This window comes from Odontesthes bonariensis, chromosome 23 (assembly GCF_027942865.1).
Source record: "Odontesthes bonariensis isolate fOdoBon6 chromosome 23, fOdoBon6.hap1, whole genome shotgun sequence".
In the NCBI taxonomy this organism is placed as follows: Eukaryota; Metazoa; Chordata; class Actinopteri; order Atheriniformes; family Atherinopsidae; genus Odontesthes; species Odontesthes bonariensis.
Window position 1 is genome coordinate 7,862,948 of NC_134528.1, and position 223,707 is coordinate 8,086,654.

At 40.6% G+C, this 223,707-nt stretch overlaps 6 protein-coding genes across 14 annotated transcripts; 2 read left to right on the forward strand and 4 right to left on the reverse strand.

Moving 5' to 3' along the window:
- Positions 1-34,658: 34,658 nt before the first annotated feature.
- LOC142374213 (inactive all-trans-retinol 13,14-reductase) lies at positions 34,659-39,747 on the reverse strand. Its single transcript, XM_075457770.1, has 11 exons — positions 39,591-39,747; positions 38,143-38,325; positions 37,186-37,427; positions 36,883-37,078; positions 36,524-36,721; positions 36,316-36,435; positions 36,105-36,243; positions 35,796-35,905; positions 35,435-35,601; positions 35,072-35,231; positions 34,659-34,825 (listed from the first exon to the last, which is right to left on the reverse strand). Exons 1-11 carry the CDS (start codon positions 39,745-39,747, stop codon positions 34,659-34,661), a joined length of 1,839 nt encoding a protein of 612 aa, XP_075313885.1.
- Positions 39,748-42,715: 2,968 nt separating this feature from the next.
- Positions 42,716-43,091, reverse strand: gngt2b (guanine nucleotide binding protein (G protein), gamma transducing activity polypeptide 2b). The gene is made up of 2 exons (XM_075458016.1): positions 43,008-43,091; positions 42,716-42,844 (listed from the first exon to the last, which is right to left on the reverse strand). Exons 1-2 carry the CDS (start codon positions 43,089-43,091, stop codon positions 42,716-42,718), a joined length of 213 nt encoding a protein of 70 aa, XP_075314131.1.
- Positions 43,092-44,928: 1,837 nt separating this feature from the next.
- Positions 44,929-48,480, forward strand: tmem101 (transmembrane protein 101). The gene is made up of 4 exons (XM_075457006.1): positions 44,929-45,093; positions 46,145-46,325; positions 46,904-47,050; positions 47,245-48,480. The coding sequence occupies exons 1-4, from the start codon at positions 44,963-44,965 to the stop codon at positions 47,551-47,553; spliced, it is 768 nt and encodes a 255-aa protein (XP_075313121.1). The 5' UTR covers positions 44,929-44,962; the 3' UTR covers positions 47,554-48,480.
- Positions 48,481-52,248: 3,768 nt separating this feature from the next.
- Positions 52,249-59,056, reverse strand: lsm12b (LSM12 homolog b). The gene is made up of 5 exons (XM_075457007.1): positions 58,890-59,056; positions 56,524-56,657; positions 55,293-55,402; positions 54,328-54,454; positions 52,249-52,853 (listed from the first exon to the last, which is right to left on the reverse strand). Exons 1-5 carry the CDS (start codon positions 59,014-59,016, stop codon positions 52,761-52,763), a joined length of 591 nt encoding a protein of 196 aa, XP_075313122.1. The 5' UTR covers positions 59,017-59,056; the 3' UTR covers positions 52,249-52,760.
- Positions 59,057-59,299: 243 nt separating this feature from the next.
- On the forward strand, positions 59,300-62,355 carry g6pc3 (glucose-6-phosphatase catalytic subunit 3). Its single transcript, XM_075457343.1, has 6 exons — positions 59,300-59,609; positions 60,429-60,535; positions 60,636-60,726; positions 60,828-60,946; positions 61,157-61,298; positions 61,400-62,355. The coding sequence occupies exons 1-6, from the start codon at positions 59,347-59,349 to the stop codon at positions 61,740-61,742; spliced, it is 1,065 nt and encodes a 354-aa protein (XP_075313458.1). The 5' UTR covers positions 59,300-59,346; the 3' UTR covers positions 61,743-62,355.
- Positions 62,356-62,458: 103 nt separating this feature from the next.
- Positions 62,459-218,206, reverse strand: tanc2b (tetratricopeptide repeat, ankyrin repeat and coiled-coil containing 2b). Of its 9 annotated transcripts, XM_075457334.1 has the most exons (31): positions 217,791-218,206; positions 198,039-198,142; positions 172,297-172,394; positions 136,317-136,388; positions 133,938-134,117; positions 110,829-110,945; positions 105,342-105,490; positions 97,599-97,782; positions 96,056-96,304; positions 89,671-89,802; positions 84,093-84,131; positions 82,801-83,082; positions 82,433-82,557; positions 80,306-80,537; positions 79,431-79,600; positions 78,933-79,211; positions 77,956-78,123; positions 77,254-77,414; positions 76,743-76,851; positions 76,524-76,646; positions 76,161-76,397; positions 75,838-76,050; positions 75,453-75,546; positions 73,812-73,945; positions 73,297-73,420; positions 72,474-72,649; positions 71,494-71,626; positions 69,299-69,390; positions 67,641-67,787; positions 67,356-67,456; positions 62,459-67,180 (listed from the first exon to the last, which is right to left on the reverse strand). In XM_075457334.1, exons 3-31 carry the CDS (start codon positions 172,361-172,363, stop codon positions 65,101-65,103), a joined length of 6,369 nt encoding a protein of 2,122 aa, XP_075313449.1. In that variant the 5' UTR covers positions 172,364-172,394; positions 198,039-198,142; positions 217,791-218,206; the 3' UTR covers positions 62,459-65,100. The 9 variants fall into 9 exon arrangements, with proteins under 9 accessions (XP_075313449.1, XP_075313450.1, XP_075313452.1 ...); XM_075457335.1 differs by lacking the exon at positions 198,039-198,142; XM_075457337.1 differs by lacking the exon at positions 110,829-110,945.
- Between the last annotated feature and the right edge of the window lie 5,501 nt (positions 218,207-223,707).

Here is a 223,707-nt window from a genome sequence, read left to right on the forward strand (position 1 = left end):
TGTCTCTATCAACAAAGACAAACAATATGGATAATACAATGAGAAAAAAACATCCATGAAGGATTATACTATCGGAAACTACCCACTGACTATACAAACTAAAAAATGTGGGGGAAAAAATCCTTAGTCATCATAGAAAACTCCAAAACATCTTCAGAAACCTTGTTTGGAAATTGTTTGCTGAGCATGAAGTAATAATTATATGTATTGTTGTCCGCACCTCCTCATAAAGACAGTTATTGGACACAGCTAAAACTCCAGGTTTCAGAGACCTTTATCATTTTTATGATATGGCTTCAGTTGTGGAAGAAAATGAATAGTTTCCGGGGAAGCTTGTGTGGTAAGTGATTATGTTTGAACTAAGCAGGTATTTTCTAGCATCTGTTCCTCGTCTAATGAAAGTAGTGTATGTGCCTAAACACATGCCGAGCATATTAGACAGCTGTTAGTCTCCCTTTCCCCATCTACTTTCATATTTTTCAAGTCTCACTAACAGTAAAATTGTACAATGGTCTAAGCCTTGTTTCATGTATTTGAGGAGCATCCATTGCTTTCGAAAGGAGGCTAAGGTCACTTTTCTTAGGAGGAAGATAAAGCAAAGTTATCTTAGGACAATGTGCATCTTTACTTACATTCTCAATTGAAAAAAAAACATCCTTTATGTTTGAATGAACTGTCACTTTTGCAATAAGCAACCCAAAAGAACAGATGCATCTGTTCATGTTGTATCTTTCGTATACAAAGAATGGGAATTGTTAAAGTACATCACAAGTTTCAGGCTGTTGAGAATAGAATAAAACAAGAGAAGTTCTGCTTCACAAAGTCCTGTTTTTTTGAGAGGAAACCCTTTTAATAAGACTCGTGCCTGTGTACTGTCTGTGTTAGTTTAACTTGCACAAAAAACAATATATATATATATATAACAATATATGGTTTAGCTTTCTTTTCATTTTCTTTATTTTATGAAAAGCTGTTCTTCAGCTAACATGATTAGAAATCAGAGTTATAAGCAGTGTTTTCTGAGCAGCTTTCTGTGAAACAAAGCTGAAGCTCACAGGACAGTATTTAAATAGAACTGGTAATTTTCTGGTGTTTGCCTTGGACTCAAGTTGCTGCAATCTATAATATATAGAGTTCAGACTGGTGGTTTGGGTGGAAGCACTCAGAATGATTTTATGGTATTTTAGCTGCCTTCAAGCACTCCACCATTGTAGCTTGAAGCTACGCATTTTCTCACTTGTGGATAAGATATCTGACATATTCTAGCAAAGAAACTTAAGTTCTCTGTCCAAGGGAATGTGAAATAACTCAAGCTCTCATTATTGCCAAGGTAGATGATTACTGAAAATCCACCTGTGTAAGACAGTCTTTCTATCATAGCAGAAGGAGCACAAAAAATAATTCAATCAGAGCCACCACACTTTGCCTGACTTAAGGGAGGAAATTCCATGTTTGTCACAGTTTGTGGGAGTACACGAGCCCAAGATAAAAACAGGTTATAGGATAAGGTGTCTTCGTAGCCACGGCTTCAGCTTTTTCATTGACCTTCTCCGTGTTAATGAGAAAAGTGCTACTGTTTTCCACAATGAAAAACAACAGGTCTCCCCCTGGACAAGCATTTATGAATGGAAACTGTAGCTGTTTGATGGCAGAGGGGCTCGTGTGTTTGTTAAAAGCAGTGCAGACCCTCATGAGGGGTTTAATTCTAAACATGTCCCACTCATTCTAATGGGGCTATGGAAACTCTAACTAAACTCTTGCTTGAGGAAATCTGCAAAAACTCTCATATTGTGTAGGATATCTTTACCTTTATATATTACTACCAGGCAGAGCTTACAAAGTATCTAAATAGGCCTAAACTACACATTCCCCAGCAAGCCTCTGAGCTATAGCCAGCAACACGTAGCATCTGCCTGCCTTGTCCACGTGTTTCTACTTGTATGTCTCAGAATCTGTCTGCCTTAAACATCACATAGCAAAACCCTCTCTCACTCATGTGCTTGGAGGCCTTTCTTCCCTCTTATTTAAGATGCTGTGGGATGTTTATTTTATTTCCTTTTTTTTTCCCCTGTAACTTTAATATTTCTCTTGACTTGCTATTTATCTCACATATTGCAAAACTGGCATTTAGCAATAAGGCCACTATTACCTCTTGTTCCAGGGCAATATGACGTTTGTTAATTATTTTGAATTATGGTGTTTTGCACAGACTTTTCATGCATTGTTTAGGTGCGAGCCCATTGTAGGCCCACCGGCCTCAGACAAATTATAGGGTTCAATATGGAAAATTGCATAGTATCACAATAAAATCAGTCACTGAACGGTATATCTTCAAACTATAAATGGTTGTTATCAAACTGTAACAATGTTTATCTTTCATTATTTAAAAAGCAATACATGTTTATTAACTAAAAAAGTTTGAAAAATGTTGTTTTGGAAGCTCATTCAATTTAAAGGTTCAGTTTTTTTTAAGAAAAATCAGGGCCAGCCTAAAGCCCTCTTGATAGTTTATGTTTAAATATTTGAATAAGATATGGATTGCACTATATGTTACCTAAATGTCAATATCTGACCCTACAATAACAAAAAAAGTAGTCTTGTAGATCTTCTTAGTGGTATTTCAGAGTTTCTCATTTCCTGGAAAAAGATTTAAAAATTTTGATGACTCATCTTGCACTCAGGGGTCTATAGTAATTTTGCATCTGATGAAATGCTTTTTTTGCAGTTTAAATATCAGGTAAGCTGTTGCAGAATGTTGGGAGGGGCTTGTTCAGGCCACTGGAGCTGACCAATAAGAAAACAGACTGTGGAGGACGTCGGCTTCTTTAGCTTCTGTTGATGCAAGAAACATTTATATAAGTAGAAGCCATTAGCACTCTGCAAGCTTTTTAAGGGAGCTTTAAGCTTTGGTAACAAACTTCAACTATGTGTGTGCAGATTTTTTAATAAACTGCTGTTTTTGGTGACTGTGTGGTCACCTAAGTAGTTCAAACAATATGAAAACAATTGGTTTTCAGTATAAAAAGGTAAGCATTTGTCTACGAAATTAAAGAGCATCTGTTATGTTCATTTAAAGGGTCATTGTCTAGGTTTGGCTGTCTAGTTGAATAGATTTGCATGCTTAATACAGAAAAGACACTCAGTTTCTCACACTGTACTCATGTAGCACCTCTTGTAATCTCTTGTCTGAAACCCCTGCTTTTTTAAATCCTACAAGGCTCCTTTCCAATATGCCCAGTCTGCCCTGATTGGTCAGTTAGCTTCATAAAAGCAAGCACTTTTCACTGGTAGGCAGATTGAATCCTATCCGTCCTTGTTCTTTTCTTCTAGGATGAAACGGTCAAGTCAGTGCAGCGGAAGTGTTGTGGATGAATGAAAGTGTGGACGAATGAAAGGAGATTGGGATGGGTTGTATCATCTCATTGGTAGAGGTTAGCATGGTAATGCGTTTATCTTAAAAGTTATGTATCTAGGTTCTATCTGCATCATATATTTTCTATTTTCATTTGCTAAGACATCTGTGCTGCCAGATGTTACTAAGATGGGATGCTGAAAATCAGACAGGTCTCAAACAAAGTGCATTCATTTAGGCTTGTCAAAAAAAATGCCAGTTTAGTGTTAGAATGGTCAGAAGTTATGTGTCTTGTGTTAAATTTGTTCAGTGTTACCTTTGGAGACTATACGGTGAGAGAATGAGTCAGAATCTTCTATCATCTTATAAAGGGGCGGGTCAGTAGCAAAACCCATGCGACACAGGTACAGGAAATTACTGTAAGTGTGCCGTCTCTCCTCTAAACAGTTTCAGGTAATGTTACGGAAGCCACCTGTGAAGCTCCTTTGTAAACTTCAGTTGTCAGAAATTTATTCTCAAAGCAGGTCTTCAGTTGTATGTGTACGTACAGTTGGTCAAATAATTTCTGCCACTGCAGCTGCTGCCTCAATAAAAATAAACCTTCCAGCTCTGGCCAAGACTCCACATGTTTATTCAAAGTGGGAGGATCAATTAGGGAAAAAAGTGGGCCTTCCGCATTGCATCATGGGTAACTGCGGAATTACAGGGTGAATGCCTGAGCCCACTTCTGACTGTAAAATCCAGCAGAGCTCTATGTGACCTGCAATCTTCTCATAAAAGCAGATTTTTTGCTTTTTCAGCCTCCAGACTGGTTAGTACTTGCTGGCTGAACATCAGTCTCTCCTCTACTACAATAATTAGTCCCTTTGTGTCCATGGAAACAGTTGGTTCATTACCTTAATCTGGTTTAATCTATCTTTTTTTAATCTTTAGAATTAAAAGAAAAAGCTTCCATCAATTTAAAACAATAGTTGGAAATTAGGAGGTAATGGGGCTCTGTCTGACTGGGACTGTTGCAGTAACCACAAATTTTTAACACTGAAGTCTTAATAGGCCAACCTCAGAGGATGCCATGTAACCACCACAACTGCAATGGTAACTTTTTTCTTTTTTAATGATTCAGTGTGCATTGGCTGAATGTTAAACTTTGACACCGGAGATTGAGCAGCAAAGCATGATTGCTGAAGCCCAGATATATGATGCAGAGGATCTCTGTGGACCCAGTCCATCGCTTGTGGTGCACAGTGAATGTGATTTGTTGTTGGACTCCTGGCTCTGGCTGCTGTCCATCACAACAGGATTTTGGCTGCCAGTTGGTGAAGTGTGCCTGTTGTTGCTTCAAAATGGACTCCTCAGGGTCATAACACCCCACCAAGCTTCATTGTCCACTTGAAGACAGCATTCCCTACTTTAAGGGCTAAACAGACTTACAGTATGTCGGGATGTGCATGGACGCTGGTTGTGGGGATCCTGTCCCATGACTCCTTGTCCCAGCCAGCCCCTCAGAACTTAACCAATAATTACTGGTTTTACCCTGGCTGTTCATCACGTGTCTCTGGGTACCTGACTCCCCTCCCTTGCGTATTGCACTGTTGTGTCTCCAATCTAACTTCTTGAAATGACAACAGGAGGTTCTGAGGTTAAGCTCTTACATTTCCGTAGTGAGTGAAAAACGTCCATATTCATAACTCATTGTTGAGTTGGCAGCAACAGGAAAGCTGAAATGTAAACACTGAATCTTTTTCAGATCCAGCAGGAATGAATGACCACCAAATCATTCATGTATTTGTGACTTGAGAATCAAACATTTAAATGGAATGCATATTCGTATCTAAACTCAATAAATGGTAAATTGGCTGCACTTAAATAGTTTTCTGGTCTTGTTGATCACTGAAAGCTCTTTATGGCACATGCCACGTTCACCTATTTGCAAAAGCATTCATATAACTTTTTCTTTTTCAAATTCTGGTAATGGAACTGTTACCACTACTACACCATATTTGATCAATGTGTTTGACCCAGCTTGTGAAAACACAAGCTGGGTCAAACACAGCACAAGGTTTTATTTTACTTATGATTAACAGATAACCAAGTTTAGTCATCTGCAAATCATATGAACATTGTTACAAAAAATAGTGTTTTGGTGTCAAAGAAAAAAAACAAAAAAAACACAAGTGAATACCTCACATTTTGTTCCCCCGCTGAGCTCAGCTGTACAACAAATCCAGCCCCTGAGAAGGGCCACCCATTATGACGTATCACTTCCTCTTTGTGGGTGTAAGATAAAAACCAAATCCTTCATAAGCGTATCCAATTAATGTTAAATGTCCAGCTATTTATTCAAAGGTAAGATTACTGATTGCCTCTTTACACCAACAATACTATTTTTCACAGGATTTAGAGTAAGATGTGCAGCACATTTATCTACTGGCTGTGTTTCTGTTGGAGAACACGCATTTCACTATGGGCCTTTTCGCAGTCTGCTTTTCCTCTTGTCTGCATCTGGCTTTCTCCAGTGTCCCAGCCCCCATCCAAACTCCAGCTCTCCATCCCTCCCTCTTTTTTTACTCTGCTTTCCTTCTCTACTCCCATCCTTCCACTCCCCCACCAGTGCAGACATCCAGTCAGACAGAGAGTAGATGGAAAATATGACTGGATCCTTCCCTGACTTCAGATAATGTGCAAGCCTGCTGGCGAGTGTGGCACCGCTAAAAACAGGGAAAGGCACACAGAAAAAGAGAACCCGAGAAAGTGAAAAGTTTATCTGAATGGAGGCTCTTAGCATTTCATTGAATTAGTCTTTTGGAAAATTGTTCATTTTAGCTTTTTTGTGTAGTTTACAAGTTAAAGGAGTTTTTAAAAAGAACATACAACAAATTACACATAGTTAGATATTACACTGGCATTTATATCAAAGAGTGTCACACTGTTCCTTCATCGGATGATGTTTATGTTTCTTATCTACACGTCAAAGTAACATCAGAGGCCAAAAGACAAAAGCCAAAGAGCCCTACTGTGCACCAAGGTGTCATATTTCCCTGCCACAAAAGCTCAAACCGAAGCAGAGCCTGTTGCAGGATACTCAGGATGAGAGACACATTTTAGCTTTAGCGTTTTCACCTGTGAGTGTGCTTCTGGATTCATGTCAGAAACTATTTTGAATCATTAACTGCTTTCTAGATATCTTAAATTTCTGGAGTTGTAGGTTTTACTTAAAGTTTCTCCTCATTCCTCTCTGAATGGGGTTTCCACTTGACCTGCAGTATTTTCAGGGTGGTTTGACATTGGTCTCTCCCAACATCTGGCAAAGTTAGTGCTTTTGTGACACTGTGCACTCCTTTTTCTCCCTGTTTTTTCTCCCTTTTCTTTCATTTGTATGCCACAATGTAACAAATGCTACACTAGTTTTTAAATGTGCTGCTTTCTACTTTTTCTGGACTTTTTTTGCTCTCTTCTTTATAATTCTAACAACATTTTGTACGTCTTTTTATCATTCTGAGCATTCTGATTTCTCCTTTTTACCACCAGTTGTAAGCATCAAGCTAAGAGTGACTAAGAGCCATGATCTTCGGTTAAATTAAAATCAGCCTCTGTCATAAAGCAGAGTTTGCGGCAATCAGGGGGCAGTGGGGAAAAATGAGCTCAGAGATCCCGTCTGGAATTGTCGTTACTCCAAGCGCCTTCCACCCCTCTGCAAGCACTCATAAATACTGCAGCCTACAGAGATGTTCACATGTGAGAAAAATGAGGGGAGAGCAGGCAGTACAGCTGAGTATTGGAGAGGGAAAAGGGAAAGACTAGGTAAGAAAGAAAAACACAGAGAAGCAAGTAGGGAAAGAATTAAGCAGGACGAGACATAAGGGTTGCATTACATTGAAACTTCAGTATCTCCAGAGTACCAGCAGACACATGAATATAGAGTAGAATTGATACACAGCAGGTAACCTCAAACTAAAAGGCACTGCAAATGGAAATAGGGAAGGCTGTAACTATGTGAGGAAAAAAATTCCCATCTGTCGGGTGACTCATACTCTCCCCTCACCGACAGAAACAAAATTGCAGTTCCCACTCAAATTTTGACTCTGCAAAGACAATGATATTCCTAAAATATTTTCTAACAAATCAGATCGTTCTTTTAACCCAAACATGTTAAAATGTTTTCTTAATGGTATTTCTATACCCTAAAGGCTATAAGCTGGTATAAGGAGCAGGCTTTCCTATCTGTTTTTTTGTCCCAAAGAAGGATAGGACTTGTAGGATACCAGTAGCCTTAATAGGATGGACTGGTTAGGTTTAGATAATTACTTCTTTTCTGATGCTAACTCCCTGATGACAAGTAGCAAAAGTTTTAGTCAAGTACTGGCCCATTTTAGGATCAACTGAATATGGTTTGTGACTCACACAAAGCATTAACCATTTGCTGGCAAGAGTCATTAGATAAAAACTAATAAATAAATCAAGGTTGAACTTAATAGTATACCAACTTCTCCAGACCAGACACCACTGCTGCTACTTGTTTAGTTTGTCACGTTTCGTCTTCCTTTTTCCTCCAGTGAGGCAGTGAAATACAAGGTATTGTGTTATCACAGCTTTGGAATTCTTGTAGAATTTTCCAAGATACAGATGAGCAGAAGGCATCAGAGTTTTCTGGATATTTATTCTACTACTTTATGTTAATGCAGAAACTGAAAAAGAACACCACCATTTACCAGTTTAGCTTTGTTACGGGTGGGACTCATCTCCTGAATATAAATCAAGCATCACAACACGCTCTAATCAGACATATGATCATTTCTAATATTTGTATTATCTACAATGCCCAAGGTTTCAACACAAACTGAAAAGTATGATGCTGAATTTCATAATGTCTTTTGTCAGAGGTAATTAATGACTGAATATAACCATTTAAGCTCTTTTCTTTTTTTTACACACTACTTTCCATTGTGATTTTATGTGGCCATCAATAAACATGTGGTGACTAAGCCAGCAATATGACCCGTGTAGCCAATAATAATTTGATTCTTACCAGGAGTGTGTTGAGAAATATGATGTAAAGTAAAGCCGTTTCGACTTTGCACCTCAAAGCTTTTTGCGTTATGTAGAAATGCTAAAAAGAATAATTTTGAAACCATGACGAGGGGATTTCAAAAGAGGCAACTTGCAAACTTTATCATCCTGATTTACGGTTTACTTACAGAGTCACCCTTTTATTGTTCGACAGATTCTTCGCTATTAGATGACAAGATAGCCGGCCTAACTGCAAATGCACATACTTGGTCTTATGGCTTTCTAACTATCTAGCTAGAAAACATAGCAGCAATACTGTGTGTAATCGCTCAATATGTATTTTCCTTTATTCTATGCCACTGTCTCCAGTCTACATGCTAACTAGGCTAAACAAAACACATCTGGCTTTAAGTTTACTATTTAGGCCAAATGATATAGTATGGAGTGTGAGTGTGTGTGGCTGTTTGTCTCTGTGTTGCTCCGTGATGGACTGGCGACGCATCCAGTGTACCCCATTTCTTGCCCAATGGCAGCAGGGATAGGTGAGCATGGTGCTCATCCTCTTACAACCTGTGAGTCCAAAGACAACACGATCCAGTTTCCTCTCAAATCCCCAGTGCTTGACATGACACCAATACATGCAGCCAAGGATGAAAAGGTGCCTCCTGGTTTTGAGCTGGTGGGACTCCCTCCAGGACTGAACAGGAAACCACAGGAATGGTGTGATGATGTAAGTGACACTCTTTACAGTTAAAAAAGATATTTGTTATTTTCCGACTTTAATCTCAAACTTGTATGTAAATTATATCATTTTTCCTTGCCTCAGAGGACATGAAATCTCAAAAGAAAAACTATTGTGTCTGTATACAGCAGCTTGAGACTTTGGGTTTAATTTCCTCTTTATTTAGTTTAGGTTAGGCAGTCATGGGCTTTTAAGTGTGTTTTATTACTTTTCAGAGGTGATTTTTATAGAAAATGTAGCATCTTTTTCATACTTTGCCATCTTAGATGATGTTGGATATGGTCTGAAGCTAGATGTCCCAAGGACAGCCAGCAATAGATAGTTTAGGTCCCTTTCTTTTTTTTTAATTGTTCCCCTGTTGTACAATTGGAAAATTCTGTTTTTGAAAGAGGAAGCACCAATACAAAGAGCTGCTTCTGAGCAAGCGCAGTCGATCCCTCATTTCTCTTAGCTCCAGCCTGCAGTCCAGCCCAAAGTTTGCTGAGTACCTCAGAGTGGTGGAGAAGAAGAAAGTGACCTCAATACAAAAGAATGCAGTGTGGTCTCTCGTCTGTTCTCCCTCCCCTAACATCCAGCAAGGGTAAAAATTACTTCACTTAACCCACTGTTTAGCAGAGGCAGTGTGTACGACGTGAGCCACTTAAATGGCCACAGCCGCCTTCCTCTCCCACCTTACTTTTTTTCCTCCCTTATTTTCACCTCCTCTTTTCATGGAGAGGTTGTGTGTTAAGTTGCCACGTTAAATGCTTTCTCTCTTTCCCTTTAGGTCTGCTCTCACTATGCAAGGAGATCTTGAAGGCAGCTAATCTGTTGCAGGCAGATGTGCACCCAAAGAAAAAAAAAGAAAAACAGCAGTGTGTCAAAAGCTGTGGCCACGGGGCTTTACAGTTCAGGTGTGGTGAGACTTTGTTGATATTTTCAAGCTTCATTTAGAAGAGTTGTCTCTATTAGCCAACTAATCATGTCCTGATTGATCACTCACACTGATATCAGTTTTTGCCTCTTCTTTTACCCTTCCTTCTAAAACAAGAGTTTTTGTTTTTGCTTATCCAGCTAATTCCTCTTTGTTTTACAAAAGTCAAAATGCTTTCCCCGATCCAGTAAAATACAAACTTAAAACAGTATGTCTCAACTGTGTTTGTTTGCAATCTAAAGTCCCAGATTTTTGAGAAATTGAACCTCATCCTTACTGCTATTGTGGTATTAAAGACTTGTTTTTACATCTTCATAACTGCCATTTTGAGATTCTACCATGGAGGCCTCAGCAGAAGAGGATTCATGTCTGATGAGGTATATTTGTGTCAGCCACATGTTCAGAAACCACTGCCTCTGCTGCTGCTGGAGGAGGAGAAGTTAGGATTTATGCTTGCCTCCTCTGTCACCCTGAAAGTGTGCGACTAACAGTTTTCATGTGTTGGCTGGGAGGGAAGTGAGGAGAATTGTGATGTAGGATAGGAAGGTGTGTGTTTGTTGCCAGTCGTTTGTGCTAATGTAGACATTTACAGTTTAAGGGCTGCTGGTCGCAGGAGCAAGGCGACGGAGTGTATATTCCACGTATTGCATCCATACAGCGTATTCAACATAAAGTTAACTGTGTTATCTTTCAATTAGATACATTCCAATGCTTCATATATCCTATGCTTGTTTAAACTGAAACACGGGTATTTGAGTTGTCTTAACACTTTAAAACATGCATGACTAAGCCAGAATTGCTCAAGATACTACAAACTGGCTACTGAGAGCTGGCTCAGTGGTGGGCACAGAGCTGGACTCTCTGGTGACAGTGGCAGAAAGAAGTACCCTGGACAAACTGTTGTCCATACTGGACAACGCCCACCCCCCTCTGCACAACACCTTCATCAGGCAGAGGAGTGTGTTCAGTGGCAGACTGCTGTCTCAATCCTGCTCCACCAACAGACTCAAAAACTCTTTTGTTCCTCTGGCCATCAGGCTGTACAACAGCCTTCTGAATTTCGCTGATCACTTTATATTTCACTTTCATGTCACTTCACTGGTCACTTTATATTTTTATATTTTATATTCTTAAATAGTTTTTTTAAATTCTTAGATTGTTTTTAAAGTGTTTATTATTGTATAAACATTTTTACTGTGTTATTATGTCTGCTACTGGATGCTTGAATTTCCTTCGGGATCAATAAAGTATCTATCTATCTATCTATCTATCTATCTATCTATCTATCTATCTATCTATCTATCTATCTATCTAAACTGAACAAATGTTTAACTGATTTTGAAAAATCTGCTTTGTTTTAATTTCCTTCTGTGATAAACAGTTATGTCCTCTTGCACTGGCATTGCTTGCACAACTTAGTTTGCATTGTTGTGGTGTGTTTGTCCCGTAAGACTCAGCACACCTAACAGTGGGCCTTTTGTTAGTTCTTAACCCTCTCAAGTCAAGGGTATAATTGGCCACTTTGGGCTTCCTTTGATTTTACCTTCATATTTCACCTTAAAAACTGTTTACCTTGCGTTATTTGGTGTCATTTGTTTCAGTACAACCTTACATATGTGACTTTGCAGTTGTTGTTTTTTTCATTTGAACATACTATATTACAGTTTTTCTCTATTGGTTTGGCTCATTTCTTGAAACAGAAATTACATTATCAAAATAACATGGACAAATCTCCAAACCACCTCGCAATTGATCACAACAGAATGGCATTTCTCATTGCTTTCATCAAATTGTAATTGTCTTAATACATGTGTCAATTGTTTCAGTGCATCTCTGCAAAAGATTATGTACAAGTAGCCTACAGTTTGCACAGTTTGCCTACATTTAGCACATTTTCCAAGTGAATAGATTTTGGTGATATGAACTGATTAGTTGATTCTTGGTCTAATGGTTCTTCTATCCAAAATATGTCAGCATGATTTCATTGTATAAGTCATCACATGCACAATAATCTGTTCAATTGTCAAAATGGGCCAAGAACATGATACCATCAATATAGAATCTCATGTAACATTTGATAAATTCATGACAGTAATTGAGTAATTGATTTCATGCTTAGAAGCAGTTCAGTGTGCTTTACAGAGTAAAAGAAGTAAATAAAAACAGTGTGTGAAAACAGCTAAAAAGCACATGATGGGTACATGTAATTTTTTTACTCTAACTTTTGCAGAGAATAATGGGATTGGAAGCAAATGAGACCTCTCACATCCTCGTGTTTGTAGATGAAGCCGGCTTCAACCTGGCCAAGGGGCGAAGACGTGGCCGCAACATTATTGGCCACTGGGCCACGGTGGATGTTCCAGGCCAGCGAGGGGGCAATATAACTATGTGTGCTGCCATTTCTGAGAATGGTGTGGCCACTCACATCCCCACTCTTGGCCCATACAACACACAGAAGCTCCTCTTTTTCTTGGACCACCTTTATACTAATTTGGTCCCTGAATTATGAGCGAGGTCTTCTTGAGTCTCACCTACCACGCTACGTGATTGTGTGGGACAATGTCAACTTCCATCGTGGTCCACTTATCAGGGCTTGGTTCACTATGCATCCAAGAATGATGATGGAGTTGCTCCCACCTTATTCCCCTTTCCTTAATCCTATTGAGGAGTTTTTCTCTGCTTGGAGGTGGAGAGTGTATGAGCATCATGCTCAAGACCAAAGATCCCTGCTCCATGCAATGGACGCTGCATGTTTAGACATTACAGGAGATCAGTGTTGGGGATGGTTGCGGCATGCACGGCGTTTCTTCCTGCGTTGCATTGCAAGGGAAAATATACGTTGCGATGTTGATGAGAATCTGTGGCCAGACAGACAGCAACGTCTGGACGGCCAGGAGGGTGAGGACAGTGGTCATGAGGGAGGGGCGGGGGAGGGTGAGGGTGAGCAGGAGGGTGAGCGGGAGGGGGACGACAGCGACCAGTAAAGTGTTGCTATAGTGTTTTCTGTAAGCTGCAGATTTATTTACAGTACTGTAGGCCACATCATTTTGCTTGTTTTTTGTTTGTGTTTATATTACAGTATACGTGTGCTATGTATATATTTTTCTTTTCCTTCTACAATACTATACTGTATGGAAGTTACGTACTTCACAGTATTTGTGTGAATAAAACTGGTTGGTATGAGTGTATTGTGTGTGCTTTGAGGCTACTCTTACTGTGAAACTTTTTTCCTTCAGTTTTATACACTATTGTATTCTGTTAGGTAGTCCTATGCCATAGTGACAAAACATCTAAACATTTTGACTTGTAGTGCTCACACAATGCCAAAATGACAATGCATTTTGGGGGCACTGACTATTTGAATGAGAAAGAAACTTCATTTTGACACATGGCTGAACTGTTTAGGGGGAGATATGAGCTTTTGCTGGTGAACCATGGTGTTTTGCTGAACCATTCAGTTTAGTTTTGCAAAAAGTACTAAAGAGTGTTGAAAACGTCCGGTCTGTTTCAAGAAATGAGCCTAGGCAACTGAGAAAGATCTTTGCAATTTGGGTGGCACTGACTCTTTACATGGGAAAGAAATCAGGTCTGAAGCATGGGTGAACAGTTTTGGGAGAGATATGTGCTTTTGCAGGTTAGCTATGGTGTTGTGCTGAACTATAAGAGTGTTGTGCCAAATGATCTTAGAGTTTTGAGATTGTAATTTCTGTTTCAAGAAATGAGCCAAACCAATAGAGAAAAACTGTAACACATTTGACCTAAAATCACCCAAAAAAACATCAAATTTGAGTAGGAAAAAGTTGGATTCTTTATTGTTAAAACCACAGCAGCGCATTTTCCTTAGACTAGTCCATTTTTACCATTTCTTCCTGCACCAAACGGGATGACAATATTCAGAAAAAAGGATTGTGTAAATTATTTAACATCAGTCTGATTTTACTTGGCCTATCAACACAATTTAAAAACTGGTATACAGGCTGTGTCTTGTTGCTACCTCATCTTCTGTCATGTGTCAACTCCAGAGGGTTTTATGGTTAGTTTTTCAAATTTGTCCAACCTTTGAGAACTGTAACTACTAAGTATGTTGGTAGGCTTTGAAAGAAGTGAAACCTTCAGTTCCAGACATGAACTGCCAACCACTGGGAAGTTATGAACACTGGCTAACAGCTTCCTCCCATTTTTCCCCTTCGGTGACAGAAAGGACCCTCCAAACCCACATGCTGTCATTAAAACACAAAACTATCATTTTTGTATGCGTTCTGTGCATCTGCATGTGCAGTTATGTCACATGAACACCTGGATAGTTTTGAAACCAGGTGAGTTTTTTAACCATGCTGTAACTGGAATTTTGACAACCCCCCCCCCCCCCCCCCCCCCCAACAAGTATGTGTAAATAATATACGTTCAAATGTCAACAAGATTAATTTTCAACAGTACATTCATTAAAAAAAGAAAAAGAAGAAGTAAACCATTAACTTCTGATGTGTAAGTCATAAATGAGTAGCAAGGGCAGTGAGTCTCAGGCTTTTGGGTTTGCAATGAGACTTGCGCTCAATAAACTTTCATCCTAAAATAAATTCCAAATTAGAGGGTTACAGAATGGAGAAAAAAATGGTCACTGGGCTTGGTTCTTGGCCCCATGCACTCAGCTGCTGTGGACTTTTCTTTCCTGTCTCCTATTATTCTTGGTGTTTTGCCTGAAGGAGTCGAGAGACAGAGCGAAAGAGGAAAGGAAGACAAAAGGAGATCGAGGCAGACACAGACGAGGACAAAAGACATTTGAGTGAATGGTAAAGATTTACCATTCTGCGTCCTCCCAATAAGAAAGTGGTGTTTAGCAAAGTCTCATAAACCAATTTTTTTTTATTTACAATAGACTTTACATCAAATGTTGAAAGTGAGACATTTCACTATCTCATGTAAAATCTTGGTTCGTCTTGGATTTGATGCATAAATAGTCTTTTAGAGGTTAATATCAGCAGAGGTTTAGCAATCTCTAAAATAAACAGTTTTTACAAAGCAATTCAGGGATAATAACACTAATATGTAATTACATACACGTAATTTACACTTTGAATATTTCATCATCTATAACACATAATATCATCAAAACATTTGGAATCTGGAGACTCCTCTGTTAGGATACAGATAAAAATCTGATCTTTGGGCTGTCAAGCAGCACTGCATTAAAAACAGACATGATTCTGTCATGGAAATCCCTGCATGGACTAAGGAACACTTTCAGAAATCACTGTCTTTGAATGCAACTCAGCATATCACCCACAAACAGTATAAGCTATATCATAACAAGAAGAAACTGTGTTTGAATATGATCTACAAAGCTGCTGTCTTTGCTGGGCTGAAGCTAATTCAAAATACTATGGTCAGACCATTAGAAATTTAAAATTCTAAATGGAAATCATGGATGCCACATCCTGCGGGCTAAAGAGGAGAGGGACCATCCGGCTTGTAATCAGCGCTCAGTCAAAAAAGATCAGATTTATTGTCATGCATACACACGAAATTTGTCCTCCGCTTTTAACCCATCCAGGTTAACACACACGCACTTGCACGGGGTCACACACTCAGAGACAGATACCAACCTGGAGTGGTGGGCAGCCGGGAAGCATGGGGGTACGGTGCCTTGCTCAAGGGGACCTCGGCCGTGACAAGGAGGTGGACTGACACCCCTCCAGCTATCAGTTCCACCAATCTTCTTCTTTTTTTTTTAAAAGCCTGCATCTCTGACGGTGTGGTCATGCATTAGTGCCTATGGAATGGACAACTTGCACACCTGAAAAGGCACTATCAATGCTGAGTGATATATACAGTTTTTAAACCAACATATGCTCTAAATCCAGACATTGTCTTTTTGAGGGAAGGCCTGGCATGCTTAGCAAGACGATGCTAAACTTCATACTGCAACCATCAACCAGTTCTTGGAAGGATCTAAAGTTGAACCAGCTCTGAACCAGCCAGGCACCAGCACCTGGTCAAAAAGGGATTAAAGAGTTGTACAAAAGAAAGGCTGAGAATACGGTTTAAGTTTTTCTAGGTCCTCTCATGAACATGAATTTCTTTCTGTCTCAAACTTGATATGTTTGAACACAGATACAGAAATTCTCCATCATCCTTTCCAAACGCTGTGTTCTTTTGCTCTTCAACAATTCCCTCTGACTAATTTCTTTCCCAGTCACATCCTAGTAAGATGAGTTTAATACCTGAGCCACGGCTCTGTCCAAGAGTGACAAAACCAGATGTTTTTGGATGCCATTGCTGCAACCTGAGTGAACATTGTCATTGCAGCAGCCAGTTGTGAGATCGATATTCAGGCTAGAACAGGGGTCATCCTGGAAATCTTCCTTAGTGATCACTAAGGACTTATTACTTACTGACGTGAAATATTCAGTTTGCACTGAAAACAATTTCACAATATAATCTTTTTATTTAGATTTTCTGTCACATCTGTTATCCTTTAACACAAAAAAATGTATTTGGGAACCTCTACCATCATAACGGTACATCAAAGACGACCTTCTGCTTGTTTGAAGGAAAAGAGCTGTTTTTACAGAAGTGTTTATTAGAGTAAGTTGAGATTCATATGCAAGGGCCCTAAAAGTAGCAACAAGGACATGTTTAAGAGAGGCTGTTTTGCCGCCCTCATTATTTACTAACTAAGAAGATCAAGAGCTTTTTATTCAGGGTGTTTCAGAACCCCTGGGTCTTTTACAGTGGCTTTAGGTGCTTCTGTTGTTTAATGTGAAGCCAGAAACCAGTGTGAGACCCCTGCCAAATGTACAGTAGGGGGTTTGGGGTCTCAAAGGCCCCTATTGAGTATGGCTATATTGTGATGTTAATATGGAAAAGTGTGATAGTTTTATTTACCCAGTTGCAGAGGAATTCTCAAACGCTGAATGATGCTTGGGGAAAAATGAAAACTTGTTTGTTCATTCAAGCAGAGATTGGCAGAAATATGGAATATTCAGTGCTGACATTTGGTTTTCGATCGCTAAGCAAAAGTATCTCAAGACTATGTTGTTCCTCTAAAATCAAAGCAATTTGGTGAAGATTTATCCAGGTTATGCATGCATCAATCCCAATATAAAAACACCTGCCTGATATAACATGCTGCCAAAAGAGCTTTGACCTACCAGAGCATGGGAAGGGAACCTCTGTGTCCCACTTGGGAAGGTTGCGTCTGTCAGTGAGTCATTTTTGGAGGTGGAGTTGTTGGGGTCTGTGTTGAGGTAAATAGTTTGAGTAAAAGTAGTATCCACATAAATGCGCAGACAGAGAATTTTCCAGCAAAACAATGCATTTTAACAAAATGATAAATGTCATCCACATCTCAGTCACTGCTTTCGTTGTTGTCATAGTATACACAATCCACGTGTTTTAAGTCCAGTTTTTAACTCTCTTTTTAGCTCTATTTTTGGTCTTAACAAACTCCAGAAGAAGGTATCTATCTGATTAGTTGTGTAACGCTCCACTACATTTACCAGATAGTTTTTCAGACGTGCACTCCATTCCATTGATCTTAAGCAGCTGAGCATGTTGGTGTCATGTCTGAGCCTCCCACTGTTTTTCCAATAGTCGTCTTACTAGGTCAGAATTTGTCAAATCTACGTTTCCCTTAAAGGGACACATCATATTAACAGATAGGCATGCACAGTAGAACTGGGTTTTGCATATTATCACATAGAATTAGCATTGTCTTAGCTTGCAGAACCAAATCCTTGTTTTCTTTTGGTTGTTTATTTGCTCCATTATTATTTAAAAGAACTATGAACAAGAAAAACACACAATGCTGAATATTAGCCACAGACAGCATTTGTGTCATGCTTCCTGCTTCTCATTTTTTGAAAGTAATTCAAAATACCTAACCTGCTGATCAACTGAGTCTACTAGAAGTTGGGATGAGACCGGCAGTCAAAGCTGATCAGTAGCAGGATAAGTTAAAGGTGGGGTCAGAGATCTTGGAAAAACGGTTCCTGCAAGCTATATTTTTGAAAATACACAACCTTGCCTCTCCCTTCAGCCCACCCCTCGAAACCACGCCTTCAAAACACATGAACGAGTCACGAGTCTATGAACGCGCAGGGGGGAGGGGGGCTGAGGGTTGATTGGCGTGTCAGAATCCAATAGAAGTAACTCTCATCATTACTTGTATTGGTCAGACATTTCCTCTTGCTACACCCTCTACAATGGACTAAAAGATTTTGTTTTTTTTCCAAACATTCTATTTTAGTGGGTGCAATGGGGTCGTGAGGAGGTTTTCAGACAATATGATAAAAAAATGCTCCAGAAAACATCACAGACCCCACCTTTAAGCAGCAGCACAACGCAGATTATGTTCAATTGAGATGATAGTGACAAACTAAATCTACAATTTGAACCACTTTGAAACTTTTGAGGTGTGAGTTGTTTTATTTTGGTGAAAAATCTCTCCTGTTTTGCCACTGCTATCAGGAGCTGTTAGCTTGTCTTCCCCATGAGCATTTGTCGGTGCTTTGTTCGGTGCTCTGACCTCTGCCTACTGCAGGTACGGTACTAACTACTATTGAGCTTGTCACACAACCCTACTTCAAAAAACCCAATCTATCCCTTTAAGCGCAGCACGTTTAACCATTGGCCTCTGTGTGACGTGAGAGCTGGACCAACCTGCGTTCTGTCTCCGTCAATAACAGGGCATCACTTGATTTGAAAGGGCTGAAAGACGCAACGGAACAGAAGGTTGAATATTCCTTTTTTATTAATCACTTAATCCAATTCAGGGTTGCAGGGTGGGAGCCTATCCCAGCTGCCATTGGGCGAGAGAAGAGGTACACCGTGGATGGGTCGCCAGTCCATCACAAGGTCACACAAATAACCTTGCACACTCACAGAATCACCAGTCAACCTAACCTGCATGTTTTTGGTCAGTGGGAGGAAGGAGTACCCAGAGAGAACCCATGCATGTGCGGGGAGAACATGCAAACTTGCGGGGATTTGAACCAGGCACCCTTTTGCTCTCTGCAACAGTGCTAACCACCATACCACCAAGCAGCCTTCGCATTTTCTAAGAGTGTATATAGGTCATATCTACCTTCATGAACAAAAGTCACATGAGCACATTTTGGAGATGATAAGTCTCCGAAAATGTAAAAAATATTTGAGAGATGTTTGCTTAAAACACTCAGCTGTTTCTGCTGCAAATGACAGTATGAGTGAGAGAAACAAAACAAAGAGAACTGATTTACCAAACTGCTCCGTAAAGTTGAGGTTACGCATATTACATGGTCATTAAAGAATATTTTGATATGAGATATTGATTTTAGCAGCATTATTCGAAGCAGACAAAATAAGCAGGACCATTGTCTTTGTCTAAAAGAGATGTCTGCTCTCAGTGAATGTAATATGACTGGCATTTAATCTAGAATAATATTTCAGGCTCTTTACCATCTTAACCAAAGTGCTGATTGTTGCTACTGGGCTTTTGCTGGTTATTCTGCAGATTAAACTAAGTCAGGGTCATGCTCCCCAGTGACAGAGCTCCATAAAGCTGCTTGTTTCCTCTCAGCTAATGGGTAGCATAAGGCAGGTGAGTGCTAAGGGTAGCGAAGATGAGGCGGCAGGTTTTATACAGCCTCACACAGGAGACGTCGTGTTCTCAGTCCAGTCACTGATGTGTAAACCCTGACTCCCTGCCTGCATGAAACCCTTTTAGGGCAGGCGCTCAGCTCCATATGTTGAGAGGAGGCAATTAGCCTTTATTAGATGCTGACACAACTGCATCCTTACAACCAAGTATATTGTGTGTTTACTTGCTCTTAAGCCAGTTTCAGACTGTTGGAAGTGAAAAGCAGCTCTTCGGTTCATAATCTTCATTATGACTGCATTAAAAAACGGATTAAAAACTCCTGACATTTAGACAAATTTTGTCTGATATCAAAAGAAATGTGGCATAATGGGACACTAGTAGAAATTCATTCGAGGGAGGTATTCCACAGATGAAAAATCTAAATTTAATTGTCCACGTCACAGCTCAAAAGACGCACCCTGGTATCAAAGTTTTTCATTGTGATGATAAATTGGGAGGTGGAGGTTTTGTGCTGACTTTGGTTATGTTCTGTAGACTTTTGAGAAAGGAAAATCAATTAAAAGATGCCAGACATAGACATGGGTTGGGAATCATTTTGTTACATCCCCTAGCATATTCAGAGATGGTAGAGGTGTCAGTAAGTATACGGATTATCCCTCTACAAAGGAAATAGAGGAGCTAGAAAAAGAGAGCAGGCAGGCACTCTGAGCCAAAGGTTAGGGATGGTAAGAAAAAGTAAGAAAAAACAGCAGCTTTTGAGGTCTCCACGTCTCATGTTTGACTACAATAGGCACTGGTAGGTTTAGGGTGAGTTGGAAGTGGGTGGGGGTAACAGATACACATGCACTGATTGGCTACGACCGTTTGCCCATATTTAGATTAGTTTCATGTCCCTCCCAGGTTTGTGTTCAGCTGTTCAGCTTTGGAATGAAAGTCAAGATGTCTCCCTTGTGCTCCACATCACATAATGGAAACTCACTGAGGGGTAGCTCAGTGGCTCGGAAAAGTAGCATTTATTATGTCTCTATCCACTGGAGAGATTTACATGTTAGATGTTTGAAAAAAAATGAAGGCAGTGAAAGTTACCTTTCTCTAAACTAGCTCTGCATTGTTTTTTTGTAGCCACATAAAGACAAATGTGAGGAGAAAGTTGTCCCAGCTTCAGATTACAACAAAGATCAATCAATCAATCAATCAATCAATCAATCAATCAATCAATCTTTATTTATATAGGGCATTTCATACCACAGGCAACTCAATGTGCTTTACATAAAGATGTACACTACACTCAAAGATGTGAGTATCCAGCTCAAAGCATTTTTAAGTATGGTCAAATTAACTAAAATAATCATAACGAGAGGAGCATGGCTCATTTTGACTCGCCACCACGAACCATTTCTGAAATCTGACAGTCTGTATAATTGTGTTATCCTCCCAAATGATCTTTTTTTCATTTCTGTCCACGTTTGCAAGCAAATGAGCATAGAGGGGGGAACCAGGAGGAGGTGCTTGTCTTTGCTTAACATGAAGTATCAACTCTTCATTTCCCAGGCCTGCCACATCAACAAAGGGAGTTTACTTGGCTGAGGTGCAAAGAGGAGGATCAAAAACAGTGTTGAGACAGAAAATACAGAGATCAACTGGAGAGAGAGGAGGACGGAGGAGCAGTTTGTGTTTGGAGATGGTGGATGAATATGCCCTTAATTTACCCTTTGACACTAATAACACATGCTTAGTTTGCATTAATGTTAGTGCTGCTTCTATTTTTGTGTCTTTATGAATTAAAAGCTACAATATTTATTAGATTGGAGCTTATAGGAAAGGTACATCGAAAAGGCAGGAAAAAAAGAGCACATTTATTATCAGACATGTATGTCAGTGCACAACAGTGATATCGGTAGGGATTTTTCACAGATTAAATGTATAGGTTTTTGAGGTAAAGTCTAAATTATCTTTGCTATGCACCAAATATCTGACTTCATTTAAAACAGATGGACTTTAAAGAAAATTTTTAATCCAGGAAAGAATTTGAAGGTCTGTAGATGACAAAAACTCTGGAAAAACTAATGCCACTTTCGGTGATACTGCAAATGTAAGATATATAAGCACTACATACACTTCAGTGTTTAGTAAGAGATGCACAAGTTATCCTTCTGTTATCAAGTTGGCACCTCCCAGTGGCAGAATGGCTTCAAGAGTGCAATCAGACGACACACTTTCATTAAGTTTAATGGTTGTGCTTTAAGTCATAATGACGGTGGCCACCCACATTTAGAATTTGACCCGCTTCTCTCTTTGTCTTTAGTCTTTTCAGACTCTACTGCACTGAAGCTGTAAGAGCCACCCGGCCTATTGTTAAGAGAAGCAACATGTTTTTATTTGAGAACCGTCTCTATTGATTAGACTATCTTAAATTCCCTTTGTATAACACTAACACATCCAGATCACTACAGGAAAATTCGTTGCTTCTATGAATATAATGAAGGTTCATTTTCAAGTAGAAGCCTGTTAAAGCCATTTTGTTAAAGAGGACATAGATATCATAGAAGATGCACACTTTCAGAGTTGGACACCCCTCACTTCACTACTTCTCCCTCAACATGCCAAAGCACTCCAGAGTCTGCATTCCTCCATTGCACAGTTTTCCTGGAGCTCAGCTGCTTTACAGGACACCATTACCAAATCTACTCTTCCTTCTCTATTGTCTGCTTTCTCTAATCTCCTGCTCTATGTGTAAGGAATTGTGCTTCTTAGTACACCTTGCAGCAGCAAAAACATAAAAACCTACTTGCCTAAAAACAGGTATTTAGTAGATTGATATCTTATTCTTTATGTTTTATCAGTTGTCTTTGTCTGCCATATCGTCACTCTCCACCTTGGGAAACTAATTTTGATGTCTCTCCCTCTCTCTGTCTCCTTTAATTTTTGTCTTGTCTCTACCTGTCTTGTGCATTGCTGAAGTTCTTGATAACTCTTCAAACCCTCTCCTGCTTCCCATTTAACATCCCTCAGTGGTGGGAGGAAGAGAGGCACAGTCAAAAAGAGTAGCCACCGTGGGGGATCATGAGAGTTCACAGGGTGGGTGTGCCGACCGAGCGTCAGACTCCTCCTTCTCCTGCTCACAGAACCCGCCCCAGTTCCACACAGCCTCCATGCCTGCCATGTCTATGAGACTGGGTTTTTTTCAGAGGGAAAAAATACCACGCAGTCAAATCATATAGTTTGTCTGCACTGTGAAAAAGGATTGTTCTTCCTTGTTTTGTTGTCACGTGCAGAGGGTTTTACTGTGGCGTTCACAGCAGTTAAGTCTGAGAAAAGATTATAGCCCTGAGATGCCCCTCCCACTTCTTACCAGCCTTTTTTTTTTTTGTAAATGCTTTTGTTGCATATTCATGAAATCTGATAGTGCAGCTTTCGGGAAGGCTTTTTCTTGTCCAAATGTTACACAAAACACAGGTAACATTCTCTAAGTGCTTCTCCTTTCTGAGTGAAAGCAGATAAGACGAAGAATAACAACAGAAACAGAGAATTGCTGGGATAAAAAAGGTAAAGGGGGACATCTTTTTGTTCTGTCTCAGCACTTGAGTTCAATTCTTAAAGCATCTGGAATCACTTAGAGCTGCAGCTCTGGCTGCATTATGTTCCGCTCTGCAGTGTGACTTCAGCTTTGGAAACAAAGCCTGAAGGAGGAAAACTGAAAACAGGCGTAAGATTTTTTTTCTGTGGGTCAAAAGAAGAAGTCTGTATATGCCACCATAAAAGCACTGTTATTCTTTCACACTGAGGATCTCTCATGGCTGTTATCTACCATGATAAATAAACATTTGCTCTGACTGATAAGAGTCTAAAATGACATACAAATTACTGATATAACCTCTATACAATTAGAGTTTACTGTGACAAATCCAAGGTAAAGGCACTTTCACTGAATGAGTAATTCTCTGTTTATGTATAAGTTTATGTGTCGTAGAAAAACACATGACATTTTGGGATTTCCTGTGTGAGCATATCCTGCATCCTGACACAGTTTCAGAGCAAGTTTAAGACTATGAGTATACAGATAATATGTATGCAACACTTAAAGGCATGGTTGGTAATCCTGTTCAGAAACACATTTTGTAATACTGGGTGAAATGGTCCGTCTGTCCTGAGAGAAATCTATACAAGATGTATTTAGAAAAAGGGACGAAAATAATCAGACCTCTGTGGCAGCTGCAGGACTGAGAAAAAGCTGACCAATCCGAGATCAGCGTCCCGCTGATCTCGGATTGGAGCGCCTACAAAAACCAATCAGATGCCTCTGCTTTCTGCCTACGCCCCCCTCTGTCGGCTCCCTGCTCCGTGTGCGCATGCGGTTCTACCGGCTTTGGATGAAGCACTGACGGAATGGGGAGGGGGGGGTGGAGCTTAGAGGAGGGGACACTTTCGAATCTTGCTAGCTCTCTTGCTAGCTCTCTAGGATTACCTACCATAGCTTTAATAGGCAAAAGAGTCCACATGTGGAGGTTGGAGGAGCTGCATGGTGGCAATACACACCTGAGTGCCAAAGGGAGAGTTAAGATCAGGTCCTGTCTAAACCATAAGCCCCTTCAAGGTGACTTCAATTTGAAATGTAATTTTTGTGTTTTCATTCACATTACTAACTGTTGGACCAAAACCAGGCTTTTAAAATGAATGTAAATATTGTTTGTCTGACTGAAATCTTATGAAATCAAGCATCTCAAAACAAACACCCAGATAACGCACTTGAGGTTCTAATCTTTCCTGCATGTATACGCTCAACTAGAGTCAACGAGGTAGGCCAAGCAATCCACAAATGCTCTGAAGTTCCATCTTTTTGTAAAAACAATAACGCATAAATGTATATTCATACAGCTGAATCCCCAATAAAGCTGCTATCATTCTATATATTTTTCTTTTATCGGGCCGCTACATGTGTCATAAATTGTGACTGAAAATCAGCCCATCACGACTATATGTATACTTGCAGTCTCTTAAAGTGTTTCTCGATAGTCATCTGACAAAATCACATTTCAAGTAACTTAAAGATAGCATCTTTGCTGTGTATTCAGCTCTTGTTATCTCCTTCAGAGAAAGTTAGAGGTGAATGTTTTTTCATACAGTCTGGCATTGAAAGTACTTTAGTCAATGACTCAATTCCACTCCTCTGCATGTATTATGGGGCTAGAACCATAGCCCAATTCAATGACCAAGTCAAGCTGTAACAGTAGCTCGACTCAGCTGTGCATCTAGCTATACTGAGAGACTGAAAGTTGAAAGAAACAAAAGTGTAGAAAATACTAAAAATCATCCCTATTATTACAGTTTTACCAAATGCCACAAGACTCAATGCAGCTATTTTCTTGAAAATAAGAAGTTGTGACCAAGGACATGATTCAAAACATTATATTTTCTGACTGTTGCACAAACTTATGTGAGACTATGTTGAATATGTTTGTTATCCAGCAGTATAAGTAAATTATAGTAAAGCTTTCTTTGTAAATTCTCAGTAATCAGTTCAGGTTGTTGAATTAACCAAATGGACCAAAGCATTCAGTCTGGAGCACATTGTACCAAATATAGCTTGCAGATAAATGCTTTTGCATGTAACATTGCAAACATCTCTAAAAGAGTTAGAAATTGCTCCACCTTGACAGGCTCTAAGCACTTCTACTGTGTGGTTTTCCGGGTTTGATTTAGTCACCCTTTTATTTCCAAGTTAATGAATTAACTTTCTTTATGATCTTGATGCTTCTCCCATCAATAACTCCTTCTATCATTTATAAACTCCTATTGCACTTATTGTAGTTAGTATTTCCGAGATAACTCTTATGAGACTAGGCAAAAATCTCAGGAAACCCTTCAGAAAAAGGGTCTAGCGGCAAATTTGAGGAAAAGTCGGTAAACATGCTATTTCCCATAATTTGAGGGTGCTGATTCCAAATATTTTGTTTACCAAGCTCAATTTTGAGTTTTAAGCCTGCTTATTAGCACTATAGCATAGCAGTCATACTAGCCGAATGGGGATTCTTTGTTTCTGTGATACCTTTTGAAAGGGTTGATAAATTGTCACCAAATCTTGTATGATGATGCTCTAGCATGTGTACATGTATTGTCTATATTTTAGAAGCCAATGGTTTCAAGATGGCTGACTTTCAAGATGGCCGACTCATAAAATATTGACAAAAAAGTCCCATACTAATACGCAAATTACAAGGCTTAGCACTAAGAATCCAGCTTGGTAAGCACAATATTCCAAATCAGCACCTCCAAAATATGTAAAAACAGGTGATTTACCAACTTTTCTTCAAATGTGCCACTAGAAGTCCTCTTATATTCATTGTTTCCTGTGTTTGTGTGTGTGTGTGTTAGCACACTCTGCTTGTCTCCAGTACCTTTAGGGCAGTACAAGACAGAACAAGTCAGCTGCCTCTTTAAAACACCTGTAGCTACATTTATTCCACCCACAGCTCAGATAATTACTCTGTCTCGATAACAACAGCCCTTCTCAGGATATATTTGCTAATCTCTATTTCATATATTACTTCAGTTTATTTAGTTGAGGAGTCTTTTGTATAAGTGAGTGGCCACTTAAGCTCTCCTACAGAAATAAATCTTTTTGAGTTATTGTAAAATAAATTCTGAGTTTATCTGATTTCAGCTTTTGTTTTGATTTTTCTGATTTTTCCGAGTTTTCTCTGTGTATGACAGTTACAGTTACAGCTACAAAAATAATATTTGTGATGCTCAGTCTGAAAATCATCTTTTCCTATTTTGGGGAAGATATTGAAGGGGTTGAAAGGGGTTTGTGAGAAATGTGATTGCATGAATTAAGTGGACATTTATGAAATGACAAATCCCCACCTTGGCACATCTCAGTATAACCAGACATGATAAATATTTGTATAAAGCAAATACACTGCATATCAACGACAGTTGCAGCACCAACATCTGGTTAAATGCTGCAAAACTGTGCAAACTTCGCCACTGATTTGTTAGATTGATGAAAACTTTTAAAGAGTTAAATCAGTGCCTTTAGTTTGTTTTTCTCTTTTTTACAATCTGGCAGAACTTGAAGTCATTGCGTTCTTTGAACTTGGGCTGATCCAAGAAATAAGGGATATGTTAGGGATGTCCCAATCAAGATTTTGGATTCAAGTCCAAGCAATTTAAGATGGAGTCTCAGTCATGGGGAATCTGAAATGAAAAAATCTAGAATAATGCTTTGAAATAAGAATATAATACCACCAGGTAGTTGTTCTGTTCTTCTGTTCTTCTCCAGAAAATGGATGAATGGATAGATGGATTTTGTGTTGGATTACACTGAAAAGCAGCATGTTTGGGCCCACTGGGGCATGCTACTGTGTTGTCTGCTGCACATGGGGCCACCTTCCACTGATTCAGTGATATTGGTGAGTTAAAACTCTTCATTCATGCTATGAAAATATGTGCTGTGTGTATATTATCAATGGCACATAGATACATCTACAATGGTTGAGAAACACATTCAGTAAAGCAAATTTGTATCTGTATGGTTATTAGTCATTTGCTTCTTACATTAAAAGCCAATGGCAGCAGCTGACATGTAGCAAAATAAATCAGAACTGAGGTGTGGTGAACCCGATACTGATAAATCCAAAATGACTCGGTCCCGATTCAATCACTGGATCGGGACATATGCAATACAAGTTACACCTCTTTTTGACCAATTGGTGGAGCAACAATGCTCAAGGTTTACTGGGTTCATTTTTTTTTGGCTCCATTCCCATTTTCCACCAAGATTCGTGAAAATCTTTGCATAAACCTGCAAAACAGACAGACAAATGAAAGGTAGAACTTCAAAAATCATAATCCTATTACCTAAGCCCAACCACAGAAGAAGAAAGTAGTATATTTTACATGCTAAATGTGTTCACAGTACCTTCACTAAGTAGAGGTTTGGAGTGGCAGCTTTCTTTGCAGGAAAAACTACAAACCAGAAGGCAAAAAGGTGGAGTCCCTCCTTGTGGTCCCTGTGATGTCTTTGTCTGTGGTGCAGTGTTTTCTCCGGGGAAGTTTAATCACACAGCCTGCTGGAAGACCAAACATATCACGGCGGGTGAATCATGAGCCAGAGCCAGTTGGAATAATCTCCAGTTTTTCCTCATTCTTTATCTCACACTGCGTTTGAAATTGTAGACAGGACTGAAAATGACTCAACAGTTTATAATGTTTACTAAAGTAATCTACCCAACATTGCTTCAGTAATAAAGTAAAAAAGTTTAACCCTCTGGGTTCATGATGCTGTGCGGCCTTTACTTGTGGAGGACCAAAAACGTAAACTTGACAGGAGCTGAGGATTGACAGTTTCAGTCAGCTGGAAACTGAAACACCACGATTGATATCTGATACACAGAGGAAACAACACTGCCAAACTGAGTTGTGTTGCTTTAGCTCGTCATTATAGCACCAAACCATTGTTAGCACTTTGCTTAAACATAGTAGCCCTGAAGTAACGTTTGAAATAGCAACAACAAAAGGACAGCATCAGAAAGAAAGAAAATGTTTTTATAAAAAAACAGCTTACAAAGAGCAGTACAACATTTCACAAATACAACTACTAAACAAACCACAGCAACAAATTCAATAAAACACTATATATATTGTGTTCTGTCCAATCACATGCAAGAATTCTGTGCCCTAACTTTTCCATAAAGTGATCGATTGTGGTCTTTCCTGTAAGGTTGTATATTCTGGTTTGTTGTTGTTTGTTTTTTTTCTTTTGGTTGATTGAAAAGTGTTTTTATGGAGCTCTCACCTGCTGATCTTTCAAACTGAATTAAAAGCCATTTTACCATCACTGAGGGAATTTATGAGTGTGCCACCTTCTGGCCAGATGTTACTCACATCTGTGTTAAGTGGAAAAGCAAACATTTGGTGTGTGTGAAGATCAAGACCTGAGCGTCTCTCAGCAAACTGTGTAACACTAAGCAAAATGTAGGAAAAGTGTGGAGAAAAGTCGACTCCAGAGCTAAAAATGTGTTGAGGATTTGCAATTTTGGCTCCTTTGCTTATGAATATGATGAGTTTTTAAAGTTTTAAACTCATTCTAAAATGTGTCGTTGGCTACATATGGTAGGTTACTTCCTTGCTTACTTCTGTCTTCATTTTGTTTCATTCGAGACAACACATGTCATCAGGTTGTGTGAAGTTTAATTGCATATCCCAACGGGTTTTTCACAGAGTTAGACGGTTAACACAGCATTTACACTGTCTATACTTAGAGACTGAAATCAGGAAAGGAAAAAAATATGCCACCAAAAAAAAAACTACTGAGTTTATCTTAGCCATATGTTGAAGAGTCATCTCTGTATGAGGGCTGTCTGGTAACACACCCACACAAGAGCCCCCTCTAGTGCATGCTGTCTCAAGCATTTAGGCTCCCCCCAACTTCACAAACTGCCTCATCATGACACACAAAGCAGAGAAGGCTGCGATGACGAACACGGATGCATCACTGTGATGAAGATTAAGAGAGGGTGGTCTTTTTTTTCAAAAGGAAGATGGAGGGAGGGTGCTTGCACATGAAATATGAGACTGGATCATTTCTGACACATCTGCTGGAGGAAGAGCTGCACTCAAAAATGGGGATGAGAGTCCAAGACGATCAATTATTTCTTTCGGTCAGAATAAAAACTGTTGAACGTCAACATGATCAAGATCTTGTCCTTATACTCACAACCATCTCACATTGTTAGTGTTGGATGGATTAAAGCCAGAGATTCCTATCCTTATCCTTACTCCACGGTGTAAACTGTCATCACCAAAGAGAGAGTAGCTTTGTAGCTTTGTGGTTTACCAGGTGGGGATTACTTTTGTTTTCTATAAAACAATGTGAGTCAAACCCTCTTTTCCCTCTGTTGCTCTGATTCGAATAAATGGATATCAGGATTTCTGTAGACACGTTGCTTTCTGTAGACATGTTCTTACTTTCTCACTCCTCAAAAGGCATAACTACTGAAGCAGATCTGGTGTATACTTATCATGAACCATTTAAGAAAATAAAAGGCAATGCTTTATATAAAGTTTTCCATTCCCTGGTCCCCCTGTTCCCGTCTCCTTTCTCTCTTCCTCTATCTCTGTCCTGCAAACTCCAACAGTCAACATAATTTACAATTGTATGTGCAGATCAGCCTTAGAGGAAATATTACAAACAGCTGAGAAATATTAAATTGTGCATAGGGACAATAGGGAAAAGTGCTTCTTCATTTTGCTGCCTGACTATTTATTTTGTATTTTGCTGATTTCATGTCCCAAAATTTTGCAACAACATTTTCTTATCTTAAAGCTATGACTGTAATTGACTGTGCTTAACTCAAGGGCTGCGTCACAGCTGAATATTTATTTCAACTGCCTGCTAAGTTGTTTTTAAACACAGAAATGCCTCTTGTAAGGCCATACAGTTTATGCCATGTATACGCAGAGTTTTGTGTAATCCATTGTTGATATGACTTGAAAAGTGAAGACATGATAGTTGCCCAGCTGTAACTTAAGAAAAGTCACATTCAGTTGCCAGAATTAACTGAAGATTATTGATGATCATCATCACAACTGGAAAGTTGTATTTTAAACATCTATGAAATACTTCTTACACTCTGAAAAGTGTGAAAAGTATATTGTTGCTAATATGAAGTCAATAAGATGGCCAACAACATTTTTGATTGTATTTTATTGAAAATCGTTTCCAGAATACTTAGCTCCTCATGTGTGAAAAATAGGCACCACATCCAAACTTGGCACCTCTTCGCGCTGCACAGCCTGTTAACCTGAGTGCTGAAATAAAGGTCTTCACGTTGCGCCCATGTCACGTGCACGCCATTCTCCCGGTATGGAGCCAGCATTTGGTCAGGAACTCTTCTTGATCTGATAGAAGGATGCTGTGAATAATGAACAATTTCTGCTTCCAATTACAGAAAAACACACCTCACAACATCTCATTAAAGAGTAAAGGTTGGACATCCCTCATCTACTGTCCTGAGTTAAAATATGTTTGATTTGTTGAATTATTAAGGAAAAAAATCATTAACATGGGGTATTCTCTCAAAGCCTACAGGAAATTCTCACCATTGAGAAAAAGGTTATGGTTTTCCCTTACAACTCTCAATGTATTCCTGGGCTGCAGGATGCAGCTTTAGTCTGTGAAAGATAGTTCTGCCACTAGTATAGGGATAAAACAGAGCAAAAAGAGATTAAGTTGTGTAATTCTTCTAGTGTCCAGAAAGACCTCCAAATTAATATTTATTTTTGTTTGTCCACTGTTGGATGTGTAAGTAAACAACTGCTGAGGTAAAAGTTTTACATATCAACTTGTGAAAAATGGTGAAATGTTAAGATCTTATGTTCAGAGGTCGTTTCCAATTTCATACTTTGTCTTAGCCTGTAAATGTTTAAAATATCAGTACATAGTGGGATAAAATGCACATCAAAACAATATGCGGATCAAGATTTTGCCACAAACATTAGAAAAAAAATCATGAAAATATTAATAGGGAAAGTTTTCCTAGTAACATTCCTTGTGAATTTCCAAATATGTGGACTCCTGAATCCTGAATCAGACTAGAGAGAGTTAAAAGCAGGGGAATGAGAGGTGGGGGAAGCTGCCATTTGTCTTGAATTTTCCATTTTGCTAACCAGAAAACAGGCCTCAGCCTTTTCAACCACATTGAACAGGAGGTCTGGGATTTGTGCAGAGCAGGAAAGCTATAATATTAAATCAAAAGAAACATACAGATATCTGTTTGTTCTCTTCATAATGTAAACCTGTAATCGTGCATTTGCCTTAAAAAAAAAACACCTGTAGCAAAAGTTTACATTTCATCATCCAAAATGGGCATCAAACAACATTAAAAGATGGTGGTTACATACAAGCGACCTTTAAATTGGCTGGTGTTGTATTCTATCACCTGTACATGCCTTTAAGCCCCGTCTGATCCTAAGTGATATCTTCAGATTGGGTCTTCTTCTCATCCTGGCCTGCTGAAAGTTTCCTATAAGAGTTCTCAGATTGGAAGCAGCTGTGGCTGTTGGCTGGGCTCAAGCTGTGGGAGGCAGCAGCAGGCCAGGAGGGAGGAGCTACAACATCTGGAAAAGAAGGAAATCTGGCTGAAGTACAGAGACAAGAGCCCAGCAACATGAATACTCTCTGAGCCAATCCTGCAGCTACAGTGTTTGCAAGTTTACTTCATGTAAAAGAAAAAAAGAATCTGTTAGATGCTTTCATTGTTAGCATTGATTTTGAGTTACTGCAGTATTGGTTTCATTTAGTAATGTGCAAATGCAGGGTAGAGAAGGTATGGCAAAGCGGTGGAGACAGTCAATAGAGTGGACTGCTTTTGTTAAGTTTGAACCCTCTGGGCCTCTCCTGATGTGAGAGCGTGTCTACACATGTGGGAGCCGCCTGCAAGAGGAAAAGAGAAGAAGGAGGCTTGAGGCAGTGCTGCTGGTCAAGAATAATGTAAATTCCTCTTCAGATCTGCTCATTTTGGCACACATGGATTGGTTTTCTAGCAAATTTGTGAATGTCTTTTTTTGTTAAATGTTTCTGTTCTCTGTATCTACTCTCTGCAGTTACACAGGAACAACAAAAGCTTTTTGTCTCTGCAAAATGAAACTGTTTTCAAAAGGGTCTGCAAATGTTGAACTTTCATAATCTGCCATCATTTTGACGTTTTTATGCAAACTTTCTCCGATTTCTGTCACAGCAGAAACTAAATTCCTTATTGGTTGTCAACTCACCCAAAAACAAGTGTAATGGTAGTCTCAGACTTAAACCCCAGAACAGTAAACAAGATGATCACCTGTAAGCTCTTCAAAAGCTTTATGTTTTGTACCATAGTCCTTAAGTTTGACCACTTAGCTTCTCGAAAAGCAGTATATGGAATCCAGGTATAGTGCTTACCATCATCTGAGTTTAGTGTGATAATCTATTAGACATTTGACTGTTAGAAAATAAATGCATGCAGCAGATATTTATGGAAATGTCATTTGTTTTGCTTGTACAAACTGAACCATAAGATGAAACAATTCTCTGATGTGATCATTAACAAAAGTCATTAGAAATCCTCACGGGGGAGTCCAATCTGTGTGCCAAATTTTAATACAGACTATTGAATAATTGCTGTTATTACAAACAAAAGTGTACACTAAATGAAAAGTCCTGGAAACACTACAGTCTGTAGAGCAAGATCTCGCTAAAGGTTCCAGCCTGGACTAAATTAGTGAGCAGAATGAGCAATGAGGGACTGACTCCCAGAGCCACGTCACTCGGAAAAAAAGGACAAGTCTAACCATTTCTGAACTTTGAAGGTGGATAAACCGAGTTTAGGTTATAGGTTCTGAGTCAGTCAGAGTAAAGCATAGGAATGTAAAAGCTACTGTCATGTTTATTTCTGGTGAAGAAATGGCCTTATAATACCATGGTAATTATATGTTTTGGTCTGCTGAACTACCAGCCATGCAAAGTCAGTATAATTAACTCCTCCCTCCCATTTGGATTTTTATTCCTTGGGCTTTTTTGGCTTTGACATTTTTATTCTTAAAAGATTTAAAGAAAAATTCTTAACACAAGCAGCACATGCGTTCTCAGGCGCAGTAAGAGCTTCCCCTGGCCTGGGTTTGTACAGCAGAGGGATGGAGGTTAACAGAGCAAGAGTGGCTCTGGCATCCCAGCGTCTGCCTGGACAGAGGGTTCATTCTTTTCCTCCAATCCCCCCTGTCGTCCCCTACAGACCACAATTTGTCAGCCAATCTGCGCACTGTTTACTGAGGAAATGTTCACTTAGTGCAGGAAGTCTGAGGTGAAACCTCAGACGTTTGATTTCAGCAGTTAGCCAAATAACACCAGAGTTATAAGTCAGGTCAGATCAACATAGGTGGGAACTAAACCCAGGGCAGCCTTTCAACCTCAGCTCACCTGGAAGAGATGTTGTGTTATTTTAAAACTTCTGTAATCTTTATACATTTATGATTTATCATAGATAATATTTGATAAGAGCACTTCCATGGAGTCAGGGTTCTACATGCTTTTGAACTAGAATTTTATTCCGTTGCTAGAATAACTTTAGAAATTTCTTTGACAGTTTTAAACCTCCAGAGTGACTCCAGATTACATCATTTTTCTTACTTTAAGCTAAAGTCGTTGTGCTTTATTGAAATAATACTGCAAATATTATCATGTAATCTTTATTTGTTCAATCAAGTTTATTGAGAATGTACAGCCAAACATAGGATAGCTGTTCCTCACAGCCCACTATCCAAATGTTCTTAATTTTCAATGAAGATGTGGTTGCCTCTTGCATGACAGGTGAAACAAACACAATGCACTAAACGTATTTGTGCAATACTGTTGGAAGTCTAAGATCATTACATACCACGGTACACAATCTGAGCAATCACTTTTAACAACGTAAAAACACAGAAGAAAATAAAGATCAAATATGTGAAATGACTGAGTAACTCTGGGTACTAGGAGTTATTGAAGTAAAACTTTATAAATACTGAAATGAATCAGTGACCAGCACAAGCATCTTTTCTGAAACCAACAACACTGGAAAGTTGTACCAGTCTACAGTGGTGATACTGCAACATCAGTCTCATTTAAAGTCAATAACACACCAAACCAGGTATTTCATGCTCATTTTCAGCATTTTTTCATGGTATCATAATCCACAGCTCACAAAGTCAATCATCTCACGGTCAAACTAAGTAATAAGTTGTCCATTTGCACAGGGTAGTTGATGTGTAGTTGTGACAAAATATGATGAAGAAACACCGACCTTTTTTTTGAGTGAACCAGTAGTCTCAGTACTTGACTACTAGATGAGCCATCAAACTAATGGTGTGATAGCTTCACTTCATGAAATGCATAAAGTACAAACAAGACATCACATCTATCCCTTGTAAGCATCAGAGTGGAGATTTGATCAAATCAGTGTATTCCTTAAAGCTTCACATTGTAGACGAAGATCCTTCTGCACCGTGTTTGTGCAGTTCCATTGTTGCCCTGCAGGGGAAGTGGAGAGTGCTCTCACTGCAGCTTCTTAGCCAGCTGGGCCAGCTCTCTGGCTTTCCCCTTCTTCAGCTTCTTCTTGAGGAGGAGCAAGTCAATGTAGACAATGTGATCTAACACTGTAGAGGCGCAGAGGAGTCCGCCATGTAGAGCGCCTGCTATCCCACAGCTGAACACATCTTGGCCTGAAACAGGCAATTCCACAAGATAAGAAACTTATTCTGCTTTGTCACTTTCTTACAGTGGAACACAAACAAAAGGGTGAACCAGAAACTGACTATTTTGGTGCAGAATTGTTACAGGGCAAGTGAGTATCATCAACCTTCCCCCCACAGTGTAAATGGATCTGTGGGTGTGTTAAGACATTTCTGCCTCTTTCTGCCTCGCTGGCAGCAAGGTTGCTCTGTTCAGAAAGCACAACTTTTTCATACCTGAGATGTAGAGGTTTTTGACAGGGGTGTTGCATCTGTTCCTGGCTACGGTCTCGGCATGAAAACGTTCCAGGTTGTGCTCAGCAGAGTACATGGCACCACGCTGAGCACCAAGGTAGTGCATATTGGTCAGTGGGGTCGCCACATCCTGGAAAACCAGCTGACAAACGAATAATAAAGAAAATGTCATACAGTTAGCATACATGAAACAAGAGCTTTAAGAACCTCTATTGTTGCTGTCAAACGTTTTGTTGATTTTCTCAAACATTTTCGAAGACATTTAAGATTTATTGGTTGCAATGAAACAACAGAATTATGGTTAAATGTGCGTGTGAATGTCTGTGAATGCCTGACAGATCCTACCTTGTGTCTGATTTTAGGGAATAAAGTACAGGCCCAGTCAAAGAGGTTCTTAGCAAATCTCATTTTGTAGTTGTTGTATTCATCCCCCCTTTTGCGCACAGTAGTGTCCTTCCACTCTTCAAACCATTCGTAGTTGACCATTGTCAGTATTGTCATGCAAGATTTTCCTAAGAACACGAATAGAACAGCGAACTAAACATGTGTAACCTATGTGGACACCCAGACATGACAGTTTTTATTATTTTTATGTCAAATTTACAAACACAAAGAAATGGTACTTGTAGTACAACATCAAATCTTTTTAAAAAATTTCTTTTGAAATTCTTGTTGCTACTTTTGATATAGAAATGTGATTGCATACCAGGATGTCGTGTTTTAGCTTCGGGATCTTTGGCAGAAGGCATTGTGATGAACATCATGGGGATGTTATCAGGTGCTTCCTCTTTGCTCATAGCAAAGAACTCCTCCATCCTAAAAAAAGAAAGAAAAAACAGCAAAGTAAATTATTACTAAACAAGAGAAATACGTATCATTATGTACAGTTTATAAGCCTTTATGGTCCAAAGTTTTACTTGAGAGTGCTCTGGTTTTACTTCCTATACAATAGCGCCCCCTTGTGCTCATATGTGATCTTCCACCACTCAACAAAATCTTTACTCTGGAAACTCACGACTTGTCCATGTCATTGTTCTTAAACAGCCAGAAGTTAGTGGACGTGAGGCCCAATTCTTCCTCAGTTCCATCAAAACCAGAGAAGACCAAGAACGATCCTCGGCCGTGTTTCATCATGTTCAGCCTTTCCTGAATATCTACAATAGAGTGAAGTTTATTAACACTGAAATTTCTTCACTGGTCTGATTTATAGCAGGCAGGCTGCTCACCGTGTTTAACTTGAATCTCAGGTGGGAGGAGTTTCTGGAAGGTGGTGAAGATACCACAGTTTGAAACAACCACAGGTGCATGGACTTCCACTTCCTCTTGGCCTTTCCTCACCTTCACGCCTGCCACATACCACAAACAGAAAGTCTTGGCCTGACAACATCTCGGCCTTAAAAAGTAAAAAAAAAAATAGCCAGATTCAGTTCTTACCATAAGCTGCTCCCTTCTCGTTAACCAGGATCTGGGAGACGGGGGCTCTGACCAAGCAGTTCCCTCCATATTTCTGAATGGTACGGATGATGTGGAAAGCAATCTCGCTGGCGCCACCTTTAGGGTAGTAGGCTCCTCGTTTGTAGTGATGAATCAGGAGGGCATTGATCAGAATGCTGGAGTTCTTTGGAGGCACACCTACATGTGTTCAGAATAGTACTTTAGTTTTACTAAGAGAGAGATTTGAGGGTGTTAGTATTCAGTGTTTAGACTGCCATTCTTTCACTTCAAATCTAATATGGTTAAGTGTGCTTTGGGTAAAGAAAGCTTGCCGGTTAGTAATCTTATTACGGACACACCATAGAACAAGTAAGAGAAAATGACTTGGAGATCCTTGTTTTTGGTCAGCGTGTTAACGAAATCAGTTGCACAGGTTCCAGAGAGGCGGAAGACTGAAGAGGCAATGTCTGCAATGCCGGACTTCAGCAGGAGTAAAGAAACCCACTGAGGGATCAGCTTCAGAGTTGCCAGATAGTGGGTCTTCTTAGCTGAGATCTGAAGAAGGTGGACATTCAGACGGACATTTACATCATTTGCATTTACATTTAGTGAGCATTTAGGACGCATAAAACGTATAACATGTGTCCATTAGCAGTCATTACCTTCATAATTTTGAAGAATTCCTCAATGGCCTCTGTGTCGTCAGGGAATTGCTTCATCAGATGAGCTTTCATCTCAGTTTTACCAGAGAAGATGGTGTACTCTCGTTTCTCATCATCCAGTCCGATCTGGATGGTGTCAAAATGCTGATTTAGCTCCTGAAACTCCAGCTGGCCTTCAGTGATCTGGTCAAAGGCAATTCGTAGCAGACTGTTCTCATGGACCTGACCGATGTAGTGAAGACCTGGAGAAACAGTTGTTATTTCAAGTAAACGATCAATTTAAGTACAAGTGGGTAGCACAGCTAAAGAGGACCATGATCTGTGCTTTCTATGATTTTTAACGTATTTTTTAAGTTGCTGCCCAAATTTCCTGTCCTGAAGAATGCTTCTCATTACCATAATGATGGTAAACACAATATTTTTGGACATTATGTGCTGTTATGATGTAACCTTGGTTGTGGGAAATGTTACATGAGAGTCACAGATACTTCATCAAATATTTTTGCTCATAAAACATTGGAAGAACTTGTAAAATATTATGTTTTAGTATAGTTCAGTTTACCAAAAATTTTATTCAAGTACAGTTTATTGTTGATTTATTGGTTTTGTCAGCAGACAGAAATTTAAAAGCTTTTTTTCAGTCACTAAGAGCACCGGCAACAGCATTTTTCAATATTTTCTGAATTAATACAAGCAAAGCTAAATTGACTGTGTGCGTTCATCCATCATGACAACAATGATTATTTTCTATTGGATATAAAATAGTTCAACTGACTATTTCAACTTTAACAGTGTGAAATTAGTACTGAAAAAAATGCTGTGGCATTTCCTCCAGTTTCCGAACAATTTATGCTTTGTATACGTACTAAACATTAGCTGAAAAAAATAACCCTGCAGTTATAAAAAAAAAAAAACAATACTTGAATGTGTCGGTCATAAAGACAGAAGGCTTCTCACCAACATCAAACTCAAAGCCTTTCTCTATGTAAGTGTGGCAGCATCCTCCAGCCTGGTCGTGCTGTTCCAGGACCAGCACTTTCTTTCCCGCTTTGGCCAACGTGGCTCCGGCTGTCAGCCCCCCAATACCACTACCGATGACAATGACATCCAGGTTTTCCGGCACTTTGTCAACACTGAAACCTGGAAAGAAACATACAGCACTGGTAATGAAATAAAAAACTTTATTGTTCTGGTTCACTAAACTCCCTATATTGTTCTAGGTCATGAAAAAATGTTATCAAATGCTGAACCTGAGACTTTAAAATATGTTACACAATGAGTTTTACAATGCAGTCTGAAGGTCGTACTGCACACCTTTCCTGTCGTAAATACTGAATTGAGGCCTGTGACTGTGTGCAATAAACAGAAGATTAGACAGATATCATAACCTCCTAATCACAATCTAATTTAGATAAAACACAAACATGAAAAACAGTTCCTGTACTTCCAATTTAGATCTGATCTCTAGTCTCATTTATGGCACCATAAACAGAACATTTAGATAGATGCATCTGCACAATTCAGCAGAAATGTTTTCCAGAGCGAAATAGTTGTAAGCCAGTAATAAAAGATCATTTAGAACCTTCATTCACATGTTTCGAAATGCTCATTTGGTTGTCGTAGATATTAGCAACCAGCCAAAACCTCACTGGTTTAATCTTATGGTACCATAAAAAAGTGTAATTTTAAGATTTTTTAAATATGGGAATAATCTGAAACACCTTGGTATAATTTGGAATAGTCAATCTCTGAGAAAAAAAAAACAGGTATAAACATATTTACAACTAAAACTAAGAGAAAAAAAATTAAAACACTCAATATTTCATTTGTTTAAGTTGTACAAAAAGCAACTGAGGCACCAAACTCATGTAGGATGTAAGATTTTTCCAGTCATGTAAACAAAATAAAATCTAATACAAATATATACGCTGACCAAGGTGAGCATGTTTGTTTCCAATTAGCTTTTTGCATCAAGATGAAAAGAGCATGTGCAACTACAGGTTTAGGAACCTGACATTCAGGATGTTTACTTGCTGGGACATAAGAATTGAATGGCTATTGTTAGAAGAGATCCCTACACAACACTATCATCTTGATAAATAAAAAACGGTGGCATTGAAAAATGTCAATATTCAGATTGCATTTATTCATTGTGAAAACAAAGATTGTTCCTGCACTTTTTGGAGCGTGAAGAATGCAACAGCACTATAACATTTTTCAGAATACAGGTTGGTAATATTTGTTTTAAAAGTATGAAATTAATAGAGTTACAGATTTTACTGGTCTGAACTTTCTACCAGTGAGGACTGTTTTAAGTCATGCCTGAACACTCCAATGAAGACTCTAGTCAGCTGATTTTTTATTTTAATGCATCACATTGACTATTCAATCTGCTTTAGTTTTACCTTGTTTGATTACTTTGTCCCGCTTCTTCTGATCAAACTCACGAGGTCCAGGGGGTGCCACTGACTCCAGAGAGAAAGGGCTCGGTTTCCCAAACAAGTACCAGTACGTGCCACCAGCCCATATAACCAGCCAGACTAAGAAAATCAAGAGCCACATCTTTGAAACAATGAGAACACAGTTTCTGTATCAGTGTTCACAGCTGCTGTGGCAGGTGTATTCTGGACAACTGGCCCCTTTATGAGGCTCCTTTTATTCTGCTCTTGAATGAGTGCTAAAGGTCTGGAGAAGGTAGGGGGATGATATGTAACTCTCACTGTGTCATGACAAGCAATAAAGATTAAGTGGTGAAATACTGCCTTTTCTTGCAATGATGGTGCACAAACAGACTGAGGATAACTGCTGAAAAAAAACATCAAAAACTAACCTAAACATTTTTTCTTAATAATTCCTTCACAAATTTTGTCACAAGTTGCTTGACTTTTGAAGGAAATTCTTCTTAACACTAAAGGATAAAACTTCACAATCAAAGTTACATTAAAGTAAGTTGAGTTATAAAGGAAATAATAGTTAGTTAGTACATTCAGTGGATCCAAAGTGCTCAAAATAAACCTAGATAGATATGTTCACAATTGCACTTGCCTGATAAGGCAATTTAGATAAAATCCTATTGACAACTTACAGCAGACTTTTACAACAGTGAAGCTGAGTGAGATTACAGAGTTTCAGAATTTCAGGTCAGATAAGAATAGAGTCGGTGGTCTTGGGAAACCAAGAAATAGTGACTTTTTCTCTTAAAACTCAATCTAATAAGAGAACAAGAACACTCACTTGTGTAAGTGGCTCTGCAATATTAACTATTCTCGATCCATCCAGTTATCTTACATCCACTTATCATCTCCTGAAAGTAGGTGATAAACTTAAATCTTATGTTGTATGATCTATGTGATGACACATTTTCTTTGACTATGTGCATGGACTTTACACTGAAGTTATATAATTTCCAGTCCTCAGTTGACTTTGAGCTAATGAATCTGTATGAACAGATAACAAGAAACACCCCCGAACACAAGCTATTTTGTTAGCCTCCTTGAATTTGACTTTCAGACAGCTAATAATGTAAACATAATGCAAACTGACCTTACGTTTGATATTTTGATGTCTCATCCTCAACATAGTTGTATAGTGATAATCACATTAAGATCATTCAGTTCAATGTCAGTTTTCTGGTGTGCTTGAATGGCTATTAGTGAAGTAATAGCTATACATTTGCTCTTTTACAGCTCAGAATGGTCACATTCTAACAGATTCAGTCTGTGGTTCAGTATTGTGTTGCTGAAATGTGCAATACCTGCTGTTGAGAAAAGAGTAGTTGGACTCACCTTTGCAGCCTCTTATGGGGAATTTATTAACAAGACCAGCATAGAAACAGGTACATGGCAGCATACATGGAAATTCCCAATAACCTTAGTTTGTGAGATCCTTTTATACTCCCTAATATCATTCTGTGAATATGTGGCCTGGACCCAATCTCTGTCGGGCGCCACTGTGTCTGAGATTGCTGCTACATCTTCATCATCGCCTTGACAGAGACATTCCGACCCTGAACAATATGTGGTTTGAGCAGTATCAAGGTTCTGTTCTAACCACAAACCTTGCCTAAGAAAGAGAACCTGCAAATACCTCTCAGGCTTTCCAAATGAACAAGTTACTCCATATGTTCATAAGTTATAATGAACCCCCATACCAAGGCAGATGATCTCTCTCCTGTTTAGTCCAGAAGATGCAGCAAAATTTGCATTTGTCAGACATAGAATACTTTTACACTTTGCCTCAGTTCATTTTTAGATCAGCACTTCTGGATCATGTATACATATGGCCTCTTCTTTGCATGACAGACCTTGAACCTGCATTTGTGGATGGCACGGTGAATTATGGAGGTCTTCCTGAGCCCATGCGGCCATGCAATGATTTCCATGGCTGAATTATGCCTGTGGTAAATGAAGGCCTGAAAATCACAGGTCATATATAGCTGTGCAAGCAAACAGAAATGTCTTCAAATTCTCTGAATCTTTTGCTGATTTTATGTAGATGATGGAATATTCAAGGTCTTCACAATTATTTATTGAGGAATATTATTCTGAAATTTGCTCCACGTTTTATATATCTGGTTCTTTTTTTTTTTAGATGTGTTGCTGCGACCAAATGATGAGTTTATAACAGTAAAATGTTTGTCTTTCATCATTTAATGTTGCTAACTTGATGACTTAAGTCTTGTTTTTAAGTCAGTATAGTAAAAATATTTTAGGTAACATCAGTTAGCTTTCTTCATATCTGTAGTTTTTAATTTAAGTTGTTTAGATTTATATATATATATGTGTATATATATATATATATATATATATATATATATATATATATATATATATATATATATATATATATATATATACATATATACATACATATATATATATTGACTCATGAACTTTAGAAATTAAACCTGCACTTATGAAGATTCATTCATTCCAATGGTTGCGTTGCCAAAGCTGAAGAAATTATATTTATTGGATTCAGAATGACACTAATTGGATGGAGAGCTCAAAATGGAAGCCAAGATGAAGAATGGAATGAGCTTAAAGACTTTGACACAGGAACTAGCTCTGTGTCAACAGGCCAGAGTGACCAACTGTGCTACAGCAAATCCTATTACAAACTGGACTAAGCAGGAGGTGCACAGCTCCTGTGACTTTCCCCTGCTCTGCACACGAAAACAAATGAGTGATGTGTCGACTTGATAAAATTAGGTGACATCCTAATACTAATTACCCCAGTAATAAGAAATGACTGACATGCACTTATGTATATAGAAAATAATCAGAGCATCCAGGTCAGATTGAAGATTTGTACAGCTATTTGCATTTAATTACAAATTGACACGTTTTCATATCAACAGGTACATACAGTAATCCCATGATGGGAAGGGTCCCTCTTCTGGTAGCAACTCTATTACACAACTTTTTTTTTCCTACTGTACATTTTTTGCACAAGCATTCTACAGGAATATCACAGCAACGTAACCATCTCTGATAAAAAACAGTGTGACCTTTCCTTGAATGCCCATGTGCTATGTTACTATGCAGCCTCCTTTGTCTCCCTTGTAGGGGTTCTTGTCATCTGGAACACCTTTAATCAGTGGATCATTTGGCATCAGTCCTTCAACGAATGCAATTGTGTCTGCACAGTTTGCACTCACCTGTTTAGAGGAAAGATTAAACCAAATATGTAAAGACAGCCACAAAATCTGCAGTGCAAAAAACATCTGTCTGCTCTTATTTGTTCCATTGTGATTAAATGCAAAAGGCTTTGGAAGATAAATGGAAAGCCAGTTCTGTTGAAAGAGAAGAGATTATACTCACTGCTGTCCTCGGTGTACTAACTTCCTTCTTCAACTGGTCAAGCTCCATTTTCAAGATGTCCTTATCTGACATATCCCGAGCCATCCTGGCTGCAAGAAGAGATCAAGATTGTTGTTTCAAAAAGTGTTAAATATCATAACAAATGCCTGAAAAACCTGTCATTTTCTAGTCAAAGGGAGATAATGCGTTGTTTTTTTTTGACTCATTGCAATATTCACAGTTCTCTTCAAATCCTCAGCTTTAAGGCAAAGAATAACTAAATAAATCCAGCAAAGAAACATGTCTCAAGTCATCAGTTTTTACCTGTTGAATGGCGGGATCCCCAACAATCAGAGAAATGTTTCGGCTCCTAAGAGCTCATCAACTGTATGCCTTCCTCTGGTCCGGTTGCTTCTCCACACTGACTGAAATTGTACTGTCCCACTGCTCCTCATCCCAGCTCATCCCTACAGCTAGCTTTTGGGCGAGGTCGCCACAGGATTGGACCTGATGTCACCAATCCCTCTTGATGAGATTAAACAATCAGGGGCCTTAACAGCTGAACAGGAAGGACGGAGATTCATACAATCTACACACAGAACGTCAGACAAATAAATCAGAAATGATGGATTTGTGAGCATCATGTAATCTGTCATCGACAGCTGCTGAACTCGCAAACATGCAGGATTGTGGGATCAGTTTTATGTGTGCATTGCCTAACTGGTTGCAGCAGTAGATTGTTGAAACATTTAAGGTGGCAATATTATTTCTACATGAAAAAGATGTAAAGATGTGCATGCTGTTCATAGTGAGAGTTGGTTTTATGGTGTGCTCAAACGTGGTCAGTACAAGCCAGCAAGAAAGCAATGTCACTGTTTATTTCTATTCTACTGTTTATCTAATCAGGCCTCCCAATGTCGGTGAACAGCTTGTAGTACAAAATGTGAAACAGACATTAATAGTCAGGCCTTGCATTAAGACTTTTTCAAGGATAAATTGATTAGATTTAGGTTTGGTTTGGTTGCATTTTGAAGAAATGATTATATCCTTTTTATAACCATGATTTAGCTAAAAAATCTTAACTGCATCGTTTTGTTTTATTTATTTATGTCCTTTAAGCACTTCAACCATGATGCTATTTTTTTTTGTACAATTTACATAAAAACAAAAAGTAAAAAAAGTTAGTTTAATATCAACTGAAATGCCATAATTTCTTTAAAAGATTATAATGTTGTAGTTTGGGTCTTTTAAACAGAAGCACATCTTCATCTAAAATATTGTTCTAGCAACGTGCTTGCAATACTTCTCCCCTTCACCTCCACCTGACATTTGATTTGAGACATGGCAAGATACTGATCCTTAACTCAACCTTCAGCAGGACTCACACTAAGCCATTTTCAGGATCTAGGTTAGTACTCAAGATTAACCTCAGACACGTCACTGTGGATTAACAGCTGAACGGAAATGCTCATCATTATGAAGGCCTTGAGTGTTACTCAGCCCACTTTTCACTTTCATTTTGAAACTAGCATAGTTTAGGACTAGTTGATAGATAGATAGATAGATAGATAGATAGATAGATAGATAGATAGATAGATAGATAGATAGATAGATAGATAGATAGATAGATAGATTGATTGAATCAATCAATCTGTCTGCTACCAGCCACATGTACATTTTCTTCTGACCAATTAATACCAACTCCTGTCGTTATCTTTTTTTTGTTCTCTAGATGGCGCAGTTGGGCCTTTTTCAGCCTATTCAGACCGTTGTCCATCTAAACCAATAAGAAGCCGTCTCTACCTTAGGACGGAATATTTCCTTCAAAATAAGAGCTTCATTCTAACAGTTTGAATTAAGTATCCGTTCTCCACAGCACATGGAAACACATACGCTTTTACTTCGACGAGTGACGGAATTTTTTTTACCGGAAGTCAGAACGTCCAGACTCGTTGGCGGATAGATGAGTAGCAACTATGGCAGGTCCCAGTAGGAAGCAGATGCTGAGGTTTCTGTCCCAGTTAGGGGCGTTTATTCTGACCCGGTTTGGATTTTGGAACTGCTTCAGTATGCTAATGCTGTTTGCTGAAAGAGCCGACATAAAAAGGTAAAAAGGGTGAGCAGCGCAACAAGCAACTCGCTAACGTTAGCTTCCAAGCTAACAGCACTTTCAGTTAACTTGCGGTCAGGTGTATAGAAATATCAATTTTCATATTGTATATATTTGGCTTAAAGTCAACATGTAGACGACTGTAATCAAGGCTTTCCCGTTGAATGTGAAAACCAGCTGTTAGCAAAGTGGGATGTATTTCAGTACTGCAAGATTAGATCTGAGTCAGCGTGTCTCTTTCCATTTTGAGTTGTTTAATTTAATATGGTAAGCTGTATTTTGCCTTGTATGTAATGTTGAATCTGACAGAACTAAGGCTGTTATTTGTTTGTTTGTTTGTTTGTTAGTATTTTTAACAAAATTGATTCTTTTTATCACTCTACTGTGCACTGGGTGTGTGTTTACTCAGTCTGCGGTGGGCTGGTCCAACTTAAACGTCCACACCCATCAGACTTGTCCTGTAATTATAGCAGCTCCATGGAAAATGTGCAGATAGATACCTGGTGGTTCGTCATCCTTGGCTTATTTCGGCCTGAGAAACAAGAGTATTAATTTTGGTTCTGTGCTGAATTTACAATAAGCTTATTTGATGTAGTTTTAGTGAATGATTCTTGATTAAAGTAACTGTTTTTTTTTGTTGAGTGTTTATAAATTGTTTATGAAATGCAGACTTTTCTGATCAGGACTAACAGTTTTTTGTTCTCATAAAAAAGTATTTTTATATTTAAATGTATGATAATAATTTAGGATACTGTACGCAGTATCACATATTTGTGTCGAGCTATTTTATTGTGAATGCATTTGTAAGCGTAATTGACGGCCAATAGATAAATTGGTGTGAAAAACTGACACAAGGCAGAGATTTTGGGTTCAACTTGTATTCTGCCAACCATCTATGCACAATTACACTTAATCACATAGACTGAAAGTCTGGGACGAGCAATATATAACAAGCATGGGAAAAATAACAGCTTGAATTAAATTATTGATAACTAAATCACTCTGGAATGTCTGATTCTACTGTCTTTTGATCCATTGTTGTCTCCAGAAAGCCAGATATCCACATACCGTACCTGTATGTGGACATGGGAGTGGCCGTCCTCTGTGCTAGCTTCATGTCATTCGGGGTGAAGAGAAGGTGGTTTGCAATGGGTGCCGCCATACAGCTGGCCATCAGCACCTATGCATCCTATGTTGGAGAACAGGTGTATTATGGGGACTGGCTTAAAGTGAGTGACACTCACTTTTAAAGATTTATTTATTTTTATTATTATTATCAGTATAAACACAGCTGGTATGTTTTAAACATGCACCCTGATACTTTATACGATTATTCCTTTCTAAAACATGACTAAACAAAAGACAAAGATGTAACTGTTTATGTTTTCACTCTCTTCATAATAATTTGTACAAATGTATCTGCTGCGTCTTTGGGAATTGACCTTTTCCGTGTTTTATATATGATCCCCTTTTTCATTTGTGCGATCTTTATAGTGTTAAATGGACATGTGATCCAGCTGCCTCTGTTGGAGCTTAACCTTATATTTTAATGTAATTTGCATTGCTTCACATGACATGACCTTCTCTTTCTTGGTTCAGAAAGAGGTTAAACTGTTACAAAATCAGAAACGGATATAAAAATGGCCTTGATCTGTGTTGAAATAGTAATCAAAAGCAGATCTGTGTCATGCATGAAGGTGAAAATTGGATCTGGGTCACCACTGACAGTATTTCTTTTATTAAATGTGAGCCACTGTGATAGGAACTTGCCCCAGATTGTCACAGCTTGAACCTTGTTGCCCTGCAGGTACGGATGTACTCCAGGGCGCTGGCCATCATTGGAGGCTTTCTGGTTCTAGCCAGCGGGGCAGGGGAGATATACAGGCAGAAAGCACGCAGCAGATCCATGCAGTCTACTGGACAGGTTTTTCTTGGAGTCTATCTCATCTGCGTGGTAAGACTTGTGACAGTTTGATAACCTTTATCCGACTCATATGGAACGTATCATAAAGACTGTGAAAAGAAATCATCAGAGACTTCACTTTTTCATGATATATTAACACTTTTGGTTAGATACTGCTGACTGAGTTTGACAAGCCTGCTTTTGGTGTTGTTTTAAACACTGCACTACCACACTCTGTCCACCAGGTATACTCCCTGCAGCACAGCAAAGAGGACAGGCAGGCCTATCTGAACCACATTGTTGGGGGGGAGATCACAGTGATGCTGCTGGAGGTGCTCTTTGGTGTTCTGGCTCTGGCGTTCCTCTCCGGCTGCTACATCCGCCTGGCAGCTCAGATCCTTGCTACGGTCCTTCCTTTGGTGATCTTGTTCATCGACGGCAACGTCGGCTATTGGCATCACACTCGCAAGGTGGAGTTCTGGAACCAGATGAAGATGATAGGCCACAATGTTGGCATCTTTGGCGCTGTGTTAATCCTGGCTACTGACGGTTGAACCGTCCGGTTCTCACGGATGACAGAGAGCGAAGTGTCTGTATAGGATGAGATTGTTGTGGCCTTTTTTTTTTTTTTTTTGGTCACAACCTGAACTTGTGCTCAAAGCTGCTGTCGCTCAGCGACTTCTCAGGATCCAAACACTCCGGGCTAAAACGGTTGGAGATGAGCTACATCGGTTGTCTTTGCCGGTGATGTCGCTTTCGCAAGAAAAAGAAAAACACAATCTTTGCCATTTTTGTTATTTATTTGGATTCAAGTTTACATTTCTTATGCTCAGAAACAATACATTGCAAATTGGTACTGTAATGATATGAGGAACTTTTATCCCAGAAAAAGTCTTAAAGAGTTTTTCTCACTTTATACAGTACGTTTAAAATTTTCTACAAATAAAGGGACATTTCTGCTGTATTGCTTATAACATGGGAGAGCTGTGCTTATGGCCATTTGATAGTAAACGGTTTTGATAAGTTGCTTTTAACCTGTGCATACTGTTGGTTTGACTGTAGGTTTTCAGCTTTTGTATCGTCTGTATAAACAATTCTCTCGTTTTATAAAATAATGTTGAGTTGCTTCTATTTGCTGAATGACCCCATAAATCATATCTGCATTAAGTGAACGGAGCTGAATACGATGGAACACCGAGTTAACAAGCTGATGCCTCGTGTCTGTGACCGCTGTGTGTTTAGTAAGTAAAATGCCGGAATGATATTCATGAAGCCTTTCCAGGATTTTCAGAATTACTGTGAATGTCTGAGACTCATCTGTCCAGTTCGTGATCAAAGTCACGGCGGGTTGTTCGCTAACCAGTAAAGCTTTGGGCAGGATACTGGACTCCCACAATTGCCCCTTTTCTATCACTAATATGTAAATGTATGAGGAGAAAAAAAAGTATACTGTGTATAGAATAAAAAGTGCTGAACAAACACACTCTGATTGCTTAATAAGACTATAAAATGCAGTATAAATACTGTCCTAAGTACATTTAACCCTTGTTTCCCTAATAAGGCTAAATGCTATAGAGATTCTGTGGTAAATAGGCTTTTTTTACAGGGTCTGTGCATAAATGTTAACATGCTGAAATGAGCATAGCAACTGTGTTTTTACACTACAGGAAGTGTAGGCTTAAACACACCAGAATGATGACTGTATGCACAAATATGTATCTGAGCAAAACCTTCCAAAATTCCATCACAAAATACTCGGATGAACTTTCTAATCTTGGCTCATTACATCAAGATTAAAATATACTACCTCACTCTCCAGAATCTAAAAGGTTTGGGCTGGTGCTACATGCAAGGAAATAATATTCAATTCATGTTGAAATAACCACTGTCCTAATGTTTTAGTGTTGTTACTGTTGTAAAGAAACAACTTATTCAAGTAGAAATGGTTGTATTACTCTAAAAACGTTTCCTTTAGTGACTGTCTTTATGAATTCTAGCTATTTTCTTTTAAATCCTTCCCCAAAGCCAAAGGACAGAGCTGAAGGAGGCAGACATGTTGATGTCTACAGCAATACCGGAAGAGACTTTTACAGGTCTGCCAGCTTGAGAATTTGAAAAACATGTCAGAGGTATGGTGATGGGTTTATGCCACATTCTTAGAAATCAGTGTCTTATATTTTTAAGATATCATAGTAAAAAGAAGTCAGAGTCATTCATGCTTAGGTGTAGTTGAAGCCTTTCTACAGAGGATAATGAATCGGTATGAATATTGGTATATTCTAACTAAAAATTGGATTATTTTTACAAACTTTGATGATACATTTCTCCTGTTTTGTTTTTTTCAGTTCTGCACTTACTTTTCTTTGCCATCTGTTTGCTGCACTGCTGTAAAGCTTCATTTGACACCTAAATGTCGATGAGAGAGCACGATGTTCTTTATTAAGACTGTTAGGCAACAGCCCAACACCAGACCGCAAATCATTTTTCTTCTGACTTTGCATCGCTCGCAGCTTGTTTGCTCTTCCGGTTGCGCTCCGCTTTGACCAGGGCTCCCATCACGGCCAGCATCACAGTGATGGTGATGACGAGCACCGAGGCCGTCTCAGCCACGCACAGCCGGCTGTCCATCGAGGCCAGAGACGCTCCGGTTTGCTGAGGCGGCGCGTGGCAGATGATGTCCTTGTAGTCCTCCACGTGCAGATATCGGACGTACTGGATTTTGCTAAAGACGCGCTGCAGCTCGCAATCGCAGGTCCAAGGGTTGAGTGACATTTGAAGGTGGGTGCTGGTGGTCCGGAGTTTCAGGAAGGTCTTGAACTTGACGCGCACCAGCTGGTTCCCTTTTAGATCCAGCAGCGTTAAACCGCGCAGGGGAGCCAGCGCGTCGGCCTCGATCACCGAGATGTTGTTGTTGCTGAGCAGCAGCACCTCCAGGCCCTGCTGTCTGCTCAGCAGGCCGTCCCGGAGCGCATTCAGCCTGTTTCCCCGCAGGCTGAGGTGGCGCAGTCCAGACAGGCCGAGGAAAGCTCTGGCGTCCATCGTTTGGATGCGGTTGTAGCTGAGATCCAGTTTCCTCAGATTATCAGCGTCTGCCAGTGAGGCAGAGTCCAGGTGCTGGAGCAAGTTGTGATCCAGCCGGAGCTCCAGGAGGGAGGAGAGGCTCTGAGTGAAGTCATGAGGGAGCCAGCGCAGCCGGTTGAAACTCAGCTCCAGCCTCTCCAAAAACTGCAGGGACGACAGAGACTGAAATGCGCATACAGATTAAAGATTAACCGCCACTCCGAGCAGGTGATTTGATTAAAACATTTCCCTGATAATTATGTTTTAGAGTCCTTTGGGGACACTAGATTCCACAGGGATAGTGTAGTTTTTACTTGATCTGATTTATAGCACAACAGAGATTAAACAATAAACTCATTTGCCAACTGAAACGGAGAATGAAACAATAAAAGTCTTTTTTTTTTTTGGTCGGGAAAAATGCCAGTTGCTCTTGAAATGCTCATTCTAACATTTCAGTGTCTGCTCATTTAAGTATTTTCACCACCTAGTAGCTCAAAATGTTCAATAGTGAGTGGTTTTGGTATGTTGAAAGAGCAAAACGTTCATCTCAACAGAGAACAGGGATTTCTGACTCCCAAATAGACTTTATCTTTGCGCTTATAACATTCATTTCACAGTACTTCTTATTCTAAACTATTTCCCTTTGGTATTATACTACCTATAAAGTACCTGGATACTTTTTCTTCCTACCAGAAGTCTAGAACAAAGTCTCAAATGTAGAATTAAGACCATAAACACCTGTTTTTTTTTTCCATACCTGTGGATGCAGAGCATGAATGCTGTTGTTTGACATTAAGAGGATCTTGAGTGACCACAGTCCCATGAATGATTTGCTGCGCAGCTCCTTCACCTTGTTCCCACTCAGGTCCAGCAGCCAGGTGCCACGGGGGACACCAAGAGGGACCTGACCCAGCCCACGAGACCTGCAGTCCACCAACTCGGAGGATTCGTAGCAGAGACAGGGGTCGGGGCAGAGCATGAAGCCCGACTCGGTGTTCAGCATCAGCAGCAGCAGGAGCATCAAACGGAGCATCATGCGGATCCTGGCAGACATGTTTCTCGGGTCAGAGCGCGCTCGCTCCTGCTGAGAGGCATGGTTAACCCTGCCGAGCTTCCTCACAGCATAATATGAAAGCAGCTGCATGAAAACTCTCTGCAAGTACACACCGAATATTCCCGATTAAAGAGGGATTATGGGTTTAAACTGATGATTGCATAAGCATATCTGGGGAACAAACCTGGTCCGTTTTGGACTCTTTCCTAAAATAAGAATTCACACGTGGTTCAGTATATCAACACACTGAACAGGTTTTCATGATGGCAGTCACCTTATCCTGTTGTTTCTGCATCCCATGATACTGTATAGATTTTTGCCATACATCCATTTTAGCTGATGGAATTTAAATCTGCATATATTTTGCCAATTCTGCACAAACTTAAATACACTGGCTCCTTTCAGAGTAAAAGTAATTACTATTTTGATGTAATCCTAATTACCAAAGGCTTAAGTCAACTTGACCCTTAATAGGATTGAATTGAGATTATCTGATCAAGAACCTGTAGCGTAAACAAGTTTACTGCAAACCAAGATTCCAGACCATCTAGTTATGGTTTCCCCCAAAAGAATAATAAAAAAAAATGTAACCACCGCTCTTCTCTTTTCTTCAGCTGTATTAGCTCTCAGCAAAGCATTCATTTTAAAGATCAAACAGTTGATTTACTGTTGAGTCCTCTTTGTTTACCAGAGGACCTGAACACATGTAATTAAGCAGCACTGAAGAAACCAGAAAATTTAAATTTAAACAAAATGTAGCTCATTTTCAAGGGTCATGGCAGCATTTCTCTGAAATTATACATATTACAAGGTGGTCAAACAGCACAAAAAAAAAAAAAAAAAAAACCCTGAGCACTGACCAAAAGCCTGGTCTGATGAAAACGTGGATAAAAGTCTTATCTGCCTGTGTGAGGGCAGGATGTACAGCAGTGGTCACGCTTAATTACAAGCAAACAAACCAGACGTTTGCCTCCAGCCCAAACCCAGTATTTCACCCTCGGTATGTGGACAAATACATTATTTTAAGCGATTTGACGTGAACACAGGCTCAAAACAAGATAGTGACAGCACAGTCCATTAGATCCATGTTTACGAACTTATCAAAAAGTTGTTGAAAATTACAGTATTACAGTCAGAATTTTTGTTACTTTTATTTTAGAAAATGTCCTTTAAAGTGTGGCGTTTCAAGTCACATTTTGTTTAAAATACAGAAAACAGACAGTAGAACATGGATACAGCAAAAAAGGAAACAATGACAGAAAATAAAGCTAACAAGCCTTTCTGACTGCTCTAGTTTTCTCTTTTTGAAATGGAACTGAAGGCAAAGGAAGGAGGGCGGAAAAAGAAAAGGCTTCAGGGACAGGAGGGGAGGAGTGAGGGGGGGGCAGAATGAGACAAGTTAGTTAAGGAAACTATGGTTGCTTTATGGTTCATGTTTAAATTATTCTTTATAAAGTCTAATTTAAGATTTAATCTTTCCTCTTTCTTTTTTGTCTTTTTCATTTAATGGTATTTTGATCTTCAGGATCCAGGGCCCTCAGCGCTCCTCCTTGTGGTCTCAGACCGAAGACAAGGAATGCCGACTTTGTCTGGCAGTGGGAACAAAACCACCTGCGTCGCCTTCCCTGGCTGACCCACACTGCCAACTCAAGAAGATAAAGTGGAGTCCTTCTGTGTTTGCTGTGCTTGTGAACGTTGCATGGACTTCTGACTTTCCACGTCTCTAAAATGTTTCTCAACCTGCAGGAGGAAAGAGAGTAGAGCATTTATGGACCATGAGGACAAATGTTGACATCAGCCACATGGTTCCAAACACTTTAGATGGTTTACAATTATAACTACATCTATAATAAATAATCTAAATAATGCTCCTCTTAAAAATATTTGGACAGGCTCTGTTTCCAACTTTATTTCCTTTCCAATTCATATTTCAACGATGCTTCATGCCTCTGGGTTCTTTCTACTTGGGAAGATTATTTCTGCCACTAAAAAACAAAATGGCTCCACGGAGGGGTCCAATTCTGTTCTGTTCCGAGTTGTTTTCCCTTACCGTTGCTGATTAGACCTCACAGCTCAGGTTGGCCTTACTGGGAATAACATAACGCCAGAGTCTCTGTAGTAATTTAGCCACAATGACTAGGACAAGGAAATCTGGTGAAATGAAGTGCAGATTGGATATAGCCAGCTAATAACCAAACGGCCGCAGCAGATGCTGAGATTAACTTTAATCTTTTCATTGCACATGTGGTGGGTTTTTTTTTTTCTACCCTCTTTACTGCACAAACTCACAAGCCAGAATTAGAGTCATGGCAGTCACAAACGTATAAAAATGAGATCCAGAAGATTCCCGGCACACAATACTGAAAATCCGCGTTAATCGGTGGAAATCTGAGTTACGCCATCGCAGAGGTTTGAAACCGAAAAGATGAAAGGTGTCAAACAAAACATGATTCTAGCTTCTCAAATGGGAAATTCTGATAATCAGCCCCCATCAAAGAGATGATGCGATTGGTAGAATTAGTCTGTTTGCCTACAGGAATGTGCAAAAACCACCAAGCACAAGCAAATTCTAGCTTTTGCTCCACAGAATTACATGCATTCCTCGGTTAAAAATACTCCAGCCATCACACAGGAGCACGATCTGATTCCTGCAGATCTTATGAGCTTAAAATTAGGTTGAATTTCGAATTCTGGTTTAGTTTGTTTAGCGGGAAGCATCTGCTGCCTTATGGTGACACCCAGTGGTTTTCTAAGGTTGCACAATGCAATAGTGCTCATTCTTTACCTTTGAGGCAGGTGGATTCATGGGAAAATCCATTTGACCAGGCTTCAAGCTTGCCATGCTTCATATATTGGCTGTTACAGGAGGATTTCAGGTGTGAGGACAGTCAACAACAACCGTTTGTTTGGTTTATTGGAGGCTACTAATCTGCATTTTGAATACTAGGGCTTTCCTCAGGGACTAGGCAGTTTTGGAGGGATCTACTCCTTGCCTACTTGCATTTCCACCATAAGAGCCAGGGATATAAAACACTAGTGGGGAGATACTCGACTCCCCAAATGGCTCTGTGACTGCATACTATGTGAGGATGTCACTTCAGGCTCTTTAGGTGACATTTCAGAGACTAAACATCAGGGGATGCAAAGAAAAAGAAAATCAAACATTGAAATGTGCTTGTTTTCAACACATTGTGTAGATATGAAAGATACTTACTATTTTGCGTACATGACTTAAAGCGCTTCCCTCTTTGCCTTTGCAATTCTCAACCTGGTAAGGCGGTGAGATTACGACATCGTCCATCACAATAATGTTCTTCTCCTGCCATTTACAGTCTTTGATGCTGCAAAGAGAGGCAAACGTTACTTTACATGCACACAAACAGGAGTCCATTTATTACATTTAACATTCCCAATGAACAAATATACTTCAATTCAGATTAAATGGAAGCAGCGTCTTTTTTTCATGTGTTTTAGAGGCAATTTTGATAACCAAAAAAACATAGTCTAATAAAAACAAAGAGAGCAGTAAGAGTACTCCTCATCACACGTGCCATTCATTTCTTTTCCAGTAATTAAATGACAGTCATGAATATTATGTGGTTTCAACGTATCTCATGCGTTTCTTGCCTTTAAATCTTGGTTTACTTTCTTCTGGAATCAGCTCTATACATTCAAAAATGGACTGGATTATTAAGATATAAAAAAAGGGTTCATCACATTTAACTTTCTAGCTGTGTGGATGTGTTCTTATTCTCTGCTGGTGGAGGATACCAGAGGAGTAAAAATTTAGTTTTTAACAGAACTGTGAAACAGGATGCTGGCACCATTTCTAATCATTGTGTGTTTAATGACACGACCAGGGTCTGGATTAACCCCATTTTGGATCAGGCCACAGCATTAAGAAGCCATTTCTGACTGATTGTAGTCATACTCGGGCCCATTTCAGATCAGTTTTCGTTCTGAAATTTTTGTTGGAATCAAACGTAAAAACAGGTCGTTTTGTGATTGTGACCTTTAAACTTTCCACGTGACGTAAAGCCATTATAGATAACATTAAATACTTTAAAATCAGAACTGACTTCTGACACAAACAGTATTTGCCAATGTTTTTCATCTGATCAGGTCAACATTGACCCTGTTGACCTGATCATCAACTGTTTGACAGTGCGAAGTTCTTACGTTTTGTGAATAGTCTGGAATAGCTGTTGGCCCTCCACAGAAACCCCAGCACTGATTGCATAGGCTTGGGACAGCTTGTCCTCCTTTTCTGTCCGTGCTCGATTGGCAAGCTGGAAGAACACGAGCAAAAGAAAACTCATCAAATATGTTCTTTGACAGTTTTATACAAGGAACTGAATTCATTTTTTTTTTTTAATAGATTTCAAATCAACCTTTTTTTGGTCAAACATCCATTGCTTAATTTTGGCTTCATAAAAATGACTTTAGAAAAGATCCAGTTGGAACACAGAACTCAGTTTACACCTGCATTTTCTAAAGTTAAATTTCCCATCTTTAATTCATGTGCTGGACCCTCAGTATGTAATCACCAGCTGACTAGGCCAACCACATACCTTCTTCAATATACAGCTTAACTGCGTATGAGACATTTACTGCGGCACTCGACACTCAAAAATGATGATGTATAAGAGATCTCAGGCAATTCTTGCCCATTTGCGAAGTCAGGAAATATCAAATGGCAAAAATGCCTTCCAGGTATCTGAGTCCTCACCATCAGTCACTCAGTCGCACAGATATGGTGCATATAAGCAAGCCATGGTTACAACTCGACAAGGCTATTTTATTTTAATAATGACCACTGTCCATGTCCCAGTATACATGGATGCGAGGGGAATCAAGTTTTGATAGAAGTATACGTCGAGCTTTCTACGTGGGAGATCACCGTACATGCAGGCATAGCTCAGTTCACTGTACAGATGTCGTCTTTAAGTTACTTGAATGGCGATTTTGCCGGATGATGCTGCATTTATAAAGAGCTTTTCTAGTTATTTGAGTACAAACTGAGATGCTCTTTTAATGCTTACAAGAAACCCCCGAATGTGCCGTTACTTTTATCCTTTGAGGCATGCTAGATCAAGAAGAGATGCTCTGTTGACTTTACTGAATGAAAAGAATGTTTAAAAGTTTTCTGAGGGGACAAGTTCATGCTGGATGTTCCTTTTGGCATAAAGAAACCTATTCCCCATCATCATTAAAATAACCAAACCTCCTAAAATGCACCATAACTGTACCAGAATGCATTGCAGGGGTTTTCACCTTCACCAATGCAGAAAGGAGGAAAGGGATACACCGTAACTTAAACGCTTTCAGTTTATACGACAGTGAAACGAATCGCTGTCACACTTGGTGTACAAACAAACATAATAAAACTAATAATAAATGAATAACTTACCTTGCTAACATTCAGTGATGCTAGTGGAGGTGGAGTCTCAGTGCGGTCATTTATTATTTCCACATCAGAAACATAGGCTAAGTTGATCAGGATGACGTCGTTGAGGTTTGGCTTACCACTGGAGGAAGCACGTTCTTTGATGGCACGCAAGTTAAGGCAGACAACTGGATGACAATGCCTCAAAGAACAAAATTACCATTGTTAGCAGGCTCCTGAAGAACTCAGACCACCATCCACACAGAGAAACTTATGAAACAGAGAGCTGTGGCAGCCTAACAATGACAGTGAAAGGTAGTGCCAGTTACAGCATCAATACCAAGGGCAGTGCTGCCACCTATAGTAACAATTCATGAATGAATGGAATCTAAAATGTCCTGTGCGGCCACAAGGAAACTGTTGCTTTCTGATTGTGAATGACTTCCTCAATGACAAAAAAAAAACAATCACTGATTTGCATCCATCTCAATAAATTCTTACCCAAAAATGATAAAAAACCCATTTATTATAGTTTTTACATTGAATATTTTTTATTTTAGAATCAAACGTGAACATGTGGGAAATACTGAGACGGAGAGGTTTTCTCAAACACAAACAGAATTTGCCTCAACGTGGGATTTCATTTCCACTTTCAGTTAAGACAGGAATAGCCTGTTAGGTTGTCGGTAAGATCTGATGCACAATGGCCTTTTCACATCAATGGCATCTGCTCTGTGCATACATTTTCTTTTTGCCACAGTGACCCGCTGAATATAAAAAGACAAGTCGGCTGCGATAACAATAACGGGTCATGTAAACAGGACACCTAAATGATAAAAATAACACGTTAACTTTCAGCTTCAGGTTTCAGTTTCCCATTGAGTATAGCTCATAAGAGAGCTGACTTACCAAAATCCAACTTGTGTCCATATAAAAACACAAGATTAGATTAACTCGACTGTTTTAATGAGCAATCCAGCTAAGAAGCTGGTCTAACAGCAAATCCTGTGAATATGTGAGGAATTTAAATTGCACTGCCTTAGCACATATAGTAAGAATAGTATGATGGAAAGTACAAGAAAATATTCATGCTACCAAAAATGCTACTCAATAGTATTCAGGTGTAGTCACAAGATTGGACATCTCTTTCTAAAATAGTGTGACCTTGTAACCTTTGGATGTCAGAAAGGCTAACAAATGTTGATAGCTGCTATAGCAGAAACAGTAGTCTCATGCTATTGTCTGTAAAGCACGAATAGCTACACAGTTTTTAAATATATTTGAAGTATTACAGAATGTTAAATCCCACAAAATTATTAAATCACGTATGTAAATTTGCGAACCTTTGTAACCATTATTAAAAATTACCCACAAAGCCCGGAAACGACCACAGGATTAAATCAAGACACATTAACATTCGGGGTTGCTGAAAACCATTATCAAATTTAGTGTTACATCTCCCATGGAAAATGTCAATCATCCTCACAACGCTAATTTAATTAATTTGACCTCTCGCGTCTCAGTTTGGTCACATAGTCAGCCAGTGGTACTTTCGACAACCGTGAGGTTTCGGTTTGTTGAAGTTACGAGATGATCATATGAATGAAGCTCGCCACACACGGAGGCAAACGCTCCCATGAATGGGTGTAGGCATTTTCACCGGGAAGCCAATGGTAATTGTAATAAACTCACGATGATGTCCCAAATTAATCGTGATTAAACTGAACGCATTTCTGGCATAATCCACCAGATTAAGACAAACCCCAAATGATAAACTCGAGAATGCTACAACCGTTAATTGAAATACCAAGCAGCGGCGGCAGTGTGGGTTTGACCGAAACTTAGCATGTTAGCCGAGCTAACAGCAATTTGGCTGTAGCGTGGAAGAGTACTCGCTACAAAGACGGAACTAACTTTTAGAAATAACCGTCAGCACCTACTGATAACAGCGTCACAAACTATGCGAGATATATTGGTGGACACACGACAGATTGAAGTGTGCCAAGTGTAAGTTAGCCAGCTAACTAGCAACGGTCTGTGCCTGTTGAGAGCACACAGCCATGATGCCTTACGAGGATTCGTTGCCAGATAGTGATCCATGTTGAGGGCTGGCAATACAATGAGTGGATTCCAAACACATGCACATCCTAGCAGATAACTTGAAGCCTATACATACTCACGTAACACCGACAAAGCTTTCAAAAAATAAGAAATGGATGGACAGCGATCTCGCAACGTAAAATAATTTAAAACGGACAAAGATGTGTAACTCAGCTACCACCAATTACGCCTGCGCGGATCACTATTTGACATATTTTCGGTTACCCTACAGGCCCTTGCAGCCAGAGAGGCCAGCAAGCCGTCCGCTGCGCGAAACAAACAAAGGATACTCAAAGTTAACATCTTGGACTGGTAATCGAAGGCGACCACTTCTCCTTGCAGATGCTGGCCCAAACAGGTGAGGCAAGAGACATGGCTCCCGACGCTGAAATACTCCCCCGGTCCAGGAGCCGCCATCTTCTCCGCCAGGAAACCGGAGCGCCTGCTTTACGTAAAGCTACGTGATGTCGTACGAAGACGAAATCTGGGCGTGTCGTTTTACGTCGTGTAATTGTAATTTATTCCAGCGATGAATTTGAACAATTTCACACACTTAACCTTAAAACTCATCACCGTATTATGCACATTGTGTTTTCATTACAGATTAATCGTAGACATATATTTTTTCATCGTGGTAGAAATATTTGGCTTTGTCCCTCGTTTAATCATTCTAAACCGAACGGCTCCACCTGCTGGGGATATGACACCATTGCAGGCTTATCTGCATCACATCCTGGTAGACATCGCATGAATATTGTGTTTAAATTTATATACCCAGGAGACAGCGTAGAAATGGAGGCAGTACACACACAAGGCATTTGGGTGGCTGAACTTCTCCAGCAGCAGACGAATTATCTGGAAAAATATTGGCTTGTCATTACTCATCTGGGAGATCCTAAAGCAGCCTTTCTGCTCGTCTTTCCTTTCACGTATTTCGTGAGCAAACGTGCTGGAGTAGTGGTGCTTTGGGTCGCAGCTATATCGGAGTGGTTGAACCTGGTGTTTAAATGGTAAGGCTCAAAGAGTTATGTAAGAGTTTTTGATGGTAACTTTTTACACCACAACCGTTTCGGTTGAACGTAACATGTCAACAAGTTACAAATGCCAACAATAAAATACACTGTTGCTTATAGTTATATTTCTTATGTTTTTCTTTAGTCCGTTATTATGCACAACGATTCAATGGTAAATTATTTCATATTTTATTCTGTAGACGTTGTAGCATCCGGGACAGCAATGCAGTCCAACCTTCTGTACTGTCCGTGTTGAAACAAACGTAAGCGGAACAGTTTAGAGCAACTCTAGAGTAAAGTGTAAATCTTTAACAGGAAAGGTATTTATGTAAACAAACTAATGATCTTGAGAAGCATTTGTAAAATAGTATTGGCACACAACTACATTGCGACGGCGGATACTATTGGTTTATGGTGGATATAATAGGAATAAAACTAGAATATAATTTTTTAATTTTGCTAAAATCTTTTTTTGTTTTTTTTTATTCTTTTTTAAACATCTTCCTACTTAACTCTAGAAATCACAAGACAGAATGTTCATAAGTTGGTAACACAAGAATATGGATATGAGGCAGCTTGTCCGTTGCTGATGGATATAGAATATAAAAAGATATTTAAGGACAGTGTAGTTGAAACTGTAGTTTAAAAATCCTACAGTGTTACTGTTGGACAAACAAATGTCCAGACAAGCAGTACATTAAACAATAATGTTGCACACTTAACGTGGTGACAGGTACATCTATGATCACCAGCAGTTTATCGATCTAACTTGATGTGCATGATTATTATTATTATTATTTTTTATTATTTTCTCAGGATGCTGTTTGGTGAAAGGCCATTCTGGTGGATAGGTGAATCTGGTCTGTTTGTCAACACACAACCCAAAGTTCACCAGTTTCCATCCACCTGTGAAACGGGCCCAGGTGAGAAGTCCTTAGAGAAAGCTAAAACAAGTATGAGTTGTAGACAGTACTCTTTATTGATCATACAGTCAGAGCTCCAAAGTTAGCATCTGTCTCTCAGGCAGTCCGTCGGGACATGCGATGGTGACAGCAGCAGTGTGGTGGGTCGTAGTGTCTTCACTGGGGACATCTCTGTATGCCCGTACCCACAGGTACGCCCCTTTGTAAAATATCAAAGTATGTTGTAATAATGCATAGAAAATGCTGGGTCTCAAACCCTTTTATTGATGAGTCTGTTGCTTTTTTCTTTCAGCGTGATGATATCAGCTACTCCATACCTGCTTTATGTGGGGATGCTGGTTGCAGTTGGACTCTCCAGGATCTTCATCCTTGCTCATTTTCCTCACCAGGTCATTGCTGGCAGCATCACAGGTAAGAATACACCATCATTGGATCAGTCAGTCCACAAATAAGCCTTCACAAAAGCACTTGTTAAAACTGATACAAAAATCATACTATCCAAAGTAACCCAAAGACGTCGGGCTGATTGATTTGCCACATTTTCTGATGTGTCATTTCTTTGCATTTCGCTTCCAAGTAGCCAGACTTTCTTGTTATATTTAAAATGACATGTCTTATTAGGGTTCATTCTGGGGATTGTTCTGAGCAGTAGAGTGCCAGAAGGTCGCCCCCTACTGTTCTTCTTCAGCATCAGCATCGGCCTGCTTCTCAGTCCTCTGATGCTCTATGCTGGATTGCAGCAGCTTGGAATTGACCTCTCCTGGTGAGCGTCTTTGCATTAATCTATAACAGTATGGCTTTTCACACTAACTTCTGTGACGTGATAAAAGCTACCTGGCCTAGACAAGCTTTTTTTTTCTACAGGTCCGTTGCTTTGGCAAAGAAATGGTGCAGCCATGCAGAGTGGATCCGTTTGGATACAGTCCCATTCTCCTCTCTGACTCGAGACTGCGGGGCCCTGTTTGGTTTGGGGCTCGCCCAGTATTGGAAACCTAATGGATGGCCCCTGCCTTGGGCTCAAAGAGCCTTGTCTCTAGCCATATCATCCATGGGACTTTATCACGTGAATCGCCTGCCACTCCCAGTCCGACCACAAGTCCTCTTTTACGGTTTGTTCTTTGTCAAATTTGTCCTTGTGCCCCAGATCGTCATGGTGCTTGTGCCTGGGTTGGTGCACCTCTTCACACACAAAAAGAAGAAAGACTAGAGGGGCACTCCTCCACGTTGCAGGTGTCTTTTACACCTCCAAGAACGATGGCTTTTTCCTTTCCTTTAACACTTTAAATGCCTGATTAATGTCAAAGTGTCATCCAGTTGGTTTTTCATGAATTAAGTCACCTGAACAGGACATTTTGCTAAGCCTGGTGACGTTTTTTTTCTTATGATTGTAATCAGGTGTTGAGCATAAAGTGTTGTGAAAAGAATTGAAACCTTTTGCACATTCGCAGTAAATGTACCATTACGGTTATAGTGTTATAAATGCTACATTTGTTTCTCCAAATAGCTCTTAACTAAAGATTGTCTAAGAGAAAAGTGCACCTTTGATGTTTTGTGCATCACAAAAAAACATTTGAAATGATAAACGTTTAGGGTTTATCGTGAGAAAATCACTTTTCATCACAATATTGTGGACGAAAAAAAAAAGTTGTTGGATATTGTTGATAAAGTATGAATGATCGACATTGTGCTCAAGTTTGCCATCGTGGTGTACAGAGGGTTGACTTTGACAACACACTGTTGTGCCGTGTTGCGGAAAAATAAAAGAAATAAAAATAAAAAATCGTAATACTGAAACCTGTAAAATAAATGAGTGACATGCAGGGCGTATTTCAGTTGATAACCATTTATAAATATTTTCTTTTTTTCCCAATACATAGGTGTGACTGTACAGATTACAATCAGTTATCATGAGATAAAAACACATTCTTTTTTATTGTTTTTAATGAAACTTTTTATCACAGCGATCTGAAAGCTCACATTTACAGACAAGAGAACTCTGCTCAGCAAGCAAATACATTAAAATAAAATAAAATAACCTTTTGTCTGGTGAGGTTGAAGGAAAATGATAAGGATAGTTCGGGGACAGCAGTAGTCTCCTTATCTTAATCCCAATATTGTATCACACACCAGTGACATGGCTATACATGTGTCTGCTTGAGCTCATGGAAAGAGTAGAACATGCATCAGACTATTTACAACAAATTAATATACACAGACAGCTCCAAACCATACACCCTCAGATATCCTCAACTGAAAAGGTCTTTTTTAAATTAAGTATGATACAGTTTATACCTTCATCTCTGTAAAGATAAGTAGGGCATCTCTCTGGTAGCGGGTAAAACTGAGGATGAGTAGAAGGCAGTCAGGAGGAACTGTCTCTTTGTAGATATTCTTCTTCAGACATCCAAAATAATATGTTACAGACAAATGGTCTATAACCTTTCCCACATATACAAATAACTTTAATATTCTCATTATCCCACATTTCTATGACACAAACTCCAAATATGGAGTTTCTGGATACTAAAATTTCAGTCTTTTTTTTTTTTTTGCAGTAGATTCGACTTCCTTTAAAGATTTGCGCAAGACCAGTGTATTGGACTGGCTGATTTAGAGTTGGTGGATATTTTCTGTGACGTGGAATATGACTGGCTTCTCTTAACCCGAGCTGGGTGGAGTAGAATAGAATGGAATATCTGAGCCGGTATATACAACTTGTGCTAGAAAGTCTGTACATCTTTGCCTGTTTAAAACGTTTTTTTTTTTTTCTCTTCATACTGTCATTCGTCAATGCGTTGCAAATCATACAATAAAGGTGACTATGATAGTCTGCTGTCACTGATCAGAGATCTGACCCCTCACACATCCACTTTCTGCAAATTCAACAATCAGAACAACCAAGTCAGTAACATACATAAAGTGCACCCTTAGTTATGAACGTTACAGGCATTCTTAGTGCCAAAGTGGCTGGATAAAATGAAAATGCATTGTGGGTAGGAACAAAAAGTAATGCAGAAGAAAGGGAAACATCTAACGGGGGGGGGGGGTATGCATTTGCTTGCTTGCACCTGCTGAGCGTTTACCTGTCACTGGTGCAAAGGAGGAACAGAGGCAAACTTTGACACTTATGAACCATATGGCAAAATCTCGTGCTACAGAATGTTTTTTTTTTTTATTATCTATAACTCAGTATCACTCAGTTAAAGAAGATTTAGAAATCCTATAAATTCCAACTTGAAGCTAAATTATTGTTCTCAAGGCTTATGTGCAAGACAGGAGGCTGTAAGGCCCTGTTGGTTAATCTGATGTTTAGCAGGTAGCAGGTTTACAGTCGGAGAGCTAAGAGACTAAGTTTTCAGAAAGGGATAATGCTTTGAAAGTTTAACATTCAACATAATACAAGATAGAAGGCAACCCCTTTCTATTTCTGAAACTGCTTGCTGCTTGATATTTGGGAAAGTGACTGGTTTGCAGGAGCATTAAAACCCCACAGATGATGCGGACACTGCATTTTAAAAGGTGCACATGGACTTTTCGATTTTCTGAGTAGGATTTAAATCTATAAACGTGTGTGTTCTTTGTGAACTAAACAGACATCTGTTGTACCAGACTGAAATCCCAGACATAATCTGTTCTAGCCTCTCCTGTGTTATATTTTGCCGTTTTAGATTTAATGTCACTGTAGACTGAAGATCTTTGACTTCTGGAAACCGAAGAAGTGGAAATGATCCTGTTTTTAAATTATTATCAGACTTTTTCTGGAGAAGAAAACTATTCTTTCAAAAAATAACCATCAGACAAATGCAATCTCTTGCATTACACAACACCAAATCTTTTTTTCTTCTACACTTGAGGTAATTATGTCAAAGTTTGTCTGTGTCCCTCATTCCTTACTCTGACCAGTTTTCCACACCCACATGTCTAGCAGTGTGACACAGAGGCAGGGTTAATGGAATGAAATTCAAAATGCAAACAATGCTTTGATTTATTTCTATGTACAATATATAACTTAATTATAAATATTGTCATTTTTCTCTAAGTACTGAGTTGTTGAGCCATTTCTATTTTCTGAGCAATGTACAGTATTGAACAGATAATATTGTATTACATAGAATAGAGCCTACTAGCAACCTTGGTTAAGAGCACACTTTGAAAGAAGAGAAGATGGATACAGAGTCCACAAGTAGAGTCTGATGAGATGCAACTGTCACCCTTACAGTCCCATCTGTTGCGGTCACTTGTGGGAACTTTGTGCCACTCAACATTTTGGAAGTGCACTGGTCTTTGATTAAGAAAGAGATCAGAATCCTCCCGTTATTCAACCTGTGTGCAGAATATGATAATGAAATAATCACCTCAATGATAATTATGTTTGTCATATAAGATCATGTCTAATAACGCTAGAGCCGGCTGTGTGTTTTCTCTCTGACTGGGTTCGTCTCTTGTTAGTTCTTTAGGGGGACTTTGTTCATGACACATACATAGATCACATGTCACATCTGCTGTTGAGATAAATATTTTTGCACACTGCTCTTCCACTTAACAAGCCCAGTCTGTCCATCCAATCACACATTCGACTCCACAAATGGTCTCTTTGGTTTGATGGGGGATGTGGGGCCTTGGGTTCGGGAGTCACGTGACAGCTGGCGGTACATGTTGTCCTGGTAGGCTTGTGCCACGGGCAGAGTTCGCGCCACCTTCACATCAGGATAGGTGGGCACCTGGCTGACCCGCTCCAGGATATCGCCACTGCCACGGGAGCCATTGGCCAGCTTCCCCAGTGAGGGGGGCTGGGTCTGGGAGTAGTAGTCCTCCTCCAACAGGTGTCCATTTTGGGCGTTGTTGGTCTTGTTATAGTAAGCGATATTGCCCAGTGAGGCCGGGGGACTGTAGGTGGAGCCTTGCTGGACCAGCTGGCCAGGCGAGGTTGGGCTAATAGCGGAATCCATGGATGTCATGGCCCTGGAACGTGATGGCTGATGCAGGTACTGCTGAGTCCGTGCCGTCTTGTCTATGATGCCCATGAAGGGCGTGTTCCTAGAGCGGGTGGTCTCGCCCTGATACAACCCCCCGCCACCCTGTGAGGGAGAGATGGGGGAGATATCATCACAGGTGCGCTCATATGTGGCTTGCAGGGGGATCTCCATCTGCTGAATGGAAGAAGAAGGTCTGAAGTTTGGTGCTAAATTCGAAGTGGATCCAGCTGAGATATTGTTGCTAGACGGGGAGAATCGCAGGCCGACACTCTGAGAATGGATGAGAGGCCTCGGGGTGGGCACATGCTGCTTCATCTCAGTAGTATTGGCACTCACGGGGCGTCTCACCATATGTGGGATCTCAGGAGAGCCAAGCTGACAGGGAGGCATGGCATTGGCACGCTCCAGTACGTGTTCAGAAACTGGGTAGTAGGCGGCTGACTGGCTGCGGCTTATCTGAGGTGTCTGGCTGTAACGTACGCCCCCCGGGCCCCCGCTGCTGGCGCGGTAGGCAGAGGAGGGGCGCTGGGGTAGCTCATCCTTCAACAGGTTGGACTCCATAACCCCTCCTCGGCCACCGTGCTGACAGAGGGCCCCAGAGCTGAGGCTGGCCTGAACTTGGGACATGGACCGTCCATCCAAGGAGGGCTGGTATACCAGGCGGCTCTCCACGTCCACTGAACCCCCTTGGTAACGACTGCCCATAGAATGCCCCATCTGGCCTATCTGGCCTCCAAAGCTGCTGTTGCCCATCATATTGCTGGGCTGGTTTGTGCGGACTATTTGGGCTATAGAAGGCTGGAGGCGAAGGCCTTGGGCTTGGTGGTGCTGCGAAGATAAAGAAGGCTGTGAGCTCAGCTGGAATGAGCGCTGGCTGCTCATCTTAGAGAGGGGAGATTTGGGTCGGCCAGGGTGCTGCTCTGTCTGGTAGCGCACAGGTGACCCAGATTGGGATCTGTACAGACAAACACCCTCTATCGGTGGGCTGGCTCTATATTGAGCAGCCCGACGTAAAGGGGAAGGCGGCGGGCTCTGGTGGTCCATCCCCTGACCCCCGGTGCCCATAGGAGGTGGGCTGAAACGGTAGGATGGCTGGTGCACTGGGGAGGTGTGAGGTGGACTGTGTCGGTAGTGGGAGTTATGGTGTGTCGGGGAGAGAGAGGGAGATGTGGGCTGGTACGACCCTCGAGTTGGGGATGACATGGAGGAGGAGGTGGGGTGGTATTCATAGGGCTGGCCCATGGGCGAACCCCCAGCTAAGTAAATCTGATCTGGATGTGTGGGGGACAATGGTGGGCTCTGAATGATGGGAAGACTGGAAGGATTGCTGAGAGAGTCAGGTGGGGGAAGACCCATTGACATGGCCTCCAACTCCTGCTCCAGGTAGTCCTCGTCCTCAAACAGGTCCTGGACAGGCTCCATGTCCTCCAGGCGGGGCTCTGGGGGAGGGGGAAGAGGCATGGACAAGGATAGGGATTCCTCCTCTTCTGGGGGAGGCGTAGGTGGAGGGGATGGGGGAGGCTCCAGCTCCAGCTCCTGCTGCTGTTGCTCCTCCTGATCGAGCTGATGACATTCCTCCTCCACCCTCTGAAGCAGCCGCTGAATTTCTCTGTTATTGGGGCACTGCTTTATGGCTTCATTCAGGTCCTCTAAGGCTTCAGGATATTGTCTGAAAAAAGGAGAACAATATTTTCAGGGAAGAAGTTGACATTAACTTCGAGACACATAATGAGTCACAGAGTGCATCCACGAATGTGGGTGGATGACGGACAATTTCAAATGTATACATGAGTGGAGGATTAAAATAGCTAGTCCTAATCTTTAGAGGTATTACAGAAGCGTACCTGCTGCTACGTTTAGCGCGCGCCCTGGCATAATACGCCTCATACGAATTTGGTTTCAGCTCGAGTGCCTTAGTAGCAAATTCCTCAGCCATCCCAAAGTCCTGCAGAGATTGAGTAAAACAAAACTAAATGTGGTCAACAGCATCTGCATTATATCTTTAGATGACATCGACAGCATTCATTTGTGATAATTTCCTAAATGGATAAAATACGATAATTTAGATTAAATCTGTGGCATTTTGGTATGTTTCACTGCACATTTTTGCTGATCCCATGCTGACTTACGTTCATTTTCCTCCGACATCGGGACAGGTTGAGGAACAGTGATACTTTGAGTTCCCTGAATGTCTTGAGGTCCTCGCTGAAGCCTTCGCGTGGAAATTTTTTGAGAGCATACTGGTAACGCTGGGCAGCCTCTTTCACCTTCCCCTTCTGTTAGAGAAACACATCAAATGTTTGTTTTTTTCTTATTCTTCATGGAATAACAACATAAGCTCATCTGAACTATTCATACAATACGTCAAAGGTAAACCGTGTACATAATTAACAGGCAAATTAATATTCTGTCATGGCCTTAACTTCTTTTGACATGTTCTACCTCCAAACCAAATAAACTTAAAAAAAAGCTCATTAGATTTTCCAATTTTCAGGTAATATATTTATGTATAATCTGTGATTGTGTAGCCTGTGGTGATAGGGACGTAAGAACTGAGGTGTGCACTATAATTAGGCAACTTTTTTCCGCCACAGGTAAAATGAGCAAAAACACAAATGAATAATTAACTGCACCTAAAAAGTTTCAAATTGCAAAATACTTCAAAGACAGATGAAACATTATCCTAATATGTACAGAAGTATCAAACAATGCAACAAATGAAAGTTTTCTTGTGAACAGGGACCTGATATACAACTACAGAGCAGTGCAGAGTACAGTGTCAAATGCTCTCCGGTTAGAAGTAACACGACTAAGTTTAATAGACTAGTTAAATGAGAGTCACTCTTAACAGAGCTGTACTGGGTCATGTATCAACACAGCGCAGCACTTCACGTCAGGTGACAATAGGGTGTTGGAGATGTACAGGTACGGTCTTGCAATATTAAGAATGAATAAATTGATCCGTTTTGGGTTGAAAATGGACTGAAAATCAACACCCAAATCTGCTGTCAGTTTCTGGAAGATACTTTGCTTGTAATAGTTATACAGAAAGAAGTCTGCAGAACACACGGCAGCCACAATCCGAGGGTCATGATTTAAGACCTGCCCCCCCTCCTTGCAGACTCTGCACAAATGTGAGATTATCTGTGAGCAAGGACAACGCACCTCTTTGAACAGCATTTTGGAGGCTGGGGTTGCTGCTCCAGCAAAAAACAGCTCATGGACAGATCAGCGTGAACGCAACGCTGATGACAATTATTGAAAAGTTCAGGCTCAATTTGTCACGGAAGAATTAAAATAAATAGATAAATAATTTGTTTTCCATACTCATTTGTTTACTTACGTCTATTATCAAGTTGGCCAGTAATTCTGCATATTTATACAATCCACAGAGAAAAACTCTCTTTTCCTTTGATTACGTTTCAAGTTTTAGGTTAAAAAATCAAATGAATCATTAAGGATACAATTTTCCAAAAAAAAACCTGTGCACTTAAAATGAGCTCATTTTTAGAGATACTGATTTACATCGCAGGGCCTAAATCTATTTGTAAAAAGGCAGCTGAGCTGTTTTATGAGGAATGTACCATGTATTTCTTGGGCATTCTAATAGAGCCAACAAGCAAAATTGCAATTAAAATTTGGAAAAACTTTAAATGTTAGTACTTTACTAAAAGAGAGTTAAGCCCTCTGGGGAAAAAAATGTATTTTTAAGACTCATATTTAAACTATATCTATAAATCTATAAATGTAGATATGATTCAGAGTGAAATCCGAGCTACTCTCTTACCTTGTAAAAGCTGTCCCCCTCCTCGATGAGCTTACTGAGCAAGATGATCATGATGTCGGGTTTGGAGGTGGCCATGGCCCACGTGGCTGGACCTGCGTAACAAGGAGGAAGCAGATGAAAGCAGATACAGTGAGAAAGGGATGCAGCAATAAGCAGAGGGCATTAGGAGGAAGGAAGGAGCGACTGGAAGACACACTACACACAACAGTAATAACAAGAATGAGGACAACAGCCAAAATGGTGAATGAAAGAGAGAAGGCAGGCAATCCACTGTGGAGAAAAGATTACACAAATCTGCTCTGACACTTCATCGTGACCTTGCTTTGGGACATCAGGTCTGGGTCAAATACTGTTTGCAAGTATTCTTTTAACCCTACAAAAAATCTAGATTATGAAGAGGTTATATAATTGTGGCAAAAAAATCAGACCACCTGAATTGTTCCAAAATGGCTTATTACAATAAAATGCAATAAGTATCTGCAAATAGGATTTGGCCCAGACAAATCTTGCATAATGTACAGAACAGAAAAATTGAAGAAAATAGCCCTCATGTTTTCCTGTGGAGACACGTTTTCTGTCTTGTCAAGAAGTGCAGATGTACAGTCATTATTTGTATTAGAAACTAACTCAAGGAAAAGCAGGAAGATGTGATCTACTTATAAAAACAAATCACCCCTGCAACGCAATCCCTTGACAGTAACTGATGGGCCTTTGTTTTATCTGCGCAACAGCAATCCTTGACACAGGTACACACACCACGGAGATGAGAAGGAGGGGATCTTGCACAAATGGCAGGTACAATGAACAAAAAAGGCAAGCAGGAGGGATATAAGAGGGATCTGCAGGCGTTAGCTGTCCTCTGAGCTGCTGGTGAGGGGAGGAATGCTGCTGACTGGCCTAGCTGACACTGAGGAAACGTCTGGAGGATGAGCGATGCAGAGCGCAGTGGTTTATCACTGCAGTCTGTGGTGGTGGGAGTACAGAGAGAGGAATTACAAATACATGCACTTTGGCTAAATCACTATCACGCAAGTGTTGCTGAGAGTTTTTGTCATGCATCTGTGGGATGGAAGGTCAACATCTCAATACGACGTCACAGGCTGGAGGCTGGGCATGCTGTCAATAACCACTTGGATGTTAGCATCTACCTCTAGGCAGTCCCGACTGCATCACTGTCAGTGCTAATACCTTTTGCGTGTTATTATTTGTCAGTTTGAGAAGGTTTTGGTAGCTAAGCTCGCCTGCCGACACTTAGGATGACACAGACAACACAGAGAGAGGAGATAGAGCTGTCAAAATGCCTGGTAGGGTGAGAGGTCGACAGCCTTGGCTTTACCTCGGGGGCGACTGGGCAGCGTCTGACATCCTGGTGCCGAAGACAGAGGTGGAGGATTGGGGCAACAGCGGGGTAAAGGGTGAGGTGGGGGACAGGAGACGGAAGGAGAGTAAGTGGAAGGGCAGAGTGGGTGAGGGAGAATTGCCAGAGAAAACAGAGGTGTGGGAGTTCGAAAGAATGAGAGGAAAGAGAGATATAAAGACAGCAGGAGGGTGAAAGAAAAAGAGAGGTGGTGGTGGAGGAGGAGAAGTGAGAAAAGGAACACAAGCAGCAGTGAGAAGCGAAGGAGATAAGTGCCTTAGCAAAAAAAAAAGATACAGAGAGAAACAACGCAGGCGCTAATAACAACCTGTCTCTGAGCAACCGCAGAGGAACAGAGAAAGAGGATGTGATTGAGAGAGAAACGAGCGACAAACAGAGGCGCTGAGAAAACATGACAGAAAGAGAAAAACTAAACAACACAGTTGTACAATCAAAAGAAACCAAAATCAGTGCCATAAATAACTGAAGAGAGGCAGCACAGTGCAGCATCAAGAGGGTGGATGACATACGGTAGCAGGGAGAGGTTTTTGCTACGTGGAGACACAAACGTGAATCCATGGCTTATTGCAATAGAATGCTACAGTGCTCTATAACAACCAGCAGGAAGTGTGTGCTTTAAAAGCAGTGCGCACACAGCTTTGGATTCACTCTTCATATGCTTACATGCAGCCCATTGTTTAACTGGAATGCATGACCTCTTTGATCAAGATCGTATTTCTCAGCAAGTTAATCACCTTTAATCATGGTAGTACATGACAGATGCTGAATTCAATGTGTGCTTAATGTTTGTCTCTTTGGTCCGTCAACCTGCTCTTACCTATCTTGGCTCCTTTCTTGAGCAGGGCGACCACCACTGATGTGTTTCTGCAGCCCACTGCCCTGTCGAGAGGACGCATCCCGCTGTAGTCAACGTGCTCTATCATGGCCCCGTGGTCAACTAAAAACTGGACCTGAAAAAACAGAGAAACAATAGAAAAAAATTATTATTTTGCATACTTGGCATTAACAAGCGCCAGCTCTGCGTACAGTGCGAATGCACCTTGGATGAACTGTGAACTGATCACTCAGACCACAATCTGAGGTAGTCTGTTGCTAATAAATGCAAATGTGTCCTGAGCCACATTGAAGGAGCCCATATGCAATCGACTTGCCTCATGGCTGCAAAAAACAACTACTTAATCCTTCTTTTGCATTCTGCTGCATAATTGTGAAAGCAAATATAAACCCCTTTAAAGTAAGTGACTGTGACTGTGTGACAGTATTTTGTCACAGGTCAAGACAGAAAACTCTTATCATTTGGTTGAAGTAGGTCCAGATGATAACTGTGTTAAGGCAAATGCAGCTTTGCTCAACTGGATCTGATATTAGTAGGACTCTAATATTTTTTGTTGATGCAAAAAGTAGAATCAATAAAAAAAATAAGCCATGTTGTACCTATAAATGTAATGACCACTGGTTGGATAACTGCACATATCCAAAAAATGCTGGTTTTGTAATATTAAGTTTCTGTCAAAGTGCTAAAAAGAGTTTTAAAGGGATGCAATCAGTGCAGAGTAATTTAGAATAAGCCTATGATTTGAAGCAGCTGACTGGGGTGTCTTATTTTGTCCAATCAGCAGTGAAAAAATGTTCTATGCAAAATGTTCTGAGATTATTTGTCATTTTAATGTCATTTTAATAAATAGGCCTTAAATGTTAAAAACATCATTAAAGAAAAAACTGACTTCATGAAGACTAAATCCGCTCAGTAACTCATGCCAGCTTGACTGTTTGAAAAGTGCGGAGACCTTAACTTACCACTTCAGAGTCCCCGTAGAAAGCTGCCAGGTCGAGCGGCGTGCGTCCGTTCTTGTCCGCGTGGTCAGTGGCAGCTCCGCTCTCCACCAGGCATCGGACGACGGGTAAATGTCCTTTCAGACAGGCCCAGCTCAGAGCAGTCAGACCCTCTTTATCCATCAGAGACAGAGAGGCTCCTGAGGAAAGGAACGATAGCTGTGAGACTTAGCCAGGAGTCTTTGTTTCTGCAAACTTTCTCATAACACTGAGAAGGCAGAGTCTGAGAAAACACCCTGGTACACAAAGTATTGTTATAGTCTTGGCTGAGGACAAATATGAGATAAAAGTTCTCATTTTGAATTTTCAGTACATCAGTTTCCACAAGTGGACTTTACCTAAATGGTTGTGCAACCTTTATCCCACTCAATATCTATTAAATCTGACTGGCATTACAAACATACACTAAACATAAATATCAAGCAACTGAATGCACATTTCTATCATTCACATTAGATCTTTATTTGTTTCTCTTTATATTCTTTTATGTATGTTTAATGCTTCTTACACTCCCTGCTGCAATGCTTTTATTTCATGTGAAGCACTTTGAATTGTGTTGTACATGAAATTTGCTATACAAATAAATTTGATTTGATGATTTGATATCCATAGCTATTGATATTCAGAAGGGATATCTGCAGAGATATTACAGTTAAGACACTTTCTATATACATAATTATGTTTTTAAGGTTGAATTTGTAGTTGGATTTTAGTTGTGTCAAACATATTCTTCAGGTAAATGCAAACATCCCTGACTTGTCTTACAGGTTTCATTTAGACAGCTTACCTTGCGCTAGTAAAAACTCAACCGTTCCCAAGTGTCCCTCTGAGGCAGCCATCATCAGAGGCGTTCGGCCCTGTTTATCAGCCAGGTTGACATCTGCTCCATGTGTTAGCAGGAGGTCTACAATCTGCACAACCCAAATGAATTATTTGTTAACTGTAAAACTCCAGCTCACAGTTGTTTCCATCATCTATTAATCCAAGCCAGACTGTCAAAAGAATATCCGAAAAAAAAATCTAATTTCAATCACAGCAGTTTAAAACTCAAGGAGATGTATTGAAATGCTTTTTCTTTTTGTGCAAATATTGATCCAAAACCCAAAGATTCTTTCTTTTAGAATACTAAAATAACTATATATTCGCTTGTGAGAGACCAGAACAATAAAATCTCAAAGTTTTTGCTTTAAAAAGAAAAAGTTAGGAAAAAACACAAGTTGAACTTGCATTAACTAGTAATGTATGTAAAATGTTCAAAAGAGGATGTTGTGTTTGTACCAGCGAGACTGGGTGCTCACTGACCTGCCAGTGTCCCTGTCTGACGGCGCTGAAAAGCGGGACAATGCCTCGTCTGTTGGGCTGAGCCACGGCCGCACCCTGCTCCAGCAACAGGCGACAAACTTCCAGCTTCCCCCGACCGGAGGCTGCAGTCAGAGCTGAAAGCACAAATATTCAGTCAGGGAAGGGAGGAGAGGAAAGAAGGTAGAATGAAAAAGTTCTATCGTACCTATCATAAGTGATTTTGTGTACAAAATCAGCCATCATCACTGTTTAAGGTCATTTGACTGACTTGTTACACTGTTTCAGTGTTCACCAAATGTTCCCTGAGTATTCTTAGAATCTCTGGATCTTTTCACGATATCATGTACGGTCTATCGTTAAGAAAAAAACCCATTAACTTCAAAGAAATTTTGCCAAAACTTGCAGCACTCTAGAAGGAAAAACCATACAAAGTTGAAAAATGTAGAAAGTTGAAACAGCTGGTAATGGACAGACGATGGTTACAGCTGCATCCAATTCAGGGAAGATACAGCTGGCCAGAGTCATACGGCCTTGCCATCACCAGTTATATTGACATTTTTATTTGTTATGTGATGTGGACGACAGCTTATGCTTCCACCACTTCTTCTTCTACCAACTTCCACATCATGTGGATGTACACATGTTGGAAGGTGACATTTTGATTTGACAGAGCAGAAGAATTTATTGTCAGTATTTCTAACTTCTATTTTTGACATTTACGACTTTCTTACGACATTCTTAAAAGTAATTCTCAGTGACCCCAATATGCCCCTAATAAAAACATTGCACGTGGGGTTTGTATTTCAGTTTTGCTCAGAGAAGAGAAAAAAAAAAAAAAGATGAAGGGATGGAGCACATGAGACTTTTTAGGAGTAAAGGTCTTTGAAAAGAAATTTCTTCAAACGTAAAAATTATAATTGGAATGATTCGAGCAGTGTGAATATATTTCTTTTAATCGGAGTCGGAGCAGGCCTGCAGGGGTAACCCCAGCTCCAGCTATTTATTCTTTGCTGGAGGAACACTTTGGTATAAGGTACACAGCTCAGTACGTCTGTAATTCCTATATACACCCCCCCACTCCTCTCCCTCCTTAAAAATCACCTTGCAGAACAGCTGTTACCCTTCTGATCCCTTGTGAACAGTGAAAGTATGGCTGAGTGAGTGCGTGCCCCCCCTCTCAGCTGGCAGTGAGGAGGAGCTGTTAGAACACTGCAGCTGGGGAATAAAGATTGTAAATGAGGTTTTATAGCTTTAGGTTACAATGATACATTACGTTTCTCAACAACCTGCCACAGTGCAATCAGACTAGTCATTCTAAGCCCCCTGCAGCACTCTCTCCCACCCTCTTCTGTTTGAGCCCAGCCCTAAATGTGCTCCGTGACACCACTGCACTGTCATCTGCAACTGACGCAGCAGCAAGCAGCCGACACACAAGAACAGTCGCTCACATCCGCACTGCAGCGCTCTGCCTCGCAGTGCCACACATGGTCCCCACTGTTTGTCTCAGGATAAGCGCTAGTATATTTTTGCAACTGTCTGAGGATATTATATGAGGACTTTAAACATTCACAGGCATCTCTCAGTAATGATTTTTTTTGCAATTTTACACAAGCAAAGACTGGCTAATGTAAGCATTCCCACCTGTCTCTCCCCAGAGGGTGTCAAAGTTATTGATCTGAGCCCGTTCCACCTCCTCTTCATCTTTCTCTGGCAGATCCAGCAGGTAAGATACAATCTGATGAGAAATAAGATTCATGATGACACAGATTAATAACCAAGTTTGCAAATGCTTAAATCTAGATGGTTTCTCTCCGCTTACATTAGCGTTTTCATATCTCTCCCTCTTATGTTCTAAACTCTTAAATTCAACAATATACTGGCTGACATAAAGACGTCCTTAACATGTGGAAAGTGCTCTCTCAATACATTTTGCTGGATTATGGTGTAGATAATATAGTTATGGGGGTTTGATTTAAGGGCCTTTTTTGGAATAAAAGAATCAATAATATGATTGCATCTGCTGTACCTCCGTGTATCCCATACTGGCGGCAGCAATGAGAGCCTGCTGGACTGCATGGCTCTTGGTGAAGGCTGCCTGTTGTTGGCTCTGTGGGGATTGTTGTTGCTGTTGTGACCCCATGCTCCAGTCAGACTGAATGAGGAACTTCACCACTTCCATGTGGCCCCTCAGGGCCGCATGAACCAGGGCACACTGGCCATTCTTATCCAGGTGGTCCACCTTTAATCAGGAGCACAAAAAAAGGACAAAGATCACAAAAAACTGCCTATTAGTGGGACTTGGAAATCGTTAACACCGTTTTTTAATTCTTGTAATTTCCCCTCACGAACCTTTGCCCTCCTGCGACAAAGTGCAGTCACGATGCCCATGTGTCCCCCGGCTGCGGCGTAGCCCAGCGGCGTGAGGCCACTTTCAGACTGGGCATCCACAGAGGCACCAAACTCCAGCAGCAGTGCCACCATGTCCATGTAGCCCAAGTGGGAGTGGACACACAGGACAGGGGCGTTGTTTAGCACCTCTGTACGGTAGTTCACATTGGCACCGCCCAGCATCAGCAACCGGCTCACCTGAACACGCAAATACAAAAGAATTGTAGGTAGAAAATCATTTTTGTGAAGCATACTCTGAGAAGTACTACTGACGTGCTACTCTTATGAGAAGTAGATGTTAAAACATCCTTTATAGGTCTGTACCTTGATGTTGGGAGTGTAGAGATTTCGTAGTGAGGAAAGTGCAGCTGAAAGACCTTCTGTGCTGTATGAAACCCACAGGCCTTGCAAGATAGATGAGGAAACTCCAACTTTCTTGCTGAGACCCTTGAAGACAGCGTGTAAATATTCATTACTGTGAAGCTCGACCACAGCTGCGTGGGGGCGTGTGTATAGACGAGTGGGGGACGTATAATGTTATACCTTGAAGATATGTGCTTTGAGGATGTGATGGCCCAGCTCAATAGTCTGCTGCCTGTTCAGCTTGTTCTCCAGCCGAGAGAACCAGAAGGCCAGTAGGGTGTGCCCGCTCCTGCAGAGACGATAAACACTTTAGAGTCATGAGGTCATTGCATTATGCCGTTTGCACAAACACACTGATTACATGACTTTAAAATCAAGGATGCAGCCTGCAGTACATTCCAGCATGTTATACAACATTATAATACTTGTACAATGCTTTAAACAAGGTTGTCTTATTACGAAACATGCAGTTCTCAAAATAACTTATGTGGCATCTTGGCCATCACTCCAGAGAATTCAATGTCTTTTTATATGGCTAGATGCCAAAATACTCCTTCCAGATGGGAAATCAAGTCAAACATTAATTAAATGTTGTGTAACAATTTTAATTTAGTCAACGAAGATCTTTTTTCCCCAAACATATGATCCTCTGCCGCCCTTCAACTGATCCAGTAATCATGCCCGTCCTCACCTCGGATCGCAGAGGAACTTTGTCTTTTCTCCCTCTTCTCTCCAGATCAGCCACTCTCTAAAGGAGGGGTGAACAAACATCCTGGTGCCATCTCTCCTCTTCACAAGGAAGACTGACAGGTTGTCTACACGTTGCTGGAAGTCCTCCCAGTCCAGTGTGCCCTGCCACCACAGACATCACAGATGTTAGAGTGTACGTGAATATAGTTTACTAAAGCCACATCGTGTTTATATCAACAGTTAAGAGACAATATGATCCTGAGCCAAAACTCTTAGCAGGGAAACTATGAGAATCTAAAATACAAACCTATTACACAGCACTGTATTTTGCACTGTCCACCAGTAAAAGTTAAGCAGCACATTCATTTTTGTTATCACCAAGAATCTGAAATCTTGCCATGTCTGTTTCTCTGACAATAGAGATTTGCTACAAATATGCTTGAAGGGAACTTTAAAGATCAACAAAGAGCACTCACTCCAAACCAGTGAAACTATTAAATACCGAAAATATTCAATCAAATTACTACAAGAATATATCACTAATAGTTAGAAGTTGATTTAAAAAATGAATCATCTTTAAAAAGGTTTTTAATGCTAGTATGTAAAAAAAAAAAAAAAAGCATGTAAAACTCACAGATGAGCACAAACTATTAGAAGGTCTCAAGGTTTGTGGTTGAGTTATTGCATATTTCAGGGGAGCTACCTGCAGTGAACCCGCGTTGATGGCCTGAAATATCTGCTCATCGTTCAGCGGATGGAGCGACGCCACGGCCACATTGAGCAGGGGCAGCGCCCGCTCAAACGATGACTGCGTGGGGAAACGCATGTTGCACTGCAGCAGGTACACCTCAGCCAGGTTTACTGGAACAACCTGAGAAAGGAGTAAGACAATCTGGCTTATAATGCTGATTTCCTTTGGATCACTTCTACACGGTATGAATAATGCATCTTGTTTGCACAGCCCCTCTTTGACTACTCCACGTGGTCTTCCTAAGAGGGGATGTGAATTTATCAGCTGTCATTTTTTTCCACGGAGTCTGGAAGCAGGTCTGAATACATGAAATTAAATGAGTCTGGGGAGTGAGATCAAATTTTTCATGACTAAATGCGCACTAAAACATTTTGAGTGCATTATGTCTCAAAAAGGTGTTGGGTTCTGCTTTTACGGAAAGAAAACCAGAGTGCCAGTGAATAGTAAAACATTTACCAGCATTGTCTTTGCAAATTATGAGTAAATTATTTATTTCGTATCATAAAGTCTGAACGCATTATGTTGCAGTCCGAATAAATTTGTGTTTATCCGATGTTATGATGCAAAGAATTTATTTCTTGGACACTTAAGAAAGCTTGAAAACCTAACATCTATGAAGCAAGTTATCTAAAAATAATTCTACAAAGAGGAGGATGATTTGTGACGCAAACTGCTGTATACAGGTGCATGAGCTGCAACTCACAGCCATTGCTGCTAAACCAGCTGGACGTGTTCTGATGAGTGGGATGAATCAGTGGTATTCTAGCACACCTTCACACTTGTCTGTACATTTCATTTTCTTCTGGATCTTTTTCTCACATCATTCTTTTCACACCCCCATTCAACAAAGTGTCAAATCCTCTGGTTGAGAAACATCAACCTTAATTAAACCTGCAAAGACCACCATAAACAAGAAAATAACACAATACCTTGTAGCTTGAGCTTTTGAGCACAAGGTAGCCCTTCTCGATGAGGTCAAAGGTGAGTTTGAGGTACAGATAGGATCCCTGACTCAGGGCCTTAAGGTGGGTGCTGAGCTTCCCGAAGGTGGTGTTGTCCATCTTGCCATTGAGCGAGATGTTGTTCTGGATCTCCGGGCTGCTGTGGATGCGGTGCAGGATGTAGCCCTGCAGGTCCTGGTCTATGGCGTCGTTCTCCTCCAGGCTGTCCAGAGAGATTCGGTGAAACGGCAGCGGGTTCGTGATCTCCTGCAGAGTCAGAATTATTTCAGTCAACGGTAGAGTTGTGTTTATTACTAAGTGAATATTTTAGCCAGTAGGTTGCATTCGATGCAAAAATAACCATCAGAAAACAATCTAGGGCACTGGCTAACACGACGATGAATGAATGAATAGGTTCAAATCCAAATGCCGTCACTCTGATCATGAAATATCAGAGTGTGAAATTACTGGCCTCCGGTTCTCTACCTGTAATGTGGTTCTGACTGTGACCACCAGCTTGAGCCAGGGAGGGAACTTGTTGATGGTTTTGGTGAGGAAGGACACAATGGTGTCTCCGTAGTCCGGCTTGTGGAACTCTGCCTCATTGAGGCCGTCGATGAGGATGATGAGATCTTCTTCAGAGTTGATCCTTCTCTCTGAACAGTTAGCATGTAAACAGCAGCAGTTTAGCACATGTACATACTGTACACATGTATTAAAAAAAACACAATTTAATTCTGCATAATGTTTGATAGAAAACATTAATCATCAGGCTGAGCCACAGATTCCACAATGTATTTAAATTATTAATCATCACATAATTTGCTTTTGATCTCTGTTTAAATGGAAAATTTGGAATTAAAAAAAAGATATGAGTTAACAAGGTAAAGAGAAGGAACTTTGTTGAGCTATTAAAGTGCTCTGTGACAATAAGCAGCTAATCTTAACCATAATCTCAAGTCAAATACATTTGATGTCTGAGACAGCGATGTCCCAGGAGGCCTTTATTACAACGCTGTGTTTGAACTGTGAGCCAAAGACTTTGGAGTTAACTGGAAAATCCAGTTGACAAAGAACAATGTGAGGACATTCAGACCAACAGAGCAAAGAGAAAATCCAAGTTAACCAATAGGATTAAATGGCAAGATAACCTTGAGATGATTTATGTGGCTAAAACTACCCTATTTAGAGAGAAAGATACAGATTTCCTAACTTTTCCAAAACTGACAAGTGACAAGTTGCTGCAACTTGGCACTTGAAAGAAGACTTGTATTTGTAAGTACACTGCATGAGAACCTAGTCACATTCCACCACTGTCCATCACCCTTGGAGTTAACAGTTTTAAACTATACGTGTACCACCTTTGTAAAGTGCATCCAGGGGCTCTAGGACCCCCCTCCTGAAAGACGCCAGGGGGTCCTGGACGCAGGAGCGCAGACTTAGGATGCTCTGCAGGTGTGGCTCCCTCAGCAGCTGCTCCCTGTAGGCGACGAGATGCGGCGAGCGGCACAACAGGGCCGCAATGTTGTGCACAAACTCCGGCACCAAGCAGGTGTAGGCGTTATCTGCCTGGCAGTAGTGATACGCCACCACCTAGGGGCAACAGAGAGGTGTGAGACGAATGCAGCCAAGTCACTCATGGAGATATGCAATGGTGAACACTTCCATCCCCTTTAGTCACTCCTCCTAACCTTGATCAACCTTTTGGTTATTGCAAAACTGATTGAAGAAGTGTTGGGGAGCACTGGGGGTTGGATGACACACTTCTAGAACAGAATTTTCTTTCCAGGGTTCTGCTAGTGCAAAGTCAGTTTTTCCAGTGTCTACTACAGCTACAACTCATTTGGGATTGAGTCAACTTCACGGTGGATGATTGCAGTATAATGAAACATAATACTTCTCGTTTCGCTGTATGGCTTTAGCTATTAATAATTCATTGCTTCCGGTTGCCAGGAGAGACTGATTCGTAGTTAGCTCATGCATGTGTGAGATGGCCGTGGCATGAAGGAGTCAAGTGTTAAGCTGTTACATTTCGCAGCTACGTGCTTGAAATATGATCGGATGAGTGATTAAACAGATGAATGGGTGAGTGAGCGTAAAGACATCTCTCTATAGATATGAAAAGACATGGAAAATAGTAAAAGTGAAGGTGAGTTTTCTGAGAGGTTAGCTAACTGAACGGCAGCAGCAGCAGGTGTGACCAAGCGCTCGGGGGGATTAAGAGATCACAAAGAGTTTGAATTTTCAGAGGTAGGTGGTGGGAGTGATCAGAGGGCAGTGAGAAAAAAAAAGAAAGAAGAGGATATTAAAAAAGGACTAATGAAAATGAAATGATCATTTTTGGGCACAATGGAATCAAGGACTTTAAAACAAAAGGGGCGAAAAAGGGAGTGAGCTCAATTATTAATGCACAGAGTTAACAAGATCTAATAGCTTGGCTGGGAAATGGCTTTCTGCAGGCTTAAATATTTCATAAGGCTCCCTGGCAAAGTTGTTTTTTCTTTTTTAAACACATCTGCATAATGCATCAGGCTGGGACCGGGGATGCAGATGGCTAAGCAGCAGGGAAGGGGGATCGAGGTGCAACAGCAGACAGGAAGAATAACACAGAAAGTGCGCTGGTTTCACACCTCATACAGGTTGATATTATAGAGAGAGCAGAAGTTCAACACTCCCCATTTAAAAGCATTTAACACAACAAACAGCAGCATGCACTTTTGAATGTCTTTAAAAAAAGGTTAAAGCTGGGTCTAAACTTATCTCCAACTGTTTTGTATTTTACCACCTCAGGACAAAGAGCTCTGTGGGTGCCTGCGGGTGGTGTTGACTTTTTTTTTCCAACGGCCTTTAAATGTATAATTTCTGACAGATCCAGAGCCCTGTGTGCTTGGATTTTGTAAAGGCTCTTTTTTCAAAAGAGCGTGTCAGGAGGTATCTTACCACCTGCTGCATCACTAAGTGAAAAGTTACAACATCAATCTAAGGAGACATTTAAACTGATTGTGCATTTTTTTCAATTATATGTGGACAGAGGATTGGAAATTTCAAGGCTCCAAAGAATAATAGTCAGGTATGTATTGTTAATATTTTATGAAGGGGAAAAAAAAAAAAAAAAATCAACCGCAAAGAATGATGAATCTGATCTTGACACCATACTTGGCAAGTGAATATATTAATTATAGATTTTATTTTGTTCAGATGTGAAGCGGTTTGGGTGTGAGCGCTTATCTTAACGAAATATGCAGCAATCAAATGAAAGCTGACATTTCTCATCATTATCACTACAATCACAGTTATTTCTGAAGTAAATGACTAAATAAGAGATAATTTGCAGAGGAGAAGAAGCAAAAAACACACCAATAAGCCACAAACAGAGGCTTATCAATTATTTCTTAAGTTTTAAGCGTGAATTGTCTGTAAATCAGAGGATTAAAAGCAAATAAGAGTGTGATAACAAGTGCGCACATGGTCACGCCTGTGTTTTGTACCTGAGACGCCAGCCTCCTCATGGCTTCTTCCTGTCGTCGTCTCATTTCAGGGGTTCCTGGACAGCTGCCTCCTCCGAGTGTGCCGTGCGTAGGCTGGGGCTGGGTGAGAGGAAGCCCCTCTCCGTCTGAGAGAGAGATGGCAGAAACTCATTCAGGGAAAGCTCGAGCACGTGACACATTCATAAAATGTTTTCAAACACTTATTCTCAAAACAAAAGCTGAAGTGAGGCTGTCAAGCTGTTCTGAAACACTGTAATTTGCAGCTGGAAATGAAGGAAAAATACCCTCATTTTGCAAAAAATAATGAATAAAAAAAAAAAAAGGAACATTTTAAAAGAATCATGATTCCACAGTGAATGGAAGCATACGTTTGGGTGAAGCTTGAGGGCTGTCAGAAGCAATCTGCCTCATACGGGTGCCGTGGCAGCTGAGTGCCACCAGGCGAGAGATGATCGCTGTCTTGCCGAAGCCGATGTTGCCTACAATCACAACGCCGCGGTTGGTGCTTGAATTGGGGCTGTTGAGGTGGGCATCGATCTCTTGGAAGAGCCATTCGCGTCCCGTGAAGACGGAGTCCATGGTGATGCTGGGCACCTCGAACAGCAGAGGTTTGAGAGCGATATCTTGAGGCCGATAGGGCGCGAAACGCACTGCCAAGTCAGAAAATGGAGACTGGTTTAGTGATATTACAGTTGCAACCCACAGTTTTCTGCAAGTATGTGTTATTTGCATTAACAGTTTCACCTCTTTCTAGCATTAACACATCTGAAAGAATGTGTTGCTTTTTGTAGCGAGCATCCATACTAACATGTCATGACCCAGTATTCAGTGTGCTTGCAATCAGATAAGAATGCCTGTACACTATACAATAAATCTTGTGCTTTGTAATGAAGTAAATTTAACTGACTGCCTTTTTAATATTGCTAGACAACATATCAACTAGCTTGACCTGTCATGATCTTTTAAAGTTCTTTATCGTACCTTAAACTGTTCATTTACAACACAAATAAAGGTAATAGCCTGCCAGACAGTGCAGTCTCTGAAACTGACTACGTACAGAGCATTCATGTGTAAGAAAAGCACATTTTTGTACAGATATTCTATTTTATTATTTGACAAACAGCACCATCTCTATAATATAATTACATAATCACAAGAGCAACAAAATGTAATGTTTCCCGAGTTAAAGGGAGTGACTGCTTTTATCAGCCACTGTTTCTTTCTCTCACTAGGGGGAGTCATTCAGCCAAAGTCCTCCAGAGGTTGGGTCTCTTCTCAGCCAAACATATGGCCCATTAAAGACTAATGAGGGTAAAATGAATCTGGTATGAACTTCTAAAGCTGTGTGATAAAATAAGTGTAAAATTTAGTCCGCTGCTTCTGGGTGTCATCTCGTGGGCCTCCTCTTTTAAACTGATTTTGGCTTCGAGAGTAACAACATGCTCTCTTTTATTGGGGTGCCTTTGCTCTAAATGCCATATCAGCATTTGAAAACTCCAAGTGTGATGAGACTTGTATGTGAATAATCCAAATGCTTTGCAGACGAGAGTGCTTGCCACTTGACTACAGCAATAGGACTTGTAAAGTACGCGTTAGTAAGCGGCCCATTGTGTGTGGAACATGCTGCCTGATGCTACAAACGAAAATTAAAGTAACTTACGTGACTGGGATTGCCAGGCATGGGTGTTATTTGCGTAAGCTGAGTCGAAAAGCAAGCATAAGACAGAAAGAGGGAGAAAGGGAGTGATGAGAGAAAGAGGAGAAAGAAAAGCAAGTAAGGACAAGAATGGAAACTGGAAGCATTGTGCAGTGTGTCAGAGGGCAGGGCAAGGTGCAGCTGAGTGTGGAAAAAAAGAAGCAACAGCAATAGCATCAGCACATAATGATGTCAGAAATATGGGGAACCACCAGACCAGGATCGATTACTAATTGAAATCCTTTGAATCACCTTAAGGGCATTTCTCAGCATGTTTGGAGGGGAGATTGGGGATGGTTTGCACTTTAGGGAGAATCTAATTGGTTCCATTGCGCTGGACAAGATCAATCAATCCCCATAAAAGTAATTGAATCCAGTTCTGGTAATAATTCGATCCCGGGATGGGAGACCTCAACTCCACAGCCTATTGTGTATAAATTGCAAGTGGTTTAAAGTTGACAATATTCTAATTTAAAGCAATCAATACAAGTGCAAGCCAAATCCAAAAATAAGGAGCTCTCGTGAAAAAGCCTCAAATAATCTGTCAAATCATACTTTCTTTTGGTTCATTCACTAAGTCAACATGTGATCAGAACCTTGCAGTGAAAAAAAAGGGATGCTGCTCAGATGATAGCCTGTATGGTAGTACATTTCACACTGCAGCCTATTAGTAATAGGCATACTGAGAGTCAGGGATACAGAAAAAAATGTTTTATGCAATACAGTGGTAGGATTAAATGTTTCTATACTGTGTGCAGGTAAGGAGCAAAATATACCAGTGTGCAAAAGGGAATGTTGCATTCGAGATGTATGTCTTTTGCAAATGACTCCAGTGTGCTTATTAAGAGCATGGCTACATAATATAATGAGCTGATATTGCTCCTAATGTAGTCTGGTAGTGCGCAGCACTTCAAAGTGCTGTTGCAAGCATGACTCCTTTTCCAGGAATGCTAATTATAATTGCAGTGAAAGGAAATATGTTGATCTTGCTGAGAATATTCCAACTTATACAATCTGCAAAATAGTAACAGATATATCTGGAAGTGGGTGAAAAGCTGTTTATACAGAGTGCATGGCCAGCACTGCATTTTGTGGCACTAAGCTGCGTGCAAGCTGCAGCCCAGTGTAATAAAAGACATTTCATCCATATTCCCAGGTCAGATTATTTTAGTGCAAACTCAACAAACACACAAAAACACATTCAGTCAGACCGAGCGAGAAGCAGAAATACGACCCTACACTGATGCAATATTCTTCCACAAAGATGTTCCACTGTGAAAGAATTGACCTGATCCAACACTGGGGATAGGAAATTCAAAAACTGCTGAATGCTTCCTTTACCATCAGCCACAGAAATAAGAAGCTAAATACCCGGAGATACTCTGTTTTAAGTAGTGCTAATCCAATTATCTTGGGGGTGACTGAATGCCAAACTTGGCTGTAAAGCTCCGTCCGTCCTTGTGGAATTAGTAAACCCAACCTTGAGCTATCAGTCACTATCCTCCAAAACGATTAAGCTGCTTCACGCGCTTTGAGTCGCGCAGCCACCGCTGCTCCACTGTGTCAAGTATTCCAGGAAAACATAGCAGCCATGTTGTGAATGAGGGCTGAGGGAGTTCTTTCACAAATGGTGAAGGAAAATGTGTGTGAGGGATGGATGGATGGATGGCAGTCGCTCCTAATCCTGGCCATAACACTCCCCCTCAGGCGACGCTGAGCAAGGTATCACTCCACCTCCACCTCCTCCTCCTCCTCCACCACCAACCCTCCATGGCCAGACGGAGTGAGAGTCTCAGACTGTTTAATTATTCACCAGGTGAGGATGACTCAGGGTGGCTGAACAGCCTTGAGAAGGAGGAAGACAAGAAGCAGAGGAGGAAAGGAAGTGGTAGGGAAGGAGAAGAAATGAAGGCAGGAAGAAAAGAAAAGGAAGTTCAGACAATCAGTCCTGATTGTTGTGAAGGCTTTGGGGAACGCGGTGGTTGGTCATCAGATCAATGGAAAACTTCTCGTATTGCTGATGTTGGACGGTTTATTTGCTGTATGATGTTCCAGACCTACACTTAGGAGTCCAGTCGGCTCACAGTAGATGCGGAGATGCAGCTTGGAAGTGAACAATGAGAACAACAGGATCTTATATAATTGCTAAAAAAAAAAAACTCAAATCTTATGTAATTCGCAGAATAGGCCAAGAGCAACATAAATAAACTTAGATGTACCTGTGCCTAATAGATGGTTTCAGAAAAGTACTTTAACACGCAGCTTCACATTTAACAGTTTTAGATATCCTACGGTTCACTAATTTATGTCAACTTGTCAAGCCACAAGAAAAATGTTGTCATTATATCACATAAAATGCACTTGAAGAAAGGTATTTGCTGTGTCTGAGTGCTCGACCTTAATTAGGCAAACAATTCTGTGAGAATCAGAAACCATTTCAACTGGGACGTAGCTATGAGTCAACATCCAATCGCATTCTCCAGATGCCACAGGACAAGATAATGTCATGTATTTGATCCTTTTCCTGTGCAACTGCTTCAAGAAAGAGAAGTGCAAAGTGTCGCCTTCATTGTGCAAATATCCATGAAATTCCTTAAAAACATTATTTTTGTGGCTGCTTATTAAAGGCTGATTTCCACTTACGCGCTAAAGTCCCCTTTTAAAATGCAAAAAAGAAAAAAAAATGAAAGAAAATGATCTAATTAGAGGTTAACAAGACAAGTCAGTATTATGAATTGAACAACATATCCAGTTGTTGATCACTGAAATTAAAATGACAGGTTCTGAAGTTGTACATTATGTAAATATACAACTTGTTTTGAAAGCAACATTTTAACCATTAGTTTTTAAATAAAAAAGTTTTTCCTTCTATTATCTTATCAGTTATAAAACCTTGCAAAGCGTTGACATTATATTTTTATATAATGGTCTAAAATTAAGCATTACATATCCAAGAAAACCCTGGTTTATGTCAGAGATAAGGTGTGCATGTGATGCTGAAATGACATTTCTTTTCTGAGTTACTGTATCCAGGTAAGTCAACAACAATAAAGCACTACAGCACATATGAATGAACTGTATCAAACTGTGCATACACAAGTGATATTTCTTTGTTGGATCAATTTATCGTTTGTTTTGGCTTTCTTATTAGATCAGTTCATAGTGAGAAATACCCGTCATTTCATGAGCCTGATCACTTACAATGCACTCAGCTGCCTTTCTAAAAGTGATCTACTTTCAGCTCTGTCAGAGATGTAATAAAATCATCTGAAAGTGAAAATATTTTCATCACTTCAAAATTCATTTTAGATTTTTTATTTTTTTTTGCAAAAGCTGCAACAATCAGCTCCAATGCAACGTCTGTTTTCTGTCTATGAGCAGAGGCAGAGAGGCAGTGAAGGGGAGAGGGAGGACGGAGAAGGACAAAAACAAAGAGGGGAAGTAAAGATAAATGAGGGAGAATATGTGTGTGCAGAGCACAGTTATGTGAGAGAGTTAGGGTGAATAGATAAGGTGGGTGATAAATCTTAGAGGTAGGCAGGCAGGAGCACAAGAAGGTCCATTAGAGTCTGACTCACACTCCTCGAAACAGCAGCACAGCTCGGGCCCCCGATGGCAGGCATCAAAAGAGGCCTCGATAAAAATCAACCACAAAGAGAGCTGCGTCTGTCAGCTGGTTACCACCTGACCGATGCACAGCCTACACTTGTCAAACCCATCTGTAAGTCTGCATCCAGCTCATGCAAACCTATTTGCCCATGTGATTCTTTCTGGGATGCACCGTGCAACTCTGCCATTAGATCTTGAAGTGAAAATTTTGATTTGGAGTTTTCAGAAGACAAAAGGACACCGGAGGTGAAAGTATGATTCATCTTTTGGTAACTGGACGGATCGTGTCTAATCAGAAATCTGGACACTAGTTATCTTTCGCTGGACTGCGAGTGTTGGAAAACATGAGCAAAGACATTGCGACCCTCTAGGGCCAGAAAAACACAATCAAATGTTTATGAGTTCAATCTCAAAACAGTAAGTGTAAAACTTTAAATTTCAAGTGTAACCTGATTTACCAGATTTGTCCTCATCTTCTCTTAAAACGAAAACACTGTTTTTCAGTTTGCCTGCCTCTCTGTCCTGTCTTGCTCTGTCTCCTTCTCTGTCTCTCCTGCTGAAACCACAGCAGCAGCGCTCTCAGGGAGGCCCTGACGCTGACACGAGGAGGCAGAAAGCATGCTAGGACGCAGTCGCTTGCCTTGTAAACACATTTGGCCGCCCTTAGAGGAGGAAGGTTGAAACGAGTGGCTTTGGCAGTACCAGTGAATCCTTGAGAGGGACTACGTCTTTCCTTCCATCTTCTGTCTTTTTTCTCAGCCGCCGGGTCCATCTCCATCTCTCGCCCCACCTTTCCGTTTCCTTCGAACACTCCTTCGCTCTGGATTAGCCTGCAGCCAGCTGCCCCCGAGCGGGAGAATCACATCACAGCTCAGCTGAGCGCTCCCTCGGCTACGGGGATCTTAACAGGTGTTTAAAATACGCAGGGATGCATATTTGTGCTCACTCGAATGGCAGAGAGCTGCCATTACAGTGCTCATTACTGACTAAGTGATGAAGAAGGAAAGAGATGGGACAAATAATGTTGTGACATGAGGCCATTTGGTAAGCAGGCTGAGGAGGTGCTAGCTGTGTGTTAGAATTGAACAGTGTGCAGTGAAGCGCACACTCACTGTGGCTGTTAGGAATGGAGACACATTTTAGCTTTGTAGTGACACAGTTTGACAAAAGGCTCTTTGTATACTCCCTCAGTGTCTCCAACTCCTCTGCTTCGCACAGACGAACACAACAGTTGACAACATCCAGTGTCCACCTACAACTGCCCAGCCACATCACTGGTCTGGTATAGAAGCTCAGTGATACGTGCAGGAAATCTGGAAATGAAAGATGCTGCAAACTGCAAATTAATATTGATATTCTCCTGCAGTATGACTTGCTCATCATGGAGCTTTGCCTTGCGATTCTCAGCTGCTTTGAGCTGTGTTGTTTGTGGATGAGAGCCAGAAGAGAACAGTGTCTTCTGCCCTGATGCGAACCGACTGGTCTGGCTAAGCCAAACCAGAGCCAAAACAAGCCCGGATTTAAGTGAAAATGAGTGACAGCTGAACGCTCTGAATGTTGGTGTCTGTCTTGTAACAAAAGCTTTTTAAAAACTGAGTACCTAATTCATTATTCTGGATTTGAGACTTAAAACACTGACCATACCAACTGCTTTGTTCCCAGACTGAATCCGACAGGGCACCGTTTTTTCATGCACACTTTAAAGCTCTCTTTGTATTTTTGCCAAAATGAGTCTTAGGACCAGGACAATTTCTCCTGAGTCCTGATTTCTCTAGCGGACAGACATTTTGGATTAAAATTACGCCAGTGATACAAAAACATTTCTGGCACACATGTCGCTCAAACAGGCATGAAATTGCACAGACTGAACAGCTGTCTGCAGAGGGTAAAAGGGTGGCTGTGTTTGTTTACGAGTGCAAGCGTTTCTGCTCACCTCTCAGGTCCTGCCCAGAGCGACCCGGCCCGCAGGTGGTGCTCTGCCTCGGCATGCGCAGCGAGGTGCGTAATGGAGTGTGCCTCTGCTCATCCAGGTATGCCAGGTCCTCCAGGTGGGCCGAACTCGTAGCTGTTCGATTGGATGTGTGGAACAGAAAGAGGGGAGGAGCAGGATATTTCAGAGGGAGAAGAAGGACAAAGATTCTATTGTCAGTACGTATGCAGACCAGCTGTAAACAAACTTCACACAAAAGAAAATGGGAAAAGTTCATGCAGGTGTCCCAGGGCAGTTGTCAGGCTCCCACTCTCACATTTGTGAACTCCTTCAGGAAAGCGGGAGCCAGCATGGTTCTGTCCTCAAATTCCCTCCTCTCTGTGTCTGTCACGCGGCACGGAGGCAGATGCCATCCGGCCCCTCTCAGGATTAATTAGCTCAGCAGACAAATGTCTTATTCATAGAGACAGCGCCGTCTGACGCTGGCTGTTGATTGTTCACACCACACTGTGTGTTCGGGGCCAACACTCGGAACCACTGAATGTTAAATGAGATTAGACGCCACCAGTGTGTGCAAGCAACAGACTTGATTCTGTGTCACACCTGAACCCCACGGTTCAGACAGAGGTGAGAAAAGTCCAAGACAAGACACTTCGTCTTACAGCAAAATCCTGTGAGGATTAAAGGGACTGAACTATCCAGAGTTTAGTGGTTCCTTGACAGGAGAGAGTCAAGTTTCTTTCAGAGGGGAAGAAAAGCAAACCAATAGATAGGAAGGAAAAGAACAGTCTTGGTGAAGATCAGCTATTTGAAATGAGCACCTTTCTTTAGTTTATTGAAAAGATAATACAGCTTTATTCAATCTTGGGTCTTTTGTGATTTTCATAGCTGAGGTCAATATTTCTGTCAGTTCTAAAAACACTTCACTCCGCGGTAAATCCTGCAATCTTAGAAAAATGGAAATATCAGATGAGGCAAAAAACACCAGGGGTCAGGTCCTTTATATGGAGATAAAAACACAAATGCAACTGAAGTCAGACAATGAACTCAGTCTATAAATTCTGATAGATGTACAATTTGGCTGATAATTTTACTATTTGCCATCATTTTCTCTTCCAAACAGATAAGGTTTGCCCAGGTCCTAACCTGTCTGTATTTCTTTGCCAAATTGTGTTCCCACAAAGATTGGTTACCTTGGTGATTGAAATTATGGTTAGTATTGTTGACAGAATGGATGGACACGCTGCAGAAATTAAATTGAAGTTTTAATAAGCCAAGTTCATCCTTTGAAATCAATAACAACACATTCCAAACGAATGTTTTTGCAATGAGCAAAGTCAAAGTGGGGAGTTATTTTTCTTTTACACAATACCTGATACAGTTTGAGGGTCTAAGATCCAGTCAATTTCAAGAAGCTGGAGAGAAGTATAATGGGAAATCCATGCTTCTTCTCAATTATATCCTCTGTTTCTCTCTGCGGTCACAAATTAAAGCAGAGTAATCCTCCAGAAAGCAGGCCTGTGAGCCATCCTCCTTTCACCAGCACCTCAACACTGATCCTTGGTCGATCCTACATTCAAAGAGTGGCTTCCGTACCCCTCCAGTTAAGTTTAGCTAAGTACTGAGAATGTATATGGCCGTGTATGTATGTGTTTCTGGGTGCCTGAGTCACTCCAGCCATGGACTAAAAACATTAGCCAAGTGAGTTACCCAAAATGGAGGGAAAATGGCAGCTGAGAATGTTGGAGGCTTGGCCCTGATGGGAATAAGGGGGGTGTGCTGGTCATCCAACTGGGCTGCAAGCAGAGACAGTGGAGGTATTTATCTGCTGCTAAACTAAAGAAGAATGACTCAGGACTTCAGGGATGGAAAGTCTTTTTTTTCCCCTCTCTTTCAACTGTGTTTGAATGTGAGAACTCAAATCTGTGTGCTCATCACCCCTATCTGCAATGCAGCAGGCTGCTGGGGATCACATTCACAGCTGCTGTGCCAATGCGCTAAGACTACATGCAGAGTGAGAAGAAATAAGTAGGAAAGCCTGGGACAGGGAGAGAAATGGAAGCTTTGGGCAAAAACAGCCACACATCAGACACTTCCTGTTTCCAAGAGTGACAGATAGCATGAACGCATGCGTCCGCACACACGCAAACAACAGCTGGACTGCTGGCCAGCGCGGGGCACAGTGAGGTGACAAGTCATCTGAGATATAAGGCAGCTACTGGTGCTTTTATACCACCCAATTCCCCTCTCATCTCACTAAGAGTGGCATTTAGTTGTATTCCAACAATATCCATCGAACGCCTCATATTTAAGCACAGCTGGGACAATGAATCAAGGGATCAAATAGAGGAAAACCAAGCCAGTGACACGTTTTTTTCCGCCTTAAATGGAAAAATGTCATTATAATTGAGCTGCTACCTTAACTTTATAAGCTTAAAAGGACTAAATAATGACTTCACTGAATCTCTGAGTGCCTTTACTCTGTATATAAGTTGGGATTTTCCAATACCCGAGCAGTGATGTAAGGTGGTTGATTTAGAATCAAACATCTCGATGTCTGTAAGGGTCACCGTATCTTTGAAAGTCATGCCTGTAATGCGATCCAAGCAGACCCATGAGACAACTTATGACTTTGTAAAATATTAATAATAACATTAGCTACAAGGTTTTCAAGCACGGTCCTAAACATTTAAACAGTTTCATAAAGTCTTACAAAGCTATCTTAATCTCTTAGGAATGTACAAAACATTACAAACATGATGTGTTACCGAAAAACATCTTCTTACATTCCTTTTGTGGTAATTAGACCAGAGTCAGAGACTCAGTAAAGTTTTCTAAGAATCATCTATTTCACCTTTCAGTCAGGTGAAATGAAAAACAACGCTTTAAAAAAAGCTGAGAATTTCACCACTATACTCAAGCAGCTAAAGAATATATGTTGTAATGTCCTCCCATTTGAGCTATAGCTGATATAAAGCACTTTTTTTTTCTCATTAGGTTTTCTGGTTTGGTGATGGCAGTGTGCTTTTCGTTGATTCAATTAACTTGAAAAGTACACTTTGTGCTTTTGGACAACCCAATTAATTTGTTTGCTACCCAACTGAGCAATTCATTCGGAATGATTCCTTTTTCAGCACCGTAGTTATTAGTTTTATGAAGTCTAAAAAGTTTTTGTTAGGGCACTTGTCCTCTTCCAAGTTCAGTGACTCAGCAATTTCAAAGAAAATGTTCCACATCTGCACCAAAATGTATTGAGTTCTTCTTTCGCCTGTGTTCCACCTCACAATTCGTTTCATAAGCTTCGGCTCAATTGTTTTTTTTGTGTATTACTGCAACACACAAACAAATGAATCCCTCAGATTATTCCTTCACAAGAGCGCATTCTAAACAAAGTATGTGTTAAACAGGCATTAATCTAGGTTCATCTCATCTTAATGCAACCCACAAATACCTGTGAAAGCTCTGGTAGATCAAACTTGATGTGTCAGACAAAGTCTTTTTTTTGCAGGAAATGTGTGTTCTGTTCATTCAGATCATACTTTGAGGGTGTATTGGTGGGAGTCAGAGGAAATAAAGTGCTGTGCTTAAAGGTGTATTTAAGAGTGCGCCACATATCTAAGCCAAAAGTTGCTTCCTGTTTCAACTACCACTTTCCTGGATGTGAGGTATTTAGGTGATATTGGGAAATTGTAGCTGTTCCACCCACCATCAAAAGTAAGTTCTAAAACTTTGGATCTTTGGACAAAAGTAAAGTACAAGTTTCCAATCATCGACTGCCTTGGTCAGCATTAGCTCTGCTACTCTGGCTGAAAGTGAGCCTATTCTTACAGATTTCCTCCATTATAAACAGTGAAATCACAAAGGTTTCTGTTAAGCCTTCTGTGATAATTGAAAGAATTTTTAAACAAAGATACTTTGTCTTATCATAGATGATAAAATTCAAACGTCCCAGTAAGCCATGGCAATAAGTGCACATAGCAAAGCTCCTTATCAAATTACATCTGGGATTTTTCTGCAAAAGCAAACCAAAGCACCTTCTGTGAGGAAGATCTACAACTTGCATGGGAGGCAATCAGGGAGAGTTGGTCAATTTTGGCTTCTACTGATAGTAATGCAATTATCAAATCTGTCAATTTGAGCAACAGAAAATAACAATAACTGAGTCTGGTTTACATAAAATTGCAATATATTGTCAGTGCATTATACTGGGTCGATTAGCCTACTTCAAATCAGCCGCTCGACAGAGAGGGCTTTAATAAAAGGCTCCACCCAGTTGCATGATGATTCATGTAAGAACAAGCCTTTTAGGAGTTTGAATCACACTAGCTTACTTAACCTCCGCAGCCTGAACATGGACAATTTCCCATTTAAAATCTGTACCCCTCTCATTTTAGAATTCTAGTCAGCGCTGCTCTCAGGTGTACACTGGCGTAACCACGGAGTAATAATTAGAAAAAGAATCCTTGGTCCTAGTTTCTCCTTACTCTATATCCATCTTCAGCTCTACCAACGCACTGCCTTCATTAGGTAACAGAGGAGCCTCCTCACTCCTTGTTTTCCTCCCCGGTCGCCTTCTGCTCTCACTCAGTTTCTATCTCCCTTCCTCTCCACACATCAAAGCGAGTCTCTCTGTCACTCTGGGGGATAGAAACGGTTAATGCCTGGGGCTTTGATGTTCCACTGCCGTGTGAGCCCAGCCAATCCTCAGCCTGTGCTCGCCTCCCATCCCTACATCATCTAATAATTCTTTGTGGAGGAGAGGCAGAGTGAGAAAGAGAGATTATGAAACTCTTTTTCACTCTTCTTCCTCACGCATCCTCCCTCTCTCTCTCTCTCCCTCTCCTAAATATGGAGTTCCTGTCCCTGAGAAAACCAAATGCCTTCCCTTAAAAATCCTCAATCGCCTCGCTACCGCTTTTCAATTTAAATTCTCTTTATTTTATTTGCATCGTCTCTAGCTTACAGCATGTATTTTAAGCTGTCTCCAGCTCACTCAGCCCCCTTTGAAGATCCGTGTATTGAAGGGCGGAGATGAGATCGAGTATGAATCTCTAAACCCGACGGAGGCTGCGCTGCCAGACAGCAGTGTCAAACAGCAGAACATGACCAGCATAAAGAGAGGGTCACAGCTGCACTGACAGGTCTTGTCAGGCATATTACTGTGTTTAGTGAAATATATGAGTGTCAACGTGCACAAACGCACACTTTTTTTCCCCAGTAGGAGTGGGAGAAGTGCATAATAGAGCTCATAGTCTGTAACAGCCTCTCTGGTGATGAGAACAATAATACAATCAGGCCCATCAGGACTGCCTCTGTGTTATGAAACTAACATCTTTCCTGATATTGTACTGTTACTTTTAGGAGCCTTTTGTGGACAACAATAAGAAACGCACATCAATTAGCAATATAAATACCGGCTTTTCCTATGTGATGTTCTTCCAGCCGCAGTGTGTTTTTCTGCAGAAGCTGTTTCCCAGACAGTCTTATTCCACTCTGCGGTTTCATTCTACACCAAGGCAAGGCGAGTTTATTTGTAGAGTACAATTCGTACACAAGGCAATTCAAAGTGGCTGGAAGAGCTTAACAAAATGCCACTGTGGATTTGCAGCTTCCTTAACTTTTGGCATAACCCTGTGAACCTGAAAAGTTGTTTTTCCTCCCTAAACTATTTTTAAACAACGTTGCAAAAGAAATACGACAAATTTAATCGAAACAAACCACAGAAAAGCTAAGATTTTAGGGCATTTAGCTCAACTCTTATCAGACTGTAGAATCAGAAGGTTTGCTCACAGAATATGCAGTGATATGAGCGGTTAACAAATAAAAACACGGAAAACTAAACTGTGCATCCAAAAAAATGAAAAAGATTACGTGATATTTGTAGGTAACAATCCTCGTGGTTACGGTGGTATTACGGACATTTAAAGACAAAAAAAAAAAAAAAGGGAAAAGTTTGAACAACTCTAAAGAAAATATTGTGAAAGCTGAAAATGAGAGAACTCTAAAAACAGTCACTTCACAAAAACACTAAAATATTCATCTATAAGAATGAAAAATTTTGGAGTTTCATTATATATTTGTGATCAAACGAGTCACACCAACGGACATCAAAGAAACCCAAGCAGGGAATAATGGTTCATCTCACAATAAAACAAGCAAGATAATAAGGGTTGAAAGAACAGAAGAAGGAGCACGTAAGGAGTCAGAAATAAGGCCTAATGTGACTCAACACCAGCAGGTCAATCCTGTGTTGCTGGGAAAAGAACTTGGCAAAATGTGTGCACCGCATGGCCATTCCACTGTAAATAACCTTGTTTTTGGCTCCTCAGTCAAACTTTGCCTCCTTTCTTCTTTCACAGGAAAAGGAAGGGAAGAGGAAGGGACTCACCAGCCACAGAGTTAGGGCGGGGCATGAGGTACAAAGGGATGGAGTGGGCAGAATGGGAGGACATGCTCTCCAGGTTTCGCTCAGGGATTTTGTTGAGGCTGTAGGTGGAGGCAGTCATGTTTTCATCCACCCTGTACAGGAACGAGTCCATGCCTGATTTCTGAGACTGCCACAGTTTGAGGTTTCCCCGCGAACCCTCGCCGTATTTGCCACCTCGCTCCATGTTCTCCGAATAGCTGGTCAGAGTGGCTGCAAAAAGAAACAATGACACCGGTTTTCAGGGCATTTGTCACACTGGGATTGTTTGAGTTTCCATTTCCCTCCCTCCACCCAGCCAGCCCATCTACTTTCACGTCTATTTACTGTTACTCTGAATCAATTGCATGTTGATGTTATGCTGCTCCTCTCAAACTGCAGGTGTTCACAGTTGTTGCCAGGAAACAATGATGGCACCTGTTTTGACATCTGAAAAGTGCTTCACATCCGTGAGCATTTTACCTCTGCTGTTGTCTTTCAAATGATGCAAAAACACTACAGTTGATGTCAACATAATCAAGTATCTAAATTCTCTTCAACTGGGAGAACAGACAAGGAATATGTACGATGGAGCAGGTTCAACATACTCATAATTATATAGCTTAACTAACCCTAGCAGAGATCAAGCTAAGGTGTCACAGCTGCAAGTTTTCCAACTGGATGTGTGTAGTTCATGTAAAAGAGGTGATAAAGGCAGCAGATGATCAGTCATGAACATTAATCCAGCACTGCATGTTACTTTACAGGAAGACTATGTTGCAGGTGTATTCTTGTGGCATTTAAAACTGGTTTAGCTTTATTCTTTTAGATGCACCTCTCACACTTTAAATGCTTTTATTGTGAAATTAGGAAACATAAAAGCAATTCAAGCCACCACGAAGGCTTATTGCAAACGTCTAAATCCTTTTTCTAGGTCTCCAAGACAATATAATGTTGAATGAAAAGTTTTTTAGTTATCCTGTGATCTTTAAAAAAAAATGAACAAGCTTAAGATGAATCTGTGTTGTGATCTATAGCAGGTGCGTGTTTCCAGAGCAACCCAGAGTTGAACCTGATGCTTGATCGCTAAGCCATTATTTCCTGCTCCACCAGTACAGAACACAGATGAGTTTTTGCAGGCCTTTCTCAAACCTGAGCAGGTTACCAACCTTTTACATAAGTCAGACCCTTCTTTGGACCAAACTACAACTTAAACCTGCTGTTGCTACTTTTGCCAAATCAGTTTTGAATGATTACGATTATTAGCTCCGACATCACACCCGCATTGTCAATAATCCTGAGAGTGTCTGCTACAGACAAGCACTTTGTTTTGTATGAGATTTTTTAACAAAACCAAATCAGAAAAAGATGGGATAATATGGAAAATGATTTTTTTTGTGTGTTGCCAAGTTTTTTTTTTAATTTTCTTCATCAACTTTAAACATTTAGCTTTTTCTTAGATAATTCTTTTTGAAAAACATGCATGTTTCTTAGAAATGTGCTTTGTAGATACACATAGAGATTTCACCAATAATCCCGCTGTCTCTGCTCTCCAGTGTTGAGGTGGGACTGGTGACAGAACCGTAGGCGCAGTCCTTGTTGCCAGCCTGGCCGGGCATGGGAGTGGGAAGGGTGGAGCAGGGGCTGCCTGCAGGCGGGGAGGCAGTGCTGCTGGTCAGGGTGGAGCAGGGGCTGATCCTCTGGTTCTGGCCCTGGGAGAGAACCACATGCATTGGTACAAGAGGGGATAAATTGAAAAAATGCAGCGCTTTGAACTTTTGAAATCTGAATCATACGGACAAAAATGTAATTTCAGTCTTGTAGCTTTTAAAAGCTCAGCCCCCCTGCAGCTTCACAGCAGGAAGTCAATCATTCCTGGATTGCTTCTCCCACACATGTATAAACACACATCATAACACCAAATAATTTCTGACATTTTTCTGAAATATGAACTGGAAGCATCTCACCTTTAAACTGAACAGCTTAATAAAAGATAAACATGTGAAGTACATTCTCTTATTTTGCAATACGTTTACAATGTTCCGTACTCTCAGATTTACCGTTGACGGAATACTGCAAAAATAAATCCCACACAATATGAACTGTGTACATGTCAGAGATGTGGCATTACTAAATAGAGATTCTGTGCAGCCATTTCGCACATCTATGATTTTTGAATCCTAATAAAATGAAAAATGAAAGGGGTACCATGGAAACGTTTGGGCATCAAATGAAATCTAAGCTCTTGAATGACTTCCAAGAATCTCAGATGTTAATTACTTGTTTGTGCTATGGCTTGTTCAGAATCATCAGGTAAGGCAAATTGTTGCAAATGTCAAAGCTACATAAATATTCCAACTCCTCAAACTTCTACGAGCTGCCTCGCATTAGCACTCAGACAATTAAAATAATTGATGCCAGCAAAGTGGCAGAGATTTCAAAGGCGATGTCAAAGTTTTTTAGTTTTTTAACCGGAACAAAATCTGAGACTTTAAAAATTGTGATTTCTCTCTTTTTTTGGCATGTGTCAGCAACACTGTGAGATGCTGCTGCTGTCCTGAGTTCAAACTGTAGTCGTCATTAAATCTAATGGATAGGAGGCAAACAGAGGCTACAATGTAAAATACGATAGCTTCAACTGCAACTGTTACACCCCATCCCCGTCCAAATATTTCTTATCAACCTTAAAACTATTTCAAGGAAGCTGCCTTTTTGGTGCATAGCAGAATTAAGAAATTATAATCATAAAGACATGTTGAAGGTCAAGCTGTGCCCTCGAAAAGTAGAAAAACTACAATAGTATTGATTAAAAAAAAGACACTAAACCCAAGGATAGCCAAATATCTTCTGGAAAATGTAGCAGGCTGGAGTTGTGGAGCACCTTTCTACTGTGCAGTGAACGATTCCTTCAGAATTTCACTGCAACTTTAGAGTCAAACCCTAAGCAACCCCAATCCAATATGGAAAAAAGTCTTCTTTAATGAATAGTAAAGTTCAAGTGAATGGCTGCTATTTTAAAGGTATATTTAGAGAAAAATGGCGCACAATGTCAAGTAAACCTATCCAGCTCTTCAGTTTAAAGGTGAAGCAAACATGGATAAGTTTGTGTTACAGCGATTGAAACAGGGAACATTTCACCGGTCGAGGGAAGAATGCCTAGAATTGAAAAAAAAAAGAAAAAAGAGGATTAAAAAAAGGATGGTTTCTACAACAAGGTATTGATCATGTGCACACCTCTAATCTCATACCCGACTCCTTTAAGAGATATAAATTTAAACATCCTGGACAACGGTCTAAATATCCCTGTAAATCTTTGAATTGATCACAAAAGAGCAGGTAAAAGAATTGGCATAACCAGAGGTTGTTTCCACAAAGAATGAGCCTAAAAAAAAAGAGAAATAAAAGTAAAGGAACAAGCTGTAATGCTCGTCAAAACAGGGTATACAGAAGTTGATCAATTGCTTTTCTGGCTTTTTTTGTTACTTTGAGACTGTAAAAGAGGAAAAAAACATTTATTTTATTAAAAGTTTAAATTTGAAACTTTATGTCTTTTGGACTTCAGGTCAAGTTTTACTGACTTAAAAACAATTCACAGTTTCTGCAATCCCTGTGCGATGTCAATTTCATCCTCTTCTCAAGTCCTCAAGGACCCACCAGGTTCCTCAGTGGCAGATCCAGCCCAAATATTTGAAACCAGCGCAAATATATCTCCTTTGCATGCGACTGTATCTTCCCCAGCGATTCATTTATCATTCATGTATTTTTCTTCAACGCCATTCCTGGAAATTTCTTTTAAAATAAAGATGAGTCTGAAACCTCTCACATACACAGTGACTTTCTGTTATTTTCAGTTCTGGCATTCTTTTGGCGCCCTGCGGGGACCCTATTCTACGTCAGCATTGGTTAGGAGAAGGGCAACCACAGGGGACAAAATAAAAACACATCCAATCTGCTGCTGCAAACACCCACGGATCCACTCTTACGCAAAACACACTGGTCCACATGCCTAAAAGACACATGCATGCAGCATCCATAAATATGTGAGGACACGGGGACTGGTAAGTGTTTGCATCAGACACTGACACACACTCTCTCTAACTGCGCTGTTGATGCGTTTAGGTCGACAGCCAGGTGAACAGAGAAAGAACAGGTAAAGTCAAGTGGTGCTTAGGGCAACATTTAGTCTATAGTAGAACAGTTCATGTGTCTTGTATTAATCAAGAGTCACTCTGGATTATTTTTGTGGCCTGTTCAGCTAAGCGACTCAATTTCCCAGAATTTAGAGGTCATCGAAGTTATTGTTTTATCAAACAACTCAAAACCCAAACACCTTTAATCCACAACTGAAGTTAAAATATAATTTTTTTATAACAAATGATCTGTTATCTTATTTGAAAGCCTGTTTAAAACATTAGAAAAACTGTAAAAACACGAGCGTTACAACTTCCGACAGCAGAAAAAGTCACAAAATCTTCCTTTTTAAGAGGCTGGAGCCATCAAATGTTGGCAATTTGGCTTAAAAAGAACAAATGAATGTCAAAATATTCACCGACTGACAATTTACAGTCCAGTACATTAAGAAAAGAAACTGGGCGCTGTATAGCTCAGCTGGTTCAGCAGGCGCCCCGTGCACAGAGTTCCTCGACCAAACCGGCCTGGGTTCGAGTCCTGGCCTGATGCCCTTTACTGCATGTCTTCCTCCACTCTCTCCACCCCCTTTCCTGTTCATCCACTGTCAAATAAAGGGCCACAAGCGCCCAAAAACCTTTTCTCACTCAATACGGATTGACAGTTTTGATAACATAATGAAGAACTACTGAAAAGATACATCAGGTAGGGCATATTGCACGGTAGAACTGGCCTAATGGGACGACCGGGACATCTTTATTCCAGTCAACACACACTGTCGATTGCAGTAGAAGGCCACCACGTTGGGTTTCCGTGTGTGCGCGACTGATCAAGTGAAAGAAGGAATAACTATTTGTCAAAGACCATTTCCGTCAACGCAGCACTCTGCTGTCCTCACAGATGGAATCGCTGAAGCGTAGCTCAAAGAAAACTGCAACCAAACCACACGTGGAACGGCCGGATCTTAAAACGTGCAGCAATACAGCAGCTTTATCCGCCGAGCTAATGAACCTCGCCTTGTGAGGGTCTGACCTTAAACGTCGCATGATGATTGGACTGAACTTGTAACTGCATCTATTCGGGGAGGCAGAGCAGGAGAGTATGAAAGGCAATTAACTGCTCTCTCTGCAAGTTAAGGTCACCTTCTGGCAGCTGGTGAGGTCACTGTAGGAATTTAACGACGTCAGATGGAGGATAGTATAGATGTTTTATACAAATAGAAAAAGCATTACAACTTAGACCTCTGCACCATGATCATGACTTCCCTTTTAAGCAGATTGATATCTGCACGGCTTTCATCTACAGTGTATCAAAAGGCGAGTGAATATATTACTCTCAAGAGTTTGAAAGTGTGAGCTGTATCTTATAACCTGAGCACAGAAGATGAAACAAAGGCTCACTTTTTTTCTCCGTCTAAAAAATTAACATCGTCTTTTTTTTATCATCACTATCCAAACAATCCTTATCCATGCCAGTAGTTTCCAACTAATGGCTACCTTGAGCTTGTATACTCTGTCCAGGGTGGAGATGCCTGGTGTGTTGTTTCTGACAGCCTGTTAGAGCTTTACCTTTATTATTCTTTATAGTTTAGTTGTTACAAGGGTTCTACAGACTCCAACAGGTACGTAGTGCTTGAGTGGCAGGATAACCTCCAAGTGAATGTTGGCCAATCTGGGTGCAACAGCTTGTAGTTTTTACAGTCCAACACCTTTTGTTTGAGTTCTCCTGGACTGACTTTGACACGGAATCAGTCTAAAGGAAGGAGCGCAACCTCACAGCAACAGCAAGATTTCAAGTCCTCGAGACTGGAATTTTGAAAGTCCAACTCCACAAAATGAGACTTTCTTATGAGACACGTTCAAATGAAAAAACTGGAGGAGACGTGTGCCGAGTAGTGAAGGTTCCAGACTGTTTCATATGCAGAGGAAATTACTGTGGCTCATTGTTTTCTTTTCTTTCCAACTCTTTGCACACAAAGAGCGTCTTTGCACAGCAGGATGTTTCATTTCCAGGTAACTCTCAAAGTAGTGACTGAATGTGTCGGCGAGGTGTGCTGTTTTACTGTAAATGACATCAGTCAGTGTTTTCCTTGTTTGCTTTTCATGCAACTTCATAAAAGGTGCAACCACTTCTCCTCGTAACATATCAGTGTGTAACAACAGTATTCGATCCACTTCATCCTGACACAAACTTGTGATTATCCAATGTGATTTTTCAAAAATCTAACAGTGACAACCTTTCTACAGTGAAAACCCCTTCAGAACTTCAGTACCTCTTTGGGAGGTCAGAGACCGCAGGTGGAGAACAACAGATCTTCACCATCAAATTAAACAAATGAACAAAACCAGAAATCTGCTTAGAGGTTATAAATAACATATAACTTCGGAACTTTTACTTTCACAGCACTACAGCTCTGCAAAGGTTATCCTCTTTATGTTCGACACCACAGCTGGTAACTGCTAATTCAGCACATTGTATTCTGTATTTCTGTGTCTACTGGAGTACATTCACAGACAAGAAATCTCAAACAAATTACAACAAAAGCTCACTCCCTTATGAATGCTGTCAATCTGTATACGTTTTGGTGGTTAATGAATCGGGCATAATTGCAATACGGACGACAGTATTTGGGGCAGATATGTAAAATAACAATGTGTACTGTGTGCATGATGCAGCGCGGTGCTACTATGAGTCACGTCTCTAAAAAGATCCGCTTGAATAAACCTCTCTCAATTTCTACACCCCCACTGCTCCAACAGTGCTCACATCAAGAGCAGGCAGTCCATCAGTCTAATCGCTTATCCACACTGCTTTAAAGCAAACCCATACCTCTGCCTGCACTGCATGCTTCAGCAACAGGTTAGCCCCTTTCCCCACCTTCCCCTTTTCAGTTTCTCTCAGCTGTTACTGTTTTTCCTCCCACGGTTTGAAAAATTCATTCCTGTCAAATCAGGTTTAGGTAGAGAAACCAGGGCATCTGCAGGAGGCCCGCTGTGCCAGGAGCTGTTTGTTGCACAACTGTCAAAAACATAAATAGAAAGGTTACGGTGCAAAAGAGTAACCCGGAGTGGTCTAAGATGCTGCACGTCAACCCAAGTCACATAGGGAAGTTTAAAGCACCGGGAGAAAACAAACAAAAAAGTATTTGTTATATAAAGAAATCTAATTAGATGTGCAGATATCTGATACTTTATGGATAGGCACTGATGAATGCCTAATCCTAAACACTGCGGTGCCAAAGGGGCAAATAACTGACAAGTCTTTGGATCTGGCGTACCTGACACCCAAAGATCTGCCAATACTGTATGTGCAGTAAATGATGATATCAAAAGTCAAATAAGGTCAATCAGAGGGCTCCATGTTTGATCAAGTGCCAAAGCACAATCTCTCATAATAAGAATGCGTCAAAATAACATGTATAACAAGGCAGTTGCATTGAGTATGTAATTTATCTAAACCAAGTTTGGGGCATATTACATAATTGCAGACGATACCTCTCATCAAAATGACTGTAGGCGTGTAGTGACATCATGAAATCTGAATCGAATATTAAAACTGGAAACTCTTTTTGTGTTCAAATGAAAAATAAAAGGGACTTTTCACATGGGAAGCAACACCGGCTACAACGCAGTCATGAATGGAGAACATTTCCGCCTGCCTCCAAGATAAATCTCACTCAACTATTGTTATGATACACGGTTTAAATAACTGACAGCTATTTGTCCAATTATAAAAGGACTAAAAAAATTTTTTTTTGTTATTGCCATGTCCCATGTCACATTGCCAATGTTACAAAGACATAAATCAGAAGTTGAGTGGTTGGGAGGAAACAGAGGGCTTCAAAAAGCAAACAAAAAGGCTAGCTTGTAGCTTGTTTTGCTCAGAGCAAAAAGTTTTAGTTAATACCAGTTGGCTTTGTGTGTTTGGATCCCCATTTTGAGACAGCTCTTTGAAACTGCGGTCAAATAAGGTGAAAATACTTTGCCATCAACTGAAGCATGCCGTCATATTATCCAGGCAAGGTTTGATTACTGCTTTAGGAGTTACATCACCACGCAACATATCTGCAAAGTCTTTTTTTCTCTCTTAAATGAGAGGTGGTGCCGAAGGGTGCAGGATGCAGAGCGCGGATCTCATCCCATCTGAAAGTGCTTTATAAGCAGCAGCGCTTAAATATAAATGCTAATAATGGTCTAATCGGACCTCTTCCAGGCAAACTAGAGATGTATATATATGTATATGTGCATTTATCAGATTCACAGGTCTCATTTTCCAGAACGCGTATTGGTAGACATGCCGACTACATGTGCACAGATAAGTATGTGTCTGATAGCAGCTGGGAGCAGCGATTCTTATTGTTATTTACTTTGCAAACATATAGACAAAGAAATAGACACAGTGCAAAACGCAAATCACAGAGGAGCATGCAAGAAGGTGGTCAAAAGTGAACAACAGGTGCCAATTTAACACTGGCTCCAGTACTTAGCTAGCTGTAACCACCAGTGATGGATTCAACAAATGAAGTTGAGAAGAAGATTAAAGCAGGACTTTACAAACATGAAGCACGGAAAATCTCACAGCTGGACAATTTTCCCTGTTAAACCTGTTTAAAAACCACATGGAAGATGGGAGAAGGCTCTAAATCAATGGAAGTATTTCTAGAACAGTCAGCATGTGCAGGAGCGGGTCAGAATGGTCAGAAAAATAAAGGGAGCAGGGTTAAGAGAACAGTCATGTGCAGAGCTCTGGTATGATGTGTAAGCTGTAGGGACTTCTATAAACCAGAACCAACAGACTATCCCAAAATATGTTGGCCCAGAAAGGCATGAAAAGTGCAAAAGGCCTGTTTAAAAGCCAGTGTTTGGTTTCTTAATATTGGACTATTGTAGCATGGCAATGATGCAAAATGGGGTGGGAAGGGCAACTGCATCTTTGGATATAAACTGATCATTCTTAGTTAATAGAAAAAAAAACAAAATATAAAACATTGAGTTTCTGTCAGAGGATGACTCTGAGCTGAGCTGCACTGTGGGTTTATGTCTTAAAAAAGTGCAGATCCACAACTTTAAAAGTAAAAATGAGTCATACAGTTTTTTTTATCTTTAATGCAGAGCTGGATGTGGTAAATGTGTGAGATCATTACCTGTCTCGCCTCGGGCTCCTCCATGCTGTACTGGGTACCGGCTGGCCCCTCACTCACTTTGTCTCCCAGAAGGAAACCCAGCCGCGTCATCAATGTGTTGGCTGCCTCATCCACCGACGGAGGGGGGCCCAGCTCCTGGCTTGACTCCCCTGCAGAGGCAGATAGATGGGAGGAGGAGGAGAAAGGGGGAGTAGGCACAGAAAAGAGAGGAGGGAAAGAATGTGCATCAGAGGTGGGCAGACACAGAGCAACAGCTTCATTTGCCACAAAAAGAGACTTTCAGTGTCATGTCTACATATCCAATAATACCAATTAACTAGTACCTATCAGCTACACTTGCTTCCCATAAAACACAGCGGAGACAACAGACCTGGACACATGATATGAATCACCAGTGCTCAGGAAAACAAACAAAACACCCTTCCGTACCTGAATCTTCACGTAGCTTAGAGCTGTTCATTACAAACACATTGCTCAACAGCTGGATGTTTCCTAAGAGGTGTCCTCTTACATAAACTCCAAAATCCCTTCAGCCTCTGGAAGAATAGTTTCCAACTGTTTACAAAAACCTCTTTTCACGTGAAAAGCATTCAAACTGACGACAGGTCCTTCCGCACCACTCATCACCACCTCAGCGTTAGTGACGTAATGAGAAACGCCCTTCACCTGTGTGCGCGTGTGTGTGTGTGAGAGAGAAGTGTGTGACTTTCGAAGACAAAGCGGGTGTGTTCCCACATCTCTATTCTACTTACAGAGACTGCCAGCACTACAGAAAGCAAAAGAAAACAGCAGGGTGAGCCCGCATGGTGATCAAAACCAACACACATACACTCACACACACCCAAACAGAGCTGAGGGAGTTGAGCTACCAACGTTGAAACAAGACCCAAAAAAACCTTAATAACCTCATCTTGTCACCTGGTTGCCTGGTTACTCTCCACCCATGACAAACTCTCACTGGTGGTTTCATGTTTTTCAATAACACCTGGCTATCATGCCCTGGAGGCGTCTGCTCGATCAACTTCAATTCAATTTGACATTATCCACCAGAGTGCCACTCTCAGAGCAGAATGTTTTTTTAATTACTCACCCTGCTGGTTTGCAAAAACAGTAACTGGTGGTCAGCTGTAATTGGATGTGCAAAACTCGGAATTGGTCCAGACATTAATAACACTGAAGCCAACAGTTCGAGATGGCTCGTGTTTAAATAAGCAGCCGTTAGACTGAGACAGCTAGTGGTGGGACCAGTTTTCTCACACTTTTCCCACGAGGCAGGTTAAACCAGACAGGCAGGTAGCCACATTCAGCCCTAATTGACAACCGTTAGACAGCCCCAGCCACCACACCACCTCTGAAGACAGGCAGAAGCCTGTGGTCTCTCACTCGTCAGCCCAAAGACGCACAGACAGACAGGCAATCGAAAGCCTGGGCTCCCTTTTCCATTCACTCAGGGACAGAGGCAGAGCAGGATCCTCACTAGATTGAATCCAAGTCCCTCTGAGTGAGTAACTAAGACAGGCACTTGCGAAGGGAAATGGGAAAATACTTTCAAATGGGAATGACATGCTGCAGCGTTTCAATAAAAACACACACAGCAGCAACCAATAATGAGGTAATCACAGCACACATTAGGTTCAGAACAAGCAACTGAGCCTTGATGAGATGGCTATGGTGGTTACTCTTTTAGCGGAATACATTGATGAGGGCTCTCAAAGTCAATAACGCAACAGTTTTCCTTAGAGGAAGAGTGCAGCAAAGGAGAAAATGTAGGTCGGGAGATGAGACCTGCTTATATAACAAGACCGTGACAGACAGCCATCAATAGAAAAGAACTGCAGGCAAAAAGGCAAATCCCCATCCACTGGTCATTCTGAATTAAAAGTGTGTGTTAGCTGCCGTCGCTCTATGTCTGTGCATCTGGAGGCAGTGAAGGCCCTGTTTGTCTTTTTCTGCCTCTGTACAAGACTAATTTCATCTCCGTGTATTTGTCGCTGACTTACTACCTGGCAATTCAACTCCTGTTTCTCACAGTTCCTCCTTTTAACTCCTCGGTCGCAGCTTTTTTGGTCAGCCCTCTGCAGCGAGCAGTTTGTTCATGTTCCATTTGATGTGGGAGCAAAATGTCTAATCTGGATGCCGGAATCACAGAGACTCCCTCAAGCTAAATGTAGGCAATTCTTTTGTACATCCTTCATCTCTCATACTCCAAAAATACCAGCAACAAACATATGTCAAGGCACAGCTTTTTGGGGGAGACCACAACGAGGGAGCTGTCATTTAAAATCAAAATCTACATGTTATTTTGCTCAAAAGATAAGCAGCAGTCACTGCAGTCACTGAGTAAGTCTCACTCCTTGCAACTGATACAAATGAACTACTATCAAAAGGGATTCATTACTAATAATGCATGTTGATTTCTTTTCATTTTAAGCACCACTTTTTGTTCTTTAAATACATTTTATGACAACCATAGCGACTGCTTCTTACTGAAGCCACTGACAACAAACATCTACATCACTTCAAAGACAGTTGACAGCACTTGGAACGTAACAGATGCCTTAAGGAACGTCTCATCACAGTAACACTATGACATCCTTACTTCCTTTGTGATGAAATATACACACATACACACATATGTATATATACACACACATATATATATATATATCTATATATATAGATATATATATATATCTATATATATCATGTCTTTCTGCCATACATATATATATATAAATATCAGGCATTAAGAAATCTTATTTTCCTAAACCAGCATATGCACACACACTCTACACCATTGGATTCTTGAGCTGCAAAGGAGACAGATGGTTTCCATAGCAACTATCTTTGCACACAGCTAGGAATGTGTTTCTGTGCAGGCGCATCTGTTTCTGCCTGGCTTTCCACAGATCTGCCCTCTCGCGCCGAGAGAAGCCAGAGGGAGGCATGTGTGCCGCAAGCAGGGGACTGGACCGGACCGGAGATGGTATTAATAGTTCCGGATAGCAGGTGAGACAACACACAACATTTGGTGGCTCTTATTTCACCCTCATCTGAGCACTTCCCCATTCACTTCAAGCAAACACGTGCATATTTAGACAGAAATGACCAAGCTCTCTCACTTGTAACTACCAAATGAATACCTCGGGAAGAGATGAAGGTGACCAAAAGCTCGCACGCATTTTAGAACTTTGGCTTAAAAAAATAGCATGAAATCTATTGCAAGCGCAGATATTTCAAAACTGGGGAATGCAAGACTGATCGAGAGATCAGATGAGAGAATTTTACATTCCTGATGTGCACATCAGTGATCCTATCTGTGCAACAACACCTGCAGATAAAAGCATGCAAGATATTTGGTCTCAAGAGTGGCTGATAAGAAGATATACAGAACGTGCGTGGAGACCAGCAGATGTGCAAATCAATGAGCAGAACTGCTTTATGGTCACACTGGACGACTATTTTACTTTTGCATAAATGTTGAGTTCTGTGTTGGGTAAATAACTGGTCAGAATAAGCAAAAACACAGTCTTATCTTGTCATTGGATCCAATACTGAACTGTAATCTCTTATCTTTTTAAGGCGCATTTAGCTTATGAGTTTAATTAGACTATATATGGTCTATTTAGTTTTTTGCCTATTTGGACTTATAGGTAAGCTAGGCTAAGCTAATGTGTGTTTTGGCTGTTACCAAACACATATCTGCTTACTTGAGCAATTTGAGCTAATTGAATGGCTTGTCAAAATTATTGTTGTTGATGTTAATTTTTCTATGAACATCATTATTGATGTAACGAATATACTTTGTTGCTATCATCGTTTTTACTCATCCACCAGTGCTAGTGTGGTTCTTACTGGTATCACTATTCAATGTTGCCAGTACTGATACTATTAGTAAGGCTATTTTGATTACTATCATACCCGGTTGAGTTGCGCACACCCACACAGCGCACCCTCTTTGTCAATGAGGACTAATTCACGATATCAATGGCTTTGTGTACATTAACAGCAATTCTGACTATTGACCTTATTCTGATAAAGAGAATATTCTGCCTCAGATCGGATTCATTCATAGTCCCGCTTACAATTTTTACCGCAGACTTCTGCACTGAACTAGACTGGAGTCATTGGTAGCATCATTAGGAACGCTTTCAGTCCATTATGTGTGGAGGGTAGCCGGTAGTTGGATTTTACAAGCTATCACACAAAATATTCACAAACACTGTTTACGAGACTACAAATTTCTTTGTTGGCCATAAAAATCAGCTGATACCTGCACTCCTCCAGGCGACAGTCTGCGGCAGCTGTTGACTGGCACGTTATCAGACGTTTAAGTCACTGCCCCTGCCATTGCATATGCTAGGGAGGCCTTGTTAAGAGCTCAAATGTCCATCTGTCCACCTGGGAGGTGAGAGTACTCACCCTTGAAAACTCAACCCAGCCCTTGTGGCTGCTTCCCAGCTTAAGATATTATTGTACTGACAAAAAAATTCCTGCATGTAATCAACTGTTTTCCTGCATCAATGGCACCACAGATTACTACTTCATCCCTAAAATGTCAAATCTACAGGAGCTTATAGGAGCTTATGACTGATATACCACAGTCCATTTCACAAGACTGATGCAAAATAAAACCAGGGTCAACACTCCAGGAGTCCAATCATGCAGTCCAATCATCCAGGAAATTCAACAGCAAGCCACTTGCCTAAACTAAAGGGTCTATCCTGCAGAACTGCACACTATTCAGACATAAAGAATTAGATGAAAACATATTTTACTATAAATCACCTACTTAGAATTCCCATAGGGCAGAAATTCAGCAGAAGAGGCTGACACATGGAGAAAGCTGATGAGGCTCTTTCAACCATTTTCCTAAATTACACAAGTTAAGCCTTGAGACCCCCCCTATGCCTACTTCTCTCAAGTCTTCATCCAGCCCTGGGGTGCTGGAGCATTGTCCTGCCCAGTTGAGAGGTCCACATACCCACCAGAGGTTGAGCCAACAAGACCAGGCAGTAAGCTAATGCTCCGAGATAAGGAAGCAGATATACCACAACCGCAGAGCGCTACCCTCGAGTCAACCGCTTCCTCCGAGTGAGGAAGGGAAAAGATAGCAGGAGTTTGACAGGGTTGGGAGGGGGGGGGATCTGGACTGTCCGCAGGATTACTGAGCAAAAGCCGGCAGTGAAGTTAACAGAAAACAGCAGCGGCACCAAAACAAGCTCCGAGAAAGCAGCGAGGGGGGATTAAAGAGACAGAGAGGGAGGAGGCGATGATGGTGGACACTGTGGGCACGAGCAAAGCCATTTGATTAACGACCTTCGCAATGTTTTCATCTTAGCAGCTGGCAAAATAACTGTCAAACCAATGAGTTCACCCGATCTCTCTCTGTGCCTCTGTACTTCATTTACACTCAGGAACCAACATGCAAAAAAAAAAAAAAAAAGTAACAACACCAAATGAGGGATGAGCTGGCCAAAAACTTACCAGGGCAGTATGTGTCCAGGTCTGGATTCTTGGCAGTGGTGGAGGTGTGTGTAGGGGAGCCAAGCTCTGATTGTGGAATGCGAGGGCTCTCCACAAACTTTGCTTTCCGCAGAGGGGCTGGGAGCAGAAAGCACACACACACACATATAGAGAAGGAGACAACACGTGCACCCACAGAAACACACACACACACACACAAACACGCAGATCAGGGAGATGGAGGAAGACAAGAAAGAGAGGAGTGACAGGGACAGGACAGAAGGGGAGGAAGACAGAGAGCTTATGAACTTGGAGCAGCACACCGATAAAATGAAAACATCCTAATAGCTTAGTTTGGCATCTTCTTTTTGCCTTGAGCAAGATTAAACTAAAGCATGGGTAAACAAGCAGCATGGGTAACCAGGTACTGGGTGAGGGCAAACCAGAACCACAGATGAAATGTGGAAATACCACCAGTCTTCCTGTGCATGGGTCTACATTTAACTAACACTCACAAAGAAGCACCTGTTAACTGAAGAGGAGTGCAAAAGCTACATCTGTTGTGTCTGTCTGTCCAGTGTCACAATCACAGCAAGAATGCAAATGAGATCCATTTTGGGCATGTCCTCACGCCTGACTCCAGCACCACGTCTGAGACATCAGATGAGTTCATTCGGAGTGAAATTCACAGAAAGGAAAGCCGTGGGTGGTGGTTGCGACATGATCTTTTCTGAGTTCTTGATTACAGCAAAGTGACAATAAACAGCCCAACAGAATCATACACTCTGGTATCAAGAGAAAGTGGGGCACAAAGAGCTACTCCATTTACAAAAAGAAAAAAGTAAATCAGAAAGAAATAAGCTCTGACGTACAGCCAGCGTACATCATTCTTTAATCAGTGCAGCAACTTTTCTGGGATGTGCTAGCACTCTGTTAGCTTCTTAATGCTTTTCTCAATGCAATGAACACAAAAGTGGCAAGCCTGATTCTGCTGAATGTCTGGCAAACATATTAAGACCAAAAAAAACAAAAAAACATCCTTCATTCCTTAAGAGTGGTGCCGTCAGTCACACTCAAATGCAGAAGGAGCCCATTTCTAAGATTTTTCTTCCGACTCAAAATAGAAAAGAAAAATCTCTCACCATGGAAATGGCTACTCTGATAGAGTTGGACACAGGCCCAGCTGCACAAGAATTCAGCTCACATCAACTAAACTGTGTGTGAGGCTCACTACCTAATCTATTCTTCTCACTCTTTGTACTTGTGGGGGTATGGGATGGGCAGGAGCTAAGCATAATTTACTCCTAATTGACTAATCTGGTTAAATAAGGGTTTAAAATAGATTATGTACTGTATGCTGCAACCGTTAACCGTTATGGGTGAGTGCACATGTCCAAAGCAATCCGGCGGACCAACACGTCGCTGAACCAGAGTGCAGTGAGCAGGAAGTCATGATCAGCAGTTGAAACATATGTTCTAGCAACGGCTACACAACAATAGGCTTCTTACAACTCCTGTTTGAGGTTCATGTTACATCTAACGTCAGTATAATGTGGGACTGTAATGGGTGGAGACAGCAGAGCTTTCTCTGTCTATACACTGTGTGTGTACTGCATGCAGCTCAGGGTTTTGGTCAATGCAAAAAACAAATATTACATCTACTCCAGTGTCATAAAAAAACTAAAATCTAGCCTCCATCTCAGCTGCATAGTTTTTCAAACTTGCCTTTTTTTATGACTGGCTGCAAAATATTTAGCCTTTTCAGATATTCTTTATTCTTTAAAGTCAGTGTAAAAGCACAGTCTTCAGAGGGTCTTTCCACTTTGTAACAATATTAAACAGATAAGATATTATTCAACACTTCATTACAGCTGAACAAGACTCTGCATTAGCATTTGAAAGCACAGCCTTACTTTGAGCTAACTGGCAACTTCACGATGATGACAAGCTCACAGTCCCAATGCTAACATGGCTATGTTTACCAGTAATGTAAATTTAGCTTTTGGGCTGTCATCTTAACTGTCATACAAATAACCGTGATCAACACTTTCATTCAGATTTCCTTTTGTGTTTGAGTTATGCAACTGTTACTACATAAGCCTAATAATTATTATAACAGCGACGGAGGGCACCAGAAGGAAGAGTTACACAAGAGGATAAAATGAAAATTATGCCAGTTTAGCCCAAATGGTGGAAAACCGAGTGGAAATACTGATATTGAAATATGACACATCTGTTAGAGGTGACTGGAAGAGGGTCACACATAATAACAGTTATTTCAAATAATTACATTCAAGCGATTATGCCATAACTGCAACATGCCTACTTAGAATAGCAATTATTACTAATATTAAGAAAATCGAAAGGAATGCTATTAGTTCAGCCTACTGTTGGTTTAACCCTAATAAACAGAACCAAAAAGAAATATCTCCATTATAAAATTTTACTGAGTAATTCAAATGGAATATTGCTAAATACTATAGAATAAAGCTGCTAAATATTGCATTTGCATCATGTTTTGTGCCTTCTGTTTGTTTGCCTCTGTCCTGCTCTGTGTGAACACTTAAAATGTATATCAATACACCCAAAAGCCCAAAAAAGGTGGCAGAACAAATCTGAAAAGCATCCGATTAAGACTGTGTTAAGCTGTGGCGGCCATGGTGAGAGTAATCGACACTGCTGCCTTGCTCAAATAAAAATCTTTCAAAACTTCCGTCCACAGAAGTTAAACACAAAGTCTGTGCTGTGATTCCAGCTGCATCTACTTGTTCAATGAACACTTAGAAGCAACAGATGGTTTCAAACATTTTCTCACACAATCCACAGACTGCTGACAGACCAACACCACGCATGTGCAAGCAGCTCACAAACGCCAGCAGTGCTGCTTCTTTGACTACTGAATGAGTTTTCCTGTAGCGGGAGAAAAACCTCCACCTGCAGGGATATTGGTAATAGGTGTCCTAAAAGTTGCCTAATGTGTTGCTACCATTATGTAAAGTAGCTAAATCTTGAGACAAAATTGCCAAGTTGGAAACAATGTCAAGATATTAATCTTTTGATGTCTTTCAGAAACAAAGTGACGGCGCAATCAAATCACATTTCCATTCATAAAGCCACGCTGCCATAACAAGATTGCTCTGAACAAACAAGACACAGTTGTAAATATAAACTAAATAATGCAACAATTCTTGTGAAAAAGGAAAAAAAAAAAAAAGGAAAAATATCCTACGTCACAAGTATGAAAAAATATCAGAAATTGCAAACATGCCCCAGCTGATTGCTCATTCCTCGTCTCATGGCTGCAATCTTCCGTCAATAAATAACCATTAAACACAAAGTCCTACAAACAAAACAAGTTCTTCCTTGTAAAGTTAAATCAGTAGTTCTTGAGCTCTATGCATTTCTGTTTACTGAGTTGGTATGGACTGGAGAGGACTCTGCTAATTGACTACATCTAGGAAGGGAGCCAGCACAGATGCCTCAGAGAGAAACTTTAGCCGTCAGCCAGAATAAGAAGGGACTCGAGTTATCCACAGCTGGATCGACTGCCATGACAGCGACTCTCACTGAGAAATACTTGATTTATTCTGTCTGACCAGCTTCACAGGGTGATCACTTATACGTATTTGTCCAGTGTTTTACGATGTAAAACAGAGTTAAGCATATGTGTAAATGTCAGTTTTAACATTTAAATGTTTGCTCTCACGTTCGGATTACATAAGATTAAACGAGCAAGAGAAACCGCGTGTAACAGTTAATGGATGGAAATCGTAATTACCTAACCCGTGTTGAAAAAAAGTAAATGAAAAATGAATAAATAAATCAAGCAGAAGCATCGGGGAAGTTTTGCGTTCCAATTCATAACTCTATCTTATTTGAAATGGCAGGACGGCCTTTCAAGTTTGATTTTTCAATTTCACTTCCAGCCCACAGCTCTGACTTTCTTTTGAGAAGCTGCTCTTAAACCTGCACTCGCAAGCTTGCGACAACCTGTGGCAACTTCTAAGAAGTTCAAAGTAGAGTGAGACTTGTACTTTTGCAGAGACAGTGATGCATAAAAAGCTCATGTAGTTTTTGAGATTTATCAAGCAATTTTGCCATTTTCAAACCACACCCATGCGGTTGCCAAGGTGTCCTATTAAGCTGTGGCAAAGAATGTCTTGAAACACCAAAGGCATTCCCTCTGAAAATGGTGAGTAGGAGATTACCGTGTCTTTTGTTCGCGGTGTCTCTGATCTCACCTCTACAAAATGGCGAAGGGAAACTCTGTCTATTGGAGTAAATCCCTCTGTATCACCGGTTCCAGGAGGCTAAATCCCATGGACTCTTCTCCTGCAGTTCTGTTGTCAGCGTGTGCCAGGCTGAGGACAGGTGACAGCGAGTGATGGATGGCAGCGGGCAAATCCACTCCTCTAATGAGCTTATAAATAAATGTATCTTGTCTGCATATGCAGATGCACGTGGCCGTGAAATAGATATTTGCTACAAGCACTGCATGCGAGGGAGTGTATATGAATATATGAATATGCATGTGACATGTATGCAAGTGTACATATGAGATTAGGGGAGGAAAAGAGAGGGATGCAGGAAAAAAATGGTAACAGTGGAAAAATAAAAGGCTGATATCTATCCCTGTGTTTGTCAGGAGACACACAGCCTTTGGTGAAGTCATCAACAGATATGAAAGCGTGTCAATATTGTGATTCAAATTTGCTCTGTGTTGTGCATATGAAAGAGGAAAGCTTCTTTCAACCATGGCACTCCCCTCAGACACAACCTGGGCTTTCAGCAAATAAATGACAATATCTGAATATGAATTGGAAGCTTCAATATGCAATGCACATTTTCTCATTTCTGCAGATAAGTGACTGATAAGCAAGTGAAAGGAGACATTTTTTTACAGCAATGAACCATTGTTTCTGCTCTGTCTCGATTACATACGACCTCGGGCACCCACTCAGACAAAGTGGCGGCGCCCACACATGCATGCATTATTATACACATTCACAGCAGTAATGTGGGTGAGGACATACATTGCCTAGCTGTCTGCAACCTAAGCAGAGCTTTGCTGAAAACTGAACACGCGGTTCTAGTCACTATGGCAACAGCAGAGCGCAAGAAAACAGGGGAAGAGTTGTCCACCTCTCTAAGGTGGTGGCAACGCGGGGAGAGGCTGACTTCACCAACACTGTAATCAAAGAGCTTCTTTGTACTGACAAATCTCAGCCGCTTTACAGGAGCAACTCATCCTGTTTTCATCTCAATTTAGGGAAATCAGCATCAAAAGACGCAAGCAGCTCTGACCCATGACAAAGACATTAGGGGACTTTGGTGAAGTTTCTTTACTAATTGGAGACCATTAAAGGAGCTTTTACATATAGTTGAGCTCTTACAGCATATTGTCAAGGAGAATGAGACAAAATGACAAATGTATGCTGAGAAAGTCAAAGTGATGTTCAAACCAAGTGACAAATGACATTGATAAAATTGCCCAGCCATATTTTCTACTTTTAAGTCGAATCCTAACACATTTCCTATATTACTCTAATTGTATATGCTCCCTTTTCATATATCATTGACTTCTATGTAGGGCTGGATTGTCAAAAAAAACAAATAGACTTTCATTTAAAACATCGACTCATAAAATCCTTTCATCAATTTTTAATTTTTGGCATCTACTGCGCTAAATATTTGTTGCGTTCATTCATTCATTCCGCTTAAAGTATTGGTGAAATAAAGACAGATAATGCTTTATTTAGAGGCTGTATTGTCAATGCCCTATTCTCTCCCGTTACATGGATATACGCGGATCTCTAGTGATCTAAATATCATCCGAGGGACGCCCGCTTTCACCAAACTGTTATCGTGAGTAGATGAACGTATTTTATGCCAGAAATAAGGTCCAGGTTTAAAAAAATGCACTTTCCCTTTAAGTGCAAAAAAACAGCACAGATAATATAGAAAAATTTTAAAAATCTCAAAGTACTTCCTGCCGTGAAATACAAAGGTAATAGCTCATAATGAACATGAACCATCAGTTTTTCAGAGCTATTATTTATCTATCCAGCCTTTATCAAACCCGGAAGCTTGATCCCAGGGTGCACATAATAATCTGGCTCAGAGGCCACGTATGATTTTGCGAGCTCCTCTTGTTGACGTGTCAAACAAAACAATGCAGAGGCAGCAGACAGTCAGCAGCAAGCACAAATCCATTAGGTAGGTTGCCTCTCCTGCTTTTATTTATGTGTCTGCACACACGCACATGTGTATCTATCATTACAGCCTTGGGAGGATTAGCAGTGCAAGGTGAGGCACTAGCAGAATTTTAAGAAGGCCCAGGGAGGGGCAGACGAGCTAAAAACGCTCATTAACCAAACTCTCCCTCACCTAAAAACCTGTTAATTTTACGTATACTTATTGGGCTTGGATTAGACCAACAGCGCAAAAGCAAGTGATGTGGAGGGTATTTTGAGCATTTTATCCATTGAGCTGTTTAAAATCATCATGACTTTTCATGAAGCATAATTGTTTTTGCAGCACTCCATCTTCGGAATAAAAATAAAGGTCAGATATCTCACTGGTATTTCTAACATAAGAGCACATAAGTGGCCATTGCTGAACGAATGATATTCCCAAGGCCGAGCTTGAAATAGCCAAACAGTCTTTTTCCTGTCGACAGTGCTGTGAAACACTTTTTCAAACCATCTTAATCCAATTGCAGTTGTCAAAGCATTTAATCGTTCAGAAGTCACTTTAATTGCTGTATCTATGAAACTGCTGATGAGGTGTTCTCTTTATGATAAGGGCTGTCTCTGAAATCACACGCTCAATAATTCCTACGGATAACTTAGGCAGTTGTATGCAACAAGTTCTCCAACTGAAACCGACGAATAAATCGTTTGTTCATATGCTTCAATGAGAGTCATAATGGTGTCCCGTAAAGTTTCACCCCTACAGGCTGCAGGGGAAATAAGACTCATGAGAGTATCTCCATATAAGAATAGACGGAAAACTCCTTCGTCACTTCCTGGTTGGGTTTAGGCAATTACTTTGTTAGGGTTAGGAAATCATCATGGTTAGGGCTAAAATGTATTATTTCTATGATCCAACAGTCATCTTCATGAATGCTATTTTGCTAGTTACCTTGGTAAATGCAACAAATTACCATGAACAATTATCACTTTCAGCTTGGCTTTAGGCCGTAATAATACTTGGTTAGGGTTAGAAAACTATTAGGATAGAGTTAGAATACAAATATGGTTAGGGCTTCTGTAACATGACATGCTGTAACGACCTCTGACTGCTAGATACATATTCTCTGAATGTAATAGAATCCATATTTGCCTGCATGAACTAACGCCACATGGAAACATTTTGGGGAAAAAGACACAGAAATATATAGTGGACTCATAGATGGACTAGTGACCATAAATCTGACGCTACTTTTCACAGTACATTGTGGAATATTTTCAATACATTATATAGGGTATATAAAATCCCATGATACATTCAAATAATACTACAATCTATTTAGTCCACTATAATGAGGAGTGAGGGATGTGCATTAATTAATATTAATCCTTCAGATTGAGGTTATTAATGAAGGATATCAGTCAGGTTTTGTTTTCGTGATTTTCACCATTGTTCTACTCTGTTTCTGTACTAAATTCAAGTTGTTGACATCCTGCTAATGTCCATACTGCGGGCTTTCGAGGCAGCTGTCTTCTCCTGTACACAAACCCTTCATTCCTGATGGAGCCTGGCCTTCTGACTCAGCTGTAAAAGCACAGCAACTAATATTAAAACTGAGCGGTTCTGACATTCATAACCTTCTTTTCTTATGGTTTCCCTACTTCAGTGCTGGGGTGACACACAGGGGCGACCATGAACTTTTAACATGCCCTTCCTCAGCAGGACACAAGGAGGGCCAGCACTCCCGAGGATAACAGCAGGCTGGAAATTTAAATATGAAGCCGCTTTGGGAAAGTGAGAGTATTATAATTGTCAAGGACACCACTTGATATGGTGGTCTAATAATAGCCACACTGTCTTGACCTTTGTACCAACTGGAGTTCCGCCCCTGCAGGGAATCTGAAGTTATTTCTGCTTTTATTTATCAAGACACACTGAAAACGGGACAAAGGATAAAGAAAGGTATTACATTACTAATTCTGGCTTCCGATTGAGATGTTTCTGATAATCTGCCACCAATTATAGCGCAGCATATAATAAACATCAAAGCCCCCAAAATTCTCCATTTCTGATAAAAAGCCGTTATTAATCGTCGCTCTTATGTAATCTCATAGACATAGCGAGCACACTCACTGTGGCAGAGCCGGTATCCCTCAAATGTCTCACAGCGGATCAGCATCCTGAAATGACTTGGCAAATGAGCTAACAACAGACAGACAAGTGGAGAATGTTGATGGTGAGGCTGTTGTCATTGCACAGTCCTGTGCAATAGTCCGTGATGGTTTGGATACGCATGAAAACGCATACATACGAAACAACACACGTCTTTAGACCCGTGTGAGTATCTCACAAGGAACTGTTTGCTCAGCTCTCCTCCAGCAGCATTTACAGAAAGCAATGAGGTGGTATATGTAACCCACTGCTCTGTTTTGTAAGCAAATCATTATCATTGCTATTAATAGCACACTGCGGGTTTCTCTTTTCCACTTTACAGCTTTTTTTTTTTTCCCCCAGAAGGTACAAGCTAAATATCCAGATGAAACTAAGTGTAGGCAACAATACAAAGGGCTCCTAAATTAGGAGCAGTAACTTAAAAGATCCAGCTGCTTGCTGTGCTTCCCAATTGGATGATTCAAATGAAAGTTTAATAATTGGAGCCAATAACAGTCAAATATGTTTATAGACATTAATGAAACATTAGGGGATTAAACAGCAAAACTGAGCAAAACCCCAAGGTCTAAGCATTTGTTAAAATAAAGAGTTTGCTATTCTTGGATCAAGCAGCTGTAGTATTGAGTGAAAAATCTTCTTTTTTTTTTTTTTTTTTTTTTTTTTTTTAAATGTGAAAGACTCTAGTAGTCAACGGATAAAAGGAGTATGATCATTTTCAAAATGTACAACACCAAGTGTTTTTTGTAATCTTTATCGTCATACTTTTTAGGATCTGTCCAACCTACAGACTGTGTAAGAACACGACCCGCTGGTTTGTGAACAGCCATTTTGAAGACTCAGGTTTGGTTTTTCAAGTAGAGGTGACTATTTTGGAGTGGAGCCCTAGAGTGATTCTTCAAACCAGATCGGATCTTATATTTATTCAATTCTGAAATTATTTGTCCACTGAAAAGAAAATAATTTAGCTTATGACACAGTCATGGCTTTTGTTGCAGTCTGAGATGTTTTGGAACCAATGCATCATGGGTATTTGCGCTTTAGGGCTCTTCTGCAATGACTCCCCTTCTAACACTGGATGACTACATCCATCTTTTATACTGTGTCTATGGGTCTATGAAAAATATCTATTGTGCCTTATAGGCGAAAAAAGATGTCCACATCAACCCCTCGCTGATTCTCCTCATAATTCACACAAGCCAAACAGAGGGCGGCTCAGCATTGCATCGCTGTGTCCTAACATGCATTAAGCCAGTGTCACGGAATAAGCTGAGTGACGACAGCAGCGATGGTTAGAGAGGCAAATTCCGCAATACTGGCCTAATGTGTGTAACAGAAGTTTATCAGCGGTGGATCAACTTCAACCCCCCGTTCCGCCTCTTTACTTTCACACACGACACGATGCTCAACGCATCGGTCCCAGCTTGAAAAGACATATGTAAAAGAGGCTTTAGCAACTACCCCTAAAATTTGGAGTGTGCCCAAACCCACATGGTAAATACTATGACCATTTTAATCTGTTCATAAGGGAGGCTCGTAATAGGTTTTATACTTTTTCTATCTAATGTATTTGTCCGTGTTCTTTTTGTGTGTGTGCACACACACAATAAAGAAACCTAGACACAGTTTAATCATAGCCTACTTTCAGGTGAGATCCGTTTTTTTGTATTCATGCTGTAACAACTGTCCGTGTGAAGTTGAACAAATGACTAAATGCCATCCCATCAGATACTTCCAAGCGGTTTCAGTGCATTTAGCTTTAGCGTAGGAATACGTGCACAAACCAAATTTAGGGACAGCTGGTTTGACCACAGAATGGTGGCTGTCTTTTGAGCCCCATCCAGTGTGTTACCAAGCTTCCTGTGGGAATGACCAACCAAGACCGGCTGACGCAGACGGCTTCAGGGTTACACATGTGTTGCAACTCAAGTCAAATTAACGGTTGCGTTTTCATTTCTCACCACTGGCCCATCACTTACCAAAACTGGCTTATCGTCAGCAAGATCAGAGGCTGGCTTCTCAGTAGTTCTGTCCTTTTAACTGTGCCTCAGACTTCATTGCTATTTTTGACACAAACAACATTTCTAATCATAAAAGAAAAGTAAATCTGATTCAAGATGCAAGTTAGATAGCAGTTAAAAGCAACAATTCATTTCTTGAAGACCAGATGTGCAGCTTGTCTGCAAAATGACTCGTTTTCTGAGGGTGGAAAGACAGTAGAGGACAAGAACAACACATAAGTCAACTCAATTAAATTCCTCTTCTAAACTTTCAGAATGAGAAACAAAGCGAGGGACTTGAAGATCAGTGTTGCCGTCAGTGCTTGATTTATGACTGGAGTGTCATGCGAAACACTTAGCGTGCCCAACTGCCAATAGAGTCACTCTGTTAAAATAGGCCTATTGCTGCATGGGGAAAATCCAAACAGAATCTAAAATCTAAAAACAAAACAGAACTGGAAATCGAACAACACAATTACCCTCAGAGGAACTGAATAGCATTCCAGCCAGGGTAAATTTAATGTGTAAGGTTAAAGGGACACTATGTAATTTCTTCCCCCATCTAGTGGTGCAATTTTATTTTGCAAAGTTGAATGAATTTGCTCTCTAGCGCCTCACGTTTTCAAATGTGCGCTGCAACTTCTTGAACTACGGCAAGCGGAATGTGTCAAGATTCAAGAAGCTATAGCTTCAGACTCAAGGTCCATACAAACAAAAAGAAATCAAGACACACAGTACAAAGGATTATATAACACACATACAACAACACTATGAATACAGATGACAGATAACATGTCAGATAACATAACATCTCCTTTGGTGTGCAAGCAATGCAATTAGTCATATTCCGGGAGTTACCGGAAGTGACGTTGACGCAGCGTTAGCATTAGCCTGTGTTAGCAATAGGAGCATTAGCAGCGGTAAATAAACTCCCGGTAAACTTACAAACTTTCTAATGCCTCGTTTTGTGAGCTAAGAGCCTATGTGTACTACGGCAGAAGTTTGGTAACAATCAATGCATTATTAGTGGGATCATTTACGAGATAAAATCTATTTAGCATTTTTTTTTTTTTTTTAAACTTTATTAGTAAATCAACAAAATAACAGTTTACAAATGTGAGCATAACGCCAAAAAGAAGATATCCAGGGGGAGCATAGGAATAATAATAAAAAGAAGAAGAAGATGATGCACTTACAAAAAGAAAGCTAATGAACACAAAGACATATGTGCCAAGGAATAAAATCTATTTAGCATTAGCGGCTGTAATAAGCCATTTGGCGGAAATGACGTCACAATGACGTCATTTCTGCTTGTAGGCCTGGTGGGGAAATCGCGATTCGAAGTGCTTTATGTCCCTCTCGGCACTTCGTCATTTTTCATAGAGCGGAAGGACATGGCAGCCTCCATAGAGCTTACCTGCTCTATGTAGATACAGACAAGTTATTCTTCACTCAGGAGGATAAGTGAGATTTTTGACAGAGATCATTTTACACCAATGAGGACTAACTTATGAATGAATATGTTGATTTGAGCTAATAAATGACTTAATTTATTACATAGTGTCCCTTTAAAGTATGATCCAAGGAGGCTGACTTCTAGACAGTCTGTCAGTGCTCTTTCATAAATTATTTTAGGCTTACAAGGCATTTGCTTGACACACCTTCAAAGGATGGCACAGGAGGGAAATTGAGCAATTATATAAATCAATACCACTCTGATGCACTGGAGAAGATGCATGGCTTTTAATACCGAAATAAAAGGGCCAAACAAATTGAGAGAGCCACAATTCAAAGTCAGAACTGACTGAATTGTCTTGTGAATAAATATTGGACATATATTACAAAAAAATGTAATGATGGCAAAAGCCTTGGAAAACAAACTGTATCACATCACAAGCTATAATGTAATACACGTTTTCTCTGGGTACTTTCAATTAGTGTGGGCCACAACTTCAATTACAAGCCTCAAAGTAGCATCTGTGTCTGTCTTCAGATTTTCTAAGCGAATTAAACTTCTTGTCAGACAATCATCAATAAGTCACTGTGTCATGTCCAGTGGAGGGATGTGCTCCGTCCAAATAGCATCAAGAGGAGTCCTAAGGCCACGAACATTTTCCCACAATAGAGACAAACAAGGGTATTCAGAAACCCTGAAATTGAGATTACCAGTGTCATTGCCTCATGGCATATGAATGACAGCTGACAAAGTACGTAAATCAAAGTACTCTCCAGGTGGTGATACTAATTGGTGTGAAAACCGGCTGTAGGCGCCTCATCAAAAAGCACTCACCTGAGACCAGCAATAGCAGCTGCTGATAGGGTGCTTGTGTTTTTTTTTCTGGCAGACAAGTGTTATTGAGACATTTTGTTTTGTTCACACACCAGCTAACAATCCCTTGGGATAAGCCCGAGAGGCAGGAGGCCTGCAGCACTGGAACTAAAAGGAGGAACCATGTCCCAGCATACGACAGGGTGATTCTGGTACATGACAACAAGCTGCCGCTCACTGCACGGTGAGAGGAAAAAAACTATTCCAATCCCCACCAACTTCTAGATATTTATGCAATCATAGGCTACGTACGATGCTGTGCTCTGGAAGGAACAGTGAGACACACATCAGATAGAGCAAGCACCATTAACCGCCCACAGCTTGTGCTTAGACACACACACACACACACACACACACACACTCCAAAAGACATATACATACACACACACACACACACTCCAAAAGACATATACATACACACACACACTCAAAGACAATTGAATGCTCACCCACGCTGGCGCATGAAACAGACCAGCTCGCCACGAAAAAACACTTACATGATCACACTCTGGTTGATTCACAGGCCCTCAAGCCCACACTGTGATTAGAGTTCAGCCTTCTGACAAATGCAGCACTTCATAGAAAGAAACTACTTTTTCTTGCTCTCCTCCCCTTAGCTTAATGCCTTTACAAACATCAGTCAAGCCAGTGGTCAGGTGCTCCAGTTGGGAGATAAGAAAGCAGACAGACTCTGGCAGAGCAAAGGTGGAGCAGCAGGTGAGAGAAGGGGGCAGTTTGCAGGCACAGATGGAGGAATGGAACAAGCAGAGGAGGGTGTGGCTGAGCTCACCATTCTCAAACCAGATCTCGCATTCCTGAAGGCTGGAGTACGGAACCAGCTCCCTTCCTTCCCCTTCCAGCGACACAAGCAGTCCTTCCTCCCTGAACGATGACCAGTTCATCAAAAATAAGGAGGGACAGAAGAAGAAAGAAAACGGGAAAAGCAAAACACCTGCAGCGAGGCAGGGGAGGAAAAGTGCAGAGGTACAGAAGCTCTCAGTCTCTCTTCACTCGCTTGCTCTCTGAAGAAATCTCCACAGGTTTCAGTGACGATGCGGCTCGCTCGGTTAAGGCGCAGCAAATGATACAGAGCCAGGCAGATATGGCAGTGACGGGAAGAGCGAGAGGAGGAGGAGGGGGCGGAAAGAGAGGGATAAGGAGAAAGAAAGAACGCAGTAGTCACTGTGTCACTGGGGAACGAGGGAGACACAGAGGTGACAACTCTGTGATGGCAGCACGTACCAAGAGCTGACAGGTGACCGAAACCTTCAGCTCTAAGAAAAAAAAAAAAAAAGAATTAAGCAAAACAAAAGGAGTTCACAGTCCAGGGAGCTTTTCCTTTGTGTGTGGAGATAGGTGAGCTCCTCATTCCCCTCCGTGACTGCATTAGCGCTTAGTGTGTTATGTATAGATGTGAGAGGCGCGCTCTCTCTACAGGAACAGGAGCTCAGGTCTCCAGCAGATGAATGGTGCAGTGCTGCTGTTGTCATAGCAACCGCAGAGCAAAAGGAGGGGGAGGAGAAGGGTGGGTATTGAGGCAGGGAAGAAAATGGCATAAAAAAAAAAAAGGGAGGGCGTTATTAAAGGGATACAGTTTTGCTGTTCGTGGACAAAGCTTTGGGCACACATCAGATTACAAGCAGCGAAAAACAAGAGCAGTAGTTATTATTTAATAGAAACAAGGGTTTCTAGAAAGCCGACTCAATTCACCTCTTGGGTAAAGGCATCCCTGTCTGTCCTTGTTTTACCCTTGAAACTCTATTTGTACAGCTGCAGCCATGTTTTATGGCTATTTAGAGGTTCAAACCTACTGGGGTGCCACTTTATTGAGCACCGCCTTTACTTTTGTTTGGGGGTCGGCATCCGTTAGGTTGAAAGCCTGCACTCCTGTATCTTATTAATCTCCTTCAGTCACACTTATTTCCCCAGAGTGACACCTCCAACCCTCTGAAAATGTTACCGACAAGCCTTAAAGATGTGCTACAGTTACAGGTCAAACTTTGAGAATGCCATACTTTGTGCATCATCTGAAAGATCTGTGGCATGAGTGTACCGTAGGCAATTTGCTACGGTAGAGACAAGTAAAATAATGAAGCGAGTTCCATACATCTCTAATTGTATCATTAAAAAAAAGGCAGCTACATTAGCTAAAGAAGTGGACACATCAAGAAACACCAAAAGTGTTGACTTTATTGAAAAGTATTTTTCTTACGATCTGTAGTCACCATGAGATCATCTTTGGTTTGATTTTTGGTTTACATATGCTTTTAAAACAATGTGAATCTTGTGAATATACTTTAACGTCATATTTTTTTCATTTTTGTTATTGTTTTTTTTCTCTCTGTCTTTTTTCTGTATTTATATAAAAGATAAAGATGAGTGGTGAGGGAGAAGAGAGATCCATCCAGTTTCCTTCTGCTTACTTATTTTAATGAGGAACTAACACCCGTAGTCAACGATGTAAGTTCATGTCATGGTATTTTCATAAGGGAAAAAAAACACATATCTTCAACTCTGACTGTCTCCCATCTACAATGCAACATTTAAAGGTCAAATATACAGCGTTGGAACACCAGTAAGTGTCATTGCAACAAAGACAGAGCCAACACCGAAAGAGAAACACAGCTTGGAGCCCGTCATGCAGCTTCGAGATCTCTAGAAAAATCCGGAAGTTCGCCCACTCCAGTCTGCACTGCACACACTCACATGCACTGACCTGCATGTTCAGCCAGACCGAATGCCACAACACAAAACACTTAAGCGCTTAAATGAACCCATTAAGAGCTAAGACTTTGTTCAATGCTGCATTCTAAAACCTGTGCAGTCCAAAACTGTCCACACAAAGAATTCCCAGTCTATAAACGAACTATAAACATTAGAAATAAGAAAACAATCTTTTGAGAAGTTAAACCCTACACTTTTATTGTAAATGGTCATCAGTATCCTATAGTTTGTCAATATAAGAAAAATCGTTTGTGTGACAGTCTTGAATCTGATCTGAATGGGTTGAGACATACGCCGTCTGTAAGTGTTCTGACGAACACAGGTAGGAACATTGTTAGGCTACATTGATACATCTTTAAATTGCTAATAGTTGTCTGCTATTAGCTGCTGTATAAATGTTCAAAATATTGCAATATTAAAGCTTAAGGTTGCAGTGGGAAACATAATGAATAAAACTGCTTATATGCCTTTTGATTAAAAAAAAAAGAAAAAAGAAAGAAATCAATAGGAAGATCTTAAAGTATCTGTCAAATACGAGGCCGTAGCCAGCTGTCACCTATCTTAGTTAAAGGGTAAAACAGCAAGTCAGGTTGAATCCACTGCCAACAAAATCTATCTTACAGCATCTCTAAAGCTCAAAGATTAACACGATCCATCCATCAGTCAATCTTTCCATGAATCAATCCATCCATCCATCAAGCCAGTCATCCATGCATCCTCAGGAGGCCCCGTTTATATTGAGGAAGAAGTGAGGGACATATTCAAACTATAAAAACAACAGCTCCTAAAGCTTTTGTGCCAGAGGCAGGATAACACGTTCCCTGAGTTCTAGTTTCCATAATAAGACCTTCACTTTATTTTCTGTAATTTCCCAAATCACCCCCAAAAATCCTTAAGATCTGCTGTCTTATGGTGGAATTTCAAATTGTATCAGATATGCCAAAGAATCCACATATAAACAAGAAGAAAGAAGAAGACATATTTTCTTTTTTTCTGCTGCGATCAGTCTGTTCTTTTTACTCTATGACAGTGTGAAAAAACTGATGTTTGTATTTGACATTATATAAATCCCTCATACAGTCAGACTGTCTGTCTTGTGTCTGACATTAGAAGTATTTCTGTCGCAGCTTCTAATCCTGGCTGGTTCTGTAATGCCCCTCCGGAGGGCATCATACTTACATTTCAATTACCCATCTCTACTCTTAACCTTCACTCTTTATTTGTCACCTGTGACAGTGGAGCTGAAAATGTCACATTTCCTTTCAGCCGAACAAATTATTTGCTGGGTCTGCAGCGGCGGGGATGGTCTGAGGGAAGAAATAATGACAATAATTGAAGAACAATTTACACAAGGTGCAATGTTGGCTCAGGAAGTGTGGAGATTGTGATGCCCTAAAATGCACAGAGGATAGAAGTTGTATCATAAAATAACAATCCTTGGCCAAACTCATATGAGGTTGGCTGAGGATGCATTTGGAGACTGAGGGATTGCGATGTCCCAGACGTTAGGCTCTGTTTCTAAAAACAAGTTGAAATGTATAAACTATCACAAAATGCCTCGAGGCATGGTGCATTGCAGGTTTGACTCATGACTTAATGGAGAAGCTTGCTCATGATATTGTTCAGAAAACAGGGGATCCAGGGGACATTAAGTAATTAAGACAGTTACATGCATTGTTGTTTTTTCCAAAAGTTCATTAATGAAACGGTTTAAATGAACTTTTTGATTGCACTAAATGTATTCCACAGCTTTACAGCTTGAGTTTTGCACATAAAAAGATGGATTTTAAATCGAAAACCTGAATCATTGAGCCTTATAAAGAGAAGATCCAGTGGCTCTGTTATGCATTTGGTTTGGCTCCAAGGATCCCCTAAAAAGAAACGACTGATACGCGGTTATTCGAAAGCCAGATTTACACTACAAGAATTTAACTGCGTCAATGCTTCATCATTTGTGAGGCTCCTTGACATGTCGCAGACTGAATATCTAGCATGCAAGTATTTGAAGGAATCTATGTAGGAGGAGCCATTACATTGAGGTGTTAGCGAGGAAATGGGGAAAGTGTGCAAGTGACAGGGTGAGGGGACACAAGAGGGAGAAAGTCAGAGGAAAAATACAACAAACAAATATGCAACATGCGTGAAAGGGAAGATAGAGACGAGGGTAGAGTCTGCTTGGGCTCAGGAAACTGAGCAGAATTTGGTTGCATGGTGCCAGGAACACTGATGCCTCTTTTATATTTCCCAACATGCAATATCGTATGAGCCACAAGAGAAAAGGAGGCGTGAAGAGAGGCAGCCAGTTCTTTTCAACAACCAGGTGACCAAAACAGACTGAATCACTAGCAGTTACTTGCATAATAATGGGACATTAACGGTTGTAACTGCTTGATAAAGATCATTTTTATGCATCAGGAATGATTCTGATGAAAAATCGTGTAGTGTGTGACCTCCTGCCACCGATCAGTCATTTAGTGTGAACCCACCAGCACTCAGAAACTCCAAAATACTCCAAATCTTTGTTGCATATGAAAATGATGTCAATCATACGCTACCTTCTGCAGAGCCACAAGGTCTCAAACCAACCGAACACCTATTAGAGAATTCTAGGTGTTAGATGGCTCTCGGCCAACACCATCGAAACACAGAAGAAGGAAATATCTTCCTGGAGGATTGTGTTGCATTCCTGCAGCAGAATTCCACAGACATGTAGAATCAATCTCTTTGAAGGGCTGACTCTCCATAATCTTACCCTGATACTTTAATTATATTTTGCCAGCAATACTTTCTTTTCTTTTCTTTTTTTTTTAACCCTTTTAATTATCATGACTCCTGCAATACTTCTACCAAAGCTGCATTATGAACCCCCCAGCTTTCATGTTGAAATGGACAAAAAGTTTAGACTAAAATCTACAAATCAATGACAACCGCAGAAACTCTGGTGGTGACATATTCTGCTTTACGATGATAAAACACAAAGAAAAGCAACGAATTCTTGAGTGTTTGATTTGGGAAAGCAAACACTAAAAATCCAGTGGAAAAGATGGTGCACTGCACCCAGCAAATACACCATAGTGGTGGACCGTGGCACAGGGGTGGAGCAGACGTATAGCTGTAGGCTATTTAGTTGATGTTTTTTCAGTAATTTTTATTTCCATTTGTAGACATGAATGCCATCTAGCAATACAACTCGTTTTACGTACATCTTCATGAATCAGAAACAGTTTCTAAAGATAAACTTTCTAAATTACTGATATAATTCATGTGAATTTTACATCTAAACAGATATACACTGGTGTGCTCATATGAAGTGAATGTAAGGCCACTCTAGGCATGGCAGACAGCAAGGAGGAGGGCCTATGAGCTATGTAGAAGTAAACAACCCTTTTTAAGCTAACAAAAACACACCAAATGTTGTTTCTGTGATTCTGCATTCAGAAAAACACAAGACCATTGCACCTTCAACAACATCTCCCTACAAATGATCCTGTCATCTCTTTTTGGAAAGTCCAAAATAGCACCCAACAAATAAACAGACCCGGGGGGGGGGGGGGGGGGGGACGCAGCATTCATCAGAAGTAGCTAATTCAACAGAGCTCAACTGTTTTAATGTGGATCCCTCAGGACCACCCACACGGTGAGCTATAAAACTTGAGTATGCCGTTCTGCACGCTGTGCTCTGTAAGTCCTGACACTACTGTTGTGTATCTGTTTGTCTACATCAATGACCATTTAGTATTTAACCTAGCTTAGTACAGTATATCTACATATATTTACATAATATTTTAATACTGAAAGCACCAGAGAAGCAACAGATTTTAGATTCACTCATATTACTGTCCCAGCTGCAGCTAGAGTGGGATAAAAATTAGGTGATATAATTGAATTAAAGCTTTTCTCTAGTTTTAATGCCAAATGCAATTTTCTACATTTACATGGAAATCCATGGGGAGGCAGCAATTGTATTGATTGCAGCCATTAATTGGTGGAAAGCAGTGTAATCGGCAGATAGATGTTGAAATAATTACGTTAAAATGACTCTGAGAGGAGAGGAGCCAATCAATCAGCTGGGGCGACATCTTTGGTGGGCCCGACACTTGACTGAGAACAAATAAGTAAATCAGTGATTACAGCTCATAACAATGAGCCACCGAGGTATCATTATGAGATAATATTCTAAGACAATTGTGGACTAAAAATAAAAAACAAACACTGAGAAATCAGTTAAATGTGCATCAAGACAAAGGAATGTACAAAAATCTGGTCGCGATCAAAGGGTTAGCAACTGAGTGCATTAACTTGAAATAAATACGAGGTACTTGTACCTCATGAGTATTTCACTCCATATGTCAGACCTAAACATAACACTTATTGGGGGATGGAGGGGGGTTGTATGTGTTCAGTGTGGTTGTCAATGTGATGTTGTGTGTGAGTTTAAGCATGAATTGATTTGATTATTGATTTTGTTATGTAAAGCACTTTGTGCTGCTTTTTAGAATGAAAACTGCTATATAAATAAAGTTTGATTTGATTTGATTTGTAGGATGATACAATCTTTTTTTTTGACAGCTGCAACTACTATATCATTTTATTATAATAAAGTATAATGCATTGTTATAAACAGAACCTACAGACCTATTTTTCCAGTATCTCCAGTTTGTTTTGGACACAGCGTATCGTTATGCCTGTTTTCATCATGATGCCCCACTCAATTTCAATTTGCCAGATTTATTTTCATGTTTGCCGATATTCGATGTGATGATATTTCAGTTGAAACTATCTATGTGCTGTTACAATACTATCATGCATTAGTACAAAGTTTGTTTTCATTGCACCATTGGAAGTAAAGAGCTATTCAAGTAAACATCATATAAAAATGCTGTTTTACTTACTTGCATGTGCATACAATACTATGATATTAACACTAATTAATTTATGCCAGACTTTTATTTCTTATCAGATCTATTATCAGACAATATCCGATGTTCTCTTCCAAATATCTCTCTTTTTTTTTGCCAAATGCGGATTATTTTAATATCCACAAAAAAAAAGCAGCAATGTCTGCTGGCTAAATAAATCTGTGGAATGAGTAAACCCTGAGTGAATATTATGTCTCATTCCTTACAAATCTGTTTCATAAATTGACCCTGAGAGCATCCAAAGGCCCCCTTGAGAGTCTTCAAGCAAGCAGAAGGGGATTAAATCAGAAATTCGATGATTCTTTAAAAAGGTCAGTGCTTTCAATGCCTTTTCTCTCAATCAGAACCTTGAGATTGAATAACTCAAATCCTAACCAACATCCCCCTTTTCCCTTCCCAAGGCCAATCAGGGAGTACGTGGGAGGGCGGAGAGTGGCCGTAGTTGACGGAGGCCACCAAGAGGGATGAAAGCGCTGCAGCTTTTAGACCTGCTGCTCTCCGGTGCATTCCTCTGCCATCACTCCTCCCCTCACCTCTGCCATCTCCGGCATGGAAGAGGTTCTGGCTTGTGACGCCAACACCACTCTCAAGCTGATACCGTCAAGCTGTGCCGGATGTGGTGCTGAGTTGAATTAATTAAAGGGTGAGAAAGCCGGGGTGATTGTGCCTGAGCAAAATCTGCTGCTCGATGCCACTGGAGAGCAGACACGGGCCTAGGAGGACTTGAAGGACAGCGGGCACCTCGGGCCATTTGCATACGTTGTCATTTGGTCAGATGAGGTGAAGCAAGAGCAGAACTGCTGCAAAGTTCCTTCTTCCGATCTGATGAATAAACATTGATGGGAAGGATTCTTACAATATCTTAAGGTAGCTTTAATTATTTAATAATGACAATTAATAAAAATGAACTGCTCAAACAAATCAAGTCAATATGAAACAATGTTCGATGTCACAGACATAAATCTGCAAGGATCAAGGCGGGAAAGCTAATCCTGCCAGATGTTATATCTGGAACACATAGCTATACCCAACGCTGGCCGTTTTTTGTTCAGAGCATGACAAACATGCCTCTAGGCAGCTATTATGCAAATGTGTTACATGGTGATGCCATCAAGTAAAAGAAGGAAAGCCTACACTATAAACAAGGCATTTCAGGCAGTTCAGGCGTCCTATTTTAGAAAACAATGTGAAATATGAAAAAAAGTGAAAGTGGACTTATTATGAAAAGGTTTATAAAAACAACAACAAAAAAGACACAACTTCGATGCATTTCTACACCTGAAAGATTATACAATCTTAAAAAGGACGCAGTGTTTTTGAGACTTAAATCCTAAGCTAAAAATGTAAAGGAGCCCTCACAGCAGGCAGCAGCCGCAGCACCTGGCTGGTATAATATATCAAGACAAATAATGACATGTTCAACAATACGGCAAAGAGGCCTCTCCCTGTGTCAGCCATGGAAAAAGAATAGAACAAATGAGACAGCACTGCACATCATTAATCAAGATATTCTTGGCTGTCAACAACACAAGCGCATACACACACACACACACACACACACACACACACACACACACACAGGTGTTTACACATTCACGTACATGCCAAGGCTCTTAAGAATTCACTTTGATTCACACAGATGAAAGTGGAGCTACTGAATCAGGCTGAACCTGCCTGAAATAGCACAGGTAAAGATGGCTCCTAGAACAGCCAGTAGAAAAGGGTGAATTGACCTGATAAAACTGGCTTGTTCTGAGATCTAATTCTTGAGCCTCATCCCCTCAGAAACAACTTGAGCCAGATCCCTCTGCGGCACGGCTGCACTCCCACTTAAAATGAGGGAAAATGATGCTGTGTCCTCTTTAAAAGACAGAGTTTGGATGACCATGCGAGGCCATAAATCATTCTGTATGATGTAAAAATCACAGTCCCTCTGGCCTACTGAAATAGTTAATGATCCGAGGTAGCTGAGAGGCTGGTGCGCCCTAGTGGTGACTGCAAGAAGAAGCTTCTTCACACCTACTCTAAATCTATTTGGAAGCTGCACGGATATTGGGAGATGCTGTAATGTCAAGATTTCATTTTTCATTTTGAAATCCAGTACAACGGGTGGTTCAGGTGTCCGCGCTGCCAAACGCACAGCTTCCTTGTTACGAAAGCAAAGAGAACATGACACAGTCTCATAATCCAGTAAATGAGGAGCAGAGGGGAGGCAATTTTCCACATTCTCTGAATGTCAAAGATGAGTGTGGAAGGAAACGATTAGCGCTGGGAGATAAAAAAGCAATGAAGAAGGGCAGAGCTAACCACATCTAGCAGTCAATCAGTTGTTTTTGACAGTGTCAGTTAGGTAAGACTTCGGTGATTACAAGAATTGGAAATTGCCGTGTTTGCCGCAGGCCAGAGCTCAGCACTGCTTTATGTTTTCTACTCAGACTTACTGGGTAAGTGATACGGTAAATGATTGCTGCTTATCAGCAAGCATCAGGGTGCCACTACCTCCCACTTAGTCCCTTAAAAACTCTCAAAATCTGTCTTGAATCAGTGTGCAGGATTCTGTGATTAGGCACTGTGCCCAAAGTGGTACAGTGAAGCATTAAGGGAGGCTATATTAGTACAATGAATCAATGGGGGAGGACAGCCACAGGAAAAGCATTTAATACAAAGTTGAACCAGATTCAGCCCACATCTATGCTGGCTGTAATTTTCCTCCAAAGCCCTATTTTTCAGAAGATGTGGCAACAGGGATCAGCCTATTCAAATCTTTCACTCTCTGCACTGACTGCAGTGTCTTTACCTGTGAGCTTCCTCATCGGCTGCAGCCTGACACCGATGCTCTGGTGGGTGAGCAGCGGGGAGGAGGGCAGAGAGCGTGACACGCCCTCCATTATGCGAATGTGCTGCATGCCCTCGGTCATGGACAGCGGGGGCACGGCGTAGTCTCCTTCAAAGGCACAGTCGCTCTCTATGCTGCCACCTGCAGGACGGGAGGCAACACAGTGGGGTGTGAGATCTTTTTCTCTGCTTTGAATTGAGCATTAAAATTTCATTAACACTCTAAAGCTGTGAGGGGAGAGGCTGGGTCGGCTCCAGGAAAACAAAGAGTATGGATAAATATCTGGTGGTGACATTTAAAAAGCAGAAATTACATCCGAGTCCATGGTTATACGCTGCATTCTTAATACTAACAGTATAGAGGAATGGATAAAAAAAATTATATAAGACACAATATTCAACAAAGGTATCTGTTTCTATATTCATTATATTATACATATATATATATTTTCCTCCTTATTTGTTCACCTGCTGTAAAAATTATATTACATTCAGATCGGGCGGAGTACCACAGGCTGGTCCCTGGATTCTGATATTAGTGCAACATCAGTATTGAGTTTAAAAACCAGCATGACCTAAAAGTAAGAACAGCCCTGAAGGCACTGGCAGCATGTGCCTTTTACATTCAGCGCAATAAACTACAGCCTGTGCAAGCTCTGGCCTCACAGTGAAACAATACCCCACAATTTCTATATAATAAAGGAGGATTTTCTAACCACCTGAAATGTGTTTGGACACATAAAAAAAAAAAGAGCACAGTCACGACCATCAGAGAGCATTTATAAAACACACAATGAGCCGTAATTACAGAGCATAAAGAACCGCTCACCATCTTTCATCTACCCTGTTTCTCTCAGAGTTATGACAACTTGGGATTTTTTTTTAATTTCACAAACACAACTATGAGTACACCAAAAAAACAGCCTGCTGTCTGTAAACAGAACATCCATTTTGGAATCAGACACTTTGGTTCCCTGCAGACGGTGCAGTAAAACCTACTGGTCAAGCTACAGTCTCGCATCAGATCACCGCCGCAGCAGTGAGACAAGAAGTCATTATCAGACACCGGGGCGTTACATGTCCCAGAGGAAGCCTGGATGATGGTTAGCAAGGAGCAATCGGCTGCTGCAATGCAAAAACACAAATATAAAAATACTTGGAATGAATATCAAACGCACACGCACACATTTCTCTGTGGCTCCAGTAGTGCTGGAGTCAGTCCATCCATTCACTGGGGGAATGTCACAGTAAAAGCAAAAACAGAGTGGTGGTTACTTCCCCCAGCATGGGAATCGTCCACATGTATGCAGACTCTGGTGTGAATACCAAAGGGTAACTTGGTATTCTGGTTTCAATTATTGGTAGTAAAGATCCGACACAATTTAAAAGCATTCCAAAACTGAAGAAAACTGACTATTATTCTACTGTTAAACAATAATCCACCTTAAAAGTAGAGAAAGTGTGGCACTTCACCATAAAGTAATCAAAAGATACAATAAAATGCAAAATTTGGAACCTTTTCAAACAGAATCTCATCAAATATTAAATTCTTTTCTACTTGAAGAAGTGAGGAAGACATGTTGAAATATATTGCTGTGAAAAGGTCTGATTCAGGGTTTAGCCTGAATTTATCACAAGGGTGGAGAGGGAACACCAGCCGCAGTCCAGCGGTAAAATTCAGAGAACAAAAGCGCTTAGGCAGAAATGATGGTGTTTTATTTTAGATTGCGATAAGAGACACGTACAAGGGCCACTCCATGTCTCGAAATAAGCACAAACACCTACTCATCGAGGTCCTCAGTTCAAAACATGCATGAGGAGGAAAAAAAAAAAAAAAGGTAACGTGAGATTATAATTGCTCAAATATTCCCTGAAAAGCACTGACATTCCGCTCTGTTGTGTACAGCCTATTTCCCCAAGAAGTAACTCAGATTTACAGACAAAATTACAAGACAACATAAAATTCATACAGTTTTCTTCCTTCTTTACTTCATTTCCACTAGTCCTAGACTCTCCTGCTATAAAGTCGAGTAAAATACAGCCCACCAAACAAGGCCTCCATGGGCTCCCCTCAGTGAAACAATAAGAAAGCAGAAATTGAGTCTGGGAGTAGTCAAGAGAAAGGTATTCCAGGAAATGAGAAGGTAAAGGTTTCAGCAACTTCTCATTCACTCACATAATATACTCTCATACCCCGAGCAGCTCACTCCATAATAAAGCAGCCGCTGAGGTGGACAGATTGTTCTAACATGCAAAACTGTATTTTGTGATAGTAAGATTACAGACTCTTCTCTAGTTTAAGTAAAACATTATGACAAAAATTCATTCTGGAGTCGCTTACCTTGGCCAATGTGGCTCAGATGAGGGTCTAGACCGGGTGAGCGGGGGTCTGCCAAGTCCTCGCTCCCACCATCTGCAGATGAGGAGCAGAAAGAGAGAGACAGGGAGTGAGCTCGGTGGTGCTTGTAGCGAGGTGAGGAGGTGTGAGCCAGTAGTAAGGCCACCTCTTCCTCTCCAATCAGCCAGGTGTGGGACTGGAAGACGCCCAGCAGGCTGCTCACACACAGACCCTCAACACCCTTCTTCTTTGGGCCCAAGCGGTCCCTTATTGAGGCAAAGTGGAGCTGTGCTGCCATGCTCCACTTTTTCCTCCTCCCCATGTTTGGACTGAACAGTGAGTGAGCCTCTATCTGTAGGCCGGGCCTGCCTGTGCAGATAGCAGAATAGTTTACATTACAGCCACTGTTGCATGCGGTCCTGTCATAGAGGCACAGTCAAAGAGCTCACTGGGCTCTATGGTTCACTGAATGAGGACCAGCAGTAAAACAGTGGGCGTTTCCCAGGATAGATCCACATAAGGCTAATGATATGAGGATCAATTACGCCCAAGGGAGCAGGCAGGCAGAATTAGCCACAGTGGATGGAACTGAAAAATGACGGTGGGGGGGCAGCATCAATGGGCACCACAGTGAGTGCCACTAGGGGATCGTTTCATAATCCTGCTCAAGTTCAGATGGATCTTACTGTAAAGCACGACGGGCGAGCAGAGGAGGTGTGGAACAAGTGACGTGTTCTCAGATCCCAGCAGAATTGCGTGAGCTATTATTAACATGTAAAGGTAGCTCTACTAGAGAAAAAAAAAAAAAAAACTAGCCTAAGACAATGCATTATCTGCATGTGGATAGATCAAAGATTGTTGCATTAGGCAGAAAGGCAAGAGGGCCTTTTATCACTAAAGGATTGTATATTTTAGCGAGCCCCGTATTGTGTTTCAATCAGAAAGCTTGCCATCAGCCCACAAAACCCAAACAAATACTCAAGCATTATCTCTCCCATCTCAGATTCACACACTGTGAGCCAGTACCCACACAGCAGGCTAGATTGGCTCGCTGGTGGAAAGATCAAGCTTGTCGATGGACAGATAGAATAAGCTGTGGGGCATGATTGTGTGAGAACTGGGCCAGCCTGAGACTAACACTGACTGTAAAGGGAAATCCTCTGCAGAGGATTTTAAATGTTTCCTATGAGCATAAGTAAAAATTGCACACATGACAAACAACAGCAACACATTTGGTACAAACAGGAAGAAAAAAAAACACATAGGCAAGGCAATTTTATTTATAGAGCACAATTCGTACACAAGGTAATTCAAAGTGCTTTACAGCTTGTACATACATTGTGCTGTTAACACCTCCAACCCCCTGCATATTCTGCTCCAACAAAGCCACCATAAATAGCTTCTCACCTTGAGTGCCACATGAACCATATAGTCTTGTAAAATCAGTGTAGTGGAAATCAATACGGGCCTTGAAAATGACGTGCGCTAGCTATGAGCATTACTTGCACAGTGATGTGCGAAAACGTACAGCACATTTAGATGTGTGAAGTGGTGCGGGGACAGCTCGATCGCAATAGGCTGTGCACACAAGCTCCTGCTGCGTCTTTGATGAGCACCTACAGAGACGCTTCAGGAAAACATTCAGTTTCATATCTGAGGCGTTAATAAAAAAAAACAAACCTTGTCTTATTTAGATGTGTGGTGATAAAGCTGAATCCTAAGAGGAATTCCTGATTGCTATGTATAGCGTACCAGACATGACAAGTGAAAAGGAGATGCAGGTTTTTCTGGAAATTAAACTACTTGTATGCAGATTCATAAACATTCAACCCTCCCAATGATAAACAATGTGAAATTCTTGATTTAAATGACTTTGTTGCAGTAGTTTTGGGAAATCACAGAGGAGAAATTGAGCTTTAGTCCTTTTCCACAACCTTCTTTCCCTCCACTATGATTTATTAGGCTTGGGATGGGGTTTCTGTTATTTCACACTGAAAGCTTTTGCTCTTCTTTACAGATTGCTTTCCAGTTAGCCTTGATCACAGCACTATGTACTGCCACACCGATCAATGGCCCTTTTAAGCTGGGAACATGAAAGGGGAGGAGCTATGGCTGACAAGATGGAGAAATGTTTTCATCACAGCTGCTGAAAAACATTGGGCAGCAAGACTTTCAGAAGAGAAATCAACCACTTCAGCAAACAACAAAACAGCTCAGTCCATGATACAGGTAGGAGAGATCAATGTGTTGGACCTGAAGGTAAAAGGCCACCTCCTAATCCAAAGAAATAATAGTGCACGCACACCGTTGGGAATTTCTTACAGCTGTAATGCTACGTTGCTGTGTTAGGATGTCAAAGGGGCAAGCCAATTTCACACTTGGAAAACGAGTCATGATGAAAGAAGTTGGCGTGACATCTGATCGTGATCCCAAGCAGCGCGGCAGGGAAATCTGCTATCATTATCGTTCAAGCTGACTTTGATGAACCTGGCAGTGTTCGCAGCTCAGTGTGACCCCTGCTGTAAAACGAGGCTTCTCTCATGCCGAAGAACAGCAAACTGTGGCCGTTGGAGGTCACCTTTGGCAAAAAGAAGTGGTGAAAACAGAGACAGTTAAGTCATATTCTGGAGTTTGATCCGACTTTGAAGTAAGAGTCTGTAACAATTAGTGAGATCAAGCAGTCAACTTGGAAAAAAACATATCAAATGCTATCCACCCACTACCTAACAAGAAACTGCATCTATTTCAGGCTAAATTACCCGTAGAGATGAAAACAACCAACATTTCCAAGGCCTTTATTCTTCATCAGCAATTTCAAGCTTGCAAAAGCTACACTGCTGTTTATTCTTGTAGTCTTTGTTTCCCTTTATCAAATGTGCTCCACCTCCTCGTGTTATTGCTACTTTAATGTCGCTTTGCATATAAGTATGATCCTCCACCTTTTAAGCTTCCCACAAAATAGCATTTACAACCACTGATTCCTCCGCCCCCTTTTATGTCTCCCTTAAAGTGTAATGTCGATACAAATATGGCCATTCTCCTACACAGACAGACAGATATATATATATATATATATATATATATATAGATAGATATATAGATAGATATATATATATAGATAGATATAAGTAATTCCTTCAAGTTTTCAAAAACGTAAAAAATCCATTCAGCAAAGCCGTTTTTACTGCGAGAAAAGCAGTTTTCAACAATAGAATAAATTCTACTCCGATATTTTTACACACTGCAACTTTAACCAACTCTGAAGCTCTGATCTTGAAATAGACTTGGTCCCCTTTCTTGTGACTGATCAGCCAATTCACACACAAAGGAACCAGTGGACTAGCTACAAAATACAAATCAATGCCTGCTCCTCTAAAATAACATTAGCCAACGGTGGAAAGAGAATAAAATTGCAAGTGAACCGTGTCTCTGAGAAATATCCCAGACATTAGGAGTCCAGAGAATTGCATCCTCCAGCTTAATGGCTTCACTAACCGACAGCTCAGTGAGTCAGTTTGCAGTTCAGTTCCTCTCTGCCTTACCCCTTATATTTGCTTATTGTCTCTGTGGGACACTAACGTTGCCGTTGATGACTTGTTGATCCCACGTTCTTCTCTCGGAAGCAAAGTGATGCACTAATTGAACACAAGCCACTCTTCACGTCAGAGAAGTCTTTCCCACCATCCATTAAAATAAGAAATGGAAAACTACAGGGTCCATGCAAAGTGCAAGAACATTATCCAGCAGCATTTGTTGACATTGATGAACACCTAAAAAAATATCATATACATAACTTGTTACTTCATTTTTTACTTGGCCTCTGAGGGATTCGAACACTGGCCTCTTATGTTCCCTTGGGCCATGAATTACTGGCAGCACCACTGGGGTTTACTTCACTACTTCCCACAACTAATGCAATGACGTCAAAACCGATATATTTTTCAATTTAAACTTAACAGGCTTACAATAGATAGAGATGTCTGATTAGACCATAGTTTGCCGTGTGAGACAAATATTTGTCACCAGTTCGTGGATGTGCTTAAAACATTTAAGTTTTCTTTGATGAAAGTTTGATTTATTTAAGGATGAAAGGTGGATGCTGTAGAAATGCAGATATATAGTAATAAGCCACGCCCACCATATTTCACTGTGTCATGAGATGTCATGAGACCTAAATAGCACAAAGAGAGATTGGATAAATCCATTCAGCCAACTATGGCATATATACTTTCTACAAGCAAGATGTTTTAAAGGGGAGCCCCTTTGAAACCTTAATGCTTTCAAGAAAGTTAAAGAAAGCGACCTGTTTCCAGAAAGGCTTGTAAACTTGAGCAGAATCAAAACTTAACATTAAGTCTCCGGATGATCCTGAGTCCGTTTTGCCACGATTGGTTTAGAGGTTTCTGATGAGATGATAAAATAAACAGGTTTTCAAGAAAATGGAGAAAAAGTTGAGAAAAAAAAACTTGAACCAGAAATCAAAACATATATTTTCAGAAAGACTTTTATCTGCAGGACAAGCCATTAAAGATAGGAGTTAAAAAAAATAATCTTCATTAATACAGCACCACCTCTGAATGCGTTACCACAAATTTTGGGCTGTGAGTAAAGTCGTGGCGCTTCATATAGCTATCTTATATATATATATATATATATATATTTACAGAAAAAAAGAAAAGAAATACATAGAAAGAAGAACAATAACAGACCTCTAATATCAAGTCTCAACTTTCTTTCTTTCAAATTGGCAAATTCATCCTTTAAAAGTACAACATCTGGAAAAAACTACAACCATGAGATCAGGGCAAGAAATGATGTGTTTCTGATCAAATGCACACCTTGAATCCACATTTCTATGAGGCTAAATGTTAAGCCAACTCAAATCCCTATAAACCTCATGTAGAAACAAAAGGATCGCCTGTAAACTAGAATGATAAAACATCCCCACATCTATCTAATGCGCAGTAGCCGAAACACAAAATAACTTCTGTCTTGCGTGAGCAGAGAATTGTTGTGTGGTGATTTCTGTAGGGAGCAACAATCCCTACAGATTAACTAAACCTTATGATGTCATCAAAGAAGATGCTAAGATAGCAGATAGAGCAGAAACATTGCAATAATCTCTTCTTAGATTCAAGTTGGAGATGTAACAAACATTTTGTATGAAGACAACCTGTTTGGACAGCATCACTATTGCTGTACAGTTCCTGTTGTCAGTTACAAATGAATTACTCATCAAATTATTTCTAATCAAATGCGCACAAGTGTGCCGGCCTCAAACAAGATCTTTGCTCCTCAGGTTTGACTTTCATTTAAGACGTGTTTAATCAGATTTGCAACAAAGTGGAGCAAAGTTTGTCGACATCTGCTCAGTTCCAGAGTTGCCAGACAGCTTCATTAACATCAGCCTTAGTGTACATGAATCCATGCATAGGATCCAAATAATAAACACACAAACACACACATCCTCTGTAAGAGAGCATCCAGTGCCTCCACTACCTCTACCACAGGAAGTGGGTGGTTCTAATATCCTGCCAGTGTAAAACAATAGGGAGCAACTTTTATCGCAAACCACAACACACACACAAACACAAACACTTAATGTATACGCATCCATGCACTGTTGTACACAACAGAAGCAAGTTAGGCTGAGATAAGAATAAAAATCCTTTTTTAGGGGCTATTAATTTCACTTTTTATCCAATTTTCACATCCTGAAAGTGGTAATAAGAACAATAAAATACAATAATATTGCTATTTAATATATATAACAATAAAAGTAGTATTCATACAACACTTTTAACACAAAGAAGAGAGCTTCAAGGTGGGATATGAAAGAAGCTACAGACTTGGTGCTCCTGACTTCAGTGGGCAAAGAGCTTCACAAGATGGGGGCTGGTGACAATAAGCAGCAGCATTTCAATGGTCGGGGGGAATATAACAGGTCAATAAGTCTCAGATGTATTTAGGTCCATTTAAGGCTTTAAAGGTAAGCAGTAAGATATTAAAATCAATATGAAAAAAGGGAGGGAGCCCTGAGCGATACCTGGGGATACTTCATTATAGTATTCAGGGCAAGAATAGACAAAAGTGCAAGAGCTTTTTATAAGTCAGCATTGGAAAGCAAATACCTGATCTTTTAAAAAACAAGACTTAATAACATGTGTACCTCGAGCATCAAAACAAAGGTTAGAATCAAATATCATTCTGAGATTCTCAGCAGCCTGGAAGATATTTGAAGGACTGCCAAGATTAGAACCAACAGCACTGAAAGAATTTGGGGGACCAAAGAGAAAAACATTTTACTTATCATCCCTGAATTTATTTTATTATTTATTTTTTCGTTAGCACAAGTTTCTTGTGTTTACCTTGAATAGGGATGGCTCAGGTAATCCTGAAACATCCCATAGTTAAGCTGCTATAGGCCTAGACTGCTGGGGGGCCTCATCTGTCACACCTTTCCTCACTTTACTCTCTTTATGTATATGTGATATTATTGTGGTCATTAACTCGTGTTTCCCTGTTCCAACAGATATCCTTTGAATGGTGTTACAGTGCCGCCGCCGCCACTGCGGCCCTCCCCCCCTCCCCCCCTTTCTGTCTTCTCAAACCCCAGCTGGTCGAGGCGGATGGCCACCCTTCCTGAGTCTGGTTCTGCCAGAGGTTTCTTCCTGTTAAAAGGGAGTCGTTTCTCTCCACAGTCGCCTCAGGCACGCTCAGGCCGGGAGATTGGACCGAAAAACAAAAAATTTTCAGTGCAATCTGTTGGTTTTCTTAGCTAGGAAATTGTTTTTGAATTGGCTCTATATGAACGAATTGGATTATTTTATGAATTATGATTATTATTACTTAATTGAATTCCAATTGGCTTGAATTGGACTTACTATCTAAGTGCCTTGAGATGACATTTGTTGTATTTGGCGCTATATAAATAAAAATGAATTGAATTGAATTTAAGGCCATTTTTTGGCCATCCAGGATTTAAAGTTGGAAAGACAAGCTGTGAGGTTATCAAGGCTGTTGAGATCTGTGGGTTTCATTGGCATGTAAAGCTAAAATAGTACTGTACATTATGGTATTGAAAAAGCTGACCAAGAAGTAGCAAGTGAATAGAGAACAGAGGAGGTCCAATGACTGATCCTTGTGGTATGCTACAAGTCAAGCGAGTCGGTGAGGAGGGAAAGTTATACAGAGTGACTGAAAATGCTCTACCAGAGAGATATGAGCGTAATAATAGCCAACCAAGGACTCTAAACAATGCAGAAGAATGTTGGGATCCACAGTAAATAAAGGAACAGTTTAATCTAAAAGAACTATAATTGAGCAGTCTCCTCTATTTGCACTCAGCAGAAGGTCACTGGCCACCTTAACAAGAACAGTTTCTGTACTAAGTGCTCTAAAACCAGATTGGAAACCGTTTAAAACACTGTTATCATTCATAAATTATATAAAGTGTGCCGAGATTACTTTCTCCAAAACCTTAGACAAAAAGGACAGTTTCAAGATCTGGTCTGTAGTTACTTAAACATAAGAGGTCCAAATTAGGTTTTTTTAGCAATGGGCGAACAACCAGAGGCCAGAAAGATATTGAAAATGTTTATTATAACATGCTGACTGTGGGGAACAATATCTTGAATACAGGAGGCCACCATACAGGAGACCGTATGCTCTGATGTTGGAAGCAAATGCGGTTGAATCTCTCTCTCAGAAAGAGGCAGAACTATCAAGACGGGTTCTTTCTGATCAAACCACCACTGATTCTTAACGGCAATGTGTGATACTTCAGGTGTGTTCGCCTTCCACTCACACTCATATTTTGTAGTCTTTCGAGGGCTTGAGTGTGATCACTGATCGAAAGGGAGTCATCATATTTTTTATTTATTTCTTTTTAATGGGGCAATTTGGTCAAGGATGGCAAGACAAAGGACATTAAACTGATGTAACAGCACCTGTGGTCTGAGCTGCGGTTCAGTGGGATTTATAGATGCCAGTACAAAAAGAAAATCATCTTTCTTTGTCTGCAAAAGGCAATTATGCAAAAATCACGCAAGAGGGGTTAAATAAATAAAAACATTTTAGTATGATATAAACAAGGGTGGATGCCGACTTCTGGTCTAGAATAAGATGTTCAGACATCGGTTTTGACAAATTAAAGAGGAAAGTGGTGATTGAAACACAGCAAGATGGCAGGAACAACATAATGGATGAAAATACATAAATCACAACCAGACACAGCAGCAGTTCAAGGCATTTCATCAACAAAAAATACTAATTTAGTAACAGGCAGCAATTAATGTTGAAGTACGAAAAAAAAAAGTTTAGCCATCAAAATCTCAGCTAATCTGCTCCATCAGGACTGTGCAGGTTAATGCAAGTTTTCCTGCACGGAATTTAAGTAGTTTAAAGCAAAATCATTAAGGGAAAACTTTAATTCCACCTCTGCTTCAAGCTTAGCTGGATGTCCTGCTTTATTCTCGTTATATAGGCTCAGATTTTAGCTGAGAGGACTAAATGAACCTAAGATATGCTCAGGGAAATGAAAGCAGGAATCTCCACCAATAAATAATTCAAGAAAACAGTCTGAAAGTTTTCAAAGAATGTTGAGATTAACAAGGTGATGCCACTCAACCCCTTGAGGTGATTTCAGAGCGACAAAGAAAAAAAAAAAAGGAGAATCTGGCACTATCTGTCACCGGCTGCATTACCTGCAGTGACAGTGTAATACACAATCCTGTCAACTCTTAAACAGTCTGATATTGAGGGAGGACATACTGCAGCAGTTAGAAAGATTCCCAGGAGAGGAGATATAGAGTTATAGACCATTGCTGTTCTGAGCAGTGTTGGGAGTAACGGCGTTACGAATGGCGTTATTTTTCCAGTAATGGAGTAATCTAATTAATTACTTTCCCCATCGTTACAACGCCGTTATCGTTACTGAGAATATAAAGTGGCGCGTTACTACACTTTGGTTGTAGGCTTTTGGCTACACATTAGCTGCATGCTGCCTGGAGAGAGCAGGGGTGGGGGTGATGACACCGTTGCAATGCGATGATGATTGGCTGTGTGGGCGGATCATGCCCTGCTCACGCTGTCTCACTGCACGCGCGAAACACACACAAGACAGCGGCGACAAGCCAGGGAAGTTCACAGGTAGCGTTCTCTAACTGGAATTACTGGCACTACTTCTCACCCGTGGAGATAAAAGGCAAGAATGTGTATGTAACATGTACGCTATGCCCAGGGAATAAAACTTTATCCACGTCTGCCTCAAGTAACTCAGATCTAATGAAGCACCTCACATCAACCCATGCGAATATGAAGCACTTGTTGCTTCTGCAGCTGCTAACCCAACCCCAAGCCCAAATGCAACTAGCGTGAGCCCCAGCGAAGGAGACGGAGCCACTCGAAAACAAACAACACTAGATTTTTCGGGTCAGAATTTATTTATTAATTTATTTCTATGCATCATTTGGCAGGCTGCAATCTATTGAGTTCAAATAAATACCGAATGTTCTAAATGACTGTATTTAGTGTTTTTATATCTTCTATATAGGGAATACAGGGAAATATTCACTGAGTCTCGTCCTTTTTTTTTTTTTTTTTTTTTTTTCCCTTTAGCACAAGTTTCTTGTGTTTACCTTGAATGAATTAAATCAATTAATATAAACATATTTGATGTTAAAGATGTTATAGAACATAACAGCATTATAGAACACAACAAATAACGCCACAGTTACTTTGCTGAGTAACTAATTACTTTTACAATGTGGTAACTGAGTTACTAACTCAATTACTTTTTGGGAGCAGTAACTAGTAACTATAACTAATTACTTTTTAAAAGTAACTTGACCAACACTGGTTCTGAGTATAATGCAGGGGTGATGAAAAAAAAAAAAAAGGCAGGAAGGAGGGCCAGCAGTTTCATAAGCTGTTAAGTGTGTTCAGGACTATGCCCATATCAGCTTTGATTTAATGTGTGTATTCTACTGGTGTAAGAAAGAAAGAAAGCAAGGCAGCCGGCATGCAAGCTCAGATGCTGTGTGGGTAGTAGACATTTCTAATGCCTACGTCCTGCTGAAGACAGCGCAGTTTAAATCATGAATGCAGAGTCTTTTTGCGAGGACTGAATTCCACGATTAATGAAGTCCAAGATTTCAGAGTATTTGTTTTAGCAAACTATTTAGGCAATATGCCCCTGTGAAGCAAAAAAGACTAAACAAAAAGAATCAAACTTCTAGCATAACAGCACTGCAAATAATGTGGCTGACTGTTTGTTGTTGTAGCTGTGGCTCATTTGTTGTTCCTGCTTATTGGTTTACCCGCCAAAAGCAAACTGTAAATCAGTGGCATGCTCCAATTTACCAAGCAAGAGCGGATGCAATAACCCAAAAAAAAAAGAAAAAAGACATTTCCCTTGTAATGCCCAAAGCACAACACGAACAGGGTTATCTCTATATGTCATGCTGGTTCATAGATGCTGATAACCCAGGGGCTGAAGCAAAACTATTTGTAATGTAAGCTTCTACTATTACTGCTGTTCCTTTATTTATTAAACCCCACATGTGTTATTACTTGCATATAACCAGCATTACAACACATACTATGCTAGATATTCATTAGACATTCATTCATTTAGAAAGTTGTTTGCTCTTGGTTGTTCTTGTTTTATTACGCAAAGCATAAATTACAATTAATACAAAAGGTAAGATATGATAACATTTATCAAGATAAAGTCAATTCATGAGTCTTGAGCCAAATATGACATGTAAGGGATGGGTGATTACAAAAACCCAAGGACACGGTGGTCACCTGTCACTTAAAGCAGCCAAACTATGCATTAGTTCTAGTTCAAGACCTCCTCTAAGCATGGGAACAGGAATATCCATGTTGCATCTGATCTTAATGGGTAAAGATAATATCATCAGGGTTAAAAACCTGAAACAAACACAATTTGGTCATTTTTTTGGGGGGGGGGGGGGGGGGGGGGGTCAGAAACAAAAAAAACATATCACCTACTCAAATAGCATATTTTACCAAACAAAACATCGGCTTATTTGCATATCTAATCAATAACGTGCAAATCAAGCATTCAATTGAAGTGATATTTCAGGACATACGGCGAATTAGGTGCCAGCTATTCACTTAATTTTAGAACCATTTTTGGTCTCTACAGACATCTGTGGTAAATTTGAAACTCTTTAGCTGCTTAATTGCCAACCACGTTCATTTGGTAGTTGTTAGCCGTGTATATTTACTTTTTTGTGATGAGCAGGTAAAGCACAACAAGTTTATTCACAGGATTTGGATTCCTATGATTATATATTGCACATTAAACATTGTCCAAAAATAAATATTTTACACTTATCCTTGAAAGGATACGTGGAGAAAATGTTTGTGTCTGGTGTTTTAAATACAGCTTTTTTTAAGGGCCACATCTTCTAAATATACTTGTATGGAGGTGTACTTGCTTAAAGCAGGACCCGTAAGCCTCTCAAAAAAAGAAAAAAAAGTGTTTCCTCGGTTTGAAAGGATACTACAAGTATTCCACCCTACAACCCTACAGAAAAGCCCACAGCATCTGAACGTGGCATCTAAGGTGCTGCATAACTGGAGGACAGCAAACAGCACGGCGGTGGCGCCAGGCCAGAGAGGTGACGCATATGTGAGTGGCTGAGTGCGTCAGGCCCTGGCTGACAGCACCACGACTCAGCAGTGTCCTGGATGCATGGATGGAGGTGTTATGATGGAGGAAGCAGGAAGAAACAGGGATTGTAGAGCGAGTGAAACAAAAAAAGAGAGTGATATGCCCTGACTCCCACACAGCCATCAGATGCTGAGAAAAGCTGTGTCGCAGCACCGCGTGGGCGGGCTTAGTTTATAACATATAAAAATAAAAGCTAGTGAATAAGAGTCTGGAAAAAATGAGAAAGGGCACATCAAACATCTCCTACCTTCAGTCTGACACACCACTGGGGTTATATCACAGAGCAGAAAAAGGGGAAAGCATGCAATAAAAATAACCAAACGGAAATAGAAGTGTTATAAGGTTTCTGTTTTGGCTGCCTTGAGACTCAAAGAGAAGGAGGACAAGCAGGGGAATGAACAACTTGGTACAGGTACAGGTTGTGGTTTGCCTTGAAGTAAATCAGTGAACAATGATGGTTTGTTTCTATTCATTTGAACTCAAACACAGAGTGACCCCAACAAAAAGAAAAGGTATTACAAACGTGTCGTTTCATTACATAACATCAGCAGGTTGAACCCCTTCATTTTCATTTAATCATTCAAACATTCAGTCCATTAATTAACAATAAAGGCTAAAACCTCATCATTTTCAAGGTGATGTCTTCAAATGGCTTATTTCTTCGGACCAACAGTCAAAAAGCAAAAGCATTTTCCTTAAATAATGGCTCGCTCATATTCAATAGTCAAACATCTTTTCCAAATATAGCCATATATATATAATAACAACATAATGAAGCACTGCAGTGACATGACCCTCCCTTAAAGGTTTTGCAGGAACTATGAGAAAACACCACCAGATCCTTTTTTTTTTTTTTTTTTTTAAACAGAAAGATAACAGTAAAGACTATATGATTCTCATATATTTATATATATCTTATGTTTATTTACTCTTTACTAGTGTTCAGCACAGAGTAAGTGTTGAACTCCCGACCGCACTGCTGCTGCTGCCATTAGCATTGTATAAATACGAGACATTCCCATTGGAAATAATTAACACATCAGTCACTAGCCTCTGGAAAGAATGCTTTGGTGTGTACACCCCCAAAATATGAAGACTGGGATTTACTGTTGCACAAGCTGTAAACATGAGCATCTCCAAGTGACTGACTTACAACCTATTACCGTACTTCCAAAGTCACTCCCAACAAATAGTCTGTTTCGCTCTATACTTTACTTGGATAAGTACTGCTACTGTCGACAATCAGTATTGCTCAATATCTCATTAAATTTGCTGAAGTGGCTTAATTTTAAAGCACTTTTACTCTTCAAGTTAAGAAGTGACAAAGAAACTATTAGAAAAAATATACTTTGGGTAGTATGTAAATTAAGTATGGCTACTTAGCTTAGCTTATAGCTTGCCAGCAGCAGCAAGCAAAATTTCCATGAAATGAGAAGTGTGCTTCTGTTTTCATGAAATAATCAAAGAGAGTCCACACTACGTGCTGTGAAAAAACCAAGAGTAACAGGGCTTAGCAAACTGTTCATTAAAAGGGTTGCTGAAAAGAGTACTTGACTTATGGTTTTTAGAATGGGTTGAGTTAAAATAAAGAACATCTGACAGCATGTTGAAACATCACATCACACCTGCTGTTATGGAAATCTGGTATCATGTTATTTCAGTGCAGTGTTAAGAGCAGCATCACCTCAAGTTTCCTTTGACCTCCGGCTGTCTGCAGTGAGGAGAGGGGAGCATACGACTCCTGCTAAGGTTGCAGATGCCATTCTCTGCACTGAGGAACAGTGTTTAATGAGAAAACTTGGAATCCTGATGAATTCCCACAGAGAGGCTGAGGAGAAAAGAGGCTCCCGCTGCAGCCATTGCTTATTATTATCACTGTAGGTTATTTTCATTGCCTTGAATAGAAGATAAAATAGGAATATTGCTAAACTGGATTCTTGTCATTTATGGGCTCTTCTGTAGTGTGGCAAATTGTAAGTTTCATAGTAACACCAGAAAAGAGTTTATATTACATAATATATCATATATCATATTATTATCAATCTATCAAATCCATTAAGCAATCTTCCAAATATATCCATTTTTAAAAAAGAGAGATAAAAACAGTTTTAAGACTGCATAACTCTGTCAATGCTGAATAAAAAGATCCAGATCTATATTGACATTATATTGGCACAAACTGCACTAGCCATATAACCTCCTTGTTCTTGGTGATAAGTTCACAAAAATAGCAGCAGCCACTCACTGAGCAATGTCCTGCCAGCAGCTCCATCTGAGTGAAATCTATTCATATAAGAACTTTCTCAGATAGGAAAAAGAATGTTTTTAAAAAGCGAAATGAAAGCAAATGACCCAAAGACTTTGGCTTCCCTGGAGGGTGGCACATTGGCATGAGGGTTATACTGTCGAAATAAACAACACTGTGTAACATTAATGATCCTTCTGACTAAAACTTAACGTGTAAAGGTTATTGTGCAATAGACAAGCACAGAGGAACATATCTGATGACTGGCAGTGCTCCAGCATGCAAGCAGAGCAGTGTTTGAAAAGTAAGACTGAAAGCTTCCAATAGCCCTAAAGTATTGGAGGTCCCTGCACTTTTTGCCTTAGATTACTGTTAAACCTGTTATTCATTAAGATGTTTCAATAAATGTTGTTGTTTTAAGTTTGCTTTTTTTTAATTTAATTTGTTACATTATTGATTTTTTTATGCAGATGTTTGTCAGTTCCAAATACTGGTTAGGAGTATCCTTGCTTCTTTATAAAGGTTATAAACATGGCAGTGATTTACCAAAAGTACCAAAGTACCAAAAAAAAATGGAATAAATTGGTCAGCCTGTATGAAGAGATTGATACTCAAGGGTTTAAGAAATATTAGCTTATCGACATCTCTGCAACAAAAATAGCATCAAACTACAAACACAACTCAATTACCAGTGCGATCAACTCTGGAATCATCACTTGTTCCAGTGTTATGTTTGCCTGGGGCACCAATTATTTGTCCAGTTTACGTCTGCCTTTCAATATACTTTTTGCACCATGTTAAACTGCAAAGGTGACACAATTCGTCTTAAACAGGTTAGATCAAGTGAAATGAGTTTAATGGAATCCAGACAAACTTTCCACAGTATTCGGTGCTGATGACACACCTCCAGGCAGTGGATTAGGATATGATTCTGCATATAAAGTCTAAATCCTCTCGACGGAGTCATGCAGAAGTCAGTTAAACTTTCCATGAATGTTTACAGGCTGCGTGACTAATCGCATACTGAGTTGCTGGTGATATTCATTTGAAGAGCTATGACCCTGAAATGAGTCATGCGTTGATGAAAGTCCACCTAAATTAGAGAAACTGTATCTTACACGCCACAAAAGCAACTCCCAGTAAAAGGACAATAAATAACTGCAAGTGCGCACACAGAATATCATTTATGGACTTCATACTATTCCAAATAAAAGGATACAACTGCTATTTTAGATATTTTTTAATCATTTCATACTATCAGAAGAGTGAGGATCTCCGATGAACGGATAAGAAAAGAAATGATCTCACACACAATATCTCAAAAACAGCCATAAGCACAAAAACACAACTATTCATGTTGGACAGAAAAAAGCCAGGGGCGGGCAAGTGAGGAGTCATTTGGTTTTTTACCCCAGTCTGATTGCAGTGAAATGTTTTTCAACCTGCAAGGGGGTAAAAACTAGGAGAAAGTGAAAGAGAGGAAGAGGTGTGGAAACAGAAAGCATGGTGGCATCCACTATGACCTTAGTAACAGCAGAGCCTGGCGGATGGAGAGCGGTGACAGAGGAGGACGACAGAGGCTGTCCTTGCTCCTGTGCCCTCTTTTATTGCCCTCTCTTATTCTTATCGTACTCTTGCCCACAGCGACGCAATAACTCACTCTGTTTTCAGCGTCATTGTGACGATACGAGAGGGAGATGTACATGTATGCACACACACATAATGCCCACACACCACCTCAACTGCACTGGAGATGGGTCTGTAACTGAAAACAAGCAGGCCTGAATAATGAAATCCACATTAAATATAGAACAGACTGAGGGATTGTAGAGCCTGCAGTGCCACAGCAGACACCAACACTTACACATGGTGTAGAGAAAGTAGGTTACTCTATGTGGCTGGATCTGTTCATCACTAACATGACAGCCACACACTATGATACGGTAAGTGTGCTGTGTAAACTATATTTAGAGGCGCTACAACATATGCACATTTACTCAAATGGAACCACTTCTCTCAGTTTACATTATGAGCCATTGAATCAAACAAGACAGCGAAACGTTCATATTTCAGATACCATATCAGTCAAATGAATGCGCTAAATGGTTTCGGGTTCAAACGTCTGCTCTCAAACTGGTGGAATTCATTTCTGCATTCAGCGGCGATTTCAAAATTAATTGAAAAGAATTGTACAAAAAAAAAAAAGGAAAATAAATTATGATAAAGAAATAAAAAAAACGCAACAAACTCTAGGACATGGGTCAGTGTGTGTCTGTAAGAAAGAGACAAAGAGTTTGCATTGCTCTTACCAGCTGCAGCCAACTGGTCTCATCAATCAGTTTCTTTTGTACAGCATATCTGTCATCTGTGCACTTAATGTTTGAACGTGCTGTAGGTCCCATTGGTGCTCGTGTAGTAAAAATATGTCTATCATATACATATGTGTAGAAACTGAATTGTTTTGATCATATATCAAAACTGTGCTGCTTTTACGGAGGAGAAAGTCATTATCATTTTCGGGGTTCATTATTTTCTCAATCCAGCTGGTATGGATAAAGCCCTAGAGTCCAAAATGATGTCTCAATCTCACTCGCAATTACTTAAAACTTACAAGAGATGCAAATCCTCATGAGACTATTTGGCATTTCTGTTTGAAAAATGAGTAAAATGATTAATGACTAACCACCATCTGTTGTCGCCTTCAACTGAAAATGGTGGACTCGAGAGTGGTCAAGGTGTTGGACACAAACAGCCTGTAGCTCAGCCCCTCTGAGCGCTGACCAGTAAATGCATGTAAAGCCAGGTCCTTCAAACCCATATCAGAAAAATATGGGAGAGTATGTTATATTTACTTTCACTTTCATCTCATTATAGACAGCAAAAACCCAAGTTATTTCATCTTTTGTCTCATTAGCTTAATTTCATGCGTTACATACATTCATGCATTCCAGATCAGGGCAATTTAGGGCTAGTAATGATGAATGAAAACTCAAATAATGAGACTATTTCAAACAGCTGATGCCAACAGGTGACTGTAATCAGAAGAGAAATCTAGAGAAATTTCAGCAAAGGGCAAGGTTGTTAAACTAAGCTGAACACCTGTAATCTTCCAGCTCTCAGATGGCACTGCATCATCAGCAGATTTGACCACATGACATGACATGGGCAGGAGATTACTGCGGGGCGCCTTGTCAAGCACTACCATTTGAAGTTAAAAGAAGCCTTGCCCAGAGGTGGGCCTGTCACAGTGGAGACATATAAAGTTGTCAGACCAATCTGTAGTCCAGAATTTCTGTAGAAATGGATGTTGTGTGCCTCAGACTAAAGATGAAAAGCTCCATCCAGACTCTTATCAAAGCCAGGCTCTTTGATGGTATGGGGCTGTATCTGTGCTCATGGCAAAGCTTATTTACAACTCTGTGGAGGAAGAATTGATGCAGAAAAGTATATTGAAATTTTACACCAACATATAGTGCTGCGAGACAACATCTTTTCCAGGAACGTCCATCCATTTTTGAGCGAGACAAAGCATAACTATACTGTGCAACAATTACAACATGGCCAAGGAAGAAGTGGGAGATTATTGGCATTTACGTGTAATTGATTGATTTAATCATTGGCATACAACTGCCATTTGATCCTGCATATGTGCACTTCCCTATGTATGGCATCAGACGTATGAAAGCAGATCAGTCAGACAGACGAGTATAAACGTAGACACACTGTAGGTTTGAATTAAAAGATGGCACAGTAACTACCACCAGAAAGAGACATTCCCTGAGACATAAGGACAACATTCTGGTGTGATTTTAGTCCACGCCTGGCTGTTGCAGTCACAACCACAGCAAGTGGAACCAACACTACCACTTTCTTATGTAACGGTGCATTTTGCTGTCTTTATCATGCGGTGCAAAGAAACACAATATCCCTCAGTATGCTCAGCTAGCAAAGGGCACTTCTTGTTATTCAATAGCACACAGCGTTGAGCAACAGTAATGAGCGCATCCACATCAAGAGACACAATGAAAGCCCAGTTTTCCGACTGGCAAAACAACAGGATGCCGCTGCAGAAGCTGATAGTCCAACATGGCATAGAAAATCTAAATGGGCCACCACCGCATTATTCTATGGATACCGTTGTTATCTTATTAGCCGTTTCATTCACGAAGGATCTATAAAGTTGACAGTATGGCACACCAGTAGGGCAGAAGATGTATAAAAATGGATACAAAAAAAAACACAGTCAAGTGGTTAGCACCTGTAATAATGAGCATAAATGAATGATAAATGGGTGGAATGAGTGGGAATTGACAAGAAGAAGATGAGGGGGAGTAACAAAATAACCACTCCAGAAGGAATGAAAAGAACAGAGAGGCAGCATATATATAAATATGCATATATATATATGGATAAAAAGAGCTGAAGGAGGGGGAACGCAGCCAACGTGCAGAATGGGGATGACAATGATTAAGGAGGAAATGACTTTAAAGTTGGAGCTCCTTGAGGCTATGAGGTGGACATTTGATAATGAGATGATGTGAATAAATGGAGGCAGAAAGACTTGGGGAAAAAAAGGGAAGAAGGTGGGAGGAGGAGGAGAGGGATGAAGTGGTGAAGACTCATTAGCCTACGCAGGGCTGGTACATTAAGTCTTCCCTGCTCTACTGTTTTATCTCCCCCTCTTCCCTCTTCTTTTGTTCTCGAGAAATATGTGAGTGGGTGGAAAAGAGTGTGTGAGAAAGAGGGAGAGAGTTGCTGTATAAGTGAAGTGGTGACAGAATGAGGGGGGAAGAGAACGGGAAAGAGTGTGACAGAGGAGGTAGAGTAGTAGTGAGCAGGCCTTGTATCCACATCTTAATACAATACCAAAAGTGCTTTTAAGATTTTAGATTTTTTTTTTTTAAATTAGAATAATTACTCTTTTCCTGATGTCTGAGGAAGTTTAATAGTATTCTAAAGAAGGTGTAACCTGCCTTAGCTAAGATAAAGGCAGCTTTAATTAATGTTCATTTTTATGAAACATTTACCTTGTCAAGATCCAGGGAAAATGGGCAGCGGTGCTACATTACAAAGCAAAGCCACACATTCAACCCGAGTGAGGACATCGCTGGTTTTAATGGAGCTATAACCATAAAACACGTTATAGGAAGAACATTTAAGCTGCGCTAAGAAGTATCATCAAAAATGTATAAATATAAGCCTGGCCAATATGAAAAGTGTAAGACTTCACATAAAAACAGAATTTTGCTCTTTAAAGAGGCCAACATTGTGGACTGAAATGATAATCTTTCTGCTGAAGGGCAGCCGCTACGTGACTGAGCTATAGTCAGTGAAGTACTGACATAATCAGACTTGATATTTAACCTCTATGATATAGAAACTAAATGGAAGGAAAAGAAGCAAAAAGCTTCAAAATGCTTTGAAATAAAGTGAAATTTCCCTTAAAGCTGCGTGCTAGAATTGAAAAATTATGTTTCTTTTTAGACCCTTAATTGTGTCATGGAGGATTAAAACAGGGGCAGAGTAATCCGCTACTAAAAAGCATGTGAAAGAGGGGCATTATTAATGTATTTCACAAACTAGCCAGCAGCTCCTCGACTTGACCACTGCCTGCTCAGCTGTGGTGCTTCTCCTGTGTGTGCACCACATGTACAAATGCACCACAGCCGGTGCTCCGAGGGCTTTACACCATGGAACTGGAGCTGCTCTGCTGGACAAACTAAGCAACAGCACCATTCATAAATCACCCAAAGCATACTAATTAATAAAAAAAACAATCATGCCAAACCAAACCTTCACTGCAGCCCTGCAACACTGGTCACGGAAAATCTTTAAATTCTAATTTATAAATACTAAACTCTTCTAAACCCCCGCATGGCATTTTGTCATAAGAGGGTGGCGGCAGACTACATTACAAATCGCTCTTCAAAGAATGGGACACAAACAAACAAGTTACCGGTGTAAAAGACCAGAATAAACCAGGTCTTCCGTCAATTTTTTTCCAGCTGGATGGGTTTTGATTAGTCAAGACTGTCCTTCCAAATGCGACCCCCCCCTCGGTCACCCAATGACCGCTGGGAGATGCTGCCATTAAAAAATGATCATGCTGTAAAAAGAATGTTTTTTGGTTTTTCTTTTCCTTTCCATGTGATGTCACTGACTAAATCCATCCAGGAGGGTACAAAAGTGTTTTAACTGAGCAAAAACCTAAGGTAAGAAAAAGAAAACGTATCCCATGTTGGTCATGAACGCATCTTTCATTTGGTTGTTCCATATAAATAATTAAAAGCACTGCATGTCCCACGCCATCTACCCGCCCCCCCTGCTTCCTTGTGAGGGTTTTGTGGCTTGTTAAAGGAAGGACTTAAGAATGATGTCTGCTCACGAGTCTCATTCCCTTTTTTTGGTATTATTTTGTAAGGTTGGCACTTTACAGAACGCTTTTACGGGTCATATCTGAGAGCATGAACAGACGTCCTGAATGGTTGCTTGGAGGTCTCACTCGAGGTAGAAGCTCTCTGTCACTCATGCTGAAACTCAGGAAGCAAAGCCACATTGCCTTGGACTAAGCAATAAGGCTTTGCTTCCTTAGTTTCAGGGAAACTAACTCGACGAGGGCAACAAACGAAGTATCACAATAAATCACCTAATAAACTGGAGATAAATCAATGACATTATCAATGTTTTCTGACATTAAGCTTTGCAGAACCACGTTTTCTTTCCATGAAACCTTTATAAAGTGGAAAGCACTTTAAATGTTGCTCAAGCAAAAGTTGCAATACTAGGATCAAATTGAGGATTGACACCCAGTCCTAATGAGAAGCACATATAGGATGGATTTGTGAAAACTAAAAGTGGGCATAATTTTGCATAAACCAGTCATAAATAAAACAGCTGACGGACACACTAGGTGCTAATAAACCCAAAGACACAAAGAGTGACAAATATCACCGGAAAAACACATTCACTCGTCATTGAGACACCCTCGAATTTTCGTTTCTGTCCATCACACAAATTTCTTCTCCAACTGCCATCTGTCAGACACCATGGCCTCTCCACTGACATGAGTATCTGCCTGCAGCAACACTGTGACACACACAGACAGTGTCCATGCTTAAGGTGTGGCACGAAGCCACCGAGACATAAATTGCTGTGAAAGCCTGGGTCAAGGTGACACAGAGCACAGTAGCCACGACAGAGCAAACAAATCAGCTCAAGTGTGACTCTGACACATGCTGCTGAAACCAGTCAAAAACACTAGTATCAAATCGCATACTTGAACCTCTCACCTTTGAAAGTACACACTGAGATGTCTACACAGCAGAGCCTTTCTGACACGAAGAGCTGCACAGACTTGCACTGGGCAACAACCAACATGCTGACAAACTATTAACAGCTGAATCTTTATGAATACTGTCTCTTTCAACAGCCTGTTTCCACCACTCCCCACATTCAGAAGTGACTTAAGAAATCCCAACATCTAAGCTGCCCATCCACCCAACCGCCCCGATTCATCCGGCTCACCTTTGTCAGTCGAGCGCCCTTCTGCTCAGGCAATAAAAATCCTGCAGCATAGTAAATGAGGTCCTAAACAAAAAACAGGAGATTGTAGGAAGAGGGAAAAAATGACAACGTGGGGGGAAAAGGCAGAGAGCAGAGGACAAAAGAGAGAGGGAGGGAATAGAAGGGAAAGAGGGAGAGGTAAAGAACGGCCCAGACAGCCAGAGAGCTCTCCACAATGTGAGCAGCGAAGGAGGGCGAGCACCAGGTGTCAGTACGCATACACTCACTGAGCTGCACAAGCACGCACACACATACTTACATACCCACAAACCCAAGCAGACAGGCAACTCTCTCGCTCTCATCCTCCTCCTCTTCCTCCTCCTCCTCTTCTTCTCACTCTCTGGCAGCAATAACTCTCCCTCCTCCTCCCTCTCACTCTGTTCTTTCAGCTGGGATGAAATTTTAACTCTTTCAAAGCCAAAGATATCCAAAACCAAATGCTTAATTGCATCCGTTTAATAATCCATTATTAACATATTTATTGCCAATAATAAAAACCACCATAAACCTGCATTAACCATTTTTTCTAACCACATGGGGGCAGGAGAAACAAGTGGAACACACCAAGTTGGTCTGGCAAACACTTTGGCAAGCAAATTCCCATTGATGCATCCAGCCTCCAGAAAGTCCCGAGGGAAACATCTCGCACCAGTTGCTAAATTCCCAACTATTTCATCACCAGTGTTGTCTGTTTGCTGTTTGTCTAAAGGCTTTTGTTTCCTTTCACATCTGGCAGCTGGCAGTTTATTGTGTGGAATAAACAAATATTTTTGTTTATTCCACACAAAATTTTCACATAATAAAAAAAAAAAACTCAATACTTTCCTTCATATGAAAATATAGCCTGAGTATGAGGCTGTGACTGCATCAGACAATGAGAGAAAAGTGAGAAGAAGGTAGTTCATCACCATCTATGTGTGTTATCACCCATCTTGTTGATGTCAGTCACACTGATTTCTTTTTGGGTTAACAGGGCGACGTCTTCCCATAGTTATGGGCCGGTAGTTAGTTGCTCTGTATGCTGGATCAGACTTATGGGTGACAACTGGTTCAGTGTCTCTCCTGTTGTTGACCCGTCAGCTCAGCAACCAAGAAAATGGGGTTGTATTAAATTAAGTATTTGATCCCCATCCATGGCATTTCACTAAACCTAACCAAATATTCTGTTCATTTATAACATTAACCAAGTACTTTTAGTGCCTAATTGCAGTGCCAGGCAACTTAGATAAATAGCTCGACTCCACTGAATGGATACTGTTATAAGGACAGTGGTCCAGTTAAATGGCACAATAGAGCTGCAACCATAGCTCCAACTCTACTGTGCACGTAACCAAACTGACTGAATCTAGTTCAGAGTTACAGCAAGTGCTGAATATCAGTCACACTTCAGCCATTAACGCGTTCCTGTAATCGAGCTACCAACAAAAAAGTGAGCCGATACAATTCCAGGTCCAGAGCGAAGGCATAAAAGTATGAGGACAACATATTTTCAGATTCTAAAGAGTTTCCGTTTAGAACCTGTGTGGACGTCTAAGAGGAAATTTACTGTTAATAAAAGAAAAGAAGTGAGAGCCATAAAGGGAGAGTAGGAAACTCAGTGAAGTAAAAGTGAGGAAAGGGAAACGGACATATTCAGTTACCACTATTGACACAATGATTAGAGATGGAGGAGAGGTTAGACCAATGCTTCTTTCCTCACACATCATGCAGCCCACTCCTTACAGCTGGAACTGGAACGCAGGGCTATCTTTACAAAGGAGCTGCGTGAGAGAGACACAGCTTCAGAATTCTGTGCTGCTCTCCGTCTAAAAGTCACTGTGCTTCAACTCAGCAAGTGAAATCCCTCAGAACTTTGTCAGAACAGCTAACAAAGACAGTCAGTGGGGTTTTTAAGAACCCGCTGAGGTCAGTCTCAGGGCTGATAGAGCAATTTTTATCAATAACCCCATTTTAGACACATTACAGGTCTTCAACACAGCCTTATCATGGCGATCAAACCAGCTCTGCTGAGTGCAGAAGGCAGACTAGTTGCTCGACTAACAGAGACATGATTCATCCCATCTTTCACACATCAGAGCACACTAAAGCAAAAAGCCAGAAGTGGATGATGTGATACAAATGGAGCAACATGCAGCCTAAGTACCATCAGCAGCAGTGAGTGTGGCATTTTACAGTAGAGACTGCACTTGACAGTAGCTTTTTTTTAATTCTGTTATTAACAGTAGCTGCACACTGTCTTTACAGCATTCATTATAGCAAAGGGTTCTGTGCAAAGATAAGAGACAAATAAGGGGAAAAATAAGTTAGTTAAGAGTTGCAGATTTCACTAATGACTGGAATAGAACAGGGAATCGTCAGTGTCCCAGAAACTCCTTATGCAAATGTAAAGCAAGTTTCAAAAACCAGGAAAAATAACATCAAAGTTTTCAACTTCCATGCAAATACATCCGGGCGTGGTTCTTACAGAAAAAACACTTGCTGTTCTTATTCTTGAGTCAAGTGTCAGTAAAGCATTCTAGAAAAAAAAAAACATTTTCATGTGATGACGTGCACATTAATGCTGCCTTCAATAAATCTCAGAGGTGGGAAACCTGGATTCAAAGTCTCATTTCTTTCATCAACCTTTGAATGTCTGATGCAGAGAGAAGGGGAAAAAAACACAAATGCCTCAAAGTTTCTTTTGTACTTGAATATATATGAATATGTAGAAGAACCTTTAAGCTAAAAACTGCCGGTTGAAATCCCATCCTGCACAACATTTTCCACAATCCTTCTGCTATATTTACACGATTACTCACTTTTCTACTTCAGTCCCACTAACTAATACTTAGGAGTTAAAAGTACAGGGTTTGGGTTAGAAATAATGTATATGGTTAGGTTTAAAATAAAATAAAAAATACGAGGTTGGCCTATATGTTGTCACGGACCACTGCCCAGGTTAATAAACTTATTTGTACTGGACAAGGCACAGATGCACACAAGCTCAAAATTCTCATGACTACTACTCAACCACTGTTGGTGGTATCGCCTCCTCTTTTCTTCCTGCTTTTAGTCCAATAAAGAAGCATGTGCAGACTCAGAATTGGCAATTCTGGCAAATGTCAGGATGGCCAGTTCATTCGATGGGCTGAAAGGCCACCAAATGGGGAAAAAATGAAGAGGATGAAGAAAAGAAAAAATTTGACAAAGTAGTTGTGGAAAAGGTCGGACAAAAACAAAGGAAAAAAATGCTGCACAATGTTTGGATGTCAAAAGATGCTTTGAAAAACAACATTACTGATGCTGCAGGCAAAATATTAACTTCAGCTGCAGTGATGACAAAGAAAATCAAGTTCAAAGGACGCTGACACTGGCGCTTAATAAAGAGGTGGAGCAAAGATCAGGGATGGAGGCTGTTTCAAGTAGGGAATAGCCTGGCCCTCTTACCTTAAAAGGTAATATATGTGTGTTGTTACCCTTTATCTCCTCAGGACTCTGGCCATCCCCTTCAAAGGATGGTTACACTGGCTATTGGTAAGTCGGCAGTGACACCCACACACAACTTAAGTCATGGGAAACCTTTAATATTGACAGAAAGAGAGTGACTCTGAGTAAGTTTAAGAGAAACACAAGAAACAGATCTGTCTATGTTTTTTTTTTGTTTTTTTTTTTAAACTACCTAACAGACTCGTATCGCTTTGCGATAGTGGAACACGGTGGTGGGCAAATTTGGAAAAAAACAAGCTGGTCCAGACAAAAATGGCCAAGGCTGAATTTTGTCCCCATCTCTGGCAGCGGAAGAATAATTTAAATCCTTTTATATTTCTCCTGGATATTTTTTATATTTGCTTTTATTCGTCTCGGTTTGTTCCGATGTATTTCTTCTGTGGTACAGCACTCTCTTTTGCCAATTAGATGGTGACCTCCACATGAATATTGGATTTAGACTTGATAAATTAATGTTCCTGCTTAACAATTTAGTCGATGATTGCACAAGCTTTTAAGAATGACTTACAAAACTAACAGCAACAAAAGGCTCAGAAAACAGTTCAAACTGAGCACAGTTAATCATACAAGTATTGTATTGAAAAAATAGCCCTTGTATATCTACAGTAGGAGCCATTTGTTCATGGCGTACATCTTTGCAGAGTGTGCATCACATGAAGCACCAGCCTTCTTTTATTGCAAAAAAACATCCTCATTTAACACTAAATCTGTACCACTTTCCTATATGTTGATTTGCAACATCCGGGTATTAGTGAAGGGAGGACGGGGGCTACTAGACGCAGCAATCTCCTGGGATGAGAAATGAAGACAACATGTAAATGCTACAAATGGATTTCCACGGGATGGCCTATAAAGCTGGCTCAACAGTAAGTTATTTCCCATAAACTGAATGTAGGTCTCATAATGGTGTCATTTCAGCTGCGCTCATCTGTTATATAGTGTCTCTGCGCTGTATGAATAAGAGTAATGGTTCAACGGTTTTTATTTTTTGTGATGAAGGACAGATTTGTTGCTCAAGAAAACTGATGCTGCAATAAATACCATAGACCACATGTCATTTCATATATTACTTACAAACTCAAACCTCTCCAAACCCCAAACCTCTTTTTTTAGGGCAGCATCACGATGAGATTACCTGCCTCACACCCATGGCTCTGCAAGGTGACTGTAGGAACGATCTTGGACAGTCACATTCCTGAGCCTGAAGGTCTTAAAGGAGGTCATTTAGTAAAGGCACTTGGCTGGCCGTAACAAGAGAGGTATGTGCATCGAGTGGCTCCACCGAACCATAATGATAAGCCTATAAGTGCCTCCCACACTCCACAAGACAGCTGAGAGCCGCTCCTGACACTTCAGGCACATCGTCTCTCAGCCCCCCCTATCCCCTCGACAGTCTGTCTACAATTTGAGTGGTCTTTGACCTTCAGCACACTCTAGTTATGGCACAGCTTTGTTGCCGTGGTTACCTAGTGACGAGGCCACAGGTGCCTGCTGATGAGGTTAGCACTTCCAGGGGCCGTGTCGCTCACATGATCGACCGCTGGATTGCCTCTGACCCCTGGAAAAGAGGTAACTTCTTCCTCTTTGTGGTTTGGAAGAAGACCGATAAGCCGACTGAGTCCATCGCTTATGAGACCTTTACAGACCGGCAAAGTTTTTAACCGTCTTTATGAAGTGAACTTTGTTAAAAGAAGAAGAAAACATGCGGGCACTTCCTCTGTAAAGCTCTTATGAGGATGATAGGCTGCACTCATGCCTGTATCCACACAGGAACACATCTCATAGTTGGACCAGAAATGTGATAAAGCATCTTTTTATTTGGCAGGCAGTTTGTAGTGGCGCACAGTTGCTCAGGCAACACTGCAAAAAGGCACCTCAGAATGTCAACAGCTGAAGGGTGAAAGCTAAATGACACATCGCAGTGAAGCCCGGAGAGGTCGAAGACATTAGACTGTTGTTCTTAGTAGCCAAAGGTCAAAACCGCTCCTTTGACAGCTGTGCACCATATTGATTCGCAGATCCATTGTCAAAATTAAGACACAAGGAGGTAGCTATGCAATGTGAGATAAAATGGAGCTTACAGATTCATATCTAGCCTAAGCACCACAAACAAATAGAAAAAAAACATATTACATAGAATGAAGCTGATTAGTAAATGAACATAAACTATTTCAGAGCTGATTTAATAGTCAGTTTATCATTCAAGCCATTTCTGAAAGCAAAAATAATCTTGACATTTGAGATTTGCTGCTTATCTACAAGACAAGGCCAAGGCTATCCAGTGAGATTAGGCAAAAAATACCAGGCTGAATCTCATGAAACTTTGTGGAGAGGTAGAACATGGGTAGAGAAATAAAGTTGAAATGTTTGTGCGGATCCAGACTACTTTTGAAAAAATGAAAAACTACACACTAACTTATATGCTCAGTGACTACCCTTCTAACTTTGTGTTGTGTAAAATAAATATCTCTAAAATGAATTAGATGATGTGCCCAAATATAAAGGCAAAAACATATATCTTTATATTCCGCAAACCAGCAAACCATAGTGTTTTTAAATCTGCAGTGAATGGGGCAAATGAAGTCCTACACATAGTTAATAACCCTCTACAGGAGGCCCAAATTCCCGCCTGTTTACAGGATCTGGTTCACTGAAATCCGTCCATTCATTTTTCTCTTGGTTCATTAATACAGGAAGGAAGGGAACATTCTGTGGAGCAGTAGGTGCCAATCTGTCGCTCTGTGGAGATCAGCCAGAGTCAGCTCATGTTAAGCTGTTGCCTCCTCCTGTAGCCTCTTACATCTATCTGCAGATATTCTACAGGCTGAAACGATTTATCTCTTTGCAGTAAATGCAATCACTAATGTTTAATGGATATTCCAAAGCTTGTTTTGCACGCGAGTAGCAATATATATGTAAATGTGCGACATCCGCATATACATTTTTATCCAATGGATTTAATCAATTCTAAAGTACACTGACTACTCAGCAGCTAGAATTATAAATACATAAACAAACAAAAAAATGCATTAAATAATGAATGAAAGAGTAATAAGAAAATGCTCCACCGACTAGATCTGGATATAAATATTGGTTTTTAGATCAAAGTTTAGTGAAGGATAGCTCCTAAATTAAGTCATTAATATTCTAGACCAGACCATGCCATATTATACTAAATTAAAACACAAATCCCAGTTTATTCACAGAATTGCAAACAGTCTTACATATACCAGAATATCATATACCACAACCCATTAAACAACTGAAGTAAGAGTTTTAAGTTAATAATCAGAGTACAGAGGAAAACTATAACGACAAAAGTAACTACTCCATGAAAACCTCTATCTTGGCAGCTTAACTGGGCCAGAAAACCACTGCAATCTCAAAAATCCCTGAATTCAGCAAGAGGTTCCCATTCTTTCTGATTAATCCTTATCACAAAGATTGAAAAGTACTACAAATATAATTAACATGTGAAAAATAAATCATGGACGGTATGAGATGTATAAAAGCCATAGCTACAAAACAAAGTATGTTATTGGGCTTAACAAGTGTAGCCAGAGCAGGCGGGCCTTATCTGCTGTTTAGAACTGACAGTAACTGCATTTAGAGTCCATTAGGCCCGTCTGTTGTGTCACTTCTTGCTTGTGCCTTTGAGCTCAAAGCATGTTTGCTGATGTGCTGATCTCTAATTAGATTTCTCAACCACTGTGGAGAATGAGCCATCAATTAGACCGCTGTAATTATGGGGACCAATTTGATTCCTGTCAAGCACCTGCTGCCTTCAGACTTTTCAAGTTACTGGAACTGGAGAGAAACATGTCTGAATCTGTGTTATAAGATGATGTGAAAGTTCATGTCTTCTAGAAAATATTAATATTTAACAAACAAACTAAATCTAATCCTTTTTTTTTTCCTATAAAGCAGTGGTTCCCAAACTTTTCACAGCCACGTACCCCTTCTGACATCTGATCTCCAGCCATGTACCCCCTACTCCTGCTCACACAAAAAACCTGTCTGTAAGCCTCCCCCACCACCATCACCACACACACAGCATATAACACATCAGAAATCACTTAAATTACTATTTTATTCTTCACCAAATAGATCAATTTCCACCAGCATTTTCAGTGAGCAACACCAGTTCACTTTTGAAAAAATTAATACCAAACATTTCTACATTTCTAGAACATATTCAGTTATAAATCACTTGAAACTAAAGAACAAACTCACCACAGCTTTAATGAGAAGGGTGTGCCTGACAGGATGCGAATAAGTCTGCAATATTGGGCTGAATTTCAGAAAGTCTGAGTCTTAAATCATCCTCCACACAAAGTCTCGCTCTCCATTTTGTTTTCATAATTGTTAGGGCTGAGAATCCACTCTCACACAAGTACGTGGTGGCATATTTTCGCCTTTTTGACGAGGTTGTTTCTCTGTCCGTCGCCGCATGCTTTCCCGCATCAGGAGACTCTGCATCCGACTCCTCACCGCTGTCCATGGCTATGCTGTCAGCTTGGCCAGCCACAGGTGCATCACAAGCATCCCGGTCAAAGGTAGACGTTGAAGGTGAAGAATAACGTGGGTTGTTGTCGCTGGAAAGTGCACCTTTGACTGTAGGCTGACTTGTGGTAGCAGTTGATGTCCCTCTGGAAGGGCAATTTAACCACAGTTTGGGAACCACTGCTATAAAGGGATCATATGGTTAGTATACAGAAGCAGCTCAAAGTCAAGACCAGTGAGAGCAAGGAGGTGTATAGAAAGAAGCTTGAGAGTAAACTGCAGAGGAACAATATCAGAGATGTGTGGTCAGGAATGAAGAAGATCACAGGTCTCAAGCAGAGGGAGGATCGGATGGATGGAAGTCTGGACAGAGCAAATGAGCTGAACACATTCTTCAACAGGTTCAGTTCAGGAACAAGCTCACCATCCTCCCCTTCTGTTCCCAGCCAAAGAGACATCCCACCCTCCTCTGACCCACAGATTTCCTGTAACATCTCCACCTCCACCTCAGTCATGGATTCTTCTGCTTCCACTAGTTTGTCTTCAACCAAATCAGGAGATGCTGCTTTCCCCTTTGCCTCCCCCTCCCACTTTTCTGTTTCTAGAAGTCAGGTGAAGAGGCAGTTGGAGAGACTGAACCGGAACAAGGCTGCAGGTCCAGATGGTGTCAGCCCCCGAGTCCTGAAGGCCTGTGCAGAGCAGCTCTGTGGGATTCTGCAACACCTTTTCAACCTTAGCTTGACCCAAGAGAAGGTACCACTGTTGTGGAAGACATCCTGTCTGGTTCCGGTACCAAAGAAAACTCACCCTTCAGATATCAATGACTACAGACCTGTTGCCCTGACATCCCACATCATGAAGGTCCTGGAGAGACTCCTGTTGACCCACCTGTGTAAGCAAACCAGCACATATCAGGACCCCCTGCAGTTTGCTTATCGCCATGGAGTTGGAGTTGAAGACGCTATCATACACCTGCTTCAACAAACCCACTGTCATCTGGACAAAGCAGGCAGCACTGTGAGGATCATGTTCTTTGATTTCTCCAGTGCATTTAACACAATCCAGCCTGATCTGCTTCGTCTGAAACTCCAGAAGACTCAGGTGGAGGCCTCAACAATCACCTGGATTAATGACTACCTGACAAACAGACCACAGTTTGTCAGACTGAAGAATTGTGTGTCTAACCAGGTGATCAGCAGCACAGGAGCACCACAGGGGACTGTACTCTCACCATTTCTTTTCACTCTTTACACTTCAGACTTCCAGTACAAGTCAGACTCCTGTCATCTACAGAAATATTCAGATGACTCTGCAGTGGTCGGGTGTATCAGAGATGGACAAGAAGCTGAGTACAGAGAGCTGGTGGACCGCTTTGTGGCATGGTGTGGGAACAATCATCTCATCTTGAATGTTAACAAAACAAAGGAGATGATTGTAGATTTCAGGAGAAACAGGGTCAGATCGAACCCTGTTTCCATCATGGGAGAAGAAGTGGAGGTGGTTGAGGAATATAAATACCTTGGTGTTCATCTGGACAACAGACTGGACTGGAGACACAACAGTGAAGCAATCTACAAGAAAGGACAGAGCAGACTGTACTTCTTGAGGCAGCTAAGGTCCTTCAAGGTTTGCAGCAAGATGTTGCAGATCTTCTACAAGTCTGTTGTTGAGAGCGTCATTTCCTCTCGAGTCATATGTTGGGGCAGCAGCATCAGAACCAGGGACCTAAAAAGACTCAACAACCTGATAAGGAAGGCTGGTTCTGTTCTGGGGACGACTGTGGAACCTCTGGAGACAATAATGCAAAGAAGGATTTTGCATAAAAATCAAGAGAATTATGGACAACCCTGAACATCCTCTCCATGAGACTGTTTTCGGAAAACAGAGTCTCTTCAGTCAAAGGCTTCTTCAGTTTGGATGCAAAACGGACCGCTACAGGAAATCTTTCCTGCCCACAGCCATCAGCATCTATAATAACTCCTTGATTTAATTGAGTTACATCAACATTTAATTTCCCTCTGGGATAAATAAAGTATTTTTGAATTTAATTGAATTGAATGCTGTAATAAAGTATTGCAAATTTGAGATCCTCAACAGAATTTCACGTTATTTCATAACAACTTGAAATAACAATCAAATATTCATCCCTCACATGTAAATCTACAACTAATACAGTTGTTTACCAGCTATTAACTGTCATTCATCAGCCACTACAGGCTCATTTAGAACATGTAATAGCTACTTTGGTCCACAGCAGAAAGGACAGCACTTCATCAATAAAATTTCAAGGTTCCCAAATAGTTATATGCTTGCCTTAAAAAAAAAAAGTCTTGAAACGCCTGCGTTCAGCAAATGACTGAGTGGGTTACGGCATCAAGAATAAACATAAAACAGACTTTAAGTGGTCAAAGTTAAGGATAAATAAACTACCGAGTCAGGTTTGGAAATTAACTGTTACATAGTTGGATGTCACCGTCCTTTATGACGAGCAACATTAAAAGTTGCCTTTTCACAATTTCTGAGCCTTTCTTGTAGCACTATTGTTTTCCACTGAGGACAAATGAAGCCTCATTCTGGAATAAGGCTTGGAGAGGCTGGGAGGTCTGGGAAGCTTGAGGTGTGCATCCACAAAGCTTATGATTATTTGTTGCCTGACAAAGTTTTTCCATGTTTCTTCCGGGATGTTTCGAGCTCGGCTGGTCAAGTTGATATTTTCTGTTCCGTTAGAGTCCAGAGTCCAGACTAAACATGGAGAAGCAGCATTTAGCTGTCATGCTGCAAACAAGTGGAACAAACTGCCAGTGTAGATTAAACTTTCACCAAATGTAGACATTTTTAAATCCAGGTTAAAAACATTTCTTTTCTCATGTGTCTATGCATGAAATCTGCACGATATCTTTTAATTTATCTGGACTGTTGCTTGTTTTTAAATTCATTTATATATTTTATTTGTTTCTCTTTATATTCTTTTATGTATTTTTAATGCTTCTTACACTCCCTGCTGCAATGCTTTTATTTTATGTGACGCACTTTGAATTGTTTTGTACATGAAATTTGCTGTAGAAATAAATTTGATTTGATTTGATTTGATTGGATTAATGAAGCTGTTGCACCATCAGTGCATCAGGTTGTTGGACTGATGACGTTCCTCACCTTAGCGCAGGAGAGAGATAAGCAGAAATTTCCCTGCCGAAAACACACGTTCACGTACACGTCAGCAATCTTAACTGCTGAATTCAATTAATTGAAATTGAAAACTTAATTGCTGAGATTAATCAATGCAGAAGAAGTGACATAATACAGGGAATTACTTTTAAAGAGTTGGCTCCATAATTGCTTTTCTAATTCTATTGTTTTTTTTCATTTGTTTGTTTTTCAAGGAAAAAGACAGATAGCATTAGCAACTGTCTGCCCTTTAAATAGCAGCAGAAAAAGGGAATGCAACCGGATGGCGCAGTTAAAAGAGCACCATTCACACCTAAAACTGTTCAAAAAACTGTGGGGAGTGTTGGAAATATGACAATTCTCATGTCTTACACAGATGTTAAAGCAAAACAGTTTTGCTAAATGACAGCTCAAAAAATCTTGATAAGGTGGTCATGTGTCAAATGTGCTTAGTAATGACGATGTTGCAAGAAAATCATTAAAACTTTCCACTTAGCTTACATATCTTGGTTTGCGTGTTAACATGTAAACACAAACTCCTAAAAAGGAAAAAAAAAAAACAGCACTCAAAAACCCTTCATTCATGTGGCTCCACATTAAGTTCAAATCTCAAACTGAGCATGTGCACATTCACGTAAATAGCCTTTTGCCAGCTCAAATGCAGCGCTACAGCCCATTCCTCTAAGTGCTTATTAGTCATGCAACAGCTCCCTGTCCAGACACCCCAACCTTTCAACCCAATTTCTCATTTTCCAATCAGCCGATGTCTTAAACTATAATTGCAATGCCACGCCGTTGACTTTGTTTCAAGTCTAGCCCCACTTCTCACCCCCCCCCCCCCCCCCCCCAGTGGGAGCCAGGAGGCAACGGCAGTAACAATTTCACCCATAACTTCACAAATAATTAATACAAACCCCTCCACACTCATCTTTTATCAATTCACATGGCACCTATGAAGTCTAGAGGAACAAAGTAATATGTGAGCTTATTCACATTTTGGCTTTCCAAGCAGGTGCACTTGTACATGCAACATGCTGCAAGCATCAGTAACTGCTGAAAGTCTTGTATCCATATACCAGTTAGAGTCTGCAGTGGGTCCAAAAAGACTCGTATCTGATATGTAAACACTGCTGCTGCCGTTTAAACAGCCTGAGTCTTAGGATGGGAGATTATCTGTGCTCTCAAGTGAACATTCTCTTCAGATGTTGACTGGCATCTGATTAATAAGACAGTGGTTGAGCTGTAAAGACTGGCGATAAAGACTCACTCAACTATTAATGACGGTGCCAGAGGATAAAACAGGCAACACAATGTTGTTTCCAGGAGAGATAACACCCTCTTCCCCGAGTGCGTCACGATACAGATTTGTAAAACTCAGCCTCATCACAATCAGAGCAGCTTATCTCCGTTATTCAATTTTAAAACTGCCATTCACCAGCTTAGTAACTTGGGGCTCAAACAGTTTGTCCTGTGCAGATCAAGGAACGGCTGCCTCATCTGCCGTCTTCAGATTAGCGGGTCCATTTCCCTTTGAGTTCCAGCTTTCCTGATGTCAGAAGCTGCCTTTTAACCGCGTCAAACACAGCAGACAATCATCATGTCTCACAATCTCCCATCAGAACAAAGAACCTTTTTTAGCAGTCGGTGCATGCACCCATACGATACAGGCATGGTTTTGGGTGACAACTCCTTCCTTTGAGCCAAATTCTTTTCCCGCAGCAGCAGGAGTGGGACGTGGGTTTATAGCGCTCCCTGTCTGACAAACACGATAAGTCAGAATCCTTCTTATGCCCTTGAAGTGATGGAGCATCTTATACTAAACATGTTTGTACAAGCAGTTGTGATTTCTATTCAATACTGATCAAGTGTGTAAATTAAAAAGGCATGCGTTTGTCTGAGTATGAAATTGTAGTAAGACTGTAGGAAGAGGACTTCCCTGCAAAAAGACAACAACAGACAGCTTTACACTGGAGGGTTCTCCAGTGATGTGCCCCTGTTTGGTCCTCTCTGCACTTCACACATACGGTAAATACTAAAAGATGCTAGCTGCAAAGGAGAGGTACATTTGTTATGTTATAAGTATGCTTATAAAATAAAAATCACAATAAAAATGAAGCAACGGATGCAAAGCGTATCAGCTGCATGTAAACGACTGAAGCAGTTCTATCAGTCTTTAGAGCATAATAATCTATAGAGCCTCTGTTTATTAAAAGTCTGCTATGAGAAGAATGTTATATTATTGGCAGTTTCTGTTGTAACAGTAAATTAAACTTTATCTTTTTTTTTTTTTAATTTTTAATAAATCGTACAATCAAAACTGAAAAATCAAGGAACAAGGTGGGATATTTCAAGCTTTACAACATTTAAACTGCTCGAATCAAAGTGACGACTGGACAAAGCTGTAGAAAGCACAATAATAAAGACTCCATCCCGAGGAGGCTGTCAAGAGAGTGGAAGTTTTCACTCTGCCCTGGCAATAACCTGGCAATAACCAGAACCGAACAACAGTGACTGTTCTCTTTCAAAATGAATGATCAAAGATATCCCAAGAGTTGCTTTGTCTGGGATTATCTATAACATAAAAAAAAAAAAAAAAAACATCTTTCTGAAAGAGGAAATTGCCTGTGTGAAAGAAGTTTAGGACTTATATTCTTTCAAAAGTGTTCAAGTCTTACAATGTACAACTGTGCAGGTGTCCAGATGCTTTTCTATGCGTTACCGACACCCTGCCATGCATGCTAAAAAACATGTTAAACCAGGTTCACCCAAACAGGAGACTCTTTGTTTCAAACCGGCTACAGTAAAGTTTAGTGTCTGCGCGAGTAAATTAACATGCTCTACTGACAGGAAACGATCATTTAACAGCAGTCTTTGAATGAAGAATAGAAGAGCAAAGACGTGAAACACGCTTTCAGGGACAAAACAATGGTGAAATATTTATCAAAACAGCGTCGGGAGGACTGGCAGAAAGCTTAAAGACCTTGGAACCCCTGCAGTAAATTTTTAGTGTGTCATAGCATGGCATATTTCAAATGCCTGGGAAAAACTTTAGGCACTTTAGATATTCCAGTACATATCTACAATACAAAAGTGTGGGCAAAGAGGTTCTCTCTCATCATTGTGGAGTCAGACCCTGTCAGTATTAAAACTACTCTTGCCATTATATTTTTAAAGTTTCCTTTAAAACTACATACTGTCTTCTAAGCTACATGTGTCGGCTTCCTAAAATAAACTCGTAGACGTAGCCAACACCTCCTGAGTGCTGCTGACAGGCAGATGCGTAATTGTTTGCGGCCGGCATCGCAGGATAGACTCACCGCTGCTGCGACTCTTGCGGTTGGCCTTCCCCCCGGTCAGCAGCATCTTTAAGCTGTTCCTGAACATGACTGCAGCAGACGTCCAACTACAGAAAAATCTGTTGTAGAAAGGAAAGAAAATACATATTAGAATATTTCCGAAGGTGTATGTGGAATTATTATTAAGGTAAAAGCATTATTTTTACATTATATCAGAGCAGCACTGCAAAGCTTAGTTCTCAGGACAGGAGAGGGGGAAAAGGAAGCTTTAAAAGGAGTTAATGGGCACTCTATATCAGAAAAACGAAGAGGGGAAAATCCCATTCATAAATGCTAAATCTTATCTCTGTCATCAAAGAGGGAGATCAAATGCTTCCTTGCAATTAGAGAAGAATAGAAGGAAGCACGAGCACAACTACACTTCTTGGAGCAAAAAAAACATCTCTGGCTTTCGATGTATTTTCAAAGCGCAGTCGAGTTGTCCTTTAAATGAAATCTGAAGAATGAAATGTGAAGTAATTAGATTGATTGTTGAGATAAACCAGGATGAAAAAATTAAGACTTGTTCCCCCGAAAATATTGAAATGAGGAGAAAAAGGTGAAAAAGTTTCTGCTTTATTAGAGAATGAATAAAAACACTCAGATTCACATAAAGGAATAAAAATGTAAGCACATTAATCTGAAACTAATTCAACGATTAGGATACATAAAAACCCTTTGTTCGCAGGACCTTCAGTGTAACTGAAAGACTGGCTACAAGACCATCTGCTTTCTAATTGGACATTTTGAATAGTCTGATTTGTGACTGAGCTGTCATCTTCACAACTGTTTAAGGTATAAAGACAGGGTCAAAAATCTGAGAACATACTACAGTGTAGCAATTTTAAACACTGTATTAGTTTTCTGCTTTGTATCTGTTAACAATTATTCTCACAAGTACTTCTGTTTTTCTTCTGAAATTGCTCAGGCAATAGGTGACGAAGCCTAATTTACAGTTTAAACCTCTGCAATCATTCGTGAACACTAATTTAAAAGGTGAAAATGTGACTCCAATTTGAGTCCATAGCATCCTCTCGGCTGGTTATTACAGCAACATTGTGTGAAGCTGCATTCTTGTGTGTGTGTGTGTGTGTGTGCGTGCGTGTGTGTGTGTGGGTGTGGGTGTGTGGGTGTGTGTGTGTGTAGATCATTGAATCATGCAAGTTTGAAACCAGGTTTGAATACATAAGTGTTTGACATCTTTTCAGTGTGAAGTATGTGAGCAAAAGAGCTTATTTAGCTGGGGTCGTAGTAAAAAAGTACTTAGCACAAGGTACCACAGTAACTGGGTTATAGACAAGAAATCCATTAAATGGAAAAGGACCTTTATGAGGCCCATATTCCCCTTAAAAAACGGATTCTAACAACTTATTCTTACAACTTGTTTCTCTCCAGAGCATGTCTTTCATTGCATCAGGAAAGTCTTTTACTTAAACTAAGAAATCTGCTGTTGAAAATACCTGCGCTATATGTTGGTGCACCTGGCTAAAAACACAAGAGCACCTTCATTTCATTACTATAGCCTGCTCGATCCCAATAATTCCCTTCTTTTCGACTGCCTCAACCTCCGTCCCTCCAAACCTCCCCAACGAGGCACACGGATCTCTAATGTGAGTCCTGGTAGTAAAAAGCATGGCAGCAGATGTTCTACATTATATGGAAGTGACTCAGCAAAGCCCCACAGACGAGCTCCAGCTGAGAAGCCGGCTGTGAATCCAAACAGAAAATAAATAGATAAAAGAGAACATGAAAAAGCTCTCAAAAAGCCCTTCCTCCCCACCACCTTCACCAATCCCCCGTTGACCCAGAAAAGGGGTGTAAAGACTTCCAGGATCTTAGTACTAGCAACACCCAGAGGGACACCGAGTACATGGCAATGACAGTGAAGCAACACATGATATCGCTGCTGCTGGTGGGAGGGAACTCAGAGATACAACTGTCTACAGATAAATAAATCGTGATACCATTTAAGCCATGTTTGCAAATTGGATCAAAGCTGGCGGTCGGCCCAAGACGCTATGTATTGCAGATTATACAGAATTACGATAAAGTTCAACCTTGGAATCCATAAATAATCACAAATCAGGCCAATTCCTGTAAAACATGTTTGCTTTCATCATTCGATCTGGCTGAGCTTTCAAAGACTTTTGAGTCTCAACATGACTGAAAACTGAGTGCAATCCTGTTAGCTCCCAATATTGAGTTTCACTCAAGTGCAAAAGAAAAAAAAGAGGAGAAGAAATCAGCTGATCTGAACATCAACAAATAAACCAGGAAGAGTTTAAGGGGAACAGAGAGCAAGAGGAGACCATAACCAGGTTCAAATCTCTTCAGATATCTGCACATTTCTACATACGACTTTAACTATTTTTCATTATTGAATTAGTCAGCTCGGACTGCGTTGCCTGGCCTTTCCAAGACAAAAAGTAAAATAAACTTACTGTTTATACTCTCTTTAAGCATAAAAAGTAAAGCGGCCCAACATCCTGGCAGACTGAAGAACTGAAGGTTCAAGCAATCGTCACCTGACATTTTGCAGACCTGCAGGAGATTAAGTCACACCAAACAGCAGGGAGAAGATGTATTCTGACATTCCAGCCTCTTCATGAGATAAAATCATTCATGCACCAGATGCTCGCTTTGTTTCTGAAACAAACATGTGTCTGATCGGACTCATAATGAGAATGAGAAGGCTCAACCTGGCATTACCCGACTTATCCGATCATACCCTTCAAAATATGATGTCTCAATATAGGAAATTCTGAGTAGAACAACACGTGCAGCACAAAATAAAATAAATAACAATTTCTTCTTATATGGTGTGTGAAATTTCTGTCGAATTTAACAAATATTGAACAACTGTGACTGGACATTTGACTGCAAGTGTGAGTTATTTCAGGTCAATAACAGTGTCAGTAAATGTCACACGTATAGTTGGGAAGCAATGCAAATTTGATATATGGCATTTTGAGCGTTGTATCTGTTAACGAAAGCTTAGCTCAATGAGCTCAGTTTGCATCATGGGGGCTAACAAATCCACTGCTCATGAAAAATAATGATTTTTTTCTGTGCAGCCATGCTCTATGACAAGATCCTCAAAACAAAAGACAAAAAAATTCATTATGATGTGACATGCCATAAGCACATAAAACAAGTGCCGTTCTTCTCTGAATCTTTCTAATCTGTATCCTCCACTGCAACATCTGTATCCTGCAGCTTTCTGCAATTTCATGTCATTAGGACATGAAATCACGGTCTGAGGAACTGAGGAATTGTGTTTACTTTTATAGACAAAAATAACCTCAAAGGATGTTATTAAGAAGTTTTTTTGCTTCTGTGTGCTGAATTACATAGCCAACTGAGGGCACAAAATATCATTTCAGATTGATATTATACAGCAACATAACAAATGTTTGCTCAAGAAATGTCACTCTGCAAAGCTAAAGATTAATTTCAATCTAAATTTGTGATATTGCTGGTATGAGAGCAAATGTATGACGACTGAAATAAATAATTGAAAGTTACAATTTCCGTGTTAATAATGGAGTTTGAAGCACTTCTAGTAAAGATGAGCTGCTTGTTCCCGAGAATCCTCATAATGCCTTTGTTTTCTCTCTTATTCTTTATCAAACCTTTTACAAAAATCTCTCAACTCTTTCCTAAAAAAGTGGGATGGCGTGTAAAATATAAATTAAAAAGGTTTGCAGGGATTTGCAGAGTTTTACAAAATATCCTCTCATAAAATAAGATTAGGTTAATTGGCAACAGTTTAGCCCCATAATTAGATTTAAAAAAAAAAAAAGTAATTCAGAAGGGAAAATAGAAAGGGTTCCCGTATCTGTGAGGGAATTCAAGAACAAGCTGTTCAACAATTGAAGAATAACTTCATAATACATTCAAGGTCAAAAATGAATACTGAATGGTCAATATGTTCAGGCCCTCTGGCAGCACTGCTTTGCTTATTTCAGCAAGACAATACCAGACCCTCTATCCATCCATTCATTTTCTATACCTGCTTCATCCAATTCAGGGTTGCAGGGGAGTTGGGGCCTATCCCAGCTGTCACTGGGAAAAAGGGTTCACCCTGTTCGTGTCACCAGTCCATCGCAGGGCCCAATGCCAAACCACATTCTGCTTATCTGACAACAGCCTAACTCTGGGGTAACAGAGTGCTGGTGCCAAACTGTCCTACCTGAGGTCCAGAACCACCCCCCCACCGAGAACATATGGTACATTATATAGCCCTGAACCGTTAAAGGGGAACTCCGGGGCATTTGAAGCGTGTTTCCATTGCTAGGGGTTGTCAAATACTGATAGTACGACACAGAGAGGTCCAGATCTGTGCTCCCTGTGTGGAGATCGCTCTGTCCGCACAGCATGTCATGCAAGGCTAATACGTGGTGGCTAAGGGGCAAGCGCTAACCCTTCCACGTAAAACAACAACTTGCACACTGCAGAAACGTCACACCACTTTATAACCCATCCGACAATAAAGTCACAAGCCTTACCATCAAAACCATATGCATGGTTCTCACATTACTGGCATGGGGACGTTACAAAACAACTTTATAAACAGCATGTCACTCACCGGCTGGTTGTAGGCTCGCGCATGTGAAAGCCCAAAAGAGTCGATGGAGAATAATCCCATATACAAAACAATTATATTCTCTAGAAAAACTACGTTCAAGTATTTAAAACATTACAAGAATATTACTGGGCATGTATTGTTATAATGTTTTAAATACTTGAACGCAGTTTTTCTAGAGAATATAATTGTTTTGTATATGGGATTATTCTCCATCGACTCTTTTGGGCTTTCACATGCGCGAGCCTACAACCAGCCGGTGAGTGACATGCTGTTTATAAAGTTGTTTTGTAACGTCCCCATGCCAGTAATGTGAGAACCATGCATATGGTTTTGATGGTAAGGCTTGTGACTTTATTGTCGGATGGGTTATAAAGTGGTGTGACGTTTCTGCAGTGTGCAAGTTGTTGTTTTACGTGGAAGGGTTAGCGCTTGCCCCTAGCCACCACGTATTAGCCTCGCATGACATGCTGTGCGGACAGAGCGATCTTCACACAGGGAGCACAGATCTGGACCTCTCTGTGTCCTACTATCAGTATTTGACAACCTCTAGCAATGGAAACACGCTTCAAATGCCCCGGAGTTCCCCTTTAAGCAGCACAAATCCTATATCATGCAAATATGGAAGAAACATTTCATTTTAAAAACTGGCCTCCAAGGTTCCCAAACACTTGCATAGTGTTGGTAAAACAAGAAAAAAGTCAATACACTGACAAACATGCTGCTGTCCAGACATGTTGATGTCTGCAATAACTTCAAAATCGGCAATAGAAAGATTATCAACAGCTTGTTGTTTTAATACAATTTTCAACCAAATAAAGGTTTTAAATGACTTGTAAACAACTGTTTTTAATGTACATTCTACAGTGTGCCAGCTTTTTTTTTTTTGGAAACAGTACTGTAGACTGTATGACATTATAGCTTGCCACAAAGATTTGAGCTCTCGATTAACCCCAGCTGGGTGAGCCAGGCTTTCTCAGCTGTGAGAAAGAACCAGCAAAAAGCCTTTATCATGTCAATCATTCCAACTTCCTTTTGGTATTGTTCAGTGACAGAAGTGATCTTTACATCTACCGGAGGGAAATAAGAAAAGCATTAGGCACATCAAAGACAACACTGTGAGTTCAAGGTGGCTGAGCAGTGACACACACCACGAATAGCTACCTCTTAGTGTGGGCTGACTGGAATAATCTAGAATTTTACCATCCAAGCGTCACATTGTTATTCCAGTACCAACAAGAAATACAGTTCTGTGCAAGTCTCAAGCCACTCTCCATTTCTTTAGAAATTCCCAGAAAAAAAAAAAAAAAAAAGAAAAAAATACAGCAAATAAGGTAAAAACAGAGTCTGTACAATTCCAATGATTCAGGAAGTCAATATTTGCTCTGACCACTTTTATTCTTTAACACAGCCTGAACCCTCTTCGGCAAGCTTTCTTTTAATCTCTTTAAACAGTCTTTAAGAATAGTTCTTGGAGGATATGGAAAGCTCCTCTTTGGATGATGAAGAGCTTTGAAATATCCTTCAAGGCCAATAACTCTTCACCTTGTTGAAGTAAAAATACCATATTATGTCTGTCAAACTGTTATCTTTGTCATTTTTCAAGGATGAAAATGAAGAAATGGGAACTATATATATGAATCTGCAACAAAGCGCCTAAAGATACAATTTAAAATCGGTTATTTGCTCAGCTGTCTGTTATGTGTAGACACCACGCTGGTTCACCCCTTTAGTTAGGTTACCTTTTTTCATTCACCGAATGGTTCATAGGACAGTGTTCAAAGGCGTAAAGAAAGATGCCGGCTAACAGAGCAAAGACTGGAGAAACAGTAATTACAACAATAGGGGTAGTTCTTCGCTTCGCCACCACCTCCCACAAAGAAACGTTCAGCAGCAAATGATGTAAAATGATTAACAAAACGCCGAAATATCTGATCCAGAACTGCCAATTTCTCCTGTGGACTGTTAAGTGAAAAGCTTGCATTGGTTAAGTTGTGGATGCATCTTGTGTTGTAGCTATAACTTTTATCTGTTTTATCTGTTTTAATGCTGTGCTGAGTCTGCTCTGTTTGGCATGTGTGAGTTACCAAGGTGGAACAGCGGCGAATTAACGCGGGACGCCTTTTTTACCAGGTAAGGCAGAGCCCATATGCTGTATGATTGCATAATTGTGCTTAAAGGACAATTTCGGGTTTTTTAAACCTGGACCTTATTTCTGGCATAAAATTCATTCATCTACTCGCTATTTAGATCCGCGTATATCCATATATAGGGGCATCGGCTGATGTCCCGTTATGTGGATATACGCGGATCTAAAACCTGAGCGGTGATATCACAACCAGCCTGCACATTAACAGCCTTAAGATAAAAATCATTGTATGCTCGTCTTATTGTCAGTTGACTTATTTTCTTGATAATTTTTCAGTTAAAATTCAGAGCTGAGGAAATTGTTGTTTTTTTCCCCAAAAATTAATAAATTAATCTTGGATAGGAATGGAAACATCTGGTAAAACTCTGCCGAATTGTGGTGACATTTTAAAAAAAAAAAAGGTACAAAATCTGCCTTTAAAAGATCACAAGAAAGTCTGGCTCCTGAGAAGCAGCTAAAGACTTTTGCTCAGGATTGTGATTAAGTACATCTCCCTTAAAAGGACACTGACAGTCACCAGTCCAGTGATGAGGGTTGGTTTTATCACACAGAACATTCGTTCCCATGTCTATAAAACATCTAGCTGGTAAAGATCATGTCCTTTCTCGTCACAAGATGTAGACAGCCATAAAAAGAGTGTCAGGTGGCAACAGGTCAGATCTATTTGCATCCATCCAGGGACACGGCCAAGGATGTACAGGGACATCTTTGCACGTATCCATGCAACTCACCGTTATCTCACCCCAGCATATAATATGAGGAGCTAACAGCCATATTTTGACTGGTTTGGCCAGAGAGCATGCTTGATAACACTAACTTAACATCTTAAAAAGGCATGACTCAGTAAAAACCCACTGTAAGTCTGTGTAGAATAGATGAGATGCAGAAGACGTCACATTTAGTCAAATCAATGTGTTTCAGCAGTGACCAAAACAGGCTAGACTTTAGCAGTTTACTCGCTGCTAGAGCAGAAAATAGGGACAGATGCTACTGTCTGTTTCAAGAAGAGGAAATCAATGTTTGAAATCATTGAGGATAGGACACTGAATAGGCAAATATGCGCGCACATACTTGCACGACTTGCAAGCTGCCAGAGACACACAGAAAAATGAGCCCATCTACACAGCTGAACTAATGTTTCATCTGAGGGTGGAAGCATTCACACTCTCTCATTCCCACTCTTTCTGACCCTGTGTACCGGCCTTGGTGAACGGAAGCCAAGATTCAGCATGCACTCACAGATAATGTGCGTAAGCGGATGCAGCCCATCTCAGGATCTTCCACAGCCTGGACATAATGCTGCTCCTGCATTACACTTAAAGGCACATCCACCGGCCTTGCATGAGCAGCTTTCGGCTCTCAGCTGCTCACCCTAAACAGGACACTCGTTTGTTCACGTAAAAAAAAAAATATAGAAAGACACAGTTTAATACATGGCTGTAAAAATGCAGTTTTAACATTCTCCAAAGTGGGTCTCAAAATGTGCCTTTTGAGCTTGAGAGGCACCTTTGTAAAAGGCTGAAAACCTACTCACACATTAGTAAATAAATACGTAGGCTTAGCTGTAAGCCTTGCTTAAAGAATTGCTTTGTCATGGCATAATGTTGAGAGACCAGAGTTATCATTATTAGAGGATTAACTCTCTCAAACTGCAACCTTCAGTTGCAATTAATTTAATCTTTAAATCGCTAAGCCCCATCTAAGTTTTTAAACATAAAAGAAATCCATCAAGCAGCACGTGCAGATGTCCCCCTCCGAGTCCAAGCCTTGACTGAGATCCGCCGTGACCCTCCCTTAATTACGAAGCTTATTTTCAATCAATAAAGTATCCTTTAATGGGGCCAGTGATGGTAAAGGCCGGTGTCACAGGGCATCCAATAGGATTTATCTCATGTTACCCCAGCCTCCAAATTAAAACTCATCTAAGAGGAAACCACACAGACAACCGTAGAATTAGAGAGGACACACATTTCCCAGGGGAGTGCTTTTACTATGATTACCTCTAACAAAGACGTTACAGCAGGCACAAAGTTAGCAGAGGGTTTAAATTGAAAAAGAGAAAATTGTATTTATTTTGAAGACACAGCTGCTGTGAAACTAAACCTTTCAGAGATGTGAACGATTTAGGAAATTTTAGGGTAAAATCTCTTTCCTCCTTAAAGATATAATAAGGATCGGCCTTAAAATGGGTAATTAGGACTCACCCGTGAAAGAAATATGCCTCGATTTTGCTGTAGCAAGAGTGGAAATCAGTAGAGCTAAAGCACGGTGAAGCATCAACAGACCAGAAGACAAATGGTCACTGCCCCGAGGGACGCAAGTTTCTTCAGCCAATTACAACACAATCCGTCTGCCTGACCAGGAAACATAAACATCAGACCTTAATCAAATAAGAACAGTGGCACAGAGAAGCATTCTTTCAGAGTATTTATCTTGTAACAGCAGTATCGTTGAGTTGACTCGTCTACAACCCATTGATTTCTTTCCATTTGCTTTCAGAGTTCAGGGAGAAAGAGTAAGGTGCAGAGGGTGGTGGGCAGTTAACCAAAATCACCCTGCAGAGGGGCATGTCTAAAGTCAAGAAATAAAAAAATTCACACTGAAAAAGAAGTCCGTCAGAGCCTCCTCCCTTATCTTCCGAGCCGCAGACACCCTGCAGCATCAGACAGGGATGAATCATACTCTCAAGTTTGAGGATGGTCAGGGGAGCAGAGTTTCATAAATCACACTGATATCAATAAGGGAAGTGTCAGGACCCGGCTCACAAGGTGAGAATTGCACAAGGCAATGCAGAAACCACTTAAGGTTGCTGGTAACAAAGTTTCTCTCCTGCCCTGCGATAGATTATTTATTAATCTAGATCAATGCCTTTGCCTTCTGTGCTGCCAGGGAAGTTGGTGATATCTGTATCACTAGCTACCGCACAGTGGTGTGATCAGTCAAAGATAAGTTTTCAATCATCTTGTGGACAAATATAGAGTCTTAAAGGTCTTCATCTCTCTTAACTACATTTACGATACATAACACATGGCTGAATGCAGCTTTCAAATTTCACAAATATACAAAAGGTCCAATGTTCCCATATGACTAAATATAACATTACCCAGGAGCCCAAATCAAATCGATTAAGAGGCAACAAACTTGAATATTCAAGTTGTGTTGGGAAAGAGCATCTTATGAAATTCAATTATCATCTCTCTTTATGTTTTGTATCCATCAAAAGCTTATCAATATTCCAACAGTAAGATAGTCTAGGCAGAAGATGAATCAAAAATTTAATTTAAAAACTGACATATGAAGCATTGGACGTCTGCTGCATTCTGCTCTGTTCTAAATGTTGGATTTAGAGACATCAAGGGGCAAAGTTACAGATTGCAACCAACTGGAAAAACATAATACAATAAAAAATAAATAAATAAATAAATAAATTATATCTACTTTTACGATTTTTGGCTCTGTTTAAAAGAAAAAAAAAAGAAAAAGCCACAGGATAGCCATGCCTATAGCAGCAGACGGGGCACAACAAATATTCTTGCGCAGCTCTTTAATCTCAGTGAGACTTTTCCTGGTTAAATGAAGGTTGTGATAAATATATATTTTTAAAAGATTACATAATTATAAGGGCACCACCTCCCATCAAAGACACTGACCTCTTCCCAAATAGAAAATCATGCATTTTAGCCTATCTAATATATCTAATATCATTAGATCTAATCCTGACCTAGCAGTCTTATAACTAAGTGATGTTTGTGCCTAAACCCAACCAGGAAGTGACAAAGTTTGGTTGAATCATGTTAACATGCAATCAATTGTTTTCCATCGGAGGATTAACTGCTGCCAAACGTCAGAAAAACATGTAATTAACCGTTAACCATCTGTTAGCTAAGGGGCTCAAGAGGAAGAGCAGTCGTCTGTTGTACAGAAAGTAGGCAATTTCATTCCCGGCTTCCCTGGACCACATGTCGAGGAGTCCTTGGGTAAGACACAGAACCAAATGTTCCCTCCGGTTCATCCATCAGTGTGTTAATGTGTGTGATAGAGGAAAATAAGCACGGTACAGCACCTGGAACAGAAAGCTGTATAGACTAAGACATGCTGTTTGAGTGTGTGTGAAAATGGGTGAATGTGGTTTCAAAAGCGCTTTGATTGGTCAACTAGACTAGAACAGCGTTTTATAAGTTCTCCATTTTGCGATCTCTGAAGATTTCGAGCACACTTCTCTTTTCTTATTTTCATTTTATCCAATTTTGTTATCCATCTATAATAATTATTGCAGCACTATAATTTCCCTTCAGGGATCAATCAATTATTTGAGTATTCTGAAGTACATCTGAAGAGCCTAACGCTTGAGTAATCAAACAAAAGCATCACTTTTACTTGTACTACTTTTACTCAACACGTATATATCTGTCGTCCCCAACATCCTTTTGTAAGGCTCTCTCCTATGAAGCTGAACCTAAGCAACACATTCACATATGTGAATGCTGCTGCAGCTGCTGCTGCTTACCTCATCTTTTTCAGGTAATTTTACCTACTCGGGTACATGACTACATATCTGGGGCCAACAAGTTGTGGGCTTATGCAGGTTCTCCCTACATTCCAAACTACTCAGGGTAAGTTGGCTTTCATGTGCTTTCTCTACAATTACACCAACCTGACCCACATACAGTTTGTGATAATTCCATGTGGGGAATTGTGTGTTTTGGTTGTGGCATGTCCCTCTGGGGAAACAGAAGTCATTCTACACAGGCCAACTGTCACGCAGCTTCATTACAAGGGCTATGACCAGTTTGAACCGGCTAAGACCTCTTTCACCGTCCCGCTCCAATCCATTACAAGGAAGAGACTGAAATAGCGTGTCAACCTTTATTAAAATCAGAAAGAGACAAATAAAGGTGAACATAATTCATGGCCTTTTATTTTCCCTGGTTTGTTTTAGAGGATGTCTGGGTAAGAGCAGATGATTTGATGAAATACTGTGGGCAAGTAAGCCAGATCAAGCAGAAAAAAATAAATTACCAAACCATATTCACATTCTCAGGACCACCAAACAACTGTTTTTGAAAGTTCTGCTGCGTGTCGTATTTGTAATCGCTTCAATGGCAGACAGCATGGTTTGAAAGTGATTTATGAAAAAGCAATTTTCCCTGCAGACAATAAAATGACAGCAGCGGCAGAGCTCTGTTTTTAATATGTTGTGAATGTGCTGCTTCGACTCTCCCCACTTTTGTCTTGTTGCTGCTCAGGACAACAACACCACCACACAACGGTGTGTGGGTGAGCTGCAGTGTGTAATGTAGAGCATGCAAAGACATGCTAAGGCAGAAGGAGAAAGATTCTGGAGCTGCTCAGGAATTTTCTCTGTGTGATGCTAAAATATAGGCAATATTCTACTGCTTGTGGGGATAACGCATACGCAGCGATTCTTACAGTTTAAAAGCTACATAGTGATGCTAAAAGGTCAAACACCGAGTTAAATGTGGGATTCCCCCTTGAGAGAAGGATGGTTAAATGATACAGTTCGATTAATCCCACCGACTGCTGCTCCCATTCCTCCCTCCACTCCCCTTCTGCATCCTGCCTCTTCATACACAGACCTCAGTGCTACACCTGCTGGCCATTTAGAAGTGCTGCTGCAACATATGCATCGGCAAACTGAGCCGAGGTACCTGGAGCTGTATGATATAAATGAGGAGTCTACACCTAATCTAAATACTAGCTTTTCATCTTTGTTTGTGACATATGACACCAACATGTCCATCATCCATCCGGTGGAACACACAGACAATTTAGTTTTTCATAAATCTTCTCAGAGGCTCCCATTTGTATGCCTGCTGCCTCTCAATCCTGCTCAAACAAATAGACCAGAGCTTCAAGAGGAAAAAGAGTTCAATGTTTGACAGGAAGCTTAAAGGGGCAAATAGAGTCGTGACATGATGAGGGAAGGTCACTCTTAGAAAGCTGCTAACGGCAGGTAATCAACATTGGCAGAAGTGCGCATTTGCATTGAGATTGAGGCATTTAAAATCATCTGGTGTCTCTGGTCTGGGTCGAAGCTGAAATTAAATTCTTAGAGGTCTTGCAGCATCTCTTTTTCTCCCTGTATTCCCTCGTTTGCCTGACAATTATGGCTTATATTTTCATTAGATTGGGATCTTTTGGGGGAAATTGACAGATTAGATCACACTCCAACACATGAAACAGCAGCACAACAACAAATAAATGACATTTCTGTTAAGTTCTGTACAACAGAGCTCATCATAAATATTCCACTCAGGCAAGTTTTTATGCCGTTTGCCAACACTGAATGATAGAGAATGCAGTCATTTCATAATGATAAGCAATCAGAAGTCTTTTAATGGGGCACGGACAAACTCTCACCCAAGCACAGGGAAGCTAACAATGGCTTCTCTCTGTTGGCTTTTACAGGTTGGTCATGACAGCTGCACAGCGGATGGTGGGATTAGAAAGCATGAAGCTCCAATATGTTACTCCCTCCCTCTGCTGTGCCACATTGACAGGTGACAAGATGTAGCTGGAAAGAACATGTGGGTAGTTTGCATCTAAAGTCTCCAGCCAGAATCAGATGGTTGACAGTTAACCACCTGGCTTCCAGTGTACATGTGGGACGACTGTGCAGGTAAGAGCAGGTTGTCCACTGCTCAGTCCCATATTTTAAGTGTCTTTGGGGAATACACTGACTGCCTTGGAGCTTCTACACCAGTGGTGCATGAGTGAGTGGGTGTGTGACTCGATGAAATCCTTTTACCAAATGTTACTTGAGGTAGAACAAAGGCTCGATGAGCAGCAGAGCAAAGCTGGTAACTGCCCCTGAACTTCATGGCCTCCCACAACTCCAAATTTACAGTTGCAACTTTGTGTCTCTGTCAAATAAACTGAAACCTCCTTTGGTAATGTGCAGTACTAAATAATGACATCCTGCATCTCTTGAAATATACAAACAAGACAAAAGGACAAAAAATTCTATTCCCCCATTTTGTGGATTGCTAGGGTCTTTATTAAGTAGCGTTGGAAGAAGTCGCTGATCAACAGTTAGACTTGTTAGACAGGTTTTTGACTCATTTTCATTGTCTCGTAGTTTGGTATTTCGGGATTATACCAAATGAAGGAATTCCACTGCTCTAATCCCACAAATTTCAAAATGCAAGTTGTAGCCCAACATATTCTGCCACTGATCAGTTGGACAGCCACTGCTCATGTGATGACACATAGCGATACCGACGTTCTTTGGTACAGAAAATAGTTGACTGTGATGTAAAAGCGATGTGCTTTAAGATTCACTTCATATAGCATTTGTTTGAGGCTCGAGTTGTTTTAGAAGGCGAAAATTCCCTGTTCTGTGACCCTCGTCTTCGTAGCTTAGCTCCTTGTAAGAATTTCTCCGAGTCTCCAAACTGAGCGTCAAATCGAGTCAAAGAGGTGTGAATCTTTCCCAAAAGCTTTTCAAACTCAAATTATAAAATGCCCATAATTCTTGCCATGCCTCTGCTATCAGATAGACCCAGCTCCAGCCTAAAGATGGCTTAAAGGGGAACTCCGGGGTATTTGAAGCGCAATCCCATTGCTAGAGGTTGTCAAATATTGACAGGACACAGACTGGTGCAAATCGGCGCTCCCTGTGCGGCGATTGCGCTGTTTGCGCAGCCTGTCATGCTATCCAAATACGTGGTGGCCAAAGGGCAAGTGCTAAACCTTCCACGTAAAACAACAACTTGCACACTGCAGAAACGTCACACCACTTTATAAACCATCCGACAATAAAGTCACAAGCCTTACCATCAAAACCATATGCATGGTTCTCACATTACTGGCATGGGGACGTTACAAAACAACTTTATAAACAGCATGTCACTTACCTGTTGTCGGTATGCAACTGCGTTCAAGTATTTAAAACATTACAACAATATTACTGGGCATGTATTGTTGTAATGTTTTAAATACTTGAACGCAGTTTTTCTAGAGAAGATAATTGTTTTGTATATGGGATTATCGTCCATTGACTCTTTTGGGCTTTCACATGCGCGCGCAAACAGCGCAATCGCCGCACAGGGAGCGCCGATTTGCACCAGTCTGTGTCCTACTGTCAGTATTTGACAACCTCTAGCAATGGGATTGCGCTTCAAATGCCCCGGAGTTCCCCTTTAAGTAAGTAAGTACCGTTTTCCTCTGCGCTGTCAGTTCATGCTGTCTGATTTAGCAAACCCTATAATACCCAAATGAGTTGACTGAGCAACTTAAAGGGAAGTGCTAAACAATAAACTAACAAAAGTCTCCTGTAACTCTTTAGAATGTGTGCATCTCGACTACATTTTTTTTTTTATTTATTTTTTTTTTTTTTTATTAAATGCTCAACTACATGTTACTTTAGCAGAAGCCTCCTGAAGTCTTGTAATAACTCAGTATGTCTGAGCAGCAGAGTTAGATAAGAGTGTCTGCCTGGGGCTACTGCGTATGAAGAGCAGCTGGTGTGGTTGATGGGCTTAGAATGGCTTCAAAACAGAACTAAAGCCATGAGGAGATTCATTGGTTTCTCTCATGGATGGACAGAATTATAACAGTCTCTATTTAAAACAAAAAACTGGAGCAGAAACACTATATATGTGCATTGGATGATACTGTTATCAACAATTTGCACAGATATTTGAGGCTGTATGCACAGCAGAATAAGAGTAAAAGCTGAACATCCATTAAAAAATTCTTGCACACCGTTTTGCCATGCAGAGCTCAGTCTCTTCATCCTTCATCTTGCATGAAAATTTGCAGCAATGCAGCCGTAGTAAATCACAGCCCACCGTGGAACAAAATGGCACAGCTTATTATTACTTTCATTTCATGTAAAAATCTGAAAAGTGACTGCTTTGGCTTTGAATGCAAGAATTCATGGGAAAGCAGTCATTTGAGGTGATTGTTACTTTTCACTTGGACCGACTCTGGGAGAAAGACCAGAGTTTTATTTCAGCCTCGTTACCAGAAAATAACAGCAACACTGAGACCACCCGACTGGATGCACTGGCAATGAAAAACAAATGCGTAAGAAAATATAAACTGTGAAAAAGTCAGCCGAGGAGCAGAAAATTTGATCTTTATTCATGACATCTAAATAAAGTAAAACCCTGAAAGAGGCCTTGTGGGTAGAAAGCTTTCACAGATTTAAGGTGTGAGTTTTGTTTCAAACCACAGGATAAGAATAGAACAGGTCAACAAGGTCTTGCCATCCAACCAAACAGTAGGCGAGAGACTAAATAAGACAAGGTTTGTCAAATAGCTCCTCCAGATGACATTTGGAGCTGGCAAATCTAGTTTCTGCCAACACCTCGGCTTGCCCACTCAAATCAGTCACAAAAGCAGGTCCAATTGTCAGAAGTGACTGTTGACAACATTTCTGTTTTGTTCATGTCTGGGGAAATATGTCTGCAAATTACAGCGCCACAGATATGACCGAGGTTTGGTTGAATCAGAGGCCCACACAGATGGGGATAGGAGTTGAATCTGTGTCCTAATGAATTCTGCATTGTTCCACTTCTGTATGTACACCACCACCACGATCACGTTCACTCCAGAACTTCTTTGTCCACCGTGAATTAGCAGCAACCCTTCCTAATCCCCTTTCATCTCATCTGTGGGCAGCTTCTACAGAGGATGTGTGCTACTAGCATGCAAATGAGTTAACATTGAAAAAGAGCAAATGACAGGTTCAAGAAATAAAGTGCACTTACTGTCTAATTCTTTTGTAATCAGACTTGTTTGTGGTTTGCAATAAAAGATTTCCTACCCTAGTTTCCCAAAAAGTTGGAATCACTCGATTCTTATTTTTAATTAAAAACAGTACAAACGCGACATATTAGCCATTTTAAAATTCAAAACTATATTGGATTTTGTAAAATATTTCCACACTTTTAAACTTAAAGGCATGGTTGGTAATCCTGTTCAGAAACACATTTTGTAATACTGGGTGAAATGGTCCGTCTGTCCTGAGAGAAATCTATACAAGATGTATTTAGAAAAAGGGACGAAAATAATCAGACCTCTGTGGCAGCTGCAGGACTGAGAAAAAGCTGACCAATCCGAGATCAGCGTCCCGCTGATCTCGGATTGGAGCGCCTACAAAAACCAATCAGATGCCTCTGCTTTCTGCCTACGCCCCCCTCTGTCGGCTCCCTGCTCCGTGTGCGCATGCGGTTCTACCGGCTTTGGATGAAGCACTGACGGAATGGGGAGGGGGGGGTGGAGCTTAGAGGAGGGGACACTTTCGAATCTTGCTAGCTCTCTTGCTAGCTCTCTAGGATTACCTACCATAGCTTTAAGTGCCAAAAACAGTTTGTTTCAGATTGAAAAAAAAAAAATATTTGATTAACTGGTAACATGTCAGTAACATGTCTGGGTATTCATTTAGGAAAAAAAAAAAAAAAGAGCATCTCTGAGAAGCTGAGACTTTCAGAAATTTTAACAGGAAGGGATTCATCCATCTGTAAAAGACTGCAGGGGTAAATAGCTCAATATTTTAAGATAAAATGTGGATTAAGAGAATCTGGACTATCAGTAATCACAAGCTGGGTCTTCCTCTGGAAGAAGCAAGAAACGTCCTCAAATAAGCCAAAAATATGATACGCACACTTAAGCTGGTTTGTGCCTTTTCAGAGTAGACTCTATGAGCATTAGCGGTACTGGCCTGCCAATCATCAATCATGAAATTGATGTGACTAACAAGCTGCTTCGGTTTTGGGCCAGCAGACAATAAATTCACATGATTGGCTATAATATAATATCCCAGATACTGGCAGAGACTAAAGTCATTTCCAAAGAAAAGCTCTTTCTAATTTCCTTTTGTGGATGTCCACCACAGAGTTTTTTGTCACCACTTCTTAATGTTGTTTTGGTGTAAATAAGTCTGGGTGGTCTGCAGTCCAGACCTGCTACCCACTGAAAATGTGACATATTATGAAATTAACAATATATAAACTGTGCGAATGTACAAAAAAGGTAATGTACACCTGTTTTCACGCACAGGTTGGCACGTATAGAAATCAATGTGGGAATGTATGAAAGGACGTCAAGACTGTCAAGCTACAAAGTTTTCACACAGATCCCTCCAGAGAGATAATCCCCCCCTGACAAATGAAGCTACTATACAGCATCGTTTGAATGTGACACACAGAATTTAAAAAGAAAAAAGAAAACGACAATAATGGAGAGTTTAGACCTGGCAGCAACTTGTGCCACCAGGACCATCATTCATCCTCTTCAACTCATTACAAATGTCTTTTAAAGCATTTATAATCTGTGACTCCAACACAGCATTTGTGAACCCGGCTCTCTACAGTCGGGCTTGGGATGCAGCGGGACCCCAGAGCCCTTTCCTTTTTACTCCAGCTCTGCTGGTATGACATAGATATAATTACATTTCGTCTGTGTCCAGCTTGCTTACTGTACATAAATTAGATTTTTATAAGTAGCCTAGCAGCCTTCCTCTCTTTGTGTGCCCTCTTCTTTATGTCCACTTTGATGACAGACCGCTTTTCTCCGATTTTAAATTTCAGCATCTCTGCGTTTCTGAGTCGACAGCATTAACTGTCATTTCTTTCATTCTAAATTTGTTACGGATCAAGAGAATAAACTTCCTCTTCTTCTTTGCATCAGGATTTGACATTTCTGACGGGACACTGGGTGACAGGAGAGGTGTGTTATAGTACTTTGCATATTCATGTAGGGAGGGGCAAAGGCGGGGTAACTGTCTCGTGCACATGCACTCAGTTTCACGTTCAATGAGATTGATAAAGAAAAGGTGGGTGGGCGTATTTGCAGTTTTATACATGTGGATATTTCTTGGTGGACACACATTTAAGGTTTTGTGTCTATGCCCTGTTTTAGTATGAAAGCACGAGCTCCTTTACAGATGAGGTGTCCTCCGTTCCTAAACAATTACAAAAAAATTATTTTCAGATCAACCTATACAACACCACAACGACAACATATATCGGACATAATGGCACAGTCAGGACTGCCATTTTTAACTATGAATAAAGATCTAAGTAGTCTAGAAAGGAGCGAAAGGAAGCGTGGGAAGGAAAGAAAACATCTTAAATTGCTTGCTATTCCTGTTCAGCCCACCACCAGATCACTGTCAGGCTGGACTGAGCTTTGATTGAAAGCGAAGACAAGACCAGAGGAAACAGAGACCCAATTAGCGCGTTAGCTAAGCGACTGACCTGGCAGTTTGACGACCACCAATAAATGTCTGTTAGATCCCAGCCGCCATCTCCCCATGTGTCAATCACGTGGCTGAGAATGGCGGAGCTGCAGTTTACTCCCACACTCTCACTGCACCGTGAACCTTACTTATAAGAAACCTCACTGTTAAATCATATCAATACACCGATGCCGTTTCTACTTAAGCAGTGAGGTCTTTTTTTTTTGTAGTTTTTAACTGCAGAACACTTATGTGCAATATCAGTACATGACTTTGATTGTTTTCGTTTCACATGAACATTTATCTTGGGTTATCATGAATACTTTAGCGTTCGGTTGATGAAGCTCTGCTGTGAAAATAAATGAGTTACCGCATACGAGAAAGAGCATCCTCACCGCGCCGTTCCCCATTAATTTAAACACAATGTATTATTAACAGGAATTCGTCATCCTCTTCAGGGTGATATAATGTCTGCTGAACAGGGGTCATGCATCTTCAGGTTAGTAAAGTTTATTTATTAAGCGCTTTTCACAGACCGCCACAAAGCGCTGTATACAAAACAAGTAAAATAAATATGTATATACTAGGGCTGGGCAACGATTAAAATTTTTAATCTAATTAATCACATGATTTTCCTGATTAATCACGATTAATCGCATTTGTACGCAAAATCCAAAAATGAATTCAAAAGTAGTGTATAGCTTTTAGCATTTAGTTTTATTTTAAATGTGCTGCCATATAAATGAAAGTGCATTTGTTGTGCAAACACACTTTTAACATCAGCATCTTTCTGTAGTTTTTATGTAGAAGCCTCGCTCCACTGTGTTTCCTTGAATGACTTGCTGCTATCAGTTGTGTGTTTTGCCTTTAAGTGATATTTTAGACTGGAACTACTACGCTGAGAAGACAATTCAACTTGGCAGAGTTTACAGATGACTTTGGTTCTGTCGACTCCGCCGTCTGGAAGAACTTTAAAATGAAAATGGCCGAGTAAAAGTTCCGTACCCTTCTCCATGTTTGGTGGATCCGCCAATTAATTTCTTTTCCGGTTCCGCAGCAGACAGCAACAGACTTTTACCAAATAAAAGCCTGTGAGCAGCAGAGTTTTACAATAATAAAATAAATAATAAAGGGTGGTCTGTGGCATAATGGGTTGAGCAGGAGCCCCATGTACAAGAGGCTATAGTCCTCCCTGCAGCTGGCCTCGGTTCGAGTTCTGTATCGGACGGCCCTGTGCTGCATGTCGTCCCCCCTCTCTCTGCCAAATTTTTTTTTTAAATGTTTAAAAACAAATTTTAAAAACAAATTAAAAATAAATAAATAAATAAATAAAACCTGAGTAAATCCGCGATAAAATATTTATCTGCGTTAAATAATTAACGAGTTAACGCAATAATAACGAGTTAACTCGCCCAGCCCTAGTATATACATATAGATCAATATATATTGGGAGGTGTGCACGTGCAGGCGCAAGTCTGACACAAAACATAAAAACGCGCACGTTCCAATCAGTTGAAAGAAGATAAATGCAAATTATCTGTAATGTTTAAATGAAGAAGAAAGAACCCATCAGTCAAGGGTGGAATAATATAAAGTCAGATTTGTGTTGTCTCCAGTTATTCCCCTCTGTGGAAGGTTACGCAATGACAGATGAGTCTTTCCTGACGCGCTGTACCATTCACTTCACATTAACAGGCTGAGCCAAGCCTTTCCAACATCAGCAAAATAAAAACACTCAGTCTACGACCTTCGTCAGAGAGAGCGCAGCAGCCTCACACACACATACTATCAGCGCCCACTGACTTCACTAACACTGCCAAAAAAGAAGCAAATGAGGCGGTTGCAGACAGTGCAATTCAAGTTTAGGTTCATTTCTGAACTTTATAGGCAGGCTTCCGAGATAAGACCGCAGCCAGGCACTTTGTCCACAAAGTAATTGGCAGTGGCTCCCACATGTATGACTGCCGTGTGTGTGTGGGTGGCATGTATGTCACCAGGAGGATTACCCTAGCCTAGCTAGTAAATGTCACTGAATGTGAGGTTGAATGTCTCTCGCTAGATACAGAAAATATCAGTCGAAGCTCAAAAATGTTCAATTTTCACATTATCAAATTGTAACAAATTGAAAAAAGGGGTCAACCCACAAGCAGGGACTCTGCTCAAAGGGGACCACACACATATTTACAATGCAATTACAAGATGATTTGCTCCCCTACAAAGCCTGCTTAAGGCCAACTCTTTTTTTTTTTATGTTTTGGATTTTGGGGGAGGGGGCAGCAGCTGTTAGCTGGGCCCAGCTGTCAGGGATGGCTGGCAAACATAGGAGGGAGGGGGGGGGGGGTTGATTTTGAACAAACCTGTGCAAGCATGGTCCCAAAGGAAACTCACTTTAAAGAGTTTCCTCATGAGCCTAGATGATAACTGAATGTCTCTGTTTACCTTTGCGTCTCAGGCATATTGGCAATCGCATGCACTCATTAATTCTTCTAAATGCTGCGATGAAGATAAACCACGACTGAGTTGGCAAAATGAGGTTCAACAAGAAACATTTGCACAGCTTGTAATTTTCTGTGATGGCTATGAGAAATATCCCCGAGACCGTTTACACAAGATGTCCATGAGCTGCTGTGGTCTTTCTGCCCCGTGTCCAAACCCAATCCAACAAATTACACAGGGCAAACCGAGGTGGACTTGTGTCAGGGATTGGATATATTATGATTTATAGGCCAAGAGCTTTTTTTTCAAATCCTTGGAAAAGAGGTCCCAGTTTTGAGAGAATGAAAATTAATTCACAACAACTTTGCATATTCCCGTCCACCAGAGTTATTGTGCACGAAGGGAAATGAGAGAAAACATGTGAGGGAAATTGCGGTGGAGCTGAGTCTAGACTACAATGCATATTTGTTTTCAATGCGGTTCGCAGTATGTTATTTCTCAAACCATACATTAGCACAGATTGATTTCTGTGCCATTTATTTCCTGTGTTGGAGCCTGGATGCTTCACTGTGGTCACTGCGGAGGCCATTGGAAGCCAGGCAACATTCTGTCTAATGGCTTAACACGGACAATGGAAATCTGGCTTTTAGCACTACAAACGTTGGTTTCTCTCAAGAAATTCTTTTTCAGATATTATCTGCCATGGGAGAATAAGCAATAGCAAAGCTGGCTCCAACTGCACATACAGACCTCTATTAAATATAGACCCTCATGTAAAACTACCAATATTCCCCCCAAATTACCACCAATACAGCTGCCTCCCAACTCACGCAGAGTCCAGAGTTAACTGAGGTGTTCAGCTTCAAACGTTTTAATGAGCAGCATGACAATTACTCAGGCTCAAAGCTATAAGCAGACAGGTCAGCAAACAGTCTGGAGCATGTCTCTGTTAAGCCAGCTACATACCAGCGTGGTGAATTAAGGCACAGCGTAGTTTGTTTGTTTGTCTCCCAGCTAAACCTGATACACTCTTCACCTGCCAACAAGCCACTTCAAGGGCAGGTTGAGGTTTATCCTGGAAGTTTGTGCTTTTCATCCTGCGTTCGTGTCGGATTAAGTTGTGTCAATAAAATAGCCCCCAATTACCTTCCCACTTAACTAGTACCTCTGTTAACCTTACCAGGAACTGAGCCTGAGCCTTAGTCTCTGCAGGTAAGGCTTTCTAAATAGAGCAATTCATTTGCTGTATTGTTTTAAACACAAGCTGGTGATGAAGTAATATTTTCACAGGCTTGTTTAAGTTCTTACAAGGGCTGACACGGACAAAAACAAGTGTGTCAGCCCGCTCTCTAGATAATGCGTTTGTGCTGATGCTCAAGTCTTTGGAACTCTTTACAGAACATGGTGAAATGAGCCGTTTAAATTCTTAAATTTAGTACCACTTGTTTAGTTTTCCTGGTGTATTAGCAGCCCTTGAGCAGAATGAATAAATAACAGAGCACATAGAGGCCTAAATGAGCCTAATGGACCACACATACCTGATTTAAATATTTATAAATCATTGGTCCAAAAATTTATTTAAAAAGAAAAAGAAAAAAGTTAAAATGCCAAATACCAATAAACTGTATGTTATTGTAATAATTCTTCATAATGACAGTTAACAGATGTCAGTTTTATAGGTTATCTTTATCCGCCGTCTTATAGATAGAACTGAGAGACATGGCAGTTACTTACTTTCCTATCTATACGCACTTTGTAAGCCAGAAAAATATCAAATGCACATCTTACCTATATTCTTGCCTCAGAAAGCTCTATTTTGTTAAGAAGAGGTTTATAGAATAGCATATCTGGATGAGGAGCCCTTTCAAAATGTCGATCAAAAGACATTGAACAGGTCTTACATAAAGACGTCGTGTCACCTCACCAGTACGCTTATGCTACCAGCAACAAATTCCTTGAACAACAAACTCTTGTCTCATCGACTCAGAGTCCTCAAGTTTTTCTGACTTCCAACCAAGTCCCCCCCTCACCAAACGGTTGACTTGAAATGTAAGCACCAAGGAGGAGAGCTCCCCCACAGTTTTAACTGAATTTATCTCGCCCACTAAATTGGTTTTCGTCACAACTGGCTGTCAGGGTTGGCGTTTGTGAGTTTCAGTGTGTCACATTTAACACAGCTCCCTTTCAGTAGCTGTGGGCTGAAGCTTGCCACCCACACACCCCACTGGAGAGCAACCATCATCTTCCCATTTCCCTCTGCAGCTTGACAACACCGATCAATCTCATTATCTTCACCCCCCTTCAAGCACCGAGCAGAGATTTACTGCCTGGAGCACCTAAAGGCTCTATGTGTGACTAATACAATTAAAGAAAAGTACATAAATATCATTGTTTTACCATAACAACAACACAAAGCCTTAAAACAAGTTGCTAATGCTTCTCCATGCTGGAAAATATACAGCAAAACCTAAGCACGTAAAGATTCTGGAGGTGAAAAGCAAATACTATTTGATGACATTCACACCGCAGAAACCAATAGTTTATGTTAATATTTCTGCTTCTCTGCCATCACTGCAGGTTCATCACAAACAGACAGATATTCATGGCAGGCGAAGGGGGCAAGGCAGCTTTTCTCAGGCCCAAGAGCATTGTAGATTATAGGATTTGTGCATCTTTGAACAAATGTCAAAAGAGCATAATGTTTGTGTGTGAAGCGGTTTAAAATGAAACAGATTAACAGAGAAGCTTGCTCAACAAAAAATTGTTTCTCAGAATACTCATGTGCGGTGGATGTAAAATGAAAAGTTTTACTCATACAAACCCAATTAAGCGCTCAAACAAAGAAATTCCTCCCTCACCCTCTAAAATCTGAGCAATGCAGACCTTTGTGCCGGTTTATGGCACGATTATAATTTATGCCACCTCCTAAACAGCAGTCCCACACTGTGTCTCTTTTGTATAGCCTGAGCTTTACAGCCGTGGAATCCCAGAGGAAGAAAAGAGCCAGTGTCATGCGGTCAGAAGGCATTTTAGTCAGACAAAAATTTGTGTCAGCACTTTCTGCCGGGGAGCAAGAAGCCGGCACGCTCAGAGCTGTTAGCCTCCTTCTCAGAGGAGAGGCAGGGTTTAATGGGGCTACTCTTCCACTCCATTTGCCAGCTCGCATCTTACAGGCCACAGCTGCAAATATGGCAGCCAGCGAGTGTCACTTTGCATACCTCTCTGCAGCCTGGGAGCCGCACTCCCTCGAACAGCTGACAGAAGTTGTTCGTCTTCAGGCGCACACTTGAAAAACTAAACAGATTAGAGACGTAATGTGCGTGGATGAGACTGCATTAAATGCTGGTAATGAGACTGCAGCGGTTGCTAGCAAATGCTTTTTATTTGAAAGCCGTTGAAATTATCTCACCCGCTGCTAGTGCTGCCGTGGCCACATTTTTTCTGACTATGGCAACATCAGTAGGCTTTGCTCAGACTTTGGATCTATTTCAGATCCAAACAACAATTTCACGGATGAACAGTCACAAAGTAATTACATATGGCCTAAAGCCAACGCATCGATCAGCAGTCAGGACACTTCTTAAAAGTAAGACCTTTTTTTGACCGACAGCTTCTTGAAGAGAGGACAGCACCCCCACAACCACACAGAATGAAAGTAGAAATGGGCACCATGAATCCATTTCTTGGTTTCAGGTTCTTGCCGGATCAACAGATGAGGTATTTTACAATAGATAAAGTAAAGTTTTTCTAAAAAATAAATATAAAAAATAAGTTACTTCTAATCCATTTTTGCTGTCATGCTTCCAGCTTTTCTTGTTTGATGACATGCGGTATTTTCAGCAAGTGATAAAACCTTTTTTGTCGGGTATTCATTCATGTCTTGGTTAGTTTAACCACAGAGCTTGTTTTACATGACATGTTTAAACAAGCTTGAAGCACACAAATGTTTTCCTGAAAGGCAGGATAAAATTCCGAGATGGGAGTCGACTGATAAGGTGACCGAACAGTATGTGGAAGTGTTCAAAATAATGGGCAAACCATTTGTGAATGGATGACTGGCGACTGTATGGATCTCAGAAGTTAAACCAGAAAAATAATGGAGCATTGAACAGTTTTGGTATTTAAGTTCTGTACGTTTACTCCAACAGTCATTAAAGAAAAGACATCAAAAACCTTCAGCTGTCTGACACGTAATCTTATCTTGTTTGTTCAAAATTCAAGCTTAGCAACATATCTATTGTTATGTGTTTCTTTACGTGAGGAGATCTGTTTGCTGCAGCAGTCGGTGTTAAGTAATTTAAGCTACACGCTGGCTCAAGTGGCATGAAACCTGAGAGAAGACTCACCATGAGTAGACAACAAATCCGGCTTTGAGAGCAGTGAGGCGCTACATTTCACCGGGCTGAACCACAGTCCCGATCCCTCTCCGGAGGAGACACCCAGCAGCTCTCTACAAACGTGGGGGGGGGGGAGAAAAAAAATGTAACTTCAGGTGAAACTGGTAAAGGATTGCACTGACACACAGCAGACACAATTTGACATCCCCGACAAGTCGATGGAGTGGGCGCTCTGGCCTGTCACTGTTCACTCTGTTGTTGATCTTTTTTTCCAACAGAGACTGCAAACAGCTGCTGGTGATGCAAAAAAAAAGAAAAACGGCTTTAGGGACAACAAGGGCTGGTTGTCACAGGGAGGACCAGGACAGTTGTTGCATTCTTCTGCGGGTGGATCTGACATAAAGTGCTACTTTCAGAGTCGTGATGTAGAGCTTCTAAGCACTCCGACTAAATGTATTATTATGTCATTAGATGGCCAGTTATAGGCACGAGAGTGGGGGGCTCAAATATCTGTGTGGGAGATGTTAGCAGTCATGTGATGAAGCTTTCAATGAATTGTAAACATGTAAAACTGGAATACTGTGCATTCGGTTACTCACTCCAAAACAAAGCCAAACAATTAGGCATATGGCACGAGCCACCATGGCAACAATTATGAGTATATTTAGAAACTGCACTGACACACATGGCTCCCAGAGATGATCCTTAAAAACACTGATTAACTTAAGACGCATTGGTCCACAGAAACATATGTTGGGGTTATCAGGCCATTGCAGAATAATGTAAGGCCAGCACACATTTTTAAGTTTAAAATCTATTCATGAGAGGAATGCATCTGAATTTGCTGAACGATTTCTGAAGCGCTTACAAAAAAAATCCCAATGCAATTCAATAGATGTATTTATTCCAGCTTCTTTAAGCTCCTGCATGTCAATTCTCCCTCTGCCTTAACCTCTCGCGTTAACACTCTTGCATTCGGAAAAGGAACAAATAAAATGTAGATTTTTCGGAAGAGGATGTGATCTCTGCACTAAAGAGTTCTTCAGGCCAGGCTGCAACACACTAATCAAGTTTGCTCAAGGGTGTCAACATGGACTTTAATTAGAAAGTGCTCAAAAAATCAATAAAGAAAGAAAGGAATGAAGTTACTAATAGTATGCACATTGCTCTCTGTAGGAAGCACTTTGGAGGACTTAATCTGAGTTTTACACCAACCTGCCAGCACATGAACTAAACTGAGCCAACCAATAGGAGTTCTATTTATAAATTGTGAAGCAATTTCAAGAACAATCTCCTAAAACATAAAATTACAAAGATCATCTAAATAATATTATCAAAATATTCAGAGAATCTGGAGACATCTGGGCTCAAGGGACAAAAATCAGTACTGGATGTCCATGATCGTTGGGCCCTCAGGCAGCTCCGCATTAAAGACAGACATGATTCTGTCATAAAAAAAAAAATCACAGGATGGGCTCAGGAACACTTCCAGAAATCACAGACTGTGAGCACAGTTCTCTGCGCCATCCACAAACGCAGGTTAAAGAGAAAAGTCACATGTGAACATGACCCAGACAGACTGCGGTCTTTGCTGGGCAAAAAATAAGACAAGGTAAGATAAGAATGCCATTAGTAATCCCACAGGGGAAACTCATTTGCCACCGGTCCGGAGCAAAGCAATCACAGCACAAACATAGTATTACACAGAAAAAAAAACACAACAGCAAATTAGTGCAACGACATGACACAAGGGTAAAGAGCTAGTCATGATTAGAATCCAGTAACTGAGCGTGTCGGTCATAAAATCAAACTGCCGATGGCACAAATGATCTCTTAGGTCGTTCCATGGAGCTCTGAGGTTTCACCAGTAAGAGGGGTGTCTTTTAAGATGCTTAACCACCTTCCGTGTGGCCTTTAATCTCATTTAAATCGACTGAAGTAAAGTGGACAATTGTCCTGAGGTCAGACATAGTGAAATTCTTTTTGGGAATCATGAACGCCGCGTCCTCTGGACCACAAAACAAAAGGGGAGTCGTCCAGCTTGTTAGCAGCGCTCAGTTCAAAAGCCTGCATCTCTTATGGTATGGCATGCATCTTTTTCAGAAAAAGCCTTTAATATTTCAGTAAGACGATGCTAAATCACATGCTGCATCTATTACAACGGCATGGCTTCGCAAGGGGAACTGCCTTGGTTCTGGAGTGGCTCACCTTGCATCCAGACCTTTCACCAACTGAATATATATATATAGTCTTTCATTTTTGGCTCAATACGTTCAATCAATATATCGTCCTTTTTTAATCTTTATATCTCTTTTTTATGTATGCTAGTAAAAACTGAAGAGAACTTCAAATGTTTGGGCTTAAATAAGTACGGCAGGTGCCACGGAAAGACGTTCCTCTCGTCACTTGAATCCAGAAGGGTCACACCCGTCAGACAGCTGTCCCCCAGAGCAGATGATGATTAAAAGAGAAACAGGGGCAAAACCCATCTGCCAGTGCTCGGTTTCTGGTTTACAGCAGTATATGTGTTCTGTGATAAATCGGGCGTACAACATAAAAATAACCCTCAAAAACCTCAAAAATCTCATCCATTGTAAGTCGGAAATCTTAATCATGTGGCAGTGCACATAATTCTCCCTTTTCCTCTGGGTGCCATGTATTAAAAACTGAAAAGGCCAGAAGTAAGATCAAACAAATTATGTGTCCAACTCCCCATTTAACTGATGAATATGACATTTTGGCTTTCCCTCTCATCTCTCTCTTGGAGGCCATGAGCACTTGAGCTTCCACGCTGTACAAATGCCTTTGTGTGCATGCAGATTCCACTGTTCTGTGCAACGTGACAAACGTACACAGAAAAACTGACCTAAATGCTCAGAACATATGGCTGTTCTCTCTTGTTCTCTCTTATATTTCCCAAATGTCAGGGGGGAAAAAACTGAGAACCACTTCCATATTTAGTATGGAACAGAAGTGAGAAGAACCTTGATCAAATTACATAAACCTTTCATTCAAAAACTTAGTTTTTATTTATTCATTTATTTTGATTTCGTTAGGATTCTGGAAACCTGGAGTCAGGCTGGCCGAGGCGTTCAGAGCCTGCTCCACATCCTCCGTACAAAGGACAGCATGCACCGAGACGGCTAAACACATCAGAAGTTCTTCCTGAAAAATCAGCCAACTCACGGACACCTGAAGCATTTCCAAAATGTCGCTCTGCTCTAATAAACTCTTGATCTTATAACTGCAGGCAACATCCATGCAGTGAAAGCTAGAAGCAGCAAAATGTCTTGAACGTTAACTCACAATGTCCCAGAAACGTGGCAACAAACAAACTGCGGTTAATACATCAGTTCCACTCCCGTGCGTGCACACTCAGAGAAACAAGAGCAGTCCAATGAACTGGACAAAAAGAGCTGTAACCCTGGCTTGATGATATAAACATACAGAGTGTCTGACAAAAAAAATACATGATATCTCGCAATTTTGTTAATTAAGCTTTACTGCAATTGTAGAATCGAGGTCATGTCAATAAGAAAGACGATACAGGGAACATGTTAGGTAATCTCATGGCTAATAAGGCGATTCCTTTAATTGTGTGCGGTCGTCTAATTGAAAGCAAAGTAAGCGCTGTTTTTTTATTCATGTCCCAGAGTTGGGTCAGACAAGGGGCGTCAACTTCCAGTGAGCGTTTTAGACATAAACAAGCTCCAAAAATCTCTCTTTTAAGAAGATGCGCAGCTGTAGCTGATCCAAGAACCAAGCAGAGAACTGTAGGCAAGATTTCACAATATGTGCTTCATTAGAAACCCTCTGAGAATCTCTCATTACTGAGACCATGCGTGATTTTCAGCATAACACTCTTAATGAACATAAAATATACATCCTAAAACGGGTAAAGTCAAATCTCCCAGAACTATGACTGCCACCATTTCCATAAGGCTGAATAACCAGGCACCCCATTACTTTGTCTTTGTTAGTGGGATTGAGTTTTTCATTGACTGAATAAAAACTTTGTAAGTACTCTTTTGTTATGATCTTTCTTATGTCTACTATAGAGATGAATGTGCAATCAATTACACACAGAGAGTAAAATGCCTTCAACTTACTACAGTGAGCCCGAACTTTATCTCCTAAAGAGGGAATTCTTTTGTCTCCTTCAGAAAATAAATTAGGCCAAACTTAACTTTGGATCGCACAAAACCGATGCATAAGTGCTCCTAAGCTGCTTTTTCCATTACTTTCAATGATAAAATTCAATTTTTAATATGAGAGTCTTTTTGTACTCGACGGATGCACCCCATCCTTTAAGCACAGATGCCCCATCATCCCAGAAACAAAATTAGAATTACTGCTTCTTGTATCTTGAGACTGTCTCGCTAAAACATGTTACTAATAAATAGGAAGCCAGCACAAAGAGGGTGAAAAGCACAGAGTATTCTGAAAATGCTAAAGGTTTTTGGAATGCCTAGAAGAGCCAGAAATGTAAGAATAAGCTGTAAAACAGCACGAGTACGTCCATAACCCACTTTAACTCAGAGAAACCAGCTGCTAATGGGCTTATTTATCATATGAAACAGAAATAGAACATCTGAGCTGCAGCCTGGCAGGTGTGTGTGCTTTAACTGGCAGGTACATGTTTGAAGGACACACTGAATTAAAAACCTCAACACACGGGTGTCAATTTACAGTCTACACTTCTTTTTTTCTTAAAAAAGCACAAGAAGTCTGCAAATACTTCACAGCAGCTGCTATTTTGAGCACGGGCTTTTTCTTATGCAGTGTTGAAGTATGCAGTGATGGAGATGAATGAAACATTTAGGCAAACACAGTTGGAGAGTTGTTCTGGCAGAGGGGCTGGAGCCCTCAAAGCATGGAGAATGGGATATGGTTGCAAAGCTGGTTTAAAGCATTTCCAAGGATTAGCCCTGTTCGTAAATCCCATCTCATTACAGCAGTTACATCTCGTAAAAAAAAGCTGCAAGATCAAGAAATGTTCCTGTGTTTAATGCTGCAGCTAGCGCAGAAGTGGTGCCCCCAGTGAACAGGGTTTTTCTTTCTTTACATGTAGCTCGCACATACAGCTGGAGGAAGCATTAACAGTACGACTGATCAAAGAAAGAACAGAATAATAAAAGCACTTAGTCACTCTCCCTTTTCTGGCTGATCTAACGTGAAAATAAACTTATAAGGAGCAGCACTGAAGGTGTTAATGTGTGTGTTTCCCGTCTGAGCCCACAGAAAACATACTCACTAATAACTGCTGTGTCACTGTTGTGTCTCCATATTAAAAATGTATGCTTCAGGGCAATCTGTGTCTTGTTAGTTAAATAAAAAGCGGGCATAATATAGTTTCCTTGGAAGTGGCATTAACACTGTGGGGTTTTTCAGCTTGATATCAATTAGAGGCTCATTAGGCGTTTAGAGATGGAAGTCCCTCTGGCTTCCTGTCACCCACTGTGAGGGTGGCTGTGACCCTAACCTTGAGGAGAGGCTGGTGATCTCTGTTTCTTTTCAGCCCTGAGAGGAAAAAGGGCTATCAAGCAAAAGCGTTAGTCATGCTTCCTTCACAGCTTGTATTTCAAAAGAGACTTTTTTTTTTTCTAGAAATATAGGAACACCATGTGGTCAGAGGATCTAAAGGGGGTGAGCGACAAGTTCACATATCTTCATTAGGGCATTAATCGGTTATGGCTTGGCGAATTTGAAAGGCTTTTATCAACAGATAATAAAGCAGCACCACGCCTGTTTAAAAGGTTCCAGGCAGTTTACCAGACTTTAAGTGTCAGGGGAAGTATTCATCTGTTTAATTGAATTGCAATATAACTAAAGATCCATCTTGATTGCAGGAACCAGGGGCTAAACAAAGTCTAGTTTGGGTTGGGGTTTGCAGTACTTTGCGTTTCTGATTGGTCGAGTCTTACCATAATCTTATTTCCGCATACAAACTGAGTTATCTAAGGTTTAATGTTCCCAATAACTGTTTCAGCGCAGGAGTAGATATTACAACTTGTAAACACAACATTCAAATGCCTTTCAAGTAGCTTCGATCAGCTGAAAAGACGCACCAAAAGGAGAATAAATGAGGATGGACAGCTCTACAACAAAACGCTATTCTCCTACTTTGTCAGACACAAAAGCACCCATAACCTGTAGAAATGTGTTGAAGTGTTACACTGCTGCAAACACATTGAAATCTCATCACTCCTGCCCGCTTCAATCAGCTGAGGAGACGCAGCACGCACCGTGAGCTGTGCCGTTGGAGAAAAAGAAAAGCATTGAATCAGAACAATAAACGTTCGTCTCTGAATGTTTCACAGAAGCTACAAATGAAAATTACCTACATTCTACAATCTGTAGAAACCATAACAGATTTTGATTGATTGGAGCCGAGTTGTACATCCTGATTTGATCGGTTTGGGAGCTTCTGTGCGAGCAGCTCAGTGCAGTGTCGGGGCGGTGCGACACACCTCAACGGACATAATTTGCTTTATCTTCCCTATAACTTGGACCTCGGTGGAAATTCAAAAGACCTAGGGCGGAAATAATCTTTTAGCTCTTTGGTTTAAAGAGGACTAAAATTTTACCAAAAGGCTCTTTGTGTAACTTGACCAATTCCCACACAATTACGGGGCAACTGGACAATCACTGTACAGTTTCAGCACAGATGTTAACCCCTAATGCTGGGAAAATACGGTTCCATGAACTATGGTTGTCTTTGGTTAATGCGGCGCGGACATAAAAAAAAATGAGGGATGATTTGTTCCCAAAGAGAAATACGAAAAAGTTCCTGCAGTCCAAATGGGATTGACCAGCTCGTAAAACTTACAATAATAATGGTTACATTCTGATGAACCTGCCTCCACGCTGTTATCTTATACTGTTACCTTTGATTAACTTTTTCTGTTTTTATTTGAGAGCAAATAACTGTTTCCATCAGTTTTGGAGAGGCTGCTAAACAAAACATAGACATCAAGCGATCAGCCATCCGGACACAGTGTTTAACTGCAGATTTGCAGTGTTAAAGCACCATTCTGATGAAACACTGTATGCTTTCATATGAAAGATCCATGAAGTAATCTGCCGGAGTTCGTTCACCAGCCATCGCCTGGAGGGGACGCAGTGATTGACTGGGACTTTTGGCAGCAATCCGGGAGGAAAAACAATACTCTAACAGAAGTTTCAAGAGCAGACAGAAGTAGCCTGAATCTGCGAAGAACGGCACAAACCTGAAAGCAGGACATTCGCACAAGTACAAGCATCAGTGAATCTGAGAGCAGAAACACAGCTTTGAGGTCAAGCAAAGCACATTTTACACTCAAAGAAGGTATTTTTTCAAGGAAAAGGGGCAGAGTTTTGAGGTTAAAGCAGTATATCTGAGCGTGAAAAGCAGTAATCCTGAAAAAAAATACACTTGATTAAAGAAAGTAACATATCATCATAACAGACCATTCAGGTACACCGGACATGCACGAGATGGCCTAGAAATGAAGTAGATGGTCAACTGTGTAGTTGTTAAGTGTAGAAGTTCTACTGTGTAGAAAGTGCTTATGAAAAAAAAAATGTAGATTAGGCGTCACTGAAGGGATTTAAAAAGGCATTTGCTGTCATTCACCAGGGGAAGTCATGGCAATGACCAAATAAAATGAGTAAATGCTCGTCAACAACACAACCGCTGGCTTCTAGATAAATCACGAGACGGTTTCGAGAAAAGTCCATTTGTGAGGCCTGAAGTCCCACAACAACATTAATAATTAATCTGTCAGCCCAAATCCGCTGTCTAATTCAGTGTCCAACGGTCTGTCTGTAGTGTTTTTTTTTTATTTATTTCAGCTGCTTACTGGAAAGTGAGAAAAGGGCACACTGGAAGTAACTGGCAGACTTTTTAGGCATTGATGAGCAGCACTGACTAAACCTTTCTTCCTTTCCTTGGCAACCCTTCATGCATCTTGGATAATTCATTTCAATGTATATTGGAGTCGAGTTTACACTTAGACAACTACGTCTGGTGCTATCCTAAATGATCTGTCAGCAATCTACAGTTTGTCTCCAAAGGGTAATAAAGTCTGCTACCTACACATTTAATTTCTGTAAAAGCCTTACAGACTTACGTACAATACCTTAGTTAAGTCAGTACTTTACTCTCACAGAGGCTGTAGTAGAGACTTTAGCTCTGAGTGCGTCTGCTGTGTATTTGCTAATCCAGCCACATGCTGCTTCTCTGTTTTCATGCCCCTTGCTTTGTGTTTGGGGCAGAAGTGGTATGAAGTATTTTTAGACGGACTCAGAGGGGACTTTGTGTCCTGACAGCTAACACAATGAACTCTCATGCCTGAACAAGGACATATTTTGGTGGCTCCAGGGCTGAAGCAGCAGACCACTCCCCTACCTTGAAAACAAACCACTGTTGAGACACCCCCCCACACACACACTAAATCTGGCCCTGCTGGGTATGAACTCTGTCAACAAGGCCATTTATATTTTTTTGACATGATAAAACAACCGGCTACTCCAGAACATTCTGCATTTTTTGCACAAACACAGGATATTTAAGTGTTAACCTGAGTTTACCTCGAGACTAACTAACTTCTACCAAGATTTACAATGTGATAATATACACTGTGAAGCCATAATGGAGCAAAAACAGAAGCCCACACAGCTGCAAGCACTGTGGTCAGTAATCTGACATTTGCTTTAACGGACAAAACTTCTTTTTGATTTGCTTTCCTTTTTAAGATTTATATAAACAAAATGTGTGTGGTTATTCAAAGGCATCTTGGCCTGAGGAAAACACAATAGTTAGTTAAAAGGAGCCATGAAAATAGATTGTGCCACGTAGTATTACAGAGCTGCATACTGACAGAGGGCAAAGTAAAGACCACTTCACTTCACTTTCATTCGTTCAGTTAGCATTTGCTGCTTGTGGCCACTGCTTTCAGCATGTTCAGTCAAGCACTTTGTCAACAAAATTGCTTCTTTAAAAACGCACATATTGCTCTTTAGCATTTATTCATTTGCTGTCTACAAATAAAAACTGTACAGGAAAAAGTACCATCTTTGTGGGATGTCGACTTTTCAGTTAAAACATTTGATTGCATTTAATAAAAAAAAAAAAAAAACAACACTGCAAAACCTGCAGAAAATTGCTGGATTGGAGGTTTGCAGAGAGGAACTGATGAAATGGGAAGACAGTGCAAGCTAGAGGAGAAGTTAGCAAGAGCTATATGGAGATAACACTAAAAGCTAGGTTGAGTGATGAACCGTGGCTCTCAGACCACAATAAAACAGGTCGGAAGAGCTGCAGGAACCGGCTGGCAAAGCCGAGCAAGCGAGGAGTCAGCCAACAGGAGAGCTTCTCATTTACAATACTGTAGAGAGCCATAGAAAGTGAATACATTACCATTCTACCATCCACTTGCAGGCAACCTCGTATAATCACCTCATCTTGAGAATCGCTTGCTGGTTCAAACATGTACGGCTGAATTAACCCAATTTTAGAAGTTCAGAATCAGAGTTGCAGTATTGTAGGAGCCATTAAAGGTTTTTTCATGGTAAAAATGTCAAAATGCATCGATTAAGGAACAGAGGTGAGTTCTTAGAGGATTAACAACTGCTGAAGTGGGACTTTCAGCCCGACTTCATTCAGCCGCGCACACAAAACAGATTCACAACATTTCCACAGTGTAACATTTCATACTAGATCAGATCATTTTTAGCACAAAGAGAAAAACTAAATAGCCGGGATGAAAGCCCGGCGTCTCTTTATCTATGTCAGCGAACAAAATAATGACGAACTGATATCATAAGAGAAAATGATACAGACAAGTGATAGGAAACTGACGTAATCAGCTCGCAAGAACGTAATGGAATTAAAACGACTGATGTGAACTGACTGATTCCGCCTGACAGTAAGAGGTCAGACTATCAACATGCTCAGAGTGATGTTGAAGGTCTTATGACACCATTGGGAATAAAAGTTTGTTCTTGTCTTTGAAACAGCGGTGGAGAAAACAGCCCACACGCTACTAAATGGTTCTTGTGAGGAGATTACCATGAAACATGTTAGATATTATTAAAGACATGTCACCCCTTTAATAGAAAGGTTGAGGTTGAATCTGCTTCAGCTGATGAAATTATTTTCCTTCCATCTTCAACTCGCACTATGATTTACAGTCATTTATTCATTGTAGTTCCACGCCGCACAAACGGCATCATTGAAAAGCCAAAGCCGTCCTGCACTCACAACAATGCTACTTTTCATTTAAGCCCTTTTCTCTCGTCACTCCCACTCTCATCGTCACACCCAGTTTTATCGCACCAAACCAGTGAAAGCAGCTGCGTTAGCAACAACGGGTCCACTATGTTTTACAGACACAAAAATGCCTGGATAACTATGATGAAGTTAACCCATTAGCGGGGCCTCACATCACATATCCGAGGCACATCTACAGCTAAATGAGCAACACACGTAGGAGCAGACAGTGGAGCCATTTAGATATGACAGAGCGCTGGCGTTTCATTATGAACTTCACACCATCACAAAGCTGTGGCATTCACGGTGTCAATGTCCAGACATCGTGTTGGGAAGCCTGTTTGTCTGGTGCTGGACCTATTATAGTGCACAGTTAACTGCACAGCTTTCACGATGGACTGCAAAGACCCCGATAATGGCACCAGATGTTATGAGTGACAGGAACAAGGGAGATGAGGGAAGGCCTTGAATGCGGATGTGTTTATCGTGAGTGTGTGTGCGAGTGCACAGAAGGAGACCGAGTGAGGAAACGACCTGGTGGGTGTAAAACTATGCACTTTCATCAGTAGGGGTGACGGGGCAGAGGTCACCGACTGCTCCCAACAACACTGCACATTCAAAGCTGTTGGAGCTCCTGTTTGAGCCATGAGACAAAGCTTTCAAGCCTAATGAACACTCTGCCAATCATCTGCCATCAGCAGCTGGGGCCAGCTCAAGCAGCTGTCTAATAGGCTGACAGGGATCTTTGGTCCCCGAGAGGAAGCTTGAGTGGCAGACTGATTGGATACAGCCGCAGAGCAAATCTTCGTTATCGAACAGTTTGGCAATCTTGGCAGGTTCGGATAATTCCGTGTAATCCAAGAGGTAGCTGACATAAAAGAATGCATATAACACGCCTGCTTGTGTGGAGAGACGTGATTAACTTGATTTCATTAGAGCTGCAGTGCAGCAATAAGCTCAAAGAGTCCAGCCACAGCAGTAACTGCCAATTTGATATATACCTGCGCAAACAATGGTGAAAGTAGTAGAAACGGCTTCCCACACATCCCGGGCTCAGTGAGTCCAGCCCTCTGGTCTCAACCCATATTCACACCAATACATCACTCTGAACAAGTTGTTACAAGTCAGCATCTTTCAGGCTTTAGAGGCCATTTACAGATACTTTTCTACATCCACAATAAGACACCACACTCATGGACAACAGTGAAATCTCCTCTGCAGGGCTTTTACAGGCCACCAGCCGACTTTCCACCGTTTCAAATTCTTACCCATTGCTTATGCTGCCGACCTGTAAGTAAGGAAATTCTTGCTTTGGGGATAATTCATGTTAATGCACATATTAGTTCTGATGTATGGTTCCCAATGGTAAGAACTGCAAATTGTGGCCCCTAAATAGTAGACAGTAGTGTTTAAAGAGATGGCATTATAACGTGTCTGACCACGGTTTCTGATTCTGAGGACTTAGATAGGCTGGCTTATTATTTTTGTATTGATCGTGGACATCAACCCCACACAGCATGATTGAGCGTGAGCTGCCAGCTGTCATTCAGTTCCTCTTTTTCTTTTTTTACTCCCCCCCATTTGTTACAGGCAGTTTATGAGACTCCATGTTAGACTCAACAGTCAATAAACATGTTTCTGCAAAAAAAAAAAAAAAGAAAACTTAAAAAAAAAAAAAAAAAAAAAAAAGAATTTTGTTACCTTATGCTGAAAATTAGTGTGTGAAGCCAGGTGATTTATTTCAGGTGGAAATGATATAACCTGCAACCCCAGCAGAGACATTTGACCTGGGACTGAATGCAGGTTAAAAACTCAGAAGCCAGATGTTAGCAGGAGTGTGGCTTAAAGCTATCACCATGTTGTTCATTTTGTTCAAATGCAATCAAACGTTTCTTATCCAAATCAAAAAGTTCCAATTTGGTCTCATTTGTGTACAAACCACTTGTTCAACAGTCCTCAGTCTTTCACACGTGATCCTTAGCAAATTGCTGATGGGCAGCTATGTTTGTTTTTGGAGGGAAGTGTCTGTTCTACCATCTTGAACTTGATAATCCTGGATTAGAGTAACTCTGGTTTTGAACTTCCTCCATTTGCACACAATATGTGTGTCCATGGGTTGGTGGAGTCCGACTCCTGAGAGACGGTTTTGTCATTTTTTCCAGCCAGATGAGCACAAACAACTCTCTGTCTGAGGTCCACATGTATGTGTCCAGAAGTCTTTGATAGATTCCTGCTCCTTGAACATAACAAAGAGCCCTTACATCTGATTGCTATTCCACTGATTGAAAACACCTGACCATAATCTCTTTAAAGTTACTGCTTATCCTGGACATTCACATACTTTTACCATTTACAGATATGAACTATTGGATCGCTGCCATCTAGAAATTAAATGACCAAATTAAATAAATCTGTCTCAGTTGTTTAAGAGGGTGATTCATCTAGTTGTATGAAAAAACGATGATTTTTCAGGTCACATTTAAGTAGACATATTGCACAATCCAAAGGGTTGGCATATTTTTAAGTGAAGTCAGCCATTTCTGTCTTTTTCTAAATAACTTTTTGTTTTTTTCCCCCCAACATTCTTTGCAAAATCTGTCAACTTTAAAAGAAGATCTGGGATTTAATGGAGAAGAGTGGCTATGCATCAGAGGTTGTAAGGGACAGTAACATCAGAAGAAGGTTTGAGTATCACATCCTGTACTAGCATCCATCAGCACTCCATCAACTCTGATTAGAAACAGCAGATCTCGTCACACACCTTCTCATTTGCAACATACAAATAGTAAGAAAAAACTCTTGTAAGAATCTGTAAGATGTTTCTCACGGAGACTAAACACATGCTTATCCCAGTTAAACATATTTAATACTGTGAGAAGGCTAACAGCTGCACATTCTAGATATTTTTGGCATATTTTTGCTGGCATTTACAGTTGTGAAACGGTAACGAGGCGTACATGTCATAATGCCTTTACTGCAGCAAATGAAAACACTGAAACTCTTTGATCGTGGGATGTATTTTTGGTTGAGCTGCTGTGTTCTGGTTAAGGTGGATATCCAACTCCTTTGAAGTGAAACAGACAACAACAAGTAATATGAAAGAGTCTCACAAGCAGCTTTCTTTGTATCCATTCTACGTCGCCTGTTTGAAAAAAATATCACAAACCATCTTCCATTCCAGTTAAACAAAAAGAAGCACTGCTCCATTGCTGTTGTCGTATACTTCAATTTCTTCTGCAAAACTGAAGTCACAAATAGCTGCACGACGGGGTTATTTGGGACCAATAACTGCCCGGAAAAGCAGCCTGAACTGGAGCAACAAACGGCAGATTGTAATATAAAGTCTTTATCAACACCAGTGAGACCTAAAGAGGTGAAAAACAGAGTCAAGCTGTACTCATCAGAGCTCAGTGAATGTCACCGATTCCCAGCAGATGAGGAGACAAAAAAGACAGCAACAGCTAACCACAGCTTTGTTTTTCTGACTGAGGCAAAAGGCCAAGATGAAAACAATCCCGCTTACCTCAGTCTGGTCACTAACAAGAATGAAGGAAGCGCTAAGACGACGCCTCCTCCTCATCGTTCTTATATAATCAAAGGGCTACACTGAAATGAGGGACATGCCTGAGGAGAATCCGTCTCTCATTAGAGGAGTTCATGCACCACCATTTCTTCCAAATGAGCCAATTTTGGGCAGTGTTTTACTATCTGGAATATCTTTATCCACGGGTTTCTCTGCATGTTAGAGCCATTGCTGGCATGCCGCCGCTCAGTCTTATTTACACAGCTCAATCTCACAAACCTTATTCACACATCTACCTTTTTTATTCGGTAAGGATAAAGGAAATAATATGGATAGATTAGGAGGAGAACCAGAACTAGGATCTCTTTTACAGGATTGACAGACACTCACAGAGCAGACCAACAGTCTGAAGTACGGACATGTGGTCTGCTTTGGCTTGCAGTTTCTAATATGATTGCCTTGGCCATTCTTGGGGCATAAATTCAGTTACTGGCCAAGACGGAAATAAATTATGGCAAAAATATCAATTTTAATTCCCTTCACGCTGCATTTTTCCTAAACTGATGATCACGCTATAAGCCCCTCAGTATACACATGCGTGCACATGTACTAAAAAGCCAAGCATTTTTTCCACTTCCAGTTCCTGGTTTCCTTGACTGCTTTTCCTGATTAGAACCGCACAGTGTGTCGCTCAGGGAAATGAATCAAAATATCCCAGAGGATGACACCTTTATTCTCCATACAGGAAACGGTCTCGGATTTTTCAGAGGCGATAAGAGACAGAGAGCAACACCCAACGCGGTCTGGCTCAGTAGTGGATGCACACATAAACTGTTTTACATCATCGACAACAGACCTTTTCTTCCCTAAAAGAGCTGTCAAACATTCTCCAGCAGTTAGAAGACTCTTAATTAACTCCAGCTACTCTCAATAACACAGCAAGACCATAACAAACACCTTAAGCCCTGCATTTGTATTTGTCGAAGCACTGTTAAAGGGACACTATGTAATAAATTAAGTCATTTATTAGCTCAAATCAACATATTCATTCATAAGTTAGTCCTCATTGGTGTAAAATGATCTCTGTCAAAAATCTCACTTATCCTCCTGAGTGAAGAATAACTTGTCTGTATCTACATAGAGCAGGTAAGCTCTATGGAGGCTGCCATGTCCTTCCGGTCTATGAAAAATGACGAAGTGCCGAGAGGGACATAAAGCACTTCGAATCGCGATTTCCCCACCAGGCCTACAAGCAAAAATGACGTCATTGTGACGTCATTTCCGCCAAATGGCTTACAGCCGCTAATGCTAAATAGATTTTATTCCTTGGCACATATGTCTTTGTGTTCATTAGCTTTCTTTTTGTAAGTGCATCATCTTCTTCTTTTTATTATTATTCCTATGCTCCCCCTGGATATCTTCTTTTTGGCGTTATGCTCACATTTGTAAACTGTTATTTTGTTGATTTACTAATAAAGTTTAAAAAAAAAAAATAAATGCTAAATAGATTTTATCTCGTAAATTATCCCACTAATAATGCATTGATTGTTACCAAACTTCTGCCGTAGTACACATAGGCTCTTAACTCACAAAACGAGGCATTAGAAAGTTTGTAAGTTTACCGGGAGTTTATTTACCGCTGCTAATGCTCCTATTGCTAACGCAGGCTAATGCTAACGCTGCGTCGACGTCACTTCCGGTAACTCCCGGAATATGACTAATTGCATTGCTTGCACACCAAAGGAGATGTTATGTTATCTGACATGTTATCTGTCATCTGTATTCATAGTGTTGTTGTATGTGTGTTATGTAATCCTTTGTACTGTGTGTCTTGATTTCTTTTTGTTTGTATGGACCTTGAGTCTGAAGCTATAGCTTCTTGAATCTTGACACATTCCGCTTGCCGTAGTTCAAGAAGTTGCAGCGCACATTTGAAAACGTGAGGCGCTAGAGAGCAAATTCATTCAACTTTGCAAAATAAAATTGCACCACTAGATGGGGGAAGAAATTACATAGTGTCCCTTTAAGCAACTTTAATCTTTAATGTTTTCCACGAATTTGTGTAATTTTATAAGGACCTTCTGTTTAGCCTTTCAGATTGCCTGAAACTGTCCAGTCTGCTGATGATTTAATCAGTGATCTTCTCCATTTTCTGTGAGTCACACAATCAGAATGCGCTTGAACATTTCAGCTGTGGGATTAGCTGAAAGAATCAATAGCTGTTCTAAAACAAGGGGAAGAACAATAAGGGCACGTAAAACCACGAGGCCAGTTCCCAGTTTTAAAGAAAACGATCCAGATCTTCACTGTAATTTGATGGTTGCTTCCTCTGCCAATGCTCCAATGGTCCAATACATTTCATGAATGTGGCTTTTGCCTTATCTTTCTGAAGAAACAACCTGATTTCACAGAAATACACGCATTGGGAACAGTGTCTTCAACCACCCATAACTTAACTTAACATAACGTTCGGTGCAATATACTAAAATGATGTGCTGGCACTACAGAAACTGCACCATTACAAAGTACATTAGCTGATTTTATACGGTCAACATATCATTTTACTTGTCGTGGTGGCCACATAAATTTTCCTATTCAACTGAGGAAGAATAAAGACCCAAAAACTTCAATTTGGGGATTAAGAAGTGGTCAGTTGGTGGAGCAGAAAGATTTCAAGACTCTTATTCAAGAGACGCCGACTATCCGGACATGGAAAGCAATATTCTGGCTACTGACCTCGACCTATTTAAGCCAAATCTAAATGATAGTGTTTACATTACGTTACTACTTTTAAATTAATACGCCCTCTTTAAAGAAAAGGGATGAGAAGCTTCTTATTTCCACAGTGTAGAGGCTAACTTCAGAATGAATCCAACACATTATTTTTCATTGCTTCCCATGTAGATTTACACCTTTTCATCCAACAGTATTACATCTGGATCCAACAGTACTTCGCCTCCAACTTACAAACAGCAGGTACTTTTACTGCACTCAGCAAGCAGTGTGCCACAGTGCAGCAGTGTGTCGCAGCCCAGTGTTCTGCCTTTTCAGGCCAGGACACCTGCCGGCAACGAGATGACTTCCTCTTTCTATCCATTATCTCTAACTGGCTCTAACATACAGCACCTTAATCGTTACCGGCTGGCCGAAATATCAAATCTTTGTCAATAAACCTACAAAAGCACAAAAACAAAATCATCTACACCCTCATGTCGTTTTGTCATCTACGCGTCAAAAGGTTTTGTTACAGATCACACAATAAAGTTTTGGGGGTTTTTTTCTGTAACTTGACGGAACAAACCAAGACTCTTTCCTCGGATAAAACTTCCAATATTATCCCAAGAGACCTAGAACCTTACGGAGCAAAAGACGACAACATTTCCAACAAGCAAATTTGTTTTCTCATGGTCTCACTTCTATCTTTTCTGGAGTAATGGTAAGTATTCACAAACTGGCTGTAATTTTGGATGAAAACGTGCCCAAACAGAGAATGTTTCCTTTTTTTATCCATGAGCTCTACCTGGCTCCTACGCATGGTACGGGTAGCTCATTTTAACAAATTGTGTGCCTCCACCACCTAATGCAGTGTTAAGAAGTCATGTTTGTTTCACATATTTCTGTGAAACTAAGCTCCCAAAAACAGACAGACTCTCCTTGGTAAAAATGCCTTAACTCCCGAACACCGAGACATAACTGAACTACCGTCAGTGGGAAGGAAAGGTGTAATCCTGTGGGTGCTGCCTTCAAATTAAACCCCAAAATATGTTGTTCATCATCGATCTTTTGATATGATATGACAAACCCATCAGAAGGAAAATCACAACGGACCGAATCTGAATTTATTCACGATGCCACAATGTGAATTGAAGTTTTCTTAAGTTTAAGGACAAAACCAAGTTGTGGATTTGCGGGGAAAGCCCACAGTTTGGATAGATACTTTGTTAATATACATTCTCCACCATTGTTACAATAATAAAGATTTGGTTAAGAGTTGAAAATGGGGAACAAATGAATTCAGATGCTTTGTTTAACCATCTTTGTTTAAGGTTGCAATTACTGAGGCTTGGAACAAAATGATAGCTCTGCACAGAGTGAACTGTCAACACAGTGATTGCTTTACAAAGATCTGTTAGCATCTTCCCAACAGATAAAATAACAGAAAAACAATCAGCAATATGGACAAAATGTCACAAGTAGCCGATTTTAAATGGCATGGCACGGTTTAGTATCTAAGTGTGGAGATTTCTATTAAAGTTTAACCACAGAGACTCAAACTATGATTACATGTGAGTGAAGAGTCAGTTTCTATCAGGGGTGGATAATTCATTCAAACTGTGAAAAGGATTTGCTTTCAACATGTTTGACTTGTACAACAGTGACACGGTGAGTTTAAAGTGTCAGTTTTTATTTAAAGACGCAAAGGAGTGTTTAACTTGGACAGCACAGCGAAAGACCAAAGGCTTTTTAGTGTCAGCTTAGGTTTGTAAGAAATCCCTCGGCCATTTTCGGCACCAGAATCTTTTTGTTTGGACCTTTGGCCTGTCGCTGAGCCTGAGCGGAGGGTCTGTGTTGGCTCAGACTGTGGAAAACAAGGCCTTGTCACTACCCCCGCGGAGCAGGGAGAGATAAGCACCAGAAGACAAAAACTTTAGGCCTGGACGGCCAAAAAAAGAAAGACACCATGATCTCATAAAGGAAAACCTACGCACTGTGAACTCACAGATGTGTGTCAAGAGCTGGATAGCGAGAGAGAAGCCCAACGAGTGCGTGTCATTTGTGTGATGAGAGAACGCTTTGAGGGTGACTGTCTTTCATCTGCGCCGAGCCGAGCCGAGCTGACAAGAGCCAAGAACTTAAATAGAGAAGTGCAGCGAGACAGCAGTCATCTCCAGCCTTATGCAAAACCCCATGAGTGCTGGAGCCCCAATCTTACTAAACAGCCTGCTGAACTATTTTTATGATAAATACTTTATCAAAGCACTCCTCTGCTGCTATAAAGACTTTATCTTGCATTTGTAAGAGCGTGTGTGAAATATAGAACTCGAAAAATGACATTTTCCTCAGTGACAGTTATTGCCGTTTTACAAATCTCCACCATGCTGATTCACATGACCGAGAAACAAAAAGACATCCTATAGCATCCGCCAACCAAATCCCACAGACTTTCCTCTATATAAAGTGCCGAAGGGTGATCGTGGGGAAATAAGTGTTTTCCCCTTCCAAACAACAGGCATTACACAGATTAACCGCCTGTGCTGAAACATACCATTACCACATAAGTCTCTGTCAAGAAGGACCAGATGTCAGATAATAGGCTGTGCACAGTGAGGTAGATGCTGGCCTGGAGGCACTGAACAAGTACCAACAGCTTCCTCCGTATAAACCTCTTCATTTTACGGACAGCTTGATGTCTGGGTGGGCAACCCCCTTATCCCCAGTCTGTTGAATATAGGTTAGAGGATTAGAAGAGCTGTCTGGATTGTGCGTATGGATGACTACATGATAGGTCTAACCTTGACAAAAATGAAAAAAAAATGATCTGCAGATTGAGTGCCAGTGTGAGTATCATCACAGAACCATTTGATGTTGAGATAAATTTAAAAAAAAACACAACGATGAGCTCCGCAGCTCTGCGAAAGTACAGTAAATGCATCACATATGTTGCAGTCTGTCCACAATAAAACTGCCTCTTATTGTGTTCAAAGGAGCAGCTAAGTCTATCCCATTAAACACTACTGGGGGGGTGTTTATTGGCTTAGTCTCGACTGACTGGGCTTTGCCTATGAGTAGCGACAACATATGCCTTATAGGTAATAGATTTGCCCTGTTATATCCTGACATCTCTTACACACACACACACACACACACACACACACACACACACACACACATTTTTTATGAACTGTCTATTAAAATAAACTTTAAAATGGCAAAACAAGCGCAGAGAACAAAGCGCTGAAGTCGTGGTGGGAAAAAGACAGTTTACCTTTTCTAGACTTGAACCTTTGTTTTTCTGCTCAGCTTTGGCATCACATTCGAGGTTTCTGTGGTGGTGCTGGTGCTGCTCCGGCGCCGTTTCTGCTGCAGCGCTCCGTGCGGCTCCTCGGTCCAAATCACCAGTTTCCGATCGCACCGAAACCAGCGAGTGACTCTGAAAATAACTGCACCGATCAAAGCGACTTACATTCAGCCCAAATGCAGAAAACAGTCACAGTAGCGACCCCCCTGGGTGTAGTGCGCGGCGCAAGCTCGCTCTGCAGCAGGTAGCTGCGCCCGGGACCGACGGCTACTTCTCGCCCGCTGAAGGAGCCAAAAGTCGGGGCCATTCACACACTGAGTCATGTGTGTGCTGTGCAACCAGCGCCAGATCGTTGCCCAGTGCCACGCAGCGCCGCAACATGGAGCGCTGCGTTGCCCACCACTGGGTCAAGTCAGTCCAAGCTGTCAAATACAGCACTTCCGGTTACGAATTTCAAAATATAAAAAAAAACTCGGCACGCCAAATGCAAAAAGGCGACGCAAGGCGCGCAAACAAAAATCAAAATGCACTTAAAAAATAGACATAAACGCAACCGAAAAGAAATGGATTTCCATGTTTGACGCGTTTTTCGACTCACGGTCACATTTCCGGTAATTTTCGGTTTGTCGCAGGTGAATTCCGGGAGCAAACATTAAGTGGGTGGTGGGAGGTTGGATTAATGAATTATTTATGATGAAAGCAGCCACTAATACCTAAATCATTCATAATTATTCAAGAAAAACAGGGTCGATGCCAATCAAACTTCAATTCCTCTCCTCCGCAGAGCGTGGCATCTGACATTTGAAATGATGAATGGAGGAGACGTTGGCGAGTGTCAGACATAATGCTGACCCCTTGTTCAATCAGTCAATAAAATTACAGGCCTGTTTGCCAGAATAACAATCAGGCACACGGGAAAGGGTGAAATGAAGTATGCTCGGTGCTTGATTGTGGCAGTGGTTGTAGTTAAAAGCTAAATGTCTCTCAGCTTATTTAAATCAAAGGCATTCATTTAATGCATCATAATTAATTAAAGCGCTATGCTGGCTGAAAGGAGAATTTAAAGGGAAGATGCAAAACTTAATCCTCCGAGAATCACAATATTTATGGTTGAGGTTTAATCACCTTTGTAGTTAGCACCACATTAATGCTGATTCATGCTGGTTATTAAATGATTGTGTGCTTATCTGATATTATCTCTAATTTACATATTCTCTCACTGTGTGATTAATTCTCAACCAGTGTCAGATATGAGCTGGAGGTGCTTTATTGCAGTGTCTCTCATCATAGTTAGAGGTCTGTCCAGTCTTTTGAGACTTTGTAGTATAAATATAAGTGAATTTTTAGTTTAAACACCATCATTAGCCAGTTATTGTTTTGCTCATGAGATGTTTACTATGATATGATATTCAAAGAAAAATGCTTAACCCTATTGAACCATTTTTTAAGGTGAAATAGACATAACAGGAACATATTTCATGTTGTTTATTTGAAATCAGAATCTGAAGAATGAAGGCCTATTAAAAAATGTACCCAAATGAAAACAAAAACACTAAGAATGTACAATAATGTTCCAATAGGTCAACGGTATGTCAGCTTGTAAACCATGAAACAAAATCTTCAGTAGGCAGACATAACAAAGCTGCCAGATTAGATATTTGTGCTTTAAAGGTTCCCTCTTTGCAAGCAGTAATGAGAAATACCTCAGGGATGTCCTGGAAACTGGCTTTTGTGCAGTGTTTTAAAAACAGTGCGAGCGTGCGAGCCTGTGTGTCAGCGAGCGTGATGGATGAAGTGGCCGGAGTGTCTGAGCACAACTCACCTCTGGAAACACATGTGCCACCAAGAGCTTTGAATCAAACCTTACCAGAGCTTCTCAGCCAGTGTCCTCCCTTGGTCTTCGTTTATGTCCACATATAAAGAAAGGAAACACTGAAGCTGGATTTGCAGGACATACTCTGTCTTTAACAGACTGCAGGAGGAGAGGAGATTAATTGGGGGCTAAAATAAGATTGCTGAGAGATCATCACAGTCATGGGAGCCAGAGAGGTGACTCAGTGAGTCCTGGCCTTCAATCTTCTACTAATCTACTCCTGCTCCTCTGTTTCACCAGATGTTATTCCAATGTTAGACATGATCCCGTCTTCACTGGTTTAATCAGTTTCATGTTGTGTAAATGAAATTTGAATTGTGGATTTATACCATACTAAATCTAGTCTCAGCCTCCAGGTGAAATGCCTGCATTTAACTAAAAAAAAAAAAGAAAGACATACAGTACTGTAAAAAAGTTCTTTTCTTTTTTTGTTTGTATTCTAAGCCACTCTGACCTATGAATCATCCAATCATAAAGATGACACCTAACTCAACTGATGTACCAGATTCAGTTTTACACACAGACAACTTTGAAAAGAATCAATTTTATATTGAATCTTTAAGCACTTTGTTAGTGGCAGCATGTCACAAAGACATTTAATCCTATTTTATTCTGTTGCATCCATGTAAAAATCCAAAAAGAAGAAGTGGCAGCCCTAAAAACGTATCCGTTTCTGAAAGTGATGTCTGCAAGAAACAGGAAGAAAATCCAGCAGAGCCCTGACACAGCACCTGAGAGATGATTCATCTACTAAAGGACTAGAAAAGTACCTTCAGATTTTTAACCCGCCATGCTATCTGATGTGGAAACAGTCTGACTGGCAACAGCTTCATTTTTCAGCATAACAATGATCCCAAACACACTCCGTATGCAGTAAAATCATACTTGGATAGAAAAACACACGAGTGAATGCTATCAGCATGGACTGGCCTCCTATAAGCTCAGACTTTAATCGTATTCAAGCAGTGTGGGATCATCTTGACAAACAATGGAACAAAAGGCTGCCGATATCCAAAGAGGAGCTTCGGAATGTCCTCGAAGGTGCCTGGAGAACTATTCCTGTTCCTAAGAGGGTTTAGACTGTATTAAAGAATAAAGGTGATCACATTAAGTATTGACTTTTAAGCATGTTTCAATTGCACAATCTCTGATTTAGGCCAATACGCTGTAATTCCATTTATTTTTGCACTTCAATAAATCACTGCACTTTAAGAGGTGGCTCAAGATGAGCTTCTGACAACACATGGAACTCTGATCTCCATGGAAACGCATCATTCAGACAAAAAATACCCTCAGAGTTGTTTACAGGAGTCATCTTTAGCTACAACTCCTTGCGAGAGCTGTCATCCTCCACATCCACCTGGACAGTAAGTCAGAATATTTCATAGCTAGTGCTTTATATTAATGTATTTACTTTATTTAACAGTAAGCCATCTGACACTGATAGATTACAGGAAATGTGTATCTGTACTTAGGCTAGTTGGAATCGTCCTGTTCATGAACCCCTACATTTCTTAGATTCAAAACAGTCAAGGAGGTAATGTTTTTAAAATTCAGGGAGATTAATTCAGCTGGGAATTGATCTCAGTGCGTAACTACTTTGGCTTTACCCATGTTTACAATCATACACCAAAACTAATCTACATGCAAAACTCTTAAAACAAGACAAGATAAATGTTTATAGGATACATTTTTTTGTTAGATAAAATGTTCCCAAATGATAAGGTTTCTAATTTCTGTACGTAATGAAACTTGTCTGAAATCATAGTTAGAGCCAAAACATTGAAGCTAAGTTCAAAATGATTATTTTTGTCGCTATATAAATAATCAAAGGTTTAATAGAAAATATGTCTACCTATCTCCCTAAACGTGCATTTGAAGGCTTTTCGCTCTGCTGTGTGACAGCTAAACAACAAGATTTCTAAACATGACTTTGTGGGTACTGTCTCTCCTTGAAAATAAAATAAAAAGTAAAGGGAAATTTACATAACGAAATGGGACAACTGACATTTTCCAAAACTTTATTTTTCCTTTTAAAGTTAAGTTTTCTCTCGTTTATGGTCAGTTATGATATTACCCACAAATGTTAAGATACATGTAGAATGATTGCATCTTATAACAGATCATTTAAAATCATAAAATGTAACATTTTCCTGGCCAAACTGAGCACAAAAATATTTTCTGTATTATATTATCTGTAAATGCTCTTGCTGGTCTGCATCTGTTCTGTTGTGACTATGCTCCTGACTTTGTTAGCATCTTTGTGTTTCAGGCAAAACTGGGAGCAGTAGGACAAGTAGATCCCAAATAACACTAAAAATGGTTTGGCAGTGGATCAAACGTCTACATTTGGTATTGGAAATTGCATATGACACAGAAATCCACATGGAAACACATATAAGTATGTATTATCTAGTGTATCATCGCCTGTTTGGATCTGTGTTTTGTCAGAAATATTGGAAGAAAGAAAGGGCACGTACAAAGGCAGAAAAAGAGAAAGAGATTCCTGGCAGTCAGACTGTACCCCACGTGTCAGCTGCAAAGAATGTCTCTAAGGTGACAACATTTTCATATTAGCAATATCCAGAATTCTCAAGCTTTCAGAGGCAGTCCAAACACTCCAAAACCCTCTTTGCTTGCCACCAGCAGTCGTCCCCCTGCAGCTCTGGGACGAGAGCTTCATCTGAGCTGGAGAGTCCGTGCAACAAAGGCTCAATATCCTGCCTTCAGGCTATCGCCACCAGAACCAAGAACACGAGTGCAGAGCTGGCAATGACTTCAAAGATTCCCTGCAGAGTCAAATCCCCCCTGGCATCCAGATGTAAGTTTTCCAGGATACATTTTGTGCTGCAGGTTATAGCAGGATACAATTGGCCAATTTTTCACTATCACCCCCCCCCACCTCCATTTATTTGCTCTCAGCTTTCATAATAGTATCCGGTGTGTTTTGATTGCCAGTCAGTATGTTTGATTTCCTGTGAAACAGCTTTCCTGCTTCTCCTTTTCCAAGGCAATATAGTACACCCTGCACCGTATCCCAACATCCACATGTCTGAGCGTGTGGGAGACAGAGGATTAAAAGGATCCACCCATGGGGAAGCAGGCAAACAAACACTAAACCAAGACATCCTGAAGAGCAAGAACAAGATGAATCGTCTTTCTCACAGAACAAACATGGACTTTGAGCTTCCCTCCACTGCTGAGAATCTGAACAACTTCCTCAGAGGTCCCACCACTGTCACCCATCTTCCCACCTTTGAAGAGCTGCCCAGCCAATCAGAGGAGGAGGATGCAGATGATGACTTTTCAATCTCTAAGCCAGACAGATACAGAGAGAGTGCTTTGGTGGCCTTTCCAAGGACAGTTTGCCAGTCAAGTTTAGCTTCCAATAACCTCTATCGCAGCTCACATCAGCCTCAGTCTTTCACTCGACACTTAAACGTATCAGCAGTTTCAAGTGGAGCACCTGTTAGAAGTGATGGATGCAGTCTTACTCCAAGCCTGAAGCAAGCAAGGTCACCTTGTGTGACATCAGTGCCACCCAGCACTGACAGAGCCAACATGGGCTTTTTGGCTTTAACAGAGCAATACCCTTCCTCTACATCCGAGCCCAGCTTCTCTCAAAGTCAGGCTTTTGCAGTCGACGTGGAGGTGAGCACTTTGTGGCGAAGAACCAGTGCCAAAGACACACTGCAGCCCTCTGCTCGGGTCTGTGGTACATGTGCTAGTGACACCTCAGAGGATTTGATGACACGTGTGACAGAGATGGCATATACTCAAGAGTGTCAATCACTACAGTCTCTACAAGACTGCAACAGAGACACTCAACATGGACCAAAAGAAAGGTGAGAATGTTTTTCAGTTACTGATTTCTTGCTACCAGATTTTTGGTTACCCAGCAGGTTCTTTTTGCCATGTAAAAGTCTCAACTTTTAAGCTGGATACTGCAAAAGATGAGGTTATGTTTTCATCCAAAGACAATAATTACCATCATTTTTGTCCAGGCAGCTT

What these genes read in the sequence shown, in the direction of transcription:
- LOC142374213 (XM_075457770.1), bottom strand. Translation starts at nt 39,747, where the DNA reads ATGTGGCTCTTGATTTTCTTAGTCTGGCTGGTTATATGGGCTGGTGGC. An exon ending in GGACAAAGTAATCAAACAAG is followed by an intron (nt 38,326 to 39,590) that starts GTAAAACTAAAG and finishes GTTTCTTTCCAG; the next exon opens with GTTTCAGTGTTGACAAAGTG. An exon ending in CGAGAAGGGAGCAGCTTATG is followed by an intron (nt 36,436 to 36,523) that starts GTAAGAACTGAA and finishes GGTATGTGGCAG; the next exon opens with GCGTGAAGGTGAGGAAAGGC.
- gngt2b (XM_075458016.1), bottom strand. Translation starts at nt 43,091, where the DNA reads ATGGCTCGGGATATGTCAGATAAGGACATCTTGAAAATGGAGCTTGAC. An exon ending in TTAGTACACCGAGGACAGCA is followed by an intron (nt 42,845 to 43,007) that starts GTGAGTATAATC and finishes TCCTCTAAACAG; the next exon opens with GTGAGTGCAAACTGTGCAGA.
- tmem101 (XM_075457006.1), top strand. Translation starts at nt 44,963, where the DNA reads ATGGCAGGTCCCAGTAGGAAGCAGATGCTGAGGTTTCTGTCCCAGTTA. An exon ending in GAAAGAGCCGACATAAAAAG is followed by an intron (nt 45,094 to 46,144) that starts GTAAAAAGGGTG and finishes TGTTGTCTCCAG; the next exon opens with AAAGCCAGATATCCACATAC. An exon ending in ATTATGGGGACTGGCTTAAA is followed by an intron (nt 46,326 to 46,903) that starts GTGAGTGACACT and finishes GTTGCCCTGCAG; the next exon opens with GTACGGATGTACTCCAGGGC.
- lsm12b (XM_075457007.1), bottom strand. Translation starts at nt 59,016, where the DNA reads ATGGCGGCTCCTGGACCGGGGGAGTATTTCAGCGTCGGGAGCCATGTC. An exon ending in GTCCAAGATGTTAACTTTGA is followed by an intron (nt 56,658 to 58,889) that starts GTATCCTTTGTT and finishes GTGCCATCAAAG; the next exon opens with AACGTGCTTCCTCCAGTGGT. An exon ending in TTCCAGACTATTCACAAAAC is followed by an intron (nt 54,455 to 55,292) that starts GTAAGAACTTCG and finishes CTCTCTTTGCAG; the next exon opens with CATCAAAGACTGTAAATGGC.
- g6pc3 (XM_075457343.1), top strand. Translation starts at nt 59,347, where the DNA reads ATGAATATTGTGTTTAAATTTATATACCCAGGAGACAGCGTAGAAATG. An exon ending in TTGAACCTGGTGTTTAAATG is followed by an intron (nt 59,610 to 60,428) that starts GTAAGGCTCAAA and finishes TTATTTTCTCAG; the next exon opens with GATGCTGTTTGGTGAAAGGC. An exon ending in CACCTGTGAAACGGGCCCAG is followed by an intron (nt 60,536 to 60,635) that starts GTGAGAAGTCCT and finishes TCTGTCTCTCAG; the next exon opens with GCAGTCCGTCGGGACATGCG.
- tanc2b (XM_075457335.1), bottom strand. Translation starts at nt 172,363, where the DNA reads ATGTTCAGGAACAGCTTAAAGATGCTGCTGACCGGGGGGAAGGCCAAC. An exon ending in TGCCTGGCAATCCCAGTCAC is followed by an intron (nt 83,083 to 84,092) that starts GTAAGTTACTTT and finishes CTGACTTGGCAG; the next exon opens with TGCGTTTCGCGCCCTATCGG. An exon ending in CACCCTCTGGGGAGAGACAG is followed by an intron (nt 73,946 to 75,452) that starts GTGGGAATGCTT and finishes TTGTGCTTTCAG; the next exon opens with CTCTGACTGCAGCCTCCGGT.